At 34.4% G+C, this 214,588-nt stretch overlaps 7 protein-coding genes, 1 long non-coding RNA gene and 1 pseudogene across 18 annotated transcripts; 4 read left to right on the forward strand and 5 right to left on the reverse strand.

Moving 5' to 3' along the window:
- The first annotated feature begins 4,378 nt into the window (after window positions 1–4,378).
- Window positions 4,379–39,682, forward strand: LOC106133944 (eukaryotic translation initiation factor 4 gamma 3). Of its 2 annotated transcripts, XM_013333835.2 has the most exons (29): window positions 4,379–4,947; window positions 13,511–13,536; window positions 13,621–13,784; window positions 14,305–14,411; window positions 19,439–19,576; window positions 20,956–21,020; window positions 21,499–21,678; window positions 22,178–22,237; window positions 22,324–22,406; window positions 22,875–23,622; window positions 27,930–28,325; window positions 28,721–29,029; window positions 29,112–29,242; window positions 29,563–29,719; window positions 29,828–29,997; window positions 30,083–30,286; window positions 30,406–30,552; window positions 30,635–30,719; window positions 31,472–31,824; window positions 31,971–32,150; window positions 32,351–32,501; window positions 32,895–32,975; window positions 34,829–35,123; window positions 35,558–35,744; window positions 36,092–36,268; window positions 36,505–36,666; window positions 36,755–36,986; window positions 37,078–37,179; window positions 37,430–39,682. In XM_013333835.2, the coding sequence occupies exons 1-29, from the start codon at window positions 4,892–4,894 to the stop codon at window positions 37,507–37,509; spliced, it is 5,226 nt and encodes a 1,741-aa protein (XP_013189289.2). In that variant the 5' UTR covers window positions 4,379–4,891; the 3' UTR covers window positions 37,510–39,682. The 2 variants fall into 2 exon arrangements, with proteins under 2 accessions (XP_013189289.2, XP_060809825.1); XM_060953842.1 differs by lacking the exon at window positions 32,895–32,975.
- Window positions 39,683–43,023: 3,341 nt separating this feature from the next.
- On the reverse strand, window positions 43,024–51,146 carry LOC106133923 (uncharacterized; annotated as a pseudogene).
- LOC106133924 (uncharacterized) lies at window positions 46,224–48,873 on the reverse strand. Its single transcript, XM_013333795.2, has 2 exons — window positions 47,789–48,873; window positions 46,224–47,349 (listed from the first exon to the last, which is right to left on the reverse strand). Exons 1-2 carry the CDS (start codon window positions 48,037–48,039, stop codon window positions 46,911–46,913), a joined length of 690 nt encoding a protein of 229 aa, XP_013189249.2. The 5' UTR covers window positions 48,040–48,873; the 3' UTR covers window positions 46,224–46,910.
- A 139-nt stretch (window positions 51,147–51,285) lies between the features above and the next one.
- Window positions 51,286–116,591, reverse strand: LOC106133921 (abnormal cell migration protein 10). Of its 5 annotated transcripts, XM_060953682.1 has the most exons (15): window positions 116,280–116,591; window positions 90,166–90,208; window positions 71,025–71,117; window positions 63,822–64,011; window positions 62,455–62,597; window positions 61,386–61,475; window positions 60,888–61,122; window positions 60,354–60,503; window positions 60,072–60,263; window positions 59,680–59,927; window positions 59,384–59,476; window positions 58,905–59,017; window positions 57,821–57,912; window positions 57,228–57,422; window positions 51,286–57,045 (listed from the first exon to the last, which is right to left on the reverse strand). In XM_060953682.1, exons 3-15 carry the CDS (start codon window positions 71,115–71,117, stop codon window positions 55,805–55,807), a joined length of 3,075 nt encoding a protein of 1,024 aa, XP_060809665.1. In that variant the 5' UTR covers window positions 90,166–90,208; window positions 116,280–116,591; the 3' UTR covers window positions 51,286–55,804. The 5 variants fall into 5 exon arrangements, with proteins under 5 accessions (XP_060809665.1, XP_060809664.1, XP_060809666.1 ...); XM_060953681.1 differs by lacking the exons at window positions 90,166–90,208; window positions 116,280–116,591 and adding an exon at window positions 77,389–77,442; XM_060953683.1 differs by lacking the exons at window positions 90,166–90,208; window positions 116,280–116,591 and adding an exon at window positions 76,937–77,220.
- Window positions 77,353–162,077, forward strand: LOC106134020 (neprilysin-2). 3 transcript variants are annotated; one of them, XM_060953685.1, is made up of 17 exons: window positions 77,353–77,534; window positions 136,806–136,871; window positions 147,464–147,600; window positions 150,486–150,602; window positions 150,931–151,176; window positions 153,336–153,547; window positions 153,713–153,889; window positions 154,652–154,737; window positions 155,147–155,252; window positions 155,586–155,770; window positions 156,212–156,301; window positions 157,106–157,256; window positions 157,779–157,947; window positions 158,190–158,308; window positions 158,442–158,573; window positions 160,463–160,603; window positions 160,759–162,077. In XM_060953685.1, the coding sequence occupies exons 1-17, from the start codon at window positions 77,368–77,370 to the stop codon at window positions 160,957–160,959; spliced, it is 2,502 nt and encodes an 833-aa protein (XP_060809668.1). In that variant the 5' UTR covers window positions 77,353–77,367; the 3' UTR covers window positions 160,960–162,077. The 3 variants fall into 3 exon arrangements, with proteins under 3 accessions (XP_060809668.1, XP_013189419.1, XP_060809669.1); XM_013333965.2 differs by lacking the exon at window positions 77,353–77,534 and adding an exon at window positions 125,372–125,578; XM_060953686.1 differs by lacking the exon at window positions 77,353–77,534 and adding an exon at window positions 126,760–127,043.
- Window positions 147,597–151,001, reverse strand: LOC132903955 (uncharacterized). Its single transcript, XR_009657538.1, has 4 exons — window positions 150,862–151,001; window positions 150,462–150,632; window positions 150,095–150,266; window positions 147,597–149,152 (listed from the first exon to the last, which is right to left on the reverse strand). It is a non-coding gene; the product is annotated as an uncharacterized LOC132903955 (long non-coding RNA).
- Window positions 162,078–162,235: 158 nt separating the features above from the next.
- LOC106133941 (neuralized-like protein 4) lies at window positions 162,236–183,161 on the reverse strand. Of its 2 annotated transcripts, XM_060953544.1 has the most exons (31): window positions 182,564–183,161; window positions 181,206–181,307; window positions 180,961–181,074; window positions 180,366–180,527; window positions 179,276–179,417; window positions 178,721–178,787; window positions 178,220–178,352; window positions 177,451–177,606; window positions 176,713–176,853; window positions 175,867–175,951; window positions 175,545–175,647; window positions 175,031–175,207; window positions 174,801–174,891; window positions 174,471–174,588; window positions 174,127–174,241; window positions 173,605–173,798; window positions 173,119–173,304; window positions 172,715–172,839; window positions 172,388–172,500; window positions 172,144–172,276; window positions 170,988–171,129; window positions 170,480–170,658; window positions 170,260–170,353; window positions 169,795–170,121; window positions 168,886–168,968; window positions 168,155–168,310; window positions 167,008–167,193; window positions 165,740–166,706; window positions 165,343–165,511; window positions 164,822–164,881; window positions 162,236–164,500 (listed from the first exon to the last, which is right to left on the reverse strand). In XM_060953544.1, the coding sequence occupies exons 1-31, from the start codon at window positions 182,714–182,716 to the stop codon at window positions 164,401–164,403; spliced, it is 5,073 nt and encodes a 1,690-aa protein (XP_060809527.1). In that variant the 5' UTR covers window positions 182,717–183,161; the 3' UTR covers window positions 162,236–164,400. The 2 variants fall into 2 exon arrangements, with proteins under 2 accessions (XP_060809527.1, XP_060809528.1); XM_060953545.1 differs by lacking the exons at window positions 174,801–174,891; window positions 175,031–175,207; window positions 175,545–175,647; window positions 175,867–175,951; window positions 176,713–176,853.
- A 166-nt stretch (window positions 183,162–183,327) lies between these two features.
- Window positions 183,328–188,479, forward strand: LOC106140192 (uncharacterized). Of its 2 annotated transcripts, XM_060953656.1 has the most exons (3): window positions 183,328–183,936; window positions 184,455–185,443; window positions 185,523–188,479. In XM_060953656.1, exons 2-3 carry the CDS (start codon window positions 184,811–184,813, stop codon window positions 187,521–187,523), a joined length of 2,634 nt encoding a protein of 877 aa, XP_060809639.1. In that variant the 5' UTR covers window positions 183,328–183,936; window positions 184,455–184,810; the 3' UTR covers window positions 187,524–188,479. The 2 variants fall into 2 exon arrangements, with proteins under 2 accessions (XP_060809639.1, XP_013197210.2); XM_013341756.2 differs by having other exon boundaries at window positions 183,328–185,443.
- A 6,999-nt stretch (window positions 188,480–195,478) lies between these two features.
- Window positions 195,479–213,816, forward strand: LOC106134041 (protein cab-1). Of its 2 annotated transcripts, XM_013333990.2 has the most exons (9): window positions 195,479–195,590; window positions 198,396–198,574; window positions 202,672–203,023; window positions 203,674–203,830; window positions 205,101–205,139; window positions 208,788–208,946; window positions 209,342–209,497; window positions 209,889–209,991; window positions 210,180–213,816. In XM_013333990.2, exons 1-9 carry the CDS (start codon window positions 195,533–195,535, stop codon window positions 210,273–210,275), a joined length of 1,299 nt encoding a protein of 432 aa, XP_013189444.1. In that variant the 5' UTR covers window positions 195,479–195,532; the 3' UTR covers window positions 210,276–213,816. The 2 variants fall into 2 exon arrangements, with proteins under 2 accessions (XP_013189444.1, XP_013189445.1); XM_013333991.2 differs by lacking the exon at window positions 205,101–205,139.
- Window positions 213,817–214,588: the final 772 nt, after the last annotated feature.

Here is a 214,588-nt window from a genome sequence, read left to right on the forward strand (position 1 = left end):
AAGGCGACTGGGATTTCCCAGTCGCCTAATACGAATCTCCAATTTATAATCATTTACTTATTTTGAGATTCTTCTTGCTACGGGCTAGCAACCGGTCACTATTTAAAACTCAATTTCGTCAATAAGCCATATTGCTCTACGTGGCCTGTCATTCATTTGGCTCTGTCTACCCCGCGTATCGCGGTTCGCGTTAAATCCCGTTTGCATTAATATATAATCATGCAACGCTAAAGTTTAAAAGTATTATTTCCAGTAAGATATATCTAATTCATTAATAATAATTTAAATCATACTTGGTAAAATACCTTCTACAATTTCGTATATAGCACACAACAATAGCTCACGGCGTGTCGCAAGCTACTGAGGACCACAAGAGCGTAGAGCCAACAATATTCTCGTCTGTTCTCGAGTCAAAAAACCGACTAAAATCGGAGAACGCAACGAGAAAGCTAGAAGAATATGTGAATTCGATCTACACTCACGTCTCTCGTCGTTTTCTTGCCTTCTCGCGAGTGTGGAGCGGGCTCTAAAGCCCGCTATCTTATTAGATAGCGTAGGAATATATAGGATAGTGTAGGAACCACTTAGGAATTCCTACGGGAACGTGAAAACGGAAAAATATGTGTTATTATATTTTTGTGCAATATTTATTCATTAACTTAATAACATTAGAGTTGTACCTATACCATTGTACCTTAAAATAGGTACAATGATTTTTTTTCTTCATTTATTTTCTAAATACCTACTAAAACACAACCGTAACCAAAACATTATTTAACCTACGGCTTGGCGGTATATACTCACAAATTAGTATAAACTTATTAAAGATAAAGGATCAACCTTCTCAATCTTTGAGTACCTTCTTATTCTCCAAGCACTCTAGTGGATTATTAGGTAGCTTGTCATAAGTATATTGTAATAAATATTTACGAAACTATTCATGTAAGGTACATTCAATTGACACAACTTGAAATACGTATACTTGTAAAGGTAGGTACCTGCATACTGTGATACTTTTGCGTAGCTTATAACGTTACTTATATTTAAAATTGTTAAATACTAGAGGGTAGTTAATAAGCCCTAAGATGTGGCCAAAATCATGTTGTAATTTTCGTTGTGTCATGATTTAAAAAAATATAAATGTGTGAAATAATATCTAATACATAAATAAGTTGTTTTAAATTACGATGAGTTCAGACATTGACTGGGAGTCGATATGTTCTCAAGACCTGTGTAGTGATAACGAAGCTGAACTTGAACGTTTGAAAGACGACGAAGAAGAGGAAGAACAAGTGACAGAATCTGAGAGTTGGCAGAATGCGAATTCCGAGTCTTACTACGTAAACTACGTTGTTCCAATCAGTTGCGATCAATGCATCAACATTTACAGACCTTATGCCTACCCATATAGTAGTCGTACGTATACAACATCTATCTTTTTTTTATTAGACACGACTTATTCCAATTAAATTTTTTGTTTTTTTTTCTACGATTTAATATTGAGATCACATTTGATAAATATTTATTTAAGCTTAGGGGATTAATATAGATTTCCCTACTATTTTGAGAAATTATAGTGGGTAGTTACTATGAATTCTAGTATTGGTACCTAAGTAGAGAAAGTGCGAAAATTATATTAATTCTGTAGACGATGGACGTTGTTTGGGTAAGATTATTTGTCAAATCTCAAAAATTCAGAATGCACATCGTTATTGTTCTATTTTTTGCATAACCATTGTTTGTTTTCGTACATAACGGTTGTATTTATTTCATAAAGCTAATGCAGACGAATAATTTTGAAATAAGTTTCCATACTGTTCTTGTAAAGTCTGTTAAAGATAAAACATAGTGTGGGTGAGATACGTGGTTCTTTTCCGCGTAAATTTATCAAGAGAAATTAATCAAGGGAAAACTAAAAATCTTCGGTTTCGTCGAATAATTTACAAAAACCTATGTGCCGCTTCCAAAGTGTCACTACAGAAGAATTGGTAAAAAAATTGCACAAGTACCAGAATTTTCTTCTTCACAATAATTCATACTTACAATTAGAAATTAATTTACTGTCACTAATTATTATAAAAGACCAAAGGAAAAGAACACGTATTAAATTTATAAATTGTGTAAGTAGTCCCTGTAAATCGTCCATCGTATTAGAAATGGATATCTGAGTCACAATTACCAGTTGAGCGCGGCATTTCAGAGTTTTCGGGTATGTCGGTCATGTCTATTCTACCTCTAAGGGGTAAAAACGTGTTTTAAGTAATTATGTGTCAAGTGGTTAAAATCTGTTTAATTGCTAAGCTAGCCATTTGTTTGTTCAACGCCATTCATCTTACATGGTCTTCAAGACAAGCTACAAGACGCACCTAGGATTCCATTTTGCCCACCGAAGCTCCGAAGTCGTCCATCATAAACTACTTGTACTTATGATAAGTAGACTAGTATTTGTGAAAAAAGAACTTAGCTATTGCCAATATCAATCCATACTAATATCCATCTCAACTATTCCACTATATTCGCGTATTTATCCTTTAGTAGGTAGGTATAGCCAGCAGTCTTGAAAATACTGAAAGGCCAGGTTCGGGTGTATGTGTAGGTGTAGGTGATGGAATTAAGTTTCAAATAGTGAGTCACTATTAGTGACAGGTTGCTAGCCCATCGGCTACAATAGAAATCCCAAGTTGTAAGTCTATCTATGAGAAAGATGACGTGGTTCTATTCTGAAGTGCCGAAAATCACAAGGCTAATTTATTTATTTAATATTATAAATGCGAAAGCAAGTTTATCTGTTGCCTCTCCACACGTTAACACAATTAAGAGTTAAGAAGGGAATACGGTTCTTTTTATTGCGGTGAAAATTTTATTTCCCGTGTGATAAGAGAAAAACCTGTATTTTTTATAGGTGGCGCTTAATTCGCACATGTACCTACGTGGCGCTAAATTCGCGCAGGTAGAACGGCGAACTTATATAATGATGAGTTAATATTGTTGTTTGTTTGTTTGTTACCTCTTCATGGGTTATCTCTTAAATTAATCTTCTTAAAATATTACTCTATAAAATTAAGGGTTTAGAGAAAAACATCCTGGTCAAAACTGCAGTTCCCTTGGGATTTGCAAAGAACTTAAATTCTTTTGTAGGTGACGCCAAATTCGACGGTTTCTCTTAGATGGTGTTAAATTAAAATTCGTCACTTTTTGTAGATGGCGCTAAATTCACGTGGCTGGTTATAGCTATGAGTTCAGTGTTATTAGGTAGGTATTTTAATTTCCCGCGAATTTTGCATATTTAAAATATGTTTTCTTTGGTGATGCTAGTTTTTTTATATAATTTTATTGGTTTGTCCCTGCCAGCATTTATTTCATCATATATGCCCTGTACACATTGGCCCAACGCATTGCCAAGGCGTTTGCGTTCGCGGTATGTTGGTGTTCACACATTTGCGTACTGACTACTCATTGTGCTTTGGCGCTTTGAATATGAATATCGAAAGCTTGACTGCAGCAACAATACACAATACATTTATATTGCACGATTAATTCCTATGATGCGTGGTTCCCGGCACTTTAGAATTTTCATTCAGGCGCAGCACTTATTACTTTCTCGGTTGACGAATAGTATCGAACTGATTAGATGACCAGCGTGTGGACGCTGTTTGCGGAACGCGCCAGGACATCATTTGGGTTGTCGGTCAACGCTCGCGCCAACGATTTGTCACAAATTTTACACAAAATAACCCCCTACATATTGGCTAAATGCGTTAGCCCAACATGTACAGGGCCCTTTAAAGTTCTCATAGAATATGAAGTAAATGACTGCGAGGCAAAATTAAGGCTCGTGAGACTTATCCTTTCGGTACCTGCCCCCTTATAGCGCAAAAATATCCCAACATAGTATCCTAGTTGCGGCATAGTACCTATTCAATTTCCAAATCATACATATAGCATTAATGTTATATTGTAATGTAATGTTCTTAAATTATTGTTTCAAAAGCACTCGACCTCTTTTACAACAAAAAGATACATCTTACTAATATCTATGTAATCCTACTAATTAATATTGAAAATGCGAAAGATTTTGTGGATGTTTGGTGTGTTTGTTACTCTTTCACCCAACAACTATTGAACGGACGTTCATGAAACCTTATGGTATTAAGCTAAGCTAAGAAGGAGCATTGGAAAACTTAACAAGTTATGTTTTTAGATACTAAATAATATGTAGCTACTACGGCTTTTCCTGTACTCCGTTATTCATGTATATCACTAAGCACACATTATTGTTAGCTATAAACGTAGGTATTGTGATTTGTGGTATAGACTGATGTGCTGATTTTACTCTTTGGTGCATTCTATGATTTTATGCTATTTACCAGTGAAAAAAATTTTAAGCATTGCATGCGTGACGTGAGTAGACGTAACGATTGAATGACAGTTTTAAGATTTAAAAAAATATTATATTGTTAATACATATTGTAAAAGACAAAAAAATATTTTTACATTTTTTATTTTTAATACGATGCAACTAACCAAGTTTATGTTAAAACTAAGTGAATAATAAAAATTCAGGACAATCAGTGACAGACACGTTTGTTTATTGCTTGGTTAACATCCGCCATTTTGTACTGTCGTTTGTTTAGTGACTGGAGCAGTCTCTATCAAAGTGATGCTATATAATTTCTCTGGAAACGTATATTGTGACTTTTCAAGTGGTGTACAATGTTTTTGCTAGAAACGTTGTTTTCAAGGGTTAGAAATTAAATTGTGTGACTTGTCAATCTGACGTCGGTATAATCATCTACCTATGTGCCGGATGTGTCCTACAATCGGTTAGGGCGATTTTACGTGCCACCTTGAGTGGTGTACGTGTCCTGATACCTATGCTGCTGCCGAGAATATGAGTAGCAACGGAAATCAGGTGCCGTTGGCGCCGAACCAGCGCGGGCCCGGACAGTATCCTTTTCAAATTTTTTATTTACTGTATTTTATCAATATATTTACGTAATATTTATGCCACTTCAGCATCTGGTATAGCCGCATTAGCGAAAAGTAGCGTGTTGTTTTTATGTGATGTTATTTTATAAATCTTCAGTTATTATGTATGGTTTAGTTTGTTTTGTCTAAATATGAAAAATTTACATTGCAATTCATATTCTGTTTGATAAATTTGATAGTGCACAATTTTTCAGTACCTAACCAACAACAGTGATTAGCTTTGTTATTTGAGATTTACAGGACCTACCTATATATAACCTTTCTTGATCACAAGTCCATTGTACTTTATTGGCATTCAATTGTATTTTCTTGTTTAAACAATGTTATCAAAACTTTTTAGAGAAAACATAAAATATGTACGAGTCATGTCATGTCTGGATGCATTCAGTGCAATTAGGGTAGGTATATATTTGAAACAAATTTGGATTATCTTAAGAAATATTGAATATTTTAATGCATGTTGTTATGTTTTTACTGATATTACAAACAACTCTTAATTTTTTTTTATTGTTAAACCAGCTTTGTGCGACTTATGGCTTAAATATTGTTTACTGACTGTTTTCAATGCCTGACTCGAACAATCAGTCTTAAGGTTCCATCTTTATAACAATGTTGTTTACATAAACAGTGGATGACTTATTTACAAATTGTCCATACTTTCCAATGAATCCTAACTAAAATTATTAATCTGAAAATAAGTATGTTTTGTTCCTTGTTTCTTCAATATTTACTGAACCAATTGTCTTGAAATTTGCATAAATACAATAATTAAGAGTGGGGAAGGACATAAGGGTACTTATCATCCCAGTAAAAACTCCTGTGGAATTTGCGAAAAACATGTTTTTTTTTGTAGGTAGTGTTTTTCACATGTGTAGTAAAGGTGGAGCTAATTAGTGGGTAAAAGATGTTTGTTGAATATAAATTCTAAATATTAATATAGCTAAAGAACTTCACCTTTACAACAATATATAAACAAACATAACAAGGTTTTAAAAATTAAGAAACATTTTTAACCAATAAAGATTAGAATATTTTTTGCAGGGCATGGAAATTTGTTCCTCTCAGTGATAACAGAAATTTTGGGGATTTATATAGTGTTGAACATTATGTAACCATTGTTTCATAAAAATAGTTTCAAAATGCTTTGCGAATAATCTTATGTATTATTAACTGAAATACTTAGTGTATAAATCAAATATAAATACATAACAAACTCGGCATTAGTCCTGGTTTTATCCTCTGCCTGGGGATCAACCTGAGATCCCCCTATTACTATGAGCCTGTAATGGGTTCATCAGGTTTATATAAAAAGCAAATCCCATCTGGCCACCACAATTTTGCAAGTGAACTCTTAAAGCACCCTTTATCATTAAAACTACTAAATATATATGAAAAAAGTCACTCATATTGAACTAGACCCAAAGTAAGTTTGAGTCTGCAAATACAGAAAGGTCTTAAGGTTTCATAGCTGGGAGAAATTTTTATTACATATGCTTTATTTGTTGTTTGTGGTTCCATGTTAGAATAGAAAAGATTGATTTATAAAATTGGATACAAGGTATTATTTATTGAAGTCAACATAAAAAAATAATAAAATAAAAATAGCTTAACAAAGGTGTGGTTTGTACTACATAATCCGTTTTCATTGCACAACAGCTTGTATTTTGAAAAGGGGCTTCTGTCATTAGTTTCCAACTCTTGTCCCTCTAATCGAAACTGGACCAGCAGTTTGTTTGAGGTCATCTTTGCACCTTGTCTTCCATTGCATTGACTCCTTTTACTGTGACCGTTTTTCTTCCTGCTTGAGAGAGCAGGAATAATAAATAAATATAATGACAATTTAACAAGTAAAATAAATGTCTGCCAAAATAGTTTGGAATGGGCCAGATATATGTTGAGAAACACATTTCCGTACATACTATTTTGGCAGACATATATTTTACTGGTTAACTTGTCGGTCAGTATCCATGTTTGACAATCATATGTCACGCATTACACTGCAGCATTTTCACCAGATGTCAATAAAGATTTCCTTGACGAATGCACATTGTCGACATAAAAAAACAAAGTGAAGTGAAAATGTATAAAATTAATGATTAACAAATATAATGTCAAATAAATTTCAATATAAATAATAAGATATGTACATACTGTCCAAATTATGACACTGTTAGGCCACACATGTTTACATTAATATAATCTGTGTTGCAATAAAAATGGCTTTCCCACAAAGATCATCTGTAATGTACCTTTTGAAATTTCTATTAGGCATTTCAAGAACACTTTTTGGTAATTCATTATAAAATCTAATTCAATTAATCAGAAATGATTTCCCCACCTTAGCTAGCTGATGCGCTGGGACCAACAATTTATAACTGTTCTGCGGAGATTTACTTTTTTGCAAGAGCCTTAGTTTTTCCTAACAGACATAATATTATCGAATATAATTATATTGGGAGGGCAATGGTAAAATATTTAAGGTTACCATTTTTATGATTATAGATAGCTCAAATTGCCGGTTAGTTTGAAAGTCTGCTGCTGCTCCCCACAGCAGTAGACCATACATTAAACTATGAAAGTAATCACATCCGTCCATGCCTAATACGACGAAAAGCGTATGCTGCAGAACTAAACTTTTGAGAAAGTTTCGAAATATGAACATTCATTTAAATACCTTGGCATACCTTATTGTTTTCATATTATTTTATAATGAGAGAAACATTAAGGTACTTAGCTAATGAGAACCCTTACTAAAGCAACACTTCTGTATTAATTTATTTATTTAAAATTTTAAATGTACAAAATACAAAGCTTACGGAATCTGAACCGATTGTAATGTTACCACTTGCGGCACTATACACTTCTAATGCATTATTGTCAACATATAAGTGCACATAGTTAAGAACTATATAAAAGACTACAACTGAGTTTAAAGCAGACAGGTGACAGACAGCAGAGGCTTAGTTATTGTGACCTTTTAGTTATGGAACTTTAAAATCATCTTGATTGGTGAGTATATAACATTTTTGAATTCGTGATGCAACTTTAGGTGCCACGTGAAATGTCGCGCATCGTTGTACTTGTCACGTCAATGAGGTGGGTTACCTACCATACCATTGCCTCTCGTAGCAAAAGTGCTGGTCAGTTTAGTCGCCGCGCTGTCGTAAAATGTAAAGGCATAAATCACCACGTTCTTGCCACCATTCATTTATGCCTTCCATTTTTGAACCTAACGGTTTGGATCGTAATGATTGCTAGAGATCTGACGGAACCAGCTTCTAGCGTGAGATGCCACTTGGAGGTCTTTGATGTTATCGTTCGAAAATTTATTGAGGTTATGGTGAACTACAGGACTAGTGCTCAAAAAATAATTGCCTTAGTTCGTGGCGATGCCGCCAGCCTTTTCGGCATGTATACTTCGATTCATATGCTTTGTCGAAGTCATTAGATTGCGCGTACAGACCGCCGTGCCACGGTTTCGAAAAAGCCATTGCTTCGAGTGTCATTTAGCCGAAAGACGATTGATGCGATTTTCGACCTTTGGAATATTAATAGGCAAGACGTGCCATAAAGTGTGGGCTTCGCTCCTGTGGGAATTTCGGGATAAAATTTTCATGACCATCAATTATCATCATTTCTTTTCTGTGCAATCCATGATTTCAATAACAACTCAATGCGGCAGCGCTATAAGGTTTTATTGAAAATAAAAAACCAGAATGCAGACACAAATCTGGCGAGGCTGACATTTTCATAAATTCTTTTAAGGTCAATTTTTTAGTAAGTTTTTAATATTTAGGCAAGTCATTTAAAGATCATGTAATCTGTGGAAATGTCTTACGAAATCATCCATTAACATTTCAACCATCTATTCAGCGCGCGGTCTTGTTGTCATCCATCTATTCAGCGCGCGGTCTTGTTGAACAGCAGGATGATTAAGGGTACGACCCTTAATTATTCTGCTGCACAGGTATCCACTCGAAAAGGGGTGGTCACCGTACCGCGATCGTAAACATGTCCCGAGGCGAAGCGATACCTAACGTTATGATTCCTTTTGTGAGCGTTGCATTAGGGAGATTCAAATAATCAGTATTCTTCAGAACTGCTTCCAGTCGATACGGGTCTGACGTAAAATAAGAACTACGCATAATTTTGAGCTTTTACACGCAGCTTTGCTTGCGCGAATTTAGCACGATCTAGAAAAGGATATCGCAAATTCCACGGAAACTAGTTTTTACCGGGATAAAAAGTATCTTATTTCCGTCTCTAGATTCTTTTATTTTATACATAACTTACGCCAAATTTCAAGAAGATTGGTTCCGTACATAACGCGTGAAAAGGTAACACGAATAAACTTACTTTTGTATTTATAATATTACTGAGGTTTGCCTTAAATACTCTTTATTCCCCGAAATCTGAGTAAGTACTATACCTACTTATGCTATCTTTGTACAAAAATTATGTACAAAAAAATAGGTCATATTCGAACATGACATGAAGAAGAATTGTCTACGGAAACTATACTTTTTCTTTTATTAAATTTAAATTTTGTAGTTTTTTTTATTTATTCAATACTTTAAATGTGAATGTATGTATGCGTTAATCCGTTGCGCATTTCTCACGCGGGCGCAGTTGCGTGCGATAGTAAGTAAGTCGAGATTAATTACCGTCGCTTTTAATATTTTGGAAAAGAACTTATTAAAAAGTAAACATATTTTAATTATTTCTTGTAAAATGAGTACAAGCGTAGTTTAATTATTTTTGTATGAAAACAAGTTATTTGATTTAAGTGCTTACAATATGCAATGTTTAAGTACTTATACTAGTTGTTTCCCGCAACTCCGTTTGCGTTTTATTGGAAATATGAAGGTTAAGGTTATTAAATTTACTTAAATTTCGGTAAATATTACAGAGTAGCTAGTCCCTTTGGCTTCTACATCGCATGATCCAGGTCTTCTAATTTTTTTTTGTCCAAAAGAAAATGCTCATTAGGTTGTATAACTTTTTTAAGACGTCTTTTTCATAATTCGGATGATTTAGCTGCTCTATAATGATTCTGTTCCAGATCTTCGATTTTTATACGCCAACAGAAAATGCTCATCAGAATGAACAACTTTTGTTAAGTCATCATTTCGATATTTCCTATAGTTTAGCTGAGTTGTTACGGTTCGATATCAGCTGTTCCAGATTCCAAAATAAATTATACCCTTTATGTTGGGAAGGCATTAGAGCTAACCAACAAAAATAGTTTAATATAAATCCGTTCAGTAGTTTCGGAGATTAGCGTGTACATACAAACATACAGACTTTTTTAATTTACGAATGTACAGACCAAATTTTTTTACTGTCTTATTTTATGTATTGATTGATTTAAGAGAGTCCCCCTATTGACGGTGGAGCGGGAGTATCCTGCATTAATTTCATAACCATTTCTGTAAGTTAATTTTATTGCTGGTATATTGTAGGAACTTTTACTTCTTCGATCAAAATATAATATTCTTGACCGTCCTCTTCCTCTTTTTCCATTTACAAATAATAAAACTTAAAGTTGTGAGTTTGTTAGTTCCAACATGCCACTATTGCCACTAGAACACAACTGTGCCTCGTGTTGGGGCTCAACACGTGTCATAGGGGACGATCCTATTTGGAGGCCGCCAATAATCGGCTGATACTGAGTGTTAATTTAAAAGAAGTTTCGGTAAAATGCACGCCAGTTTTCATACCGATACTCATATTATGCATTACATTGTAAATCAGACTATCCTGCTTGCAAAAATTTTATACTGTGCATCGAATACTCTAAATTTATTTTATATAGACAACACAGGATGTTTGCTCCTGACTAGACTATCTTGCCTGATTAACATTTTTTGCTTTGCTATGACTGCAGTACCTACTTTAATTTCTCCTGATAAGAGTCGCCAGAGTGCGAACTAATTACTTTTGATAAGGGTCGTGAAAGAGCAATGGTCGTTGGTCGTTTGCTAATGCTAAGTATGTAGTTTAGTTATTCTGAGAAGTTTGATAAGTCGTTATTTAGACTGGCAAAGTAACCTTTTGTCTACGGCGACCATCACGTTTTGGCAGGTACTAAGAATATAATATGTAGTACCTACATTATTAAAATAATTTTATCCTAATACAAAGAAACAATATATAGTATGGGGGTAGCTGAATGAATATGACATTAGCATGAACTCGTCAGTTCATGATTGACATCGATTTTGGAAATGCATTTTGCGAATATTTTTAGTTTTGTCGGTACAGTGCATGAGGTACTTCTTTTCTCTTCTCCGGTTTTACCTGAGGAAAGAAATAAATTACAAATTTTCAAATTCAATAGCAACGATCTTATGTTCAAAAACAAAAGCTTGATGGTAGGCATGAACAGCAGAAAATGTTACGTCATGATATTGTTAAATAGGTAGTCATATCATATTTTCTATCATAAATGAAAGGGTCGTCTTTTCATTGTCATAGCGGTTATCGCCATGTGACGATTAACTTTTGTAGGAAAAAAAGTTTTTGTAGACAATTGTTTAAAACTGCAATTATGATCATTTAAGATACCTAGTTGACTGCAAAAAAATCTTTTCTGAGGTAACCCCGTCATTTTGTATTATTGTGTTTTTACCTTAAATTCTTTTTTGCTATTGTTTAAACAATAAAACAATAAAGAAACGAACTCATGGATCGTTTATTGGGGTACAGGCAAGCCCATTGGCACCGATAGCACCAGTATCCTGCTTTCTACTAATAATAAAAATGCTAAGGTATTTTTGTTACTCTTTCACGCCAAATTGATTGGATTGATTTTGATTAAATTTAGAGGCTTTTATCTGTTTGGTATTAACAAGGGAATAATTATTTGCCATTATGTGAATGAGATGAGATAAAAAGATTCGGGGTCCTACATAATATTAACTATATATTTTTCTTGTTGTGTTGAACAACAAAATATACATCGCTATATTAAATATAATGTTTATGGTAAGAAATATGAACAAGTACCTACAATTATTTAACATAAATTTTCATATCTTAAACTTGTGTATTTATATCTGTATCATAGAGTAAAACATGCTGGGAAAGAGCAAACCGAGTTTTGTACCTTAAAAGAATAGGTTTCCTGTCTGGCATGTAACATTCCATTGAGTCTTCGGATAGGTAGCAGCATTTCCAATCCTAGTATTTGCAGCAATGTAAAATGCATAAAATTATCCGTCACCCCAAATCGGAACCGAGTGTGGGTGGCTGGGGTAACAAGGGGTGATAGGGAACGCCCCAAAATTGTAGAACTGTTCTATTGTATAGTTCCATCTCGCTCTAACATCCAGTAGTCGTACGTATAGTATGTAACGAAATGAAATGTTCAGCAGTTTGATCAGTCATCGAACGTCTCTGTTTTATATAACGCGGTTTTAATTGATAAAAAACCATCTCGAATATAACAGATCCAGTGTGTTTTGTGCAAAAGAAGAGCGAATCGTTCACGTAAACGTGAAAGTGTCACGGTGGCATTAATTTCAGTGCGAGAGTACAGCGATGTAGCGCGCCGTTTCCTTATCGATTTTCTCTGTGCTGCATTAAATTACTATTTAAATTGTGAATGCGGATTGCAAATTTTCAGCACTATGTTTTTCGTAAATATTTATAGTAATCGAACCTCGGATTTAGGATAGTGGTTCAATAATCTATTGATGAAAATAAATTTGCGTGCTGTCATTATTAAATTCATTCATCTCGAAAGTACATGTAAAGCTGTCTGCTCGGCTCAGTGGAATAATATCTCTTAACTCCATGTGTTATGAGATGGTCGGTCTGTGACAAAATAGCCTTATGCCGATGATCGTGTCTCCATTGTTTTGGGAATGGTTCAACATTTGGCTAATTCAATTTCTAAAAGATTTATACCATGAAATTAAAATGGTGGCCCTAAGAGGAACTAACAGTTCAATAAATTCCCTCTCTCATTCATGTATCAATCATGGCAACCAGTCGCAACCGACCGCGATTGATGTCGCTCAGAGTTTACAAACAACTTTGAATATACCCCAGTCGGCAGCGGTGGCGCAGCATATGAACGCGAGTCAAATCAATCTGCAGCCTTTGAACAATGTGTCCCTGCAGTTCGTACCGCAGCACAACAACCCCAGCTCTCTGAAGCATGAGCAGTCGTCTGCTCGGTACTCCAACAACTCCGGCTGTATGCTGCCCTCGCACCATTACAGACTATTGACACAAGCCAGTAAGTCACCCTACCCGATACTACGTCATTTCGGCTGCCCTTACGTGTTATTATATGACGTCTTAAGAGACTAGTATTACGCTTTTTGAACCGAGTGCGAAAATTGTGTATTATTTGCCATTGTTATACGATAAAGATATTGAAATCGGCGCATAGACCTTGCATATTTACTTTACCTGGCGATATAATATTTCAATCACGATGCTGATGTTGGTACTTGCGTATTTTGTAACTTGACATGCTTTGTGAATGTAATAATACCTTAGCGTAATACAGATATCCACGGGCGTCAACACCACATAGTGAGTAGAGAATTTTCGTCGCTGAAGGAAAACTAGTTCTGTGTGTTGTCGGGGTAGTATAATTAATTTCAATGTATTTTTCAGGACCGGTGGATTGTTATCACCCGGCAGGCGCGACAGCGGCACCATACTTGCCGAGCGGGGCGGGGGGAGCGCAGTCCTCAGGCCAGGCGGCGCTTCGAGTGCAACAAAACCCGCAGCCTTCAGCGCCGCCCGCACCTCAACAGGACATGTCTAAGACAACAATGGTAATTATTCGAAGTTATATTTGAATGTTTACGTTTAACATAACCTTGCACGACGCGATTAAGTCTAATAGTTATTCTATCGAGCTCAATCATGCACGATGTAAGAACATAGCTAGTGTTTTAGGTTATAAGCATATGCATATATATGTCGTAAATAAATTTTTGAAGTTTGTTCGATTAGTCAATAGTAATTTGCCTTTATAAAGAACTTGCAGAAGTTAGTCTAGTAAATAAGTGTAGGTAAGTAGATTGTGCAAAAGAGTTGCATACATCTATCGAATCACTAGAGATTATATAGGATTACAGTAATCACTAGCTTGTTTATTTTTGTTTTCATAAACGTCCAAAAAATTTGTATCTTGTTTTCCCCCAACGGACGTCAACGTTGGGGACGCAGCCCTCTCTGTAATACAAACAAAGACAAAAAGTCTAAATTTTATAATTATTCTTATGCTCTCGACCGGATTTCAGGTGCCCGTAGAAGAAGGCTATTATAACCGATTACACTTTTCTTTTACAGGCCCATAATTTCGTGGCTCAACAAAACCAGACACCACAGACTAGGCCACAGTACAACTTCCAGTACAGAACGGCACAACATGGAACAAGACCGACGACACATCCGCGGTAAGTGAAAATAGAATCAATCTAGTAGATCTTTTTCTTCCTTTATATTTTCCTACTTTTTGAGTTCGGCAATGTTCTTGGCTGTGTTCATGCTTTATATTTGTAAGCAAAGAAAATGAGAATTCTGTAAATGGGAATCGTGGGGTGGGAAGGCCAGATGAACGGACCTTGATCGAATCAGGGACCCCCGGGCAGAAGATCAACTCAAAAGTACCTACCCGAAACCGACGAATTTGCATGAAGAGACACACGAATGTGGATGAAGCGCAAAAAGAATGCCGGGATCGAGGCAAGGTAAAACATGTAGTAGAGCCTATTCCTCAGGAAAAGGGGCATGATTTTATGTATGTATAGAAAATGAGATGATGAATGCGTGATGCGCGCAAATAAGCGTGATACATAGGTTCAAATCCTACCTCAGCCGTGTTTCTTGTACACATGTCTACGGTGATGGCATAGCAAACATCGTAAGGAAGCCTGCACATTCGGGCAACTGGTTGTGTAACAATGATCCAATATGAGGTGGGTTACCGAGCAAAGGTTGCGGTACTTGCGCAGGTTAGCTGGGAGTCGCTTCGTGTAAAAACCAAACTGACTGACAGAGGAGCCCGGGTGCACCTTTGATCATGGATTGGTTACATGATCAAAGGTGCACCCGGGCTCCTATACTGAGAGGTGCAAATAAAACATTATGTTCCTGTAAATGATGTAATAGTTCTATAAAGACAAGAGGAAAGGAGATAAAAGAATATTCTCGTTAACGCTTATCAGGAGCGAAACCTCCGGTACAATATTTTAGTATGTAACTGCTGATAAAAGGTGAAATTTGGCAATGGGCTAGAAACGAATCACTATTGAATCACAATCCCATTTTAAAATTTTTTTGAGCTTAAGCTCTCTGATTGAACAATTAATAACCGTATACTAAATAATACTAAAAAAATAAAGTAATACCATCTGAAGTTAAAATATACATGTCAATTTTCAGCTTCTTACACCCAGTAATACTACTCTTTATTGTGTCTCGATCAGTCATCAAACATTTTGTATATAATATTTAATAAAGAATACCGATGAAACACTATAATAAAAAAACAAGATAATAAAGCATTCAAATCCTTATCATTATCCCATTTATTGAGAAAAAGCCGAGCATTATCTTTCAAGTTATTTTGAAAGTAATCATATCATATTATAAAGACATTTTTTTGATATGGACATACATTGATGAGTCGAGACGACGGGTGGGTGGATTGGCTAGACGGCATTGTTAATTTATCACATATAGATTTATGAAATATATTTTTTCGTATGTGCTCATCCTAGGCCTTGATTTATCTTACCCTGAACTGAGCCTCTGCCTAATAGGTAAAATAATGATAAAAGTAAACGCAAAGTGTATCGAATTAATGGTTATTCATGATGGATATTTGCATTATTAAAAATCGTTTATAATTAATTAGTGTAACAGTAATATTTTAAGATAGCATTGGTTTTTTTATCTATGTTTGTATATAATAATAAAACAATTTGCGTACAAGTAAAACTTTATTTAATTTCCACGAGATCCAAGTCTTAAGTGAAAAATAAGGCATAGGTGTGAAGTGTGTTTTGCATAATCATTTAGAGTTTTGGTGCAGTCAGAATGGACCTTCTCCTTCGCTGTTCCCTTACGCACGTCTGTTTAGCGCGATTTTTTTCCTGCTTACGCAAGATAAAAATGCGATTGATAATATTTCTTAGTTGTTGTGGGTTTTTACCACTTCATTTAACCACAAAGCTAGAAATAGAGTGACGATAAGACTGTTTAATGATAAACTTATTAATAGGTTTGCCACTTGAAACTAATAAATCTGTATTATTGCACTGGATTTAACAATATTTGTACTTAAGTAATACAATAGGCTATTTGACTGTAATAAAAATATACATTTCTTTTATGTCATCAGTCTTAATATTATTTTTTTGGAGCGATTTGTAATAATGCGAGATAAAAATATTGCATTATTTTAACAAAATCCGTCTTCGAAAATAAGGGTTTTTTATGCAGCTGTCACGTGACTAAAAACGACCGTGATTGGCTAGTTCTATTATGACGTCAATTATCCATAAACAGACTGTGGATCGCACCGTTCCTTGGTGTTCGCTATTATTTTTCAAGATTTTATAAGTGTTTTATCGCTCAGGATTGCTCAGATTGTTATCTGAGTATTTAATAATGGAAACCAATTTCGAGAAAGCTGACAGTCGAAACCTACCAAAAGTGAACGCAATAATGGTTGGCGTCTTCTTCAAAGACAATCCAGATTTTTATGCTGCCGAATAATAAGAACTACATACATATGGTCACGTCTATATCCCTTGCGGGGTAGACAGAGCCAACAGTCTGGAAGAGACTGAATGGCCACGTTCAGCTATATTTGGCTTAATGATAGAATTGAGATTCGAATAGGGACAGGTTGCTAGCCTATCGCCTAAAAAAGGATCGCCTAAAGAAGAATTTGTGAGCCTATCCCTTAGTCGCCTTTTACGACATCCATGGGAAAGAAATGGAGTGGTTCTATTCTTTTTTATATTGGTGCCGGGAACCACACGGCACATAATAAGAACTTATCATCGTAAATACTCACATCAAAGTGGTCTTCACAAAAATGAGGACGTGTTTTGGTAATATATCATCAGCATTACGCCGAGCAAGCTGAAACCACTTCTTGCGAATATTCAAATCCATCGGCACAGAAAAAAACAGTTTCGTAGGAGTTTTTATTGTTGTATTAGTGCATTGAGGTACTGCACAACATTTATAGAAACTCATTTTAATAATCTTCACACTTATGACGTGGCACAAGTTAAATAAAACAAGAGAAAATCAAAACTATTCGAAACACCAACAAGCTCTGTATGATACTTATGCGAAATTTACGTCACTGCATGCTATGGCCGCCATATTGCTAAAATTCGCGTTTTGGCGGCATATTTGAATATTATATTTTCTTTTTCGATTTTTTTATAACATAGCTAAAATAAAGACAGAAAAGTGTTTTTTTAGGGCTCCTTATAAACAAATGAATACCCTAAGATAGTTTTTAGAACTTTGTCAAATAGCCTATTTTGAATTATTTTCATTAGGTTCCATTATGAAAACAAAACACATTAAATTTTTGTATCTGGTCATTGACATGTAAGGGTTTTGCATAAAATTTAAAAACATTACGGACAAAGACATTGCTATACAACTTTCGTGTAAATATGAATTTGAGTAATAAAAAAAGTAATTCGGGAACTTAATGCTATGCTTCTTATGGAACATAAATTTCTGTTTCCTACGCCTAGTAGATTCGGCTGAACGGTTAAACGGCTAGACGTCTAGAAATCGGGATAAAATAAAATTAGCTGTTCGCTTTACGTTGTTTTATTTGTCCGTTAGCATCGATTGTTAGTTGTCTTTTTCAAAGAAGAATTGTTGAGAAAAGTTTGCGCGATTGTCATCATTTTCTAAATTAAAACATAAATAAAACGAGCCCTAACTTTGTGTCGGGAAAGTAACGCATGAGATTAACATAAAAACACAAGTTACATTATTGACTTGTTGGTAAGAGGTTAAATTGACTGATTACTTGGTTAGTGAAGCTGATAGTGGTGCACATGTACGTATGGTACGTACCAAGGCGTGTATTACTTATGTATTTTCGGATCACTAACAGCCAACCTTAACACTGCAGACTTCGTATCGAAATGTATTTTTATTGAATTTTATAATCGATACGTAAAGATATAAACTTAATATATTAAACTGATATTATGAAGGTATAGTGGTTAAATTCTCGAGAATTTTAACAAGTCCCGGGGGTAGCTTGGATGTTTATCTATTTAATTATAACTAGCGACCCGCTCCGGCCTCGCACGTATATCATTTCTAGATATAAACCTTCCCAAAAGACTTTCCAACATTTTAAACAGGAATAAATTCCGTTCACAACTTTCAGAGATTAGGGTAAAAATTCAGACAGAGAAAATTGATAAGTCCGAGGTTGCAGCTTATTTAGTGATAAAATATAGTATTATTGAGGTAGAATTTGTAACAACAAGTTATTGTTGAACTGGCAGGTAATAATTGTGTATCTGTGGGGCGAATCCCGTATTTTTTTTTTGTAATATTTGTTGCTTACAAGTTTTGCGTTCACACGCAGTTGCATGTCAATTTATCTTCCTATGCGAATCTCGTTAACATGATGCCTTCCTGCCACATTGAATTTCATGAAATGTCTGCAGGCCACTCAATATTTCTTTATAGGAAGTAAATATCCTGCGGTTTTACTGAGAGTTTGCGTCCTTAGTTTTACATAAAAATCACGCTTTTTGCCAGAAGGGGTAGGCAGAGACTACATTTTTCCACTTGCCACAATCTGCATACTTTTTTCGTTTCATCCACATTTATAACTCTCTTCATGCAAGGTCGACGGTTTAAGGTATTCTTGACCTGACCTTTTGCCAGGCTAGGCCTTCCCACTCCTACCTTTCCATTCACATTGTTCTTGTATATTTGTTAGTTAACCTGTATTTATTTTCAGCCTACAAATGATTATTAATACCAAATAAATATTGAGGAATGATTTAACGGTATACATAATGATTGCTGAGTTGTTAGTTAATAACGTTTAAAGAAATTATCTCGTTATGTATGGGCTGAATAATTAACTAATTAAATAAACAAAGTGGCTGTGACAAACAAGAATTTAATGTTTCGATGTTATTAATATCCCATTTCTTTTTTTAGTGATCATATTCCTTTTGAGGAAAAGCGTATGTATTCTTCATTTATCAAAAAAATCGGTGGGACTTAGTAAACTGTTATATTGTTTTTATTACACTGTACGGTAATGTACATAATTGTAAAATAAACTAAATAAAAAGATATATTTTACTTCACACAACAATGGTCTAACTAGATTCGAGTAAATTGAAAGTTAATACAGGCTTAGTCTTACAAGATTTGACGTTAATTTATTTATAATATTTGTCTCCAGGCAACAGCAGCCCTTCATACCCGGCGCAACAGCCGCCGCCACAGGCCCCGTCATGTACAGTGCATGCGTGCCTCCACTAGTGTTCCAATCTCACATGGGCATGCAGACGTACCAACAACCACGATCAGGAAATCCAGGGTGAGTGTTTACGGATCTCAACTACGAAGCAGCGAACAGCTACAGCGAACTCACTTTGCGGTTCAAACATCAATTTAAAATGTATGAAAACGTTGGTGCCAGGCTGGTGTAAAGTGAATTCGCTTGGAGCTTTACCTAATGTTCGTACGTATCACGTATAAACAAGTACCTTCTTTAAACATTTTTATATCGTACAGCCAACATATTTTTTTTTATTCATAAATTTTCATTTTCTGTAAATGCCAGATTTGATTTTGGCGAAAAGTGTCCATGATGACGTAGTCATATATGTAATTGTCTTGTAATTTATTTTCTTTCATACATAGAGACGAGGATGTTTTATTTAAATTGGATAGCTTTGCAAATATATGTAGAAGATAGGTATAAGATTACGGTCACCATTCCTTAGTTAAAGATCATCTTTCTTATCGTTATCGCTAGTATCTCCTTATCTATTTCGAATAAAATTAACAAATAAATACTGATATATTTTTCTCACATCGTGTAATTTTATGATTCACTTTACAATAGTTAAATGTCCTAAGTACAGTACTTATAACAATGATACTAGCTTAAAAAAATCATTTCATAAGGTCATTTTCCTGCTAAACCCGCCTTAGTGCCTGGTTATGCAATGTACTATTTGATATTAATGGTGTTTACATTAAAAGGTAGAGTAAGTTCTGGTCTCAAATTTGCCGGAAAATACACTGCATAATTTACTCAATGGCGGAAGCTTATATCTATATGTAGACTTATGATAAAATTGGTTTTTGGTAAAAAGTACCTTCTTCGGAACTTTTTAACACGGTAACGAAGAGCTGGCGCATATCTTTCCATCATCTATTTCCGTAGCTCCTACGAGTGCAAATGAAACTCTTATGACAGGATGATAGACTACCAGATTCAAATGAATGTGTCAAGTCTACATTTGAATACGCCTCGTTTTCGAAGAGGCAGGCACGAGACTACATATTTTTCACTTGTCACAATCCCTGTGAGTCATCGTGAGGAAACCTACACATTCAGGCAACCGGATGTGAAACCATGGATCCAATACGGTTTAGGTTTATCTGCAAAGGTTGCGGAGGTGATGGGAGCCACGTCGTGTAATAACCTGACTCACCCAATCTAGGATCCATGGTCAAAGCCAGGAGGAAGAAGAATATCGTTTATGTTTGAATTTTCAAGCATGCTGATTCAAGACAACCAAATATAAAAAAAGAAATCTTTTTTTATATTTGGTTTTGCTTTTATCTTTTAGAAATATAAAGAATATTGTTTTACTAACTTGAATTACAAGGGAGTTTTAAAAATTGTACTGTGAATAGGTATATAATTTTAAGTAAAATGTTTAAATTAAATGTATTTTGTTTCAGATTTTATCCATATAGCATGGCACCCTATATGAGTTATAGCAATCCTCCGAGTCACACTCCACCCTGTGAGTAATTATTTATTTGATATTTTTTTTTTCACTTTGAATTTTACTAAATATTTATATTTAACGAATGATGCTATTGTCAGGGTGGATATAGAAACTTTTTGCGTTTGAAAAAGGTAAATTAAGGCTACGACGAACTATGTTTTTAGATTTCCGTTTTGGGCACGGAATCAGTTCCATGTAATAATCTTATTCTACTAAAAATAACTATGGCATTTCTGTCCTTCTGTCTGTCAAACAATAACCAAACTATATCTCATGTACAGTGGTAGTTAAACATATAGTTGAAATTTTTCCGGATGACTTCTGTCGCCGGTAAAACAGTAACTAAAAAACTAAAAAAAATATTAAATAGTATTTTAGTAGGCGCGCTTGTAATATTCGCAGATTGTATAGATAAACTTAGGTCTTTTAAAATATATTGATGAAAATCATTATCTGGAATATAATAGATGAATTTCATTCGTTTTTGTTTCAGATTATTTTACGTCCAATAGTCAGCCGCTGCCGACTCCAAACTTGCAGCCTAACGCGCCCGGCGGCAGAAATAATCAAAACGCACCACTTGTGGGTCCTCAGGGTACCTCTGCCACGGCCTCAGCTCCCAATTCCACAATTCCACACCCCCAAGCTCCAGCACATATTCACGCGATGTCAGGTAAAATCGGGTTTAATGAATTGTCAAACATACATATAATCAAGTGTATATCATTGCAGGGTAGACAGAGAAAACAATCTTGAAAAGACTGATAGGCCGCGTTCGGCTGTTTAGCTTAATGATAGAATTGAGATTCAAATAGTGACAGGTTGCTAGCCCATCGCCTAAAAGAAGAATCCCAAGTTAATTAAGCAATGACAGCTTCAACAATAACTGTTTTGTAATTTGTTGTATTTCTTTTTATGTGCATTAGTTTATATACATAGTTTGCAAACAAACAAATGTCATCAAAATCGGTCCAGTCGTTTTTGAGTGTATAAGGTACAAATAAAAATATAAGGTTCCGTTCCGTCGGATTCGGTTGAACTCACAATCGGTCAAATTCATCATACTCGAAAACTACCAAAATAGCAAACCGTCAAAATTTATCTTTATAATATCAGCATGTATGTACCTACCAATAAAATCATGTTGTTATATCTTCTTTTTCTTTATTTAGGTATACGACCAATAATGCAAAAGCGAAGCCATAGACTGGCTATTATAAATCCACTTACAAGTAAGTACATATTTTTATTTTGAATTATTAATCTAGACCGCTAAGAAATATTTCATGAAAAATTTACGCGAAATGTATTGTTTCAGAGCAAGATATATTTTCGGAAATAAATTCTAGTGAAAATCAATTTCCAAGTGGTGATTCCAGCGGTAGACAAACACCACAATCCGTAAGTAATATAATGTATGCTCTCAATTAGGTAAATCTTATATATAAAATTCTTTTACAAGATTTTTACCAAATTTTGCATGCATATTCAGTAGGTCTGAGTATCGGCTAACATCTATTTTTCATACCCCTAAGTGTTAAGGGTTGTCCACCCTTAACTTTTTTTTAACATATAATTACTTTAAATTATTTATATGGCAAAACAACGTTGGCCGGGACAGCTAGTGTGAATGTATAAGACTACTTTCTTAGTTAATAATTTTCGACATGAATTGATATCTCATGGCGTTTTCATTACAAAGTTATTGACTTGCTGCGATACAAGCACGATTTTGAGATAAGCGTTACAGAACGAAATTTATTAAGCAATTTATAGAAAATTACTAGATATCGAAATGAAATATCAAATTTTTATTTTATACCTACTAACATTAATTTCGTTTGTAACTATGTTTTGTTTACATCGTAGGAACAGCCGACACATAGTGCCGCCGAAGAATTTTCTAGAAGAGTGAATGAGGTTATAAACCAGCCGAGTCCGGCAGAGATTGCTGCTAAAGCGGCGGCTGCGGCGGCGGCGACAGCGGCGGCAGCGAAGACCGCTGAGTTGCCTATTACAACTCCCTCTAGTTCCCAACCGTCGACTAGTGCTATATGTATTAGTAAACCTGAGACTATACACATTAGTGAAAATAAACATTTAGGACCTGATGTTGCTGCAGAACCGAACGAAACTCCCGTCGTATCAGCAATATCTGATAGTCCTGTTATAGTGCCTAAAATGCCGAATAATAAGCAACTCCAAAAAAATAGTGACCAGATATTAGTAATAGAAACTACTACTAGTAAGATTCAGCCTAGTAAGCAACATAAACAAAGCAAAAGCAAACCACTTGTGCCTGATGATATAGAGAGAGAGGTTGCGGAGACTATAAGTGTGGAGACGAGTCAGATAACGGCTGCAGCGAGTATAGCAGCGCCGCCCGCGCCTTCCTCGATTACTCCGTCCTCAGCCTCTATCCCCTCCCTCGCCGGGTTGCCGAGGCAGACGCCTCCCTCTTTCACGTCTCAACACACGCCGGCTCCACAGCCCCAACGAGTCCGAGAACACAGATCCAGACTCAAGTCCGAAGAAAAGGAAAAAGCCAAGGAGAAAGAAACGCAGCATGAAATTGAAACTGTGTCTTCAATTAAAGCCAACGGCCCCACAGGTGTTGGTAAGTACATTTATATAAACAGACAAATCCCATAGGTTGGTCAAGTATATAAACTTGGGTTTGAGACTTGTGTTTCGGAAAATAACTCAACAAAAATTGAAGGTGTATTCCAGAAAAAAGTAGCTTATGTTACTACTGAAGGTCTATTCTACACAAATTTTATATCTTGCCAAATTTCGTGAAAACTCAGGAAAGTTGTTTTTGAGTTTATTCGTTACAAATATACCAAAGGAATAATCTTTTCTCTTTATTATTAGTGTAGACAAAAAAAAATCATACCGAAAAAAATCAAATATAATATCACTGACTTAGTCGAACTTGAATGCACGTCCAAGCTTGATGCTACCATATAGCTTTTGGTTGTAGTAGCGTTGGGGAACTCTCTAATTGCTTTTGTTATTACTTTCGCGTAAATTAAAATTAAAAAAATAAATAAAATGGAAAACTTCCTGAAACCCGTTTATATAGTATTTTTCAACAATAAACACTTGTCAAATTTCAAGGTTATCGGGGGCTTTTTAGTTTAATTTCGTACAACTCTGTTCTATCATTAAGCCAAATAGCTGAACGTGGCCATTCAGTCTTCAAGACTGTTGGCTCTGTCTACCCCGCAAGGTATAAAGACGTGACCATTTTATTGCAACTCACGCCCCTATCCAAATATAAAGTTCTTACTTAATTTGGTTTCAGTTCTGTGATGATAAATTAATTGACTTTGTTATTTTGCCTAGATAGCAATAAAATTTTAAAAATCCATTCCAATTTTTTCAATGAAATTTCAAAAAATTGTCAATTCCTGGTAATGTCATAACTGACTGCAATTTGGGTTTCCTTGTAACTGGACAATAGGTTGCCATTACTTTTCTATCTTCAAACAATACTTTCATAGACCTTTATTTTTTTTTAAATTTCTTTACAATCTTCACTAAAAAGCTTTGTTTACGCTGAATCTATTGTTATCTTAAATCAGTCGAAAGAAAAGAGAAGTTCTGCAGTAAAATAAATTAATATGGCCTAGGGATCCCTTTAACTTATCTTACGGTGTTTTATTATCTTGAGAAATATGAATAAGCATAGATCAGACAAAGACAGTCACCTTTTTTGATTTGGCAAGCGTATTTGTCGGCTCTTGTGACGTCGTCGTGGTAAAGTCTCGTCTAGGCTAAGATGACAAAAACAGTTATAACAATTTGTCATATTGACTAGCCAGTCTTATCACGAACAGTAAGGCATGGATCTTCTTTCTCACTCTATACCTTAGATAACCCAAGAGTTACAATAAGATACAATAAGAGAAAAAATAATATGACTTATCAACCTTCGCGATATGACCGGCGTGGATCCTCGCTGGATCTTTATTTGTGGGGTAAAAGGTGGGTTGACTGTATGTATTTTTTCCTTTTATATTTTCTTTGAGTGAGTCTCCCATAACACAAGGCTCTAACTTACTTACTTTCAGTTTTATGTTATTTATCCATGTTATTATTTATCTAGCTGAGAGTTGGTAGGTACTTATATAAGAACTTGGTCACACTAACATTTGGCCTGTTTATTAATAATACAAACATAATATCAGAAATCAAATTTGTGAACGTTACTACAAATATGCACAAAGAATATTTTTGTATTTCAAATTTTTAGAGTCTTTAGGCTATACGTTCGTTAAAAAGTTTACCATTGGTATATTTGATATATGTAGGCATAGGTATTTTACTCACGTCTATAATCACAATATACTATGTTATCGTTGATGACGTAAGAAGTTATACAGCCATAGCCGTTACTAATCTATTTATTTTACTATATAACTGCTTATGTTTTTTTGTATAACTTGTCTTCGACTAGATTTCAAAGTCTGGTACCTAGTCGATAACGAAGATAACGCCTCATTCAAAGTTTTATATGTTGTCGCCCGATAGTTGTATTGACTAAATCGTTATGTGCCCGGACACATCGAAATACGGCAAGAATAAAATTTCGCCGATATTCCTATTTTTCCATATTCACCGAATTGAACTTGCCGGATTGTAAATTGGCGCTAAGGGTGCCTAGCCTATCAGAATACTGTTTTGACATCGACTTTCATTTCCCTAAAAACTAAAACACTATAACATATATTTACTATTAATACATTACTTTGTATATTTTTTTTAACATAATGATTAAGTAATCTTTACACGCAATATTTTTATTCAGTCAATTTATACGTTTAAATATGCTAATAAAAATATCTTAAGACATGTGTAGGTATTCCCTTATATCTGAACTTTTGTTTTCGAATGTTGGTCATGAGCCTGCAATGTCAAAACTCTTCAAGAGTTGTCAATGTCATATCCATAATAATATAATTCAAAACGTCAGTCAGTAGCTAGTGATAAGACAAGACAGGACCATGTTGCCATTAATGGTAAAAATCTGACCAAATGACGTCATAATGAAAAAATAGTGCTCATAATAACAATACATGGTTGACTGGTAAATAATGCTTCTAGCATTAAGTCCGCCAATTGTGCTATACATTTCTATTTTGTACAATATAGTTTAAACAAATAAATACTCTTAATTAAAATATCGGACATCGCTTTGTAATAAATGCTTAAATGTCAAATCGTCGTAATCGAACCGGTAATTTTTGAGAGGATCTTTATCATCAGAAAGAGATTTTGTAAAACATATTTTTATTAAAGTAAATTTACATTTCTCCAAAATAATATGTTACAAAAATCATCTTATCTTGGAACGCCATGTTAGAAGAACACAACAGCATAAGCATTTAAAATTATAATAAAATGTTTTCATTAGTTAAAACGTTCATTTGTAATATGAATGCATTTACTATTATCAATTGTAGTAATAGTAGTAGTATTAATATAAAATTATTAAACAAACTTGCCTAAACCAATATCTAGAATTCGAATAAGTCTTAAGAAAATAAAACTGAATCGATCGATTATGTACTTGCGCACAACGCACATCACTAGAAATAGCAGTCCGCCTGTCCGCATGGAACGATTCAACATGGCGGCTTTACTCCACAGGCACTTGGAGCATGGCTGCGTTTGATTCATATTTTTAATAATTTATTTCCCGTCATTTTTTTACATTCGACTTGAATAAATCTAGCATTTTTATAGGTATTACTTTATTATTTAAGTTCAAATAAGTAATGTGCTTAAAATGCTAATAGTGTGATAATCCGATATTCTAGATCCTTGAGTGACCTTTTGGATAGACTTTCTTTTTCCATATTGCTACGTTAACGTATCATATTTTAGTAAAGTGGAATTTTACGAAGAAGTTTTGTGAATTTGGGAACTGTGATATAATTTAGCTATCAGTGCCACATTTCAAAGTCTGATTATCAGGTAATGTGCGTGAAGGAACTCCCACGTGGAAATACCTCACGTCTCTATTTTTAGATCTCGAACTTGGTTCACAAAAACTGATCGACGGGATTTAAATCAATTACACCCATTTTATTACTGTGTGCTTACAGCAAAATTTGTTTTTTATTTTTTCATTTTGTATATAAAAGATCCCTTGCTGATCAAATTGATCTTAACTATAACAGGCATGACTGTAGACTTTATGCCATCACGCTTATGTAGCTGTAACATGATAAATCGTTATGAAATCATTTGCCATTATCTATTGCAGTTTTCATGTAACTGAGATTATTTTCGTGGATTTCGTTGACCTCCATTTTGACATTTTAAACCTCCATGCCATAGCTCCCTACTTGCCGTGACTTTCATTACCTACGTGGTAGGCGCGTGATTGCTAATCTACCTATTACCTACCTGTATTATAAACATTATAAGCAATATCTTGCTGTATAATTCACTGGTACTTCACCTATTTATGTAAGCATTGAGACAAGAAAAACAAACTGTTCAGTATTCAATATTCAACCTACTAAAAATGCATTTATGACTTGGGCCTCTCACAAACCTTGAAAAGCTACTGAGAGTGGATTATAAATATTATTTCTCCTATCTGACTTGTTTCAGATTTTAGACAATTTTAGTTTTGAATATTTAATATAACAATTAAAATTATTGAATTAATAAGTAACTTGTAGCTTTCTTGGAAACTGAATTTTGCTACTTTTATTAATTTTGTTGATCCTCAATTCACATGGTATTTTATTTAGAGTGATGTAGGAAATTTAATGTGGCACATCAACATTCTCAATCATAAATGTTATTTGCACTAGACAGTTGCTCAGAATATGTACATTTCTTCTAAATACTTACCAAATAATATAAACTAAAATTGTATTAAATTTTCCCTTACTTTTCTTGCAGTGATTAGTTCAGTTGATAGTTTACAAGAAGTTATCAATCCTCCAACTAGTCAAACAAATCAAACAATAGGACCTGTAACAAAGAAACAAACTGTAACCAAATTACCATCTGCTCCTGAGACTGATGTGTCTTGCGTGGAAGCAAAGGTGGAACAAGTAAATAAAGGAGTGGTAGCACCATCGGAAGCACCTGCTCCAACTGCTACAGAACTGCTTTCTGCAAGCATTGAGAAGCTTGCTAAAGAACTGCCCCTAAGCCAAGAAATAAAAGATAACAAAGAAGCATCCAGTGCAATACAAGCTCAAGCCAAATTAACCCAGAGTATAGCCAGCTGTATTCGCATTAATCAACCTGACTCTAAGATGAAAGATATTAATCTAAATAATAAATCTACTGGTGAGTTACCATCCAATTTCATTCAGCATTTTAATAATTAGGAAAATATTAAATGTTTTTATTCTATTTCCCACTTACCATATTACATAAATCACAATTTGTCACTTATTTTTGTGCAATACTGTTTTGTCATATTAAATTAATTTTTGCACAGAGCTATGTGTTATTTTAACTTCACACTTTCAATCTAATATATTTTTTGGTAATCTGTCGAAATGTCGAAACTATACCTAGTTTCTCAATATATGCCTTAGTGAAAAGTAAAATTGTCAACCGAGCCTTATCTATTATCATTAACCACTAACATTTGATATAATTACTAAGTTAAACTTTTAAGTCAAGACTCTCCTTTAATTATTTGTAAAATTATTCAAAAATTATTTGTTATTTCATAGATCCAGATACTGCCAATGGAAACACCACTGAAGTAACTAAAACGGAAACAAAAGAAGATATAAATAAAAATGAAAAAGCTGTGAAGAATTCTAAGAATAATAATAAAAAATCCAACAAAATGGCTACACAAGATGTAGCTGAATCAGAATCATGTGAAAATGGTAAAGATGAGACTGATAAATTAAGTAATGTAGATCAAGATAAACCTATTGACAAAGAAGAGGTAGCAGAGAAGCCTGCTGCTCTGGAGACTATTGAGAGCCCACAGGCCCCGCCCGTGTTTGTCCCCAAATACAAATATTCCGATGGTGAGTAATTGGTTTTGAACTTTGGGTTTATAAAATAAATAAATTTAAAAAAAAACTCCTCCTCACCTTTCATATTTTTTAGATCAATGGTCGCCTCTCAATAAAACTGGCAAGAAGTGCTATGATATTGGTCTACTGAAGCAGATAAAAGATGACCCTATGTCCAAGAATAAACCCAATGTACCATTATTAGAGGCCTGCAATATAATGAGGGTAAGGTTTCCTACATCACATCCTTCTTTTGGTTCAAGTTGAAGTAATTTCTGTAGATCTAGGCATAGAAGCATACAATACAAGGAAGACAAACCTGTAAATGCAATACAAGCACGATATAATGCACTAGGTATGGTCCAAGCAAGGTCACCAACCTATGCATATGTTCATAAATATGTTTTCATGACCTAAGTATTTTGTATTTAAATTTCCTAGTTGGAGTTATGGTCTACTTCTTTACTTTATTATTAGGTTCACCAACAGGTAACATGAATTTTTCATACCAGGTTAATTATATCTTATACAATGTGTATTTTCAGGCTGTACCAATACAGGATCCTCTTCCTTTCTCTACAATATCAAGGCCAATGAATGATTCTCTGTTCCCGACATTTGCCAAACCCTCTGGTATGGGATCGAGAAGTAACACTCAACGGGATACTAAAAAGGATGGTAGAAATATGGCTATGGGAGGAGGTAGGATATTATAAATTTTTATGACATTCATTCCATAATTAAACGGAAATAAAGGATAAAAAATTTTGAAATGCTTAAGAGTTAAATTGGTTTATTTTTTTTGGTCAGGAAAAGGTAGTGTAAAACTAAACTCGAGTCAAGGTGGAAACAGTGGCCAGCGCTCTATTCATTTTGTGACCCTATCACGTGAAGAAGTAAAATTAAATGAAGTTGATTCAGCATGGAAGCCCTCTAGGTTTAGGAAAGAGACCCTATCTGAAGAAGAATGTAAAACACAGGTATGTAATCAGAGCTTGTAAGATCTTCAATTTGAATCACCATATCCAAAATAGAAAACAATATTAATCTGTTATCTGTTTGTAGGAATTATACAAAAAATTCAGAGGAATCTTGAATAAGTTGACACCACAAAAATTCGACACTTTACTTGACAAAGTAAAGACTCTCGAAATAAATAACCAAAACAGACTGGAAGGTGTGATTGATCTGGTGTTTGAAAAAGCTATTGATGAACCCAATTTCTCAGAAGCCTATGCTGCTATGTGTAATAAATTATCTACACTGAAGGTAAGAATATGAATAAAAAATGTAATTGTAAAATATAAAATTAAAAAGAAGTTAATTCAAATTTTAACTTAAGGAATATTGAGAAGTTTTCAAGGATCTTCATTTAACTTTATTCACAGGTGCCAGCCCATAATGCCAGTTCTCCAGAGCAATGTGTCAATTTCAGAGGGCTTATAATTAGCAGATGTCAGGCTCAGTTTGAAGCCGAAAAGGTAGATGAGCAAATACTTAAATTAGAAAAGGAGGTTTCTGAATGTACAGACCCTGTAAGTATTGTTGCAATAATTTATCGTAAATGTGCAATTTAGAATTGCTTTGTTAACACTAACTTTCTTCTTTTTTATTTAGGCCAAAAAGAAGGAGCTTCAACTAATGTTAGTAGAAGAATATAGACGAGTCAGGATGCGGTCAGTTGGAAATGTTAGATTTATAGGTAAGTCTTGTTCTCCTTATCAGAAGAAGATAATTTTTCCTTGCCTTGCCAAATCAAAGATCAGAGGGCAATAAAGACATTCTTGTAGTTTTATGATATACTTTGTTTATTGATAAAAATATGTTTTGTAATAAAATTTCCTATGTTTGCTAATGCGAAAGAACTTGCATTTTAAATATATTTTTCTTCATTGGTGTGTGGTATTGGCAAATAACTGTTCTAATGCAATTCACGATTATTGAAAAAAAAAGCGTACTTTCACGCATGTCTTAAAATAGTGAGTCAGAATTTAAAATTTCTATATCATGCTCGTCGTAATCGTATTTTATCTTTTATTATGAAAACGAACAACTTATGTCTTTGCCTTGCGAAATACTCTTACATTTTCATTCAACATTGTTTGATTACCTGTTGGGTTTAATATGATTACATAAATGCGAAAGTTGTCTATCAACGCACAAGATAATTAATTAATTAGTTAGAAAAGATTTGGCTAAATTAAGTACGAAATTTTGAAGCGATGGGATGTTTAAAGTTTATTTTTGGGGTGAGAGCAAGTTTAATATTCTTTTAAAAAATTGTGATTCAAAATGGTGCCTCCAAACTGATATAAGGACTGTATGCGAAATGTTTTAACAATTTTGTAATAAAGCTGTCTACTGATGCGATTTTGATTTCTTATTGAAACTGTGTGAGTTTTAACAACTTTTTTTCATATAAAATTACTAATTAGTAATTTTGTTTGTTTGCAGGTGAACTTTACAAATTGAAAATGCTCACGGCCAAAATCATGGTTTACTGCATGAATCATTTGATTGATAAACTGGAGGAGGAGAAATTGGAGTGCTTGTGCAAATTGCTCACCACTATCGGCGAGCAAGTCGAAAGTGAAGTAAAAGATCAACTTGATAATGTATTCAAGAAAATGCAGGACATAATTTCAGATAGGAAAAATAATAAAATATCCAGCCGCGTAAGGTTTATGATTCAAGACGTAATTGAATTGAGAAGAAGAAAGTGGGTCATCAAGAGTGTAGTAGACTCACAGCCTAAGATGATGGATCAGATCCAAAAGGAAGCTGAACAACAGCAGAGGCACATTGAGGTGAATAATTATAGCCAATGACAAATTAATTGACTGATATATTAAACGCTTCTAGTAATTGCTTTTTAAAATTCTGAAATATTTTCTGCAAATTAGTTGTTTATATGTAGGTTATGTAGAAGATTAATAATTTAATTTTTATACAGATGATGAATGCGGTACCTATGGGAGGTGGCGGTGGATTCCGTCGCGATGAAGGCGGCCGTGGCAAACGCGGTGACCGCAGACAAAACGCTAACTCCTTCCAAATGGATACCAACATGTGGAAATCTAACTCACGCTACACTGTAGATACTTCTAAATTGATGAAGGCTGCACCACAAAAGGTAAGAAGCAATTACGAAAAATTTAAGCTATGAATTCATTTTAATTTATATTGAAATTCATATTAAATTCTATAACTTATAATTGATTTTATTTATTACATACATTTGTAGTAAAATTAACTTATTATAAAAGCTGTGAGAACAAATCCTGGTATGCATTTAAAGATTAGTTAAATGTAACAATGTATAATATTTTTCAGAATTTAAGCAGCATTAAATTGGCACCGCCTAGTTGGAATCATGGGGCCTCAGCTAAGCCCCAGGCTCAAGCCACAAGCAGCTCAATGATTGGGATGAAGAACATGTACAGCGTTTTAGAAAATGTACAAACTGATCCTACTTCTCTAAGAGGTAATGAACAACTGACCATCGAAAATACTCTGATAGCAATTTTTAGTTTACTAACAAATGATTGGGTTTAACTTTCATAATTTAAAAAAATGCAATATATGTAATGTTTGTCCTTAGTATTTATTAAGCTTTACCATCTTCAGATGTGCTTGCTTTGTTGCTAGCTTCTATCAATATCAATACATACAAAAAGTATGTTTTCTGTTTGTGGATATCTGTTAACTCCTAAACCTTGCTATGTTATTTGCGGTTTTGACACTTGGAAACTTTAACACTAAGGAAATGACTATTGGGTAGTTTGTATATATGCAGTTTGTGAGCAAGGCTGGGGTAGGCTGTTAATATGTGCTTGTAATGAAAATAAAAATAATTATTTTTTTTGCTCAATTTTAGAGAGTAAAGACTTGCCACTAAGCTACCATAGCAAAGGTGCTTCTATTGAAAGGTCTACATTCAACTCCAGAGGAGACTTCAGTACGTACAAATTTATATTTTCTTATTGATTTTTGCAATAATTCCTCCATTCTAATATTGCTGGCCTTCGACAGTCTTAGAATTATGGTTTGGACCATCACTATGTTCTGTAGTAAGTCCAAATATGATTGATTTGGTCGTCATTCTGGACACTGATTCTTAACACATTCACTGCTGACACGGCGCTAAAGTTACTCACTGATAAAGTAACTACTTTAAAAGTAATGCCCAATTATAAACTGTACCCTGTATGCAAAAGTCCATTGTAAGTAAGGATTATTGTCAATTTCTCTTTGTGTTATGTATGCAGAGTATTTAAAAAAAATTCCATGAGGTCATCATTAAAATAAAGAAACTTATCATAAAAGTTTAGGTATACTACAAAGTACACTTAGGAACAGACTTCTACACGATAAGAATTTTATTGCTAATATGTGACAGACTTGTGAAATGATAAAAAATGTTTAATACAAGGGACATCATATTAATTATAAAAGAACCGGCCAAGTGCGAGTCGGACTCGGGCACTAAGTGTTTCGTTATCATCTTCACTTACTTCAATATTTATATTTATTGTTTATATTCACGTTTCTACCTGTATATTCACATAGACCAAAAAATTACTTAAATATATGAAGAAATCCCAAATTGCCATATAATTTCATGGGTTTTTATAATAACGCCATCCCGCTCTAATCGGTAGAACTACAAGGCGGTCAATACATACCACGTTGCATGTCCACGTAATATGTTAATGAGACTGCGCTGTCGATAGACAAAATATGTTTGTTGTAATTCATTTTTAGTATTTGTTGTTATAGCGGCAACGGAAATACATCCCCATTATAATAAACGTGGCTTTTTTTCGTATTTTTTTGCTCAATATTATACTTACTGTCACATGAAGACGCTTAAAATTATCACAATATATGTGATAATTTTAAGTGTCTTCTTAATTGTGTAATTCCTTTCTTTAAAAATAATATAAGATAACAATAAAGTAAAAGGGCGCCATACAACTAATATAATTTTTAAACAATGTTTTTCTGTCGATTTTAATAAAGAGGTATAGACAAAAAATAAATATATAAAGTCAGACTCGTACTTGGCCGGTATTTTATTTCTTTAAAATTGATATTTAATTGAAGAAACCCAAAAAAAAGAATCGAAAATTTTCTGTCACAAAAATAAAGATTTAATAGAGCCGCGGTATATTACTAGCCACTGGAAGTCTTTCTTCGAACCTGAAACATAGCTCCTGTTACAAGTGCAGCAGTCAATTTGTTAAACCAATGTTAATTAATTCCGGGAAAGGACAAATGCTATCGCCTTTTTATTTAAATGAGGTAACTTGTGCATGCAAATATTCTTAAGTACAGTTTTTATATAGTATTCCATTACTACAATTTATGGAATTTCTACTTCGGTGTGCTTTAGTATTATTTATGCATGTTATGGAATTTGAATAGAAATCTAAACAAGGTAAATTTTTTATTACAAAAGCAAGTGTAGCTACAAGCTGTGAACATAGGTGTATTTATTGGGATTTCCATATTTACATATCTATATAACATTGTAATTGTAGGCTGATGTTGGCTTGATTGATAGGCTGCTACATATTTTTTTTTCTTTTTGTATGGTAAAGTTACAAATAATACCTTTAATTATTTGCAAAATGTAACACTTTTTATTTTGGAACATATAATAAATACGACAGTTCAACCTTTGAAACGATCTTGGTTTATTCATCGATAATCAAACAAAATTGACCTTATGAATCTGTACTTTCATATTTAATAAACTAAATATGTATTTTTTATTATGTTAATGAAATAAATTATTTTGATCTGTAGACAGCGGCAGTGGTAGCCGTTCGGGATCCGTCGGCGTAGCCCGATCTAACTCGGGAAGCCGAAGCACTAGCGCGGCGCCACCCACTCCGCCGGTGGTAGCTGAAGTAGCCGCTCAACCAGCAGTCGTCCCACAGGAACCCTTACCCGATCCCAAGAAGAAGTCGGTCCATTCAATGATTCAACTCTCCCTCATCAACCCTGATGAGGATGAATTAGTAGCCGAAATAAAGCATCTATTCGAACCTCAGTTCCATGCTGCCGTTGTCACTGAGATATTCAATGTTGCTTTGGAAAAGTAAGTTCCTGTTCGCCACTTCTTTGTTCACTCATTTCCAGTGTTACCTTTGAATTTATATCATAAATAATTTTGACATGCAAAAAAAAAAAATGTATTATTTGTATCATAATTAATTTTGGCATACATCACTTGCGCTTCTGTTTCTTGATAAAATGATTTATTTTCATTTAAATTGAAATAACAAATCTTTGTTTGTTTTAAACTCTTACTTGCACAAGAAATGTAACAAAAATAGAACAGTCATTGGATTAAGAAGAATATGTACAATGGCGGGCTTATCCCAATCGGTATTTCTTCCAGTCAAACAAAATTTAAAAACAAATCTGATCACATTGGATTAGAGACATTTACTAAGCTATAAGTTTAGCCTATTAAAGTTTTACTTAGCCATAAGTAACTACCAATCACTTATGATATTCATTTGTTTTCAGATCGGCAAAAGATATTACTACAATAGCTAAGTCCCTGCTGTATGCAGTGTCGGCTAAAGCCATTTCTCCAGATAATTTCATAGCGGGAGCTACAGAAATATTTGAATTTGCACCTGATCTTTACATTGATATTCCAATGCTTTACGAATATTTTGCAAAGTTTATTGCACCACTAATAGAAAAGAAGGTACGCTATTCTTTAAATAAGAATGTTGTTAAATGTTTGGGTCAACAAAAACAAAAAATATTTATACCTATTGAGCAGAAAAAAGTCAGAAAAATATGGCTACCAATTAATATTAAATCAATCGGCAATATGTTTCGTTATGTGCTATGAAACGTTTTTTGTTGAAAAGCAATGGTATACAAACGTTCGTATGTAGTTATGAGTAAGAAGATAATGGTTGCACTCGTCTGTTTAGTGGTGTGCGACCTATATGGGGTAACACGTTTTCGTTCTTGGTGGACACTACCTCTTGCGTCGATACTCTGGCGTAAACCACCGCCGTCATTAATCTGCGTTTTTATTTGCAGCATATCACATTTTTACAAGTTTTCAAAATTTCAAAAACCATAATTACTGAAAAACACGGCCATTTATTGCTCAAAGCAATAATCAAGGAGTTGAAAGACAGCATGGGACCAACATTCGTGAAGAGTAAATGGCAGGAGTCTGGGCTAAAGTTGAGGCAATGGATGAATGAAGAAGATGTTAGTAAAAAACAATATTTCACATTAAAGTTAATAAGTTTAAAAGTAACTAATCTACATAGCTGTAAATTTCATTTTTGTTTTGATAGATGTTACAAAATTGTTGTCTAAAGAACCAGTTCTATCCTTAATTGTCTTAAGAATCCTCGAATGGTTTGAGTTTAACTTGGTACTAATAAAAATGAAATGTTGTCAATTGTAATAGTTGTATCATATTTATAATTTTTGGTTTTCAGGTGGCTACTTGGTTAAAAGATAATAAATTTGAATTTCTAGAAGGTAGTGTAGCACCCAATGACGAAACGAAAGTTATTCTGTCGCCAGCTGACACTCAGAAAAAACTGTTGCAAATAATGAATGCAGACGAAACTTGTGATTGTATAAAGGGATGGGTACAGGTAAATTCATTTGTCATATAAATATAATGTTTTAGATAAATTCTTACGTTCTTGTAACAAGCGGCTAAAAATTTCCTTTTTTTTAAAGGATAATCTTGGTAAGGCTTCAAATGAAGACTGGTTCATGCGGGGCTTAATCCAAGCGATATGCGAACATGCGTTATTTGGTGCAGAAGGTCGCGACGTAACGCACTTCAATCAGGACCGTATGAATAAATACATAGGACTTATTAATGATTTTGGAGAATCGAAACAAGCAAGAGAAGCAAGCTGTTTGTTTGGCATTCAGCAACTAATACATAGGCTAGAACACCCTCAAGGTAAATGTTTTAAACATAAAAGATTTTATTTTCATCTGATTCCCGATTTGTTTTAAAAATTAATTTTTATTTACATTGTTTTTTTTTTCAGGGTTAACTTTACAAATTTTTGCTTATTTACATGAACAATACATAATATCGGTAGAAGGATTTATTGCTTGGGAGGAATCAGACAAGGAACCGGAAGGCAAAGGTTTGTTATTTTGGTAATACTTTAACCGTAGTTATTCTGGACATTCTTATAGTGTTGAAATATGTGGTTATTCTATCAGAAAATTTTACCATTGATTGAATATATCAAGTGATTTCATCCAAGCCAAAGAACCATTTGAAAATCACATTTCAATGAAATTCAGTGGTTACAGCTGTACGTTGATCTTTTCCTTATAACTGCAGCGCACAAATGATATAATGTTTGTTGTAACACGCGTGGTGTGCGACAGGTGTGATGTTGAAGGCGCTGACGTCGTTCTTCACGAACCTGAAGGAGGCGGACAACGAGGACTCGTGCAGCGAGGACTGACGCGGGCCTCCCGTCGCCGCGGCTCTGTTCCCGCCGGCGCCGTCCGACCCGACCGCTTTCAACGTCTTCTATATTTTTATATATTAAAATCATCCCCACGCGGAAGTCGATAGATTTATATTATTATTATCGTAATGCTTAACCTAACAGAAGCTAGAGAAAAGTTGTATAATATTTTTTAAAACCGATAGTTTTTATCGAAAAACTAAATTAAATTTTGCTTCAATGAAATATTTACGTCACTCCGTTTTGATTGTTTTTGAAATGCTCGTTCATTGTGTGAACCTGAACATTGACTATTATTGTTTTCTGTGTAGTTTCGACAAAGTTCTGCCGGGTACAGACTGGTAAAATATAACATGCATTGAAAGAACTCGTCGTCCACATTGCTCCAATGTATCGTGTAAAGAGTTACACAATTTGTAACAGATACTTAGTCTGTGGGCGCTACGAGTACTTCATTCGTGTGTGATCCCCGATTTGTCGTGTTTTCGATTTGCATATGTTGGAACTCAAAAACTTGACATAAAAATGAGATTTTCAAATTATAAATGTAATAACGAAATTTATAATTATGAAAGTAATAATTATTAAATTAAGTTATTGAATAAATCATTATTTAAAAATTAATAATAATACTATGATTATTAATAATTCATTTTACGCAGCAAATTTGACAAATTATGCAAATATGACGTAGCAATTTGCATTGATAAGCAATGAGCTGGGCCGATTAATAAAAATCTTTTTCAATGTTTAATTTGTTTAACGAAAACATGGTTTGATTATTTATGACATTTGCTATTGGACTTTCCCACACTAAATGACATGAAAATGTATAAAAATGTTTTATTATTATTTAATTTAATGAAAATCTTTATAATTCTAAAATTTACTAAACTATTTTTAGAAGCCCTGGTTTGCTTCCACAAGAAAGAAATATATAATTCCAACAATAATTTGTCTTAGCATGGCGAATTGCGTGAAGTGCGTGCGTTACGTGGAACAGATGCAATGAACACGTAGCGCAATGTTTCCCTTCATGTTACGTTAGAGCAGTCTGTAGCCGACATGACGTTTTCTTTTCATCACAACCCTTCTTTTTCCCTGCTAAAGATAAGTTAAAGTAATAAAAGCATCATATTCTCTGTTTGCCAGATCGGAATATTTCTTTTTCTGATTTAGTGGCTTTTCCCGTTGATTATTTAGTATTTGATAATTAGCCTGTCTCTTACAACTGAAATGTATGTTTATTTTTCTTTTACATTTATTTGCGATTGTGCTATATTGCATTGTATTATTTTCTATTGGTTCTATTGAGAAATGTCTATTTTATGTATAAACATTTCGTATTTGATTTATTTTTAATTTATCTGGTGACCAGAGAATATAATCAGTAAGTTCTAAATTTTGATGAAACGAAAACAGCAATATTAATATGCCTAGGAATAAAGCAACTATAGTGTTCCATAATACGTACCTTATGTGCTTTTTACGGGAGACCGCAACAATAGTCTGTAAAAGAACCTCTGGTGATGAAGCACCAATAAGTTAATTTAAGCAATAATCTAATCATGTATAATATTTTTGGGTACCAGCATATTTATATTATAACAAAGAATAGATACTGTACTTTGATATTCAAACGGAGTTGAGTTCAAAGAAAGATGTTGAAATATTATATTTAATATTACGTATATCTCTTTGTTTTCATTTATAGAGACGGCTAATTTTGAACTGATAAAAGTAATTTAAATGTATAAATAAAAAGAAAAAATATAAAAAAATACCATATAGAAAATTTGCTTTGGTTCATTTATGTTGTTTCATCTTACATTGATTTCTATCCTACACACATAACTACCCTATTTGTTATAAGTACCCCATAAATTTCTGGACGCACTCGATATTAGTACATTTTCTTTACATTATAACTTTTTGATTTTAATAGATATTTTATTGTTTAGTTTTAATTATGCTATTATAGTATCTCAGTTGGCAGTGACGATTGTCTCAAATCTGTCGTGAAGTAGGCGGCGCGGGCCGCTCCATACGCCGGACATGCGCCTCCCTTGACGCGCGTCCTTCAGTTTATTAGGTCCGCTGCTGAGGTTATTTTTATTATTATTATTATGTATGTATGTTATGTAAATAAACTTTTTATGAAAAACAACTAATCTTTACTGAGTATTCCTATAAATGAGAACATCCATGTAATCTGCCAAGTTGTGACTTAATGAACTCGCGACGACTATAGAGAGAATAGACGATAACAGAGCTTTTATATTCCATTTAAATGTGTGTATTCAACGAGAAATTTAGTTACATAAACACGTTATTTATTATTGAATTTTATAAAAAAATATAAAAATGAATCTCTGCTGAGATTTTTGTACATAATTGTTGTTTAATTTACACGGTTTTTGTTTGTTTTCCGATCCCTAGAAAAGTTTTAAATTGCTCATGTTTGCTGTTCCTTTTTAATAATATACATACTGGACAGGAGGAAGAATGTAGCAAATTAAATGTCTAAGAAAACCGATGGTAGGTAAAATTACTGGACCAAATATTTATGAACGTCAAGATGACGGAGCCACCTCGCAAAACACAAATATTGTCGAACCAGCCCTTAGTACCTGGTTTGTACCTTTTGGTACCTATATCAAAAAATTTTGTACCTCAAAGAATTGAAAAATATCGATTGTGATATGTGGTTCCTCCATCTTGACGTCAAAATGGAGGAACCACCTTCGTTTCTTATAAAAATATAATGTATACCGTCGAGATGACCACACGGACACTTAGTACCAGGTTAGTACCTCCCAAGATCTTATCGCTATAATCGTTTTTTAAAGCAGTTTTTTAAGAAAATAATTAACTAAAAGAAAATGACAGAAGTGCCTGTGATTAATTATAGCAAAATGTATTAAACGAAAACTTTACTTCAAAATAGTTCTAGGCGTTTAGGATTAAGTACAAAAAATTATATTTATTAATTATTTGAAAGCATAATGCTAATGTTATGTTATTAAATTATACGAGGATTCAAATTGTAGAACAGCCCATCAAATAAAGTTAATCGACTTTGAGATAATTTTATTTAAATATAAGAAATAGTTTTATTTAAATATCAGAACTATTATTTATAACTTATTGAAATATATTTAGTTATATACAACTCGTTTATATAACATAACATTTGCATTGTGCTTTTAAATAATTAATAAATATAAATTTTTGTACTAAATCCTAAACGCCTAGAACTATTTTGAAGTAAAGTTTTTGTTTAATACATTTTGCTATAATTAATCACAGGCACTTCTGTCATTTTCTTTTTGTTAATTATTTTCTTAAAAAACTGCTTTAAAAAACGATTATAGAGATAAGATCTTGGGAGGTACTAACCTGGTACTAAGTGTCCGTGTGGTCATCTCGACGGTATACATTATATTTTAAGAAACAAAGGTGGTTCCTCCACTTTGACGTCAAGATGGAGGAACCACATATCACAATCAATATATTTTTCAATTCTTTGAGGTACAAATTTTTTTGATATAGGTACCATAAGGTACAAACCAGGTACTAAGGGCTGGTTCGACAATATTTGTGTTTTGCGAGGTGGCTCCGTCATCTTGACGTTCGCAAATATTTTTTAAATTCAACATCGTGTGTTAATAAAATCTCAAGCAAATGTGCGTAACTTACGCTTTACATAGGTAATCGTTGATTACTGTGCGCGCCGAAATCACTGCCACTGACTAGTACGCATAGCTTCCTACAAAATGATATGCTGCAATATATTTTTTCACTGACACTGATGGATCACCTACTATCGGCACTGTTGTATCCGATATTATTACAAACTTTTCTCTGGGAGCCAAAAACTTTCTACAGGCTTTGACACATATGTTTTTCACTCGCAATATGTAGAGCACATTCTACCATCTAGGATTTTAAAGGAAGAACGAGGTACCTATGTGTTCAGCGGACAATAAGGTAGGTACTTAGTAAAAGTCCTGTGTCGGCAAAGCCCACTTATATTTCCCACATTAATATAATAGTAGGGGAGCCCACGAGGCTAAATTGGGATTTACTCGAGCGTCATAGAGACCTATTGGGTTGCGACTTGCGAAGGGTAGATGATGAGAAGAAATCTATACATATAATAAAACAGTAAAAATATTTTGCCTGTATATTTAGTATTTTTGACTGAAATGTATAGAGGGACACTTAGAATGAATAATAGAAAGCAAAAATATATTTTTTTTAATTTCTTGTCTGTCTGTATGTATGGTCACGATTATCTCCGAAAGTACTGAACCGATTTACTTAAAACTTTCACCAGTTGTTTTGTTTTAACTCAGAAAAACATAAGTTTGTTTCATCAAAATCGGTTCACTAAAAAATATTATCGACATTTGAATGAACTCAAGGCATGAGTTTGCCTGCAAATAAGTTACGAAATTTAAAATTCAAAGTTATTTATCATTATACGATAGCATTTTACCTATAACATATAAATATAAGTGAAAGTCGACTAAGGGATAGGCTTACAAACTTGGGATTCTTTTTTAGGCGATGGGCGAGCAACCTATCACTATTTGAATCTCAATTCAGTCTTTTCAAGGCTGTGTCTACCCCGCAAGGGATATAGACGTGACCACATGTATGTAGTCTACTTTAATTTCGACACCACCGCAACGGCCTCGATGGTCCAGCCTGAACTAGGCTAGACTGAAGTTGGCGGTCCAAGTCCAAGTTCAAAATACTACATATAATAAAACGGTAAAAATATTTTAACATATTTTAACTGAAACGGATAGAGATTTTTTTTTACATTTTTTGTCTGTCTGTCTGTATCTGACTGTATGATTAAGATTCAAATCGAAATTTACGCGGACGAAGTCGCCGGCAACTGCTAGTATATAATAAATACCGTTTTATCGGTGGAGGGAGCGGCTATAGATTTTCAAAAATGTAAAACAAAACTGTTCGCGGACATGGTCGAGCGTGTCAGTATATGTAGATAATACGTATTTTAAAAATGTACATATGTTAATCTAATTGTTTCCATGGTGGTCGTACGTAGAGGTTGAAATAGGGGGAAAAAAAATTAATGAGCGCGTCAGATTTTCGAAGGGGGTGTTAACCTAAATTAATGCTTTTATGTAATAATCTGACGATTTGGATGTGACGCAAAGTCACGGCCATTATTGGAGTGTGCAAATAAAAATTCGTCATTTTGAAATACCTACCTACTCAAGCGCGTCAGATTAAGTATAATATATGGTTCATCATTATGCCCTAGATTAGCTGTCTCATAATCTGACAATTATCTCAAGGGCTTCGCTTAATCTATACAATTATATATTTTTTTAAACATTGTACTTAATAGAAATGCTCGAGGAAATAGCATGTAAATGAGAAAGTACATGTTTTTTAAGTAGAATTCTTATATTTATAAGAAAACAATTACAAAACATTACATTTTTAAAGTATTTTTTTTTATCATCTTCATATAGGAGTGAGAGAATAACATGTAGACACTAATCATATTTTGTAAATGCATAAACATAATTGAATTCCCAAGAATTCAGCGATTTCCGTGTACTTTTCTGTCAGATGTTCCACAACATTCTTCCAATATTCTCTCCTGCATTCTTCATCTTGAATTTGAATCATAATCTGTTTAAGTTCTGAAACAAAGTACATAATTATTTAACCTATTTAAAGCGTGTAGATTACTGATTTTTACATGGCACATTGACGATATACCTAAAACCACAAAAAATATGTATGAATACATATTAAAAAACTAGTTATGCCCGCGACTTCGTCCGCGTGGAATAGTTTTCATGCGCATCATTGAAGCCCTCGAGGATGAATAGTTTTCCCTGTTTTTTTTTACATTTTCCATTACCTATTTCTTTGTTCTTTATAGTTGCAGCGTGATGTTATATAGCCTAAAGCCTTCCTCGATAAATGGTCTATTAGACATTTGCGGAGAATTTTCAATTCAAACCAGTAGTTTTTGAGATTAACGCGTTCAAACAAACAAACTCTTCAGCTTTATAATATTAGTATAGGTATACTCGTAGGTATGTAAAGGTTTCACATCAACATTTCGACGAACATAGTATATGTTGGGGTCTTACTATCGCAAACTCCGCAAGCGATTATTTGCAACATCCTCTTTAGGTCCACTTCATCTTCCACTCGGCCCACGTAGAAGAACCGCACAAGATGCGGCATCAGCTCGAAGACGCGCCGTAAGGGAACCTCCATTGGTGGATACTTAGTGTTACTGTATACGCAAAAAGCATTTATTTCTATTTCTGTCACTTGTATCTTCCTCTTTTTTGTCCCAGTTGGTAGGACGGCCTAACCTCTCTGGGAGAGGAGCCCAGGGTTCGCCTTTTGACCATGATACTGTATTGGATAAGTCAGGTTTTTACACGAAGCGACTCCCGTCTTAATCCTGCAACCATTGCGGGGTTACCCCTTATTGGGTCATGGTAAAAGTTGCACAAGATGGGTGTGCCTTTATCTTAGTCGCCTTTTAATGTCACTACTACTATCTTCATCCTGTGTTCATTACAAAAAGAAGAAAATTACAAGGGGTTTTTTCATTCATAAGCAGCAGTCTCGAAAAGATCTAATAGGTATAAAGTGCAGATCTAACTGATAAGATAGGTTAAGAATAGAATATTATCATGAACAGTTTAAACAGTAGTATGCTTATCCACCTCATCCTGTGTTTAAGTACCAAATTACTAGGTTTTAGTACAAAAAATAATTAATTGCATTGTTTTGAGGTGAAATTCCAGACAGGCATTTTTTGCGATGTTCGTTTCGGTAGATGTTTATTTTCGCACGCTCTTTATTATTTTATTTATACCTATATTTTATAAAATGCTCCCAACAACTTCTTATTCACAAATCTTTATTAAGGCATCTGTATTATCTATTCAATTTTTGATTATTCGAATTGATATAAAGAGAACGAATAATACATAGGTATGCCTTGTCGACGTCCGCGAATAGCGGGCAGGTCTTACCAAGTGTGTCAGAGTATCGAAAGGCCATATGCCTTACAAAGCAGCTCACGTCGGAATCCTGTCGTTGGCGCATCTTCAGGTCAATCCCTAGCTGCAAGTGGACCTCACGCAATGGGATGCTGGGTGTCAGGAAACGACGGATGTTATCATAATCGCGAATACGGACTGAAAAAAGTGTAAATGTCTTCTCGAATCATCATCCTAATGAGGAAACAATACAAATGGAGAAACAAAATCATTAAATAAATAAATAATTTAATAGTGTTAAGTACCATATAAATATTAAATAAATATGTAGATAACTACACGACGATGTCACGGCTCTGTCTAGATGAAATTCTCCTAGCATCAATCCGGTTACATTCTAAAATCTCTGGAGAGGAGCCCGGGCTATATTTATTTTGATCATGACCTTGGTTTGGGTTGGTACGAGTATCTTAATCAGGTTTTTACATGAAATGACTCCGTCTGACCTCCACAACCTTTGCAGAGGAACTTGACCCATATTGGGTCATGGTACTTAGGTACAGACTCATACAGTAGATACACATACATAAATGGCTGACGAGAACCATTTAATTCCTTGATAAGAATTGCGAGGAGTCTTTAACGTGGGCCTGCCTATGAGAAATGTTTTTGGGGAGATAGCATCCAGTCTACCTGCTAGCCTAGAACTAGCGGGACTAATCAGGAATGTTGATAAAGCATAGAAATATATGTAAATATATAATATCAATATAGCATATTGAATTCTCTTTCTATTCTGTTTATTTTTTTACAGTTAGAAAGGGGAGATGATAAGGCGAATTATGCCTTGACAACGTTCTTCAATATCGGATTTGATAAATTGAATTTATTTTCACTGCAGACTTACAGAACACCATCAGTATGTACAGATCCGGGCAAGCCACTACTACTCTTCTCCACGCAGTGTCCGGTATGCCGTATCCTCCTGTGCCCAGAGCTGCATTTGCACGACCAGGAATCTGATCCTCGCGACATATGAGCTGCATTCGAAGTTTAAAATATACAGCGCTAAGCAACAACGAAAAGAAGTTGGCACAATTTTCGAGTATATTCCAGGTGCCGCCAAAACGAACGGTTAAAAAATCTTTCATGTAAGTATTGTATAAATCGTTGCGATGTAAAAGTAACCGTATTATTTCTCGTACAGATATTAAATGTCTATCAAGAGAAAAGCATTAATTTTTTTTTATCTATTCTTTTTGGCGATGGTCTGCCAGTCTGTATTTTAATCTCAATTACATTATTAATTAAAACAGCCAGCCGAAAGTGGCCTTTGATTTTTTTCGAGACTGTTGGCTTTCTCTTTACTCCGTAAGCGATAAAGAATGAATAAATATAATCTACGACAACTTCCCACCGTTTAAGTTACATTTTGTATATGACAACTAGCATAGCAGTAAGCTATGACACGAAGACCGGTAGGTAGGACGTTATTGGTGGGTAGATCTCAAAATAACTTATGACTAAGTATATAGGTTTGTGTAGCACCTATGTAACTTTACCTAATGGGGCCCAATTCGTAAGTTGTAAATACCAATTAACCTGCAAACGGAAATGTGGCCTCTTCATGATGGGCAGCAGGCCAATCAGAGCGCCACCAGTGCCGTCTGCGATGTGCGAGTACTCCAGAGCTAACAACCTTAGATTTCGCAGCTCACCCAGACTTCGGAGGAAGCATTGCTTAGTGTCCGGGCGGGGAATGTATGCACCACTGCCTAGAAAGTACTATAGATATACTTAGAATATTTGAAGTACCATTTGAAATGGTTGATCTACGATAGTCCCTTGGTATTTTAGTTCACCTTACAGGGTGTAAGGTACTTGGGACAATTTCGGGGATATCCTTCCGTTACGAAAAGTATAACAACAATATTTTGATCTAGCGAAAATATGCAGGCGTCGTAAGGTGTAGGCGGTGTGGGCTACCGCATTCGTCCTAGCGGTGCAGAAGGCCTCGACGTCTCGACGAAAGAAAAAATATCCGAGTAAACACGAAAAAAAAGAATTTTTTTTAAAATTAATTTAGGTAGTAATATTGATGTTTATACTATTATTACTTTTTATATTAAAGAGCCTCGCAACAGAGATTACTCGGTTACGTGCGACCTCTCTGCATGAGCCTGGGGTGCGTCTATGTCCACGGGCCTATATTAGGGTTACTTATGTTTCTTCTATAAGAAGCGATGCCCATTTGATTTCTCCATTCACGATTGAGTCCTTATATCTGGTTTCTTATTGTATTGACTAAAATTTCATTAAACCACAAATTGACACAAACAAATCATTTTATTCAGCGTGACTTGATGTGACGTCAATTTATTTACTAGAACTAGCTGCCGGTGTTACTACTACCGCAGGCATTTCTTCGATTACAACAACATCTACGGCTGATAGGTTCTTTGTTTCAGGTTTCACATTTGTTATTACATGTGATTCAGCCATTATTGAAGTAGCTGTAGAATTATCAATTCTTTTGTATTGAAAATTGGGCAAGTATTTCATTGCAGCCTCTACTGTGTCTCGAAGCCGCTCTGCTCCAACAGGGGGTGCCGTGAGAGTTTCTTCTTGACATTCACTCACTAACTCTTTCATTTCACTTTCAGGCATCGGTATGATCATATCTAAAGATTTTTCATGGTGTCGCTTGAGTTCACTATCAATGCGTAATAGTTTCTCTTTGCTAGAATTTGTGCGCCAAGGTCTCTTTGGGTCAGGTCCAGTAAGGATAACACTGTCAGAGTTTTCTTTTTTCGCTCTAAAATGTACAAAGTTTGTACAGTCAATGTAATTAAAATATAAATAAATATAATGATAGTCAAAGTGTATTAAGGCAAATACTCTTTGACTAATATAAATAGGAAAAGCCTGTTTTAATAAAATATATTATCACCTACCACGTTGTACAAATAGATACATTAATATATGGATCAAGAACCTTTTTATGCTTATTGTAGTACAATTTACAATTATGCTTGTTATTACGAGTAATATTCAAGTAAATCCAAGTAAAGTAAAACCCAAAATCCCGATAATTTCCGCGGGATTTCCGGTCCTCTCTTATGTACCTGTTGATTACATTATAAGGAAACTATCTACAGCGGTTTGAGCTGTGCGAATGATACGAGTATGTCAGTCGATCAGAGTTCTATACGCTCTTTGAAAAAACACAGAATATTTAAAACTCAATAACTTACTTTTTATTTTCAGAAAGTAGCTGTAACAACTTTTTATCAATATCTTCTATCAAATGTTTATCCACCTTGTATGGATTGACTTCAATGTCTTTAGTAATAGACTCGTTTGCTTCTTCATCATCGATGTCTTTATCAAATTTATTATGAAACTCTTTAATAAGTTCTGAGCACCTTTCTGTTAGTTTTACTTCCGGTACCTCTATGGACTGCAAAAGCTTAGAAATCTTAGTTTTTTCTTCGTCCGTAGCCATTGCGGAGATTGGCACCAAGATCAGCGTATTTTCCGTTACCAAGGAAACACTTGGTTACCGAAGAGACGTGGTGTTAACAAGCATGTTTAGTTTCACATAGGCGACTTCATCATAATATGTAAACAACCCTCCCAAGTAGGCACCTATCATTCCCAACACTGTACCAATGGGTAGGAAAAAGCAGAAAAATTTTAATGTCGGACACAAAATCATAAAAGGCAAGCAATTGAACATTGTTTCGTTTTTATGTACACGTTTTACAATTTTTATATTGTTAATTTAAATTTATTTAAAAAAAATTACTGTTCCTTATAATTTTTTGTCAACATGACATTTTGTCTGGCATTTTCAAAATTTTAGAATGAATGGATAAACGGTGAAGTCTGAGGATGATTTTTAGGGATGAAAAAGGTAGGTATATCATATTAATATTGTGAAAGGTCGTGAGCTACAATTATGAATTTCTTTACGACAAATACTTATGATGTTTTATTTGATAATCACATAAGTTTAAGCGTAAAAAACCTAGAAACCAAGCTCCATCTGACTTTTTTGCGGATAACTACTGTATACATACATACATATATGTAACTAGCTGTGCCCGCGACTTCGTCCGCGTAGAATAGTTATTTCGGGCATCATTGAAGCCCTCAAGGATGAATAATTTACCCCGTTTTTTTTCACATTTTCCATTATTTCTTTGCACCTAATAGTTGCAGCGTGATGTTATATAGCCTAAAGCCTTCCTCGAGAAATGGTCTATTCAACACAAAAATATTTTTTTAATTCGAACCAGTAGGTAGTTCCTCAGATTAGCGCGTTCAAACAAATGATATATGATATCCCTTGTAGGTATACAGATCCAACAGTCTTGAAAACATAAATACCTGTTATATAGCTGTAGTTAATAATCAGCGGATTTTCGTTGGGAAGGACCCATCGCCAAAGGAACAAGTACTTGAGTGATTCAGCGTTGAAGATGGCAAGCTGCTGGATCAAGCGTACTCCTTCCAGCCTCTTGCAACATAGATTCTCAAATGACACAAGTTCAAGCGAGTTCTGGAAACTACAACACTTGGTGTGATGAATGGTCCAAATAGATGTCAAAAAGCATAACAGCGGTTAATGTATAGTGCCCGCAGTCCGATTAGGTTCAGTATGTCCGCTTAAATTTCTGTACAAAACTTTAACCCATAGCTGAAACCATGCATTGTAATGCTCACCTTATTATATTTAAAAGAATGCGGAAAAATGTTTGTCGCTTGAAGTAATCGAGTCGGTCGATTTTTATAAGTTGATCCGATATTATCAGACGGTTCATTTGGACTTGCTGTGCTTCCATTTTCTGTTATAAAGAAATTGATTTTTAAATAAAAAACTTCACTTTTGTTAAATACGTACCTAGGTAATGACGGATTTCGTACATTTCTTATGACACAAAAATAAACCTAGTTCGATAAGAAAACAAAGTATGAACTTGCGAAACCTTCAAGGTAATTTCAAAGGAGCTATTTAATTCCTTCTGGTACAGCTTGGGTTGTAATTTAAGGGCAGTATTAGCCTTCCACAAATAGCTGCCAAGTCGTGACGGCATCCTCAAATTTGGGTACTGGTAGGTGAACAAAACTTTCTCACAATGCAGTTCCCCGACGAAGTATCGCTGGACATCATGGATTGACCAGTAGCGAGAGTCTATTGATCTGTGGAAAGGATATTTAACACATCTACTGCGTTTGAAAAAGCTCAGCATATGACCACCATGGGTTAAGGTTTATATGGAGTTATTTTATCTAACTCAAGTTTGATCAAGTTTATAGATTCAGTTGCCGAAAGGTGCAGGTTTCCTCACGATCTGTGCCTTTGTACGAGCATTGGAAAACATTCACATATATGTATATTGACGTATTTTGGGAAAATATAAGTACTTCAGTTTTCAATATACCCACTTTACGTTATTAGAGGCGATTGGGCACAATCAAGTAGGGATAAATGATATAGGTACTGTTCACACTTTTAGTCTAGTGACCAAAGCTGTGGTATCTTCAGACTAAGATAAAATAAATGATGAAATTAAGATATAATACTTTAAAACGTCGTCATCGTGTAATAAGCCATCGTCACTTTCCACATAGTGTAACCAAATGAAAGGGTCCTTGGTCCAGTCGCCAAGGGAAAGGTAATCTGGGCTGGGTTTGTAGAGCTTCGGCCACAGGTACCATTTCACCGCTTCCAGGTGCCCGACTATTTTCATACATTTGCAATCCTCTAAACAAACAGAATAAGAACTTTATACCTTTGTTGGTATTGCATTATTTAGTATGTTAAGGTACAAATAATAAAGGTAAGAGTTAGTGTCTTTCACATGTTTCAGTTTGAGGAAATTGACATATCCATTTATAAACTCGAGCCTCGCTATTCGTTTGAACACACTACTATAGGTAATGCTTCTTATGTAAACCCATTTACCTGACGATTGTTCCCTTAAGCGGAGGAGCTGAAGTCTACTTAGTAGCAGACCTCAACTCCTCCTAAGGGAATAGGGTAAACAGGTACAAATATACCTAGGTAACTATACTACGTGGACTATACCGTACCTACCACTACGTCCATTTCTAGGAAGGTTATGAATAATTCAGTCTCTCTTATAAACATTTCTTTATTATTAAGGTTTGTATGTAACAGTTTGTCTTAAATAGTTCAATTACCTTCTTCCTTCTCCATCGTTGCACAATAATTAATTGAACATCGACATAACTAACATATTTGGTAACGCAAAACCCATAAATATAATTGTTTTACAAAATATATGTGTATAATTTGTCAAAAACTTGTCAATTTTGTCTTTGTTGATGACACCCAATGACACCTGATGTTGGTTGGTTGATGACCTGATGACTTATACCAGGTGACACTGACATGAATCAATAAGTCCTATTAGTTTTCATGGTTATAAGCACAGGTCCTAATAAGTTAACTATGCAAACTTCTAAAATAAAATTTAGACCTGAACTTAAACATTTAGTAGAGTACCTACCTACTCTACTCTACCCCTGGTATACGATTCTGATTTCACAGGGGTTCATGTGACCATCAGGTCCCGGTCATCATCAGATAATGAGGAAGACTTCTCTCTCATCATTTTTGTTTGTTTTCACTTGCATTCTCAGCCGCCGCGCTTCGGTACAATTTTAAAGCTGTATGGGGAAGAACTATTACAAGTGCCGAAAAGAAATGACAACAACCCCATATTTGGAATTTTGTTATATTTGAAAAAATATACAAAGAATTAATGTTATAATTAATTTGTTCTGTACAATGTAAACATAATTAAGAACACTAATAAATGCGTCAAATAACAGTAAAATTTGATTATATTATTTTCAAAGACACTGTCGCCATGATGTAGGGTTTTAAAGGATAAGTCACGTGTGATGAAAAAATTAATAGAAATTAATTCTTTACGTCCACAACATTCTTGTAATAAAACTTAAGTTTCATGACATCAATTATATGTTTGTAGAGATTATATTTATATAATAGTGGTTTATCGATATTCATAGTATTAATTATAATCATATGTCATGAGTTATTTTGTAAGTAGATTTTTTTTTCATTGCAATTGTTACATGTCAAGGTTGTGTGAGCTTCATTCGTTATAAAGATAAGAAGGTTATCGCTAGCGACATACTAGCAATGTTTTTTCACAGAATAAAGATACACTATGTGTTTGGCATTTAGCTACACATTCGGTCCATGATTATTTAGATAATTTCCCTAAGGGCTACAATATTAAACAAAATTCGACCTTATTCAAGATCCACAATGAGCCACGACATCGGATTTATTGGGGCTAGTTTTATTTTAACACTGTTTTCGTACGAGTATAAACTGGTAGCAGGTACGGGTTAGCGTGTAGTATGAATTTATACGAAAAGTACATATTTTATACAACTACCTAAACATCACGCATAACATCATACACACGAATAAAGTGTTTTTAGTTTTTATTTAGAAATTGCAGGAGCAGCATACGTTGAGTAGGTATATTACATAATTTGTTTGATACATTTTCAAATAGAATTATTGATTGTAGGTATACATATGTATTTATCAAATTAACTAACCTACACATCCTGTTAGGAACCGCATGGTATAGCTAGTTATCGATGATTATTATTGATCATAAAAATAAATTGTTCGGAAACATCTTCTCAACACCGAATGTCGCAAATAGAGAAATACGTATATACATAATTTGATTATTATCGAGTATTGGTTAGACATCTATCAAATATATGAGGGCCACACAAATTAAATATAAAGTATAAAAATTTAAGGACCCTTTTATATGTCTTCGTAAATGTGCAGTTTATAAGCATCTAGTAGTGTGCTCCTACACTTTATACAGTTCGGTGAAAGAGCTCATTTATGTCTTTTATTGGACCCAATGAAAAAAATTCAAAATTTATACATACATAGCACATCTGTTAAAGGTATCTAAATTTTATCTCAATCACTATGTGTATGAATCATGTGTTTTATATATGTACATACTTGGACCGAAGTTATATTTAATCGGTAGGTACCTAGGTAATTTTATCAAAATTTTACACATGATTTGAACAAATTATAAAATAAGACATAATGGCTTATAATAAAAAATATTAATTTGCGATGAACTCATATAATACTCTTAGACGTTAATCTAATTTATTCAAGATATTCCATTATTAAAATGTTTTTATCGAAATCAATTCTTAGTAAAATGTGAAATAGTACAATAACAATTTTACGTAACAATCAAAGAATGAGATTTTATAAAAATGCTATTATGGAATGGTAATGAATAAAAATATTTCAGCCTGTAATATTAATTTTTAAGTCCTTGTATTTACTTTTAAATTGTAACGAAATTATTTCTTTGCTCTCTAGGCAGTCACTGATCACAAGACTCACGAAAAATGTGCGCTATAAATGAAATGAGGTGATGCGGCACCGCAGGATTTCTTAGTTTTTCTTTAAGATCTGCACAGAGCATGGAGCGCCCGTCCCAACCTCGATTACATGTTATTCCTTGCTCGGCACTTTTCAAGTCTGTGTGCGGACGCAAGCTTATTGTCAAATATCGGATTGATTTAAATTCAGTCTTTGCAACCCGAATGTGTGTTGGAGGGAATTCCGATATACAACGCAACTATTTAATCGCATCTACGTAAAAATAGTTATTACTTATGGCCCATATTAAACAGGTCTTTGTTATTTATGGAACACTTAATCTTCTTCCTCAAAGCCACACCCATAAAAAGCCTACTTGTAAGAATTCATCTCGAACTTTCAAACTAGACATACATACATAGGTATTATATAGGTTAGGCATTCTGGTAAGCCTCTGATCGAACCTAAGACCAGGGAAAAAAGATAAGACTAATCTATCCAATGGCCAATTTTTTTAATCGTTAGCTTCAACATTTTGTTGTGTCTATTGACAACTTTTACAACGGTTTCTAGTTTTACTATTTTCATTTTAACTTTAATATAAACTTACATTTACACAATGAAGATTATTCATTCATACATCATTATGTAAAGTAAAAATAAACTGTTTCTAGTTGTATTAGTTAATTTCCAGCTAAATATTGTTGGATAAGCTAGTCCGCTTTAACTACATTTCCTTCTGATCTTTAGTTAGTATTTATTTCCTTAGTTAAATAAAGTTAGTGTCTTAAACGAAACCATGACGTTTCAATTGTTAACCTAGACAGGTATTGAAAACTTAATTATCTTTATCTCATTATCATATTATATTAATATTAATGCATATCAGATAAAATGTTCATTTCTATTCGTTTACAAGGGTTCGAAAACACAGGACCCCGCGCACCGCACAGGGCGGGTTCCTTCGTGTACAATACAAGCAACAAAACTAAACGAATGATTCAAAATGATCCAGCGATTAAATCACAGCCCAAAAATAACATTACGCAGCGCGGGACCGGCGAGATCAGACTCATCGGAGTTCTACAAGGGTAATAAACACAAATAATATATTATCTACACAGGCATCCGTTGATCTTAAGCTTGGACACGAAAAATGTAGCTATTATTAAAATAAACATATAATATGACACATATCAACGTAAGTGTTCTTATTGATAACTATAAACAGCTTATAGTGTCACTTGTCTATGTACAATATAAATCATTTGTTTCGTCAATCGTCGAGGTTCGGCGATAAACAAAACGACTTTATAACATGACTGACTATGGCACAAATTAAGGAATATGTCAACTCACTATATAATGAAAGTCTCACTAGAAACCTCACATATTCTTGTAATGTACGTTAAAACATGTGATGTGATGCGTTTTATATTTTCTAAGTAAGGCTTACTATGGTACTTTAGTTTAACGCAGATATAAGTACAATAATTGCCCATCTCGTGTCTGTGGTAGTGGTAGTCATTGCTTTAAAGGGTAATAATATACACCGGAAAGCATTACGTACATGTGATGTTGTTTGTGAATATAATATGTACCTATATTATAAATATATACTGACTCATAACGACTTGCGGACGCGATATAAATTACCTACTGATGAACAACAACAATTAAGTCATCCATTGTGCATTAAATCAATTGAAAACAAGCGGAATGATAACCGAAAGTTTAACATACATCAGTATTTAATGAGCTAAGGTTTCACAGATAAACTGCTTAAAATGCCAAAACATCAGATTTTAATCAACGGTGAACATTAAGCCTTTCCGTGCAAACATCCCAAAATACAAATAACACATTTGTGTCCATAAATTTCGAAATCAGTCGTCAGCCTAAAATATGTAGACATTTACCTAACTTGGATATACAGACCATTTCTACAGAAATTCAATACGCTCTTATCTACTGTTGATGGGTGAAGTGTGTGAAGAACGTACTTAGTTTCCAATTCTATTTACGATGTAAAACATATAATATGTTGTAAACTAATATCATGAACGTATACGATTCTTCGCCGAGTGCTTTTTCAAATTATGGTGGTATATTGTAATAACATGCAATAATTAACTAGGAACATAATATAAAATTGACAAAACTCCAACTTCTTGCAATAAATATATTTTGAATGTCTACTTGTAGTTATGAAGGTTTGAAAGACTCAATTAAACTTGCTATACGTATCTATACTTAGGATAATCTCCAAGATATTCTGAGCTCTGCTCGTCATAATATAATCCTAACTTAAATTTAAAATTTAAATAGGCATTTCCTTTCAATACATAACCTATCTTCCGATAACTACAAGTAAACAACAAAATCCATCCTACATACCTTAGTATACCATTTTCAAAATAGCACCGCCTTTCAAATAACTATAAGATTATTAATTATAATTTGCCTTCAAAAAGGATTATTATTTTTTATAATACCCAAATTGGTCAAAATGATTTATTTAGTTAATTTACGTCTGATCGATAAATTTTTGTCTTCTGTGTAAAGAGAGCATATAATTTATTAAATAATGAAAGGATTCGCCAATAGATACTTAAGTCCTAAAGTAGAATTCTCTAAATTGTATTAAGTAAATAGGTACATACGAGTATAATTTTAGCAAACCATCAGTTCGAAGTACTGCAGTAACACAAATAGCTGCAAGAATATCACTAAACTTTATATACCTAATATATTTCATTGAGGCGTTAAATTGGATATTCGAGTTAATTCATCTACACTGACCCGTTGCCCTCTATTGTACAAGTTCGAGTTAGGCCGTAGGGTGAACTGCGGAAGGATGCGGGTGTGTGGACAGATGTGTGGACTCGCTGCGACGCGGCGGCGCGGGCGGCGGCCTCTTCTTGATTGGTTTGGGTTCCTCCCGCCGCGGCTGAGGCTCTCTTCCATACATATTTTCATAAAATGGATCTTCTACCCCTCCGCCGTAGTGTTCTTGCACCCACATCGAAACACTCGTCTCCTTGTAATCCTCAGACAGTGGATACTCACGAAAACCGAGCACCTCGTGAGGCGTCGTCGCCGGTTCTAATTTACACTTCTGGGCGACTTGCCATTTTTTCCTCATCACTCTTTGTAAATCTTTCAAAAATTCTTTCGGCGGATTGCTATTGGAGTCTGCTAGTTTCTTAGGTGACGACAGCCTCGTACTCTCATTGCGTTTGGGTGGAGGCGGCTTTCGCGGTGAGGATGGCGGAGGATCTTTTAAATTGAATGAAATTTTCTTTTTCCCTTTGGTGTCTGAACACGTTGGAAGATCATCAGCGAAATTAACTTTCTTTATGGATCCCGTGCGTTCTTTCGTTGTTTCAGTGGTGAGTTTCTTTTGGATGGAGGGACTGCCATTACTAAGTTTCTTGTTCTGAAGTTCGACCAAACAGGCACCATAAGCAACATTCTGCTGGCCGTAAATGCTTTTATCGGAATGGAGGGAGGAGGTTCGTGAGGTGTCTGAGTTGACACTATCTAGGGACGGTTGTCGTGGAAAGGTGCGACTGGTTTCTGAACTTCGCGAGCTGGTTCTAGAAAGGCCAGCTCGCGCAGTCTGCTCGATCTGCTGCGCAGTCAACTGGCTTACTATGTCCTGCACTCGGCCGCTATGCGCTTCCATTGTATGCTCTGGTGGTGGTGGTGGCAAACTAAGTTGAGACCCAGAAATGTCTTCAATGATATCCAAGGGCGGCGGGGGAGGTGGAAGTGAATCCAAACTTAAAGTAGAACTAAACATGCCATCTGGTATATCTTCAGAGGGTGGTGGTGGCAGCGGTAACTCTTCGGCTACCGGGACCTCCGGCGGCCTTTGCACTTTATCGTAAACAGTTGCATAACCATATAGAGTAGAACTGTTGTCTGAACTATTTCTGTAGAGATTCTCCCGGGGGATGCTCTCGTAGAGTCCGTAAGATGACGACGGCGGCTCGTGTCGAGCTGGACTACCCAAAGAATTAAGATGGGTAGTGTTTGTAGCGCTATAGACAGAATTGTCTGTTGTTTCTGGAATAAAACATTAGTTATGATAAAATATTGACCTCTGTGAAACAAAAAACATAATAATTTCTTAAAAGTTAGTCAAGTTAATTTGAGGAACCCGCGTTCAACAACTATTTAAATCAATATGAAATAAAATGAACTATCAAATTTTGGCACTTTTTTCGTCAAAAAATTAACAGGTTTACCGATGCTATGGTGCCGCTTGAGCGTGGAGTCCTCAGCACGGGAGTTCCGTGGTCTCCTGGTGAGGGTGCCGCCGTCGCCACCTCCTTCGTCTTCTCCGTCGCACTCTCCCCCTTTTTCCACCATCTCTTTCAGCTGACGTGTCATCCAAGTCAGAGGAATGTTCGGTTTCATGGAAGGCTTGCGTTTTATAGTGCCTAGAATAAAAAAAAATTATGAAGATTCTATATAGATCCAGTTGAATTTTAACTGCCTAGATGTTATTTATTGATTTTGTAGGATGTTTTCGTAAAAAAAGGAAGGCTTATACGGAAGTGAAGCCTCCACTAGAGCCATTCGGTTATGATAATTATGTAATAATTAGATTTGCAGCAGGAAACCGTAAAACCATTGCTAGTAAAGCTGTCAACGGTTTCCCTCCTCACAAATTCTACTACTTATTAACTAACTTTTAAATATTACCTGATGTACCCAGTGTTCATATACGTATATCCCTGTGTTACGACCGACCCTGTAGGACGGCCACGCAGTTTACTTACTTTAGCGAGACAAACAAGCAGCAACTCATGTTATACAGGTATAAAGATTTACTAACCCATAGGGAATTCACAGTCAAACGCGCTCTCGGAAGCGGTGCCGCCGTCGGAGAGACACCCGCTGGAGCTCGAGGAGGACGCCCGCGAGTGCCTGCCATTCATTTCGTATATTGAATATCAAAGAAACTATCATCATTAATCCGCATTATCGAATAAAATTAAAATTCAAATTAATATAAGACAACAGATGCCGTAGTTCCAGAAAAGGAAGGAAGTGTAAGAAAAGGACCGCTCTGTATCTTTGCCATGGATGACGGAAAAGGCAACTAAAGAAAAGGCTTATTCAACTTAAGAAATTTGATTCTTCTTGTAGGTGATAGGTAACCTGTCACTATTTGAATCGCAATTCCATCTCCTCGCTCTGTCTACCCCGCAAGGAGTATAGACGTGGTCACATGTAGGTATGTTTGTATTGTAAAGCTGTCACATAAACCTCATTATTAAAATGCATGGTGTACCTAAATCTTACGGTGTCACAAGCATCCGATGCGACGACACATTCACTTACGGTACTTAAAACACTTCTATTGTCTTATAAAATTCAGAATTATATAAAAAGTAAAAAAAGTATAAGTAAAAAGACCTTGTCTCATCTTCTTGAATAGTTAGTCAAAATACCTACGTATAATAATTACAATTGACTTGGATATTCGAATTTTGTATTTGTGTTTCGATACCGCATATATGTATGTACTAAAGTAAATTCGCCGTGGCATTATTAAATTAATTGGTAGTTACGAGTAAGATTATTTGAAATGTGGACTCAGTAAAACTAGATTCAAACCAAATTAAAAACTTGATTTGTATTAAGAAAAAACAAACTTAAAATTATAAACAACATATAAATAATTGACAAGATAACCCTACCATTATTAATTTCAGACAAGAAGTAACGCGAAACCAAACGTGATAGACACTTCTTATTTATTTATGAATACAATAAGTAATCGCTCTCTAGCACAAAATATATAGAAATTATAGATCGCATCGCTTTTATCAGTACAAGATTTATTAAAAAAAATTATTAATAAATAAATATAAACGTAGAAGAAAATCAAAAAAACATTAATGACATGTTTGTACCTTCCGCTGCTGATGTCGGAGTTGGCAACACTGACGTTACTTGAGTTAGACTGCGCTGGGCTGTTGATGCCAGCTGTGGTACTACCATTCGTTTTCGTTGGGATCGAAGATATCTGGTGGAGAACAATTTATCTTAACATGACTCGAAATTATATCAAAATTTTGGCAAAATCCTTTTAAATACTTGACGATTGGCCTGAGTATTGAATGTTTATCTGTTTATGTAGGTAGTCATTGCAAAATATGGTAGAAAAAATCTTATGGAATAAAACATCTTATGTAATAAAATACCTACAGTGTAAATAAAATAAAGTGCCGTTGAATTAGAAAAAGTTCCACACGAATGAGTCTCGAAATTACTTAGAGGCTGGCTTAATTTATGTAATTTATCCATATAAGAATATTTATTTCTCATTTTTACGGTATGAATGCAAGATTTAAACATATTTTAAATAACTTTAATATTGATAAGTACTTACAGAACATGATCGCGCATGAGCCAGGTGATCCAAGTCCTCTTGCGTTAGCTCTTCTACCAACGATCGGTGATTTTCCAGTAATTGCCTTCCGTGCTATAAAATTAAAAAGATATTCCCTTAAAAATATGTTGGTTATTCATGGTAACGTAGTCAACAACCCAGTATACAAAATTCGTGCTTCTATTTATGACCAAAAATTGTATCTGTTGGTCATATAGCCGTGGGGCCGCACAGTCTTTTGAAGGGGATTTATTTTTTATACACAATAATGTTCAAGGATATATTATTGTTAGTACCTTTGCTATCCTCATTGCGGTCACCCATCTCTCGAGCGTGCGCTGATCATCAGCACATAGGAACTTAATAAATTTAACACTCTTTGGTTGCTGCAGTCTCGGATGTTTGATAGCGAAGCAGTAGTCTGTTGGAGACTTGTACTTCTTCTTCCAGTTCAGTCCCAGGTAGACTTCATTCGTGTCGAAGGTAGCCAGGCATACCAATTCTTTCAGAGTTTTTACTTTGTCCTTTGGCGAGTAGTACAGTCCTATTTGGGAAAAATTTCATGACATTATAATAGGAGATAGTTTGTTAATAAAAAATTTAAGTATTCGCTAAGCCAACTCGCATTGCTCACATAAAGAAATTGTAAAGTGTGGCCACACATTGAACATTATAATAGCTAACAAACCTGATGGACGGAGCACGAAATGGTATTTCTTCCAGCCTTTCTTTGCGTCGCTTTTCAGGTAGAGTGGGCCTTCCATGGGGGGCACAGGATGCCCTGACACGGAGGGTACCGAGCTTATAGTCCCTCCACTCTGACCGAAAAACTCTTCTAGAATTACTTGCCTCGAGTGTTCATCGTGTTCACTTGACCAACCTTTTTAATACAAAATTTAGAAGATTACATAATTTGGATCGAAATTTCGTAACAATAATAAAATTATTCGTCTGCGTCGATGATACTCACCTCTATCATCTTCAGTCAGCAAAAACTTTTCTGGAGTTTGGAATAGTGATATTTTGTCGGATCTTTCGGCAAACAAAATTTTGTTTTTGGACTCTCTGGTCCACAACATTAAATTATCAACTAGCATTTCATGATCTTCATACACACGCTCTGTAAAAAAGAAACAAGTTATCTACTGTTATATTCTCTTTCCTAGAATATTATTAGTCATTGTTAATTTTTAAAAGCGCTTAAGTTTACAAAGGACACAAAAAATGGTTTGTTATAAAAAGTTAACAATGAGTATACTACACTTATAACGAGAAATTTTATCTTGTCTACGTGGAGATATTTGTTGAGGCCGTTAATTTAATTACTTTTTAAAGTAAATTTTGTTAAAGTGTTATTCGGAGTAAAAGAAGAAAGAACCATTTTAAAAACTATAGAATATAGGAAAGGGAAAATGATAGACCTTTAATACGACATCATGAATTCTTAAAACATTAGTAGAAGGAAAAATTAATGGAAAATTACCAATGGAATAAGTAAACATACCCATGTGTAAATCAGGTAAATGTTCGACGATTGCCCACTTTGGTTCCATCGTGACGTGGTTTTTGTCTGCCAGCAACCTGGCCACGTAGCCGCACGTCATCTTTTCGTCCACCAGAAGGCTTTTGGAAGAACCGTCCATGGAAAAAGCTTTAATGAATAATTTCTTCACGTTTGCCTCTCGCATCCTCTCTAGAGCCAACTTGATCTTGTCAGCTTTTTGTTGGAAACTGGCATCCTGGAAAATGTTTTCTTTTTAATTTTGTAGGTTGTTTTTCAAGACATTAACGTTGTAAATATATTAAAAATCTTTTGTTTAAAAATATGTTTGGAATATTAAGTATCTTATTAAAAAAAATAGTGCTTTTATGTCAAAAAAGCAAGTTGTTTACCTACAAGTTAGTTTAAAGTTTAGCTGAGCGTTGATCAATAAGTCAGTTTCTTTTAATAAATATAAAGTTCTTGTATCTAATTTATAAATATATGTATATAATTAATTACCTTCTGAGTGTCATGTAGATTCAGTTTGAGAGCTTTACATTTGGAGCTGGCGCTGCTGGAGGCTGATGACTCACTAGACAGCATGGACACCTGCCAATGTTTACTTTGTTTAGTCTAGACGTATATCTAGGTTGCCTCCTCAACGCAAATCACCTGCTCTGCTAAATTTCATATCTATCAATTTTTTGTAAATGTTTATATTTCATTTATTATCTATCTGGATCGAACATAATTACTATACGATGCAATATAACATCTACAATGTAGGTAATAGATTGTTGGTCAAATATAATGATCGAATTTAAAAATTATAATGCATGTTGTTCTACAAGAAAGCAAAATAGCCGACGTGTTAATTATCAGTACCAACATACAGTTAGTTCCGTTAAAACTTACGAGATCTTCAATCATTTTGGAAGATGTTATTAATAATCAGTGTAAAAATATGTAAGTGATTATTTTACATCTGTGAGCAATAACACTTTCGTGGCCTTGTATCGAGATGAGCTAGACCATAGCAAAACGAACCACAATAGGTGCCACAAACTACAAATAAGTACCAAGTTAGTATTGTACTTAAATCTAATGCATTATTACAATATTGTACCTACTGTAATGTTGTAAGTTTGCTATTGGTAAAAAAAGGGGAATACCCTCGTATCAAATTATTTTTATCTTTAGGAGTTGTGATTTTATCTCTTACAAAAGGACATAAGAACCTAATGTCAATGAAGGATATCTCATACCTATCGCTAAGGTGGAATATTCTTCTCTTTCACGTAAATTCTGCATAGATTAGGTAAGTATATTGACAATAATGAGGGAACTTGCATAATTACTAGGATTGTATGAATCGTAAAGGTAGGTATTGCTGTGCATGCTTTGATATAGGTCAACATTTTCTTCTAATACAAAAAATAGTGACAACTGCTACTTCTTTTGCAAATTGTAAAAGTCTTGATTTCATTATAAAACGTGGCCTTTCAGTCTTTTCATGACTATTGGCTCTGTCTACCCTGTAAGGTATAAAAACGGGACAATATGTTTGTATGTAATAATTATAACTTACAGTGTCACTAAAAGCTGAATCATTATCAGGGGAGTCTGTGCGCGAAATGTTGGCTGCTCCATCAGAACACTCCTTACTGCACTGCTGGCGCTGAGAACAGCCTTCACCGCTATTATTTCTCTCTTTAGCATCAGATGAAAAACCTGAAAATACATAAAAACAACAATTATAATAACTACCTAATATAACTGAGGATAAACCACCATTCTCACTATTCAGATTTCTGAGACTTACGTACCTAAATTATAGAAGGATGATTTTTGTCGTAGATTATATATAGAAGAGTAAGTCTGTTTGTTACGCTTTTATACCTAACTACAACGATTTTGATGGTTTTTTTGCATGAATATAGTCAAACGCGGGCAGAGCTGCCGGGAATATGATGTGTAATATTTAATACATTTTTACAGCAATCACACCAGCTGTTTGATAAATATTTATCAATTTATGTATAAATACTATATAGATCACAGAAAATGAACCAAGTTGAATCATTAAGCCAAATAGAGGAAAACAATAGTCGATTGATAATAGCATGATGAAAACTATGCTTAGTCACATTTATTATATTGTCAAGTTAAATGTTAATAATTCTTGTATATAGTCAACATCTATCATAGAAATCTGAATTAAGATATACTAAGTTGGTAACTTTTTACATAAAAGGCTTTTGATATTTTTTATATCTATTGTATTGACTGCGTTCGATGATATACAAAAATTGGAAAATATAAATGTTAAATAAGAATGTTTGTTTATTTCTACGTAACATTTATATATATATACGTATACTTTTTTTCCTCCTGGCTTTAGTCCTATTAGCATCCTCGCCTTTGTGGAGAGGAGCCAGACTATGCTTTGACCATAGATCCTGGATTAGGTGAGTCAGGTTTTTACACGAAGCGACTCCTATCTGACCTCCATCACCTTTGCAGGTAATCTTAACCCGAGCCTTGTGACACATCCAGTTGCCTGAATGTGCTGGTTTCCTCACGATGTTTTCCCTCACCGTAATAGCATCGGTAAGTATTCAAACTAATGGCAACTAAACTAACAGACATAACTTTGAAAATAGTCATTGGTACATGGCCGAGGTGGGATTAGAACCTATGCCTTTCTGCGTATCACGCATTTTGACCTAACCTTACCGATTCGACCACCGACGCTCAACCATAGTAACATTTACGAGTATATTGCTAACTAATAGTAAAACTTAATATTAACGAATTTTGCCTCGAAACTTTTAGTTTGGGCAAAGACAATGAGTACCAAAATTTTAGCACATCATAATCCATTTACTCGTATCGTTACTAACATTACTACTCCTTGCATACATATATACTACTACTTACAAACATTGAGCTTACCAGAAGAAACCCTGGATATCTCTTCATCATATTCTGAGTCCAGGGCGCAGAGTTCCCCCAAGATAGCGTCCAGGTCTGCATCTTGTGTTTCTTCCAAGTTGGCCATAGAGAAGCGGTAGGTGTCAATGCGAGGTGCCACTATTTCTAGCGGCCTGAGTGCAGTCGTCACTTCGCTTGAGGAATTTAGACCCTGAAATATCAGATTTTTACTCAACAAAAGTTCATGGCAAATTTTGGCACATGCTTTGTATAGAAATACATTTACATGTCATTAAAATATATTGCTAAATTAACATTTCCATAATTCCCGTTCTCGCGGGAATTTCATCACATCACATGAAAAACCTACGGCAAAATCTCTTGACCCAGCGGTTTGGGCTATTCGTTAATTTGTCAGTCGGTCATTCGCCTCTTCTTTTGTATATTAAGAAACTATGTTATATACCTATCTATATTAAGGTGAATTAAATTACTTGTATAGTTCATATGGCAAATTCAAAGATTCTTATTAAACTTTCAATCCCATTATTAAGCTGAATGTAGCCTTCTGTTATTTCAAGATAGTTGGTTCGGTCTACTCTGTAAGGGACAAAGACGTGCGTATTATGTAATGTAGGTATGTATGTAATTAAAATTTCCATAAGTAGGTGAAAGTATGGCAGCATTTACAGTGTTGCAGGAAAATCATAGAAGATAGTCTACGAAATTACCAATACCAATGTTTATGTACGGAGCAAATATTATGTTTCTTTGACCATTCTACTCGTATAAGAAAATAAATATTATTATTCTTTGATATCTAGACGTTTTCAATACCTATAGCTACCTTTTTTTTTGTTAAATAATAATCTTGACGTATAAAACGGTCCCTTAATTAATTATGTATTCAAGCACCCTTAATGAATCCCAGGAAACTAATCCTATGCCATAAAAGTGCCCAGAGGATACCATGAATATGAATGAGAGTCCCTATATGTCTAGAATTCATTAGCACATAGGGACATGTCGATATCCCAAAACATTGTTGGGAATGCATTGTCTTATTAAACAATGAAGTTTATATCTTAATAATGTATGCAAGTATCAGTGTAAGAATAATACTTGATTTTAAAATAAATCTTTATGATGTAGTTATAACAGTGTAAGTATTATAATTGATTCTATAAACATAACTTTCACTTGAATCTAACTCTTATTGCATTTGTCACTATTTAGATTCATTATCTGCAGCACTATAGTGTAGAGTCCAATGACCTAACTACGTTCATTCTTAATCAGTGGACTAATTTTAAAACTTGGGAGTCGTACAACAGCTAGGTACGTAGAGTTTATACAGGAAGGTAGGTAGGTAGCTTATCGATAATAAAACCGTGGTATTTTGAAAAAGTTTACAGTTACTTGTAGTACGTACCGTAGTAGACATGTTTATAGTTAGTTCAACAGATTTGTTGTCCACAGGAGAGGTGCTAACGCTCCTAGACTTTCCACTGGCGAGTCTGAAACTCCTATTCAGGCTGGACAAGAAACCTCCGCGATGCCACTTGCCTGGTTCGTTTATTTGCGAGTCCGTCATTTCGTTCACATCGCAACTTGCAATGACTCATAAACCAGCACTTCGCACTATTAGTACTAAACGCGCAAAGGCCGGCAAGCACACCCAATTGAAGTTTTAACACGGCCCTTTCGCCACCATGAATAGAACAAAGTACGGAAAAGGAAGTTCGTTTGCTGCCAAGAAATTGAGATTTCTTTCAATTGGAAATTAGAATTAAATTTTAGTAATTTGTCTAAGTAAACGATATTGTTATTCCACTTTGTACTAAGACAGGTACCGAGTCTGCGCGCGAGCGTACCACTAACACATATAACTTGCACACATCGTGACCTCGCCCATTCACTTATTTCTAAAACTTTGTTATTGTCATTCAGTTTATGTAAATTGTAAATATTAAAGGACAAAAGGCGGAGCAGCGAGTGATCACTGTACGCGTTAAGCGTACGCTGTCTTGGACACAACTAGATTGGTTGAGTCGAATAGCGTTACAATATGCGGCAAGAGCGCTTGCAGGGCCGGCTACAGTCAGCGCAGGGGGGAGGCAAGTCGAGCGGCAAGCAAAGCAACTGCGTTTTGTGGATTGTGCACGTGTGCGAGCTGGCTACGTAGTAGGATTCCAGATTGACGAGATGAGAGGGGCGTGAATGTGTGTGTGTGGGTTCCCCTTGTACGAGCATCCCGAGTCCCGATCCCGGCCGAGCGGGCTCGTGTCGCCTCACGCACACCTTCACATTTACGCTCGAACCCCTGTCCCATAAACAGATACGCACACTAGAGTAACCAGGACGTCAGCTACCCCTCCGAGGCCGGCCGGTAGCGTACAAATCAACCACCCGCGCGCCTTGAAACGATGGGGTGGATAAGGGTGAGTTCACGACCCGGTATAAATGACAGGATTCTGATTGTAAAACTTGATCAAATGATTTTTAAAGTTACCATTGATGTGTCAATATCAAGAGCGTTATAGGTATAGTTTTTTAATAGCAGCTCTCTTTTATGTCTTACAATTATGATTTAATTTGGATTTGTCGTCTGTAAGAAGTACCTAAAAGAGTTTACTTAGGATATTTGATTATTTATCTAAAGCGACTAGTGCTGAACTGAATTTAAGTTTGTGGAAGTGTTCTTATTGTCAAATATTATTTGAAAAATTCCTAGAATTCACCGAAAAGGAATTTTGGATTGAGGGTTGACCAATCAGACAAAATGCGACAAACAATGTTTATAAGTTTGACCCGTTTCCGTTTAGGTCAGGACCTAACACGATGACCCACATTCAATTTGTCCTACTTTTTCACCTACGACAGCCGCACCCTACAACCTCACGAATTTGATTTCGCAATATGGCTGGATTCATAGAAAAATATAATAACCAAATTGCTATTTCATTTAAAGTATTTAGATTATTTATGACACCTCTCTAGCATTACCTCTGAAACGCGCCAAGATTTTTATTAAATAAAAAAATAAAATTTGTCACTTTGGAATTATTTAACTTAATTTATCTCGAAATACCTTCTAGGCCCTCAGTTTGATCCAGAGACTTTGATATACTCTATAAACGCATAACCAAACTGAAAACTTACACATTTGCAGTATCGCCAAGTGGGTATGCAGTGCCTATTTTAGGTAAAGGGTGAAATCTTGAAGTAGATAGATATAGGTATATTATTTAAAAAAATTACCCTACTCCTCAAATTAAAATATAAACCTGATTAATTCGAAAATCATAACTAGAACGGTGACTTTAAAATGCTGGTAGAAATTGCAAGACTGATAAATAAATTGGAAACTTTTAATAATACAGGACCTTATCACATTTGCGTTTTCTGAAGTAGTTATACGGGACAGATTAAGGAAAGATGCACAAAAAACGGACAACAGGTGGTGTGGAATCGCACCTGCTCGTGCGCAGATGTGAGTCCGGGGTTTATTGATGGGCTACACAGCACCTATAGCTACTTAAGAACTCAAATTTAATTTCTTTGTTGCTTTTAATAAACAAGCTTTATTACTTTGCTATGAAATAGGTATGATTGCATTTTTTTTTTATGTGGATCGTATACATATATCCTATCATTAACAAGAAGCAACTAGTTTAATGTGTTATGTCTATAACATATTATTTTATTAAAGTTAATGTATTGCTTTAATTTCATGATATTATACTTTACAAATAATAATTCTTTAAAACTTACGAATTTCCAGGTTCCAATATACGAATGATAACTGTAAGTTATAATTAATTTAGATGATCGGTTCAATATAAAGCTTATAAGAGATCCTCAACTAAAATAACAAAAAAAAAAAACAAACTACATCGAAAAGCAGTCAAGTATACCCGTAGAGCTCTGATTATTCTACCATATAATTTCCGTGATTCAGAAGCTTAGACGAGATACTAAGTGCATCAGCAGGTATCTTACCGTTTCTTGTATCAAGCTTTCAGATAATCTGAACAGACGAAGGGAATAAAATTTATCGAGGTTCCCTTTTGATTTCAATACCTCTCTAAGAACCTACAGTTGTTATTATTGAAAAGTGAATACGATCAAGTAAAGTTTGCACCGCCACATTTTCACACCGTTGCTATTTGACGTATAATAAACAGCAATTTTGTGGCCATGAAGTTAAGTAGGTAAGAACTTGATAAGGTGCAATAAACATGAAGTGCATTTACTCAAATTGGTGAATTTCCATTCTGAATTTTTAAATTTAAATGCTGTGTGAATAAAGTCTAATTGCAAAAGTGAGTCCTGGGCACTGGCGAAGGCGCCGCGCCGCTCTTTCTACACCTGCACTCGCATTATTAAACACATTGCCTTTCGGCCCTGGCATTACTTACCACTTTTTTGCGTGAAACTAAAAACAACGATACTCTAATATAATAATATATGTAATAATTTTTAACCTGACGACGGGTTATTTAACATTTTGCATTATATTTGTAATTTTATAGGGAGACACTAGCTGTCCCGGCAAATGTTGTTTTGCCATATGACATGTGACACGAGAGTTTTATATATAAGATACCATTAATTTCAGAAGTATAAAACTAGATCTCCGTTAAGTTTATTGTTAAAGCCCATTATTTATTTAGATTTGATAAATAAGCGCTTCTGCAAATATTAGAAAATATATTATATAGACACACTAATAACATTTAAATACCTACTGAAGCATAAGTCATTAATGTCATTATATTACCAGTAGTAGCATTGGTGATCCGTTACTTGTTTACCATTTAACACAATTCGAATGCGCATGATAGACAGATCAATAAAATGTTTACATAGAGAAAGTAAAGGCTAACCTTTTTTGTATTAATTTGGGGATGTCGATGACGATACAGGAAGCTAAGAAGTATGGTCAGAAAATAAAATTGTTTCTCAACGTAGTTTTTTTTCCACCAATGGAAAAATCTGAACAAGAACAAGTTTCAAAGAAATTTACACAAACAAGAGAACACAAAATAAGCGATAGCTCCACAAGTTGGTAATAAAATTAGCCCACAATTGGGAACCAAAGCACGTGCTATGCACAGACAGTTTTAGTTTTTATTTTAGGGACGAGGCGCAGCTGCCATTGCTCTCAAAGTAGGTAGTAAAAGATAAACAACATAACGAAAAATGTTGTGGTGTATATATAAAATGATGATTTAGGAATAATTAAATGAAGTGGGAATTAGTTAGTATAAAGAACAATTGTTCGAATCCAACTAGTGTCTTTAACATTACATTATTGTTTTGATTGCATTTTCTGCAGTTTAAGGTCGCGGTCACTTAAAGATAATATTTAGGTGATACCTTAAACATTAAGAAAAGAGTTGTTTAAGTTTTTAAGGTAGGCAACCTGCCTTTTTGAAGAGAAGTGTATACAATACTAGATGCTCAAACTGCCAAAGGACAGAACTTTTTCCTTATTAATTAAGCAGATATAGGTTAAGAGGTAAACTAATTATGTTAAAGTCGTTTAGTATTTGAGAAATGAAATGAAATAAATTATCCAATACGGGTAAGGTTCCCCGGCAAAGGTTGCGGCAAACCTGACCTTCTCAATCTAGGATGGTATTCATGGCAACCCCCATTATTGTGTTTGATACTAACATAACACCACAAGATGCGAGCATTGGCTGGAGTTACATATTCAGTTTAAATAGACATAAGTACGTTTTAAACTATCCAAGAGGTATCGTTATCGAAGTTCATCCCCCGTGTTTTTAGTTTAATATTATTAGCTAACAAATATTTGCACAAAAATTTGAAAGAAACAATGTAAATCAATTTTGCTAAATGATTTAGCATTGGTAAAATTGGTACAAAGATATTCAATAAAATCAAATACTTTTGGAAGCATTCATAGTGGTGCAAAAATTTGCAATATTATTTTATCACAAGATCGCATCATTGGGCTTGGTCGGACGGAACCTCCGCTATCATTTCCGTTATTGGTATTCCAGAAGACGTCAAATCATGGCGGCAGCGCATATGTGCGCGCACACCTGTCCCGCCGGCTGCACAATACACGTGTTTGATTTTTTTAACGCGTAATCCAGCTCTTTTTTGTATTGCAGTATTTTCGTTTTTATTTATTTAATTAATGATGGTATGTCTTCTCTTTCCACATGGTGTATGATTTCATGGCGCGGTAACCGCCAGATGCCTCTATTTATGGACATGAATTAGCGGTAGAAATAGGTACGTAGTTATTTCTTCATTAAAGTTCAGTAAAGTAATAATTAATATTATGGTCGTAATAAATATCTCAAGGGTCTTTGTCTTCTGTACTATTGTTGAATATTTTTAACGTGTTTTAGCTGAAATAAAAACCTTTGTTTTGAATTACAGAATGTTGTTTGAATAAAAACTTTTGAATTAGGTACAATTTTACCAACAAATTTTTCATACGAGTACTTTGGAATTTTTTCTTTAATTAAGGTTAAATTACGCGATCATGTAGGTACCAATTGCTTTTCTTTGAGTTACCAAAATATAGTTGAGTTCCATGCATTTAAGTAGAAGTAACATAACTATCATGATTGTGAATTTTCTGTAATTTATTGTGTTGCAATAAAGAGTATATTGTATTGTATAATAGATAATCGCAATTAAATTTAACATATTATTCAAAAATGCTGGCGTGAATAAAATATATGTAATGAACATTATAGTATTTTTATTATATGAATAATGAACATTATAGTATTTCTATTACATAAACTGCTTTCTATGCGTTCAACATGTTCATATTGTATCCTTATCTGAGGCACTGGCAGACTAAGCACTACTCCCAACATCTTTAATCAAAGTTTTCAAATAGGTTATATAATATATAAATTAATATAAAATACAAGTGCCGTGTAGTTCCCGGCACCAATAAAAAAAAGAATAGGACCACTCCATCTCGTTCCCATGGATGTCGAAAAAGGCGAGTAAGGGATAGGATAGGATAAAAGAAGAACCCCAAGTTTATAAACTTGGGATTCTTCTTTTATGCGATGGGCTAGCAACCTGTCACTATTTGAATCTCAATTCCATCATAAAGCCAAACAGCTGAACGTGGCCTATCAGTATTTTCAAGACTGTTGGCTCTGACTACCCCGCAAGGCATATAGATGTGATTATATGTATGTAATATAAAATACAAACCGCAGTGAGCACGGTGAGTTCCCCCAACCACTCGTTGAGCAAGGCTTCCGGGTCGTCGGCGGCGCCCGCGCCTGTCTCCTCCACTAGCGCCATCTGGAATTAACCATAAGTTTTATGTTAGGCCCTTATAAATAACTTCCCGATATATTTTTCCCAAACGACTTTGTAGAGCTCAAAAGGGTGAAATGACATATTCTCGGGTGGTAAGTTGGTAACTAGTTACTTGACATCAGACCAACTTGAGATTTTGGAGGGTAAGTCAGGTTTTTACACAAAGCGACTGTAGTTTGACCTCCGCAACCTTTGGAGAGGAACCTCATCCAAATAACGCCCTAAATCAAAACTCTAAGCCCTTACGAGATCGATTTATTAATGAACATTCATAGCCTATACATCATATAATATCATTATGATTATACCGTAACATAAACAAATTTTATCTACATACAACTTTTGTAAAATGTCAGAAATGATTCATATCATGACGGAAGGTCGAAGTAGGTACCACGTGCGAGCTTTTATTTGAATAGTATGGTGTGGAGCAGGGACACGCCATTATATTTCATTGTGAGTCGTCCCTTTATACGAAATGTCAGAGAGCATTACCATTGTTCCATGTCGTCATTTTGTATGTCTTCATTAGTACCTACATACATTGTCATATGATTTAGGTACACTTACTTGATTTTCTTTCAAGCAACTTTGAATAAGTACTTAAACTTCATAAGGCTCAGTACTTATTAAATATTTGATTAACAAAGTTTACATTAATTATGTATGAATAATTTTTATCTAGTTAAAATGACTATATCAAAGCAGGCAGGTCTACAATCTTTCAAAAACAGTGTAACACGAAGGATATGTAACTTAATTATTTGTGAGGTACTTAGGGATGGGTTTATTAACATAAAATTCTTCTTTTTGGCGACCGGCTAGCAACCTGTCACTAAGTATATGAAATACTAGAGGCCGCCCGCGACTTCGTCCGCATGGAAACCCTATCAATCCCGCGGGAACTCTGGGATAAAAAGTAGCCTATGTGTTATTCTGGGTCTTCAGCTACCTACATACCAAATTTCATGGTAATCGGTTCAGTAGTTTTTGCGTGAAAGAGTAACAAACATCCATACAAACTTTCGCCTTTATAATAGTAGTAGGATATATAGTAGGATTAATTCTTTTAATTAAGCCAAACAGCTGAACGTGACCTATAAGTCTTTTTAAGACTGTTGGTTCTGTCTACCCTGCAAGGGATATAGACGTGATTATATATATACATATATATTTTAAAAGACACATATCTACTTATAATCACGTTATTATTCCTTTCGGGGTAGACAGAGCCAAAACTCTTTCAAGCCTTAAAGGCCACGCTCAGCTATATGGCTTATTTAAGGTTGCTAGCCCATCGCCTATGAGAGGAATTCCAAGTTTATAAGCCTATCTCTTATTCGCCTGTTACGACATCTATAAGACAATATAATACAATTCTTAAGTCCTGAAACACACACGGCACTTTATATGATATCCAATAGAATTCAAATTCGGCATTTGTTTTAGGTGAATGTATCGACAAAACCTGTATCGCCTCCAGGCATTAAAGCCAAGCTCTTAAGCGTCATGTCATGAGATGTTCCGGTAACGAGAGAAATTTTAATCACATACCCAATTATTTTTCGTTATATTTATGATCTTAGAGGTTAGACATTAAAAAGATTTTAAAATGGCAAAGTGTTTTTTAAATAAAAGTTGTAATGGATTAAACGAGATAAATATAATTGCCACTTAAGTTTTTTGCCTTATGATGATTTAAGTTTTTTACCTTATAACAATTAATTTTTACTTAACTCGTGTTAAATAGTGTAAATAACTCATAAATTTCTTATGGGCAAGCCGTGATTCGGCTTTTATCAATGTAACTTTTCCTTTTATCAAATACGGAACTCCAAGTTAACAAAAGCATATACTAAATGAGTTTAGTTACTTAATCGTACTATAAAGGGCTCGAGCCGGCGATCAATCACTGAATAGTGATATTTTGTAACAAATGAAAGTTTTGTCAGGTGCTCGCTGGGCCAAATCGGCCCTTCTGTACTTAATGCTTAGTTTTTGTTATCATACCATAACAGGGAAGGAAAGTTAGTTCTGTGCCACGTTTACGTAATATCTACAATAACATATAAACTATTTTCGCAACGATATTACAATATTCCAGTTAGTACTCGCCTATTGTTGAAACTCCACTAGTAGAGTTAGGTATGTGTGCTAGGTAGGTTTATCTATGTCACTCGGTGGTTGTTGGGACAAAGTGTATTATTTTATATCATATTCTTGAAATTCTCAGATTACATTGAATTTTTTTTCATAAATCCATACCATACAGGGTGAATGCAGCCAAAAGTCTTGGAATGACGTGAAAGCAACGTTTAACTGAATAGCTTTATTATGAATTGAGATTCAGATAGTGACTGATAGAAGAAGGAAGATCCCATCCCAAAATAAAAAGCCTTTCCCTTTATTGACTTTTGCAATCTGTTCAGAAAAGCAATGACGCCACACACTGTGATTTTCTTTTCTCTAGCAAACAAGCTTGATAGCCTACACTCGACGAATGTTCCTTCGGTCGCTTTTTTTCGACATCCATAGAAAAGATGTAATTTGTCTGATAACATAATATATATCTTTAACCCTTACGTGTTATAGAATCTAAGGCTGTTTACAGCTGGATGAGTTAATGATGGAATTGAAATCGTTTTGATCTGGCGAAAATCTCAAGTTACACCTCTTTTGGAGAGGGTGCTTGTTCTCTTTGTCGCCTTTTACGATATCCATGAGTTAGGTATATCTTAAATCACACGACATATTTGAAATCGTTTCATCTTTACCAATGTTTACACTATCTCACATCACTCGTTTCAAGATTGGAGTCCACATGGTTTCGGAATCGTTGATCCAAAATGGCATTTGCAATACTATGATATCTTTATTAGGTATGTCATGTCCTAGTTGCACAACAAATTATGATAAAATACAACACATAATGGTACCGTTATCCTTAAAAAAGCGCGGCGATAAGGTCACAAACACGACAATGTAGGTGACGACAAGGTTTAAGAGCAACTCCATAGTTAATAATTATTTAGTTTACTTTTTATATAAAGTCCCCTTATTTTCTCTATTTGTATGTATGAACTAGTCTCAGAAAATTGTGGGTTTTCTGCGGAAGGTTTATATCTATAAATATACTACCTGTGCGAAGCCGGGCTGTTTCGCTAGTCTTTTATAAAAATAATTATCTCTTTTTTCTTTTGGTTCAAAGCCGGAGTCTGCGGTAATATACAAAATTAAATTGATTAAGAAACTACACCAACTTATTGACAATATTTGATACAAGGTTTCTTTTATATAGTTACACTTATTAAATTTTTTTGGCAACCTATTTATCAAACAAAAATCTTCTTAATATGAAGACGATGTATAAACTTCTATAAATTCGTTAAAGATGTACATTAAATGTACCTACTTGATGTATTCAGTATAAGTGTTTAACAAAATTAAAAGTACTTATAAGAAAAATAAGTACGAGATAGAATGGTAATAATCAATTAAGTCACAAATCTACTCCATACCATTTTCATTTCGTAAGAGGAAAGTGTAGAGAGTAATAGTGAAGATAAATTAACAGAGTCTATTTGACGCAAGCCGCCTTCAATAAATGAGCATGCGGGTCCGAAATCATAAAATGTATGGTTTCACAGAGCTAGGAAGCCACTCGCTGCCACTTTTAGAGGGCGCTCGTTCAGGACTTTGTGTATCAACAACGTTGATTGGTTGATCGTGCGTTTTGTTATCAATATAAAGACATACCTACCTAGAAATTAAAACGGTTAAATACATTGCTAAATGCATGTTACCGTACGTATCGTTGACTTATATATAAATAAATTGAAATCGGCATGTAAAATCCAGCTGTCGGTACATATGTAGATAGTCAGAAAAGAATAAATGTTCAAACTTTAACATTGTATAGTTAGGTACTGCTAAAGGAACCATAACATGCTAAATGTATTTTTGTACAAAATCTTACATAAATGAAAAGCAACAGTTGGGAAGGTATTTATATTTTATCCTATTATATTTATACTAACTAATACCTTTTACTTTTGATCCCTTCTTCACATTATGTAAGTCGAGGGTTTAGCGAAGATTATGTTAGTGTGACATATCATTACCTATTATAAATGCGAAAGTTTTTGTGTAGGTATTAGTACCTTAAGTATTTTTTATTTTTTCACGCAACAACTGCTACATGGATAAAAATTTAAATATAACTTATACGTCAAAATAACGACACAGGGGACAGTTGAAATATGGGCCCTGTGGTTACTGTCATTTTAGAATAGGATCACTTTATATCTTTCTAAAAGGTGACTAAGGGAAAGGCTAATAAACTTGAGAGTCTTCTTGTAGGCTATGGGCTAGCAAGTCATTATTTGTATCCTAATTGCATCAATAAACCATACAGCTTAACGTAGACGAACGTAGTTCAGTCTTTTAAGATGCTGTTGGCTTTCTCTTCCACGAAGTAGATATTGTTGAAGTTTATGTAAACAATCCTTTCGTCAGTTCATATTCATTGGCAGCCGATAAAGTCCACACAAATAATAGTATATTAACCAGTTTTCAGTTCCCAGTAACCAGAATTTGTGTGAGAAAATTTTAAAATCAAATAACGCACTAGTTCATGTAATAATATTCAATTTAAAAACATTTAAAGTGTGTGTGTGTGTGCTTTAATTGTAGTGAAGCAAACAATTTAAATAATTATTATTAATTAAAACAATATTTACATACATACAAACATACCGAGATAAATACTTCAAATTAAAACACAAATTGGTATCTAATATATTTAAACAAGCAATTCTTGTATATATATTATCAGGATCTCGGAAACGGCTCCAACGATTTTCATGACAGTTACAGATTAGGGGGGGGATTATTACTTTTCGGCTCAAGGAATCGATTTATCAAGGTCATAGGTTCGAGAAAAGCTCGGTTCCCAAGATATATAAACATTTTAAAAACTGCGTTTTAAGAAACTATATCAGCGCCATCTCTGGTAGACCTCGGGAGTAAAGCTCGGTCAACCGGGTACTCTATACATTATTACAGTAAACACTGTATGATATTTTCATATCATACAGTGTTTACTGTAATAATGTATAAGTCATATCAATAAAATAAAACGTATTTATTATCATACAAGCATAGATAGACCTTTTGTGTGTTTGTTGCCTTGAACTCGTATTTCCACATAGACATTGTTGACTGGTATTATTTTTATGTATAATGGGACATAGGGTCTTTTGTAGGTTTAATAAAATTCATACAGTTTGGTAACTCAGTTCTTTTTTCTAGAAACAAGATTTAAAATTTAGTTTTAATGTCAGAATCAATACCGATATAGGTAATTAGTGTTATATTATTTCAAGTTTGTTCTTGTTGGTAAAAAAAAACTTTAAAAGCTAATTACGACCAAAAAATATAAACCCGATCCATGGAAAAATTTTCCTTTTAAAGTTTATTAATCATTTAGCCATTACAGCTGAACGTGACCTACCAGTCTTTTCGAGATAGTGGGGTCTTTCTACCCCCGTAACGGGTAAAAAGACGTGACTATATACATATATATGCATGTTTATTAAGTAGCTAAATAAATAATGTTAACAAATATACTACACGTATTAACATACAGTAGCACCTGTCACATATAATAAAATCAGCCGTGTTGTGTCTTGCAAAAAGCAGTTAAACTTTAAAATATCAACAGACGCTTAATATACAACTTAAACTTTTTAATACACACCAGTAAACGGGTTTTTTATAAAGAAATTGCACAAGGTACGTACCTCGTGACATTCGAATGTAGGTCCCAGCTGGCAGGTCTCCTTTGAGCCTGGTCACTGTTATCTCACGAACATCCGACTCGTACTTATCAGTAACAAGGTTAAATTGCCAGTCGCAATAACGGTCAATTCCCACAGTACTGCACTTCACTTAGAACACAACACTGACCAATGTCTACATAAGTAAAGGAATGCATTGCAAATACGATTCGTTTGGTCCTCGCAAACGACTCAACAATTTGTGCGCCGCACTGCCGGCTGCATCAAATGATATTGTGTTATTAAATGAGTTCTGCCTGACTGCTATTAAGTGAATAAACACGCTGTGTGATGAGGACGCTGGGTGACGCCATCTCTGCACTAGTGATAAATACTTATATTAAAACAGTTACGTCACATAACCGTACAATGTCTAATGGAAGGCCGTGAACGCAATGATCATGACATATACTTGCCTTTTGACACGAAAATCCTTTCTGGGGCACAGTTCTCATGTGTTAACTTTTTTACACTTCTATCTGAGAGAAATAAAGCAAAAATGCGTGTTAGTGGTACTAAATAACACCGATGAGTCTTCTTCCGCCACTGCCTCACGCAGACGGTGAGTCACAAAATCATAGCATAATCACTGTTTGTAGATGACATGTTTTATCATTAATAAACAGTAATGATGACAACAGACACATTTAGTAACCAAATAAGCGATATGATTCGTTATTAACATCATCTTTCCTCTACCTTTATCTATAAAAAGTTTATTTCAATTAATTCTTTACACCTGTAAAACCAAATGTAACTTGTTTTCGCAAATAAAAGTAAATTGATTGGTTGATTGATTTACTGTACTTTGAAAGTAAAAATATACAGGAAGAATGAATTTATTACAAAATTATCTCCGCATTGCGCTTTATTTGGCACAGAACCCGTTGTAAGAACAGTCTGAATTAATCTGATTACCTACATATGTATGTTAGTATTCATAACAGTATATTATACAATAAAGGTATAGAGACCAAAAGATCAGACCAAAGATAACTTTTATCAAATAATAAGATAAAGTACGTAATGATACTGCTTGAATAAATACTGAAGGTATATAATTTATCCTAATTCAGAAATGGGCTTTTTCTTTAAATATTGGTAATAGGTACGTATGAGTAAATGGAGCCAAATAAATTGAAAAAATTGAGCAGCTGCCAAAACTTCCACATGGGTGGAAAAGAATCCTACATTTAATATGTTTAGAGACTAGTTTTCTTTGTTTGTGTTTTTTATGTATTACATGGCAGATCTAGTACCTAAAATACAGGCTCGGCCTAGGCACTAGTGTGAACTGCCTCATTTGTTTTGTTTACGTTACAAATTGCCTTCAGTTACAACAGTTAATGAAACCCGAGAGAGAACGCTATATTATTCAGTTACAATAAAAAAGAACTTAATTGACACCGGTGGTTGCTAAAATAACTAAATCCTCCAAAATTTGTCGTCCCGACTTAACATTTAAATTAATAATAGCACTCAGAGTGGCTGTGTTTTTGGAACACTCAATAATCCAACTAGTAGGATTATTGAGTGTTCCAAAAACACATGTTTTATTGTCTAGAAGAAGACAAGATGCACGCACGTTGACAATTTAACTCATAGAAATTACAAGAGTAATAAGTCATATTATTTTCTGATACTGTGAATAATAAAAATATTCTTATTTTGGTTAAAAGGTCAGTCATGTTATTGAATAGAAAGATGTAGAGATGCAGAAATAGACCATTGCAGCCATAAAGTAATTTGAACTTCATTCTGTAGAAAGCAGTAATCCAATCAATTTGATAAACAACCTGTTCAAAAATAAACTAATGTAGCAGCAGTTGCAAAGTTGCAATTGTTATTCAATAAGAAGCTAAGGTTACGAAAGTTTGTTTATAGTCGGGTTTCAGGTTACATGCAACAAGGTATTGTGTGCAAACCTTGAAATACTAGGCTGTAATGGTAAAAAGCAGAACGCCGTCTAATTTTGCAAAAAAGTGTGTGTAGTTTTTATACTTAAGTAGGTACTACTATAAGAAAGGTGTATTTTGCGTTTTTAATTTTTCAGGTAACGACAAATGTATGTAAGTAATAAAAAAACGTATCAATGAATGGTATCCACTGATACGTTTTTTTATTAATTAAAAAGTTCGTCGTACATTGACTTTCCATTAGAACACACACGATCAATATTTTGCTTTGTGTGTGGCTATTTATCACCATCTATCATTTTTATTGACATTTACACGACTAAAAAGAACTAAATATTATGCATTCTAGTTGTATTTACCTGCACGGAATTCTAAAAATGGTGTGAGCAAACAAATGCAACATGCAACATGAACAAGGGCTCCACTCTATCACGACACGAAAGTCATTATGTCCAGTATAATGACATTATTTACTTGTTGTGGCCAACAAATCACTTTTTGAGTGTATACTTACTGACGACGTACTTACTTATTATACGAATCGGAATTATTTGAATCGGTAGGTATATATTGACAGCTTATTTTGCTAAAGAAGATTATCAATTGTGTGAATGTTCTATAGGTACAAATGTGCCTTCAAGTTAAAATATTTTTGAGGTAAATAGCATGCATTAGATCTGTCAGAAAGTGGTAAATGCGAATAAAAGTGCTTCCGGCACTTAGAAGCCGTTCCATTTTCGTTAAAACATTTTTCAGGACTAGATATATTAGAAAGATGAATCTTATTAATTTTGTTTTAAAATAATACTTAAACTAGTTACTAAGCTTGGGTTGCTAAGATAAATACAATCACGTTTATATTCCTTGCGGGGTAGACAGAGCCAACACGCTTAAAAACACTGATAGGCCACGTTCAAGTTTGGCTTAATAATAGAATTGAGATTTGCTAAGATCAACGTGTAAACTTGGAGTTGCCAGAAAAGATTTGTCATTTTACACACTTATTAAGGTTGGGAAGTGTTTAATGCACTTGTTTTAGTTTTCTACTCACCACTCTGGAGAGGAGCCCATAGTAAGGTCATGGGTCCTGGATTGGGTCAGTCAGGTTTTACATGAAACGACTCTCATCTGTTGTCCCCGTTGCAAGTGAATCTTCTACATTCAAACATTAAGTTGCCTGAATATTCCGATTTCCTCACGATGTTTTCTCTCACCGTAAGAGCATCGGTTAGTTATCAAACTAAAGTACATAACTTGGTTTTTAAATTAGTTTGTTTTAAACCAAACTTTCACTTTCATTTACGATACTTGATGATATGACAGGTGCCTGCATGATTAATTATGAAATCATAAATGTATGAAATCAATATTTAAATAGAAAGAAATACTTAAGTTATTCAGTGATCTCCTGTATCCACGTGTTCTAATAATAATTCAGAGCTTATTTTTTATGACTCTGACCTGACCATTGACCATCGTAGAGAACATCAAGGAAGCAGTATGTTTCACAATGATACTTACGAGTATAAATATGTAAGTATCATTGTGAAACATATTACTTCCTTGACATATGTATACCTAATGCGTACCATATTAAGGGTAGAAATTTTTCCGAGGTGCATAATTTCCCAAAAGAAAAACGTAATGAAACTGGAAAATATTTTTTCACGATGATTTACACTTGCTTATATCTAAAAATCATTGAAGAGTGAGAAAAGGTTTTAGCATTTAACAGCCTCTTGAATCAATAACATTCGTAATAAAAGCTAAACTTGGTGTTTTTTAAAGCTCAAAAAGACTTATTGTCTTGTAATCGACTGCCAAAGCAGTAAGTCACCTAAAAGTTGTAAGTAAAAATGTGTGCGATCGTAAAACCAGGCCAATTTAGTCGGTTGAAAGCAATGTAAACATCGTGCACATGCATCTGCCTTGGAGAACGCGGAAAACATAATTGAATACAGAAAAGTAGGTTGACTTAAACTGCTGTTATAAAAATAAGAAAGAGTCTAAGTTGTGGCTCTTCAATGAATGATTTAATTATTAAAAGGAAAAGATGACTTATCATTTTTTTTAAAAGTATTAGGTAAGTAGCCCAACCGTAAAAATTTGACAAATTAATAACATGCTACGAGTATGTAATATCACATAACTACTGACGTATTTCATTGTGACGTAAAATTGGCGTCGCTTTAGTTGAGCTCATATCTTTAAGTTTGTGTTCTCAATGGTTTGTGGTTCAAGCTTACTTAAATAGTTTGATAATTTCCGTTGTACTCAGTAAGTAGTAATAGTTAATCGCGAGCGGATATGGAAATTTTTCTATGTTGATTAATTTATTACAATATCGTTTTAATGTTCCAATTTATCCGTTAGCTTATTGATTTTAATATCAATTTTCTTTATTATATGACCGAAAAAATTACATAAATTATAAAATTAGGGAGTATCTTTGTTAAATAATTTTATTTTTCACCGGAGCTTCTCTCCTATGTGAATAAAAATAGTCTTTCCACTTTGTTTTGGATACCTAGGTATATCATTTTACTACGTATACCAAATTAAAACGAAATATACTATAGTGCTAAAATGTAGGTTTATTGTTACGTCAGCCACATGTTCTGTAATATTAAGACAAAGAAAGTAAGTTCTTTTTAGTTTGTCTCCCGTAACTTGATGGTTTTTGACCTATTTTAATTACATTTATAGTTCGAGTAGATATTCCGATCCCCTGCAGCGATTAGTGAGTTTGCCTCATGATCGTTCCACAGATTATTATTATTTTAACTTTAATTTCTTTAATATTGACGATCAAAGGAATGTATCGTTCAATAACTCCGAACGATACTTGTATCATGTTAAATTTCTTTTGTAAAACATATTAAATGATAATATATGAAAGTTATAACAAGATGTTATTTTTGAAATGCAGTGAAGAAAATTAGTAGTCGATTGTTTGTTTTGCTTTATTTATTATTTGAGGAAGATTTCGTCATGGTGTTTTCTATTAATAATTCAGTGATTATAGTGAAAACGCCTTTGATTTGAGAGGAAGGTTTTTTTATCTAAAATTTTCTTTATGTGGTGAACCTACTAGTAGCGACAGCATTCTACATAATAGGTACATACTTAGTATACGAGTAATTAGATAAAGTGCCTCATACATAAGAATTGTAAGTGCGTATTCTTTTGCTGGGTAATCAACACGTTAATATTACAAATCACGTCCATTATAATGACAATCACGTATTTCGTTGTCCGTCGGTCGGTAGGATAGGTATCATCAATTTATTACGACGTCTTATATGTAAGTACCTAATTCTTCTTTATTAATCATATCATATAATAAATAAATAAACCAGACATTAGGAGTGAAGTGATGAGATTATTTTTATATTTATGTAGGTACATCTGCCGATGAAATTTGGCTCAAAAGCATTATATACATTTTATCTGGAAATTTTTTATACCTCATTGTATGTGGAAACGTATTATTCAAAATAAAATTAAAACAAAGTATGAGCAAAGGTTCCTATTATATATTATTATTTACTTCTGAAGCGTGATTGAATTTATTTTACGTCGGAACGTCAGCGTGATAGTCTACTAAATGTCTGAAAGGTTATACTTAGAACTTCGTGATAACGCATAATTTAAATTTGTCCGTGTTACACATAGGGTTGAAAAAGCGGGAAATTTTCCGTTTTTTTTCAAATTCCCTCGTTTTTATACAAGTTTTTTTACGAAAGTTTCAGGAAAGATAAGAATGAAATATTTCATGTTTTTTATTAATAAAACGGAAAAATATGAAAGAAACGGAAAAATACGATAGGAAAAGTATTGATTACCTTACAATATGCATCATTGTTTCAAAAATTGGTAATTATACATAGAATATATATATATAGTTCTTCAATCGTTTATTTCTTATTTTTCGAAACAAACGACGAAAATCTCAATAAAACCGTTTTTTCCCCAAGGTTTTATTCTGATATATTTCAATGTAACAAATCAATAAAACGGTAAAAAACGAAAAAACGTTTCTTTTACCGAAAAAAACAATTTGTTTCTTTCTGAATTTTCAACGCTAGTTACACACACTTGCACAAAAATTGGAAACACTCCATGCAAAATTGCACACAACCATAGCCTAGGATGTACACTGACGTTACTTAATGCTGAGCACGTTTAAGTATAGTACTACATACTCGTAATATCTATGTTATTATAGAAATGACAGAACATACATATGTACTTTTGTTATTTGTGTTTATCATTTGTGATGGTTTTCTGTGTACATGCATTGGTAAATATATTTCATCACAGATTTAAAGATGCTATTAGCTGGGCTCTATTAAAGGCAAAATAGAGTACAAAATCACCACTGGTGTCACAGATGTCTTTATAAACATTTGTTACAGTCAATTAACGGAGAGATTTCTGAACTTGATATTCTTCTTTAAGACGATGGGCTTGCAACCTATCATCATTATCTGAATTTCAATTCCAACGCTTAGCTAGCTGAAAATGGCTTTCGCGTCTCTTCGAGATAGGGTTGGCTCTATCTACCCCGTAAACGTGATGTATGTTTAACGAACTCATATTTTGTTTTTTCTACTAACTTAATTAGCTCATTGTATGAACTTGTAACGTCATCACAGCTAACATAACTCGGCTACGCTTTGCAGAGTAAGATAGTCAAACAAATACACCCACGCAGCTAGCGTAGCGTGCCGATCCTACGCAGCGAGGGAATTGAGGTCTAAAACGAGATTCAACTGCCCTTAGGATGTTCCGACAGTAAATTAAATAATGTTTGTTATCATGAATATCACTTTTTACATACATACGAATGAGGTCCGTTACGGGGTAGATAGAACCAACAGTTTTGCAATCACGGAGATTACGTTCACTGGATGGCCTTATGATAGAATTGAGGTTAGGTTATCCGAATCACAAGCCTTGTACTTGACTGACTTTTATACTATTTTCTTATTAATTATTCTTATACTATTTCTTATATTATACGATAAAAGAAGCTGGCTCACACAATAAGGCATTTTCTTCACTACCTATATTACCGTTAAAAGCAAAGAAGAAAAAAAATATAGTAAATTTATTAAAAATTTACTATTTCACTCCATTTGTACAAGTAATTTTGTGATGAAGTGGATCGATGAATACGGACACCCCAGGGGCTCGCCTGCAGAGCTTAGAGCGTTCTTGTATGACTCATGCTCATGTCATTAAAAATCGAGATTATAGAAATGTAACTTGTATTCATCATAAAAAATGTAGTTACTTACTTTTTTAAACGAAGCAATGTCATGAGAATATCAAAAATTTTGCGTATAATTTGGCTATAGAACAATTTTCATGGAGCATTACTATGATATAACTAAATAAAATGAAAAATAACGTTTATTTTAGTTGCTGTGGCTATTTCGAGAAATCCTGTCGGTCCAGTAGTTCGTGCTGTGCATTGATAGATCAGTCAACCTTTGCGTTTTAAATTAAATAACTAAAGCTCATACATCAGTATAACACACATAGGTTACAATTTGCAGAAGCCGTTAGTAGAAATTTTAAAAAATTAAGTTTTTTCTTTTCTTTAAATTAATACTGATATTCCTTTCAGCCCTCTTTCTATAAACGCGGTTCCGATAACCAAATTACCACCATAATCAAAGAAATATTTATCTAAGAGATATATTCCATTACTGTCTTCTCGAGACGTACTGTATGTCCCAATATACATTAAATGATATTGTAATTAGGCTACTTGATTAAAACGGTTGTTTGCAGTAAATTAACTAATCTAGGGTTAATATTGGATGGGCTGCAGTTGACGGGGCTCAGGTATGCTGACGGCTGGCCAGACAGTGAACATTGTGGCTAGAAATGCTGGAATCAATTGCACGCACAATTGCAAACGCAATCTGACTACATACAGTAGTGATTGACGTAGTAATTAACCTTCTGCCACAGGTTTTGATATAATGGTGAATATATCTCCATAACGTATGTATTATTGTTGTACGTATTGAAATTTTTTATTACTAGATATGTATTGACTAGAGGCTTCGCCAGCGTAAAGAGAAATATCCCAACAATTTTTATTTACGCGGAAATTTCGGGTAATCCTTTCTTAGTGCACCTCTAACCCACTCAAAAGGCCCAGCGGTTTGTGCTGTGCATTTCTGTCATTCAGTCGTCACACGGAGCTGCAACCGTCTGTCACCTGACAGGGAAACTTAACTCTACTTAGATCGTTCAGTTGCTAGAAAGCCACATAATCTATATTTATATTATACACAAAAGACTTGTACATTATTAAACTCAAAATATTTGCAACAGAGATAGGCAATTCTCCCATTCAAGTGAATCCCCGTTCTTAAGCTAGTGTACCTACCGATAAATTAAATGAACTCTTAAAAATACACTAAAGCTTATGTCTGTTTAAAACACGACACTTCCGCCGGATGGAGTTCGACTCGTCCTACTCTATCCATTGGCATGAAAAAACCACTCATACTATCAAAGATTAATGAAATATAGAAGGTGTAGAAATTAACAATAATCGTGTTTCATACTTAATTTCTGTGACGTGACGATTGTTCTTTTCATTAACAAACAAACAAATCATTTATTAGTTTAATGATGTATTCATTTCTTCTAGAAAAATTCTAACATAGGCTTTTTTTTCTTTAAGTTCGAAAATAAGATCGAAAGAGAATGATACACTATTTCGGTGGGTGGGTGGCACGCCTAGACTAAAATGTGTAGTCACAAAATAATGAGAGTGCAGGAGGACCATAAATACGGTGGACATGAAGGACAGCTACCGATATTTTCTTTTGTAATTCATATTTTTTATTATATTCCTTCATGGAGGTATAAATCCATAGAAGAAGTAAGACATAGGTATAACATTGCCTTTTCAAAAAGTTGTTTTTGTCTGTCTGCGTAGATACCCCTCATAAAGTACTGGGCTCATTTACTTTTCTTTATGTGGGATGCCCTGAGAGAAAATAAAATTATGAGCTACCACTGATTTACTTAAAATTTCTGTACAGATATATTAAAAGGAATGATTCTTTATAAAAAAATGTTATATCGCGTTTATTTAAAACTTTGGAAACAATATCTTGTTCAGGGAAACTTGCATTATCGATTAATGTTATTTTTGTTGTTTTACTTGCTCCTTCTTCTGTGAAAACTACTAGTACAATTATCCAGACTTATATTATATATTGTATCAATTTCTAGATCACCGTCAAACCTCAGAGAATGTACAAAATCTTCAGTATTATGCATCTTATATTTCTACCATAAGGCTTATGGATAAAAGAGACTAAAAATTATTAAGGTGCCGAAATAACTGTCGCAGACTTTTAGGAGAATCCTTTTGTATAAAAAAAAGTATGGCTAGTTTATTTACTTTTATTTGCTCACATGTTCTTTATTAAAGAGTGTGACATAGTATTTGAACTTCCTCAATATGTTAAAATCACAATATTTAATTTATGTACATAATAGTAAAGCTTGAATCGTGGGCACAGTTTAAAATTTATAAGGCTCGTCAGTAATTGTAAGCCCACCCTGTGCCCTGTATACAATAATGATTAAATCGTATTATATACGTAGCGGTCGTTCTGTAAATTATTTATTTGGTGGCATAAGGTTTAGGGGACGCGGGCGGCGCGACGCGGGCGTATTGATCGCCGAGGCCACGCCATTGCACCATCGCCGCTGCAACTCGGAAATAATGCTTTCTCCGATATTTGACAACCCAAAAAAAAAGCCTCACAAATATCGCACAGGTTAGATATTTTCGCAGTGACACAGAATAAAAATATTTTTAATAGAGTTTTTTTTTTTTGCGTGCAAACACAATAAATTGAACTTGTCGCTCAGTTTTACTGGGGTTCGTTTTAGAATTTATCATGTTGAATATTTTACCCCGTTTCTTTTTGTGGTTTAGCTACGCGTTTGTTTACATAGCTTAAATAGTAATCCTGGCAGGTACTGCAACTAACAGCTAATATTACTACCTACCTATAATCATTCCATAAAAGCACGCATGAGGTTTCACAAGTTACTTTACAATATACTATTATATTATATGTTATAGCTCTAATTAAAAAAAAATGGAGTTAAATTTAACAATGAACCAGCTCATGAAATTCAAGTTTCATGATAAAATCCGAAACTGATATCTCGTTCTATGCATTCTGCGCTAGAGCATTTACTAACAGTCTGCCTTTATGAAATAGAGTATCAATTTTGCTCGTTACCTGCACAAAGCTCAACTCAGCGTTTGATCGCGAAGTGCAGCTTTAAATTCGCAGGTACAAACGCCGCTGATCCGACGGGAAATTCGTTTTGCCGTAAATTTTTCGCATCTGAATTTATTACAGAATACCGTTCTTTTTACGCACATCAATATTTACTTTACACATTTGTATAGGTTTCGTCGACAATTCAGTTAGTAGTATAATCTTGGTTTTGTTTGGGAAAATATACATATAATATTTATACAATTTTCGCACTTCACGCAACTCCATAGGTAGCCTGTACAAATGCGGAATGATCATGGTAAAATTTGTTGCTAAGATTTGGATCCCAATGGTTACGGAACATCAATGACGTTTATCCATGCCATGCAGGAAACGCATGTGTAATGATTACTATGGTAAATGTTCGGTATGCGCTATGGCCGCCGCCGATTGCAAGCATTCGTACCGTACCACTCACCGCTTGGCACATAGCCTGTCTTGTTATCTAGTTAAATTATATATCGTGCGTTGCAGCAGATATATATACATAGAAAAGCACAAAATATAAGAAGTATCGTTCGGATATACCATAGCTATCTCCGCGATAAAATATAAACATTGTATTCCCCAATTTCTTTTTGTTCCTAATATTCTTCCCTTAAAAATTATCATTATAACGTAGAACTCCAAGAGCATTGTTTGTGGTTGACCATTTTTCCTATAGTACTCCTATGGACTGTTTCAAGAAGAAGTATTGCGTTAAAGATGTATTTCGAAATTATTTACAAAAATATAATTTTGATACTAAGTTGAGCAGGTTCAACTGACCTTGCAACTTTTTTGTTTTTAGATATGAGTTTCCACTTTAGGTAAATTTAACCTGCATTATAATGGCGCGGGGTAGGGGGAGTGTACTGGTGTGGGGCGAAAGGAGGAGACCGGCAGTTCGTTCGACTGACGGCCAAGACCTTCAACTAACGGTGCTATTGACCTGCTAAGGGAGTTTGAAACGTTATGACTCAGTATTCGGGCAGAGTGTAATGAAGCGTGACAGATTACCACTGTGGAAGGATCGATCGCCGGCGGCGTGCACAACGAAGACTGACACTGAAGCTGCCAATTTTCGCAATACGGCGACTCAAATTGTCGTGTCCTGTTTCTACCATAGAGGAAATCCTGCTTAGGTAGGACAACGATTAGGGACGGTCACTCCTGGCTACCGCGGTTTCGATACCTAAGAATGGTGGATTTGCTGTTCCTTCCGGCAGCGCACAAGGTCTGGGTTCCCGGGTCGACGTCCTCGCCCCCCCCTCCCGCCAGCTGTCGCCGTTCGTTTATATTTAGACCGGATGGCAAGCTCTCACTGAAACAGTTTCTCCCCTCTGTTTGCATAACGTACCGAATTGTTTGATGGCGTTAATCCATTATTTCAGAATTTACAAAATATTTATATGCTTGGGATCGAAAACACAAAGATGGTAAAATTAAATAAATCCATTTGCTGTAGCAAATGGTAGGTAGACAACAAACTTGACAAAATCGAATTTGACTTGAAGAATGCATGCCCATCAAATGAGTTAACAATATCTTCGCCTATAGCAAATTCGGATGCAAAATAGCCAGTCAAAATTACCTATACAAATCGGTGACCATAAAGGCACTTACAATGCTTACACCTAAAAAGGGAGTCTTAAATCACTACTTTACCAAAAGGTCACGATTGGTACTCTCTTGTATGGTGTGTGGAATCTCAAAGCTACGATCGAATGGGCAGCCGATGCTCACCGGCCGAAAACGGCAAAGTACCGTTACGTACATGCAAATGTTCAATAGCAGTTGAGTATACAATACCAAATGACATATCAGTGTGATTTTTAAAATGAAAAACCATGTACAAAACAAATAGAGAAGGTAATGACTATGCTAATTCTTCGACCGTTGTCTGTCGGAGACGCGAAGACATTCGAGGCAGAGCAGTGTAAGAAAAAGCTGTTTTAAAGCAGAAGTATGTCATCAGTCAGAATTATGGCATAATAAAATTGGCTTCCTTTGTTTAACCTCCAAAAATAAGTATTTTTTTCTAACATCTTTACATAAACCAATACATGCATTGGAAATCATCTAGTTCAGCATTTATTCAACGAAATGGGAAGGAAACTCCCCGTATTCGGGAACGGGTGTCGGGCATTACGTAGGTATACTACCTACACCACGAATTGTTCGACTTTGGATAAAGCCTTAATGGTTCGATTGTTCACAATCCTGTGACCCTATCAATGGTTTAAGCTTTCCGGAAAACGCATGGCATTTCAATACTAACATTTCTGATTAAGAAAACTCAATTCGGTTTGTAGTTTATGAGAGCTTATTATGTTACGCATGCAGTCTTCACATATGACTTTTCAGTCAATATAAATCAATCATACAACACTTAAACTTTCTAGAGATAATAGATATACCTATATGGCATTTTATTATTTTTTGTCCTAATGCATTACTATTATACTAAAAAAAAATTAACATTTGGTGGAATCGGTAAGGTGCCCGGTTAAAATGCGTGTGGCGCAAATAGGCACACGTTCAAATCCGACCCCGGACAATGGGACATGTACCAATGACTGTTTTCGATGTTATGTTAGTTTGAAACTAACCGATGTTCTTACGTTGAGGAAAAACATCGTGAGGAAACATGCACATTCAGGCAACTGGATGTGTTACTATGATTGATTCAATACGGGTAGGTAAGGTTCCCTTCCAAAACCTGACTCACCCAATCTAGGATCCATGGTCATAGGCATAACCCGGGCTCTACTCCAGAATAGTGAGGATCAAGCAAAAAAATAAATTACTGATATATTAGTGCAATCATGGATTTTCTCAAAAGTATGCGTGATTCCGCTGTCTAAATTAAAGTTGTGCAGAACTTCGGTTTATAATATAGCAAGCATTTATACTTACCTGTCTGTAAAATGTTACACATAAGTTTTTATAAATGACTTACCCGCCTGAATCTGATGTCTATCGGTCCTGCATGATATTTATATCTGAAAAACAAAGGAAATAATATTTATGAAATGAAATCTGAAAATAATTAATACTGACGGTGAGAGCTTTTATTCATTCGGATAAAAGCACACTCGAATTGGTAATTTTTTTTTTTGCAATTTTCATGAAACGTTTTTCTTTTCGCGTTAGGTTTACTCAATAACATGAATATCAAATTCATGCGTATTTTTATGTATGCGTGTAAAAACATTCTGTGGTCTTGTTTGATAGACTGCACATATTGTATTTTTTGTAACTTCTATAGGATTGGAACAGGCGCATTATACCATAGTCTTATTTGGAATAGAATAATCGATTGCTGCATTACAATGTCGACTGTATGGCTAAGGAAGCTGGCTTTGCCATAAATGGAAAATTGATTGTACACACTATAAGGATTTACTATTCACCTTTTGTAGGTAACGGGTTATTTTTAAGGTTAAAACTATGAACAGTCAAGGGAAAAAATTGTTATAAAGTCCGTGAAATTTTATCTTGTTGTGACTTTTTATTCATTCAATATTCTCAGCTTAGCTCGTGTGAATATAGTATATAAGGTTTTGTGTTAATCTGATGCTGTATAAATATGATATCTCGCCGAACTCGTACGGGGATACTCGTATTATGGGACCTATATATTTTGCAACTAGGAGGTAGCGTGACTTCGATCATACGAGATATCACCGTCCATGAACGTGTCATTTTGCAACTTGAATAATTTGAGACTAAACCTGTAAAGCTAACTCGGATTTTTTCCATCATGTAAAACTGCAAAAGATCCAAACATATCTTCATTTCTTTCTGACCAAGTCCCTGATATGATTCGTATGTACCTACTTCTAGTTCTCATACTTACCTTGACTTTTCGAAAAAAATATGTTACTTTGCTTTGTAGATAGTGGTCATACGAGTAAAATACTAAAAAGTTGATAACAGTTAGTAAACGACATTTTTTTTAACTATGTGCATATGCATTTATACGTCAATTTTAGATCTATAGCTATAATTAGTGTTTAGTATAGCGTTATAGTCGATTACTAAAACGGAAATGCCATACCTACACAACGCGCCCGCATACTGACGCCTAACGATACAATGTTGTCATGATAAGAAATAATATTCTTATAAAAGACAGTTAATCTTATTCATTCTACAGCTAAAATAATAGTTCTTATAATATTGGGAGAGACGATATAAGCCTCTCGCAGTATTAAGTACGCACATAAATCAAAATACTATCTTACTAATCAAGTCTTTCCTTTGGGGCTAAATTTGTGATATTTGTTCCTTTTAGACATATAAATATTATTCCGATTTTTGTGCATAGTTAAAGTACGTAGTAGTATAAATAGAGAGAAGAAATGTATTTATTAAGTATACTTTTTATGTGTATTTAATAATCTAACATAATATTATTTATATCCACACCATACTAAAGGCACGAGAAAATAACTCCGTATGCTGCTTTTTACTGCCAAACCGCGAACTCATTTTGGTGAAAGGTTGATGCAAGATGCAAGTTTCATGCGGGTGGAAATTCAGATATCTAATAAATGGGAAGCTTTCTATACAAAACTTAAAAAAGAACTAGCTAGCTAACTCAAGAAAGGAAATTCTAACTTAAAAATCTTCTTTTTTGTTAAGTCGAGTCGGTTTGAAGTCCCGTTTAAATTCCGCGAAATGCCAAGTGAGTAATTGTGGGTGCACTTTTGAAAGCCAAGTTCCACACAGACGGTTGCATGGGTGGGACAATGGCGCCGGTATGTCACGGACTATGAACGGGGCAAAAGGTAATCGAACTTGACCTGCGAGCCACGAGCACGGAAAGTGATTGTGATACTTCAACACTGCATGGATTCTGAATTAAAATATTTTCGATTGATATCGACGTAGTTATGGTAGTTTTAAAGTTGTTTTGGCGGGAATTGGAAACAGTGGCTCAGACGTTGGACGGAATTAAAAGTCAAAGAAATCTGCAGGCCAGCACTAGTAGGTAAGTACTGCAGGATAAGATAAAAGGTCTAAATGCTAATATCCCAATATAGTTTGATTTTATAAAATCTTAATAAGAGGACTGTAATGAAGGTTCGTTTCATGGCTAGAACAATGGCGTCTCTTCCCCGGTATTATCTATCACAGGTCATAAACCGCTAAGCAATATGAGTAGTGATGAATCAAGATGACATAAGATGCCTTACAGACTAGAGAGAATAAAAGAGATAACGTTGTCCAGGCAATTTAATGTGGACAGTTAGGTATGTTAACTGTTTTCATTGGATAATGAATAATAATAAAAAATCTTATTGTTGATAGATTTACTAAGGGTTGTCGACGTAATGACACAAAAGCGTTGGTGCAGAGACCAAGAAGGACGCTTTCCAGCTCGAACCCGAATAGAAATAACTCGAAAGAAATGGTGATCTACGCTAAGTACTTTTATAAATTAAATATTTTTTAAATAAACGCAAGTATATGAAGTAAATAATAGACTTATATTCAAATGTGTAGTAAAAATATTTTTCATAACTTGAATTTCATTACAAATTCATAAAAACTGTTAAGTGCTAGAAGGGACGTAGGAGGTTCCCGGCTTACCACACAGATATACTACATAAAATGTAAATTTATGGGTGCATTCGTAACCGAGAAATGCGTAGGATAGCCAACTCTACCTGTCGCCGCCCACTCTGTCACGAATTGTAGCTGTAATGCAACAAACCTTTGCCTAAAATAACTTTAAAGTTCACTTTTAATTTGAATTTTATCAACAAACAAACAGGAAACAATAATATTACATCTATATCTAGACAGACAAACGTAACAAGGATACAGTAGACAGTGTCAACTGTCTCCTGCGCGGGGTAGCATCATCGGCATACGCTGTTTTTTTTGCCAGTAGATGCATGTAGCACTACATGGAAATTTTAACCTTAAAAATTTATAACATAACATATAATCACATCTATGCAGGTACCTATATACCTTTGCGGGGTAGACAGAGCCAACAGTCATCAAAAGACTGAAAGGCCACGTTCAGGTGTTTGACTTTATGATAAAACTGATATTCAAATAGTTTAAAATGATATATTGTAAAATACATTCAAAAATCGTACAATACCTGATTAAAGTTATATGTTGAAAAGCTAAAATCCCAACATAATCATATATTAATAACATTATTTTTATGTAATACATATATGAAAGTCCATCATCAGCATCTTCGTGAGTTTTGACGTACGAGTATTGGGGTGATTTCTTACTAACCACCTAAACAACAGATAAAAAATGTTTGGGATTTTGGGTAGGTTTTATTTTAAATAATTTTTAGTCGACGTAAACTCCATCGGATGGATATTATGTGGAATAACGAAATTATAAAAACACCGGGTTTCACCAGACCACGCCGCAGGCCAAAGCTGGGAAATTGTAATACTATTTTCAAGCGTTATGGAAAAACCCCAGAATATATTAAAAGTACTGAAGAAGCTTTGATAAGAATTTCATGAAATAGACTACATGCACGCCCGTTTAAACTGTACCTACTATTTGTAAAAGTGTGTAATTTACTTGTGCAAACTATTTGATAGGTAGGTATGGTATTCGCCGTTGTTTTGTTTATTATTACCATTTTGTAACATATATATGTTTTACTCATATGGGGCAATAAAGTATTTGTGTAAAAAATATATATGTAGTATTTCTTTCTCTAGATCTCTATCGTAAAATCTTTACTTTAAATAGATAAGTTGTTCATAATAATTGAAATGTCCGTTTAAAGCAGAATTAATGTTGCAGCGTTAAACTGAATTCTAATATTAAAAATACTACGAAAAGGGAAGCGTCAAGTCACGTAGTCGCACGTTGCCAGAACGCTTGATAATTTAAACAATAATATAAATTCAAAACACACCTTTATTTGCGTTTCACGGGCCGCCGCGAGCTGATACCGCGACTGATAAGGTTTATAACATGGTTTACTTGGTTGGTGCCAGCCTAGTGCAGCCACTGACAAATTGTTATAATACTTAAATAACAGCTATAAAAAAGTTTAGTTAGAAACCGTAAAGCTTTAGTATAATCTTTAAATAGCCATTAAGAGTTATTTGGAGCTTGGTATTTCAATCAGTCTTAATTAACAATGTATATCCTTCATCCTACTAATATTATAAATGCGAAAGTTTGTTAGCATGTCAGGATGGATGTTTGTTACTCTTTCACGCAAAAACTACTGAACCAATTACGATGATTTTGAATTTGATATGTAGGTAGCTGAAAACCCAGAATAACACATAGGCTACTTTTTTCCCAGAGTTCCCGCGGGATTAATAGGGTTTCCATGCGGACGAAATCGCTCTAGTATCTTATGATCGGCAATAGGGTTGCAATAGGCGCTTCGAGCATTAATTTTATGCTTCTCTGCTTCTCTACTATTTTTACCTACTTTATTAAATATTAAATTTAATGAAATGTTATTAAACAAAATTAAGTAAGTTATAGGCAGCACGCCTTTAGGGCTACGGTATCTGTTTCGAATATTGCAGTGTTGCCGATAGACAGACATACATACTAACATAATGAGTATACTTAGAACGATCCTTCAATAACTTATTCAACCGTAAAAAGTATTGTAAAATGTTGAAATTCTAAGAAGTTAAACAGTTCTAAGACTGAATATTTCATGATATGATTTATTTATCGTATATTTTGACATATTTTCAAGAAGTATAAAAAAAGGGAACAAGTAAATGTTTCTAGTTAATATTGATCAGATATTCAAACTTTGTCGTCGTATAAATTGTCTACACTTCACCCTATCAAGTAGATATTACATATATAATATGCATACGTAATGTACTCGTGCCTCACGTAAGGAAGCTTTGTTTGTCAATATTCGCTTCGTGAGAACTGTTGTTGACACATGGATATATGGCCCGAGGGGTAGGCAGAGACTCCCTCTTTCCACTTGCCACGATCTCTGCACACTTCCTTCGCTTCATCCACATTCATAACTCTCTTCATGCAAGCTCGGCGGTTTCGGGTACTCTTGACCTGGCCCTTTTTACCAGGACGTATTTAATTTGATCAAGCTTACAACATTAGATAAAATTATTAAATATTATGAATATGAAGAAAAATATGGTGAAGCAGGTAATGAGGACCGCAGGACCGGATTAAGTGGAAATAAACAGCATGTCACAGGGCAATGCAATGCTTCTGCATTGCATTGCCTTACACACTACATTTACACTTCTGTGTACCTGATCGTCACACATAAATAAAAGCAAAGGTCATTCAATTTAAACAAAGACATAATTCATAAACGCAGCCATCAGGATCGTCGCGATATATCAAGATATTTTGAACCTCTTACAAAGTTTTCGCCACAGTCGTAATTGAATTCCAGTGATAACCTCTTCAAAGGAATAATACTTACAAAGATATGGACTCATGGACAACGAGATAAGAAGTTCACTTGTGTTTACTTCGGGATGCTAGTTCGTTTATTTATATAAGTAACATTTAAGTTCACTTATACAAAATATATTTTTTTATGAAGGTAGAAATCAAAAAGCATGAGCAGTTAAAAATATTCAGGTAACATTATAATAATGAAAATAATAAATCACCTGCTGTATAAGTTGTATTTTTATAGCATTACATACTTCTATCACAAACATAAGTAATTTATTACAGAAAAATTTGGCCTTTTAATATGGTTGGTGCTTGCAACAATTTTTGTGAATAATTACTCAGTGGAGACACACAAAGTAATCCACATCCAAATCCACACTAAAAATAAAGAGAAAAGATTTGCATTTTGTTTGTTTGTACCGAATTAACTAAAAAACTACTGGATGCACGAAATTTGGCACTGATATAGAATAAAACTTCAGAAGTTCCTACTTTTTGTTCTGGATTTTCTGCGGGAGCGAAGCCCCGTGCAAATAATCATCTTGTTCCACTTTACATGCGGTTAGTGCAGTGTAGGTATATCAATTTTGTGCTTTTGTTTGTATCTTCATGGAAGTTTTTTTTAGTAATATCATCTCTTTCATCCATTAAGTTTTTTGATAAAGAACCTGACTTGATAAAAAGAAAAACAATAAATTAACAAATTAAACAACATAATCAAATGCAGGACTAGATAGAAAATCCAGTGAAATCAACAAACACCACACAAACAGCTACTAAACGGAGAATAGTGCGTGTCCAATTCTAATTATCTCCATTTTAGCTTATTTTAGCAACATTTAGTACTTTGTTCAAACGTGGAACACTGTATAAGCGTGACGGCCAGGACTTGGCTGGACCAAACGGGATACGAATGTCTGCTAAGCTGCGTCAAACTGGTTGTTCACTTAACCTCTTTGATATATTTCGTGACTTTAAAACAAAAAATAAAATGTAGAGACATTAACGACAATCTATGTTTACTACAAAGTGTTCTATGTGATTGTTGATATCATATTCTTAGTATTATTGCGTCATCGCCATATCACTTCTTGGGTCGGAACAAACTTGTCACTGACAATTACAGCGTGTAGATGAACCTTCAAGCATGTAATTAAGGCGGACATACAATTATTTGGTATCTCGGCCTTGTACCAGATAGCTCACTACAACAATTGAGCGTCCGATTATATTAAAACTTTATTAGAATACGTACATGCCTAATGCATGCCTTCTATTCTAATTAAATTCGTGATGTCAAGTTAAGTTGTTATCCATATATCTTTTTAACGTTAACAATTAAAAGACAACAGTCAAATTGTTGAAAAAAGTATCAACTTTTTTCAACAATTTTATCTTTAGTAATTAGATATTATATCTATTATTATATAAATCTATTATAATTTATTAATTTTATCTTAGTTTTTAGAACTAACTATAATGATTTTCTAAAATCTGGACTGGTCCAGCTTGACAAGGTGCTTGAATACCGCAGTTACAATGCGGCGCAGAAAACAACTACTTACCTATCTCGGTCAGGTGGTCTCATTTGCCATTCTAAACATTATGTTTTATTCATTGTTCTAAAACTCAACGGTGGTAAATTTCATGTTTCACTTCGGTCCTTGGTCCGTTCTATAAATAGACAATGATAGATTCTTAGTATTATTAATAAAATTTTATAATCATTCTAAATCTTGATAGGTAACTGGCAAAACCCAGGTTTCATCCCGGAGAGGAACCCATGTTTCGGGAAGAAACAAAGTCTAGCAGGATGCAGTATTTGAAATTTCACAAATTACAGACACAAAATTATGATACCTAATAATTAGTTCAGACACTGATCGGCTAATAGTGCATTTAATAATTGATTAATTCTACTTTGGTCATAGGATGATAACTAAAGAAGGAACATTTTTTGCAAAAAATATTCTTTTCCGAAGTAAAAAGAGTGCAGGTTCTACTTCTAACTTTATTGATATGTTTGTAAGTAGCGAATACTTTGTGAAAGTTGAGGAAATATTTGTATTTCAATGGAAATATCGGTTGCAAAACTTTTCTACAAATCTATCATGTGAACGAGTCCCAGGACGTAGAAGCTGAACCCGCATCCAAATTCAACTTATTGAAGTCCCGGCACGTCTTATACAATTGTTAGGAGGCGAAACGGCCGGAAGGAAGTCCCAGGCCGAGGCGCGTGGGTTGCATCATACACTGCTATTAATTCTGCTGCGCTCGTTATTCTGACGATGCTGACTCTTGTGACACCATATCTCGTATGCGTAAAATATCATAATCCAAAACACATGTACGTTACACATTTCCTTGATCAACGCTTATCGAGGTTAATGAGCTCTTGTTGTGTATTTCTACTTTTTAACAGTAAGAAACACACATTATCATAATTCAGTCGTTCAAGTAAGTAGCGAGTAAATGCTAAGTATTTATTAACTGTTCATATTTTATCTCTGACACCGGTTTATCGAAGGGTCTCGATAAAATCATTGCCGCCAGCTAGGTAGTGTCCTATGGGATCTTAAACATAGTAGGTAAACCTTTTATAAATGGCGGCGTCCCGCGAATAGCGTTGCAAATGATCGTCGTATCGGTGCTGCCATCTCATCATCTCTCGCCATGAAGCCACTGGGAAAGGAAATCGCAGCCGTGCCAAATCTATTTGAGACTGTAAATTTGGTTTTAAGCACCTTTTAAGTTAATAAAAATTTATTTCGTAGTTTTGATTTTATACATACATGAGTTGGCATATATTTTAATTGTTACATATGTGTACAACCAATTAAAAAGGAAGCATATAGGTAATTAAAAAAAACTTTCAATTATTAGGCAGCCTAAAACACCACGTTTAAACAAAAAATAGAATAGGTACCTAACTTAAGTCATTTCACTCTTTTATTATGGTTTCTTTCTATAAAAGAATAGAATGCTAATCAAAATGACTAACTAAAAAAGGAATGTAATAAAAATACAATGTTACAAGAAATATAACAATCATGCCATAATATTTCTACGCTGAGTTGCTTGGACGAGATTTTTTTATGTTTACTAACTGTTGTCAAGATTGTTGTACGTACATGGTGAATGTCATGCGACTCACAGCATTAAGCTCCACATTACCTGATAGATAATTTTCATTTTATTATCAAACGTCGACCACACACACGTATTTAGATCAGAGAACGATTTTGATGAGTGCATCTTACCAAGCATATAAATATAAACAGATAGTCTGTGGGAGATAAAAAATTCCTACCATAGAATGTGTTAGCTTCTTCTCTTCTCAACTAAGAAATCTATTTAGGCACAAGCAACATTATGACTAATGAATGCCATCCAACCTTCGAGTCATGTGTCTGCTTTATCAAAATCCTCGTAAAGGATAAATACATAATATTTGTATAGGCGTATAAATAAGTAGGAAAGTAGGAAAACTATATATTCAAAGGAACGGCTGCTTAATAAATTTGCAATAGAACACAATTCGTAGCAGACTTAGTAGCCGACAAACCAAATTAAACCACCTAACATTTCTGTCAGCTAATTTTGCGGGAGTGGAACGCTGGCTATTGTAAAGGCTTACGTAGTCGTGCAATATGGTTCCGAAGCTGTAACGAGCAAAGTTGGCTCATTTGACGCGGTCGCGTCTTTCTGATCTCGATAAGACATGATTGCAAACTCGCTCTTCGCTGATGCAGAGATTACTTTCATACGTACGTGACACCGCACATTTGCAAAGAGTTGCATACGATGTGTCAACTACACACGTTTTTTTACATGATTACGAGCGAGACAACCATATTTTTCTCTATCAATATGATTATAAGATTATAACTAAAGACGCCGGCCGACACCGGACAAATTCGGAAAGAGAAATATTTAAATGCGGACACCGGTCCCCGAAACAAAACATGATAGACTGATTCGCAACAACAAAAACGACGTGATAAAGAGCCTGCGAAGGCCTATTTTCTGAATAAAATATTGATTTAGATTTTTTAAAGTAAAAAACCGTAAATCCCAGTGAACAACAAGATTAAAATATCCCTATATCCCTAAATAACTAAAACTTAGAAAGTGAAAATATAATTAAATAATGAATGTATTACCTATAGTACTTTGTAAATTCCAATGAGGTTTACCGTAGGTCGTGATATTTAATAAGTATTCGTATAATTTTGTGTAACTAAATAAAAGTGTAATGAAGTATTTTGAGTTGGAATCTTTAAATGCGTTTTGTCATGCCCTCAGCGGGTAATCCAGTCCTCCCACGCATGCGCTGCGGAGACTGCGCTTGCACCATGGTATAGACCTCATAATAGATGCAGAAACGGTGACTTAACATGACGTTGTTTTGACAGGACAAAGTTTAATTTAGAGTTTAAATTAAGTTTAGTTTACAAAAATACATAAGACATAAAAAAATTATGACCATATTTATTTCACAGTTAAAATTTTTCTGTTAATTAATTTTGTGGTACCTCCAGGGTAACTTCTGTGCGAGGGCGATAGCTTACAAAGCTGAATGCGAACTCAAAATCGGAACTTAAAATTGGTTTCAAACATGTCAAAAGCAGACCGTAACTTTTATTAGTGTGGCAAACCACGAAATGTACAAATTTGTTCTAAACTTTGCGAAATTCCAGTCCACATGTTCAGTCTCACGGGCATATGTGGTTTTTACTGCTCTTGATATAAATTGTACAATTTGCAACTGACAATTACCTAGCAAAATGTGATTATTACAATTCCTTATGTATAGATTGAATGCCAGGGAAGTGTACTCTTGCGCAACGCAACGCCTGACGGCTTCGGTCGCCTTTTTATTTTCAACAAATTAGGCGTCAGCAAGCAAACAAAGCAATAATGGTGTTATATAATTATGTCTAGGCTCCAGAGATCCGCTTGCCATTCATTCGAGCACTTACTTAACACGGTTGATTATTCAATCACCTCTAAGATTATGATAAAGATTAGATCAATTAAAGGGAAAACACTCACGGCTATAAGATATCATAAAATACTTACTATTAAGTTACTATGTACTCTTACTACGTGACCAAACATATTACTGACAACCGATGTTTCTGTTTTTTTTATTCTTTCAAATATTATTTATCACGTCATTATCCTAATGAGTAGACTGGGCCTCGGGGTGTTAAACACAGAGGTCATATTGACCTTTCTGTGAGCTTGTGAGCCAAAGATGTTCTGAAATATAGTTATTTCATTTATTTTGGCGTTTATGCACAACGCCTATATTCTACACGCCAATTTTACCCGAGCACAAGACAAATCAACTGGCTTTTTTACGTATTTCTTATAAAACTTGAATGTTAGTTTTTCATTACAAAAGTGCCATAATATATTTTACCTACATCCGATCTACTATTGTCACCCGTGTTACCGGTGCAAATTTTAATTGGGATTTACCTGTCCCTATCTGAGTGTGGTATAGCCACAGCCAAATTTACATGCAAATTTGGACCACGATCACAGAGCTTGATTATGTTTTTAATTTGCACACATTAATGATGGTTGATGAAAATTCAACATCCCCGGTCTCCGAACCATATCGAGTCGAGGGTGCAACCGGAAACGGGAGACTATTAATTGAATCTTGTCCTAATACATATTTTTCTTAATATTAACTTATTTGAAATGTTTAACTAGACATTTAAACAAAGTTGACGACGCGTAGCTTTTAACACGGGATTTTGTAACAGAAGTTTAAGAAAAAAAAAACGCTCATCAATGCTCCTTGCGGATAAAGCTTGTTGTTTTGTAAATTTTATGGTTTTATCCGGCTACGGAGTATGTAGAGTATGAAAATGGGAACCCGAACATGAAACGTATTTTTTTTTTTTTTTTTTTTTTTTTTTTTTTTTTTTTTTTTTTTATCCGGGATTATAACTTCTTCAAAACCATGGTCAATGAGTTCTTACTTTAGAATTTCCATTTATTACGAAGAAAATATATGGAGGTACTTGAGCCTCAATGATCGCCATTTGTTAAGTTTAACCACGGTAATGTAACTTACCGTAGTTCCTTCGGGTATGGCCCGTAATGCCCAGGGTCAGGGTTCAAGTGTGGCTCCCTCACAGTTGCCTGAGAGGGGTAACTCTATTTGACTATTAAATGGTCTAATTTAACTTTGGATGTATGAATGGGTTGAATTATGACGTTAATCTCTATGAATACTTAGCATACCAACTGGTAATAATTTGTAGTTAATATTTTACACGCAACGTTACTTTATCTGGTATATAAGTTTATGGCATTTATATATGCTGTTTTGTTGAATTATGATAAAATATGTTAGATATTCAGTGAAGTGTAAGATAATTTTCATAGGATGAACAAATTGACGATTGATTATAATATTAACTAAGACATTGCCCGTTATCTATATTAACATAATTCTAGTGTCACAAAGTATGTTTGATAGACTGTAAAATTACTTCTTCTTCAACCTCACTTATCAGGTAAGGAGCCCGGGGGCGGCTTTACAACCATTATTAAACTGTCAAATTACTGAATCTAACCTTATAAATATTATCTCGCCTCTTTTACGGAGGGGTAGGCAGAGACTACATCTTTCCACTTGCCACGATCTCTGCATACTTCCTTCGCTTCATCCACATTCACAACTCTCTTCATGCAAGCTCGGCGGTCACGGGTACTCTTGACCTGACCCTTTGCCAGGACGTCCTTAATTTGATCAAGATACGTTCGTCTAGGCCTTAACACTCCGACTTTTCCCTCCACACTCTCCTTGTATATCTGCTTAGTCAACCTGCTTTCATTCATCCTCTCCACATGACCAAACCATCTTAACATACCCTTTTTAATCCCTTTACATCTTCTTTCACATCACAACATTCTCTTATCACGCTATTCCTTATCCGCTCTACAAGATATATAGCTTAATAATCAAATACTCCTATGATTTTGTTACTATACGTGCAATACAATACAAATTATCTTTATTGCCCATAAAAATACATATGTAGTAGAAACATGCATTATGAATATGTTGAGCAAAGGCGGACTTATCGCTAAGCAATCTCTAGCCAACCTTTGGGTAGTGAAAAGTAAAACATGGAACCTACATTAGGTACATAATATAGATGGAGACATTTATTTAAATATTATTTTACCAATCCATAAAGGATTTGTAATGCCTACGTTATGTGGATGATCTGACAACATAACCCTACCTATATTATCGATAAATAACAAAGGTTTTGAATATGAAACAAAAGGTGTTATCGTTCAACACAACGCGTTACCAGCTCCGACTGAATCAAATAAAGAGTTTACAGAAGTGGCCAGTATAAATTGCTTCAATATTCGAATGACAAATATGTAATTATGTAATAAAATTGTTTCTGTACATTGAGTACAAAGCAAAATATTGATTACAATGAAGAAATATTAACCGAGCATGAATTTGAAAAAATAAAGTCTATTTGTATGTTTGTTTGTACACGCTAATCTGCGGAACTACTGAACGGATTTGAATGAAACTTTATTTGTTAGCTTTTATGCCTAGACAACATATAGAGTATAATTCATTTTGGAATCTGAAACAGCTGATCTCTAACCAAATTAACTCAGCCTAACTATAGGAAATATCGAAAAGACGTCTTAACAAAAGTTGTTCTGTTAACGTATAAAAATCTAAGATCTGGAACACCTGATGCAGAACATTACAGACCAGCTAAACTATCCGAAATATGGAAAAGACGTCAACATGATGAGCATTTTCTGTTGGCGTACAAATACAAAGATCTGGAACACAACTAAATTCTATAATGTCTATAAAGACATTATAGACATAAGTAGCCTATCATAACCTAACCTTCGTATTTCCAATAACACGCAAACGGGGTTGCGGGCAACTGCTAGTTATAGAGTATCTTACTGAAGTCGTTTAAAATATTGTCTATGGTTGGAACATATGTAATTTAATTATTTGTAAATATGCTTATGATTCTGTATATGAAATCACATTTACATTATAACAAACAAAACTTTTTAGCTCACTATTTGTTGTTGTAAATGTATTTATTTAAATTTCGCATCTATTTCCTATACTTTTTCTTTTCGATATTGTTGGCTCTGTCTACCTGATTATGGACAAAGACATACTACTCGTATATTATGTAGATATGTATGTTTCTGTGTGTATATTTCGTTCGCCTAGTAAAATACATTCGATGCACGTCTATTTGAAAATGTTATGTGTACACTTTGTACATTCCTTAGTGTATGTACGTTCACGGTCTACGCCCTTGGTATCGGGCCGCTTATCTGCTACTAGATAGCCATTATGTAACGATCCACACTGTTTAATTAGAATTAGGAATGCTACTGATAATTTTAAAGTTACACAATTTAGGTTGGTATCCACATTCCAAGAGCAATGCTGTAAATATCACTTGCCAGGTTAAATAGGTTTTTGAGTTGATAAACATAACAAAAAAAAAATACAAATAATTATTTATTCGTGACGTTAATTGTGGGATATTACTTAACTCAAAGATACTATATTTTATAATAAAAATTAATACGATTAAACATTTTTTTATTTTTTATTTTTATTTTTATTTACATTTAACATCTACCAAACCCAAAAGATTGTTTTCCATCTTGGCTTAAACAAGGATTGATCACTGTTCAAAATCAAGAACAAGAAATCTTCGGTTTAAAGCATTATGTAAATACCAGGCCTAGGACATGTACAAACAATTTTTTTTCTATGCGAAATAGTGACTGCTGATTTAAAACTAAAATATATGTGGGAATTTCCGAAATTCTTCCAAAGCGGATGCTATCGTCGTTTCCACTATCTCCATACCATATTTGGACGAAATCCGGTCTGTTTTTTTGATTGTGCATTGATAGCTATAAGTTAGTAACCTTTTCCTTATATTTGACGGCCTCTGTGGCTCAGCGGTAGTACGCTTGTCTGTGACACCGGAGGTCCCGGGTTCGAATCCCGGGCAGGGCATGATGGGAAAAGAACTTTTTCTAATTGGCCTGGGTCTTGGATGTTTATCCATATAAGTATTTATTATAAAATATAGTATCGTTGAGTTAGTATCTCGTAACACAAGTCTCGAACTTACTTCGAGGCTAACTCAATCTGTGTGATTTGTCCAAAAATAAAATAAATAAAAATAATGTATTTAGATATATATTGAAATTTTCTTTATAGAAATAAAAAAAAATTACAAAAGACTAACCTAGATGTTTTAAGCACTATCCACTAACGAGTTATATGAAAACTTTTATTGTATAGGCGAAATAAATAATGTAAAATAAATTTACCGAGAAATATTTAACAAATCTTCCTGTGGTTAATTGAACAGTAATCTAATGCTACCTACCCAATAACATTTACTATTTATCTTATGCATGCTTAGACTAAATTTCGTGTTCTATCTTATCATAATATAAATAAATAGCGGCCAAATTGTCGCTCTACTAAGCTTTAACACGAGGCAGAACTCAAATGATTTTTGGTTACTTAATTTTTCCACTCAGTAACCATCTATCCACTTGTCAAGAACCCAGTGTAGTTCCGATTTAAGCAAGCTTTTTGCTAAATCATTTCTATTTTTATTGTTAGAACCACATTAGAACTAAGTTTTTCCCTACCCCTTATATTGAAATCAATTGTGGAAAATCTCGTGACTAATCCTGTCTGATAGCTGATGAGGCAAAACAGCTGCGCAGTCGAGCAGGGGGCGGATCGCAAGCGCATTCGCCGGCTATAAATAGTGCGCCTGTAAAAATAGACCGACTTCCAGGAACTTCCGCCATGACGCTGTCGATTACGGCGGTTTTTGCATTTTTCTCGCCCGTTTTATAGCTATCTGTTTTTTTGGTTTACACAAGAAGTTTGGTTTATTTAGTTTTATTTTTGTTTGGGAGTGAGTCGGAGGTACCTAAGTTTTATACAATAAATTTTTCGATTGAATTATAGGTTGGTTCGAAAGTACGGTTTCAAATCGAGTTTGTTATTAGTTTTGAAACTGAATTCATAATTTAAAACAGAAAATACAGCAGTTTCTACTACATATTTGATCTTATATTTTTTCATAGAATATAATTTAGCATTTAATCAATATATTATTAAAAATATATGGATAGTCCGGGCCGGTGAACGCGGTGAGTCACCGAGGGCAAAGCGGAAGCGCCTTCCGGCGGCCGACGTGTCGCACGGCACCGGCCCAGCGACACGATAACGTGCTGTATCCTCGCACGACATGTCAGCTTTTCTATTGTGGCTTTACGGAGACAAAACTTGGGTTAAGAAAAAGTAAAGACACGAGTTCACCACGCGTATAACTCGATAGTATAAAATTTCGGTAGGTATTGGCCGACTCGACATGATGTATGACATGATGTGATCGACATGTCAGCTTTCCTATTGTAGATTTATTGTAAATCCAGTTCAATACAAAGTTAAGACGCTAGTTTATAAACTGTTCAATGCAGTATTTATATCACCACACGACATGTAAGCTTTTCTTTTGCAGATTTATTGGAGAGCCAACTTAGGTCAAGAAAAAGTAAAGACGCGATATTGTAAAACCATGGTATCAGTCGTCGCCACGCAATGCAAGTTAGTTTCGTTTGTATCATCGCACTACCTGTATTTTTTTCTATTGCTATTTTTTCGTGTAAACTTTTAACAAAAAAATTGCTTTAGCTGAAAATAATTATAAATACATAGCCGCCTAACGATATTGTCCTGCTTTGGCTTTGCACGCGTGCAATGATAATATTTTATATCTACTTAAACCCTTGTATCTTTTAAAAGAACCTGTACCAAACACGTTTGGAACATAGAAACAGAAAGCTTTATGCAACTTTGTTTTATACTATGTAGTGATAATAGTGATATTAATTAACTAAACAATTTTGAATTCACTCAGTCTTAATTATTTTCAGAGTGACCGGGCTAATTTATGCTGAACCCGCTTCTAGAGCATGACTTCGTGCCTTAAGAGAAGAGCACGGGGTAAAATAAAATCAATACTTGTAAGTTCGGATAAGATTTATTATAGATGTCATAAACATAAGAAGCAAATATCACATTCCTCATGGTAATTTTCTGTTACGAAAAAACACGATAAAATGTTCCATCAAACTATCCCAATCAGGGAGTCGCCAACTTTACAAAGTCTTTTCAGAGCTTGAAAAGTATAAATTTTATGCTATGGCTGCATTGACTCGAATACTGAAGCTCTCAATTGAAAATGCATCTAAGCATGATGAAAACCGGCTGAAAGTTCAATATTGGTGAAGTAGCAACATCTTTGATATAAGCCTTTCTTTAAAACATTCGCGAAAACCAGTAACATGACATAGACTTTCACATTAATTTATGATACTGAGACAATGCCTGTTATTTGATATTACTTCAAAAATGCATGGCCTTACAAAGTTGCAATTAATTAGCTCATATTTTAAATTTTCAGTTACCTAACCAAATATTGGTTGCAAATAAATTTACGTAAGAAAATTGACAAACTTGACAATATTAACGAGAACCGGAAATTCGATTGGATGCAGAAACCCCAGTTGGTAAGTAACGTGATAGAAGCTACAACCAATAGATATTTAATAAAGCCTCGGGTATACGCATCACAAATTAATTTACTTACCTCATATAAAATAAGTAGGTACCTACTACTCAAAATACAAAAATATACGTATTGCAAATATTTCAGGCTGCATCAATCGTTTAGGCAACTATAAGTTTCCGGTGGAGTTTGCTACGTCTAAAAGTTTCGCATATATAAATAAACTTAAGAAACTTTTTCCAAATACTTACTTTACTATCTAATATAAATACAATTTTTGAACTTGGAAGAATTAAAGTAATGACATATTACTTCAAAACTCCGCGCTGCTCTTTCATGCATATACTCTGAAATACTAAATATCCCGAACGTAAAGAACATCCGATCAAGTTAAGCTCATGCTGGAAATGACGCGGCGTAGTCCCTTGAAGGGTTGCCGAGAATCAGGAAAGAAAGTTGACTGCCATTTGGGCACCAAAATATACGGGATAACTAGACTTTAGTCTTAAGAGAAGTTGAAAAATAAAACTTATTGTACGGCTTTCTCATTAATATATATTTTTTAATTTTTATGGAAATATTGCTTTTCATAAAGAAAGAAACCGACATATCAACGCACTTCATCGGAAACTTTCGAAACGAAATTTCATAACCAGTTGGATGGGTCTAGGTTTGACATTGGTCATGTAATACGATCTTTAAATGGGCTAGAGGTACGCTAAGAAAGGATATACCTTAAATTCACGGGATTTTAATTTTTGCGCGATTAAAGCCGCGAGCATTCCTATGTAAAAAAAAGTATATTTGTGTATTATTATATGTTAAAACATTTGTGCTAAATTTGTTCAGTGCTTAACATATATTAAAGACATTGGCGACGTGTCAACGGAAATTGCCCGTCGGTACCTATCACGACGAGGCGGTATCTATCATGCGGGCTGACGTTTGAACCCGTTAATGTACGGTTTCCGGCTGTTATATGCGCAAACGCACTGCGATCGCCAAGGGTTGACCTTTTGTTGACGGCTGATAAGAGAGGCGCCTCCGTCAGTTGTAGCAATCGATTCAGCCTTAAGATTCTATAACGATGGCATCTTCTTATACGCAATGTTTCTGCCAAATACTTTCTTACGCTTCTGAGCTGAAATATGGAACAGATAACCAAAGTAGTATTTAAAACAAAAGGTAGATGAACGAGAGAGAATAAAATTGCCCAAAACTAAGCAGATTGACGGGAACTGACACTAAACAATATTTAAGAGAAAATAATATTTGTATAATTTAAGGATCTTATTATAATCTCAGTATACAACAAGGGTAATAAAGTTATGTGAAACTCCCAAGGGAATAAAACATTATGTAAATTAGGCTATAACGTGAAAATCGGATTGGTAAGCAAAGAGTGGCTGTTTTAGTTTCAATGAGATCATCGTATTTCTGTTACTGAATGCTATTAAATAGCTTGAGTATAATCCTTATTAGTCATCCTACTATCATTGGAAAAATAGTGATGGGGGATACCCATCTTGATTTGAATTCAACTTATAAAATCTATTATGTTATCTACATGATCCAATTTATAAGTAGAATTCAAAGTTGAAGTAGGTATACTAATAGAATAAGGAAGACTTTATTACACAGGAAGATACCGAAATAGAAACTTTTAAAAGGACAGTAATAAAGTAACCACTCAAATAATAAAAGAAAACGTAAATTAGAATTATTGAATTTTGTTACATTCAGTCGGCTGCTTATAGAGAATCTATCTACTTAATAAAAAAACAACGGTCGGCTTGTCGGTTGTATGGTTTATTGAATTACATGCCTGGTTTGATTTTAGAAATAATTATCTATTTTAAAACCACGAGTATCTTATTAAATACTATATTAATATTTTTAAGTCTCTCTCAATGAACACACGCAAAGATAAGAGAGAAGTTGCACTCTTCGCAGCCATGCGTCGGAGTCAGGTCCGTTATGCGACGTTTCATGAAGTTACTAATAAAAGAATTTTAAACATTAACTTAATTCAATGTTTATCAATTTGATTTGATACAATATAAAGTATTTTTTAGTTAACACCCTCCAAGAATAATAATTTTTCTGCAATTTATGAGAGGTCCTCATATGTTTATTTATTTAGTTATTATTTGACGTCAACCAAGTTGTTAAACCATACGACAATTATTAAGCGATATAATAATATCCTATAATAATGAATAAAAAATTTTGAATTTTGAATTTTTTTGAATTTTGAATTTATATACAAACTACCCATTTTCGTTTTAATTATTATACCTACTCGTTGTATTGCAATCGTTCACGCCTCAACTTTCTCTGCAATCGTATTTTAATTGGAAAAATGGCTAAAGACTCGTAGCTCTAATGGACTACATTCACTGGAAAATTGATTTTAGTCGGGGCGAGGGAATTGCGCAGCCCGGGTATTTCTTTACCTTTGGTGTCCTAGCGAATGATAAAGTCCTAATAGAAATGAATGAATGACAAAAATTCTGGATCTGAGATGAGTATTGTCCTCTTTATATCCAACATTTCTACCTACATAAAAGTTTTCCAGGAAGAAGACAATTTTCTTAAAAGCACTTTTATGAACCACAGACAAGCATCACATTTACGAAGCCTGTTGTCGATAATATCGTTAGACTCCCTATCTCGCGACACAGCGGTTCCCTGATCGTATTAGCTTCCAAGCTCGGGGTTTGCTTAAAGAAGCATGTAATTGACAACTTACATGCCGTGAAAAGAATTATAAAAATTTATTTATTTAAATTTATGAGACCACTTGACGCCAAACCGCCTTCCGAGAAGTAAGTTAGGTACTATAATAATAAATATTTTTATACCTATTATTCCGTAATTTAACTTAAATAGAATGTCTATATATTCTGCAGATTGTTTTCACTAATTTACTCTGTCTAATCGAGTTCCAAGCTTCCCATTCAAGTTTCTCCAAGCAAAATCAGTCGGCTATTAGGTATCCCGATATATCCATTCGATTTCTACTACATTGTCCTTTGCTGACCCAGGGAAGGCAGTATCTCCCCCCTACTCCCCCCACCCCGTACGTACCCCGCCGCGCCCAATCCCATCTCCCTAGAGGTGAATGAACGTCTTAACAGAAGATTTCTATTACGCATATTGTACACTTTACGTAAATATAAGCAAAACAAACCGAAATGTTTTGTTATTAAAATTGATTGATGTATTTATGTGTATGAATTATTAAAAAAAATGTAAAAGCAGGTTATCTAGAACGCCTGTGGACGTAAATGCAAAGCATTTGGCAACACTTGTTTTGCAACTTGGTAGGTACATTGTGAATAATTTGGTGAATAAATGAATTTTTATGATATTGCTTGTTTTGATTGCAACCTAAAAAAATATTGATTAGATATATTTTACAATGGGATATGCTAAGCCCTGTGTAAATGTGATAAGCCCTACTTACATAAAATGAATTCTTGTTTTTGGTATAGGTATGTAACTAGTAAGGTAGATACTAACGTCTTGATTCATATTATTTAATGCGTGTGACGTAGGTGGTTTATGAATTTTACCACTTAAAGAAGATATATAATAAAGACTGCAATGAAATAAAAATAAAAATTATTCATAACTACATACATAGTAAATTTGAGATTCTTCTTTTAGGCGATGGGCAAACAACCTCTCAGTTTTTGAATCTCAGTTCTATCGTTGAGCCAAACACCTGAACGTGGCCTATCAGTCTTTTCAAGGCTGCTGGCCTTGTATTCCCCGCAAGGGATATAGACATGATTATATGTATAGTAAAAAAATTATGTATTTTTTTCCTGTTTAGTTGGCCAAGTACGATTTATCGAATTACATTTTGTAGTTTGAGTATTATTGTAAAAATGTCATCGTCAATGCCTTAAGTAATATTCACCAATTTTTCAATATTATATACACTTTTCCTTTTCTTTACTTTACTTGAGATGTTATTAAGTTACTTTACGTGGAAATGAAAATCAATTTATGGTGAAAAAATAACTTTAGTTATTCACTTTCCTTTGAAGTTCCTATGGCAACTATTCCAAAGTAATACGTACTCGTATATTAAAAACATTTCGCCCTCACTCAAGCCATAATTTTCCTAACTCTGATGTTTTCGGGAGCGCGCCCCTACAATCTGACGGGCAGTGACTCATCCAAATGTCGATACTAATAAATTTGCTTTTTGACAAATCATTCACTACCCTACATAAATCACCCTAATTGAAAATATGCGTTATTATTGTATGCATCACCATATTATTAAAAATGTTAGATTTTATTTGCATTGAATAATTTTAGTTGTTAGTCTTAAGCCTCAATCAACATATCATTTTATTACATAAACATTCAAAGCGAATCAGTTATAAATGGAAGAAATTATTCTTATATAAAGTGAGTTCATTACAATTTTGAAGCTCGATCCGACGATAACTGTGGGCTGATCAATTACATAACTTTGCAAAAAATAAATACTTTAAACCAGACTGTAGGAATGTCGCATCGGTCCAATTAGTAAAAAAGTAGCCGGGTTCATGAGAAAAATTCGACATTCACCTTGAACGGCGCAAGAGGACAGACAGAGGCTTCGTCGGGTTTTTACTCTCCTCCGCCACCTTGGCGGAAGAATGTGGCCAAATGACCGATTCCATTTTAGAAATAGAATCTTATTTTTTGCTGTAAAACCATAAAATACTTAACTTTCTGTTTTCTACTTTATCATTTATTTTTGTGTTTGTCACCTATTTAAAAAAAATGTTTTTATTTACAAAGAATCATATATTCTATGTTACTTACACATAATTACATATAAAACTTTATGATTGGTGTATTGGATGAAATAAATGAAATACCTAAGTAAGTTGTACTGTGATGCGCAAAAGGTGAAAATATCGCAGTATGCAAATGCAACCCCTTCCGGGAAAACCTTTTGCATTTTGCATAATGAAATGAGGGAGTAAATAGTTAGACAATAGTACAAGTCCTTATTCACTAAGTATTATTTTCAACTTAAAATATTTTTGTCAAAGCCTCACACACCCACTTATATCACACACTCTCTTCCAAGAAACCTTTCGCACAATTTAGTGTTTGGGTTAAAATAATAGTTGGACGAACAGTACAAGTTTTTCTTCACTAAGTAGGTAATATCAACATCCTATAATATTTCAGTAATATAAACCAGATACGATACGCATGGTATATCAAGGTCTTTTATATTCTTATTCATCATAGTGTTTTGCAGATGGTATTTTCAGCTTGGCTTCAAAGTTCACAATGTATAACTTACATGCTTCATCGTAGACTGATTTGGCATAGTTAAATTGACCAATGGCAAACCCGCATTTGAGCAACATTGAACCACTCATCGTCATCCTCCTGGCATTAGTACCGGTTGCATCCTTACCTCTCTGGACTGGAGTCCTAGTTTAGCGGAAACAATCCAGGATTGGGTTAGTTAGAACTTTGAAGTGCTATCTAGTCGATAGTGCCTCCGATATTAAATGTGCATGAAAATAGGCAATAAAGAGATCTTATTCTACTCTGCTGCAAACCACACGGCTGATGCATCAAGGTGAATACAATCAATTCCTACAATATAACAATCATATGTATCTTCTATTGTGTGTCGTGCGTCGGAGTCGTGTGCCCCTGCGCTTCACATTGCAGATCAGATTACACTCCGACCACTGATATAAAGTTATACAATTAACCATCATGAAACCACTATGGCTGTATGCATATTTGAGTTTAAAAAATAATTAATCCTTAAAAAATGCACATAGGGCGTTACTTTTCTCTTACTCAACAAATGCTCAACGATTTCATAATCTTAAATGATGTGAGATAATTATGATGATGTCTTGATAGAAACGATAAATATAATAACTTAAATATAAAACACGAGCAAGAACTAATTTAATTTAAATTGTATTCAGAAGTGTCAACAAAACAAAAAATAAACAATGGATTTATTAAATGCCCTGATACAGGAGTACGGAAATCTTGGGAAAATATGCTGTAAATCAGGAGATTTACAGCATATTTTCCCAAGATTTCCGGTGATTTAAGTGCTTTTGTAATAAGCTCGGCGCATGCGCAAAACAGGAAACTGAGCCCACATCGACAATTAATGCATTTTAAGATTGAACACATTGCCCGTCCGATCGTCAAAACATGTGGGTAATCTCCAGACATAGTTAAGGCTACAAATGTGATAATGAGAAATATATTACAATATAACTAGCTTTTGCCCACGACTCCGCTCGCGTGAATGTCGATTTGACACCAAATCAACATTTGAAGCGGACGAAAATGGGTGTATGTATTTAATCACTTTTTAACTAAGTAGAATTATCCAAGTTGTTACTGAAACTTAAAACCTTTACCCTCCTTTTTCATTTCGTAAAAACGGATTATCACATCGTTATTGAAATTAAAGATTAATTAGATTAACGTTTAATTATTTTTTTCCCAAGTCAATCATATTTACTTTACTTAACTTTTATTATATTTATATTTATTAAACTTTTTCTTTTGTATTGTGCAGTACATAGTGAATATGTTCAAATATTGACAAGTTACTAGCTCGTCACCTAAAAGAAATCCCATGTTTATAAGCCTTTTCTTTTGTCGCCTTTCATGACATCAATGGGAAACATAAAGAGTGGTCTCCTGTTCTAAAGTGCCGGGAACCACGCGGCAATTGTTTACCTCTGTGTTATGATTTTAAATTTGTGCTTATAATAATTTATTAAACACAGCAGAGTATGTAATGTATTTAATAACTGAATCATATGTATTTGTTCAATTCTTCATTATCTCTTCTTTTTAACTAACATACACCTTTAATATTATCGGATCGTATTCAATTCGGATAATAACCAACGTTTACTTAATTCTTAGTAGGTACAATCGCAACCCTAAGTGGTTTCGCTATGCCAAGTATAAAATCTGAGAATGTTTTGTGAGATCTTTGATAATATGACAATAAAAAAGTATACTAGTAAAAGCAAAATATTTATTCCCGTTTCAATGTAAGAAAACAATATGTATGTAGGTAAACCTAGAATAACCTCCAACTGTTTACATCTGGCTATCAATTGGCCACGCAGACTAAGTACCCAAGTAGTGTGATGCGGGTAACTGATTGCGCCATCAACACAGCTGTTTTATTCATAACCAAATGTTTTACAAGTAGGTATGATGGCGGTCCTTGAAGCACAGTTCTAATGTTCTTTGGACTCAAATGTTTAAACCCATAATACGGCTTATCTATTGAGATCTGTAGAAAGTGGGCTGCGTGTTGATCTTATATTTCTTGAGTGAGACAGCGAACATTTAAATAACTATCGCATTTAATACTGATTCCGCTTTTAAAGGGTCTGATGTCTTGAAAAAAATAAATGTGCCAAATAAATAATACCTATATTCCGGGTGTGCCGAATAAGTGATTGTAATTCTACGTAGCACACGGCGAATAGCTTTTTGTATCCATAAAAAACTTCTATGAGACTAAACTATCAAAGCTTTTAGTTGAAATTTGATAAAAACAGATTTCCTAAGGCTTCCAAGCTACGAAAGAACTTAAAATTTTTCGCACAAGAATGGAGCCAATAATAAGTATATACCTAGTTGTTGATGAATTCTTAGTAAAAATCTTTTTTGATAGATAGACAACCTTCTTTGTTTATTTTAAATGAGACATGCTAATGGGTAGCCTTTTTAATGTTTTTTATCTCGTGGTAATTTTTAGGTTTTATTATTCTCTCTATGTGACGATCAATAAATTATCAAGTTTGGGCTCAAATTCTTTGCCGAAGAACTAGATTACAAGGTACGTATATGTTAGAATGGAAGTAAATATTGGTAGTGGTAAGATTGAACATTTTTGAATTGATTTTTCTATTTTACCCGATGTTTGCGGTGGACAGTACTTTTACAGTTAGTAAGTACTTACAAATTATTTCTTGCAATTAAAATACATTAAATACTTTAGGCAATCTGTTCCTAGTATAGGTAAACATAGAATAATGATCTGAAAGGTCAACGTTAGAACCAAGTTAGTGAAAACACTTCTCTTTCTATAGTTCAATGCCATGAAATATAAAGGTATTATATTAAGAATCATTTAGAATGCACTAGCTCGACAACCTAACTTGGTTTATATTTTAGCAAGCTGACTAAGTGGTAATCGATTTTTAATATGATGAGTGAATGCGTAAAATGATGATGGATAGGCTGGTATGATGATAGACGAATCAAACAAATTAGCACGTTACTCATACGTAGGAAATGCAATGTATCAAAGTCGCACATAGGATGTTCTATTTTAGACTAGATTTTGCGTACATGAGTACATAGTGTTCGCTTAATGTAATCCCTCGCGATTAATTAGTACCTACTTATTTCGCTAAGTAAGTACTTAATGTAAAAGTACGGTGCGAAAATTCAAGTAAAAAGTAAGTAAGTAGATCAAGCTTTAAGAGGTAATAAATAAATAGCTACACAAACTTACTTTCGAATTTATAATACTTTATAGATAAGATTGTTAAAATATAACCTACCTATTTTAGAGAACTTACAAGACCACTTCTTATCTGAAGCAGAAAATTCTAGGTCTTTGTTAAGTGTTTCAATTTTGATAACACTAATGATGCGTTTTTATTAAATATGCGTAGGTGCCAGTTGTGATTTATGAAATAAAATAAATATTCTCACAAAAGTTCTTATTGCAGTTTTTATGTAGTAGGTAGGTAGTTTACTAAATACTTGTAAAACTACCTTCTCATTAAAAATCCACCCAAAATTGCATCTAGTACTTTTTATTTATTTTATCTGTTCATAACTAATTTCAACTAGTTTTCTTACCCATAAGTACGAATACAATATTGCTGAATGAAATGTTAGGTGTACGTTTGGTACTTAATGCCTATGTGCCCCAATAAGAACAACAATTAAGTCCACTTACCAGAAATGCACGCCGGCAACAGCGCTCGGTAACTCAAGATATTTATTAAACAGTAATTCCACAGTCTATAAACACGTCTATAAATTCAGAACTTATTGGAAGGAACAAAGTAGTAAGTCTGAATTAATTTTCACTTACGGAATCGCAACTAATTATGCAGTCTTTGTGTATCCACGAGTCGGGACACATTTCGAATGTAATCATTCCACACGACGGACCGACCGGTGCCACCGTCAGGAACCGAACTCTACTGTAGTAGAGCCCTCGTCGGTATAGAACGGCTATACGTGTACCGTACCTACAGGCCGCCTCCTCAGTATGTAGGCGGAAGTGTGCGTTCACCATGCATTTGTTGTGCGTTAGAAAATAGCGCGTAGCGCCATCTATAATTTCTGGCGTAAACTTAATCGCTTGATCAGACGCCTTGCTGACGCCTTGCTGGAGACAGCATGTTTCAGTGCTTACAAGTAAATTGTACCATCTATGTGCATTGTGCAGTACGTCGAGATAAAGAAAATATGTAGAGTAGAAGGTATCTAAACTAGAGATGGGCAAATGCCCGGGCGTTTAAGGAAAATTGGGAAAATTCCTAATAAATGATCCAGATAAATGCCCAAAGGGAAAGAATATATGGGCATCTATTGTGCATTTTCCCAATTTGCCTTAAATGTCCGGGCATTTGCCCATCTCTAGTCTATACTAGTTTTATCAACCATACATAAATACAGTTTTTATTTAAACTAGTTTTTATAGTAATGTTTTTTGTTGTGGCTAAATAATAGTGTACAGATTTTTTCCGATATGACTGGAAAATAAGATAAATGACCTACGTTTACGGAATATTATAAGTACCTCCTACTTTCGGTAGATGGCGTGAGTTATAGAAAATGAGGCTTTGTATTTTCGAAGTTGAGTGAAATGCTAAAATGCCTCAATATTTATGTGTATTAAATTAGAGGATAGGGGTAGAATTATCTAAGTAATAAAAATCAAATTCAAATTATTAATAAGACATAAAAGTTAACGCAATTCCATCAATAAGCTTTGCCCAAACGTGGTCTATGAATGTTTTTGAGACTATTGACTCTATCTACTAAGTATAAATTTAGCTATTCAAAACTTTAAAGTACTCCTTATAAAATAATTATCGAAAATATCTAGATCTTCGCGCTCTACCTTGTGAGCGATAATTTTCTTCCACTACGTAATATTTAAGATTTAACTAGGTATTTTATTCCATAAACTCTAACAACGTAAAAGAGGACTAAGATAGATATTTATTAATGAATTAGAAATTTATTTTTACCCAAAAAAAAACAATAGTGTAACGTTCGTGATATACTATTTACTATATAATCTATATATATCAATATATAGATTATATATAATCTATGTATACTATTTACTATATAATCTATATATAGTAAATAGTATATAGAAAAATTGATAAGATATTTAATTAATTAAAGGTAAAATGGTAAGGTAGATAGGTGCCTAAGCTCTTGTTTTGCATATGCCAATGGTGTGATAAAGTATAATTAAGTATTGGCAATGAGAATAGGGAAGAAATTCTGGAGCGTGTATCATAAAATAGAGTTACGGTGAGACTCTTTAGTTTGCTACTTTAACTACCCACTAAGATTGTCAAATTTATAAAAATGCTTATAAATGGCAGACGCGAAAAAATTTGGAGAGAAAACTGTCGGAAAGCGGGGATGACGGATGTGCAACACGAAGGAGGTTTGGAAAAATCGTATCACAATATCAGTATATAATTTCACTTATTAATATACTTATATAATTTCACGATTCACATTTTCGAATTTATATTTCGACGACGTCTATATTTCTTGAGGGGTAAATAAGGCCAACAGTTTAAAAAAAATTGAAATGCCACGATTTATTACATATTTCGGACCCTTATATTTATTTTGCCAGCTGGCAGTTCAGAATTTAAATTGCAGTGTTCCTGTTATCGGTTCAAAAGTACTTAAAAAAACATTTCTACTTATGTTGCTTTTCATACATATTTTTGTTTTTCTGTTTATAAATACTTCTTCGTTTTGAATCTTATAATCATAGTAGATGTAACATTTCCGGTCATTGCACTTTTTAGCTCTTGGTCCGCATTCAGTAGAAAAAGGTGAGGTAATTTTTGCTTGCAAGTTGCAACAAAGTAGAGATTTTTTAATTATGTGACGATGCTATGCAATTCAGCGTTAGTTCTGCTACCTTTCTAAAGTCGATCACCAGCGGTTTTGTGTGACATATTTTTATATATTTATACGGAAGTTAATGTAAAAAGTACAAAAGTGCATAACATGTTCCCCGCTCGAAATAAAAGGCAGTTTTATTGAGTTTTGCTGTGATGCAACTATGAATGCGCGTGGTTTTTATAATTTAGTCAACTATCATAAGCATACATAAAGCTCACGTGCTTGTATATGCTCACGTGCTTGTATATTCGCAAAGTATAATTTTTTTTTCACTTTACCATCGATGTCGGAAATCGTGGGGTCCACGAGAAAAAGCTGATCAGCTCATCTATCATAATAATCTTCCCTTTACGTGAAGGGATGGTACTATGTAAAATATTTTCAAATTATTTAATCAGCGCAATTATAAGTATGCATTACATATCATAGCTTTATTAGGGTACCTGAGCGATCTTACGAATAGTCAGGCAATCAGACGAACTGCTAAGGCAAAGCTATTATGTATTTCTTCTCAGACCTGTCAAATAGGATTAGTTTTTAGCTTTGGTTTTGGATACATGCTAATTTTGACGTCAATTCGCCAAAATTAAATAACATTCTCATAACTTTTACTTCAAATATTTAACAAGACTTAAGGCACAAGTGGTGTACACCTTTGTCCAAATTCAATTCGACAATTTGGCTTAGGAAATTGAAAAGTTGTCAAAGGAAATTACCGACTACGGTGATTGAAAATCTCAAATACGGGAAATGACATTTTTCCATAGCAGATTATATTATTATTATTATAAACAAACACGACATGCACTTTTAAGGAATCTATGTTTTATTATTTAATATTTTCTAGATCATTTCCCATTATCTTTCTAAGGTACACTGACAACTCTAATATTTTTTAACATCGTTTCCAGTCGTCTTGTGTCGTATCCTATAAGAAATCTAGGTTTAGCCGCATAAAATAATACTAACAAGACGTATTTATTTTAAAAACTGCCAATTCCAGGCAAATTATGCTAAGATACCTTTCATTGGCCCGTGCCGTTGAGCACGAGCTGGGTACCAAAATGAATTAAAATTCATAAGTATTTTTAAGGTAACAATGGACAATCAAAAATTTTTGTTACAAAATACCTGTCAGATTTGAACCTCTACACCTCACGTCGCCCACAACGGGTTTGGTATTGTAGCATTGTTGACAGCTATGTCGCATATATCACACGTTCAACGAACCCCAATCTGCCAAATTAAAGGTTAAAATAACCACGAAATCTATAGGAGACTACACTTGTTATTTATACATACATATGGTCACGTCTATATCTCTTGCGGGGTACACAGAGCTAACAGTCTTGAAAAAGCTGAATGGCCACGTTCAGCTATTTTGCTTAATGATAGAATTGAGATTCAAAAAGTGACAAGTTGCTAACCCATCGCCTAAAAAAGAATGCCAAGTTTGTAAGCCTATCCCTTAGTCGCCTTTAACGACATCAATGGGAAAGAGATAGAGTGGTCCTATTCTTTTTGTATTGGTGCCGGGAACCACACGGCTTATTATAAGTGTGCAATAGTTTCTTCCGCCTCTCGTAAATCCGAGTTACATCCTCGCTCTGTGGAGAGGAGCCAGGGGTCCAGGCGCCTACCAAGATCCCTGATAGGTTAAGTCAGGTTTTTAGACGAGGCGACTCCCGTTTGATCTCCGCAACCTTTGCAGGGAAACAATCCATATGGTTTCATGATTAAAACCCATAAGAATATTGCAGAAACACTTTTATATGGAGATTTGTTTATAAAAAAACTACAACTATATGAAACGGTTTCTAGCATATTCAGTACCAATAAAAATACCTTTAAGAAATTTAATAGTGGAATCATGGCTGGTCGTGCAGGTAGGTACGTAGGTTAGCCGCAGTCGGCTAAGGTCATTGTTCGGCACGGCGATTGCATACTAATGCACGAGGCGTATAGCTGTTTCCGCAAAATACTTCCAAGTGAGGATATACTAGCCTCCAGGATGTACACTAATAGTAAAACTACACGATCACTCTATTAATAGGTACATTTACATACATTTATCACGTCTTTGTCCCTTAAAGTGTAAACAAAACCAATAGTCCCGCAAAGACTCGAAGGCCCCTTTCACTGTGGCTTTCACGGTGGTTTCACAGTGGCTTGATGATGAATTTGAGATAATAATTGGATTTGTCTTATAAGTTTCTAAGCACCCGATTATTCGCCACGACTCTTCCCTGGCTTTAAACGGAGATCACGCCAAATTTCCTTATCGATTTTATAGGGTAAATAGTGCACATAAAATGCCAAACATCAATCGTAGAAAATGTTCAGTTTCCCACCAAACCTTTTCGTTTAAATTTAATTTAAATGTTTCGAGTATTATCATGTCACTTATAAAAGAAGTTCATTGCGACCATATTATAAAAGTGCAATTTACTCTCGTATTTTTTTCTCTATTTTTTAATTAGGTATTTAAAAAATGTTCTAAGTGCGAAAATACCAAGACACCTGAACATTTGTTTTAAAAAAGACCATTTCTCTTGTCTTCTTTATATTTATACTTTTCACCATGTCTTTTAAACTACTACAAGCATGACTGCTTGTATGATGTATTTATGATAAGCCCTAAGAATTGATAGGAATATAGCTTATTGTATTTAAATTAATATACATTGATATATCTACTTATGTAATATGAAATTCATAACTCCGTTAGGTATCTGCTTCTATGGTTTATTTATGGGTTTTTAAAGACTTAATGTCATCGTTCTGACGATTCTACATAAGTTCCTCGTCGCATTCAGATTTCTTATATTCTATCTTATATGGAATGGCAAACACATGTGAAGTGGTTGAACGCAAACATTTCAGAGACAAGTGGGAAACGTAGGAAAAAATGCAACGTCTTGGTCCGTTTGTTCTTTTAGTCTTCGATCTGCGGTCAAAATCAGACCGTTATCCTCCAGTCCAAATAAGAATCTTGGACGAGGTGTAGCTAAAGAGTTCGGCTCTGAGACCGACTCAGGACAGAAGGTTGTTATGAGGTAATTATCTTTTGCGATTGTATTGGGAATATTTTTTTGGTAATATTTACATATTAATGGTGCCTAAAACCGGACACATTTTAAATCTGTGTGGAGAAAAGTGCGCCTTAGCGATTTATTTTGGCCGAAATATTTTCGACATAATGTTTAATATCACAGTCAACTAATTAAATTGTATAAATAATGTTATATCAATAATTATTTTAAAATTATCATTCGGCTGTCAGTCAATTTGTTTTTCTTGTAATATTAAACGTCTTGTTCGTTGATAATTTTATCATTGTCATTAGTTACTTTAAGTAATTTATAGTCAGTTCATGTTCTATGAAAAAGTTCCAGATGATATACTTATGACGTATTTTCCATTTCGAGTGATTTAATGCCTTCAAGCTGAAATTAATATTCAAGTCCATATAAATAAGCTCGTGTCTATGTGTACACCATTTATGATCTGAATTTCCTACCGCGATAACCGATATTTACATTTAATCCACCAATTTTTATCGGCACGTTTGTCACCTGCAAAATAATATAAGTTTCCATTTATAACATTAGTTAGATCTATCAAATGGAAAAAGATCTGTTTTTAAAGAAATTGGACATGTTATTAAAACAAACATTAGCTTGCATAACATGGCATGAAATCTGAATACTTACAATATAAGGAGACTGGAAAACGAAAGAGGCAAGATGTGTTGTTAATCCGTGGTACAGTTCACTTGCTTATCATTAATTTATTATACCACCTGCGGTATTGACCTAACACCTAATTTACCGACTACAAAGAAGGCTTAAGTGTTCTGTGCTGTTAACAATTTGCGGAAGCTGTCAACATTCCGATTGCGAAAGATATTTAGCAATATTTTCCAGCAAATGACATCCGATGTTTTTATAAAGAGAAGAAAATGGCTGCTCCCTTTAGCTAAGTGACACAAATTAATGGATTCGTTGGAAAAAATGTCAATCCACATTACCTACGCCGTGACAGTTCTTATAAACAGTGTAACAGATTATGCTCTTACTGCTTCGACTGGGGACCCCATAGAATAACAAGAAATTTTTCTATGTTAATATTATGTACGAGACTAACTAAATACTTATAAAGATAAACATCCAAGACCCAGGCCAATCAGGAAAAGTTTTTTTCTCTAGAAAAAAAGAATAAGGGTGCGTTTTCACAAAAGCTATGCTGTGGAAATAATGTCGTGGGAGGTGACTGGCTGTTTTGGGATGGTTACTATCAAGAGTTCAACAGCTAAGAGAGTAAAGAACGGCCGAGAGAGAATTTAGAGCTGAAGAAGAATTTCTGTTCTTAAGTTTTTTCTCCACCGAACATTTCCCACAGTCTCATAAGATAACGCATAAAATATTCCTAGGACCGATTCTATTGATTCTTACTATATACATTCCTTGTAACGCACGCTGTGCGAGGCACAGCTCTTATGGAAACACGGTCTAAAATGTTCTATTGGAAACTACAATGCTAGTGAAAATGTCAACTGTAAAAAAGCTTAATAAAAATTTTGTTAGAATAAGATAGTTAAAGATAACCATATCGTAATCTTACTTAAATTACTTACCTAAAATTAAGATTACTACTGACAATTGGTATGAGATTGAAATTTTTAAAGCATAAAAATTATGACAGGTTTTACCCCGCGTTTGTCGTTAAATAGGTATAAGTATAGAGATTTAGGGATCAAATAAATAATATTTAGTCTACGTTATTTTTAAGCATTTAAAAGTGATTTGTCGTTTGTTAATTTTTCCAAATAATATGGAATTGGCCTAGCGTTCATATGGACGCTTGTTAGAGCCGATTCAAGTCTATCTTGTTGTTTGGATATGTTTGACACAAATAATCTAACTAGTTAACTGTTTTCAACAGAAGCCCAACATGTTATACCTACCCACTCGCCGAACTAAGTATTCAAAATCATAATGCTCATAAGGATATTCAAAAACCGTTAGCTCTAGCATTATTTACCCATAGTCAAGATTAAGATTAGAATACTAACGGTGAAATAATGTTCAATTGGTAGGTCAGATTATAGGAACTGGAAGAACGACTTTGCTTCGTTAAGTTTTTTGACCCTTTGTGTATTTGTTAGTGATATTTGCCTAGGCACCACCGTAAGGTATTAAAGTAATAAACGTTACATTATATAAAGAATGAAAACCATTACTCACATAAAAGTATGCAGTCGGCAGTCGACTGGGACTTTGAAGCGGGAAAATGTATACTTTCATGTTTTAAAGTTGTCGTTTTGCTTTTTATTGCCATTAACTAGGTGAAAAGTAGAATTATTTCAAGCAAACATTCATAAAAATTACTTTTGGGTCGCAGGCGCTCATTACGTTTAGGATTTAATACTCGGTCCATTCATGTTTGAAGTAAGATTTCTTTATTCCCTTAGTGCAAAGTAGACAAGACAAGACAGAGTAGTGTCACACAACAGTTCGAAAATATCGTTCAATCTCAACCATAAGTAAAGCATTACCCCCCAAGGGTAGTTAAGTTTTATGAAACTCCGTAACAAAGTTATTTTAACTTGGAACTGTATCTAAATTCTTGTAGGTATGAAAATTCATGGAAAATTCTTAGAAAAAAAAACTCGATTATAAAAAGAGCTTTTCAAAAGTCTGCTGGCCTGACCACAAGAAGAAACTGACCTGACCAAGAAGGAGCCTTCCCTTCTTTGGTTTATTTTTTATAGTACCTAGTTACCTACTTACAGAGATGTATATATGTATATATGATGATGCTTACTTACTTGCCACGATCTTAAGCAGAGATCGTGGCAAGTGGAAAGATGTAGTCTCTGCCTACCCCTTCGGAAAAGAGGCGTTATTTTACGTATGTATGTATGTAGTTATTTACGTAATTTTATTTTGTTCGGTTTATTGTACAACAATTTCTATGACCAATCATAGAAACCATTTTAATAAAATACAATAGAAATAACATTGTTCTTGAAACTATAAAAATAATGGGGCGTCGTTGCAGAAGTGGGAAAATAAAGAATGTAATGCACCTCTAGAATAAGCCTTTGTTTTAGGTTGTTGTGGTGACTAGGTACCAGTCTGATACCGTGTACTTGGGATTTCTTTATACATCACATCAACCTAATATATATCAGATCTTCAGTTTAAAAACTTAATGGTCCTTTTCTATTCTACCGGAAACTACGTGGAACAGTAAAGTTAAATAAATTGAGTAATTATGATGATAGGTACACCACATTTTTTGTACAATTGACATCATGAAATACTGCACGAGTTACTGCTACTCTTCTTCTTCAATTTGGGGAGTGGTTTTTATGATTATTTAATTCGCAACAATGAGCCTGGATGACCTTAGTTTCCTGATTAACATATATCAATATACCTAATTAAAAGAATAAAATAACTGATTTTCTCACTGATTTATTGACAGACATAACAACCAGACACGAATTGGAATCTACTTGCCATGTAGGTTCCGTGTCGTCTAGGGATGCAGTAACAGAGCATTTCCCGGAATGACCACGATAACGAATATAAACAGAATATTTTGACAAACGTGTCTTGAAATAGATAGTATACCTAACTTCTAAATTCAGTGAGACAATCGTGTAAAGGTAAACCGACAGCTATTACAAACACTCCAAGCGTACTTGACCCGAAGACAAGTTCCTAGACATTATTGGAAGTTCGGCCGTCACGGGTCAACGGAACCGTCGCTCGGGATCCAGTGTTTGGGAAAAGAGCCCTTTAGAGTAGGGGAAAGAAAAGTATAAAAGTGTTGGATTGGGTGGCGCGCGACTCAGTCGCACCGCATTCTACGGTGAAGCAGCGGTGAGGCCATAAGCATCAGGTGAGCGCGATACTATAACACCCTCGGCGATTGGTTTCGGTCCGCGTCCCAACTGAAAGTGGTGTTTATTACGCCGACAGCACGGACTCCAACCGGTCGCGTGTCGCTCGCGCTCTCATGCGGCCCGCGTAAATTTACCACCACATCAAATACCACTCCGGATTCAATGAGGTGAGTCCCATCACTAGTTCCCCTTGTGAACTCTGATCTTGATCACTTTCACTCATTGGCATTGCGATTTTTATTGTTTGTTTGCTGGGTAGGACTAGGCGCTTCTTTTTTATAATTTTATATTGCAACTAAAAACGTATACTTAGGTTCTTATTTTTCATGAATGAATAATTATATTTTTTATTTATCTTCGTGACAGATGATAGAAATGAATTTGCAGTAAGCATATTGTTAGCAATAAACAAAGAAACAGATGTATTTTTATAAATGCATATTAAGGTATGTTGGTAAACATTTACGTAGGTATCTTAAAATAGACTTAAGTATTCCTAGTACAATATTTTTATTTAATGTTTCCTAAATTAATAGTTATATATTCTGACAGCTAACGTGTGAATATGCATATGGGATATATGCATATTAACACGAATTGTAATCAGTTAACAGCCTATATAAATTTAAGGAATTATTTTTTGTAAGAAAGTTTAATTTCAAAATCATTTTATCATCATAAAACTTTTTAAGCTGTAGGATTCAACATGTTTTTAAAATATTTCTTTAGTACACAATTTATTACAAAATATACAAATTTTAATTCAGATAAATAAATTATATTTTAACATAGGTACTACGATGCCTTAACAACTAGGTATAACACAGGTGGTCCCCTCGAGTTGGTTTTAGTAGACTGGATCTTACAAACCCGGCTTACTCAATCATGTGCTGTTCACAACTATGATTAAACTAATTTACTGTAGAGATAAAAATTATTGTTTTGATATTAAATGCGAACTGTAGATACCAAAATCTTTTTTATGAAAACACTACCGACAAAAACACACTAAAACTTCTTTTACTGTCAGTATTCGTATCTTATGTGTTGCAAGTTTTTAACTAAAATTTTATATTGCCTTACCAAATAAACGTTTAAGAAATAACATACAAAAATGAAACTATCACGAGTGATAAAACTATTTAACATCCTTGCCGGCACGTCGGTTTGTCCAAATTTTATTATCTTGAAGTTGATAAAAAATCAACAATTAAGTGCTATAAATTTATTTGCCAAGACTTGGTCAAAACTTAAAGCGTGAATGTAAAATTAAAATAAAATTAACATTGGCCAACATTTAGTGTTGAGCCGCCGAACTTGTTCAACGCGTTTTTGAAGTTCTTTTACGTAATTTTATACAAAAATACATTTATATTTTGTGATCTCATTTACTTGACATCGCGTTTCTCTGTTGTAGCTATTGTAATCACGTTATGGTAGTTCGTGAGGCCAATTTCAACAACGAGCTAGTTTCCTGTCGTGAAAACCGTTGTTATTTGTACGTTCCGTGCTGCATTATCCGTGCACTCCGTTAAAGGTGTATCTCCGGCGGTACCTTACCGGTCACATAAAAATAAATATGGAAAGTGAGTGCACTGATCAAGACAAGTTTATCGCCTCTCCACCGCAAAGGTATGTTAAAATAAAAATATATGAAGAGTTGATGCTAAGATATACCATATACCGATTCAGCAATTAACTTTTCTGCCTTTTGGACAATATCAGTAGTTAATATCAATGCTTCGAAGAATTTGTAATTGCTCAATATCCCTTTTTGAAATCTTTTCCAAATCGAGGTGACTTAGTTCGTCATCAAAAGTCTGCGCCGAAGTTAACTACAGCGTACCTACAGCTTAGCAACATTAAGAAAATTTAAAGGTTTTTACTAATTAAACAAGGACTACATACATACTTTCATGCTAAAATTAAACATTAGCTGTTGTCCGCGACATCAAAAACGTGGAAGAGACTATCTTGGTACCTACTAGTTATTCTATTTATCAAAACGAAATGTACCCTTTAATATAATTAAAATCTATAAAAACTTCCTTATCTCTTTACTATTGCTTATTAACTAACTCTTTTCCTATATGTTTTGATTATCTCGATGACAGCATTGTTGTGTTATACAATCTCCCTATACTTGTCCTTTATATTCGCAATGTCTTACGTAAACTTTGTGCCAAATATCTAACTTCCTAATGTTTGGTCATCGATACACTGACTTGTTTCTTAAAAAGTGAGAAAATAAAACAAACATTACAGTGTTTAAGATAAACTTACTACGTCACTGATATATACGATACCTTTAACAACGGAAGCCACCTAAGGTTATCGTACAGTTGTAATCCCCAAGTTTGTAAATATTCAACTGAGTGTCAATTTGTTGTGAATGTTACTTATGACTTTAATTTTTTAGCTACTTTAGTTTCAGCCTATATAGCTATTTAATCAACCGCAAAAAAAAAATGCGACAGAAATCACCCCCGTGCTTGTCGTAATATTACTGGGTTGAAATTGTTAAGGCATTTACAGTTAGTACATACAACCAAAATTGTGACAGTACCTAAAAAAAGTGCAAATTACATTTCGATCGATAGCTTACATTATTTTTATTGAAACTAGGCGTTTGATCTTCTCCAAGGGTCCTTGAAGTTATTAAAACACTAACTGAACCGTCTGCGTCACATCTATAAGATCATAAAATGTCCATATTTTCTGAGAGAAATCCATTCCATCATCGTAAAATTGACGTCCGCAATAAAAATTCCCGTGTTCTATAAAACACCTGCGCTATGCATTGCTGGCTGGCGCTGAAATTGGCCTAATGTAGTTTGAAAAATAACATTTACGACGAGAAATGTTTTCAGTCCGATCCAGCCACATTTGATGTGCGTATTAGAGAATATCAATCATCAAGGGGGTAATTTTAGGGCAATATAACACCTACGTTTTCGTCTTGAGAAGCTTATTCTTGTGGAAGAATTTAAGTGGAGCCTATTCCATTTCTTTCTTTTAAATAAGAAAGAGCCATTTTATAATTATAAAAGAAATGGACTAGTGACTTGATATGTGGACCGGACCATTTAATTCAACGTGACCATAGTTTAAGAATATGACCGATATTTCAGAAAAGTTAACGTAAATACTTTTTTTATCATAAATATCTTAGTAAATAAAGAACTTCGTAGAAAAATTTCTTAATGATTCACCCAGTTACTAAAAACTTATATAGTGTTGTTGAAGACATTTTTAATAAGGTTTATATTTATTAATCTGTATTTGCCAACGGCTTCGATCGGCGAATCTCTGTTTCCTTCTTTGTTAATGTTGAAGGATAAGGCAACTCAATAAAAAAGAACCGGAAATCTTATTAAGATGACTTAGTACGTAAAAAACTACTAGTTACTTTTGGGATCCTAACCAGTTTCGGCTATTGGTCAAAGGTCTCGGCATCTTTTTTACTTATAGTATGCAGTTTTAAGCGTACAGGAAGCACTCTCTGGATTATGAGCTGGGTCAAAGATCAAACCATTCTTCATTCTTTTATTTTTGAAATTAGTGGGTAGGTACTAGGTATGTACAGTTTTGATGATAAAATGAGCAGCCCTATTTATTTTGTTCTTGCAGAAAAAATCTCTAGATAAACAGATCTCTAGAAATTCAATCATTTTAAAATTGTCACAATACAATTTGAAGTTCGCGTTCATAAATCTCGTATTTAATTAATCAGATACAAATCAAAGCCACGTGTTTTAAAAAATAATAATTAATAAGGTAATGTAGGCTGCATCTAGAAGGTATTATGTAGGTTATGATTTGCGCGCAGTTTAAACTTGTTTTAAATACAGTCTGGGCAGGCACTAACTTGATTCAGTATAGTTACTAATATACACGGTTTTAGATAGAGTATGTTTGAATAATCCTATCTATATCAAAATATGCCGTGTGGCTCCCGGCACCAGTACAAAAAAAAAAGGACCGCTCCATCTCTTTCCCATGAATATCGTAAGAGGCGACTAAAGGATATGCTTATAAACACGGGATTCCTTTTTTAGGCGATGGACTAGCAACCTGTCACTATTTGAATTTCAATTCTATCATTAAGCCAAATAGCTGAGCGTGGCCTATCAGTCTTTTCAAGACTATTGGCTCTGTCTACCACACAAGGGTGACCATATGTAAGTATGTATGTATATCAAAAACCGAGCAAGAGCTCGCTCAACGAGGACTCCGTACACTCGTATACTAGACAATTTTATAAATAAATCAGCACTAGTCTGAAAAGGAAAGACATAGAAATCCATTTTTATGTCACTTGCCCGCGTATAACGCACTCTTAGTGCACCTCTAGACCAGATAAGCCAATAAGTATACAAGTTTCTGTAAAATTCAGATTTCACGGAAACAACAACAACACAAAAACTCTGTCCAGTTAGAATTATTCAGTATATCTAAAAGAACTACATACAGCTAACCAGACATAATTCTCAGTGATTTCTCGTGAAATCTTAGTTCCGATCGAGGTTTGAACTTGAAAGTTTATAAGTTAGTTCACAAGTAAGAGGCGTCAGTTAACATAAAGTTAACTCAGAGCAGAGAATCAATAATAACCAAAATAGACACTAAAATACCGTATAGAATGGACACTCTTTCACAGTATTAAATGCGTTATGTCCTTTCACAAAATAGGAAGACTTAACAAAGTGATTGACCCTTTGATTCAGAGGCGATAATCCGACTACTGACCACGGAACGATTCTTATGTTTGGCCTTGCTCTTTTTAAGTATTTGGGGTAATGGGGTTAACTCAATCGCATATATTTATCGCCAAAATCGTATAGGTAAGTCAGGAAAAAAATACGATTTCGCCTTAGAATTACTTACTGCGCTGTATGGAGTTTCGGGAGCGAAGCACTGGCCAAGAGGTGTTAAAAAACTAGTGTTTAATATTCATATAATTGTATGAAAATACGGAACATCGAGTCACGATGTGTCGACGTAATGTGTGACCCGTTTTGCTCAAGAAGTCACTTCAAATAAATATTCAAAATATTCATTCAATTAAAAATATGTACCTGTTTCTTTCGTGTTGTTGGTGAATTGCTGCTACTTTTGTTATTCAAGGTTCAATTTTACAGACAATCCCCAGGTCTTCACCCGGGAGTGTATAGCACACCTTATGTGTCAGCCTACACAATTAAATAAATAATAAATAAATATATACGGGACAAATTACACAGATTGAGTTACCCTCGAAGTAAGTTCAAGACTTGTGTCACGAGATACTAACTTAACGATACTATATTTTATGATAAATACTTATATAGATAAACATCCAAGACCCTGGCCAATCAGTAAAAGTTCGTTTCTCATCATGCCCTGACCGGGGTTCGAACACGGGACCTCCGGTGTCACAGACAAGTGCGCTTGACCGGTGCGCCAGAGAGGCCGTCATTTAAACCCCTACTACCTACTTGACTACCTGATTTGGGCTTTGTCAAGGTTAAAATGCATGATTCGCATGGAGACACAGGTTCAAATCCCAACTCTGCCATGTAACAAGAACACTTTTGATCGCTTAACTGAGCAAGAATCTACATCAACAACAGAACTTACTTGGGACCCTATAGTCACGTTATGCCGTCCTTACATGTACCGTACGATACACCTACGTTTGAACCCACCTTTATATTCGAATGTCAGCCATTACTAAGCAGCCATATGCAGCAATTGAGTTATCGCTCATAGACACTCGTACATGATTTACTAAGAAGGCATCGTCAGTTCGCCACTTGAAACGTTTTACTCTTATTTTATAAGGCCATTTAGTCTATTAAATAATAACAAGATGGTAAAATTGAGTTTTTGTGCCAAAGGCGCATTTTGATATGTAATAATTCGTCACAAGTGCGTTGTTTTCTCATATCGATGGGTGATCCATGAAACAGGATCGGTACCGACTACTTCAGGGTCGTCTATAAGCACTACCTCAAAATTCTAATACAGTCCGCGATCAAAAAAAGGAAGGGAACAGTGTCTGTCTATACAGTGCAGAATAATTATGTTAGAGTGTGCCAAGAGCTACATATATGTACGCGCAAACTATGACTGGAAAACTATAATAAATAAATGATATGTTACTAGTACTATTTAAAGAAATTGTTTTTCTCGCTTAGTGAATTACGAGTAATCGTCACCTCAGATAACACGTTCCATACTTTTTTTCCTATCCTTGTAAAGTAGACAAGACCTCGCTTCTTGCCAAATTTTACTGTTCTAGGTCAACGGGAAGTACCTACCTAGTTAGCTAGTACGGGAAATTGCATCTTTTGAATTCATTGACAAATTTTTTGCTACCCGTTTAGTTCAGAAGGCATGAACTCGAATCAGTTTATTCATTTTTATAGTAGGATACACTACAAGGTATCATTTAATGAAGCCAAACATCCCCACTATACTATAACTGGACCGTTCTCCTTGGAATTTTACAAATAAGTATATTGTGTGGAGTACGCAAAAGAAATCCAGGCACTTTTCACGCATGCGGAGCCCCGGGGAGAAAGTTAGTAAGGTACATATAATTTAAATTGTTTTTATCAATGACGTTTTATTTTACTCCCAAATTTCAAACAAAACACACCCAGTATCTCAGACAAAATACTAGGTATAGCTGTTTACCACATTTCTGCCCGTGTTAAATTTAAATTCCCGTTTTTCAAATTTTCCAGTACTTTTGTACAAGTTATCTATTTTATATGCCAAATTTCTTCAAAATCTGTAATCAAAATAGAGGTTTTCTCATTACTTACTATAATAACACGTAAAACCAGGACCTCCGAATTAGCGATCTAGCATGATATCACGTTGCGACGCCGTTCATTATATAATCGTTATATTTAATTGTGGGCTTTCATGTTAACTAATCCTCCTTATAATAGCTATATTATGTAAGCATATAACCTACATGTCATATAACCAATTTTTCTATTATGTTATGGAAAATTATGTAAGTATGTAAGTATTAAATGTTTAAGGAAACAAGATTACAAAAAGCTTACCTTCGACTACACTTTCGCTATATCTCAAAGGTCTGGTAGAAATTGCATTAGCATTAAAACCTTATTTCAACAATTGTAAGATTGTGTAACTTAAATAAATAAATAAAAATAATACTTGAACCATTGAAGTAGAAGTCAAAATAATTTCAATTAGAATTTTTTTCTGATAATAACCGTATATAAATATTATAACTCTTAATATCGTTGTTTATTATTTTTAAAAGTTAATTATTATTGTAGACTAGAATAGTATTAAGTCAGCCTGCTCATCAATTTGCAGCCCGCACATTTGCCGATTTCCCAACGCGATCGGAAAGCTGGGCGGGAAAGTTGTACCACGCGCGCGCGCGCCGTACACTCAGCTCGACTCCTACATGCCTCAATTCAACCTCCTTTCTAGACAACACATATATATCGCGTTTACAGCTGGAAATACACCATAGTATTTCTTTAAATTCTACTGAATTATTAATTTTTTTTTATTCATTATCTTTTCGTTTCACATTGGTTGACGTCGACTAAATGATTAAAATAGGTACTTTTTAACATCGAGATTTATATATTTCTGAACTAGCTTACATATTCATATACACGAAACAAATAGATACGGTCTAAACACTAACATTAAAAATTACCTCCATATACCTAACATATACGGGGTACGCGGAGAAATATCTCCACTTAACGTTAGTGGATCGGAGGTAGGTATCCTAAAAATAAATAATATCGTAATGTATATTTTTAATCTTAATCTTTCAAACTGACGGTGATTTTGCACTAATATTGAGATAAGTATTATCCTGAATTGAACATAACCTCATGTTGAGGTCTACGTACCTATGAGTCCCAACTAATATTATAAATGCGTAAGTTTATTTGTTTGTTGTCTCTTACCTCGTTATCTTCTGGACTAATCTTCTTAAAATTTTGCGTATATGATAAATTGGGAGTCTGAAGAGGGTGCATACTTCTCATCCCGGTGAAGACTATAGTTTCCGTGGGATTTGTACAAAACCTGTATTATTTTGTAGGTGGTGGCGAAGCTGTTGGTAAAAGCTAGTTATAAATAATTTATTACAACTGGTAATTCACGATCACTGTCAAGATGTAGGTACGTTCCAACATGGATTTCAACATGCGTTTATTATAATGCGGCATTCTCATGATTTCAAAACATTTTCAATGTAACCTTTCTCATTTCTACTTATTTAATAAATATATATTGTACTAACACACATACCAATGCTTTTATGGTTTGTCCATTTTTTTTTAAATCTATCATGATTTTATATTACTCAGTAATTTATTTGACGTCAACCAATGTTGTGAAACCAAAAGATAATAATGAATAAAATTTTTTGAATTCGCATTTGAACTACGCCTTGATTTTGCTTTTAGTTTAGACAAACCTCTAGTTTAATTATTTCCTTTATCTAATAAGAACGTCAGTGCTCAACGTTTCCACTTCGATTGTCACGTCTAGTAATTATTTTTCTCATTTGTAACTTCAATGCAGTGACGAGCAGTCATTAAATGGTAATCACTTCTGTTTCAACACGATCCAGTTTACTTAAATACGTGTTTTGTTTGAAAATATTTTTTTAAACAATAAATCGAGGTAAGTTACCTTATTTTCATTTTAATTAAACGTTGACAACTTTACACATTTTAAACATGTCAAAACATTTAAGTTCATTCACTTAATCCCTTCAAATTATACGCGATCAAATTTTCAACATCAAAACACATCACCGAGATACATTAACATGCATAAAATAATAGAGTAAGTTACGTGAATAGCAATAACATTAAATACATATTCTTATATCGGCTTATCCATGTTAATTCTATTAATGAAATGATCGGTCCGAATTGCGGTACACAGTACACACCTGCGCATCAGTAGATTAAACTTATATATACATCAATGTCAATATAGTAGATGAATAAGCAACGTCAATATGTAAGCTGGAGCACTTTCGTCAACTACAAATATTGTTAATGAATTAACCGCACACAATACAATCCACTTATGAAATTCGAGAGCGTCCAGCACTACCTTCTTAGCTACGACGGAGTTGTCAAGCTATATAATACTCGTTCCTTCATTTTCAAGTTATATATTTAAGCTATAATGTACACTGGCTTTTGTATATTTCCTCTTTGTGGAACTGTTAACACATTACAAGTAATAATTGCCCTTTTAACTCTATTAAAAACTTAATAGGGTACCTTTCGAAGTTTTTTAATTTTAAATGTGTGCCTACTGTTCAGAGTTAAAGGCATCAAATTTCATTTTATATTTTTTGGGATCATAGAAATCGGAATAATTAGTCTTATATATATAATTTTTCCGATTTATGTTATTGATAGTATGTATTTGTACAAAACATATTGAAGTTTTTTCAATAGACCCGATGACATCGATTTATTTTAAGAGGCGCTTTTAATATATTAAGATTGTTTAAATATGGCATATGGTATTTAATTGAAATGATTACAATATTTACCAGTATAAACTTGCTTTATTTTAACTTTAACCGCAACATATGAAGATTTTTGCTAAGTACTAAGTAATATAATTAGAAACAGGAATTTCCTTATAGTTATTTCACAAAGATTCATTAGCGCCAAAAAATACTTCGTGTGATTTTCCTCGTCATCATCTGAATATATAATAACTACCTTTAAGAATTATGTAACATTTTTTATCAAAACGATTATTTTCACCAGACATTTCCTATAGTGATTTCTTACAGTCTCTCAAGTTTGTCATCTCTAAAAAACTTATTAACATAGTTGCTAAGAAAAAAAATTAGAACCTCTCTTTTTGTCTTCTTACAAAATCATCTGTGGTAATGCAAACAGAGCAATTATATACTTATAGATTAAATAATCGAAAGAATTTTATCATATTTTCTTATGAAAACTTTCTTTCGATAATTTTCTTCTATTCTTTGTATCCAGTAAAAATTGCGTCTGTGGCACGAAAGTACAGTGAGCTACAATTATCATGAAAGTAGATCTCTAGAGAAACTCGGAAGACTTGTTCCACGTTGCCACGCAAGTGATATCACGCGTTCACATAAATTCATAGGATTGTGGACCATTTCTATCTTGTACTTACCTGTTTTGTTGCTATTTAAAGATATTAAATAAAATTTTCTCTTCCTGACTCTTAATATTACCACAAAAAAAAAGAAACTTTCATAAATTGACATTGGTAAAAGTTACACACTACTTGTGGTAATAAAAATTGTTCGATTTGAGTCAGTCTCAAAATAGATTGGTTCTTGTGGAAATACAATATCTAATCATTTTTGTATTAAACAAAATACAAAATTTTATTTTATTTTTATGTTTTAAAGTTACAACAAGAAAATTATCTCAAGAATAGTTTCTCAGAATCTTTTATAAATGGAACGCTTTTACCTGTGCATAAAAATATCGCATCTTTATACCTTCGAGACAGATCCAACAGTTTCGAGCGACTTGAAGGTCTTTCACGTTTTCAGTGACATATGGCTAGCTCAACGGTTAAAAGAAGATCCCAAGCTTATGAACTTTTCCATTTACGCTGGCATTATGTAGGATATATAGTGAGGACCACGAGAGGTTTTTCTTATCATCTATACTTCCTGATTCCTGATTTTAGCTCGCTAACTCGATTTTAATATCTATCCAACATCCAACACATCTGCCTTATCTTCGTGACAAACTATAGAAATGCAGCAAAGTAGGGAAGGAAATTGCCAATTTAGACCTGGCAATTGCAGGTTTTCTGAGAAGGCAAGAGACAATGCACTAGTCATGACAATATAAGACAGCATTTTATAGTAGATCGGGTTATTTAAAAAAAAAAACAGACAAACAGAAATATCTTCTTGAATTTGAGTGCGCTGAAGAAAATGGCCACCAACAGGCGTGAACTTATATAAAAATTCTTCGTATCAAATCCAATTCGGTCGACCATTGTCTTCATTATAATCCGTGGATATTGCATACTTTTAATTTTAAGATCAATGACCGAAAAACACAATTAGTTGAAGGACCCGCGGTCGTATTTCCGTTGACATATCAAAGTAACCCAATCAAAATAACAAATGCTTTGTTTATAATTTTGAAGGAAATTCAGAAATTATCAAATCGAAATCCATTGAAGACAATAATACCAACTCATAGTCTTTTATTTATGGGACCAATCACACATTTCTATTCGGAAATATTTATTTTTAATGTTTATGTAGTTTTATTCATAAATATTTTTTACATAATTTTGTCCTTAAGTTTCTCATCATCAAGTCATTATTAAACATATTTCTCTTTGTTACAGTGGGGACGCGGAATATAACGACGTAGTATATAAAACTTCTAACTACAATATGAGGAATAATGTAAAGTAAGTATCATATCGAAACTAAGCTTCATGTCATAAGTATTTTTTGTGGGTCATTCACTTGATCCCCATGTTTAGGCTGTTTGCGGTTATGTACCTCTTTGATAAAGTTAAGCATTAAGTCCGCCAATTGTGCTATACATTTATATTTTGTACAATAAAGTTTAAATAAATAAATAATAATAAGTTTAGAAATAGGAAAAAGACCGTTGGCCTATTCATCATCACTATTCCTAAAAGATCAGACTTAATCATAATTCGTTTTTATTTTTATAACAACTGCAGCCCGACAAAATATTGAAATCAATGATGAAAAATAACGTCATTATATTATAAGAAATAACACCGACTTCAAATTCTAATGAAAACGTGATTTAGCTGTTTTTTTTTACGTACTGATATCTTATAAATCTTATTGTACTTGTTCAACAGTATTTGCTACTTATTATTTTTTTTTTATTTATTCTTAATTTATGTTAAAAGTTCATACATACATAATGTGTGCCTATTTAATTTGATGATTTCAATCAGTTTCAAAAACCTTTTTATTTATATAACACAATTTTTTGCATCCCCGTGACGATTCCTCGTCAAGATGCAAAAAATTCGTTTCAAATTGGCCAAATTTATGACTTCATCCACCCTGCCTGAGTCAGTATAGTCATCGTTTGTCAAAAGTATCTTAGTTTAAGGACGGATTATACGCCATGAATTAATACGCCAGTCTTGAATAACATTTATTAAAATAAACTATCTGCTCACATCTTAAAAGACTTATTTTTAAAATTAGCGCATTATTACACTACCTACTTTGTTGTTCAGATGTTGCGTGATTTTAAGTGAGTTACGTGATTATATCATTTGCTTGGAATGTTGGTACGAGTATAACTGATGCACAGATACATAAAATGTTATTTTATTAAATACCTGATATCTCACGTGCACTATTAACATGCGCACAATTTAAATTTACTTATTTAATCTATTAAATTGTTTATAAAAAAACAACTTGAGCATTCGAAGTCTGATTAAAAATAAACATTTATTTTTCTTTATAATCAAAATTATAATTGACGTAAATTTATCAAAATGTTTTAAGTAGGATTTAAAATAGGTACCTACATAACTTTTTTTGACTTAAGTATTACATAAAAAATACAAAGTTATCCTTCATCAATTATGAAGAAAAAAATTGCAAAAGACTTCGATAACGATCATCTGAAGTTATTCTTGCGAAGTTAGTCGGAGAAAACAGATATTAACGAAAAGTTGAGATACTTGTACTAAGAGTGGTAAGTCGTAACTCTTAGCTCAAATGTTATTATTTATTTACGTGCTTCCTTCCTTGGTCTTGATTGTGTTTCATATGATGTTTTATTTTACGTTTGACCTTACCTGCCTCATATTAAGATAGTATACACAAATAAAAAAAGTATATCTATAGTTACTGGAATTCGGAGCGCACTCTCCGGATTCGAGCTACCCTAGTTACCTAATCCTTAAATTAAACTTGCTTAGTAATCTTACAAGATCATCTTTGTCCTACTACAGATCTATTATAGAAGTATATTAGTTCTGGAGCAGTCACTGGTAATTTGATGATTTTCTGCCAAAGCATTGAACTTTTCAAGATTAATTATCCAGTTGTTGTTTAAGTTTCCTAGTTTGCGTTGCTTTGCCATCATCGGAGAACCGCGACCTTGAAGACGAATACAAAAACCGCAACGAACAGATTTTCACCTTTACATCATCTATGATAAAGATTAAATCAACATGTGTCTCGCTTCTCAATATGGTTTTAGAGGTTGTTCCGTACGATTTCCCTCACGGTTGTTCCTTGGTGATAATAAACAATAATAAGTTATCCAAACAATACTGATACTAATATATTCGTCACAAATAGTGTTTTACTTAGCCGGTTGGTAAGATTATAAACAAGTTTGTTTTGCAGTAACATCGATACGTGAAAGTTTGGGATTTTAGTCAGTATCGGTAATAAGGTTAAAATAACTGTTTGTTTTAATGAGATTTAAACGAACACTTCTTTAGACTAAACATTCTAGGTACTGCAAGATTTCAAAATGAGTGCAGTTAAATAAACAGAACTGAATTAGGTGTATAAGACACAGTTAAATTCGTCATCTATTGGTACGTCGCTATCAGATTTTTCTCTTAAACGCGACATCCTATCAGGTAACCCGAACTATGTTACCCCAAAAAGCGACATTCGATTTATTTCATCTGAATCAGAACATCCAAAAAGTTGAGCGGTTGCAAATAAAAGTGTGCAGCTCCCGTTTCTGTGGCTTTAACTTTTATTGGATTTTTCTATTTGTGACGTTGCAAATACAACATATTTTTTAAAACTAAGAATTGTTAACTAGTAACTTTTATGATTAATAACTAGTCTTCTTTGTCATTCGTCATAATTGAAAAGTTCACTGACCCTTTTAACTAGGTACTAATTTTTCGTACTAATAATGATTGTTAGAATATTTGTGTGGATACTGACGTCATCAAGGGCACAAGATATGGAAGAACAGGGCAGGCTATTTATTTATCAATAGAACCTCAGACTAAGGACTATACTCCTTGATCTGAGATGTGGGTAAAACTTCATGTTAAATACTTTATTCATTATTCTTCGTAACATTTCAAGCAGGATAAACGTTAGATAATGAACGAATGTATAAAAATTGATGACGATACAAGGAAAATATAGTAACCTACGTTTGAGACTACCGCGCAGACCGTCACGGAAGGCTCGACTCACCGGGCCGGGACAAAAAGCATTAGAAATATTTTTGCATAAATAACCTGGCCAAGTAGTGGTACAAGTTGACAATGAAACTATTAGCAAGGTCGTTCAACTCCGCATCAATCCAGGTAACGGTTGCCCCCATACATCGCTCCTGGCGTCCCGGCCAGTGCCGTTGGTTGCCGGTTGCATCGGTCACGGCTTTCAATTTTTTCATTGTTTCTCGTCTTCGACGCGACAGATAGTGGGTTATTGTGTTGGAGCGCTGGATCCATTCCAAGCATTGTGCGTTGACCGTAAATTTAGACGTGGTTTTTGCATATAATTCATTTGCAAACAAAAGTAAGAGTGTCGTCGTCCTAATTTTACCTTGACAATAGCCCAGTTTGTCAAAGATGGTCAAAAAAGTTCGCCGACCTCTGATGAGACAATGAACTTGGGTGGAACCGGTCTGACAACGAAGATATAGCTCTCCCAAGCGCGGTGACTACGAAGGTTGCGCAACCACTCAGTCGCGCTGGCTGCTGCCGGCTGGTGCCTGTTCCTACTGTTCATATTTTATGATAATTATTTATGAACAAACTAGTTTCTAAATCTTCATACTCAAAACCACTTCCAAGATTTTTAAATGTGATACTCAGTCATAAACTGTCGCCACAATCGTATTGATGAGCTGGCCACGCCACATACTTGTTTTCTTGATTTTTGAGTAATTTACTCAACGATACTTAAATTGATACACCTAAATGAGAATCCCAAGCTTATTAGCCTTTACTTGATTGACTTTTAAAATCTACATGGCAAGATAAGCAGGTGGCACGCGCTATTTTTATTGGCTATCAGATAAGCGTGGTAGCTTTGGTTTTAAGTTTTTTAGTCTTCACTGTTTGTAGTCATGTAAATATCGCACATGAGCGAATCAGTGTTTACTTCCTAAAATGACTTGGTACTCTAAACAGCTAATGAATTCATTACGTTCTCATAACTCTGATAATGTGTGATTATCATCATGTCTTACAGTTTCGCTACATGAATCTAGTTAATAGAGTCATTTGCACAATACTCGTGGAAAACGTGAGCCTTACGTTTTCTTTTTCCATTGAAACTTTTAGTGTCTTCGTCTATATGTAATTTTATATTTTATACTTAGTTAATATTGCCAGATTGAAGTGAGGCAGATAATTTCATAAAATAATACCTTATTTAATGCAACTATGACCAAACTAACCTTAAAAACATTGCTAATTTAATTTAAATGCGACGTATAAAATATAAAGTTTCTGTTTCTTTTTTAGTTAGGTAGGTACATAATATAATAAAATATAAATCAGTTGAAGGGAGTAATAATACCTGACATTCCTTCTCCTAGATCATGGTCATGGAAGGATCCAAACGTGTTTTCATCCAAGTTCATGTTAGCCGGGGCACTGTAATAGGAGAGCGCCTCCGATCATTTGGCTTTAAAGCCCCTTAGGGGGTTGCATGCTCACAGACACGCTTCAGCAAATCAACTCATTTGCCAAACGACCGTTTCTCATTGGACTTAATTTATTCCTAATTACCTTTTCCTCGTTTTGAGACGCCAAACCTATGTTGGTAAGTAAGTATAGTGGAATACATGAAAGCTCGCTTGTGGTGTCTTAGACGTGAAACACGAATGAAGCTTTGAAATATAAATAGATTTAATTTCACAATAGGATACAAGGTATCGCTTATTGACGTCAACATAAGTATGCATCTACTACCGGTTCCGCAGGTGTAGAAGAACGGCGGAACAAACAACACCGCAGCATTTTTACCGAACAATCAATTTACAAGACAAGGTTCACTCAACTACTTTTTTGAGAGAATATAATATTTGCCTAAATATTTTTTGATTATGTATTTAGAATTATGTTAAATATGCCCCAAAAATTAGTTCAAATATAGAGGAAACCCCATAAGGGAAAAAGACGTGATTATATGTATATGCCCAAAGTAGAAATGTGAATAAAAAATTCGATAATGAATGTGAAGGAAGCAAAAGAGGTATGCACAGATCGTGGCAAGTTAAAAGTCTCTGCCTGTCCGTCCAGAACACAAGCGTGATGTTTGAAGGTTAAATTCTCTGAGAAGATACAGACAGAAAATTCCGATACTTCATTATTGTACCTAGCTACTCGCAGATATTGCTAACTAAGGGTATAGTTAGCAATTTCATACACGTGGATATTTCACTATGTTCCACGTTTACATGTTAAACGTAACATGTCAATAGTGCACTGTGTATGATAGGTACAGTCTGCCGTTAAGTTTACCTCAAAATGTAACAAAAAATTAATTATTTGTGGTGATTTTAACATTGACATTTTAGTTAAATCAACTGTTAGTATACAATTTATTAATTTGTTTAAATCTTATAATTTAGAGTATGTTTTTTTCGAACCAACCCGAATAACATCTACATCTGCCAAGTGTCTGGATAATTTTTTTTGCAATAATCTTTTTATACGGAAATCAATTATTCACAAATTGCCCTCGGATCACACCGGTCAATATGTTACCTTTGAGAAAGAGTCCTTAAACAATTTAAATAATGATAAAATTATGTGTAGACCTCTTTCTTCCAAAAACATAAGAAAATTTAAAATAAACATTGCAAATCAATTAAATACTTTAACATATTCTGGAAATAATCCTAATGAACATTATAACAATTTATTTAATATGATTTCTGCTGAATACTCAAAAAGGTTCAAGCAGAAACAAGTCAATATTCGTAATAGATTACAGTTCAGTGAATGGGCTACATTAGGTATTCACAAGAGTAGGAATAAGTTATATGACTTATATGCCCAGAAACAATACAATTTTGACCCCAGTTTTGTAGAATATGTCAAAAATTATTCAAAATTATTTAAAAAAGTTTGCAGGCAAGCCAAGTCTTTTCACATAAGTAGTAAAATAAACAACGCACCAAATAAAATTAAAGAAACATGGAACATTATTAATAAAGAATCTGGCAAAATCAAAGATAGAGACAGTATTAAACAAATATCATCCGGTAACAAAAGTATTTCTAAAACTCAGGACATAGTAAATGCTTTTGATAATTTCTTTGCAAAAATCCCTGTGGAGCTAACTTCTGACGTTGACTCTTGTCCATTGCGCGCTGAAACCCTACTTAATAATAACACAACTCCCATCAAATCTGTCTTTAAATTTAAATATGTTAACTCTGATATTATATTAAAGGCGTTCAAACAACTTAATTTGAAAAAGTCTGAAGACCATTGGGGTATGTCTGTTAGTATCATAAGTCAAATCATAGATATTATTGCATCTGATCTAGCTTTTATATTTAATGAATGTATTGATGAGGGTATTTTTCCAAATTTAATGAAATGTAGCAAATTAATACCTCTATTCAAAAAAGGGGAGAAAACAGTCCTTGGCAATTATAGACCTATTTCTATATTGCCAGTTTTGAGCAAGGTGTTTGAGAAGATGATGCTTAATCAAATGCAACAATATTTTAAAATCAATAACATTTTCCATTCCCAACAATATGGGTTCACTGCCGGGAAGTCCACCACTGATGCGGGAGTAGCACTTGTTACTCAAATCTATGACGCGTGGGAGAGTTCACAGGATTCAGTTGGAGTCTTTTGCGATCTCTCTAAAGCATTTGATTGCGTAGATCATCAGACACTTTTGCGTAAACTTCGTCAATATGGGTTTGACCACAAATCAACTAAACTAATGGCATCCTATTTGACTGATAGGCTTCAAACTGTAGATATTAATGGAGTAAAGTCAAGCGGATCAAGCGTCTCAATGGGTGTTCCTCAGGGCTCAATTTTAGGACCATTCCTCTTCTTGGTATATGTCAATGACCTGCCTTTTATGGTGGAAAAACAGGCGGGTATAGTGCTGTTTGCCGATGACACTTCTTTAATATTTAAATTAGATCGCCATAGCGAAAATGTAAGTTCGGTTAATAATATACTGTCGGCCATATCTATCTGGTTCTCAACCAACAATCTTCTTTTAAATGCTAATAAGACCCAATGCATTAAATTTACCCTTCCAAACGTAAGGCAGGCCAATACTGACATAATACTGGAAGGCCAGAAATTAGAATTTGTTGAAAATACAAAGTTTTTAGGAATTATAATTGATGCAAAGCTACAGTGGGGTGCTCATATTTCTAAACTATCCAATAGACTTAGCTCTGCCGCTTATGCTGTTAGGAGGATCCGACAATTGACAGATGTAGCTACAGCTAGGCTTGTTTATTTCAGCTATTTTCATAGCTTGTTATCTTATGGTTTACTTTTATGGGGTAGCGCGGCTGATATACAAACTATTTTTATAATTCAGAAAAGGGCCGTTCGCGCAATTTACGGCTTAGGACCAAGAGACTCATTAAGACAACTCTTTAAGAAAATAAACATACCTACAGTAGCGTCCCAGTACATTTTTGATCTTATAATGTATGTTAGGAAAAATACCTCTTTTTTTCAAAAAGTTAGTGCCACAACTGATAGAAATTTACGTAATAAACATAAATTAGTCATACCGTTTCATAGGCTTAGCAAAGTCAGTAAATCATTTATGGGGAACTGTATACGATTTTATAATAGGTTGCCGGAGTCTGTTCTTGATATGCCCTACCGAAAATTCAAAGAGTATGTAAAGAAAGTACTTTGTGAGAAGGCTTATTATAGGACTGATGATTACCTTAATGATAAAAACATCTGGCTCGAGCTTGGCACAGGAACCTCGTAATTAATTGTAGTTTAATTTGAACTTAAATCAAAATTTCAGTACACTCTGTACATAAATCTTTTTAAAATTGGCAATCCATAAAATATATATATATATATATATATATTTTTCTTTTTTCAATATTAAATCTCATAAATATATAAATCTCCCGTGAACAATGTATTCTCCCGTCCACATTATATTCTAAGTATAATTTAATATTGTGAAGTTGACGTTGTTAAAGAAAATGCTGCAGTGCAGTTTGTTACCGCTTCTTCTGCACTGACGCCTTGGAAGCGGCAGTAAACTTAGTTTTTAAGTAATATATTTGACGTCAACCAAGTTGTTAAACCATACGACAATTATTAAGCGATATAATAATATCCTATAATAATGAATAAAAAATTTTGAATTTTGAATTTTGAATTTCATACTCAACTTTAAATATAAATACTTAACGATTAAAATTAAGTTCGAGAGCCAGACCAAAGGTTAGTTTTTGATCTTGCTCTGGCCGTGTTCGAACCCGGCTCCTTGTGTTTCACAGGCAAGGATCTGAATTTGAGGAAAATTGCCTGCGCCACAAAGGCTGTCAATTTTAGGAACTTTATCAACGTAATGTAAATATATACTTTTACACTTGACCCTACTCATGAGTAGTATTACCCATTCTTTGTTTACTTCTTAAATACTCGTCCGAACCCAAAAGTGTAAATAGATTATCCTTCATAGTGAATCCGTATGGACAATTGAGTCGATCATCACACGTAGTGTTTGTCAAATCCATAAAATTTAGAGTTTGGGGTATTGTGTTAAAAATATATAAATACATTGTTCCTTGTGAGATTTGAACTGATGAGAATTTGATAAGCACCGTCTTAAAAATTTTATTACATCTATGTACTTTTTAATACAAAAGTAGATACGAGTATGTAAAATGAAGGCCAACACAATATGAAGTGAATAATAAAATTTTAGGGATGCCAGGATGGAATACAAAATAAATAATGATATATTATGATAATGTTCACAAGCGCTTGGCCTGCCCCTTTATTCACTAACGGTAACAAGCAATATGTCTTATCTTCCCGCTCTATATATGTTTGAAATACATTTATTTCCACAATTGGTTAGGTTTAACTTAAAAACGCCAACATAAGTTATAATTAAATCTACTACCGCTTTCAGCATGTGTAGAAGAAGCGACGGAAATAGTTACGATTACATTACGTTCTGACTGTACCTACAACTAACTCATAAGACACATGGCGTGGGCGGGCTCTATTAATTTTGTGGCGCAGAGGCTGCACTGTTCCCTCGGAAACACTCGCCACCAACCACCCACGTAATGACTTACTATGGAATGTAAAACAAGCTTACTTAACAATAAAACTATTGTAATGCGGAACAGTATGATTAAATATTACTATAGCTTAAAAATTAAAATTTATTACTCAGTGTAGATAGTCCAAATCCTCGTACTGTTTTTTTCTTGATCATAGTAAGAAGGTTTTATAGAAAAGTTCATGACAATTATTTGAAAGCACGCATGCAAGCACAGTTAGTATTAATCGAAGCTTTTTAATTGTGCAACATATTCAATGAGTAATAACTGGCCAACTATATAAAAAAATCCCATCTTTATAAAAGACTCATAAGGTTATCAAAGATACGAGTACTTTGCTTTATAAATATATTGTATACTTAAAGAAGCTAACACAGAAATCTTCATATTTTTAGAAACGCTTATTGAAATAATATGATGATTTGCAGAAAGTAAACACTTTCTTGAAATAAAATATATAAAAAGTGACTCGTTGTGTCCTTTGTATTTTCCTAAGTATTTTTAAGCCTCTTTTCTTACAAAGCAAGAGATTTTCTTAAGACCCCTAAGATGGATCAGGGACGGCTCCCTCGCAACTTCTTTCCGTTTAACACTAGGGAAAATTTGTAGCTACACGAAAATTGGGTTACCAAACAAATTGAAAATTTCGAGGCAATTTTCTTTGTCAAAGAATAACCACTAAGCGAAACTTCGAAAATGTGGGCATTGGTATTATAATAAATAAGATCATATAAATAAACTCTTTCGAAAATATATGTATAACTAATAGAATTTTCCCTCAGTTTTTTGTTACAATTAAAATAAAATGACAATATTATTAGCCGGGCGTAGATTTTTAATTTTGGAATTTTTTCTACAATATCTAATGCTTTTTTTTCCTTGGTCAGGCGAATTAGTACTAGTTAACAATTATAACTTTTGTAATGTCAGAATGTTGTTACTTACTGTGCCGTGTAGTTCCCGGCACCAATACAAAAAAGAATAGCACCACTCCATCTCTTTCCCATGGATGTCGTAAGAGGCGACTAAGGGATAGGCTTACAAACTTGGGATTCTTTTTTAGGCGATGGGCTAGCTACCTGTCACTATTTGAATCTCAATTCTATCATTAAGCCAAATAGCTGAACGTGGCCATTCAGTCTTTTCAAGTCCGTTGGCTCTATCTACCCCACAAGGGATATAGACGTGACTATATGTATGTATGTTGTTACTAAGTTACGCTTGCTAATTAAATCTAATGAGATACCAGCTTGTTAAATTAGATTTTTGGATTATTATGCTTGAACAAGTACGTAGACTGCGATTCCTTTATGTTTGTAGGTAACTAAGAACAATAAATTAGGCGTGTAAGGTCGACTAACTAACAATTCTCTCGAACGACCTATGACATGTAATTTGATTTTATAAATATGCATTTTCTTATTCTCTCTGGAATGATTCCGGTGTGCACCTTTTGATTATGATACTGGATTATTTATTCATGCTTTTACATAAAGCGACTCCCGTCTGAACCTCCGCAACTCCCGAACCTAACACATGTTGGACCACGGCAAAAGATGAACAAGATGAATGTGCCTATACCCTTATTTACTTTTTTTGACATCAATGCGAAAGTAAAATTTAGTGATCCTATTCTATTAAAGTGCAGGCAACTACGCGGCACGTTATATTCTGATAAATATTCAACATTCTTGGTACAATGTTTAATAAAGCGGTACTATAGGTAATTGCAATTTGTTTCAGGCCATCTTTCTGGGGCCAGCGCACGAAGCTGGAGAAGCGACTGATGATGGTGGTCGGAGTGACCTCCGTCCTAGCCCTGGCTTTCCTTGTCGCCTTCGTGGCGAGCATGGTCATCAAAAATACCACTGACATCCATGGCAAGTCCAAATTAATCCAATATATTTTTATTTCCAAAAATAAATCACTTAAATATTTTCTTATGGATTATGAAGCAAGTTACGTATGTTTTTCAGCAGCTTTTTTTAAACTAAGGAAAATAAGCCATTTATTTTCTGTTTGAAATATATAACATTGTGTATGGTAAACCCATTTTTTATCAGATTCATCCATATGAATGAAATATTGCGTTCAAGAGCTTTTGTTTGGATGCTGCTTGGCATAATCGAATTAAAATGTGGAATATACAGAATGCCGCTTTCATTACAAAATATATTGTTTACATGCTTTTCAAATTACATAATTTTACATGGAGCAATAAGCACGAAGAAAGTCTAAATCATGTCATTACATCAATTTGGCATCACTTTATACTCATTCTCAACGAAAGGTTCATTTCGTGTTCGCGAGTTTCCATGTTCTCACCTTAAACAAAAAATATGTAACTCCAATGTATTTTTTTAACGATTGTAGTACCTAATTAGAATAAGAATCCTTTATTTAAATTATTCTATACAATACTGATTTCTGAGACTCAGGGCTTCTCATCGATGTCTTTGAAAATCAACCATGATTATGTACCTACTTAAATGTTAACCTCGCTGTATAACTATCAGTTATAGAGTAAACCAGGCATTGTTTTATAGCTGTGCACCGTAGTTTCGCAACGCTGAATTGTGTCAGTACGTACCTTCCTTTTCAATTCAGAGGCTATATCGGACCCACGGATTTAACAGCGACCTTCAACTATTTTGAGGATAATGTTGAATGATAATTTCAAAATCATACTGACTTTGGTTTCAACTTTATTGGATTCATATCAAGGGAAGTATTATACCTAATTTTAGCCCAAAAGCTTCCGAATTCACAGTCCGTTCCTGATCGAATGGCATGCGATTCGCGGTTATGTCCCATCTCGACCGCACATTCAAACATTGTTACTCGAAGTGTTGGAATGCTTTAGATTTCTGAATTCTCTCTCGATCTGAACGATACAAACTTAACACCGGTGACTGTGTTGATAAATTAACTGAACTTGCACTTTGCCATTTTCTAATCGAAACCGCTTCACGAGCTCTGAAGCGGTTTACGTAACGATCACCAAATGTCGGCCAACACAGCGTGACTGCAATACGCGAACAGTGTTCATGTGGTACGGGAACATGGCACAAGTGAAGAAGTACCATAAAGGTTTTCTTGAGGGTTGCATTATTACTTGCACTGTGATCAGATTGGGTCTATGCCTGCATATTTTATCTTCAGACGTACATTCATGTATCCTTAGTTGCTTAAACATTTTAATGAGATTATTAAATTAAACTTAACTATAGTACCTTCTTAATTATCTGCAACACCTAAGTTGATATCTATTAAGTTATTGATCCTCGTTGACCTTGATTCGCCCATGCGTATTTCTTCAATACTTATTTACTCCTAAGAACGTGGTGGCATTAGGGAATATGATTGAAATTTACACATCGGTGCAATAACCAATCGGCGTGAACGGTGGGGACCGATTTCTTGAAATTAAATCTGAAATAGAAAAACTGTCGTTATCGCAAGAGATGAATGTATAACACAATATTACTAGCCACATTACAAAATGTTAGGTCACGTCGTGTGGCGAAATGTCCACGCCACGCTCCGCCGCGCCGCGCCACACAGTGACCAATACCTATTTTCAATAATATATTAACAATAACCAATATTGGTAAAGTTTGATTTTGAAACACTTAGAACTAGGAAAATGGAGCAGTAATTGTTGGCACGAAATTTCAATTTTCGCCAATTTAATGCGACAATGAAAAATGGCGGGTAGCCTTTTTGATAACATGTTCATTTCGTTTAATGAAGTAAAGAGGCCAAGACCACACGAAGTATTGCGGTCAATAACAACATCACTATTTAAATTCGTCCTGGGCGACATAAATTTGGCTAAAACAGCGTTGAATATTAAACGTAATATTTTAATCAAAGAGCTAGCCGGTTAGATTTTCCGCATAATCAAGTAGGTAACTAGAGGTAAAATTATCTTTAATGAAGTCCAAATATGCGCAATAGCCGGTCGATGATTCCATTTACACTCGCCCGCGAACTTTATCTATAAACATCTCTTTGTAGCGTCATCGTTGTAGATATATGTATGAGCAAGCAAACAAAATATATAGGTAGGTACTCGTAAAGGCCCACATGTATTCTATTAATTTGGCAACTAGAACATTTTTGCATTGTAATTATATAATATTATTATAGCGAAAATAAAATATTTACAACTACAATTTTGATGGTTTTACTTTTGTCTTTTTAAATAATCTGCATTATAATTTCAATTAACTAGATTTGCACGACACTTAAATAAGTTCACACTGAAAACAAAGTCGTCGTTAAAAATATAGAATATAGATAAATTTTTGATTTTTTTTTTATTTAGAATTTGTCATTTTTACTGTAGGTATATAATTTAAAGGTACTTACGGCGATCTTCAATGGAACTTAAAGTCTTGTTACACTGTGCTTGTATATTTCTCCATTCACTATAGGATTTTCTAATATCTATATTAGGTATTCAATCGTTACAACAATAACCTTTCATGGAGTACCTACTCTTAACAATATCGAGATATCCCGCTCCAGAAAAGCATAAGCCCTGTAAGCAAATTTAAAACCGTATTAGTGCATATGAATTGTGAGCGTTTTATACCATTGATACCATATATCAAAAGTCATATTGTTGTTGGGGATTCATGACTAAAACTATAAGCAAGTTTTGAAACCACTCAATGGTTAGCTGATAACATTATCTACTCGTGCCACATATGGGTCCGCAATATTGAGCACTCACGAGCATGTGTTTCATCCATTTTAGACATGCCACAGACAAGCGAACTCAAGGTTTCATCATCCATGCCACCTGCTGTCATCGCGAAGGGATCAGATCAGAACAGTATAAGGGTATGCAATACCGCTGGATGTGTTCATACAGGTAATTTTTGTTATTGGTGTGTGTGTTAATCTGGAAGAAAAGTAAAATATGGAAATATAAAATTAAAATAATGTTTTTGTTTCCTAAGTAAATAAATACCTAGTCAAATTGACAGCATCAGTAGTACATCTTCAACTAAAGTATACCAAACCACAAATTTATTTTAAAGTTTTCCATTTACTAACTTCCTATTTTAATCATTTCAATATTATTTACAGCCCATGATCACAGAATCGAATCATATTAGCTACTAACTTACTATTAATATACAATTTCATAGACAGCTTCATCTTTTTTGTTTTTATAATCTTGCGCTTTAACTTTGTAGCATCAAAACTGCTGCAAAATATGGACGACAAAGTGGACCCTTGCGATGACTTCTACGACTTTGCGTGCGGCTCTTTTGTCGAAAACACTCGTATCCCAGACGATAAGACCTCGGTGAACACCTTCTCCATCATCACAGATCAGCTCCAGGAGCAGATAAGAGCCCTGCTGGACGAACCCATCAAACCTGCGGAACCAAGGCCATTTGTACTTGCTAAGACTTTATATCAAGCTTGCATGAACCGAAGTAAGTACATAATAAGTACTTTTGTTTGTATATTTAAACAACTTCACGTGCATTTATTTCTTAAAAACCAAATAAATACTAAACATACCTACATGAGCACTATATCTGAGGTTTGTCCTAAATTCGTATTGTCTCTTCAACTGTTTTGATTAGTAATTTATTTGGGAATTCGTAAATAAGTAATGGTAATTTAATTTAAAAAAACAATGACGACCTAATGATGTTAAAAGAAAACATCGTGAGAACTGTACAAACAGGCAACTGGGTGTGTGACCATGAACCATGATCTAATAGGGGTTTGTTTCCTCTGCAAAGGTGGCGGAGGTCAGACGGAAATCGCTTCGTTAAAAACCTGCGACTTACCCAACCCAGGATCTTGGTCATATGCATCAACATTTTTAAGCTCTCAATTTCGAGAATATTTGCAAAAGAATAGGCCGAACAGTCATCAGTCGGGTCGTTATAATCACTACAATGCATGCCACATGACTCAAATGCTGCCTCGGATGCCAGTTTCGATCGTTGCTCCCTATTTGACAGGTTTTTATGTAGAAATTTTTGCATAATTTAGTCCAGTCGGCCAATTCTGTGCCTTGTTTTAATGGTAAAGGACGATGTTATAGACGTTATTACGGTATCGTTAGATTATTCTTTTCATGTATGTATATAATTTTTTTATATATTTATTTTCTATTCGGATTCGATAAAAATCATTTTCGGAATTTATAAAATTCAGGTGTAAGCACATTTACGTCACGTAGCAGTGTGCACCGCACTACACGTCACATTAATTTTACAATACAACACTATTGTAAAATTTATGTGTAATAAGCTAGTATCTACCGAACGACACGCCACTTAGAGAAACACAATAGAACGTAAAGGTACATTTAATTATCAAGTTTTTCTATTAAATACTACAATACTACATTCGCTTTGACGATACAATAAATAACATTACTTTAGCACTATTTGTTTTAATGGTGGCAATTGACTTAAGTTTTTATTGGTTGACTGAATACCTACCTAAAATCAACGCAACGAAAATGTTATTACCTTTCATGTCTTTAAATGGAGTGTAGTCCTTTGCTACTGAGCCCAAAACTATTATTTTAATTTACTAATTGCATTAATCCAAGCACACGCATAATCATTACACGTGTTTACCTAACCAGGATTACGAACAATTATAGCACTAATTTTGTTGTTACTCAAACCAGTTGCTGTTATAAATGTGAGTGAAAGTGAACTAAATGATACTTCCGTTGTGTTGCAACATGTGACGCAACGTGTAATGGATGAACAGTCTGAAAGCGAGCCTTCTGCCGGCACCCCACACAATATTGACACTATCGTTCCGATGTAAACGATCACTTCACTGAGAACTAACGATAAACTTCGACTGCTAGCTTGCTGATATTCTGTACAGTCAACAATATGTCTACTTATCCAAATCACTGGAAATTCGCTTCTAATACCGCGTCATAGAGTTCTATACGGGGTAACTTTATATGCAGTTGACTGCACCTGTAACTACAAATGAATATCAGAAATGATATTGCTTTTACTGCCATTTAACAGTTTACACGTGTAACGCCAATACCTACAACTTACAATACATTACTTACCTAATACTGCAACAGATGGTTTGTATTTGTAACTTACTTTTGTTGTTTGACTTATCGTCATTGTTAAGATTTTCCTTTTACTTTAGGTTAATTAAAAAAAATCCACCTACGACTAGGTATTCAAGGAATTTAAACTTTATAATACCTACAATCTAAAGTAACCTTAGAGATGCACCATAAGAACGTTACAGTTGCTAACGTTTACCTTCAACGAAACCGAGGGGTTTAGTTTGACGAGTCTGACTGTGATAACTGCTAATAGAATAATGTCTTGTCCTAGGAAAATTCTCCTAGACCTCTTATGAAACCTACATACAAATTTCAAATATCAAGATCCTAGCTGTTTCGACAGGCAGACAGAGGACACTGATTGACTTGAACTGTGCGTGCTGTTGAACGCACAGTTCAAGTCAATCAATGTCCTCTGTTATTCGTTTTGATAGAACTGTAGTTCTATTAAAAGGCAACACAATAAAAACTGTAAAGAATCTGTGGGTTTATTCATCGTCTAATGCATCCCTTTTTCCTTAGCTGCGATTGAAGAACGTGGCGTCCAACCATTGCTAGACATGCTTCGCCGCCTCGGAGGCTGGCCAGTACTTGATGCCGAGAAATGGGACGAGCAGTCTTTCTCCTGGGAACAGTCAGTGTATAAGTTCCGCGCAGCCGGTTACTCTGTCGATTACTTCCTCGATTTCTCCATCAGCGTGGACGTGAAGAACTCAACCAAACGGATTATTGATGTAAGAGTGCTGTTTATAGCTCTAATAATAATATAAGTCGGCCGACATTTTGTTATTTTCTCTTGTTTTTGCTCTGCGTATCCATGCTATGCGAATGTTTGTTATTGCGAATAGTTTTTCATTAAATCTTAAGGACACTGTGGTAAGATAAACTTTTTTTAACAGTTGGATCAAGCGTCACTGGGCCTCAGTCGTGAATATCTGAACCGTGGTTTCACCGACAAGTTGGTTCAAGCTTACTATCAATACATGGTGGATATTGCGGTTCTATTGGGAGCTGATCGTTCCAGGGCGGAAAAGGAATTAAAGGAATCTTTGGAATTCGAAATCAAACTTGCCAATGTAAGTAGCTTGAGAGTATTCGCGCCAAAATCGAGAAAAGTACCTAGATTCATCTTTTCAAATCAAACATGTTGGTCTTTAAAGATAGTAAACCTAGTCGGGCCTCGTTTTAGCAACAACTTTATAGTTGCTACAAAAGAGTGTTTTTTACGAGCTGTGTTGACTTTAATGAAAAATGAATCACTATGAGGGCCATGAATAAGCTATTAAAGACCTGAACAGTGCAGTGAAACAGTCTCAAGGTCTGATCAGATAATTGTCACATTTGACCTGAATTCTTTGCTGGAGATATATCATATCAATCGAAAGTCAAGACAATGCGCGCCTTTCAATTATTCGCGAACTCATCTTCGCGCTGAACAATCAATACCCATAAATAACTCGTTTTATAGTAGGTACACACAACAAATAACTTGATTTAAAAATTATCTTTTTAACAAATAATTATTACTGGTGGTATTTTTATAACTAATTATTACTACTAGTAATTATAATTGCTGGTACCTAAATTGGCTAAGCAAATTAATAAAAAAAAATATAACTAAATGTTTTGTCCATTTAATGATCGCGTTTTAATTTGCCAAACTGTGGAACTTTTCCAGCCCCCGCAGCAGGGCACGCGCGAACCCGTTTTAATCGTGCGAAAAACTATAGCTGCCCTGTTTTACGTCATAGTAAAATACTAAACGGGGCAGATCTACACCTTTATCGTTTACGTCAACTCTCATTATTTGAGGTACAAAGGTCGTTTCACTTTTTCAGATATCACTGCCATTGGAAAAGAGACGAAATGCAACAAGTCTATACAACCCGATGACCATAGCGCAAATGCAACAGAAGTTTCCCAAGTAAGTTATTATCTCCATATATTTATTTAACTAGCTCAAACATATGAAAGGTAAAAATTTCCAGGTCATTCACTTGTTCGTTCAACAGGTCCTTGATTTAGCTTTAATCTCCCAATTTCAGTGCAGTAATAATTTAACAAATATGAAACTAAACTTGGTTAAAATATCAGTGTGGATTAGTAGCACGATTTGACTGAAACGGCCAGTTTTGGCCCTAACTTTCCCGATTCCCATAACATAATTAAAAGTTATAATTATAATTGTTTATTCATAACATGATTGAAAAGTTATAATTACAATAATTTATTTACCTAACTCAAAGTGGCCATAACTTTCGCGATGCTCATGTCGAAATAAAATTTTCAAGACAAAAGAGAAGCACATATTTTTAGGTGACCTTTTTTCTCAGGATACCGTGGTTGGCGTACATCAACCGCCTTCTAGCTCCGCACGTCACGGTCGGCCTCGACGAGATCGCCATAGTGTCCGTGCCAAAATACATTTCTGATCTCGAGGTTTGAACTTTATCTATTTCCCTTCATCATTGTTAACTACTTTTAAAACATAAACACTCCCTTGTAAGCTTAACTTTGATGCAACGTTTCGCTTTGATTTCGACAAGAAAGTTTATTTAAAGATTTATGGTGAAGTAAAAGCTGTAGCAACGATTTAGGTTATGTACGTAATTTCTCAGATTTTTGAAAAAATTATCGTGACCCAAATGCATGATTAGAAAAAAACCTAGATTTGAAATATACGGTGTATTAAGTTTATCAAGTAACCTGTTGTATTAATTTAGAAAAATTAAACAAAATTGAGGACATTTATTAATTTACAAAATATTTAAGGCCTTATTGGAAATCACGCCCCGTCGAGTGCAATCCAACTATGTGATGTGGCGAGTGGCCGGTGCCTCCGTGTCTTACCTTACTGAGAACCTAAGAAGAAGGCAGCTGCAGTACATCACCGCTCTTTCAGGGAAGACTGAGAGGGAGAGCAGGTGGAAGGAGTGCGCGGATACCACCAGCGGAAGGTCTAGAATCTTTTACTAATTAACAAGTAGCCTTTTCTCGTGGCAATTTCGAGGTATGAGACTTTGCCTCTATTAGATACCCCTGGCGCTACTTATAAATGTCAATTCCAACATTAAATCGGACCATCTAGCTAAACGCGACCTTCGAGTCTTGTGGTTATTGGTTCTGCCTGTTCTGACGCTGCAAAGGCTGTGGAGTCATAAAAACTGCTTAGACCTAGTCATCACATAAATGCGCCCTAGCTTTTATTTTCCGTCTATGAATTTATTGTTCGCTTTTGTATTTCCATCTAAAAAATAGAAAATTTATTTCGCTTTTAAATACACTAATACCGGTTTTTTCTGCACCCTGTAATACATTATTTTAAAATCCTTATCACTGGACATTGAAAAATGGTTTATGTTTTTTCAAAATTAATTTATCATAAATCTTGGTTACAGTATGTCAATCGCTGTGGGAGCTCTGTACATAAGAAAATTCTTCAACGAGAAATCAAAGGCCAATGCATTGGAGATGGTGAATGATATCAGGTAGGCTTGTTCGTTGGTTATGCATGTAGTTCATGGGCCTTGTAACGAGATATGAATAATCTAGCGGTCTGAGAGTAGGTCCCTGCGGTAATAGCTTGTTAACAGCCTCAAACGTGGCCGCGAGCTATGTACAAACAAATATAAAAAGTAGATTGTGCAACAACTACATGCGGGAAAATTTCCGTTTAAGCCGTCCCCGTGGGGATTCCCAAATAACATGTCTTAGGTATGATACGCTCCCTAAGCACATGGGCACGCGAGAATTTTGTGATTCTTACGCAGATACTAGAGGTTAGTGATATAATTATGTTTAACTAAAATAAATAATGCATTAAATACAGTCATTCAAGAGAATTATTTCCAATAGGCCGGTATGACACTTTAATTGACTTGTAGGTAGGACAACTACTTATATAAGGATAATATGTGATATTTAAAACAATATTAAGTGCATAAGTCCTTCTTATTGTAATAATAATAGGTCTTTAGTTTTATCATCGTCGTAATCAAGGAGAATAGTTAAACGCGCAATGCATTTTTATTTGTTTTATATATTGGGCTATCACTTACATTAAAGGGCATTAAAGAGCACAGCATATCAAATAATACCTCTGAAAGATAATAAGGTTCCTTTCTTGACTCCCTACAAATCACCTTTATAGTATCTGGTTTACTTACCCCCTTTTCTAGGGGGACTGACGGTACATACACGTTACGTTTCGTCTCGCGTAACTTAAGGGCGCCATCACCGAATGGTGTCCCTGGAGTTTCTAGGATTGTAATAACATATTATAAATTTGACAGACAACAGTTCCGAAAGACCCTGAACGAAGTGGACTGGATGGACGACCTGACTCGGCACGCTGCGTTAGAGAAGGCGGACGCCATGGCTTCACACATTGCGTACCCCAGCGAGATGCTAGACGACAACAAACTAACGCAGTTCTACACTAATGTCAGTATCCATGTTGTTTTTAAGGCAAAGATCTTTCTGAAACGTAAACTTCCTTAGTACGAGAACATCAAATAAAATTGCGGAATAATTTCAAAAAATGTATTTAATATATATTACCACCACCATTACCATTTGCGTCATCAAATGAAAAACACTAGCCAACTAGTTTTAAGTCGCATCAAAATAGCAAACAAACCAGAAAGCTAACAAAGAAGCAGAAAAGATAAACTTTCAACACTAGTGTAAAAAAACTTAAAGCTACCTAAAACAAATAAAATAAAATAAAAAAAAATACTTTGTGTACGTTATGAGGTATACTTATAAAACAGTTTTAATTGTCGGTGTTACCTTAAAAAGTGATGCACGTTTAATTCTCATATATAAAATTCGTATCTTCGTGTTTAAAGGGTCATACATATCAAACGATTATACTTTAAACGAAAGCTTTTAAGTTACTGTAAATATGTAAATAGTTTCTTCCATACTTATTTCTCATGTATACTTCAAATTGTTTTTCGGTAGTTGGACATGTCATCAGACAAATTGATGGAGTCGGTCCTGAACCTAACTCTCTTCGGCACCGAGTACCTGTTCAGCAAGTTGAGAGAACCCGTCAACAAGACCGACTGGGTGACTCATGGCAGACCTGCCATCGTCAACGCTTTCTACTCTTCCATTGAAAACAGCATTCGTAAGTTTTTCTGGTTTCAGGCCGGATATTTATTGTTTACACCATTTTAAAAAGTTATTAGAAATAGGTTTCATGGCATGCGAAAAGATGATCTGCCAACTCCTCTGGGAAAGAGGCGTGATTTTAAAATATTGACTCCCGAACCACTCGTGAAAATTAAATATACGCTATTGTTTGTCTGTAAATAAATTGATATAAGTGAAATTTATAGAACTCAGTAGTTAAACTTTATGAAATTTCAGAATTCCCGGCCGGAATCCTGCAAGGAGCTTTTTTCTCAGCCAAGCGACCAGCGTATATGAACTACGGAGCCATCGGTTTCGTCATTGGACACGAAATTACACACGGATTTGATGATCAAGTATGGTTTGATATGTTATCCTATAAATATAGGATATTGACGTGCTTATATAGTTACATATATCTATGTACTACCTACTGAATGAGAACCGAAACAAATTCTTTCAAATTCAGTTTGTAAATTTTGTTTTTAGGGTCGCCAATTTGACAAGAATGGTAATTTAGTGGACTGGTGGCAAGAGTCAACGAAACAGAAATACCTGGAGAAAGCGAAGTGCATCATTGACCAATATTCTAACTATACCGTGAAGGAAGTGGCAATGAAGGTACGTAGAAACAAAAAAAAAAGGTCGTGTGGATGTTTCTAAATAAGTAGTTAAGCAATTCTAGTCTCTAGACACATGGTACCAGGGTGGATACCGAGTCAAGTAACTGTAAAAACGAACCCTTCTGACTGGTCGGTGAAGTTTTGTTTATTATAAAGTATAGGGAGTAGGGGAGACCTAGGAAGGTTGTGACAATTTTTGCTTTAAGGAGTATATCTCGTCGGAGAATCACAGCACAATTATAAACTCTATATCATATTATAGCGTAACCCTTACTCTTTCAAAAACTATCACATAAGTCAATAAAAAGTGGAAGGTTTCTGAGCATTTTCGAAAAAACTGGAGGTACTCCTTTTGTCACAACTCTCCTAACACCGAGGTAAGTTGTGACAATTTTATTTCTAGATAAATACAAATAATATTATGGGTATATAAACAAAAAAACACATAATTTTGCATAAAAGTAATATAATTATCATTTTTGTCTTGAATATAGGAACTAGAATGACATTAAACATAAAAAAAAACATTAATTATTTTATGTTATTGATAAGAGATAAATAGTTTTATAAGGAGGTAAAATTATTAATCTAATCGGACAAACAATTATGACAGACATATTGCAGCTCGCCTCCAGTGCAGTCTTCGTGAAACCAGCCTTTGCATTCAAGGCACTGAACCCACTTCTCATTTGATCTGCTATTTTCAATAGGTTCAAGGCAGCATAAGCAAAAGCAATCATTTTCCGCATCTTCATCTAAATCGCCTTCACCCTTCTTGTTGATTTTCTTGTCTTTCTTAGGTTTCTTCTCTTTTTCGGTCAAAACACGCTTTTTCATACTTTTTAATTTCCTTTTTTCTTCTATAGCAGCAATTTCATTCTTGATAGGTGTGTTGGTTAGCACCGCTGACTTGATCTTGCGTCTATTAGGCTGGTTCTTTTTTCTTGGTGCAGCTTTTGGTACTTAACGGCCTAACTGATTCTGGAGAGAACACATTAGAGACAGTAGCAAGAGGAGTACAAGCTCTAGACGTATTTTTGCCACCTAGGAGAGTTGTGACAGCGTGTCACAACTCTCCTAGGTGGCAAAAATCAGGACACCGTCGGAATATTATTTTGTAAATTCGAAACAAGATGCATACACAATAAAACATTACCATGCTTAGAAACTTAAATAGACATGCTCCATAAAAAAATAATGAAAACCCATGTTAGTGTTATAGGTTGTGATATGAACACAATCAAAATATTTATAAAAAAACTTACTTTTTGGATATTTTTTCGTGCCGTCGTCGTGCTCTTGCAACCACTTACTATGGGCCCCCGTGCTTACTGCGACAAATAGCGCTTCACAAGAGAGACTATTGTGCGCTGTTGCTGTCCGGCTAACGGTCACGAATTTTCAGAAATCATCGCTGTCACAACTCTCCTCTGTCACAACTCACCCAGGTCTCCCCTACTGTTGCTCACTCACTTTGAGGAATGCCTTACAATAACCTTTCTATGTGAATCAATACGCCCTATAGCCTTGGTTGTGAAGGGTGAGATTGACCTTCGTATCAATAATGCAATCATAGTGAGTGGATTATCATCTCCCGGGAACAATGTTCCATTTTCTTTCTTTTGTACAAATGGTATGATTATTCAACGTTAAGGTTAGAACTTAAAAAATTAAAAACTAATTAAACCTGTGGGATCTAGTGGTAGAGTCATGCTTCTCTACCTTTGACTGTACAGACAACCGCATATCAAGTAACTTTATGGAACTATATGTCTCGGTAAGTGAGGCGAGATTGCAGTGGATTTAGGTAGGTTCATGTGCTATTGACTGCACCTATCAAACGTCTCGAATTCTTATTTCAAAATACTAATAAGAATCCGTTTTCAGTTAAACGGCGTCAACACTCAGGGTGAAAACATAGCTGACAACGGCGGGATCAAGGAGGCCTACTACGCTTACCAAGCCTGGACGCAAAGGCATGGGGAAGAACCTCGCTTGCCTGGATTAGAGAAATATACTCCCAGACAGGTAAATTATGCATCAGGTGTAAAGATGAATTTTTCTTATTGTAATAATAAAAGTTGTATCCTTGACTATCATTTCATATGAGTCATATTGAATATGGATTTAATTTGAGTATCAGTAGAGTATGTTCCAAGTTAAGCGAATTTCATTGGTTGCAGCTGTTCTGGCTGAGCGCAGCCAACACCTGGTGCGCTGTGTACCGCAACGAAGCGATCAAGCTGCGCATCACGACCGGCTACCATGCGCCTGGCCGCTTCCGCGTCACCGGCCCCCTCTCCAACATGGAGGAGTTCGCCAATGACTTCAAGTGCCCCGCCGGGTCACCCATGAACCCCAATAATAAATGCAAGGTGTGGTAGTACCACTCCCTCGCACCACCCGGAGAAAAACCTGACTTTATATTGCCATAACACCACTTAATCTCAAACATATCCGAGTCTATATTCGTTGTTTCCTCGGGTGCACCCCTGCGGGTGCAATGTCCTGCTGAATGTTTAGGTATAGCCAGATGTCTAGATGTTGTTCAAATTTGTAAATAGAGTAGCTAAATTTTGTTTATAGATAGAATTTACACCATACACACCGCGATCAAATCAGTTGTTACGAAATGCGCGACTTACTGCACAAAATCTGTTAGATATTGAGTAAATATGTTTGGCATATTACCCTTTTGTGGGTAGGTTTTCAGACTGAGCACGACATTTTTATAAGACGGGTATACATTGTATCTGATAAGTACTTTTTAGAATAACGTTCGACTTTGGATTACTATAAACCTTTGCTCAAACAATTGCTGTTGATCTTTTTACGCGATAATTTAATCTAAACCGAATTATATTCCATTTCCTATATCTGGAAATGAGCTTACTAAATGTTTCTATTCTACACCAAATATTTAATAAAATTAAGAATTAAAAGTTCTATTGCCGCCATAGATCAATAACAAGGGTTGTGCAACTGAAACGGTTAGATTGATATAGGTAATTGGAAGAGAAGTACGTAGATACCTGTGTACACGAAAGTACAAAAACTTACGTGAAAATGTTAAGACTTTAAACACTACCCGGCTAATTGTGATGTGCTGTGCTGTTAGGGTTATTTGTTAGGATTTGGATTGTCACAAGTCTTTTATATTTATTTTAGGTCAAAATAGTAAAGGGATAGCGTGCGATACGGATTATAGTTCAGGAACTTATCGCCAATCTCGCCTACTCATTATTATTGTATTCGAAAATACTTCCACTGAAATTTTCTTCTGAGGAATGTCACTCGAAACGTTATAGCCACGACGGCCTATGAACTGGAACAATACAACTTGAGTATTCTTTATAAATATTATTGACTCGAGTGTCATTTCTCTGAACGCTAAACAGTGATAATTTAATTTTAGTGTAAGTACCTAGTTAAGTATAACACTTTTGGATACAATCGTATTGTTGTAAATCATAACACCAATATAAAATCTTTTTTTTCAAAGTTCCCTACGTTTTATTTATTTATCAAAACTTTAGTTTCCCCTATGTAACTATATTTCCTGATGAAAATAATCATGGAAATAGCTAACTAACTAGAAACTAGATTTTTACTTTATGCCTAATTTAATATTTATAACAAACAAACAAAGAAGAATCGAGTTGAATTGTTTATTATGTTCCATAAGAATATGCAAATACAATAATAACCACAATTAAAATAATAGTAAAATACAACACAAAACATTTCTCAATAAACTTATTCGCTGTAATCAGTCGTGAGAAACAAAATCAGTCATAAATTAGTAAATTATACTTAATCCTGCAACAGAACTCGAACATTCGACAACATCAAGCTACGATAATACTGTTTTACAATAATTGTAACATTCATTAAAACATGTATAATTTTTTCTCATTAATTTGCCTCATCAACGTGAGCACAGAACACAGAGACTACGATTCAGAGAAAATTGTTACCATCCAGAATCTGCTTTAAAAACACATTGGAACATCGATAAAATTGCATGCAATCATTACTTTGATATGTTGCCGAAATGTGTTGTTCTAAAAATTGGAACCACATTTATCACACATATTATTAATTAACAGTTTTTTTTTTAAATCTTAAGCCTTATATTACTCCGATTTAGGATTGCCATAATAAAGAGCAAATATTCTGAACAACTATTTTATTAAAATTTTATACGTGTTTTCGAATCCAAAATTAAACAATTTTTATTTTATTTTTTATTATTTTTCTTCTAACATTTAGATGTCTAATTGTAACTGAAGCGCGAAAACGGAGTTGGTGCGTAGTAGACATTTTAAGAGCTATTTTATTCTGTTATGCGACAGTAAGGTGCAGGGAAGGGCTTATTTTTGAAGATTGTAGTAACAATATTTAATGTTAAATATTAAGATAACTGACAATGTACATTCAGATTCACACATAAACTACATTATAACATTAATTGTCAATATTTGAACAGCTGATTCGCTGTATCGTATTGTCCAGTTACCTTCACTAACTTAACCTTTCCCAGTCCAGATCACAACTTTAACTGATCGTTGTACTACTTAAACTAAACACGCCAACCATACGTTTTCTGACATCATTAATCACTGCACTTTGTCATTACTATTATTATTTTTATTTATAAGTCATTAACGACTATTCTGTGTTCGACTGTCGTAAATGTAGTGAGTACGTAGTCACGCTTTTTAGCTGCCTTCGTTTGAAAATTTATCTGTCAACTAAATTGGCTCGTAGCAAACCAGATTATTGTGTCAATGATTAAACACAAAACTCGTAACATAGGTACTTCTGATTACCTACATTTTCTGTCACTGATTCATATGATCATAAATATCATGATAACATGTGAGACAAACGTGAGAAATATAAGCAAGCAATACCAACTCATTCAGATTTCTATGCATAAAATAACTGCCACGATCCCATGTCAATATGACACTTCCAAAAATATTACAACTAAGAACGAGTGCGATATCACAAGTCCACTACGCGCTTACAGCGTGAGCATTATTATACAATTCATGTACTATTTTATATTTCATAAATACGACAAATATACATTTATAGGGTAAAAAGATCAAATATACATTTTTCTTTGTTTAAAAGTTAGTAAAACTCACACGCAGCGTTTTTAATAAATAATAAAATAATTTTTGTAATTATCCTTGACCAATACTTATTTATCCTAATATACTGAGATCATAAAATAAAGTGCTGAAAGACTAATGAAGCATTGCAATTGAATAAATACCCAATAAATTCATGTGCTTATACAATGTTCTGTTGAAATACAGATTAATATGATTGGGTGACAAAATATATAATTTTTAATCCTGTAATACTTAAGCTATGAAATTTTGTATGCTCATTTGCACAAATAACCGCAGACATGCTACCTGACCGGACCGAAGCTGAAAACAACAAAACGGAACAAGGCATTCGTTCACCTTAAACATAATGCACAAGCCTGTAAAAAGGCCACTAAAAATAATATTGCAGCTACTGAACTGATAAAGCAAATTCGTTCTAAAAGTTCTTTAAAATTATTCTTTGTGTAACATTTTCCTTCTCGATCGCGCTTATAACTTAGAGTAGTTTCAATTTCAAAATCTAATAATGAAATGATGGTAAAATCGTAAAAATAAATGCGGTACAATCAAAGTTCAACTACGTTCCAGCTCAAATTATTGGCGCGGTCGAAAGGCTGTCGGCATCAAATACTATCAGTTATTATATTTCCGTTACGCTGTCTGGTCGGGTTTCCGAGTACCAGATCTCATAAAAACTGCTTAATCTTCTAAGCTCGGTAGGTTGTCTTCCACGAAGACCACATGCGACTTCAAATATATCAGAAATGCGAGCAAGCGATCATTCTCTGCCTCGTTACCCCTGAAATCAACATGTATTGACCACAGTTTTAAAAAAATTAAGAAGATATTAAATTATATCACTATTTAAATGTTAATTTTAATATTTTCTTTTCCCAGGCGCATTGTAAAAGTAATGTCGATTCCGTCATTAAGTCATGCAGCTGAACATGGCTTAGTCTTTTAAAGACTGTTTGCTTTTTCTACCAATTGAGGGATAAAAACGTGACTCGAGGGTCAAATTATTTTACAAGCGATTTAATTTCCATTGGTTGAAGGCATAAAGACATCAAGTTTTGATGAAACGTCGCTAAAATAGAAAATAAAAGAAAAGCATACTTACTCAACATCAATCTCGATGGCAAGCACGGTGTGATGAGGTTTGCCCTCTTCGTCAAACCATCTATAAAGGAAAAAAAATTACAACATTGGCTTAAAAATACTTCGATAAATGGCACAAACAATCCCTACTGTCTGTTAGGCTTTCATGTCTAAACCTGAGAACCGATTTTAATAAAATTGGTGCAGAGGTAGAGTTGACATTGAGGAAACAGGCTATTTTTTTGCGGACAAAAGGTACATATCGTGGTCGCCTCACCACACCAATGGGAACACCGGCCACCTGGCTCGAGCCTAAAGTAGAGCCAAAACATAAACGCTAAAAGCGCTTAACGCCTTTTTTTTTCTACGCCTATGACTTAACATTCAAAAGAAGAAAAAATGGATATAAATGAAAGGAGTATCTCTTAAATAGGCATGTACCATCTTCGTCTTCATCGTCACTTACTAGCAGGTGACATAAAGATAAACGCCTAATCTAATATAGACTTTTAAAAAAATCTTCCCATTAGGATCAGCACTCACATATCAAACACGGGACTCGTGCTAGGAGCCATAGCTAGAGACCGCGGCCGCCTGACCACTCCCGTGGGGACGCCGGCCGCCTGGCTCGAGCCTAGTGTGGAGCGGACGACATGCCAGAATGCACGCTGAGCAGCGCCCACACCGTCGATGCGTTCAATGCGGACCCAGCCTAATAACGTAATGAATAATTAATCATTGCTGGAATGGAAAAACTTCGTCTGAAATCGCACACGCCCAAACGATTTAATGATTTTAGTTTGTGATTGATTACCATTTCAAAGGAAAATTTACTGATTAGGAGTCTAGGTTAATATCGATTTAATGAAATAGAAATTGAAATGTAGTTCCCAGCACCAAAAGTTTAGCACTAACTTTTTTTTTTAAGAATTTTTTTTACCAGCGAGAGGCGGCTGGGCGTCTGGTTGGCAGTTGGAGCAATAACACCGCACTTGTCCCCACGAAACCGCTTGCCGCAACTCCGGGTACGGCAGCACCAGGAAATTCCAGTACTTCAGCACCAAGTGCAAATGCTCGCAACCCTCCCCCGAAGCCTCCCACTCCGACTCCAAGCTCTGCCCCTCGACACCCTCTTGATCCAAACACAATATGCGATTCAAATAATTCAAATTCTCAGCTGACAAAGATTCCGACCAGAAATCATCACGGCGAGTAGACTCGTCTATAGACGACGACTGCTCTTCAGTCAAATCTGGCAAATTCCCCGTCTCTAACGTCAGCGCGTCCATTATTTCGTTATCTAGATTATCCACATCATTGGCTTCGGGATATCGATCGTTGTGACGAATATTAGTATCGCAAAAGTCTTCATGAAGCACGATATCTTCGTCGTCTCCCAACTGAGAGTCTAAGCTGAGCGTGTGCTGTAAAGCTTGTCTTATCTCATCTTCTAGAAGTATTTCCCCCATTACTGTGAAATTATGAGTGGAGTGACTTTTTTGTATGCATCTATTGACGACATCGTTGTTATCCACGGGTTGGTCTCTGTTGTCAGGTATGATGAGACTGTGGTGGAGTGCCTGTTGACGGTGAGGGTAAACTCTTCGGCACCTCACTTCAGGTCTTTCGGGATAAGTTGGGATTGGTCGTGAGTAATGGGAGTAGGAACTAGGGCCGGGTTGAACTGGGATCGGGTCGAACACGTCGTCAAAGAGATTTTCTTGGCTGTAAGATTTGTTCTTTCGTTTGCCGCGTGGGTCTTGCGGGTAGAGCTCCGGGGAAGATGTTGGAGGTTCCTCTTCAACCTCGTACTCGGCTAGGGATTCTTCGCGGGCATTTTCTGCTATGATTGGTAGATCGAATGAGGCGCCACTGACGACAATATACGGGTGAAGTAGGACAGATACCTGAAACGCCACATATGAATGAACCTTAAGACAAGTAGGTAGCAATTAGTCGAACAGCTGTATCGATAATAAGATAAAAACATTATGTGTGCGTATGGTTCCCGCCGCTTTAATAGAATAGGATCACCTTTTTCCCATGGATGGCAAAGAAGGGACTAAGGGAATAGGCACATTAATTTAGAGCCGCTTTTACCATGGGTTAGGTTCCCCCGCGAAGGTGGCGAAGGTCAGACGGGAGTAGCTTCGTGTAAAAATCTGACTTAGCCAATCGAGGATCATGGTCAAAAAACGTTAAGTTTACCTGTTGCACTCGTCCATAGAGATCAATGAGCGGGAAGACATGACTGTAGTTCCTGGGAACCGTGGCTATGACGCCCTGCACGTTGCCGTCGACGTCTAGCACCAGGTCGCCGTTGAAACGGAAGTGTATGGAGAGAACTTGTTGCTCCGTCAGCGAGTCGAATATGACGGCCATCGTGCTGAGGCTCTGCAAACAAATTATTTGGATCAGTTTATGTTTATCTGTACTTCTATATAATTCTAGCTGACCGGGAAAACGTTGTTATATATGTAAATAATTTTTAACTAATATCTAGTTATTAATAAAATAGGAATGATTAAAAGTTAATAAGAGAGTTACACTGAGATCTTAAAATAATAATTGTCAACGTTACTACTACACTTATGATGGCCGACAACTGTGTAGGGAGTGAGAGAAGTCTTATTGTGTGAGAGAAACAGGAGACCGGCTTCGTTCTCCTCACTACTCCGTGCTGTTTACTGGGTCAGAAGTGACACCTGTAGACAACTGGCGAGAATAACTAATTAAATGACGATTGATCATATATCGGCCGGTGATAAAAAATGATTAAATTACTAAAACAGACCTACTCAATATGCTCACAAAATTTCATGAGAATCTGTCAAACCTATTTGGAGGAGTACGGGAACGAACATTGTGACACGAGAATTTTATATATAAGATTAAGAATTGTCGCGTGGTTCCCGGCAATTTAGAATCGGACCACTCCATATATATGTTGTCAAAGGCGACTGAGGGAAAGGTTAACCTTTCCCTCAGTCGCCTTTTAAAATTACCAATAACAAAATTCCCATATAAACTGGGCTTTATTCTGGTTGGCGATGGGATAGCAACCTTATTACGTATTATTAACTTATTTGAATCCTAATTCTATTGCTTAGACATACAGCTGCACATGGCCTTTCAGTATTTTCAATACTGTTGGCTCTGTCTACTCCGCAAGGGATATAGATATGTATGTGGTTGCGCAGATGAGTGTAAAGGGTAGGTAATTTAAGTGCTATTTAAATGAGGTTCAGTTGATTTCATACATTTTTTTAAGTACAAAACAGATGTCTCTTTTTAAATGAATTGTTCTATTATCGATAACGAACAGTAACGCGTGCACAATTTATGGGATACTGACATAGACGCCGTTGTTTAGCAGCATGTCGGCGGAGATGACCCAGCATGGCCACTCAAGAAATATTCCGCAGGCGGGTAACGCTTCGTGTGGAAGGGCGCCCACCGCGCCAAGTTGAACACTACCGCTCCATTCTTCAGTCACTTTGTCTACGCGAAACTGAACAACAAAAAATCTTTATTTAATAAACAATTGTGTGCGGCATTTTAATTTTGAAATTCATGATTGCTAAATCTATGTATGTCTATACATAGATTTAGCAATCAAAATCGGAATAATATAAAACTGATTATTCCGATTAAATTGGATTTAGGAATTTAGTTAATCTTAAAGTAAGTTACAGACTAGAGACAAGTATGAATGAAAGCAAACATGCTCCTTCAAAAATATTAATGCGATGATTAAGAATAACAAACATCAAAAACATATCATAATGCAATTCGCAACGCATTTCTTATATCATAAACGTTAACTTGAGTAGTTTTCATTATGAACAAATCTTACTACTATAACTTGCCTGGACTAAGGTAACATGCTACCCATATGATTTTAAAAGTTCAAATAATCAATTGGATATATATTTAAATGAACTCTTTTCCAAAAAAATTTCAATTTCGCGAAACACACTGAGACATGCCGCATAGCGCAATAATCATTTGCAAGCTAATTTTTTTACAAAGTTCGTAAGAGAAGCTTCATTAATAAAATTTTAAGAATTAAAATTAGACACCTACCCTGAAATTATGACCCCTCCTCAAAGGCTGGCTAACGATTGCGATCGCGTGATTGTACCCTGTAGTTCGTACCGCTACAGTATCTGGAAAAACAGAATAATATTTAAAGTTAAACATTCAATTGCACTATGAGAGCAATATGTACCACAATTACATGAAAATAAAAATCGGTCAATCAGTGCATTTATTCGCTAAAGCAATATTTCAATAAACTTTAATGTGAAACAAAATAAAGCGCTAGCATAAAATGTAAAATAACAATGAGAAATAAAATTTAAGAGTACTTATTAACAAAAAACATTGTTCGCGTAAGCAAAACAGTACGAGAAAAGCGCAAAGCAAACAGGTAATATATTTATTTACTCTTTTATAAGTTTATTTCTTTCTTTCATCTCCAATTAATCTCAGCCAACCAGTTTATTAATCTCTAATTGTCATTTTTGGATACTGATTGTTTATTTCTTTCAGAAAAATATTATAATTTTGATAAAAACCGAAGTCACAGATAAAACTTTAAAAATGTCGAACCTCGCAAAGGTCATCATTTCGTAAACTCGCGAAAATAGCAGTCATCTCGCTAAGAAAATATGAATAAATCAGTTGTTCAGATATTAAAAATTACAAACATACATACATACATATGGTCACGTTTATATCCCTTGCGGGGTAGACAGAGCCAACAGTCTTGAAAGACTGAATGGCCACTTTCAGCTATTTGGCTTAATGATAGAATTGAGATTCAACTAGTGACAGTTGCTGGCCCATCGCCTAAAAAAGAATCCCAAGTTTGTAAGCCTATCCCTTTATATTAAAAATTATTGTTGGCAATTATGTTCCGTGAGTAAGTACAAAGGAAATGCTAAAACTAAATTTCTAGAAATTTCATATACATATATTTTTATGCCTTACCTGAACTACAAAGCTTGATATTCTTGCCGTGCACATAATGGAACGTGTATGGCAGTGAATGTCGTTTGCGTCGGGACTCAGTAGTGACCAAAGACACTGTCGTAGCATTTTCTACTGGAGCAGGAACAGTTTCGGCAGTTGTAGCAGTGTGGGCGACTTCTGCGGCGTTGGCACTAACATTAGGTCCAGTATTTGAATTGGCAGTCTCGCCTTTGGCCTGTCCGGCTTTGGCTTCGGTTGCTTGTTCCCCAACATTTGTAGCGGCAGATTGAGTGGCATTGTTCATGTTGTTTTCAACTGGTTGTAGTTTGACCTCTTCGTTGGGAACTAAAGATATGAAAATATTATTATTAGTGTCTGTTATAATAAACGGTAAATGGTTCAATCTGGTAAAGCTTTGACGACATAGAAGACCAGCAATTCGTCATTACATTACAATTTTTTTATGTATTTACAATAACTTACTGGTAACAGGTAGAACATGAGCCACGTTTCCAGCTCTAGAAACAGCTTGAATTTTACACACCGGTCCGTACATTTCCATTACCACATACACTTTCTGTGAAAAATGAAGATTCAAGGTAATTAATTTAGACAAGTATTATGAATGAATTTTTGAAGAAAAAATATACTGTGGAATTTTTGTTTTAATGAATGATTTATCATCAGTAAAGTCAATGCTTACATCGGGAACTTTCTTGAAGCAAATATCGAGTAGTTCCGAGTTGTAGTAAACAAGGACTCGAGAATCGTTGGTCTTCTTCAAGCCGATGCGGTCTCCGGTCCGAAGCCACTCCAAAGTGGGCAAAAATGAACGGATGTCTTTCTCAAGGGTGCCAGGGCGAGATGTCTTCAAATATTTACCTGGTATCAGGAAGTATCATTAAAGTCAAAATAAGCAAAACCATATCCTAATTAAAATTTTGGTTTGGAACGGGTATTCACTGTGAGTTAAAAATCATACTTGTTTCTTTATTTCGAAATTAAAGTAGTCCTACTAATTTTTACTTTATCGTACAATCATAATGTTGATACAAAGACGGACTTCATTTAAATTGCCTCATCTCTAACAGTAAAGTCTAGGTTATGCTGAGAATTTAAGTGGGTGTTATTGCTGAGAAGTTCTTTTACATAATCAATTGAACTTTTCTCAAAAAATCATCATTACCGCTGAATACAAACAAATGTCTTACCGTCGATGTAAGTTGTATAATGTGGAAGGAACTTCACGGACGGCGGAAGACTTCGATTTACGTGCGCGTTCAAAATGTTTATATCGGTTATCCCCATTTTGAAACTACCAGCATATCCAAGCGAGCATTCCAAAATTTTGATCTGTTGGTCAAAAATGCAATTACGTTAGTTAAAGAGGTAATTGTGTAATTACATTGTGTATTGAAAAGGTTTTATTTTCTTATGTAATTCGAATATAACATATTCTTCCGGCTCTGTCAAGCGCAGGTAGATTGGGCGATCCGAACAAATCCTAGCTTGACGTTGCTAAAAATAATAAATATGCGTGCTTATAGTCTCTACACCTAAGACGCTATAGAGCAGACTGGACATAATGTAAAGGAAGAACTCATAGATATATGATATTAAATGTTCACCCTCTTAGTGTTTGTAATTAAGGCAATAACTGACTGACACTATTTATCTTTAAAGAATGCACGTCGCTGCAATATTATAGATAGATAAACCTCTTTATTGCACCATAAGAGTAAAACATACAAAACAGCACAAAACAGACTGAAATGGTACAAAAGCGGTCATATGCTCCATATCTAGTTCAATTTCAGTGAAAAATTCTCTTAATGTGTGTAATTATGTTATTCGTGGTCCAAGTTGTAAAGGCTTTGTTTCGCGTCGAAACTTCCGTTTAAACTATTAGTTCAAAACTACAAACCATACACAAGAGGGAGCCAATAATTACACGACGAAGGCCACATTTAACTGGGTGGCTAATAATGGAATTTAGATTTCGACATAGTGACAGGTTGCTAGCCGTTTCGCCTAAAAGAACTTTATAAGAAAAACTGCCAGATATAAACTATACATCAGAATTATAGTTTATTCCTTTACATACATAAAATTACTTCTCTCTACCGAATGGGGTAGGCAGTGATCATCTTTTCCACTTGCCACTGTCCCTGCATACTTCTTTCGCTTTATCCACATTCATAATTTTTCATGGTCGCTTAAGGTACTCTTAATTCAGATTAAGAGTACCTTAAGCGACCATGAAAGACCTTTCGTCTAGCCTTTAAGAAATCCACACAAAAAGATGGGAGTGTTCCTATTTTAATGTCTACATGTCACACTACATAAAACAGAATACCACAAATATACCTCAAAAATTTCTCCAATGGCAAGATGCGCGGAGCTGAACACCAGGGCTCCAGTGGGGTCCGGCCAACGACGGCGGGCGATGGAATAGTCGTGCAACAGGCAGATGTTGTCTCCACAGTATTCTGAGAAACTCCTAAATAAAAAAACAAACAAATTATACACACAACTTAATAAATACTTGCATTGCACTTAGCTTTCTGCCGCAGCACAAATCTAACAAGTGTAGAAGAAAAGATTAACTTACCAATACGGAGGCGGTGGTGAAGCCAGGGCTCTTGAGTGAATCAATAGCGAGTTATCAGAATTAGCACAGCCGTTATAGTTGAAAGCCCTTTCTTCGTTCTGTAGTATCGTTACCTAGAAAAAAAAATGTTAATAATGTTCTCAGAATCATAGAATTATAAATTTGAAAGCCATTTCAATCACAGTGGAAAATTATCTTTCCCATTAATTTGGGTCTTGAGGGTATGAATTTATCGCAAAATTGTGGAATAAAATGCAACTACAAACGGCGTAGCCAGAAGCCTATCTACCTTTAAATTTTAAAATACCTGTTCAATTCAAAAAATACCTGTGTGCACTGTCCATAGAGATCCACAACCGCGTAAATGTTTAGATGCGGGACATACCAAGCTTTCCCCATGTCCATGCCGTCCAAGTAGTAATGCAGGCTTCGATCTGCATGCCACATCATACCTGCAGGGTATTTAAAACTTATTTTATAGGAAACAAAACTAAATCGCCATAAACATTGGAAAATAGCTTTTATATACATAAAAACTATTTTCCAGGAAACGAATATCTATATAGATATTCGTTTCCTGGCCGGCGGTACATACTATTTTGAATTTATTGAAATTAGATACTCGGTTTATCAAGTCCATAACTAAGCCATTCAGTCGAACATGGCATTGTTGAGACTATGGGCTCTGTCTGCCCTGTAGGGGATATTAACGTGTCAAAATATCCACTTACCCACACGGCTTCCCGCTGTAAGACCATCCAAATCGAGTGGATATCCACTACGAACGCATTCGCCATCTTTCATCATCGCTGAACCGCTGAGAATATACGTGTCCCAGTTTAGGTCCGTGGCGGTGCCAGCGACGGTGCCCGTGCCCCCGTGCGATTCTAAATCTTCAGGGCGGATGGCAGTCACACCTTAAACAATTTACAATATTTTAATAACGGCAAATAATCATAACAACAGATAGACCTTGCCCAGTTGCTTGCACAATTTTGTCTTCAATTTATTTAAGTTTTTTGTCGGACCTTCCCTCTGTGGGATTCAGTAAAAGGAGCCTTTGTTACCAGGTCTTATCTATGTATCTGTCAAATATTTCGTCCATATTAAAATTTTTATATATTCTTCTCTCTTCAAAATCCTACTTCGCGTGTTCCCAATTTCCACTGTTTTTCTTTTTCTCTCTTTATGATACTGAATAAAAATAAAAAGCAAACCAATTTCAAGACTCCCGATCCAGCAATCCACCATCCTGTCGATTCTCAGTTCAAACATATCGCATTCTCTCAACGGCCTCGAACTGAACAACACCGCGTCGTTGAATTCAGAGTAAACTGTGGCGCGCGTTGCCGTCAGTCGGTTGCGGCTGAGCCGGGCGTTGCGACCGTGCACGCGGTGGAAGCACATTTCTCTGGAAATAAGTTGAATTACGTACAATAAAATAAAAAATCAATACAACAACCTACATATTAAACCCACATTTAGGGGTCGTTTGAAGATTTTTATATTAAATACTTGGTTTGCGCCTCGAAGGCAATAGAAATTGTTCTGAACATATTAAACAGATTACATGTGAACATACAAGGCAATAGAAATTGTACTGAACATATTAAACAGATTACAAATTTGAATTCTAATTCATTGGAAATAAATATTATTCAGTGACAATGCTTTAATTAGTTGATTGGCAGACTTTAACCATTTCTTTACTTTGTTTGAAATATATTCAATAAACTAACGGATAAATGGTAGCATTCGACTCTGTAGATAATGATGATTCCGGCGAATATACGACGGGAGGCGGCGGTGTGTAAGTGTCCACAATGGTAGCTTGCGCCACACGACCATACAAATCTGTAAAAATTAAGATCCATACAGCACTCGTCTAAATGAGTGATATCGATATATTTTTTTATTTTTGTTTAGAACATGGATAATTCTTTATGGGGTTATAGGGTTTTTATGTTTGACATCTAGGATAATGTTCATGTTGTATTGTTTTTGTACCATAAAAACCACTTGCAAATCAAGTTTTTGGATATTATTATATTCACTAATAACAGTACAAAAATAAAGTTCTTACCAATAATACCAAAAACTTGCTCTGGAATGTTGAAAGCGGCTGGCCCTTGATCCAACCCATTCACAAAGAAATGTAGTATTCCCATATCTTTACGCATCACACCAACAGTGTCGCCTTCCTGAAATAAACAGTACACAATGTTTTTTTGTGATTAATACACAACGGATCGTGGTAATAGGCGGACCTAGGGCTCTTCTCCAGGACAAACGAAACCGGGACAAAAACGCCAGAAACACAAGCACACAGCAAAATGGAAAAAGGGGACCATCTCAAATGTCAGTCAAAAATACAATACAAATATAAAAATCTTGAAGAAAACGAAGCATTTACCACAAGTCTGTTCAAGTTTCTCACGTATTGCGGGATGACAACAATGCCATCGTGAATGACATCTTCTCCGGTCATGGCCCAAGTACCGGATCTACAAACAAAATTCTTTAGTAAAATACAACACATGATTGTAGGAAATACCAGTTAAAATATTCAAATAAATATTTCACCATGTTAAAGAGTAATATTCATATAAACCAAAACTGCTGTATTTAACAGACTGTACTTACTTCGCGTTGCTCATTTTAAAAGGTATCTGTATATCATTCGAAGTATTCTGCGTGACCCCGATCTCAATGCTTCCGGCCCATTTAGGGATGACCAGGTCGAGTCTAACTTGGAACAACTCGCCAGTTCTCAAGGTGCGGTTGGTCATCACTATTCCGTTGTTGAAGAACTCGAAAGCACTGAAACAAAATATTAATGTGTTCACGCCACAAGTAATTGAGTTGATAGCTAAAATATTCAAGTATTCAGAAGCATACTTTACGCATCAAAAGCTAATATCAACCTGTATGACTAAATAGAAATCGGAAAAATAAGAAAATAACAAAATTCATATTGAACTGTACTGTAGTTTCATCAGGAATAATGTAATGGCACATTCACTAGCACTTGCCCCTTTAATAGTCTTATATTTTATTCCGGATTCTATAAGTATTCAGGAACATATCGAGCAATTAAACATAACTTTATTATAAAGCATCATAAGCAATTAATGTTGTATAAACAAAAGATACTTACTTAGGCCTATGAGCAGTCTTACCATCATTAATAATAATAACATTCGAATCACGCAGCGAATGAAATAAAAGGCTCTCTTCGTCTATTTGCGGTCTTATGGGATCTGTAATTAAATATGTTTTTGAAATGCACTCCACACAACGAAGTTTAAAGCATTCTAAATTTCAAGTGTTTCAAATTTTAAATAAACAGTTCTTATTTCTTTCCATTCAGAAAGAAATAATAACTTTTTATTTTAAATTTTAAAGCAAAACTTATCCGTATTTGACTGCTTCATACTACGAGGAACCTTATTAGGTTTTACTTAAAAAACAACACTCACTGGAGGCCTGTTCCTCAGGTGTTGCTTCAATTGGGACGCTTTGTATGTTACTGTCCAATTCTTCACATGGATCTACTATGGACACCTGTGAATAAAGATTGTGTCACAGAGTGGCAGAAAATATTAAACGGACACTTATGGCGAGACTATGGATTCTAGGATTAAATCACAAGTCATTTTTAAACTTCTTGTGATCCTTAAACTTCATCTTGCTTGTGATCAAACACACTCGAACTCCCATTAAAAAAAAGTATTCTTTCTTAAAAAGCAACAATGATGGCTTCGACGAGGAATTTATTTTGAATCATGTTGACTCAATAGCGAAGTCTTGCGTAGACTGAACACGAAAGTTAAGAACTATATGAACGTTGCTCGGATGTTCACTCCATTGGTAATTAAAAATAATAACATTGTACTTCTGGGCAATGTTTTCTTTGTTTTTTACTCCGTAGCATATTTCTGAGAGCTTTTCAGCAGTTGACTTGAGATATCCGTTTATTACAGCATGTAAGTGATAATTTACATTTTTACATAATGCGGAAAGATTTGTCTGTCACCCCATCATAAATAAATCAAATCACGACTCTTGGCATAGACAACATCTTCCCAGTTGCTTCATTGTAAGAATGAAAGCAGGTCGGCTGAGCATTTGCTCAACTTGCTTTCCATTCACACTCTTTTTAAATATTTATATAAAAAGAATGTGAATGGAAACATTGGAAAGGTAGACAAATGTTCCTTGATGAGAACGGGATCGTCGTAAAGAAGAGAACATTAAGTGTGGATGAAGCTTAAGGTCAAGATTATCTACGCAACTTAAGGTCAAGAGTTAAACAGTGATAGTACCTTTACTGTCATTCCATACAAATCGACAACGCCCCACACTTGCTGGTCTACATTCTCTGAAGCAATACCCTGGTCGATACCATTAATGAAATAATGCAATTTTCCATCCTCCTTGCGCATCATTCCCACTGTATCACCTTCCTGTTAAGGGATTTGAAACAAAGTTCATCGTACCATTAATAAAGTTCGCAAAAATAAATAATAAAATTAACGCAAATTTGGTAAGGCCCCTTTACCATTTAACACAAGCAAATCATGACCATTCTCCTGGCGTTTGTCCCGGTTAAAATTCTCATAAGGAGGACCTGGGTCCACTTACGCCCACGATCCAGTAGTGAAAAGCGAGTTAATAAAGCAAGCGAGATAATTACTTAGTTTATTCCACAAGTGCAAGAGATTTTATTTGCTATTTAGTATTAATAAAGTCAGAGACGCAATAAATAAATCGTTTTATTAATTCTAAGGTGAACAGGGCAGAGGGCCCTTGCTTTTCCAAAAATTACTTCTGGGCTTCCAAACATTGTGGAATATACCAATCTTTTTATACATTACTGTATGAATGTATGCCATGCAATTATCATATCATCAATAATCAACCTGGTCTTCCTAATTAGCGAAAATAGGAAAAGACGGAGGGAAACAAATAAATATCTGTCTCCTTTTAACTGGCATTTTTTATTCTGATTTTTGTATTTTAACTTGAATTTCCAAGTTGGTTATTGCATGATGTATACTCACCCTAAGTTCATCCAGGTTAAAGTTTCCATACTCCAGGCAAGTACCGTGGCCATTCACCAGGACTTTGCAGCCTGACATCATTATAGTACCAGAGTCCATGTTGGTCATTGTGGAGGGAAATCTTATGGTCGCAGGATTGTGAGTGGTAACACCGACCTACAGCCAAAATTAAATAAATATATACGGGACAAATTACACAAATTGAATCAGAATGTGGTATGGCCACAGAAAAAGTATGGCATATAAACTCCAATGATACTTTATTTTATAATATATATTTACAATAAATCAATAAATTATTATTATTAAAGGACATAATTCTATAAAATAATTTAAATTGATTTTATTGAATTTTTGAAATATGTATTTCATTTGTGATCCATATAATAAAACGCTAATTAGTCACTTCAGACCGGGATGAGAGCAACGCGAGCGGCTCTGTCAATTGGAACTAGTACTTTGACCTAGGACAGTACTATAAAACAAAACCATTTCAAATTAGTAGCATTTGTGTGATTGTGAAAATTCAGACTGAAAAAAATTTAAATACCTTCACATTATTATTAAGTTTATTTATATATCTACTAAAGTACGTTCGGGTAAAACGAAACATCCCGTTAATTAACATTCCCAAGTTAATTTAAGGAAACCTATTCTTTATGCGCTTATACACTACACAAGGAACCTATATGTGTTTCAAATCTCTAAGACCTAGAGATTTGGACTGTGTGTTGATATGTCAATGTCCTGTTTTAGATATTCAGATTACCTCAATACTGCCACTCCACTTGTCGACGAGCTTATCGATGCGTATCTCAAACAGCTCGCAGTCGTAAAGAGGTCTATGCGTCATCACCACGCCATTGTTGTAATCGTCTAAAGGGCGCGCCCTTTCCGCCGACCTGCCAACATCAAATATCACACTTATCCAGTTGAACGCGGGCTTCCGAGTCAGTCCGCTCTGTCCCCGAAAAGGTTAAGGTATACTCAAATTACGCCTCTATCCCTAAGGGTACACAGAGACTAAATTTTTCGACATGCCCCGATCCCTGCATCCTTTTATCACTTCATCCAAATGCATAATACTCTTCATGCAAGCACGTCAGTTTAGGATATGGATATGTAGATCGAAATCTATTGCAGAAAATCTAAAAAGATGTCTTAAAAGCTATCGGAAGACTTGTCTAAAAATAAGCCAACGCATTGGTTTATTTACTGACACACAATCTCATGCCATATATTTTTTTTTTTTAATTAGTTTATTACTCACTTATTATAATTAGATAATTTGACTAGAATTCCACATCTTGGATGAAATCTTAAACGATCTTGAGCCACTGTAAGAAATAATTAATAGTTTGTTAAAAATATTCATGAGGGTACATATAATATCTGCATATCAAAGAGTGCTCATATGTTTTGCATAGTCTAGCTTTTATTATACACTAGAGGCCGCCCGCGACTTCGTCCGCATAGAAACCCTATCAATCCCGCGGGAACTCTGGGATAAAAAGTAGCCTATGTGTTATTCTGGGTCTTCAGCTACCTACATACCAAATTTCATGGTAATCGGTTCAGTAGTTTTTGCGTGAAAGAGTAACAAACATCCATACATCCATACAAACTTTCGCCTTTATAATAGTAGTAGGATTTAATAGCTGGTAATTTATTCCTTAATACTCTCTGCCCTGAATGGTATACAGACGTGATTATATGAATGTCTTTACAGTATAGTAGGCACCAGTATACCACCTCTGTACAACCTATATTTTTCTACATGATAAATTTGCTTTACTTTTTTACATCATTCTCTCGCAATAATTACCCAGAGAACAAGCGCCTTCCATAGGTATTGGTATGAACAAATCCGTGGTCTCTTTAGGGTAGGTAGAGTTCTCAGGAGGCAGACCAGCTATGTCCATTCCGCTTGACGTCAATGTGTCATCATTGTTCGGATCTTCTTCAATCTAGGAAAAATATCATTAATACGTGTTACTGTATACACTATTACAGTATACTACAACACACTAGTGTAATTGTATTGAAATAATTAGTTTTACATTTATTCGTGTTTTTTTTTCTGTAGACAATGTTCATTCGTCCACTATTTAAATTAAAGAGATCTATATTTGTAAATTGACGTCCGGTGAAAATGCTGCAGTGTAGTTTGTTCCGCCGCTTCTGCGACACATGCGCTTTGGAAGCGGTAGTAGTTATAATTAGATTTAAGTGATGTGACGTTAATAAGTGATACCTAGTATCCAATTTTGAAAATAAATCTTTTCTACATATTTAGTATTGTTAAATAAAACATTTTTAATTTATTATAATATAAATTAATAATTATATACACCAAGTACTTGTTGTTGTCTTCGTTGGAAATATCTACCTTACCCACTTTGTAAAGACATCTACAACAATAAATAACTGTTGACCCATTATGGGACCAGCAAAATCTATATGGATTCCTTGCCATGGGCCATTTGGTTCTTCCCAATGGTGAAGAGGTGTTTTAGCGGGTGCATTTTGTTGTAAGCGACATGATCTACAAGATTTTACCGTGTTCTCAATATCTTTATCAATATTCTTCCAGTAAACATAACTTCGAGCAAGCATTTTCATTTTCACGATACCAATGTGACCCAAATGTAATTATTTGAGTATGCTGTTGCGTAAGTTTCGAGGTATGAAAATTCTATTCCCTTTTAGAATACAGTCATCTTGAATTGTAAGTTCGTTGTTGTTGTAATCATTGGTAGGTAATTAAGACCCAATTAATAGGAATGTTAATATGTTAGCACTTAATACATTTTATTTAGTACTGGGGTAATTTTAGCGAAGTTCTGGCAGAATATAATGGAAATCAATACATCTCGTCCGATAAAAAAAAGCTAAAAGAAAATAAATAAACTTACCTGATCTAAACTTGTTTCCATTATAGGTCTCATTCCTGTAGCATGAACTATTGATACTTGCACACACTGACCGTACAAATCTATGACTGCAAACAACCTCAGAGGCAGATCTTTTGCCGCTACTCCAAGTGATCGACCATTTATATAAAAAAGTAACTCAGCCTGCAAGAAAAACTTTTAGTTTATTAAACTTCATAACTTGTTGGTTTGTTTGAAATACCTTTATTGGCTTATTGACAAAAGGTCTCTTTAGACAGTATACAAACCTTTGTCAAAGGTATTTAATCTATACTAAGATTATAAATGTGAAGACTTTGTTTGTTTGAAAGCACTAATGTCAGGAACTACTGGTTCGAATTGAAAATTTTTCGTGTTTTATAGACCATTTGTTGAGGAATTTTGGCTATATTACATTACGCTGCAACTATGAGAGCGAAGAAATAATGAAAAATGTGAAAAAACGGGAAAAAAATTTCACCCTCGAGGGCTTCAAATAACTATTCCACGCGGACGGTGTCGCCGGCACAGTTAGTTTAAAATATCCAATTGCTCACACCCCACTTATATGATATATTATGAAAGGAGATGAACTCACCTTATTAGTTCTCATAACTCCAAGACAATCCCCTTCTCGAAGAGTATCTAGTTCGGGACCATACGAGTTGACCAATGTGACCCCATCTTTTACTATCGAGCTGCCTGACATTATCTATCAAAACATATTCATTTATGACAAAATAATTATCTGAATTACTACTACCTCTAATACACAAGGTAATATGATAAAAACTTAATATATGTAATATAATTTACTTATATTTTATTTTAGTTTAGATTTACCCATGCTGTGTTACGGAGTTTTGTGGCTGTAGCTGGTAATTCCATGTACTCGGGATCCAATGTTGTCACACCAATTTCTAGGGAACCATTCCAAACATTCACCTGAAGCAAAGAAAAATTTACAATGAAGTCTTATTTTACTGTAACTGTAGGAAACTAATAGGAATGTTATAGAAACATGTGTCAGTAATGAATAAAGGTCACTGCTTAAGGACTTAGTGATAAAAATAAACCCAGCAGCACCCTATTTTTCTCACCAACAAAATTTAAGGATTACAAGACCTTCACCATACTGATTATTTAGTTATTTTATTAATTAAACTTCATTACACTAAATACCTAGACTATTTATATACAGACTAAATGCTTAAAGCATTTTCTACCAACCAACCATTGGGTCTGACATTGAACTTTATGTGGGGTCATATATGTATATAAATATATTTATACCTATACAAAATATACATATGGTCACGTCTATATCCCTTGCGGGGTAGACAGAGCCAACAGGCTTGAAAAGACTGAATGGCCACATTCAGATATTTGGCTTAATAATAGAATTGAGATTCAAATAGTGATAGGTTGCTCGCCCATCGTTTAAAAAAGAATCCTTTTTTGTACTGGTGCCAGAACCACATGGTACAAAATATAAAATAAAATAATGAAAAGGCTAATAGGTATTAAATACCCTTGCAACTTAAGATACACCTATATATCTGCAATTTGAAACTAGAACGACTTGGAGATGTCCTAATGGACTTGGGAAATGAATTCCAGAGTCTAACAGCCCCAACGACCAAAGTATTGGAGACAAAACCTGTACGGCAAAAAGGGGTAGCCAGAGTTAACTTTTTTGAAGAACATATTCTTTTGTGAGTGGAACTTAATCGTTGGAAATCTTTGGAGATCGTTGTAACTTAAGCGTAGCAGATAATGAAGAGTAGTATAAACTTTCCGAATGGTTGCAACAACGTGTGAATCCCAATTTAAGTTGGTATAAATATGTAAGACAAGGTTTTTAACAGTCCTTTTAAACTCAATTATAGTTCCGTCAAAGATCAGCAGTGGCAAAGTGTTAATGTCAATATTATTAACCTGATAGGAGGATTAGCTGACTGATTGATACAATTAAGATATAAGTATATTTGATATATTGGTACTATTTCTTAGTTTTAATTTAATAATAAACATACTGTAACTACACCCTGGCCTCTCATCTCTTTGTTGTGATTTTCATCAGTTTCAGTTAGGTAAAAAAAATCTGTTCATATTTATACCTAACTTTTAACCTTACTATTCGTCTTATAAGATTCTCATAATTATAAATAGATTGTTTTTATTTTAAAAAGACAAATTACCTTTCTATCAATGCACACTTCAAACATAATATCATTTTTCAGTGGCTCTGCGCTCAAGATGAGCCCGTGGTTAAATTCAACAAAATTTCTTATGGCAGTGGAATTGTCGTTTAATAGGGTGACTCTGTCACCACATCTTCGGTGGAATCTCATTGTTTTTATTTATGAAGAACAAAACAAACCTAGATATATAATATCCAATTATTGATTACAACATTGTTAACAGTTTACCGCTCACGCAACATTGAGTCAGGTTTATGATAAATAAGAATTTGGCACCCGCTAGGGTGTGGAAACATGGTAAAATGGTCATAATATAAAGGCACAAACTCCAAACATTTAGAAAAACACATTATAGACGATAATAGTTAAATTGATCACGTTCACTATATAATTATTATGCATTATAAATGTTCGACAAAGGATTTGGATATAAAATCTATATTTTCTTATAACCCTGTCAGAACAAGACTGAGCAAGACAGAAAACTGACTGTCTGGGAAGGAGGGGGGCTAGCTAGCTCTACCGGGTAGACTAGATAGAGCAGGGGCCCGAGCCGCCTGAGTCGAGGGGAAGCCGCCGGGCCGGGTCTGGCCGAGGTTGGAAACGGGGGATAGAAAAGGATAGCAGGCACACGAAAAAAGAGAGGAAACCAGCGAGCGTAGTGTTGTAGCACAGGCAGTTGCGTTAGAAATGTATCGATAGTTTTATTAAAAACATGTCTTAGACGGCAGTCAACGCCTTTGCCATAGATTGAGGGCGTTTTTCAATTTCTTTGACCACTGACAAAACAGCATGTCCACTGACTTTGTTTAATTATATAATTAAATATATAATAGTTTAATGTAAATGGCATACGGAAACTTAAAGAAAATTTCAACATAAGTAACTTGAAATAAGAAAGTTTTTAAAAATGATATCCCGATTTGAATAAAATCGATCCAAGTTACGACGTGTCACCCCAATTTACCATGTCCCATACATACCTTCCTAACTTTGAAGCGACATTTCTCAAAATATTTTCATTAAACTTTACATCTAAATCTTTCGGTTTATGGAAAAAGCATTCAAAATTATATATACAAAGAATTTTGATAAGTTTCTATATTAAAATAAGTAAATAAATCAAATTTTATTTTGTCCCTGATTTTTACAATACCGGAATTTCGGATAAGTAACATCGATTTTCTTAAACTTACAAAAATAAATCCTACCAATTCTAGTAATTTTTGTAATGTGGCAACTATTTTATGACAGCTTACGTCGTTTCCGGTTGCTTTTCGGGTCTCTGTGATTTGTTTATTCGTTACTTTTGTGTTCGAAGAGTGATGTCGAAAAAAAAAGTGTTCCAGTGAGTTTGTGAATTTGAACAGGTAAATCTTATTGTTTAAACACGCCTACCATTTAAAGTTGCGTATAAAGTGTCTTTGCAAACAATAAGTTTATTGGAATAAAAAATTACTGGGTATTATATGTAAAATTTTGGAATGTGTAGGCAAATATGTACTTTCGTAACATCCGATTAGAAACGTTATATATAGCCGGAATGAATTTTGTTGCTAATTGGAATTATAAGGCCGAGTCCTCAATAAAAAATCTATTTTTTTCTATTGACTTGATTTTACTTCTTTTTGTGCAAACAAGTAGGTATGTACTAACTAAAAATATTAAAACTGGAATCATTTTAAGCTTTTTGCACAGTGCACACGAAAATAAATTTTGGAGATTTTGTTGATAAGTGGCAAAATCAGTTTAGTAGTTTTTAAAATATTCGATGTTCGATGCGAACGACTAGTATAATTTTAATTTTTTTGCTTCTTTTAAGTATTTCAATTAAGTGAAAATGTTTAATCTTTATCTTGTGTGACAATTACTACATTTTGCATTTCAGATTTCTATACGAACACGATTTAGTATTCAATATACTTAGATAAATTATGGTAGTAATTCTGGACATCGATAAATTTTTGACTCGCGACGATTTGAGACTACTCGAAAGAGCTAAGTGGCCATGGAGAAGATCGCACTTTATGCTAGCAACAAAATGTCATAACTGTAAAACTAACACCGACGCTAGATTACCTACTCACTTTGTAATATTTAGTGGAGAATACATTCATTGTCTTTTATATCATAATTTTTTCTGGTGTCAAATTTGTTTATTCTTTACTGTATATGATCATTATCCGGAGGACGAGTGCAAATATTGCGAATAATAACAATTAACCTGTAATTGAATAAACAAAAATGCCATTAACCGGAGCTGAACGGGCTAAAAAATTTAGAGAAAAATTAAAGGACGATCCAGAAAAGTATGAAAAATATAAACAGAAACAAAGGGAACTAGTTGCTAAGCGAAGGAAAAAAATTAGTGATTTAGATGATAACGAGAAAGAAAAGCAAAGGGAACAGTGGAGAAAAGAAAAAAGAATTCAGAAAAAAAGAAAAGATGAAAAAAAAATTCAAGAAGCAAATAATCAAGTAACCATACCAAAAAATAGACCATGTCAAACCATGCCAAAAAATAGAAATACTAAAAAGTTACAAAAGGTGTACGCGAACTATTACAGGGCTCAAAAAAATCAGCAAAAGTTGAATACAGTCATTGGTCGTCTCAGAAAGCAGTTAATTCGTACTAAGCAAAAAGTACAAAGTTTGGAAACATCTAAAAATGTAACTGAAAAAGAATTGGAGAATTTAAAAGATGCTGTAAAAGAGACATATGCAGAATGCAAAATACTTGCAGAAAAAAGGGCATTAAAAAAAATTGCACATAAATTTAAACAAAAGTTTGGAAAGAATCTGCCGAAAATTTTGGGTCTAAAAACTAAAATAAGATTTTGCAATCGTAGAAGTAATAAAAATTACGGGACATTAAAGGTAATTTTTCTTAATTATTTAGTGTTTCTCTCTGAGTAAGTGAGACCATATTATGATAACGTCGATTCTTATTTTCAAGGTTCGAGAAAACATTGCGGCGTTCTATCTGCGAGATGACGTATCTAGATGTGCAGCTGGTCGTAGAGAGTGTAAAACAAGAAACAAACAGAAGATGCAAATAAGATATTTGCTGGACACCCTTTCGAACACTTATCGTATGTATGTAGAAGAAGGCGGTAAATTTGGTTTTACTACATTTTATCGCTGTAAACCATTTTATGTTATAGCGCCCACTCGTGCAGCTAGAGATACGTGCTTGTGCATTAAACACAGTAATTTCCAATATTTGTTTAACGCTTTGAAATATCGATCAATCATCTCGTACAAAAATATTGACGAAGTTGTCAAATTTTTTTCTTGTAATATTACTGCATTTAACTGTATGCACGGATGCTGTGAGGTTTGCAAAAATCCTCGCTTAGAAATTGATATTCATCAAGCTAATGATACTATTAAGTGGCATCAATGGGTAAGAACTGATCACAAATACCAAAGAGGTAGTAAAGAATGCGTTACCAAAAAAACAATTAAGCAAGAACAGGTAGGTACTGTCGCTGATTTAACATCATTATTCATAGAAAAAATACCACTCTTTAAAATACACTTTCACAACTGGAAAGAGCAGCAAAAACAGTATCAAAAATGTGTTAATAATCTTAAAAATGGTGAGATCGCAATCTTATGTGACTTTTCTGAGAACTACGAATGTAAATATGCTAATGAAGTTCAATCAATTCATTTCGGTGCCTCAAAAAACACTATTACTCTTCATACTGGTGCAATATTTTTTACTGATAAATGTCAAACATTTGCAACCGTTTCGGATAATAATAACCATGACCCTGGAGCTATCTGGGCACATTTATTACCTGTTATTAAATATGCAAAGGAAAACTACCCGGAAATTTCTATTATTCATTTTTTTTCAGATGGACCTACAAGCCAATATAGACAAAAAAAAAACTTTTATCTGCTCAATTTATTTACCTGTAAATTAAATCTTAAATATTCTACATGGTCTTTCTCAGAAAGTGGCCATGGTAAGGGCATTGCTGATGGCGTTGGTGGTAGTGTAAAACGCCAATTAGATAGAAGAGTCTCATACGGCTGCGATGTCACCAATGCAACAGATGCCTTTGAAGTGTTGTCTAACTCAATGAAAACAGTTAAATGTTTTTATGTTAACGATACTGACACAAAAAATATTTCTAAACTTATTCCAACCAATATTGCAACCGTTCCTGGAACGATGAAATTGCACCAAATTATTTCATCTTCCAAAAATACTATAAAGTATAGATTGCTTAGTTGTTTTTGCGGCGATAATGCAGGGTTATGTTCCTGCTATAACCCAAAATTTCATGAGTTTGTTCAGCCTAATAAAACGGCACCAAAAGTAGACCAACCAATTGTTATAACTGTGCCATCGTCAGAGGTGGAATATGATTTACCTTCTCCATCCATAACCGAGCAAATTGATGTAACAACTTTAAATTTTGATATTGATACGAATTTTAATATTGAGAATAACAACTGTGATCTTCCAGCAGTACATATCACAAGTCCTGTATGTGAAAAAAAACGCGCTCGCGTTTTGTATCCTGGAGACCCTCAACCACCTCTTAAAAGCATAAGTGCGACCTCTCTTCTATACAATACGGGATCTTTTAATAAATCTAAAAATAAGGACCTTGATACGAATTTTAATATAGAGGGTAACAACTGTGATCTTCCATTAGTACATATCATAAGTCCTAAACGTGAAAAAAAACGTGCTCGTGTTTTATTTCCTGGTAACTCTCAACTACCTCCTAAAAATATAAGTGCGAGCTCTCTTCTATATAATACGAAATCTTTTATTAATAAATCTAAAAATATTGGCCCTGCCTGTAAGTTGTGTCAAATGGAATTAAAGAGTAAAATAAAGTGCATGGTTTGCAAATCTGATATATGTCTGAAATGCAGTGACTCAGTCTCTTTTGATTACATATGTCCTCCTTGTCTTTGTGACTCAGATTAAAGGTAAATTTCACCTTCAACATAAAATTTTATTGTTATAATTTATTGTTAAATTTTATTAGTTTTTAGGGCGAATTTAATAATCAATCACTGATTAGGATGCCGTTATTTTGCTAAAATTGTGTTGTATTAACAAATGTGATTGATTTTGGAAAAGTTAAAAAAATTAAACCAGTACAAGAAGTTAGATTTTTTAGGTAAAAATAATCGTTAACGTTAACGTGACGAAGATAATTATTTTACATTAGTTTTTTACAGAAAAAAAAATACTCGTAACGGCTAACTTATAATCAATCATTGATTAGTATGCCGTAATTTTGCTAACATTGTGTTGTAACTGACAACTGTGATTGATTTTGAGACTGATTAAAAAATATATTTGTAGAAGAAAGAAAAATTTGTGTTTGTGATCTCAGCTTTATGTTCCTATTAGTAACTAAGAATTCCGATTAGTAATTGGTTGAAGTGAGACTTCTTTTAGAAAATGTTATTTTACTTTGTTAATTAGTAAGAATATAATTAATATAAGAACGAAATGTTATTAACATAATAATGTTTTACCTGAATTGCTAAGACATTTAGTTTTATACCTTACGGATTTTTCATAAGAGAGTATTAAAAATGTTGATGATGATAAAAATGTTACTTACCGGAAGTAAATTCCTTAATAATTTGTAGAATAATACTGATAATGTTATTTTTTTCTTGTATTCTAAATGAAAACAGTTACATTAATAGGTTTTTAAATAAAAATATATGGAAAACGTGTTTTATTTATTTATTATCAATTCACATTTTGAAGACGACTTGCGCCCCGAATTGTCGAGAAATGCTCATTTTTTGACGAAATTACTTTTTCAATTACAGTATATTTAGTATTTCCAGAAAGCTTATTTTAAAAGCTATTTAGAAATGTAAAAATAAATCAGATAATCGAATATTTTTTTTTAGGCATTCCGGTACAGTAACGGTCATCTTTTTTGAAAAACGCCCTTGAACGTTCGACCAGGGAAATTTAAAAATAATAAGTGGAACACAGAAGTGATGTTTCAATGTTGTTCAAAATTTGTCAAAATCAGAAAGGAATAATAATGATTAAACCTATCTACATAAAATCTTTCCATTTTTTGGAAAGGTAGGCAAAGACTACAACTTTACTATTGTCCTGATCTGTGTATTCTATTTTCGCTACATCCTCATGCATGCAAGCTCATGGTACTCTTAACCTCACCTTTATCCAAAACGCCCCGATTTGATCAAGGTAAGTTTGTCCTGGCTTTCTCCTTCCTTCTTTATTCACTTTCTTTGCTACTTGCCTTCATTCATTTAACAGATTGTTTGGCACAGTGGTCGGATTCTCGCCTTTGAACTAAAATGTACTGGGTTTGATTCCCGGTCAGGCCATGAAGGAAAATCTTTTTCTGATGGATCTTGAATGTTTATTTAAATAATTTAGGTACATTGTATATGTATAATAAGCTATTTATTTTATAAATATGTGATAATTACTCAACGAAAAGGTACATTACACACAATTCTCGAACTTGCTTTGGGGCTAGCTCAGTCTGTGTGATTTGTCTCGTATATTTGTTATATTCACAACAATTTTGTAAAACATATAATGAATGAAAATCGTCATATAATTTCAAACTATACTGTGATATAACGACGCCTAGTTAAGACTTGTGAGTCTTAGGTTTGGCATGGTGACCACGCCCCTACGTCAAAGTTTTGAGCCTATCTGCCACCAAAAGGAAGATATTCCGCCAGGCTAGTTGTAATGTATGTCTGAGGGACCGCGGCATCAACGATGTTAAGTCTAAGTATGTTTTTAAACTTATGTCCATGAAATTATTGCTTGCGCGATTTAGATTCTTCGTTGTTATTAGTTGATGGCGAAACGTACTGTGATTGGCTGATTTCGTGTAATGATGTCGCTACACGTGTTAAAAGTTTATTGGACAATGCTGATACCAGATTTCTCACTATGTTTTCTATCACCGTGAGTTAGTTAGTTCTCAAACTAATGTGCCCACATAACTTAAAAAGTATTTGAGCATGTGCCTCCAAATATGTAATATGCATTGGGCACTGATAATTTGTTGATTCCAGGTTGGCTATATAGGTCTACCTACGGAAAACAATTATTTCGCCATGGCGCTGCTTTCACAGATATTTTCGTGAGCGTCTGTGGAACTACTTGCGGGAAGTTTCTGTTTCAGGTTCATCTCACTCGCTTGCTTTGAGAGGTTTTCCTCTTCACATTGAGCATTCAATTCCATGTTGCATGCTTCAAAGAATTTTAGGTAAGAAAAGATGTACTCCACTAAATTTTTAACACTTTAAGCGCTAGATGGCTGCACTAGTATTATAATCATGCAAAAGTTAATTTTACGCGCCATTTGAACAAGGTTTCAAAAGCAGTGAAGCAAGATTTTGCCCGCGAATATAAAGTTCTTGCCTTAAATTCGTACCTGGCTGGTCTATAGGTTATATTTTGGTGGGTTTTGATCTCTACATCTTACCAGCACGTTTACAGCAAGCTAGAGTAATACTAATCCTAACTAGATAGAGTAATACTAATAGATTTGCGGTTTCTTCTATATTACGCGTGTGAGACATCGCCATTTTTTAAACAATAGAACTAGGTAATTAATGTCCATAACTATTTAACTTGATAAAAATCGGTACACACATTTAATTTCTGCGGGGTAAACTGAGTCAATCGGTCAATACATAAGTAGGTAATACTCGTACAACGGGTTCGTCCTATTTTTTATCCACTGTATCGATTTGTGTAAGTATCTACCTACCCATGAAAACATGAGCAACTCGAAATTAACTGAGTAATAATTAATGTAATGGTTTCCGTAATTTGGTACAAAAAAATATTTTATAATGCAAGTTTCCTTTGACAAAGAATAAAAAGTAGTTACCGTTAAATGTTCCTACTTTACTCCTTTAAGGTTAATTATGCTCCAATTTTCTGAAATGTTTTGTCGCTTAATATGTCCAAAACGGTGCGACATTACATTTAATTGTGAACGCACCTAAAAATATTTATTAAGGAGTGAAGAAATATAACATTTCTTCACTTAAAAATATGGTTTATTTTGATTTTTACAAATTTTTCGACACTTGTTACTAGTAAAAAAGCTACTTACTGGAGCATTTAAAAAGCAAGGCATAACTTTGCTCAAAAAGCTGCTACAAGTAAAGTTATGCATGACCTTGGGTAACTTTGCTTCTTATTCGTAGTTTTATTATATTATACCTAATGGAATACCTAATTACGCTGATTTAACTTCGAAAATACGTTAGATAATATTATATTCTTTAAATAAATATTTCGGTGTATGTCCGTCATTAATAATCAAAACAATATTCATAATTAAAAAAAACGGTTTTCTTGCTATTATTCATTTTAAGTGTCCCTCTATCCATTTCAGTCAAAAATTCTAAATGTACAGGCAAAATATTTTTATAGTTTTATTATATGTATAGATATAAAAAAAGCTTGATGCTGTTTCATATTTGGATACAATTTTATTTAACATTTAAAAAACCTGGTTTGAAGAAGTAACTTAGATAATTGAAACGAGCGATTGAACTACATCTCATCCAGAAAATCAATCTCAAAACTAAGGAAATAAGTTGATATATATCAGTAATATACCTGAAATTTTGTAAATTTCACAAATCTTAAAGCTACGAAGTTTTGAAATGTTTATTGATTATTAAAGTTTTCGATAAGATGCGCTGAAAATTGATCGAAGACTTTTAATAATAAATCCAAGTGAATATTCTGTGTGCATTTGGAAAAATTTCCAGTTTCCTACTCGCAGTAGTTTTGACTATACGTTATCTCTCACAAGTTTTATATAAAACTTTATTGATTGAATGTTTCCTACCTATTTCATGACTTTATTTTCCTTTAGCTTTGAAACAAATGTGCTTTTCAAGATTGTGATTGCGTGTGCTTTTCAAGTTGCATCTAAATAGCACATGATTCGTTACGACCTGAAAAAATCTAGGGCCGGCGAATATACCTACCCAAGTGATAGATAGCCAGCTGCTAATATCAGGGAATCAGTATGGCTACCGATCTGGTAGAAATACTGAAGATGCTGTTGAAGCACTATCCCAAATAGTTACCGAATCTCTCGACAAGGGGTCTTGCTGTCTTTCTGGATCTAAAAAAGGCTTTGACACCGTGTCTATTCAACTCCTATTAATCAAACTAGAGGAGCTTGGTGTTAGGGGCACTGCCCTTAACCGGTTTAAGGACTATCTAACGAATCGAAGTCAGGTTGTTAAAGTTTTTAACACCTTTAGCACCAGTATGCCCATTAATTATGGTATGCCGCAAGGTAGTACACTCGGACCGACACTGTTCTTGATTTACGTTAACAGTCTATATAAACTGAATCTTAAAAATGGCAGTATTCTTGCATTTGCTAACGACACGGCTGTAATCTTTAAAGGAGAATCATGGACTGAAGTACAAAAAATTGCCGAGCAAGGGTTACATAAGGTAACATGGCTTGACCATAATCTGCTAACGATAAATGTCCCTAATACTAAATTCACCTGTTTTAGAACTTGCGGTGCGACAAAGCCACCAGTTATTTTTTTCATAAAAGCTCACGCAGGAGGATGTACCCAGAACATTGACCAAATATCTAAGTGTGACTGTCTAAATTTAGCTGAAACAGATACACATAAATACCTTGGCATTATTATAGATAAAGACCTAAACTGGCGCCCTCACATAACTGCACTTAGTAAACGGGTCCGTAAATTAATGCACGTTTTTAAGAATCTTAGGGAGACAGCTGACATAAAACTTACAACAAAAATATATTTTGCACTCTGCCAGTCTCTCCTAATCTATTGTATACCTATCTGGGGTGAGGCGGCTACTACTCATCTCCTTGAACTGGAAAGAGCCCAAAGAGCTATCATAAAGGTTATGCTAAACAAGCCTAAAAATTATATAAAGAATCTGGCCTTCTAACAGTTAGACAACTATTTATATTTAACACTGTCCTTCGACATCCAAAAAAAATATACCCATCAGTCCTTCCTACAAATAAAAGAAGTATACGTACCTACTTTCATACCCAAATTCAATATTAAACTAACATGTCGCCAAATATATAACACTGGACGGTCTGACGTACAGCGCAAACATTGATGCATTGGTTCTACTTATTGTAAATCAAAGATTAGATGTGTCCTTTCTTTTTTTTAAATGTCTACCCTCCTTTTTGTTTGCACTCACAATGTACTCGTATTTTTATTTGCCTATACTTGTATTAAACCTTGTGAACATAATATGACCATTTTTCTTGGGGTGGAGGGTTGATAACCTGAAATACAGGACTAGTGAACTAGGGTTCAGGTGTCAATCCGCCATAATTTGATAGAAGGTACTGTTTTATTAGCCTAACACCTAAATATGAATAAAAATTGTTATTGTACCAATTATCTTAGAATTAAGTTTTTTATATTGTTCTATTTAACTTAACAGTAATTGATTATGGTGAGCAATAAACTTATATTATATTATATTATAGATATAACCCACCTACTATTTAAAGCGACAACGAAATTATTTTACATTATACTACATATACTTACAAATCATAAAATTTAATTGAACCCGAATATTAATGAATTCCGTGTCATAATAATATTGCGCTGGTAATGCTATTTACATTTGCATTCAAAATGTACCTCAGTCAGGGACCGGGAAATAGGTCAAATTAAACTTCCAATATTTAATTACCAACAGACACCGAGATTGGTAGGTAAAATAAATGTAAATTTGTAAAATATAATCTTTTTTTAACAAAATTAAAAATTGTATAGTATATGTATAAAGTATATATATAATAAATACAAGGGATAAGGGATAGGCTTACAAACTTGGGATTCTTTTTTAGGCGATGGGCTAGTAACCTGTCACTATTTGAATCTCAATTCTATCATTAAGCCAAATAGCTGAACGCAGAGCCAACAGTCTTGAAAAGACTGAATGGCCAATTCAGTCTTTTCAAGACTGTTGGTTTTGTCTACCCCGCAAGGGATATAGACGTGACAATATGTATGTATATAGGTACATATATATAAATGTATCCTTATCACTAAGGGGTATGAAAATAGATGTTGGCCGATTCTTAGACCTACTCAATATGCTCACAAAATTTCATGAGAATATGTCAGGCCGTTTCGAAGAAGTACGGGAACGAACTTTGTGACACGAGAATTTTATAAATAAGATATATAATAATTCCGACATTGATTTCCCAGGGGAGTATAGAGTCTATTGTCTACATCTTCCTATATTTCACTATCCCTTCATATTCTTCTACTCAATCAACACTAGTCGCTGCTTTAATATGGGCTAGGTATCCCCTCCACTCCGGGCTCCTCTAAGGATGAAACCAGAATAACGGCCTACATTGCCTGCTTTATAAAATCAAATACACTGGAAACTGAATACACTTCTGAGAATATCAAAGCTGTCTACAAGTTAACAGGGTAGGTAAATAGACTTCAGAATGTTCAAGTTATTAATTTATAAAGCGATTATATAGCTTCCAGGAATCTTGGAATCTAACCACTGCGAATGTGCGAATTATAAATACTTACTTCTTACGATGTAACTTTTAACTTTCATAATACTGGAACGGTTTGATAAGCAATATTTTATGATATACTCGTATATTATGTATTATCTATACTAATATTATAAAGCTGAAGAGTTTGTTTGTTTGTTTGTTTGTTTGAACGCGCTAATTTCAGGAACTACTGGTTCGAATTACAAAATTCTTTTTGCATTGAATAGATCATTTATCGAGGAAGGCTTTAGGCTATATAACATCACGCTGTAACTATTAGGAGAGAAGAAATAATGGAAATTGTGAAAAAAAAAACAGGTGGACATCCTTGAGGGCTGCAATGATGCCCAAAATAACTATTCCACGCGGACGATGTTGCGGGCTACAACACAACTACTACAACAGCTAGTTATAAGTATATATTATTTAAATTATTTAAAATATTTAATGATAAACTTCGTTTCAAAAGTCAAATGTCTAGATCAATATCAACTAAACACCGCTTCTGAAAGAACTGTACTTAAATATAAAGAAATAACGAACGCCGTAGTCTTATAAGGTTGGTAGGTACCCAATGGTCCATGCTATTATGCTCAAATTTGGAAAATTGGTAGGTATAGATAGGTAAGTATTATGCAATGGTTCATAAATGACACAAAATACACTTTTCTGAACTTATAAATACAAAGACAGACGCTTTACGCCAAGGTACTTCCTAATTATTGTTAAAAAATAAATAAAGGAAACACGTGGAAGTAGAAATACAATAAGTAAGAAAACGAATATAAAAGGAAGGACAAAAGAAAATAATACAAAAATAATTTTGTAATCTTTTAAACATGAAAGTAATGTTATTGGAATATTAAACAAATACAAAAAGGGCCATTTATATTTATTGACTTCAGAATTTAAACAATTTGGCAAAGTAAATTTTTCATATTTCTCAAATATAATAAATATCCAAGTTTTTTAATTTTCTCTAAGTACATAGTTAGTTAAAAATGAAACTTTACGAGCCGTTATTTATTTTTATAAATTGCTACCGTTTATAAAATGCAAGATAGACAAGTTTAAAACTTACTTTAAAAATGGCGTGCAGTTATAACATGGACTTTAAGCAGTCTCTACTTGAATGCTATTTTCGCGTCCACTACGATAGTGATGAGTTTTATCATTGAAAAAGAACGTAAGTGTTGCGGGGTTTAGCGTTTATGTTTACGGTCATATGGTCGTTTTTGCAAAGTTGTGTGTGTACGCGTCGAACTGTTGATTTTATGTGGGCGGGATATCGATCGGCGCGGGTGCTTGCGCGTCCACGGTAGATCGTGGATCGTGCAGTAAACAGAAGATTCGGGCGCGCCTCGCAGGAGGGCTGCAATTCGGGATGCGGTCGTTGGCGGCTCTCATCCTAGCGGCGGCGTGCGCCCTCGCTCGCCCACCTGGTAAGTTACTAAGTTCTAACGCTTAAAAAATATGACAAAATAACCTCTTATCAGCATAGATAACTAACCCGTTTCCCTCAATGTTTAGCGAATTACAATTATGCTGGGCTATAACGCGAAATTATCAATGTAAAACTTTTCTGCGATGTTAGCGATTTTATATTAGAAAAAAGAATATCATACTGATATGAAATAAACTACCTACTTGTTCAAGTGAAAAGACTGACACCTGTTACGCGCTCGGTTACTCCTGCCCTTCACATACAATTATACACCTACACTTACTTAGGTATATTTTAAGCATAGCTGTAGGATTAATTTCTTATTTACTAACTAACTTATACCAACATGTATCGGTAGACACAAATAAGTTTTAGTTACTATTATAGTTCAATTTTATTACCCATCTTTTAATTCAATCCATTAATTCTCAATTAAGCCAAATCTCACTCGGTTAAATTTAAAAAATACTATGAAATAAGTAACTTACAATTAAAGTAACGTGACGACCCCGTCGCTACCCTGGGTCACCTTCCCAGTGCAATCAGTCACTGCAGGGGAGCTCGTGGCGACCTGTTGGGGAGTAGCGACCCCACGGACCTAAGTGCATCCAGGGGAGGCCCCTTTACCTCGCCTCCGATCTTCCTTCGCCAACGTCGGAGTGGAAACCGATGAGGGACAGGAGCCCTACCTCTGGCTTGCCTTAACTGGCCGGTCAGAGTGGAGTCGCGAGAGCTATACTCTCGAAGGATGGAAGTGTAAAATGTCATAACGCCGGGGGTGCCTGACTGGATCACCACGATTTCACAACTACATTTTTATGAACATGAAATCACTTATTGATCCTGAGTTTATTCAGGGTAATTTTCCTAAAAGTAGTATTGAGCATAGCAATCGTTTCCGCGGCTTTTTCTTTACAGGAAGATTTTCTCTACAGGAAGAAAATATTACAGTCGCTTTGTAGAAAAGTTCTGCTAGAGCGACACAATGCCCACCGGAATTGACATAATACCAGGTCCAAAAATTATTCTTTTTATATTCTGCTATTCTTTGCAATTACCGCAACTTCCTCTTCGCACACATTTCGTGTGAGTCTTTGGGCTCCCGTCGCTACTATAGCCCAAAAAACTAAACTAACTACATAAAATGCTATACAGTGAGTTGCAATAAAAAATGTGAAATAAATGTATTAAACCAAGCAATCTTTATTTTTCTGTGAATTCTATAGAGCTTGAATGGAAAAGTAAGCTTGAAATACGTAAATGTATTCGTCTATGTAATTTATTAATAAAAGCCAAGTGAAATGCAATTTAATGTTTGTGAATTGCACGATATGACTCTGGTTACTCGCAGACTAATTGCATTTGTCAAATTCATTTCAGCATTCAGAGTTTCCAAACAGGGCGAGACAAATTTATGTGTATTTAATGCTCAGAAAACGAAATACTTACACAACATTAAACTTTCTGTGGTTAACTTTAAGTGATGTTATTTTTTGTAGTTGTTGTTATTTTTTATTCGAATGTATTCGAATTATATATTTTAGTTTTTATAAAAAAGGAAACACCGGACCCTGTTTTACAAAGGTTTCAAAATAAAATAAATGTCTAGTTTGAAAACAAATTGTTTTGTGGAAACTGAAAACGAATGGACATGACTTTTTCGGCTATCTTCCAACAATATCACGAGACGGGCTGTTATATTTTAAAAGCTTTTGCCAGTGGTTTCACTCGTAAAAATTCTATTGGTAAATATTCTGACAAGTTATGATATACATATGTATCAAAGGGATGTAGGAATAACTTTTTTCTGAATTACATCAATTATAATTTTCACCAATGTTAGATGCAAATATCTTTAGGAAACCTTCATCTTCAGGAACCGTTAAGTCGGTGAGTCTTCATGATTTAAGATGGAGTGTGTTAAAAAAGTATCGACTCAAATGCAGTTACCCCGTTTATTCCCTACCTAGAAACCTAAGCTAAGAACTTTACGACGCAGAATAACTAGTTAAAAATTTTAAACAGATTTTCAAGTCTTTCATACCATCATCATCCGAAATCAAAATAATTCCCTGTAAGTAATAATTACGTACAATTTGATTTGTTGTATGTATTTTGTTCATACAATCTAAGTACAAGTAATTATTCGTGAGTTTGCTTGTCCTGTTATATTTTCTGGATATTGGATCTCGCTCGCTACATTCCTATTTTCCTCTATAATGAGAGGATACCTACGAAGTCCGTAATGAATCCAATTTGCGGCTTTGCAGTTCATCGTTGATGGGTTATTTCGTGCTTCCTCTTACATATTCATTGATTTAATATTCGGTCTATTCTCCATACATTCAAGTCTACCTAACGAACTATTGCATGGCTAAGATTTTTGGTTGTTTGCGTTAAAGAAGAAATGGTGACCTGAAATTAAATATTTTTTGAACTTTGATTTTGAACGTGTCAGCTTACACAACAACAACCTACATTTTCTCTAATAAACATTTCAAAAATACTAATTTCTATGATGTATTAAGATAGATTTGCGTCAGTAATTTACAAACATATAACCAAATATTAAGCATGCCAACTAAGTACATGTAGCGAAATGTATTTCAATCTTTTGTTCACGGATTACAAGGGGGTAAACATAAACCAATATGCATGAAGAGAGTCATGAATTTCGATAAAGCAAAACAAGTATGCAGGGATTGTGGCAACTGGAAAGATATCTCTGCCCACCCATCCAGGAAAGAGGCATGATTTTATTTAAGTATGTATTACAAGGAGGTTAACAATACCTATGCCGTAGGGCCTGAACCAACACCGTCTCCGAATGCGGGAAGACAGTCTCCCTACAGGAGGCCTGTGCCACCGCTGACAGCTCGAGAATATGTCGGAGCATTCTTCTACGACCGTTACATGGCTCCCCACTTCCGAAATGAGAGAGTCCGCGGCCCAGCTGTGCAGGAGCAAGACTGGCTGAGTAAAGTAAGTACCACCTTTTAGAACAAGAGATTCACTTTTACCCTAATCCGTGGCGCGTCCCAATTCCTGGCTCAGAAACTAACGCTTGACTCTAGATCGTCGACTCATAGAAGTTAGTTCCTGTGTTGTAATAAAGAAGACCATTATCGCGGCCATTAGATAGAAAATTCTAATTAATTAAACTTCGTTGATTATCGCAGGGGAATAAATATTTGTAAAACTATATTTTGTCGCTATCGCTTGGACTCTAATCAGAGTTGTGTAAATCTCTAATTCCCCTGCGATAATCAATGTATAATTAATTGAAATTTTAATGTCTCCAATAATGAGTTCTCTGATATTGTACAGGTATTTACAGTAAAACATCTTCTACCAAATAATGGCTATTTGACTAGTTCGCAATTCAGGATCAAACTGTGATTTTTGACATAGGACTCTAGTCCTAATCAGTATCTATACTGTACTTAACAAAAGTATTTTTGGACCCATTGCATTGAAAACTGTATCTACATATTATTTAACTTTCATTCCATCCCGCATCGGTCTGAATATAATATAAATATAAAATGAATATTTTACGATCTATCTACGGATGATAGAAAGATTTTTGTTTTTATTACCTGGGTTGATAAAATAATAACAAAAGCGTTTTTTATAATTACTATCTACGAGTTTCATTTCATGTTTCATCAGAAATCGGAAATGTTCATCAGCGATTTGTAAATGTTCAATAGAAATACGTGCTAGTAATATTATTAATTTCGTTACAGAAATGTACTCGTAAATTATTCACTTTGAAATATTTCTACGAATAAGTGATACATAAATGAACATTTTAATTGCCCGAGGGACATTTTGCATGCTTAACTTTTGAAATGAATTACGAATAAGTATCATTGATCTTTAAAATTAATTCTTCATTATTATTTACACTGTCAATAAAATGAGTAAACAATATGGTATCAACATTTTAATTGTGATTACAATACTTATTACTTAGTAATTGTAATGAGAGTAGATTAGCATTACTGTAACAGTGCATATAATTCTAATGCATATGTATATTAAAGTATAATAAAAAATTTGGCTTAAAGTGACCCCTGACGAGACCACTCGAAATATCAGCAAGAATCAAAGTCAGTCGTGCACTTGACCAGGTTGCATTATGCACTTATCTCCATTTGTATCAGTTGCAATATTGAATAATGGGATCGGATATATTCAATTACCTTGTAGACAATGGCAAGACCCTGGGGTGTCACAAGCAGGGAACATCTAATCGAAATTGAAGACTAGAAAATTCCCAGCATCCATTAATTTATTACTTGATGCATCAACAACGGTCAAAGGAACCGGGTTAACTACATACCCTCGCATATTTAAGCATACGATATACATTTGCGTTGCGAAGCTAGTTGCAGAACCGCTTTATACCCGTCGGTGCAAGCCTACAACACGAACACAATTGGGTAATGACGCCCTCTCTGATAAGCAATGGATATAGGCTAATATTTCACAACCAAAATTTAGCTTAGCAGTGAGGCTTACGTAAACCTTGTTAATTTCAGTTAAATTCTTTTATAACTGCACCGTTTATTGTAGATATCTTTGTATGGGAGCGTCGCTGATGTACCAATAAATATTTTCGAAGTTATGTGCATTGATTTGAATACTAACCGATACTCTTACGGTGAGGGAAAACATCGTGAGGAAACCTGCACATTCAGGCAATTGGATGGTGTAATCATGATCCAATATGGATTAGGTTCCCTGCAAAGGTTGCGGAGGTCAAATAGCAGACGTTCCGTATAAAAACCTGCCTTGCCCAATTCAGGATTAATGGTCAAAGGCAAACCATGGGCGTCTCTTTAGAGTGGTAAGCTTCCAACCGGGACTACAACGAAGAGGAAGGAGAAATTATAGATATCTTTGGATAACGAAAGCTGAAAACAAATGGAAAGATTTACTTACAACTTATGGTAATTTTCGACCAGACTTAACTAGATCAAAAAACATCTATGATTGTACAGTGTGTAATTTAGTAGCATATATATATTTTTCCTTTTCCAACTACTAATTTTTTTTAAAAATAAATCTATTAAAATCTAAAAGCGAAATAACGGGTTTGAAGTCATCTAGATAAGAAGTCAAAGGTCGTGAAGCAAGCGGTTCCTCATTAGTCGGTGCTACTAATTTCTGCACCACACCGCGCCACCGCGCTATATAATTACATAACCATAATTTGTCGCGTCTTGTCAAGCATTATGTTCCAATATTCAATAGGAATTATAGTAAGCATTCGACCTTCGTTGCACCGAACATGACCCGTTATTATTGCATTTAAAATGCATGTTGCCTTTCTTTACTAGAAATTGTAATAAGTATTATATTAAATAGGTACGTACTATTTTTGTAGAAAAATTTGAAATTTTAAACGTAAACGAATTTTAAACGGTGTTCCAATTTCATTGAAAATTTTAATTGATAATTATGTTGGGTTCTGAAGAAGCTTCACCAAAGTTATATAAATTATGTTTCAAAATTTTCCTTGTAGCAGTACTAATTTTATATTTCATATATATTGGGTAACTTTTCCAGTACTGAGTTCGAAATGGCACAAAGTGATTATGAAAGTATATACATTTGCTCGTTAGTTAGTATTGCTGTTACTAAGTGCTGTTATAGTCACGAATTTTAGTTTGTTTACAATATATACAAGAGAAACAGGTAGATATTTAAAAAAGCATATCCCAAATAAAAACGACAGGTCTTATTTTAATAGTCAGTAAATAAATTTTCATAAATTAAGTAGCAAGTAACTACAAATATATAAATATATACCGGCAAAATTACACAGATTGAGTTAAGCATGAAGTAAATTCGATCTTATAATAAATAAGTAAGTAATAAATATTTATATAAATAAAAATTCAAGACTCAGTCCAATTCGAAGAAGGTTTTTTCTAATTCTAAAGACAAACATAGAAATTTTAACGTATATCTCACCTACATCTGAAGTGACCCAGATTCTAAGATTGCATTTCAAGGTATCCCACAAACGTAGATAGCCTACTCGATACTATTTTAAGATGCTCTGTGCAACTGGCTGCTACGCTGGATTTAGGTTACCGTCTGGATACTTTAAGATAAAAGTAGATTTAAATATTTCTTTTGAGAATGCAATATTGTGGCGAATTGGCACTTTATGTTGGCTTTGAAAATTTTAGTGGCCTCCGTGGCGCAGCGGTAGTAGGTATGCTTGTCTGTGACACCGGAGGTCCCGGGTTCGAATCCCGGCCAGGGCATGATGAGAAAATAACTTTTTCTGATTGACCTGGGTCTTGGATGTTTATCTATATAAGTATTTATTATAAAATATAGTATCGTTGAGTTAGTATCTCGTAACACAAGTCTCGAACTTACTTCGAGGCTAACTCAATCTGTGTAATTTGTCCCGTATATATTTTTTTATTTATTTTATTCTGTCCTTTTCACCACTGTGTGCTGTACATTAAAATTTACAATACCCATTCTGAAATACGTTAAAATGAATTAACATAATTGAAGAAATTAAGGTACACACTTCATATGCCTATATAGTCATGACGCCAGGCAATGTTTATACAATATACTTTGATATAACTTAATAAGGGCGAACAAACTCATGTTCTTTTGTTGCGAACTCCTTTAGTGGCCACAAATAATAGGTACCATTTAAAATTAATGGATAACATCTCTTCCTCTCCTTTTTGTTTAAAAGAGAGGAAAAGTGACTACTTTTCTTAGTTTGGAGTTCTTTTTATATTTGTCTGTCTTGTGTTGAAACTGTCAGAAAAATAAATTCTTTCAGATGATTATTGTTTCTAATAAATTAATACCAGAGCCTACCTCCATGAAATATTATTAAATTTTGTGAACACAACAACAAATATTTTATTAAAAAACATGTTTTGTTATTGTTTCTATATATTTGACCACTTTGGCCAGGTGTATAAGTGGAGTAGCCTATTCGGAAGGATTAATCCTTCCTCCTTCCTTTGGAGGATTAATTTTGAGTTACGTAAATTTTGTCTAATATAGGTTATATTTTTTTTACGTAGGAAATAGAACGTATCAGTCAAATGCAGGATGAAGAAGACAACGCCAATGCATACGATATGGACGTTCCGAGATGGATGGCCCGGGAATCTGATCTAGGCACTATGCTTGACAGTGCCAGAATTCAGGAAGAGCCGTCTTATGAGCAGAATTCGATGAATTCCCAACTGGCTCCACCTCAAACATTTATCTCTTCAGAAACTCAAATCGCTGACGCAGAACCAAACTCAAAAGAAAGCGACGTTAAAGAACAATCCAATATTGAATCTCCGAACCAAAGTAATGATAAATTTGCACTAACGCCATTGGATAAAGGCTATTTTGATTTTGACCCTAATGCAGGAAAAGCGTCACGTAAGTAACTAATACAAATTAATAAATTTACCTAGGTACATCGGCTGCTGATTTGTCTCAAATATAAGTGTGCCTACCTATTATTAGGTAATCTGAGCTTCAGTGGATAAAATGAATTGCATATATAAAATTTCCTCTTAAAACAAACACAGGTCGAGCGAAAGTAATAATAAATATTCCAATACCATTCCAATACTGTAAGCAGATTAAGTTCCAATTCAACACAATTTTAATCTGAGCTGGTATAAACGAAAATATAAATATGAAAATTAGAAAGGTAGAAAACAATACAACAAATATCTCAAATATGTATGCCTAGCAATATTCTCTATATACAGTTTTGGACGTAGACGTGGACGTTTAAAATGAACAGTTAATCGCTTACGGGGCCAACAATCACGAAAAGACTTAAATGCCGCGTTCAGTAAAGAGTGGATAAATGATGTTATTGAGATTCAGATAGTGACGGGTTGCTTCCCACTACCCTAAAATAAGAAACCTTAAAGCCTTGCCATAAGCAGATTAAATTCCAATTCTCTTCATTTTTAAAAAGCTATTTTGAGAAATTTATTACATTAATTGAATGGTTAGTTTATTTTGCTTCCGAGACCTTGGCAGAGGTTTAAAGAAAAATAGCGTATATTTTACAGCTTTGCCTGTTCAAGAACATGTTATGCATGAAGGTGGTGGGAATGGAAAACCCCAAGCAGCTATGCTTCTCGAACCTCCTCGGCAGATACGCCAAAATCCTTTGAGCAGATCCAAGACACTTGTCTCTGAAAACCTTGATCGTCTCAGGAGTGGCCTGTGAGTATATAGATTTAAGAACCTTTTTGCTTAAAAGTTAATATTAAATAGCTCTATGAAATTATGTGTGGAGATTTAGTATTCTCACACCATGTCAGATTAATTTCCAATCGGCTTGTGTACACTTTGCGTATAATTTAAAAGTTTGTTAATATCCATAGAGAATTTGATTCGTTAATTTGTAGTTCCATTGCATGAAAGTCAATTTTAAACTATTGCAGCCTCATTCATTTTAATTCTATCATCAAACTTTCATGTTCTAGTAAGAATTAATTTCCCAGTGATTGAATAATTCATATAGATATAATTTGTGGCTTATAAGAACCTTTAGGTGGCAGTTATTTTTCCATTCAGCTATCAAAATAACCACTTTCTGGAAAAAAAACTGATGAATTTACTTACATAGGTACATCATTTTCATGAAAATTCTAATTACATTTGTATCTGACTAGGTATTTAGGCATGTGCATGTCATTTCAATCATTCATTCAATCAATCATTATGTATCATGGTATTTCTCTATTACAAAAAAAAAATGTTAAAACCAACAACGATTCACTTAATATTTCATACCTCTAGATCAATTAGCCTGCGTCACTTTGATCGATTCATTAAAACTTTACACTGCCACTCTTTTATGCACTTACTTGGCTATCATACAATGAGCTTGAAACTTTTTATTTCTTTCTTACTTTCACAATCGGTATTTCATTGACTTCTACTTTAATTTGTGACAGTAATCAATTCTGACGAAAGTTCTTATAAAGATCATAGGGATCTATGTATTTATTCACATCCTTTTTAACATGAAGGACTAGAAATTATTTGTTGAAACCTAGTATTTCCAATTGTTTGTTTGCATGATAAAAATCTGACAAGCGCAGTTGATTGCTACGGAAACACGCAAATTTAATTTTTCTAGTATTTTCTAGGGCATTTTTTTAAGCAAGGACTATCAAAAACGATGAATCATAGATATCCTCAATTCTGTCTGAACCGCTGGTCAAAAATGTAATCTTACTCGTAAGAATAAGAGATATCAGACGAAACTTTCGATTGAAAAACAGTGCATCAGAATCGGTCCATTTCTTCAGCTACTTCCTACTTACAAAACCTATTTTGGTCGGGAGCTAAAACAATACGTATAAATCTCATTTTCTATTCTTCTCACTATTTCTTATAATCTGTCTATGTTATTGTCGGCATGTACTCCACTTACGTCAATACCTGTTTGCATGAAACATGACTTTAATTGTGTGTCCTTTTGTAGAACGCCCGATATGCAGCAGTTCAAGCGCGTGCACATTAGGTATGCTTGTCACATCTTGTTACAACTTGTATCTAACCATTTTTGACATTAGTATATTCACCTTTTATGTATTTTATAATTTATAATCAGCGTCACGGTAAGATCTCCCCACTTTTTAGATTAGTTAGTACTAGCATAAGTATTATTTTAAATACCAAATATATTTTTTTGTACTTAGAATTATATGATTATCATTCTATATCAAATAGAAAAAATACTACTTCATAAAATATGATAAGAAAAAATATGATAATCCTATAAGGTTAAAATTAGATTTTTTCGTTTCTATGATACCTATGTATTTAGTTTAATTATTAATAAATTTAAGGCCTATATTTATACGAGTTACATTTATTTTTATAAAAGTTTAGTGTATTAGTGTATTTGTGAAGCTTTTATCGTAATGTATTTAGTAGTAGCATATAAAATTTTCTTAGTAGCCATTGTAGTATCTATTGCAGGACGTCTAAGGAGTACAGATTACCCGTCTCTTTACTGCCAACCAACCTGAAGTGGTTGAAAATAGATCATTCCGGTGATGATGATGATTATGAGAGGTGATAACAATGTCAATATCAAACACTTAGAGAAAACCTTACCTCCCCCACTATGCAAACCCTTTCGATAGCTGGCATGAAATTAAAAAATACACATTTTGCCAATAATCTGAAACATAACACTAGATCATGTTCGTATTAGCGCTTAAACTGTGCAATTAGATAACACAATTTTTTGAAAAAAATTTGTTGTCAAATTGCAGGATAATCGAGATTCCCGATTCGCTGAAACAATATGTCTACAGTAACTGTTCTGTAGGTATATTGTTTTTTTCCCAAAATATTTCTTTTTAACCAATACTAACTTATAAATAATAATAATCTTATCACATTAAAGAAAATTTATCAGTCCGAAATAAATTCTAATCAATAAAATTTTATATTATAAATTAGTTAAGTAGGTGTTAAAGTTGCAATATTAAGCATGTTCTCGGTCTTGATTACACTCGTACAATTACTTATATTATTCTTTTTTTATGTCTGTTCACATCACACCTTAGGGATTTTCAAGGCAAGAGTAAAAAGCCATTTAGTGAACTCGCGCACACCACCTTAGACTCCAAATCGCATACCATCAAATTGTGATCAATCGCACTCAAATTCCCAATCAAGAGAAAACAATATACTAAAACATGTTTAATTTGTTCCATCAAAAATTTTGCAAAACGGGGAAAAGGTAAATAGTCGAAGTTTATTAGTTATCAATGAATTGGGCCATAACACCTTTATAGGTGTAAATATATTTTAATGGTATAAATAATATATTCTATATTACTTCGTTGCTGTTTTACATAAAAACTTGAAAAATAATATAATTGAACACTAACGTGTTGTCTTTACCTTATAAGAATATTTAATATTAACATTTTAAACCATACGAGCACTTATCCAAAATAGTCCAACATCTGCTGTCAAACTTTTTCTAATATCAGATCATCCCTAGATTTTTCGCAGAAATAACTTTATCAAGAAATTTTCCAGCAGAAATACTGCACATTTATCTTTATAATATGATCCCGATTGATCCCGATGCGACGGCAGTTCGTGTTAAGTCCCTCGGCTCGGATTTATTAAACCACTTAAAAGTTTGTGCGTCTTCTCCAAGAAAATTCCGCTCCCGAGGAGAATTTCCACTGCATCTTGTTACTATTTTATGACACGGAATTTTTGCTGCAATTTTTAAAAGAAACGTGTGCAACTAAAGTAGGTTTTATTTGTATAAAAATATCTAACGTACAATATTTGTTATTTTGGTTGAGTATTGAATAATTTATATGATGCATGCTTTAGCGAATTTATTATGTGTTGTTTTGGTAAATGAAAAGTATTTATTACATAAATATATTTTACTTGTATTATAAGTTCTAACTAGCCGAGGTGGTGATTAGGTATTATATCAATTATTCCTGTTTCGTCGATAAATTGTTTCATAAATAAATCTGTAATAACTTATTGTTTATATATTTTTACTTGGTTTATGGTAGATTATACATGACATTTCAAACATATATACTCAATTATAAAGGTACACTGGCACACTTGATACTGTGTGACACAAATGCAATAAAGGATTCTAACAACTGATGATTCTGAAATATTTACTCCTTATTCAGTGGCTACTCGTAACTCAGTCATAATATGCAATTATGAAACAATAAGTAAATAATTATGATAGTAGGTTTAAATATTTTTCACAAAATATGTTCTACCGTGGCAAATTTTTATAACGTTTTTTGTGCCTTGTAGCAATATTCCTTTTTTCTTCAGAAATGTTCTCATGCTATGAACTTAGTTACTATTTGGGTTACGTACAAATCTTCTTTTTAGAATAGATTTTTTTTAAAACTTACCTGCATTATTTCAGAATCAACGATTGTCGTAAACATGGAAAATTAAATGAATAAATGTTTTATTTTATATAATGTATTAAATTATAATTACGTTATAGTAGTTCAACAAAACAAAAACAAAAAATTTAAATGCAAATACTTCATTTAGATTTCTATGGTCCTAGCTTTAGTGATTAGTTCTGTAGTGAGGTTCAGTCCTTTATCTACACACGTAACCACTAGTGAAGTGAAACTATCTCTGCGTGATAATGACTTCGGTTTACGAAGCCACCGCACGCCTCTTGTCAAGATGGCAACTAGGTGCTTCTCAATTAATTGCTATGTGGCTTGTTCGCCTTCAGACAGCTACTTATGTTACCAGAATGTATATTTGTGCTACATAACAATAAATTTATACATCTCAGCTGCTCATAACGTCTATTGCGGACAAATTATATTAAAGCATGGCTAGAAAAGGGCCAACGCCAATCTTGTGAGACACAACCGAGAATCTACAGTCTTCCCACCATGCTATATATGCTATGGTCTTCTGTTATGTGTGGCATGTAACAATCATTGAAGAAGTTAAAATTAATAATAGGAAACGTATTATTTTCACATTATCAGTGAATTAATAAATATATAAGTATACAAATAACACGTCCAACAACGTGTTGCCACCTCAACGGTCGAAGCAGGAAAGAGCTCGCCATTGCATTCATTGCATTACACAACAGATCGCCTTTAAGCAAGGGAGCGGATCGCAGGCCAAACAATGTGCCAACACTTAGAGTTTATAACTAGTTTATCAATAGATAAAAGATATTTGTTAGTTGAATTACAGTAGGGCCAAGAGCATAAGTCAATAGCGACGTATTCAATACTTATACTATTCCTAGCCGTGTTTCAGTTTGTATTCAGATAATTTATATCCGCCTGTTAAAAAAAGAATTTCCAACATATGTATATCTAAACTCTACTTTCATAGCAGATAGATTCAGCGTAATAACCAAGCATTTGTAGTAAGGAAATCCCAAAGTGTGTTGTTGGCAGCCGTTCGTAATTATTTGCAGAAAGAACATTTCCGTATAAAGAGATTAAAACTCGAAACTATTAGCCTCTCATAATAAGTCGTTACGTGTGTAGTGTTTTAAACTTCCAAGTTTTCAAATAACATTGATTATTCGATCAAAGACTGTGGATTTTTTGTTATCTTTATAATGATCTACAAAACAATAACTAAATATACATTAATTGATTAGCTCGCATGAGGAAGGTCACTCCACAGACAGGCCTAGGCATGTCCACGTGCTGGAGACAGCGAGCGACCCCGCGGAGTCTATTTACGGTGTCGCCCTTATCGCCGCCATTGGAGCTGCGATAACTATGGCCGTGTTCGGATTTGCCATCGGGTGGTACACGTAAGTGCACAATATGTCTTTTATTTATGTTATAATAAATTCCACATTTCGATGAGTAGACTTAATCTGAATTTTTTGGATTATAAAGGTTACTTGTTGCTTTAAGACTCAACTAAGATTTAAATAAATAAAAATATTCCTTCATTTGTTTTTAACGAAAGAAGTTAGTGTAACTTTTAGAAACTATTCTCACTGCTTATTATTGACGCGAGATATTCACAATTTCACACTCGCGAGGTCTAAGTTCGCGGCCAATTACTTTTTGTCACTCAATCGAGCAAAGAATAATACAGCTATTATTAATTTAATTAAATACGAGTAATTCTGCTTTTGTCTAATATAATAATATTATGCTATGAAAACTAGACTAAATAATGTAACCTTTCATATGTAAGGTTATTCAAAAAGGGAAAAGCAGCGGCTGACGTGGACTACCCAGCTTACGGGGTAACTGGACCGACTATAGACACGTCTGGGGATAGGAAACTAGCTCACTCGGCCCACATGTACCACTACCAGCACCAGAAACAGCAGATCATAGCTATGGAGAGGTAAATTATAAGGGGTTTTGTGTGCTTCATACAACATTAGAAGACTGGTTAAAATTTTCTCTCATCTTTGCGTGTTCCCAGTTGCACCATCCACCTATTTTTTTAGGGGTCTTTGTCTCTTTCCACTTTTTCTGGTCTTCGGCGTCCTCAGTTCTAAAGCTCATCATTCGCGACGCCTAGCCATGATTTCTTATTTGAAATAATATTACATCACTTTTAATATTAAAATATAAAGCATTGTTTTTTACTCTCATATGCTCACATTCTATCGTGATCCTTCTTCCCTTCACTCCCGTTATTTTTTATCAATTATCTTGCACTACATATATTTCTTAGTAAACTTTAAGGCAATAAAATTAAACTAACATATTAACTTCACTATTGTATACAGGAATGGTTTGGAGCAACGCAACGGTTCTATATCCGACCCCGAATCTGAAGAAGAGAATGAAGAAGGTGACTACACCGTATACGAATGCCCTGGATTTGCTACGGTAAGCTGTTTTTATCAATTATTAATAAAATATCTATGTTTAGTATATAAATGATGTTGAATTTTATAGTAATTAAATATTAAGAGCCTTTACAAAAACCTAACTCAATACTTAAGAATGCGTATCCCGATTATATCTTGGAGTTACAAATAAATTCGTATAACTTATTTAACCTTTTTTTTTCTAAGACTGGAGACATGGAGGTGAAAAATCCGCTTTTCACTGAGGACCCCACACCAACCCCTGGGAAGTGCGAGGTGGTAAAGCCTCAACCCAAGGATTAACTGCGCATCGAGATACCGCTACCACCTCCACTCGATCTCACACCACGCCACTCCGTCGTGATTATAATCTTCAAAATTATGTTCTTCTTATTCAAAAATAAACTACCTATGGCTAGCACTCTATTTACTAAGATCTAAGACTAGGTATACCAAAGTCAAAAGTTTCACTATGTTAATTGATCTGTTTCGATAACTGCAGTCGCCCAACTAAATACACTACGCAATTATTGTAATTGATATCAATTTTGTGAACAGTGGGAGTAAATTTATCAATTTCTCTGCTGGTCTGAAAAAGTTAATTACTAGATTTTTAAGGGGTGTTTTGATTTAAAATTAGATAATTATTGGCTTAACCGAACCCCTAATATTTTATCGTATCAGAATAAACTTGACTTTTTAAAGGTTCATAGTCGTCTCTAGACGGCGGTCATAAATGGTGGCGGTTCGCATGGTTCAAACAGGGCAAAGTTCCTGATACTTCTTGGTTTTATGATGTATTTATTCATATAAGATATAAATTCCAGAGCTTGAAAACTAACACGAAGCTGCCCTCTGACCATTTTGATTTTAAAAATAAGTATATCTTCCTTTAACTTCATTTTTAAAATTCAAATGGTCGTACTTCGCAGTTTCACGTGAAACCTAATGGTATTTTGAACATTCTAATGTTATTTATCAATAACTGTTGCATTTGTGCTCAATATTTACTGAAAATCACTTTTTTGATTCAGTCCTTGTTGAACTATAGGTATATATATATTGGAACTATAGTTAGAATCTTAATATTAATGTCAAGCACCTCACAAAATAATGGCATAACAGGAATTAATATATTAGAATCGTAATTAATAAGATAAAGCATTTATAGCAGTTCACACACGCTACTCTTAGAAAACCGATCTTTATGTATTTATGGGCGGTGATTTATAAAATGAAAAATAAATTATAGGTATCAATTATAAGGTTCACTTGTTGGTATCAAAAAAAATCTATTTGTTGATATAAACGACTCTCCATGGTACATCGGCCTAAAAAAAAATATTATGTTCCTACTTATATTAATACTTCGCTTTATGCCTTATATTTCCAAGATAATATTCCCGGTTTCATAAAAAACATTGGTTATTCAAACATCATTCAAAAAGTACTTCTTAATTACTACACAGTTTTTGAATACAATATAATAAATACTTATAAAGATTAACATCTAGTTTCTCTTATAAGACCCAGGCCAATTAGAGAAAGTTCGTTTTTCATCATATCCTTAATGGAATTAACGCAATATGAAAGAAAATTTGTCATAAAAAGATCGAAACGTTTTCGATCGTTTTTACCAACAAGTTAAAGTAAGCATTCGTATCCAGGCGAAGTAACCAAGGAATTATAGTACCTTACTTTGATATATTTGTGTTCTTCCTACCTGCACATGTCGATGTCATATCAATATTTAAAGGGCACAAATACTAACAAGCTTATTGTAATCCTTGTACCTTATTAAAAAAAGATTATGAAGAGTTCCTTCTCTAAATTCAATATTTACATTGCATTGTAGTTAGTCTTTAAACGTAGTTAGTATCAAAACAAGTAAACCCAAACTCTGCACCGTGCCATATCATTAACAATGGCTGCTGGGTCACACCATATTACTCTGACAACCTATCAAATCTCCCGTTAAACAAAATTGCGGACCATTTAAATATTTTCTACTTTGGTTACCGTTGATATCCCAAAAGTTAAATTTGTCGTAAAATATGAAAGACAGTTCTTTTCACATATTAAGGGGATTAATATTCTGCAAACTATAAAAAGTAAAGTATTAATTCCTTATAATGACGTAAACAATAAAATCGTCAAACGAATTATACTGAAATTAGGCATACAGAAACATTAAATGATCAACACTCACCAAATCCTGTAAATTTATCAAAATTATGGCATGCATAAAAATGTATCGAGGCTAAGCTCACAACTGCAAAAGCTACTTATTACAACTTAAAAACAAAGCACGCCTTGTTAGGATATCGATTATCGAACAAGTAGTTAATTATTCACAACCAGAGCGTAATGATCAGAATGTGTAGGTATAAATATTTTAAGTCGTACGTTTAAGCAGCGTCATGCGAACGGTCTATAAAAAATCAATCTAATCTAATTTCGATCGATATTATTCTTTTGTTAAAAAACTTTTTAACTATGTTTTGTTGGCGTTACATATTAAAAAGGCCACCTAAATTTTATTTCAACTAAGTCAAAATAAGAATAAATTATTTGCATGCTAACCAAGCAAGCAATCATTGTATGTTTACTACACTAAACGACTTGTTGAATGTAGACAGAGCTATCGAGACGTTTATTCCGTTGGTTAGTGAACTAAGTATTACACAATTTAAGTAAATATAGTACTCGCCTTCTACTTGGTTATTATTTCAAAAGTGGATATTTTAAAATGATTGCTTCTCTGAAATGTAAACGATGTGGTGCGGTGTCGGTAGGGCAAACCTTTTCTTTATGTCTATAAATTATATTGTATAGAAATGTAGTCCTCTTTAAGACGAGTTACGTAAGTTAATGTGAAAAGACACGACTGCCAACGCATGCACATCATCTAGCATTATCATGCGCACTGTTCCGATAAGTCCGCGTCCCAATCCTGAAACTAATATTTTCAGGGTAATATCATTCCACGCATCTCGCCCTCTCTAATCAGTTCAGGTGTTCAAGAGTTATTACATGTAAAAAATACACGAATTATATTACGAGTGTAAAGGAACCATAAATTTCTTCAGTCAACACAAGGATTGGGCAGTCGTGGCCTTTATTATCACGCAAGTTTATTGTGTTCTAAGATATGTACCCATATTTTAAATAATTTTATGTTATGTAGCTGAAAATATATGTAACTATCGTTTGGGTGTAACTTGAACTATTATTTTTCGAGTAATTTATAATTATACATATATGTAAATTGTTTCCGTCAATTTAATTGACTGAGACATCTCAGCGTGCCATGAGATTAACGAATTTAATGCACATTATATTTTTACAATTTGAGTTGAGTTAATATTTCTCGTCTTTTCCAAAAATGCTTCATTTTTGTTATATTGATTTTGAGTAAACACTCTCAACCGCACTTAATAATATTGCCGACTAAATAATGACTCCATCCACGTTAATCACGCAGTGATTATCGAAAGTCATCCAATAAATTTAATATCTGGTGTTAATCACATTGATTTTGTGGGGAATTGTATTAATCGGAAAACGGGCAAAATATTTTCAATTATTAGTAATCGGATTTAAAAGTTTGTGTGCAACAGTCGACGCAACTATGTACCTTTAATTTTATTTTCTTCACGGCTATCAATGTATAGTTATGTGTCCTGAAGTCTTAGTTAGACTGATGAATGTTATATATGTCATATATATTATATAATAAAATTATTTTATTTTTCCTGCTTCTCCCTAATATACCTAGACATGTTATAAAATATGTCTAATCTACAAGCTGAGTTTCTTCCTCCTGGTCTTAGTCCCGGTTGAATCCTCTAGAGAGGAGCATGGCGCATGTCTTTGACCATGGATCCCGGAATGAACGTGTCAGGTTTTTAGACCAGGCGACTCCAATCTGACCTCCGCAACCTAAAAGGAGAACCCAACTCAAATTGCATTGATAATGGTTATACATCCAGTTTCCTGAATGTGCAGGTATCGTCACGATGTTTTCCCTCAACGTAAGAGCATCGTTTAATATTCACAAGAATATATATAACTAATAAAAAGGTGTGATTTAAAACTGTTACCCTTTATAGGCCTCACGCGTTCCTTACCGATTCGCCCACCGACGTTCAAGAGACGAGCTGAATGTCTTCTATTAAGTGAAAAGAAAGGGTATCTCAGGTTTATGTCTATCTAATCTATGAATAATTTAGCTTGATAAATTATTTAATCGAGTGCGGATGGAGTAAAAATATTAATAGTAATTGCGCAGAAACATAACACTGCTTTACTATTGTTTCGTGATGGAACAAGTTCCAGGCTTTTGTTATGGATTACTCACTGGACGATATATATAATTATTAACGTAATATAGATAAACAATTAAGATACAACCCAGAGAAAGAAAAATATAGATTTTCATAACGTAACTGGGGATCGAACCCGGTGAAAATAATTTTCCTTAGCACTCTAAAACACTCAAAATTTTATTTTATCGTAACATAGCAACATAAAAGCACAATGCTTACGGTGAATAATAAAACACATCTCCAGATCAGCTAAAGATTTAATAATGACAAACACGAACGAGGAATGTA

The sequence above is a fragment of the Amyelois transitella genome, chromosome Z, assembly GCF_032362555.1.
Source record: "Amyelois transitella isolate CPQ chromosome Z, ilAmyTran1.1, whole genome shotgun sequence".
In the NCBI taxonomy this organism is placed as follows: Eukaryota; Metazoa; Arthropoda; class Insecta; order Lepidoptera; family Pyralidae; genus Amyelois; species Amyelois transitella.

Excerpts from the sequence above, each read along its gene's own strand:
- LOC106133944 (XM_013333835.2), top strand. The coding sequence starts at position 4,892 with ATGAGTAGCAACGGAAATCAGGTGCCGTTGGCGCCGAACCAGCGCGGG. Across the intron at positions 29,030-29,111 it reads CAAATACAAATATTCCGATG|ATCAATGGTCGCCTCTCAAT; the intron begins GTGAGTAATTGG and ends CATATTTTTTAG. Across the intron at positions 29,243-29,562 it reads AGGCCTGCAATATAATGAGG|GCTGTACCAATACAGGATCC; the intron begins GTAAGGTTTCCT and ends GTGTATTTTCAG.
- LOC106133924 (XM_013333795.2), bottom strand. The coding sequence starts at position 48,039 with ATGGCTACGGACGAAGAAAAAACTAAGATTTCTAAGCTTTTGCAGTCC. Across the intron at positions 47,350-47,788 it reads CTACTTTCTGAAAATAAAAA|AGCGAAAAAAGAAAACTCTG; the intron begins GTAAGTTATTGA and ends TGTACATTTTAG.
- LOC106133921 (XM_013333793.2), bottom strand. The coding sequence starts at position 65,394 with ATGACGGACTCGCAAATAAACGAACCAGGCAAGTGGCATCGCGGAGGT. Across the intron at positions 60,504-60,887 it reads TTTACCTGATTTACACATGG|AGCGTGTGTATGAAGATCAT; the intron begins GTATGTTTACTT and ends TCTTTTTTACAG. Across the intron at positions 59,477-59,679 it reads CCGCAATGAGGATAGCAAAG|CACGGAAGGCAATTACTGGA; the intron begins GTACTAACAATA and ends TTAATTTTATAG.
- LOC106134020 (XM_060953685.1), top strand. The coding sequence starts at position 77,368 with ATGATCATGACATATACTTGCCTTTTGACACGAAAATCCTTTCTGGGG. Across the intron at positions 151,177-153,335 it reads TCAAGCTTGCATGAACCGAA|CTGCGATTGAAGAACGTGGC; the intron begins GTAAGTACATAA and ends CTTTTTCCTTAG. Across the intron at positions 155,253-155,585 it reads AATACATTTCTGATCTCGAG|GCCTTATTGGAAATCACGCC; the intron begins GTTTGAACTTTA and ends AAAATATTTAAG.
- LOC106133941 (XM_060953544.1), bottom strand. The coding sequence starts at position 182,716 with ATGAGATTCCACCGAAGATGTGGTGACAGAGTCACCCTATTAAACGAC. Across the intron at positions 172,501-172,714 it reads TCTATGGACAGTGCACACAG|GTAACGATACTACAGAACGA; the intron begins GTATTTTTTGAA and ends TTTTTTTTCTAG. Across the intron at positions 166,707-167,007 it reads TCTATGGACGAGTGCAACAG|GTATCTGTCCTACTTCACCC; the intron begins GTAAACTTAACG and ends GTGGCGTTTCAG.
- LOC106140192 (XM_013341756.2), top strand. The coding sequence starts at position 184,811 with ATGCCATTAACCGGAGCTGAACGGGCTAAAAAATTTAGAGAAAAATTA. Across the intron at positions 185,444-185,522 it reads AAAATTACGGGACATTAAAG|GTTCGAGAAAACATTGCGGC; the intron begins GTAATTTTTCTT and ends CTTATTTTCAAG.
- LOC106134041 (XM_013333990.2), top strand. The coding sequence starts at position 195,533 with ATGCGGTCGTTGGCGGCTCTCATCCTAGCGGCGGCGTGCGCCCTCGCT. Across the intron at positions 203,024-203,673 it reads TAATGCAGGAAAAGCGTCAC|CTTTGCCTGTTCAAGAACAT; the intron begins GTAAGTAACTAA and ends TATATTTTACAG. Across the intron at positions 208,947-209,341 it reads TTTGCCATCGGGTGGTACAC|GTTATTCAAAAAGGGAAAAG; the intron begins GTAAGTGCACAA and ends TTCATATGTAAG.